We start from the raw sequence: 217,226 nt of genomic DNA, 5'->3' as shown, positions 1-217,226 counted from the left end.
ATACACGTACAATATTCTTAAATTCATGGCTAGCCAATACACGTTAGCAATTAGTAAGTGCCTATACATACATTAAGTTGTTAAGTGGCAGATATATTTTTTTTTTGAAAATAGCATTTTTGAGTGTGTACATCCGTCCTTTTCTCATACTATTAGATGAACTTGGGCAAACTAGGACATATTCGTATATGAAAGGCGAGTGAGCGCGGCAGCGGCGGCCGTCGGCTCCCAAATGAGGTCAGTAGAACGCGGAGCATTACACTTGACCTCTTTCTGTCGAGTCCTTACCGCCAGACCTTCGCGCTTTTTACAACGTTTTTATGACATACGTCGGACCAATTAAGTTTCGTCGAATGCACACCCACCACACAATGACGCCCTCGTCTGCCGGCAGATGCAGCGACCCAGCGGCCGCCGCACATACTTGACACACATAAGCTTCAATGCCCAGTTGTGTTTGTTCTTGACCACTGACAGTACCGACTATTGTTGTTTTACTTTATCGATTTCAATGTCACATTTGTTTTATGACATACGTTTTATTTTTGTATTTAGGTGACCAGTTAAGTGCGTAGCTGCTAAACGGATGTGAATTATTTGATAGGTTTATTTTAGAAATGTTATGTAGGTAGATAAGTGTTTTCTTTGTAGAAATGTTTTGGTATTAACTTTTAATCTATGTACTTATGTATAAGACGGTCTTCTATAGATACCTATTTTTTGTATGAAGTTAGAAATTAGTAAAACCGGCAATATTTGTTACTGGGTTCGCAATTACCACCTAATTCGCACCTAGTATTATAACTTTCAATATTCTCAAAATTCTTAAATATATAGTCTCAATAACTGATCCATGCCTGTGTTTAGTCTTCGTTACTTCGACTTCGTCAAAGTAAAAAAAAACTAAGCGCTTTTTTAATGATTTTACATTACCCCAATAAGTAAGGAAAGGTCCCTGACAATGGTATAAACATTATTCATATTGCATGATTACATTAGAGTCGTAGCACCGTAACAGCTTTCGGATCAGCCCTCTAATGTATATCTACATATATGTATTATGTATCTACTCGTATAGTTTTAACAATTACAAGTACTATACTTATATTTTAATAAAACCGTTTTAACAGTAACATGTATGTTAAAGCATTTCAATTCACCAATGGCAGAATCCACTATCAGAGATGGCAGATACCTATTCAACCGTTAATGTCCCAGCGTCTGAAAGTGGCAGGTGTATTCTGATCTAATTCTTAACCTATTATTAAAATCAGAATACGCTTGTCGATCTCGAGTTTAATAGGAAAGAGTTGAATAGGGTTTCAGGTGCTAGTATTGGTATTTACTATTTACAAGTTGGTATTAAGCCAGCTAAGTATATGGTTGCATTTTTCACGATTAAAATAATTAAATATATATGTTCTCCGACATTAATATATTCGCAAATACGCCTCTATGTAAATGAGAATTATTAAAACGACATTAAAGCGTTAAATACACGCGCTGAGACCTCAGTTCCTAGTAAACAAGGTCGGGTCACGGTGACCTTGTCGGTATATTGTATTATTATTTTTATTATTTTTGCAATAATAAAACCACAAAAACTATAAGGAAGCCAAGTGAGGTGCTTACGTTACCGGATTTAGTTAATGGACAGACGAGAAGTTGTTGTTAAATGGAGGTATGCCATTTCAGAACTTTTATGTAGAGACTTCAAATATACAAAAGTGACAAACCTATGGCATTCTCCTCTGGCATACTGTATAGTGTATAATTAAAAAAAAGTTATGCGAGTAGGTTAGCTTTGTACAGTCAGCAACTCAGCATCAATAGTAGCGGACGAAACAACAGCACCAAAAGTATCTGACACCCTGAAATACTTTTAGATTATATCATTTATCGATTTAGCGTTTGAAATTATCAGCAATAATCTAATTGTTCTAGATTTAGAGATATCTCTTTTTGTTAAGGTTTTAGAAATTGATAGATAGTAGTCTGATCCGCTACACTTGATTCTGTCTGACTGTACATAAAAATGCTGTACTGTTTGCACCCGAAGTACAAATACATAGTTTTATCAAAAGGTGCATGAGAATCCTGGCGCCAACCAAATTCACAGAATTAAAATAGGGCGCAAAATATTTGCTCTCTCTACAACTACAACACCTACTATTGTGCTTGTTTGCGGAAGTATTTTCTTGTTGACCTACATTCGAGCCAACAGATAATATCATAATATAGGTAGGTAGATAGTTATCAGACAGGTGCATTCAAGTTTAGGCGCCAACAAAAATTCATTGAAATCAATAAGTTGCAAAATATTTGCTCGACACTCCAACTCCACTATCAGAAATTGTCAAAAATCTCCCATATTTTTAAACAAACAATATTGTGTGCATTATACCGGGTGTGGCCTGTAATACGAGCAAAAAATTAAACCGTAGGCTGTACTCCTCATACCGACCAACATTTGTTCAGCGACTTTTAAAAAAAACTTGTGGTTTGATTTTTAATACACTTTAAAGTTTATTCTAAGACGCAATGTATTGTGAATTTTGTTATGTTTAAGGCGTGACAAGCAACGTCAATCACAATGATATGGCGTGGTTATGGCGTCCATTGAAGATAATATTTATTTTGTATGAAAAATGGGGAGTCTAAATACTTCATAATTTTTAAAAGTTGTTGAACAAAAGTGTCACCATTTGAGGAGTACAATCTATGTTTTAATTATTTGCTCGTGTTACAGGCCACACCCGGTATACATTATACAGAGTGTCACATTACACAACTTATTGTTATTAAAATAATATACATAGTTCTGATTTTTAAATTATTTGTGGATATTACTTAACGCTGTACCTATTTTGTCATAACATGTTGGGTAGAAAGTATTTACTAAAAAATATTAAAATCGAAATAGGATCAAATTATATTTCGTCCATAAGTCTAAAATCCAGGGTGTGAACGTGAGAACCCCGGACATCGGTTTTGAAAGACGCTGAATTACTAGGTATTTTATTTTTCTACATAAACTTTAATAAAACCGTTAAGCTTTCTGTTAGAATATGTTATTTCCTAAATGAGTCACAAATAATTCAAACAACGGGTTCCGGGTACGACTGTGTGTATCATCCCTTTCGCATAATGGTCACAAAGAGCCTTTGTAGGGCACACTGTGCCACTATAGATATCAGTCTTTATCGGAGACGTTATGACGTAGATTAGGAAATGCATTCTGTTTACACATATAGATAAATATTTCAGGTAAATACTATTTGCGAACAAAGTACTTGTTTGTAAAAAATGGCCACAGATATCTTAAAACGCAATTCTGTATTGTATTTGAAAGTAACATTCGATATTTGAGTTTCTACCCTCATCTGTTATTTAATTATGACTAAGACTACCTATAACTTAGATAATGTGTAACACTGATTTTATGACTGCTGAAATCAATGTTGTTTTATACAGTATACTCGACTACTCGTATATATACAAATATATAATAATATAGCCTATTGATTCTGTTCTAAAAGTATAATTTGTATTGTAGCTTGTTTTCATACATTCCTTGAAAACGACCGGATAGAATAGTTCATGGGCTAATTCGGTTTGCCTACATAGAGAAGGTTTCGTAGCAAAATGTCAAGAGCGCCGCGACGCAATGACTTTCGGCTATGTGAGCACGAAGTTGTTTACTTTGGAATTGGTTCTTTAAGGTTAAGTTGTGATTTAAGGTTCTATTAAATGAAATTGTTGGTTCCTTTGTTTTGGTTCTCATTCTCACACATGAAAAATTTGTTGTTATTAAATGGGTTATTTTTTTTTTATACTGCGTCGTTGCTAAACAAGCATACGGCCGGCCCGACGGTAAGCGGTCACCGTAGTCTATGGACACCTGCAGCTCCAGAGGTGTTACATGCGCGTTGCCGACCCTAACCCCCGCACCCTCGTTGAGCTTTGGCAACCTTACTCACCTTCTTTTTTTAATAGAGTTATTTTCTTGTTATAGAGTCACCTCGCTTCTATTCCATATCGCTAGAAAATTATGTAGGTACGGAAGATCGACAATAAGTATTAAGTTTATTAAAAATTTTAAGAATTGAGTATTAACCTACAGTAACCTTCAGTATTTGTGTCTCATTTAGTAACAATGGTAAACAAAGTAAACCTATTGCAAATGATTAAAAACAAAAACATGTTGTTGCGATATGCGCACGCCGCACATAGACATCCAAACAATAAGGCTCTAATTACTTAACAGTCCGATGTAAGGTAATACATAGGTACATAACATAATAGTAATGACTTCTGAAATAAAAAAAAACTACTATGCCTGCAAAAAGTCAGTCAAAATGTATGTCTCATTAGACAGGGCTTTTGAACTAAATGGTACTTTATAATATATCTCGTTACATACTAAGAATCGCATATTACCTGTTCACTTTTTTACAACGATGTGTACCTAGTCAGCAGTTTTGTTTCTTTTTAAAAATAAAGGAAGGTCTCCTTTAACTAAAATGAGCCAGCTTAAGGATTTAAGGTAGTTTCCCTCCAGGGCCCGACTTATCTTTCCACACCGTATACATCAAAAAGAACAAAGAAATAAATTATCACAAAAATAAATTAAACTAAGAAAAAGCAATTTTTTTTAAAGAATTATATTAAGAAGTAAATTATCAGTAAGTTATTATGTTTAATATATTATATTTTATTATTAATAAAATATGACGTTTATAATTGCACTCTTTCACTTTATACTATTCAAATCGGTGCAAGTTACCTTAGTCATTGTCATCTGCAATAATATGTTACTCTTCGAAGGCCGCAAAAATGTGTAACACGCTCTTGTGTCTCTACAAATAAGATCGAGTCAGATATTTTTGCATCCTTCGTTCTGTAACATATTATAGGTGACTGTACTCGTACGTCTTACGACTCCAATAGTATATACCCATGTGTATTAATCTGAGGGCGCGAACCACGTTCGACGTATTGCCTCTCTGTCGCACTTGTAAATTCGTACGTAAATGTGACAGGGACGCAACTTGTGGAACGTGTTTCGCGGTAGGCCCTCTGTTTCGAATCCACACTCGCAATCGTGGAGCAAGCAATAACCCCGCGGTAAACAAGCAACAAGTGGCCGATAAGGCGGGGCGCGCCGACTATCGTTCAAGATTAAGGTCGTCCATCTAACGCCCTGTCGTCATTGATGCTCTGCGCGTACGCATCGGTGCATAGCGTAGATAACCACACACAGACTCGTTATAACCTACTGCATGGTTTACCTGTAGTCTGGCAACTCATATTACCAGTCAGTAGAACTGTATCGCTTTAAATTCAAACTCGGGTAAATCCAATTAACCCTTTCGGCAAATAACTACTTAAATACCCTAATAACCTTTTCTTCATCATCATCATCATCATCATCATCATCTCAGCCATAAGACGTCCACTGCTGAACATAGGCCTCCCCCTTATGGGGGGTGAATGCCATAATCGCCACGCTTGGCAGGCGGGTTGGCGATCGCAGTCGAGTACACCGAATTTGAGGGACGCTGCTGCCCGTCCACCGGTGGTCTTGGACGTACCCGGGTCCAACCTTTTCTTAATATGTACCAAAATTGCATAATGATTTTGAAGTTAAGGGACTCAAATAGGCGCGAAATTTAAAATTTACTTGTGATAAATATTGGTTGGAAAATATGCTTTTCGGCACATCACTTGGTTTCATAAATAATATAATAAGTAAATAAATAGTAAGTAATTACGACTTACTTAATTTTGGACGCAGTTGAAATGAGAAACGTATAGGTAAACGTGCAGTGGTCGTCATCTTATATTATAAATCGCGTCTAAAGTAAGTGATCTATGGTGCATACCCACTGCACACGCACTCAACCATCTATAAATTCTATAATGCGCACTCTCGATCGATGCAACATTATTATTATTAAAGTAAACAACTAAGTACTTTACTTAAGTTACTTAAATGGAAAAATAAATAGTATATTTTATTGTAATTTTATTCTTATCATATTAAAATCCAACTAAGTACTAGTCTCGGGAGCAAAGTTTATGAAAATTGTATGCGTAGATAGTTTTCCTGTTTGTGTCCTTGGGTGCATTGCATTGTATTGTTAGTTTGTCTGTCTAGACTGTCTAGTACAATATAAAATATAACTCAATGCAGTCAATTGTAAGTGTACCTAGATATATACCTAACTCTTCTGTTATTGTTAGAGCAATTGATAACAAATCGATGCATGATGATTCAATATATGTAATGACGAGGTTTGTTTTTAGTAGGTACATAACTTTGGTAGGTACATATCTAATATGTACCTTTAAAGTAAACGAGCAGTTTTTGTTTATTTATTTATACATATGTATATTATTTATTTATATATATGTATATTATTTATTCAAACGGTTTCGTTGAAATTTAATTGCTATATGGGGGTTTTCGGTCTCCCAGATATTGTTGATTAAACTCAGAAGTCGAAGCGAACTTTGTGTAAGTACCTACTTATAATATTATAATTCAAATAACTGGCTAGCTAACCACCTTAATTCTACAACTGGCCACTTTAAAAAAATAACCTTATCCATAAAAAAACAATAAACGGAATCTATAAAAAACTACTGCGGCGATAGAGTCTGTGCGGGACTCTACTATGTATTAAATGGCGTTAAGTTTTAAAAAAAAGCGCTTTTATTTATAAAAAGTATCATATTTATAGGTACCATCGCGGTGAATGCTGTTAAATAAATCTTAATAAATTGTACACCGGCCAGCGTCAGTTACTATTAAGTAAATTACTTTTATTTATTTGTTTTTTTTTTCCAACTTAAATAACGCCTGATTCGCTAATTTTAAAACTTATGTCAATTACTATATTGAATTCTGAATATCACTTTCGATCGCCGTTCTACAACACGTGTCGTGCTTGTGGTACGTAACTCTCGGCATTTCCAGCCACTGAGACCGTCACAATCGCCGATGTTTGTCAAACAATGTTGCGCAAGAGGCAGAACAATGAGTCGCCAGGAATGTTTGCTAAAACACTGCCACCGGCGACCGGATTGCTCATTGATGTTGAATACCTCAGATTAAGGGCTACATCAGTGGTTCTTAAGGTTTCTTTGATTAACCTAATACGTTTAAGACTATTTCGTCGGGTGACAAGCAAAAGTCACTAACATCATTGAAATTATTGGACAATAAACCGTGTTACAAGTGTAATAAAGTGCATTGTTACTAAAAATTTTTTGATAGTACTTAGTGACTTTTGCTTGTCACCCGACGATTTAGCAAATAAGGGACCACTTATAGAGTTTGCGGAAAAAGAAGAGTCGTGGAATGTATGGGGCCCAATATATTTCAAGACTTCTCTTTCTCAACAGACTAGTTATTTTTTGCCAAGGAGCACCAATGCCTAACACTACTTCTGACTCTAGACTAAAGTGAATCTTATGAGTTACCTGTTATGTATGTTATATAATATGTAGTAGGTGTCTATATGTATTTTTATGTTAATTACGATGGGATCTGGGAGTACTTGGTGAACATATATCAGAAGACATAGGTACCTACCTACATGAGATGGCCTCCAAAACGTTGGGTGATCGTACACAAAAAACGTTATGGAGATCCGTTGGGCTGAAAAAAAGCCTCCCATGTTCATGTTCATGTTTGGTATTACGATCTAAAACATTGTAGGTACTTGAGTAACCTTCAAATGAAATGTATCTGGTACCAAGATGAGTAATCCTGTAACTACACGTTGTGAACATTACAAAATCACTCAACTAATATAAACACGTGGTTTGTATAGTAGTGATTCATTCTGACATGTGCATTTTGAATGAAGAACAGCTAGAAAGCATTTGTATAATACAAAGACAATAGTAATAATAAATAAAATATTTTTTTTAGCTTGAAAGATTTTATTATTGTATGTATGTTAGTTTGTAAGGTATGTATCTATGGGCCTTAGTTGCCTGTTAATAAATGATATTTGATATGATTTGATTTGAATAGTAACATTGGCTGAATTTCTTGTCTTTAGTAAATTATTTGCATTAGGTTAAACAGTCGATATTCTCGATAACATAACGAATACGATGCGATGGCGACTTGTCTGAAAACATCTCGTAGAATGATTTCTAGTCTTACATTTAGCGATATTAATTTAATTAGTCTCAATCTACCTATATTATCTATAAAATGCGATGCGCTTCCAGATAAGCGAGAATGAGACGTGGCAACCATTGGGATTTTAGTCTAATGTCCATAAGAAAGGGAACTAACTATATTTTGAACTGATTCCTTTGGATTAACTTAAGGCTATTTAATGCTCTAGGAGATTATACTTATGTATTGAATTCCTGATAGTATATTTTCTAAAGCATGTCAATGTTGGTTTGCCACAACCTTGTTTTTCATGGCCCATTCGAATTGTGAATATCATCAATAACATTAAGCGGCTATAAGTTATATTGTAATTGTGTTTCCGTTGATTCCTTATCAAAATCTCGAGTGGTTGCAGTACTTCCGCCATACTGTAACTATGAAGCAAAATAGAACTGGCCTATTAATCAACCTCGAGACATGAAGGGTTAATAATCGTCATAAACTAATAACACTTCCTTTAAAAAAGGATTACGTTTCAGAAATCTAAATACGCGTAATATTTGTTTTACAATTCCTTGTGAATCTTGTTATTTTCCGCAAATGTTGACCTTGAAATGTGTTCCGCAGTCTAACGTCACCGCTGAAGATGGCATGTTATGTTTCCTATACGTAATATTACCCATTATCTCATTGTGATTTACAGACAGCGGTTCGAGGTGACTAAAGGTGACAGTCCATTTCCAACGACAGCTGCACTACTATTGCGACGTTACTGTCATTCATTGTCTTGTCATTCATTTTACTATGGAAATTGACAATAACATCGACGTGTCGGAGCAGTAGTGCAGCTGCGGTCAGAAATGGAATGTTACCTTAAGGTGACAGTCCAATTTCAACGACAGCAGCACTACCATTAATTTTACTATGGAAATTGACAATAACACCGACGCGTTCGTACTAGTAGTGCAGCTGCGGTCAGAAATGGAATGTTACCCTTAGAATTCAATGCTATATATCAACAGCGCAGCGGCGTCTGAAAACTTTGAATGAACAATACTTCCTGAACACTGTCGAATTGAGGCTGGCATATATTTAAATAAGTAAGCGTAATTCTTACATTGATTTTACTCAAGGTTACGTTTCAGAATCAGTAAGTAGCCTGAATATTTTACAAATAAATCATACGAACGTTTTATTTGTACATACCACAAAAGCTCTTAGAAAACTTAAACTATATAGTTATGTACTTAATATCGTAGTTTTGCCATTACTACAGCCTGAAGAAAGATAAGTATAATGTGTGTCAATAAATAAATAAATAAATAAATAAATAAATAAATAAATAAATAAATAAATAAATAAATAAATAAATAAATAAATAAATATTATAGGACATTTTTTAAACAAATTGACTAAGTCCCACGGTAAGCTCAAGAAGGCTTGTGTTGTGGGTACTTAGACAACGATATATGTAATATATAAATACTTAAATACATAGAAAACAACCATGACTCAGTAACAAATATCTGTATCATCATACAAATAAATGCCCTTACCAGGGTTCGAACCCGGCACCATCGGCTTCATAGGCAGGGTCACTACCCACTAGGCCAGACCGGTCGTCAATAAATGCTGAAACCGTCAGAACACCTCAACTGAGTTACATGATTTTGTATGAGTCTAATTTTCCACTGTGTTCTGAAGTTCACTACCTATTTGATGCAATTGGCAGTCATGTTAATTTAATCCTCTTGTAAGCCAAAATTCATGTTTACCTACTTATGTATTGCCACATTGCTGTTTTTAACGTTTAGGTGCTTTTAGGTAGGCTAAGCTCGTAAACACGGACCAACGTTTTGTAAAAAGATCAATATGTATTCGACTCTAACCTCGTTGATAGATAAACTTTTCTGTTGTTACACGTTGTATAGACCAGGTAGCAGTAATACAGAATACTACCTAGCATACTAGCAGCAGAGTACCTACTTGATTTATCGTGCAGCCCTTATACTTGTCACTCCAGCGTAGGTAATTATGTTAGAAGGCTGACAACGAGCGTTAATGGCGAGAGCGGCGATGGGAACTTAATGGGAATAGTTAGGAGGGATCAGTGGCGGGCCGGGCGGGAACGGGGAGGAGCTTGTGCGTCGTCAAATATTTTTTCGCGCGTACACAAGGTCGAGGTCGGATCGCTTGACTTCCTAGATCGACAGCAACCGGCCTTGCGCGTCGAGTAACGACTATACCCAAGTCAATGAAAAGCATTTTCGCGTTACAATTAATTTTCTACCAATAATTTCCAGAAAGAGGATTACAGCACGACTTACGCTAGACCGGGCCGCGGCCAAGCCGGAGCTTCCGGCGCTTCGTTTTCTATGGAAAGCACCACGTGATCACCGATCAGCTGTAATAGAAAATTACATGTCGGACGCCTCGGCCCGGGCCTGGCCCGGTCTAGCGTGAGTCATCCTTAAAATGTAAGAAATGTTTGTTTTGATGGTGTTATGAGACAATGGTATCTAACATGTTTACAAATCGAATAAGATTTCTGTATGATCCCAATAAGTATAAAAATAAAATAAGTATTTTCTAGTATAAAAATAAAATAAGTATTTTATTTAATTTCAGCTGGATTCAGCTTAGTCGTTGACTGGACTGCGTTCCAGAAGACGAGAGCGTGCTCCGCGATACATGTATTGCCATTGGGATTGTCACGTACGTACCACGACACTAAGCTATCGTACGATACCTACCAGCCTTATAGTACCGCTCTTCATTTCCTGGCATGTGCGTTATCGTCGCCATTGTACTAGAATAATCGCCTCTGATAAAAACACATTACGTATTATTTGTGACGGATAATCAACAGATATCACCGAAGTACATAGATGTTTGGCAGGTCCTCGTCACGTTTTCGTAGTACTCGTATCTACGCAAGTTCCGCAAAATATTCGTACTAAAATATCCAGGGTCATGCTCAAGGTCCCAACGCTTTAACTGATTAGCAGTATGACGATAAGACTCGGTCACGCACGTTCTAATTTAGTGGTTTTGCAGAAGAAGTTAGGACTCGTTTCTCTTACACGCGCATGCTCTGATAAAAAAACAATAACTGTAACGTTGCTGATTTGTTACTCCAGCAAGGTTACAGTTTATTTGCTCGAAATAAATAAGCGCGCGCGTGTATGTACGGTGAGGTAATAAAATATTTATATCCGTAAGGTTAGGGTTAGTACCTTCCTGAAATTTACGGCCCACTTTCTACTCCTTAGGCTTCTTTTCCTAGCAACACAACACGATCGCAAAATGAGTTTAATTTCAGAAGGGAGAGGTCATTTTTATCAAATAAGTAGTGGCGTGGCCACAAGTGGTCGCGCTTTGCGTGGGTGTCGTAGATGTCGTGGCCACGTCTCTACTAACATAAACTTCAATACTGTCTGTAATCCATATATAAATATAAATTTTTCGTTTCAAGCAATAATGTTGTCAGTAGCTTTTTCTGAATTCTGATGTTAACTGCTGCTTTCATTATTTTTATAGGCTTATCAAGAACTAACAGACCTATGTTTTAATTACCTATACAGGCTGTACTTAACAAAAAGTCAACAAAAGGGATCCGTATAAGGGCATGGGCATATTCGTTATCATGTTCTAATTCGGAAAAAGTAGAAAAAATATTCCAACATGGAAAAAAAAAGTTTTCATATGGCGTAGGTCGGCCAAGTCCGCCAACCCTCCATACAAAGGCCAAAAATTTATTTTATATATGTATAATTTTTTTGTTACAACTTGTAACAAAGAGTAATTTGGAGTACTGGCAAAATCTGGTATTACTCGAATTTTCTAAGAAATAATTAAGGTGGTCATAATGCATTTGCAAATTTGCATACACCCGCATGCACCATGCACGCTGGGGGTGAGAACGCGACAAAAATTAAAGCCTTTGTACGAGTAGCTGATAGAGAAACAAAAAGAAACCTCGCATGACAGTAGTTGCGTTGTTAAAATATTAATTTAATACTTTAATAGGTAGAGCGGTTTGCAAAAGTGCCTGGCCACTTCCTGAACGAATTCCATTGATCGTAATGTATCGGTGCAATTATGCAGCTCTTGTACATAAATTTCTAAACTCATAAAAAAAATTTATACTTACAATTTTCACTAAATTATACCTGTTATATTATTATACATATAATGTGCCTAAGTATGCCTAATTCGTTGAATTATGTAAAATAATACTTATTAGTTGTGTGTAAGCTTAATGTAGTAATTTCGCGAGCAACACCGCGGTCGTTGGCCAGTGGTGCGGCCGCGTGCGCGGGGCGGGGCGCCGACCTTGTCCGCTGACATTGGCGCGGAGGCTTCCTGATATCTCATTTGCGATCCTGGACAATCGCGACCGGCATTAATCATTATTGGAACAAAGAATGTCCACTCGCGGTAATTGCAATTAGCACGGGGACCTTGACGCGCTCATTATCTGACCGCGGTCACCATGCCGCGTACGTCACAAAGGGCCATTCAATATGTATGTAAACAGGAATGTTTCCTCGATCATTGTTTTTGCTATTTATGAACGTGCGTAATTTTATTGAGTTGATGTCGTACACCAGGAAGTTACTACAATCACTGGCAGAAGGTTTCATTCGTGTTTTATTTGTTTCTCCAAGGATACCTACCTATTAATTCGTACTAAATATTCGCAACGACAGTTTCGCGAGTCTTTTGATTGAGGGTTAACAATGCGTTACCAACCATATGGTTAAAGTAATAATAAAGCAAACATTTAAACAGGCGACTATTAGTTACCATCACCTTTTCATGATCCTAATATTTAAGCCAGACATAGAGAGAAAAAATAAAACTATTCTTCCTGTGTCTATACCTACTGATAAAAATACTGAAGTCTAATTTCACATCGCCCAAGACCGGTCCCGACGTAGATTTAGAAGTATTGATCAATATTTTAGGCATTTGCAATTGCATCATTAGGTTTGTAACTTTTGGGTAAGTACCTTAAGGAAAGACAAATGTGAACTGTATACTTACACATAGTATCACTAGTTGCCGCTAGGCTAATGGCCACATGATGATCGATCTGATATCGCAACCATATCGCACGTGGTCTATGGCGATGGCGGAAAAAACCGGCAAAATGCGAAGTGTGTAGGGCAAGAGACGTCACAGTAACGAGTGCGCAGTGCGCAAACATGTTTACTGGCGCGCACTCAAAGTTCAAGGCTCGGCTACCGACAGACGTGGTGAGTACATGGGCACTCGGTCTTCATGTATAGGTGTAGGTCTCGAGGACACGGTTTGACTAGACTTGCCTGTGGCTAATGTCACGTCTGGGTGAATATTTCAAATACAAAACATATTTTACTGCGTACCTACTATGCTCAATATTAAGCGATTTCTTTCCAAGGTTTGCATGCCATTTAGCGACCGAAAGTTGAAAGAAATCTTATAAAACCAAACCGACCAGGTACAAGTTTTTATTATTCTCGCATGTCAGACAAATCCAAAACGTCACAACTCCCCCAACTCCCGTATGCCATTGAACAAATTTAGATTTTTTTTTTACTGTGCGAAAGTATTGTCGTTACGCTTGTAATAACAGGCTCCGAAACATATTCACGCGGCGGCAATAGAATTTCATACAACATTGCAGGCCTGCCTGACGCTGCTGCCTGGCAATTGAAATTCCACTTTGCATATGTTGCAGTCCCCCGATCCTCCGAACGCCACACGCCTACAAGGGTCAAAACATTTTAGAAAAGGTCCCGTCTGTGGACAATACAATAAAAGTTAACGACTCTTGTACATACTAGATAGCTGATATCCCGTTTAACTACCTGGCCGGCAGTGCCATTTCACGGGCTCTATTGTAATCTTGCTTTAAGTAAGTTATGTACTTCTTTTAATGGATACACATTTATTTACAGTAGGTACATATGATGCTACTTTACCGCACTAGTGCGATAATAAGTTAATTACGCAACAATGTCCAAAATTTTGGAGCCATATAAAAAACGTTGTACGATACATGTGCGAATAGGTAAGTCGCAACTCGTGTCGACATTAAACTCTCCCTTCGGTCGTGTCTTAATTTATCGCCACTCGTTGTGATGTTCCTATTTTTCGCACTTGTATCGTAAAATCGTAATGTACTATTGTAGCGATTTATATATTAGATTACACTGTTAATCCGTTCTACTTTTAATTAACAATTACTTTATTGAAGACATTGTCTAAATTATTTAATCAAAAATCAGTGCTTAGCTCATATCTAAATAACAAAACCAATCACTTCCTACAAGCGCCCAAGGCTAGCCGGGGTGAGCTTGCATTATGCACGTATAAGTCTGAATAAAATAAGCAAAAGGTAAGAACGAGACAATCACGGTAGGTATCAATGCTAGAAAATAAGTTACCTCATTTAAGGATGACAAACGCTAGACCGGGCCCGGCCCGGGCCGAGGCGTCCTACATGTCATTTTCTATGACGGCCGATCGGTGATCACGTGGTGGTTTCCATAAAAACGCTCTGGAAGCTCCGGCCCGGAACCGGCCCGGTCTAGCGTGAGTTATCCTTTATTCAGGTATTTCAACCTTCCAAGGGTTCATATATTATGCTAGTTTTCAAGGCAAAGACTGCGCGTTGAGTCTGGGTAGACTTTGCATAGTTTGTCAGAAACGGTACCTAAATATATTAAACACGTCTGGTGCCCGTTTCTCAAAAGCTTGTAACTCGTCATACAAGCGGATGTCACTTTTTGACGGATTTTGTTAGAAAGGGTCTTCCACTTGTCTTACAAGATACAAGCTTTTCAGAAACGGGCCCCAGGACTCCAAGAATAAAAGAAGCAATATTCTTCATCATTGTTTGGTTGTATATTATGTCAATTTATGTCCTATATTCTTACATAATGCTTGCAAAGAACGTACCTACCTAACCTATCCATGGTTGTCCTATCATAAAAATAAAATAAAATCACCATATCACCATAAAAAGTTAATAAAAATATTTTGCTGATAGTAAGTTTATATCTGCCGCCGCCTGGGTCTAGCAAATTAGCAATCAAGCTAGCCAATAAAAACCGACAAGTACTCGTATTGCTGGCCGCTATTTATTTCTCGTAGGCAAGGGATCCTGTGACCTTATTCGCGAAAGTGCGGCAATAAAGGTGTTGCGCCAGGTGCACCTCCACCTGCGGCTGCTCAGCTTTCAACTGCCACTGACCGTTGTTCGGCACTGATAAATTACTTCCAGATGTTCTCAATCTGATATTCACATTGGAAATTCATTTTGTTGACCTACTAAACAAGTAGGTAAACAGCAATTCGTTTTTTAATGTACAACAATTATAGATGTACTTAGTGGCCTTAGTGGCCAAAGTCTTATCGTAACTCTATGACTTATACTCGTAGTTGTACAAAGGTTGATACTAAATTATACGAAAAAAATAAACTCCTGACTAGTAAATTAAAATCTACGACGAAAGTTTCCCGCTGACTGTTTGTATCGCAAACCGAAAGTGATAAATACCGCTATCACTAATAATCGCCTTCGCATGAATTGCAAATATTATATCAAAGTATAAAAGTACCTAAAAACGCCAAATGTAGCAAAAAACTAAGGTCAAATTTATATTAGCATTAACCTTGGTTTCATTTTTAAAGTCTGGAGATGATCTCAGCCTTAGTCGCGACTTATACGTATTAGGTATATTTAAATCACAATGGTTTTGTAATGTAAAACGGCTTATCTGAATAGACAGATAAGAATAAGGTAAAAATGTGCGAGTATCTTGGGCTTCTGGCATTGACTTGGCTTCCTGTCTATTACCATCTCTATAGTTCGCCTTCGCATCAATGGCTGCGGGTTGAGGTCAGTCGGCCGAACAAGAAGCGAAGAAACCGGCGCCGACGTTCATGTCAATTGTGTGCTAAAATTGTGCTCAAGTACAAAATTGGTTCATTGAGCGCTGGACGGACCTACACGCGATTATTGCGAAAATTCTCACAAACTGCGCATTATGTAATTCATATTTACTCACACAAATTCAAAGGGTCACATCATGGTGCTAATGAATGAGTATCTTATTTTACGAGCGATGACAGCTAAATGGTATTTAGTTGACAGGTGGTATTTTTTCGGAATATAGCACAGAGAAAGGCCAAAGTGTTTCTTTTTGAAACATTTGCTAACATATCTACGTTTGAAGTGAGGTCAATATCAATTTTATTGATTTATTAGTGCATACGTACTTAATTTACATACTTAAAAAAAACATAATTAAATAACTAACTTACGTTTTATATGTAAATGTAAATGCCTATTTCTGTATTACGATTAGGTACTGTTACTTACAAAATCTGAAGGTCGTCGTCGGGCTGCCTACCTAGTCTACCTACCTACGTACGCAGACACTTTTAGATTACTATTACGACCTACCTAGACCTATAAAGGTTAATTGTCTGAAGAACGTACCTACAGAGTGACTTCAAAGTCACAATGCAAAATAAATATGTGGCTTAGTAAATAGTGAATAATAAGGTAAAAGATAACCCTTAATACTTAAATTAAATTGTTGTTTAAAAAAATTGTATACAAGTAAGAAGGCTATGGCTAGTAAAGGTAGGTAATTAAATTACTGTGCATACTTACTTAATACATAGATCATAATTATTATGGATATTTTCAAATAGTAATTTATTGTGTTGGATACGGATATGGAAATTTATGTTGCTCGTCATTTACTGAGCCAGGATCTTCTTTTTATATATCTAGAATTACGAATTTTAAGTCACCTCTGCTGTATATTGTAACCACCCATTTCATATTGTCGTTTTCCACATAGGTAAGTCCATTGACTAAACGTGATTAAGTATTTATCAATAATCGGTGTAAACCGCTAGCTCATTGGAAAAATTAAATGTCACAATGTAACTTCCTGCCCAGGAAAAATCATTTGTTATTGTTTACCTCATAATATGAGGACTGTTCTAGGTATTTTCCATTATTATAAGTAAACAGCATTTTATTCAAAAGTCGGCGTCTGAAGGTTTAACTAGCTCCAGTAACATACGAGCTCCATCAAAATTTGTTATAGTCAAACTGCCGTATTCGAACTTCAAGATATTCACAAGAGACGACACGTATTAGATCCTTTCTAGATGTTATGTTATAGTTTAGATATCAACTAGTTCTCGGGCAACCAATGTCACTTTTACGTTAGATAAGTAAGATATCTATTAGATGTGAATTGGATCTCTAAGTCATATCCTGTGGAAATCGTTCAAGAGTATCTCCAGAATCGCGTAAATGTCAAATTTGACACGTTAGATCTTAAACATATCGTTATCGTATCTTGGTGATGTCTAAAAGATATCTAATAGATGTCTATTTCAAAATCCGAATCGGGCCCAAAGTTGTGTTTTGATAAAGCTCTACAAAATCTTCATTTCATAGAACTCTGTCTAACGTTAAGTATTATATACATTTACCGATTTACGAGTAATTCGATAAAGTATGATATTAATGTAATGGTTTACAAATTAAAATACTTGCACAGGTATCTACAATATTTTGTATGTACCTCCTACCTACAAAAATGTTCAATCCGGTTAGAGTTAACTATTTCCGGCAGCTAGTTTGGTGATCGTAATGGACGTAATGTCTCAATTCATGGGCTGAAATTGGGGTTGGACCGGCTTCGAGTTGCTGAAACCCGACACGGGCGCGTGACGCGGCGCGGGCGCAGGCGGTGACGCTGCTGACCCTGACTTGAAATAGTCTTCCGTGTTAGCGCCGATACTAAAATACCAGACGATGTTGTTTTACCATTCCCTAGTTTACAAGCTCGCGCCAAAAAAGGTCACAAATTGCGCATTGTTCAACATTTTTGATTTTCAGTTGATTTAATCAGACAATTGATGCGGTGTAAATGCCACTCCTTCACGAAAAATGGACTTACAAAATATATACATCTTGCGTTCCTGGGTTTAGTAACCAAAGTAACTACATATATGTAGATAATTAGGTAGTTAACACTAAAATATGAGTAATATGTTGTTTGTGTTTCATTCGAATAATAGGAGTATTTTTTTAACCAATATCAAGAACACAGTTCATATATGTATAGATAAGTCAGACATAGATAATAGTTAGATTGTAAAATCCCGAAGGTAATTTCTCAGGGTGTTATTAATTATTTTTCCATGTACAACAGAGTCTGATTATGATATTTTCCCACACTGACGCTACTTTTGCTCGTGATTTAAGTAAATATAAACGCTTTGATGATGATGTTTAGGTTATACCACGTGTGCGCGCTACGGTTGACATTTGATAGCTACTATTCTCTGAAGTCCATAGCAGTTCGTCTGCAAGCGATATTGTTCTCGGTTGCTAACGATTCCTTTGAAACACGCTGCGACCTTGTGTTCTATACACGCCTGTATACCTACAGTGTAAACGTCGATGTACATACGTAGGTACGACTAGTTGCGTATGTAGTGTAGTAAATCACTCGTGGATCGCAGCTGTAAATAATCTGCCCACTCTTTGCGAAAAAAGAGTTGGTTTAAAAAAAGTGCGCCTTGAAGGTATTAGCAACTAGCAACCTTGTTAAAAATGAAATAACACCGGCGTTTCGGTGCCAATTTTTTCAGTTTTAATTTAGAAATAGGCGGTAGAAAATTAGGTATTTTCTTGAACTAGAGTTGGAAAAATATGCCTGTAAACATTACGTTAGGAAACTTTGTTTCTTGTGTTTGCCAGATTTTTTTTTGATGTTGAAAAATATTGTTATTAAGTATAGGTAATAGTATTGAAAGGAAATTAGACTACTAGTAGGTATATGTACTGTGTTTACGTTACTATTTCTTACATCTCATTAGTAGCTGTATATACAATTTTAATTATTTGTATTTATAGGCAATCTTTCAGGCGTATACATTTTGCCAGCCCTTTCAGACATGCCGCCTTAGCCGAAGTGCCTGAGTCATTTCTCCCAACCGGCTGCACATGTGCACTGCACAACACACGAGGCGCTCCACGTGTGGTCACGTGGTGGCGATAACCGCTTCTACGCCGCACAAGCCATGTCTTTGCTCTCGAGTCAATGTCAGCAAAACAGAGTCCGAGCTGACCGCCCAAGTATTTCCGTAGTCGGCTTTCTGGTCAAAACAATATTTACTGCGGTTTATTTGATATTTTAATAAGCAATCCTGCAAAATGATATTTTATAAGTACCTATTGCTTCTTTGCGCGTTTTCGAAAAGTGCTGACGTACTTACCTACATATACGTATTACGAGTAAGTCAATGTCCGCAACGCCGTCCTCGGTGTTGACCGCACGATTATTCGCGCAGTCAGCTTTGTTGTCAAAACAACACAATTTGTACAAAAAGAAAAACTTAATAAGATTAGGTACTACGAGAAGGGCTAGGAACACTAAGTCGCAGAATTGCAAGCACACGTTATTTAGTTATGAATGAATTTATTTATACATTTTGCGGCTGGTTGTAGGTAATTGTAATCATATTTGTTGTTAGTAGAGGAAGTGCAGGCAGTGCATATGCACTTTTTCACAGCTGATGCCGCTTGCCACAATTGTTTCTTGGATCAAACTAATCACAAAATGAACCCTTTGTGGGTACACTGTAATCCGATTCCCCTCGGTCAACCCAATGCCCAATAATATACCTGTTATACATAATAATTACTGATGTTAACCTATGTTGTGTGTAAGTTACTAATAGTTCGTTTTTTTAGCACTAGAAAGAACTTGAAATAAGGTAAGCGATCTTGACATGTCTTTTAATTGAAAAACGCTTTTTAAAAATCAACAACTATATATTATGTACTTATGAAAGCAGAAGAATATAAATGATCGTATTAGATTCATAATTGTTACATATTTGCCGTAACTTATTTTTAAAATGTGTTTTTAAATTAAAATACACATCAAGATTGTTTACCTTATTTCTAATGCTAAAATAACGAACTATATTCTACCGATGCATTCCTTTGAATAATCCCAGAGAAAACAATGTTCTCTTCGCCGCTGACTAACAGAGAATTTGCGCTGTCAGTGTTACGGGTAAAGTTGAATCAAAATAACACATTGAGTAGGTATGTTTACAATGTACCTATATAAGTGCAAGAAAAAAATAAATCTAGACTAATTTACGCTGCATTTGAAAATTGAATTTCTAGGTAGGTACTGGGTACATGAAAAAAATAATATTCAGAATTGTATATATACCTATAAAATCTGTCAAGCCATTCCCGTCAGTAGAAAAAAGCGGTAATTTAAAAAAAAATGTAGGCGCGAAGGGATGTCCTCCCATAGAGAATTTGAATTTCGTGCCTTTTTCTACTGACAAAGTTATATTTAATAAATATTTTACAGACAAGTGTGGAAAGCTATTCGAGACGAGTACCTATCGACATTGAGCGAAAGCGAAACGCACGATGCGATAAAATTCCGCAAAATCTGTTTTGCGGGGCAATAAACTATACCTATGTAGAAACGGTATAAATATTCATGAAACAAATAATCGGGACCCATTATTTTTATGTACGGGATTACACAAATAAATAACCTATCTAACTTATCAAAGCTTAGCGTATCGATCGGTACCACTAGACACGCCATTTAATATACAAATAAGAATAAAACTACGGACATTTGGAAAGTGGAAGTGTATATTCTATTCTAATTTCCCCTTCAAGCACAATCGGTAATATCAACACCGCCTCTTGACCGCGTCTCTCGAAAATGACAATCATTTAGAAATTAAATACCTTACCGTTTTGTTTTCAGCGCTTGTCCATTGTTTTTGTCGCACATACTTCAGATGAACACGTTGTCAGCGGTCACTTGACACGATTATATCGGTACCCAATATTCGCACTTTAAATTATTTCAGAGAAATCAACCATCTGCGTAGTCTGCTTGATGACTAAATACCTAAAGGTGCTGGAAATTTAATTGTATTTAAGTAATGGTTTGAATGAATGAATACAATCCCATTTAGACCGTAATCCGTAGTTATAATGCTGGGTACTAGCTATAGGTATGTATTATAAATTAGAAACACAAAAACTTGTTAAAAATAAACTTTGAAAAATCCTCATAAAAACACCTCATGTTATAAATTTCTGAGAAGGAATCTGTTAGTTTAGACAGCTTATAAATTGTCTGCTGAAATATTGTCTTGATTCTTAATCGCTTCGTTTTAAAAGTGTTATTTTAATGACTTTAATTCTGTAAATACCCATCGTGAGACGGTCATTGCGCCCGTTTGTCGAATTGTCACGTTTGGTTCCACAGAGAATAAATTAACCGCCGACAAAATAATCGGGAAAACAAATGGTCGTGAGTTGAACTCAAATGCAGGTCGGCGCCCGAGGAAAATAACACCGCTCGTGTTGCGCGGAAATATGAGAAATTGGGAGCTCGGTACGATGCAATACATTAAATACATACCGTGAAAGTATGTCGCAAGTGCAGCGCCACTCGCTGAAGCCTACTTATCCACAACGTTGACGATCAACATTTGCATTTTTCTGTCATTACTGAGTACTTACTCCGTTATTAGATGTACCTATACATTCCATTAAACTAAAAAAAAAACCATTCTTTTCATGTGCATTTTTTTTATTTCACTGTCTATGGATATAAGAGATATGTCCTTATTGAGAGAAAACTATATATATTTCGGGAGATTTCTTATTAAGGTGTATATGCCTGTGCTGAAGCGAAGCATGAAGACGGCTCGCGGCGCGTGGCTCACGGCCCACTGCCCTGGCCTACATAGCAGATGATTGTATGTAGATTTTTTAAGTCATAAGTCAGTCGAGCCACGAATGCGATGACAGTATCCGTCCGTTTTCTCCGGCGATTATACGAAGGTACCAAGTACGCCCTCGTGCAGAGAAATTGAGGCGATATCGCTCGCAATACGACCACATGTGGTGCGCCCTAGTAACCAACAAATGGCTACTCAATTTAAAACAAAATACAGTCTTTTATCCTACTTAATCCACTTTTCCATCCCTATTCCTAATTGGGTAGATACTATCTTTATAGGTAAACATTACGAACTAAATTATTTAAGATATTGTGAAACGTGAAAGTAAGTTTCCTTGTCTAAAAAGTTTATTTGTAATAATCTTACCTTTAGTTAAATATTATATAGAGTATTTATATATATTGTACCTACTTTCTTACCTATAAACGTCTACATTTATTGGTTTACAAAAAGAAATATTACTTAATTGACTCTAGAAATTTTAATTCAACTTGATATCCTACTAAACAATTGAACTTAATGCTTAAAGGTACAAATCATTTGACAGTTTTGACACATACGATAGTTAACGATACGAGTATTCATTAGACACTAGCGTTACGTAAATAAACTCGGAGTAATTAACAATGGAGCCGCCATTAACAGGCATTCCCCTCTGTCGAAAATAGGCGGCCAATGGTCAACCATATGTATGGACTGACGTTTATCTGACATGACGTACCTATACATTTGATGTGCCCCTCCCCCGCAAAAAACGGCAGACTATTTTGTACCGAAAATTTTAGACATTGCGTCTCCATTGTTAATTACTCCGAGTAAATAAAACTTTCTGAAGGAACAGATGGCACGCGTGAGGCAATACATTTTCCTGGGACCTACAGTTTATTTCACTTAGGTACAAAATCGTTAAGAATATTAAGGGCCACTTGCACCATTACGCTAACCCGAGGTTAAGCGGTTAAACCTGGAGTATCCAAGGTATACAGTACTCACGAAACGTAATTAATTGAAAATAGAAATACGTATTAGCTTAACAGAATTAGTTTCCTCGAGAGCGCTAAGGATTCGGGTCCTTTCTCTCGCAAGTCTCATCTGGCTGCACACGCGCTGCCTAAGATTTCTCTCGTATACCTGTATTGAAATTAATGAAATATTTATCATTTATAATATTTTGTATTTCGGGCATCATAAGACCGTGAAAACGTTTCTGGAAGTATAAGGCACGTGGCACCAAGGATTAGGGTCCTTTCTCTCTTGCGAGTCCTTTCACTCTCGCAATACCGCCTAAGATTTGACTCGCGTAAATAAAACATTATACTTCGATGAATTCTTTTCAGATTTCTTACGCGTGGAAATATTCCTTGAAATATGAATACGGGATGTAATACTTTATATTATATCGAAAAGAGAGGTCATGAATGTTATGATCGGATTTGGCTCCTCTCTCTAGTACTTAAGTCTCAGCTGAGCCTGCGCAATGAATCTTATTAGAAAGCGAAAATTTGTAGTATTAATACACAACAACCAAAAAGTCCTAAAACATGGAACTTTTACCCAATTAAAAAATACTCGTAAATAGTTAGGTCGTACGCGGGCCCAGGATTCGGGTCCTCTGTAGTCTCATCTGGTTGCTTCCGCGCTGCCTAAGATCTCACTTAAGTCCCCATCATGTAAATATATTAAGTAAATAAAATATTTATCAAATAATCACACAGGAATAGGGAGCTTAGGTATAACTAAACTCTAAACTATCAATCATCTCAGCCTATATACGTCCCACTGCTGGGCACAGGCCTCCTCTCGAGCGCGAGAGGGCTTGGGCTATAGTCCCCACGCTAGCCCAATGCGGATTGGGGACTTCACATACACCTTTGAATTTCTTCGCAGATGTATGCAGGTTTCCTCACGATGTTTTCCTTCACCGAAAAGCGACTGGTAAATATCAAATGATATTTCGTACATAAGTTCCGAAAAACTCATTGGTACGAGCCGGGGTTTGAACCCGCGACCTCCGGATTGCAAGTCGCACGGTCTTACCGCTAGGCCACCAGCGCTTCAAACTATCAATATATTCATTAATGGATGACTGACGGTAGACTTTCAGTAGAGTAGAGCTTTCAGAGCTTCCCATAGAAAACGATTTCTATGGGAAGCTCCGGCCCGGACACGGCCCGGTCTAACGTGAGTAGTTATTATATCGTGGGCGCACGCAGCATGAGCGCAGAATTCAGGTCCTTTCCTCGTGAGTCGCATCTTTCTGCACATGCATGGCCAAGATTTCACTCACGTTCCCATTATCACCATAATTTATCACACTTAAAAATAGAATGATTCGGTAAGATAATAATATGTACATACCTACTTTCAGTGAACGAAGAGTCTCGCTCGACCAACATCTTGAGAGACTCTCGCTAGGTAGTTGGATCAAGGGCCTGATGGAGAAGGCGGTGATCTTGGACACGGCGTGGATAGTCTGCCAATTTCTCTCTCTGCGGCCCTGACCACCGGCAGCTTGGGCCCTGCCCCGCTGCCGGCGGCACCCTCGGTTAGGTTTCTTATAATGTGTTTATATGTATTTTTTATTGTTTTGTAAATGTTTTTATATTTTACTTTTATATTCATACCATAAAACCCTTATCTAAGACCCAAGATAAATAAAGAAATAGTTAGCTCGTGGGTGCGCAGGATTCGGGTCCTTTCTCTCTCGGTCCCACCTGGCTGCGCCCGCGCCGCCTGAGATTTCTCTCGCGTGTCCGTATTGGGATTCAGGTCGTGCGGTGCGCGCCCCGCCCAAACGTACTGTCGTTTACTTACTGCGCTACATTCGACTGAACTAAGGTCCACTTGTTAGAGCTAGTTAGCGGACCTATGCGATCTAGTTAAGATTGAGTATTTTATAATTAAATTAATATAATAAAAAAAACTTTATTTAATATATAAAATAAAACTTAGGGAAAATCATTTCTTAGATAAAAAATATGATTTCAAAATGTAACTAAATTTACATATTTTAGTAGATACTTTTATGATAAATTATGATCGCGAAAAGAGCATTTAGAACGAATTAGCAATTGATTGAGCGAAAATACTTTACTTTGGTAAACCTACGCTACTACTTGTACTTTATCTGTACACCCGTTTTAATGTATGGTTTTGGCACGTATGTACCTATACCTATAATTAATAAAAATTGCTTATAAAATTAATGTATAAAAAATTGTTACTAAGAAGTAAGTAATCTAATTATGCCATCAAATGGGACATACATACGAAGTACTTATTTTGTTTTTATAAAATTCTTGTCACGTTTTTGGACACACTGCATTTCGCATTAATTACTCGTATCTTAATCTTAGACACATACATTTGTATATCTAGACACGCGGCAGCGTGTCAAGCCAAGTTCAAGCAAAGGAACTGGCTAGCCAGCGCCGAGTGTAATATTACACGAACCACTTGGTGCCACTTTTGACCCTTCTATAACTCAAAACATCTTTGACGTAAACACATAAAACTACGTGTGTTTAATTATATCCATAAGGATATCAAGAAGCCCAAATTTCATGAAGCTAGCTCAAACGGTTATAAAGGTATGAAGGTCAAAAAGTCGTAAATTTTAAGACTGACTTATGACTTATAGTACCTAAACCTAACCTACTTCCAGATGACCTAGAAGGATGAAATTTGGAATCCAGCTTGGTTATTGTGTGTAACCGTAGGAAAAAATCTAAAAATAAAATAAAGTTAAAAAATAGGGGGGGTCCCCATACAAAAAAACCACTTTTTATTGGGACTGACATATAAGTACCTAAACCTAACCTACTTCCAGATGACCTAGAAGGATGAAATTTGGAATCCAGCTCGGTTATTGTATGTAACCGTAGGAAAAAATTTAAAAATAAAATAAAGTTTAAAAATAGGGGGGGTCCCCATACAAAAATCCATTTTTATTGGGACTGATATAAGTACCTAAACCTAACCTACTTCCAGATGACCTAGAAGGATGAAATTTGGAATCCAGCTCAGTTATTGTGTGAAAGCGTAGGAAAAAATCTAAAAATAATATAAAGTTAAAAAATAGGGGGGGTCCCCATACAAAAAAACCACTTTTTATTGGGACTGACATATAAGTACCTAAACCTAACCTACTTCCAGATGACCTAGAAGGATGAAATTTGGAATCCAGCTCGGTTATTGTGTGTAACCGTAGGAAAAAATCTAAAAATAAAATAAAGTTTAAAAATAGGGGGGGTCCCCACACACAAATCCATTTTTTATTGGGACTGATATAAGTACCTAAACCTAACCTACTTCCAGATGACCTAGAAGGATGAAATTTGGAATCCAGCTCGGTTATTGTGTGTAAGCGTAGGAAAAATCTAAAAATAAAAAAAAGTTAAAAAATAGGGGGGGTCCCCATACAAAAAAATATTTTTTATTGTAGCGTTGGAACCGTTACAAGCAGATATTTGAAACTACCCCAATATATGTATTATTATATTTGCTATATTAAAATAAAGCTTAGTCAAAAAATAAGTGGTGCCCCATACAAAAAACTTTTAATACGCTCTAAACAACCGGCCAACGGTGTGTCGTCGGCGGCGCGCGGTACCACATAATTATACAAAGAACAGAAGTAAAAACCATACAGCGGAAACACAAGAAAAAACATTAAATCTCAATACCTGCCTAGTTTTCTTTACAAAAAGTATTGATATCCCACCAAAAACATAAATGTAAAAAAGGAGAGCCAAGTTCAATACAAAAATTATGCTTGGCTGTGGGGCTCGCCGCAAAAAGAATGGAGATCTAAATGACTGCCACTGCCAAGTTCTATGCAAAATCCAAATATGTATTTATAGGAACAAAATAACATTATAAACAAGTATTGAACCCTATTTCTTTGCTTTATTGGATACCTATAACAATTGCTGTTATTTAAAAAAAATGTGAGATCTTAAAGTAGGTTAGATTTGGCTTGGCCAGGTTTTATCAGAATTACAATATATATAAAATGATTGATATAATGAAAACTGGCCAAGTCAAATCTAACCTACTTTAAGATCTCACATTTTTTTAAATAACAGCAATTGTTATAGGTATCCAATAAAGCAAAGAAATAGGGTTCAATACTTGTTTATAATGTTATTTTGTTCCTATAAATACATATTTGGATTTTGCATAGAACTTGGCAGTGGCAGTCATTTAGATCTCCATTCTTTTTGCGGCGAGCCCCACAGCCAAGCATAATTTTTGTATTGAACTTGGCTCTCCTTTTTTACATTTATGTTTTTGGTGGGATACATATACCACATTACAATATGTCCTAGGTAGTGCGAGCATCATGCAGTGAGTGGGTAACTGAGTAAGCCCGAGCATGATCTTAGCCCGGCCTCGAGGAGCGCAGGCGTGGCCAATGCTACGCGGTTTCCTGGTTAGCAACTTAAACATCGGGAAATCGTTTAGAATGTCAAGTTGATATTTTTGCACGGCCATGAACACACAAGGTCGATATATTTGCGGAGCAATAAGTATGTATGGCGCGGAAAGTGATTCCGATCGACGTTTTATATCTGGCTACGTGCCAGCGTCAGAACCGCGTTCTTTCCCTGTAAAATGTTTCTAGGTAAAAACAACGCCGAAATACCCCTTGATGTCATATCTGTAACTGTTTTCTAACCTTGGCGCAATTTTAATATACCTATTCTGAATTGATGCTTAATCATAACAATTAGTAATATTTTCCGCGTAGGTATAAGATCGGCCTCGTGGTGCGTGTTACCGAGTGAGTCCGGCAGGCGGAAGTGTAGCACATTTGCTCCTCATTGCGGTATCGGTCGCTATCTGGTCGGCGGGCACCTCGGCGAAGGTCGCGCGGAGGTCACGGGCTGACGTCACGCTGATAACGATTCGCGCAATGACCTTGTCGCGCGAGCCGAATCTCAAGGTTTCAGCTATTTGTACAGTCAGATAGGCGAGCGCGCCCGCGCCCGCGCCGCCGCCGCTCTGCGTCACCCGGAGGTGCCATTTTATTGCTATTATTTGTAGAGGCCACCAAGTTGTCTCCTCTTTATTGGGCACACTTGTTAGCTTACTCGGATCCTTCGAACAATATTTGAAACGACCACATAACCTCTAAAGTAGCCTAAAGCTGCCACGTTTTCGGAAGTTCTTCGAAATAATCGGTACCATATTTGGTATTTGACAAGGAACCAGTAAAGGTGATAAAGCATTCGAAGATCTTATAGCATTTTAGTTCGCGGAAGTGTAGATGACCATGGGTGCGCAGCCGCAAGCGGCACAGCAACAAAATTAAAACGAGCGGGAAACAGCGCGAGTCGTCGCGGAAGCTCCTCGCAAATTAGGTATTGACCGGCAAATTAGAACCAAGGCCGTCTCATTCTAAAGGCCAGAGACTATGCATAAGTACGTAGAGTGCGAATAAGAATTCGTACGAGTAGGTATTGCCAGTGCCACGATGACTTTCTACTTTACGTTGATACATTATATAAATATCGTGTCAAAAATTTATTTATTATTTAATTTTATACCTACATTTATCAACAAAACAACGTATCTAAACAATGTTATTTTAAAGTCAAATACTGTCGAAAAACAAATGACGTTTATCGGAACGGCGCGCCAAATTCTATAACTACTCATTAGGTACACACTACTTTGTTTACAATAGGTACATCTATTTACATTGTTTTTGGACGTTAGATTTGGAGCATATGCGAGAGTTGTTTCTCACGAAAAAGTGAAATCACGACAAATAGTTGTTATTCGAGATGTACAACACGGTCATCTCCGCCATCTGTCACGGTGCACCGACTGTTTGACATGACGTTGACGTGCGCTAATTTGTCTTTACATTTTCCCTGTCCCATGCTGCTTTCATTTGCCCTAATGATCCGTGACCTGGCTATGACAGAACATCATTTATAAGTAAATTTTCTTTAAATGCTCTATGAGCTTTCAAATCAAATCATTTCAAGAAACGCAATGAGAAATGTGTTTCATTTGACGATGTCGCTGTTTACCAAGTTTTCTAAATCGCTTCACGAGGCCGTATCTAAGTAGTCCCTATTTTCACCCCTGGATATTAACATATTAGATAACATTTTTAACGTATTCGGATGTATGTAGGGGAGACCTAGGTGAGTTGTGACAGAGGAGAGTTGTGACATCGTCGATTTTTTGGAATCTATTAATTAGAAACTAGGTCGCAACTGTGTGCGTTTGTTAGCTCGTAACTTGAACTAACAAACGCGCGCTATTCCCCTACAAAGGTAGGTACTACAGCTATGCCCCTTCGTTTGACTTTTTCGATTTTATATTAGGTACTTATATACCTATTACAAGAGTTATGAGCTTTTCAAAATGTGTATGGAATTTGGTTTTTCCTCCTATTAACTTCTAACCCCCTTATTCATAACTCTTTACGGGCCTGATTTAATTAAATTATGTTTTAGTCATAATGACAAACTATTTATTAGTACATTATTGTCGAGGCTCGGAAGTAGCTACTTGCAGGCTGAGGATTCGATTTAAACGGACGACCTTGGGAGTCCGTTTAATTGAATCCGAAGCCAGCAAGTAGCCTTCCAGCCGAGTCATATATAGTGCTTTTCTCAAAAATGGTGCAAGAAACATAAATATCATAGAAACATTTTACAAAAGCAACGTTCTTACGTATATATTTTCACAGAGAAAAGCCCTTGCCGCCTTTTTATTTTTTTAATAAAAAAATAGAAGTGTATTTTTCTGCCGAAAATACGCCAACCTATTTGAGACAACTAAATAGTTGCGGTACTAATCATCTGTTTGGCTGTTTAATGGGCCTGTGCCTTCATTTGATATGGCCATTTGAACTTTTAAAAAGTTTGGAACTCGACAAATAATGGAATTTGTATGCAACATTGCAGTCCCAAAATCGAGACTGCAATGTTTTTAACTTTTTAATTTTTGACTGACCATAAACTCCGCGCTTCGCGACCTATTTTTTAACCGGCAAAGTCGACTTTGCCGTCCATTTTTGAGAAAAGCTATTTAGGCGTTTATGAATAACGCTATAAATGTTTACAATCGCAGAAATATTTTCCATAATGTCAATCAAGGGCGAACAATTAGGACTTTGTTTGTTCATACAAATAACATTAGATAGGCAGTAGGCACTTGTTAGTAGTAATCGATGGAAATCATTGTAAGTACATAAATTAGAACTTTACAAAAAAAAATTAAAGTACGTTAAAAAACAAATTAGTAAATAAATCATACGATTGTCAAGAGTTTCATTTAAAAGAACATAGATAACACGATGACAAGACTAGGTATATTACTTAGGGCGCCGCCGGTGGTGTGGGGAGGCGGCCCGCGGCCTCGACGCCCAGTGTCAGTGTCAATGCCAAAATTACACGTGGTGTCCGCTCAGGTTGCGATTATACTGACAGATAGTAGAGGCTACTTTCTTATTTTAATAGTTGACCGCGATGCTAAATTTTACTCAAACTTGGGAGCCTATAATGTCCCACTGCTGGGCAAAGGCCTCCCCTCACTTTTTATCCTTTGCAGTCTTTAAAAAGGAGTCTAACTCGTCTCGCCATCGCCGACGTGGTCTGCTAATAGGTTACTTGTACTAATTGGATCCAAAGCCTTTCAGCCACCCGTTCGAGTAGGATCTGGATTTTCGGAAAAGATTGCGCAGGTTCAAATGCCGCTAATAGTTTTGTTTGCGCCTCGGACATTCAACACCCGAGTGGAAAAATATGGTAACCTAAAAATAAACCCTTACACTCGCCCCCGTGGTGCTTATCTTTATCTTATCTTATTTTTAGCTTATCTGTGGTGCAGGTCTTCTTTTATGTTATTTATTTTAATCAACATTACACATATGAGACGCTTTACGTAGAAATTTGTAACCCCGCTTCACATAGAATCAGCCTCAAGTCTCATTTTCTTAAAATAAATTCTTCCGCTTTTTCACAATGTAAAAATTTACCGCATAATACCTGTCTCTGACATTTTCTTTCTTTTCAATTCCAATTTCAAACCGGCCTTCCGACTAGCGGAAGCAGTTATAAAGTTGACCCAAACAGTTATAAAGTTGAGCTTCATCAGTTCATCACATATGTTCCTTGAGTAATTCTAAGCATTTCAAGCCTGGGAGGCAATAAGAAATGTGTGTCCACTCGGATTTGTAATGGATTCAAACTTTCAACCCCTTTTTAACCCTGTTAGGGGATGAATTTTACAAAACGCTGAAATTACTTTTCCTGTCTTTTAATAATATCCCCAAATACATAGATTCAAGTCCCGCGTTCGAAATTTTATTGATATCCATACAAACTTTCGACCCCTTTTTTACCACCTTAGGGGATGAATTTTCAAAAAAGCTCAAATTAGTTTTCTTGTATTTTAATGATTTATTCTATTGTATCCATGTATGTACAACATTATAAGAAATATTAAATTACATAAATTACTAAAAGACATAAATAGGAATATAAAACTAAAACTAACTACAATTAAAATAATTAAAACTAAAAATTAAAAATACCTATCAAAATTTGGTGCCCTCGGGAGGGTGCCCAACACGCAGGCAGCGTTCCCGCGCTGGATTGCGATGGCAATTTATTTTAATAATATATCTTTTTACTAAGTTTCAAATTCCTATCTTAAAATAAAACTTGATCCCCATACAAACTTTCATCTCCTTTTTAACCCCCTTAGGGGTTGAATTTCTCAAAATTGCTTCTTATCTCTTGTACAATTTATAAATGTAATCTAGAGTGCAAATTTCAACTTTCTATCTTTTGTAGTTTCGGCTCTGCGTTGATGAATCAGTCAGTCAGTCAGGACACTTGCATTGTATCCCACCCTCCCCGACTAGACGCACGCTTATTTTTGCCTCCCAGGCTAGAAATGCTTAGAATTACTCAAATATCAGATGTGATGAAGCGCATAGCTTTTTGGGTCATGTATGGCAGCGATACATAACTGATTCCAGTAGACCTATCTGATAGAGACTGATGTATGCTTTAGCTGAAATGAAAATAATCTACCATACTCCGCGTCACGCGAATAAATCCCTCACGGCGCGATTCGGGAAATGAATTAGAGATGCATTAGATATGAAATAGTAAAGATATGTGACGTTCCACGGCAAAAGGTACCTTATGGCAGCTGGCGCTTACACTAAGTATTATAAACGCCGTTCCAATATTCAGCCGGGGCAATGGTACCTTTTGCCGTGGAACGTCACAAATCTTTACTATTTCATATCTAGTGCATCTCTAATTCATTTCCCGAATCGCGCCGTCAGACGGCTAACGATCTCCCTGGAGTCCTCGGTGGTAAGCCGCTTCCAAGTGCCATGTTGCAATAAGTCGTTTAATTGACGCCACGGAATGGATTGATTGCTCACGCGCTCCTAGACGCGACCGGGTGCTGGTTACGCAAGCGAAGCGCCGCGTGAAGTGTGAAGTTCAATGTCACGCGCACACTAGGGCACCACCACACACACATGTGTGCGTTTGATATCTGAATAATCGCTGATCGCCGCTAACCCGTTACTCGCCTCTGTTAACACCTCCCGGAATAATTCGCGAAAACAATTTTCCGCGCGCCGTCGTCGCTAGTCACATATTTGTGCAAGGTCGCTGTAAAGTCGTGCTAATTTCAGAATGCATTCGGAATAAACATACCTGACAATAACAATGCGGTGTATCATAATCTCGTCATATTAATACGTTATTTACCACTTTGGAGCAACGCAATGATTCAGTTACAGTCCATACTTTAGTCATTCTTGAAGGTTGAATCAGTCACAATCAGCGTGGAAGCGCATCTATATGTATGTATACCTATGTATAATATGACTAAAAACATTGCATCGACTTTAAAACATATTTTTATCTCTGGATCACAAGGTTGATACGTGTCACCTTGCTGCTCGCGATTTAGTGGAAACGTTTGCGATTATATTACAACTAGCTACTGCCCGCGATTTCGTTTGCGTAAATAGTATCTCATAAAAACGTATCTTGCGTCCTTATACTACGGTTTAAACTATCTCCATACCAATTTATATCTAAGTACAAATCGTTTCAGCGATTTAAACGTACAGAGGTCAACGCGCCTTTATACACGCGCATTCTAATTAGAGTAATTAGTAATTACTTATAATGTAATGGAACTAATGGATATATAGATCTGATCCTAATTCATATCCTGTTGTTAAAATAAGATTATGCCTGATAGACCGAACGTGGCCTTATCTACAAATTATGCACTTAAACCCTGTATTTACACTATTTGTTGGTTAAATATATAAGTATGCTATATTTTCGTGTTACTCGATTTAGGTAAAATTTAAATGTTAATAGTCTGATAGTGATAGTCTTGAGGGACCTTTCATTAATAATTTAGGTAAAAATATCGTTATTCATGGAATGAAGAGTTAAATATCTGAAAGAAGATTGTGCAATAAATCCATTGAAACCCAAATTTTATTGCTTAGAATAAGGTATCGTATTTTTTTATAGTAACGTAGGTACTTGGAAACAACAACAATGTACTCTCAAGGCAAGAAAAATAAAAACAATTAAAATAGGTTTGTTAGTGTTAAATAAGCTACGATTAAGTAAATGCTTGCCTCTACACTACGTTAATTCCTAACACTAGGCGACAACCAAGTATGTAATGTACTCCCCAAATAACACACCCGGGCGTTGTAACTCACCCACGTACTTACCGAGTGAGCCTAAACCACATTAGGTATTTAGGTAATCTCGTTACCGTCTAGTAGTTGAGTGATTGGGCCGTCCTTGTCTAGTAGCGTAGGGCGCCGAGGGCGGCGCGCCCTAGGTCAAGGGCGGCACCGCTGACCTACATCCTAGCCGCGGTGCCCTTACAAGGTCGCGCTTACCAGACCATTCTTAAACCGGCTCAGGCTTCTGAGTATTCGGCACCAGTACAATGTAACCCCTGGCGTAGTAACCAATATTCGTGATCGCCGGTCACATATGAACTGGATACTTATTATCGTAGTGGATGGTTAAACTTTGTGAATAACAGCCTAGCTAAATATGCCCTAAATAGCTAGTCAACTGAACATGAACACGACAGGCAATTACGCATTTCAGACAGGCGCAGACCCTTTTCAGTTACACCGTACAATTGACCTGAGCTAAATTTAGTTGTGCCACTAAATTGTGTTAATAGTTATGGTCAATTTATCATACAAACTTTCCCGTTTTCATTGTTTTCAGTATATTTCTTATATATGTATATAAGTTGTCCCGATAGATAAGAAAAGTTATATTTGGTGATATGCCTCAAATTGTTAGAATGGATTTGTTTTCGATGATGCTCTATCCTTATCAATATGTACTACCTACAGCTCAATACCACTTTCGTGTAATTTTAAGATTGTTTCGAACTAAACAGATTTAGGTATAAAGTATGTATGTGAGAGTGTGCTGTCTCTTCGTGGATAACCAACTTGAACATGTGTGCGCTGGTCCCGACAAAACGTAGTAGCAGGCTGCAAAACAGTGCTCGTTTATAAACAAGACCGACGTCATTCCGGCCTTACATTTTCATGGTAAGTATTTTCAGTCGTACTAAGCGCTACTTGCACTATTGCACTAACCCGGGGTTAACCGATTAATCCTGGAGTTACCATGGTTACCAGTACAATTTGACACTGGGTTAACGGTTTAACCGCTTTACCCCGGGTTACATCGGGGGATGGTGCAAGTGATGGCGCTTAAGTCTTTTTTCTAGGTAGGATTAAAACTAGTAGTTCGCCCCGAACTGTGAACTCGCGGTTTGCCAAAAAGATCAATTGAATGCAGTGCTACTTAGTTCGAGATGGGCATAGTACAATTCGATAGTAGATATAGATGTTGTTGACTTACTAGGATGCATCTACCTATACCTTATTTGAAACAGGTGTGTAGATTTCGAAAATGATGATCATGACCAATAAAACGACATCCATGACGACTTTTATGACATACTGCATGGCCGTCATTTTGGATTCTAAAATGATCATCATTTTCGAAATCAGGGCCCCCTAAAACCTACAAAGTGACATCCATGACGACTTTTATGACATAGTGCATGGCCACCATCTTGGATTCCAAAATAGTCATCATTTTCGAAATCTGCGCCCCCTAAAACAATATCCATGACGGCTTTTATGACAAAGTGCATGGCCGCCATCTTGGATTCCAAAATAATCATCATTTTCGAAATCTGCGCCCCCCAAAACCTATAAAACGACATCCTTATGACATAGTGCATGGCCGCCATTTCGGAATCCAAAATGGTCATCATTTTCGAAATCTATGCCCCCTAAAACCTATAAAACGACACCCATGACGACTTTTATGACATAGTGCATGGCCGCCATTTTGGAATCCAAAATGGTCATCATTTTCGAAATCTGCGCCCCCCAAAACCTGTAAAACGACATCCATGACGACTTTTATGACATAGTGCATGGCCGCCATTTTGGAATCCAAAATGGTCATCATTTTCGAAATCTGCGCCCCCCAAAACCTGTAAAACGACATCCATGACGACTTTTATGACATAGTGCATGGCCGCCATTTTGCAATCTAAAATGGTCATCATTTTCGAAAACTGCGCCCTCTAAAACCTATAAAAAGACATCCATGACGACTTTTATGACATAGTGCATGGCCGCCATGTTGGATTCCAAAATGGTCATCATTTTCGAAATCTGCGCCCCCTAAAACCTATAAAACGACATATATGACGACTTTTATAACATAGTGCACGGCCGCCATTTTGGAATCCAAAATGGTCATCATTATCGAAATCTGCGCCCCACAAAACCTATAAAACGACATCCATGACGACTTTTATGACATAGTGCATGACCGCCATCTTGGAATCCAAAATGGTCATCATTATCGAAATCTGCGCCCCCCAAAACCGATAAAACGACATCCATGACGACTTTTATGACATAGTGCATGGCCGCCATTTTGGAATCCAAAATGGTCATCATTTTCGAAATCTGTGCCCCCTAAAACCTATAAAACGACACCCATGACGACTTTTATGACATAGTGCATGGCCGCCATTTTGCAATCTAAAATGGTCATCATTTTCGAAATCTGCGCCCTCCAAAACCTATAAAACGACATCCATGACGACTTTTATGACATAGTGCATGGCCGCCATTTTGGAATTCAAAAAGGTCATCATTTTCGAAATCTGTGCCCCCTAAAACCTATAAAACGACACCCATGACGACTTTTATGACATAGTGCATGGCCGCCATTTTGCAATCTAAAATGGTCATCATTTTCGAAAACTGCGCCCTCTAAAACTTATAAAACGACATCCATGACGACTTTTATGACATAGTGCATGGCCGCCATTTTGGAATTCAAAAAGGTCATCATTTTCGAAATCGGGGCCCCCTAAAACCTATAAAAAGACATCCATGACGACTTTTATGACATAGTGCATGGCCGCCATGTTGGATTCCAAAATGGTCATCATTTTCGAAATCTGCGCCCCCTAAAACCTATAAAACGACATATATGACGACTTTTATAACATAGTGCACGGCCGCCATTTTGGAATCCAAAATGGTCATCATTATCGAAATCTGCGCCCCACAAAACCTATAAAACGACATCCATGACGACTTTTATGACATAGTGCATGACCGCCATCTTGGAATCCAAAATGGTCATCATTATCGAAATCTGCGCCCCCCAAAACCGATAAAACGACATCCATGACGACTTTTATGACATAGTGCATGGCCGCCATTTTGGAATTCAAAAAGGTCATCATTTTCGAAATCGGGGCCCCCTAAAACCTATAAAACGACACCCATGACGACTTTTATGACATAGTGCATGGCCGCCATTTTGGATTCCAAAATGGTCATCATTTTTTAAATCGGGGCCCCCTAAAACCTATAAAACGACATCCATGACGACTTTTATGATATAGTGCATGGCCGCCATGTTGGATTTCAAAATAATCATCATCATCGAAATCTGCACCCCCCAAAACCTAAAAAACGACATCCGTGACGATTTTTATGACATAGTGCATGGCCGCCATCTTCATCTTTATTTTGTTGCACACTTATACTGCGTCAAGCAGATCTTGTCAGTAGAAAAAGGCGGCAAATTTGAAAAATGTAGGCGCGAAGGGTTATCGTCCCATAGAAAATTTGAATATCGCGCCTTTTTCTACTGACAAGATTTGCTTGACCAAGTATACCTTGGCCGCAGACGTTCGGAATTTTCATTCAGTTTCCGTACGGAATGACAGGTAGGAACGGGACGTCGCTCTACAAATGTCATTCCGTTCGGAAAATGGGGTTGGCCGGTCGAAGTATTTTGAAGATGGCGCCAGCATAGCTTGCCCTGTCAATCCCTAGAATTGTGTCAATTTTTTGTTTGTAATGAATATTTATGTCCTGTATGCCAGTCATTTAAGCCAAATCTCATAGACAAAGAGGCAAGCTATGATGGCGCCATCTATGCAAACCTTTGACAGTTGCCAACCCCATTCCGAACGTCTGTGGCCTTGTAGCGAGGCTAAAGTCGACAATGGATTGAAAACGTGTGCGAATATAGTTGTCAAATCAAATTTGTCAGTAAATAAGAACAAAAAAACTATACTCGTCCTTTTCTTTCGGGTGCTAGTACTGGTGTAAGACAAAGATAGTATCATTCTCTCTGTCTGTGTTTGAAACGAGATAGTCCTTTGACAAACTATAATTGTAAGCTCTGTGGAGCCTATAACTAATTCACCATAGAGCAAGGCCTGTTCACTTCCTAAGAAAGTTATGTCCCCAAATAATTGCGCATGTGTGCGCCTGAAGCTTCTATGTGTGCGTTGGCCTCCGAGAAAAAGTTGCGAGTAATAAAAATAAAAACATTTTTCTACAGCAACATTGCTCCCAACTCTGATTTAAATTATCATGAATTTTATACATAATTAATCATAAAACGGGACTTAAAACGCTTAAAACTTAATTACACGCGATTAAGTTTTATAATGAACATTTGCTTCCAACTGTCTTTATCAATATTCATAAAATATATGGAGGGTAGGTATGTCTACCCACCATAATAAAAAAATATATTTGTCAATGACTCTGTCCAACTGCTGTGGTTAAAGTTTATAACGAAAATTTTATTAATTAAATCTTTAAATAATAAATACAACGTAGCGGTACAACCACTTAAGACTGTAAGTCTGTACCTACATAGATTACAGCAATGCACATAGAAAATGTGCTAAATGTGGAGCAACGGCTGTTGAAGCAGCCTGAGTGAAATTTATACAGCTTTAGTGGGTTCAGAAGGAACCGAGTCATAACGCATCTGGAAAGCGTATTAATTTTATTAACCGTGAAGAAATGTTTGAATGAATACAAGTTAGAAATCTGTGTAAAATGCCGTGTGTAAAGTGTAGTGTATCTGTGTGTAAAGTGTAATAGGTACTATAGGTAGGCATGCCTAATGTTATTTGTATAATACTGAAAACTTTGTGAATGCGCTTTATTAATGTCTATTTTTATTAAGTTGTCAGGGTTTAATTTTCAGTGTATATTTCTATATGTAAAACATAATACAATGTTATAAACATAAATATGCCTTTTATTTAAATCAATAGATAATACCACAAACAAGGGGTATATATTTCGTGATATGAAGATAACAAATATGTTTATCAACATAATTAGTATATACCTATAATACCAATACCCGCCAGGCTAAACCGGTTGTCAACTTTAGTTCCATTGGTACACATCGAGGGCGCCAGTAGTATAAACGTATAAACGGTTGGGGACATTTTTTTGTATGGAGTTACCGTTCTTCTCCTAGTGAGTATTATATTCTTTGCCATAGAGATTAAAATAAACTGTATCTGTGGTAAGCCGTATTGTTTCTTGTACCTATGGAGTGTAGAACCTCTACCTTCCATAGTTTCTTGCCAAATGTCAAATACCTATACTATGTTTATTTTTATCTTGCTATTTATTCCAAAATGGTAAATTTAAAGACGATATTATAAAAGTGCAAGCCGAGCGCTTTCATTTGATACCAAACTCGACCATACTTTCTTACAAAAAAGATGACCAGAAATGCATGACCCCTCACAAATAGCTTTTTAGCATTTTAAGCTCTTCTAGCTTAATAACCTGTCGATGAAGCCTGCTCATAATTTAATGACTAAAATTTACTGCCCTCAACTACACGTTTACCCAATTTCATTTAAATTAGGACAAATTTACTTAAGTTCTTGAGTATCAAACTATCTTCTGACAGTTCAGCTTAAAAACATCGAAATGCCGGGACGTGCCGCTAGCCGGCCGGCCGCGTGTCCGAAGTCGAATGTAAGAACTTCGCTTCGCTTCGCTCGCTCGTTCGATTACATAGAGCATTGTAATTTGTAAGCCATGTAATATTATTGTATTTTTACTTACATTTCACATCTATTAAAAACAAATTAAATTATTTATAGAAAATATAATAATTTATGATGTGTCTAGCAAACAAAACTACTAAGCATATCAATGAAAAACCGGAATAAATGTCATGCCTATACGAATAAAATGTAACCCGGGGCCGATTTTTGAAATTCGATCGCTCGATTTAGTATATTGCGTTCAATAATATCTCCACTACTAGGCATTTAAGTTCTACTAATAGAATTGAAAACGAGTGGTCAATACCACTAGATTCCCAATTTCCATCGCTCGTATTTCAAAAAAATAGCATTTCGCCGTTATCCACTAATTTTCGAGTGACGAAATCGAACGATCGAAATTCAAAAATCGGCCCCCAAGACCTCCAGTCACTGGGCACTGGAGACCTTGGTCTATTTTTCTTCGTATATGACATTTATTTCAATTCTAAGACTGTTTTTAAAAAGCAATTACAGAATGGGACGCTAAGATATTCTGTAAACGGTCACCATTCTCAATCGCGAGCTTAGGACATCAGCTTTAAGTGTGGCTACTGCGTTCGTAATCTGTGAAATTTGAATATTGATTTATTTCCACTTTAGTGCAGATCATTCAGAAGTGTAAGTACTTTGTACTTACCAACAAATACCGGACTAAATGCTTATAAATATTAATAATTCCTTACCATTCAACCATAACCCATAACAAGCTACATTAAAGGTTGACTCAAGCACAAAATAAATAATAGTACTAGGTACAGAAAACTCACTCTCTAACAAAACGCGTCTGTCACGATCAGCACAGATATGGCCGCTAGGTGGCGACAGCGCCACGCGCGGCTTAAGGCAAACCCCAAAATTGGGGTTGAACGGATGTACTTTTAGCTACCTGTAGCAAAGCGACGAAATCGCGGAGTAAGCCACGCCTGACTCGAGCTAGACCGGGCAGTTACCGAGGCGTCAGACTTCACTTGTTATTTTCTATGATGGCTGGTCGGTGGTGCTTTCGAAAACGAAGCTCCGGAAGCTCCGGCCCGGCCACGGTCTAACGTGAGTCTTCCTTAAAATTTAAAAAATACGCACTTCATGTTATAGTGGAATTGATAATGACATGACCTTGCCGAAGTGCATAAATAATATGTAAATGTGTAAACGTCTATGTTTGACCAGACACAAGATAGGTACGTATTTTTAATCCGATACAGTCACGCTGCGGTTTGGGACGCATTGTTGATTAATGTCAGCTTATGCAAACGTGTGTCAATCGGCGCTTTTATACTTTATCGTAGACGACTACCAAAACAACACGTCTTTTCATCTCTGGACGTTACCGCGTTACGTCGGGTTTTTAAAAGCGACTGCATACTGCGTCCATTTCCAACATTTAGGTCCGCTTTATCGTACTAAAATGTGTCGTTGTTGTGGATGTCCACGGTAAATTATAAAAGCGTTTATTATGATTTTTGGGATTCTCTAATACCCCGGAGTCATTTAGTTTCCATGCGGGTGTCCTTGTATGAGTACATGACGTATCGATGACTGGATCGAGTTTATACAGTGGTTATTGAACCCTAGCTAGCTCTAACGCTTGAGGCCTTAAATAATTTACTTAAATAACGCACAATAAGAAAATAACAATTTAAATACGCCCAAATCGGGTGTTAGCAGTTCCATTCGTTCAAACTGTTATTTTCACTATTACAAAGGTGTATTGAAACGGTTAAAAACGCCGTGAAACGAAACGTTCAAATATTTTTTTTATTCTCTTTAATTCTCCATAATATCCAAATTGGGGGCGTAGGTTGGGGGCGAGGCCAACGAAAAATGCTTGAATCCTATGATGTATAAAGCCCCGAAGAAATGAAACAGTTGAGGACGTTAATTGCTTTTAGGCCATGGGCCACGTTAAATTTGCCATCCGAATACCGTCGGAGAAGTAGAAAAATGCTTCACTGAGAAATATATGGGCAAGCTGGAGGGAATTGAGTTCTGTGAACATCCCGCCACTGGTAAAAACGGTTAAATTAAATATTTAAAATTAGCGTTACCTTTTCAAACCTCAAACCACTTACGCAAAAAGGAAGCAGGCACCTTTTTACATAGGTAAGTGATTTAATTGTAGATTTTTCATGTTAGTCAGACAAAGCCTTGACCTCGGGGACCTTGGGCGACCTCCAGGCGACCTTCGGGCCGCTTCCCCGGGCTCAAAGTGAACTTGAATATTGGGCACACGGAAAATTCAAGGATTTTGCTCTCATTAACCTCAATAGCGTTAACGTGTGAGAGCTTCTTCAAACTTTCAAATATTTGACGATACCTAGATATTAAAATATAATATTTTATGTAGTTGTACGTTAAAACCCTTCGTATGCCCTTGTCAAAAAATTGCTACTGAATTAATAACCTTGAAATTATAAATTAAAGTCTGAATTGTCTGGGACGAAAGGTTAAAACGTAGTAGGTAGGTACTAGGTACTTACCTAGTAGCAAGCACGCTATTGTTTTAAATTACCTACTTATATCATCACATTGACAGGTCTATGACTAAAAAATGACAGGTCTAAGACTATAAAATACTAGGAGTAGCTATTAACAGGCGTTTATCAAAACTCTATGACCAATGGTCATACACATTGTATGAACTGACGTATATATCTGACATGGCTATTTTTACGTTACGTATACATTTGAAAGAAAGAAGAAAGAAAATACATTTATTTAACGCCACAACATATTACATATAGAAAAGAAGATATACAGACATAAAAAAACATTGGATGCTAAAATAGGATAATTAGTTGGTTTAAAAAAAACAACAGGTTGCACTCCGGGAGTGCCGGCAGAAGTGATAACTCAATGACATTGTATCAGTTTTTCAATCAGGTCACGTGTTCGTCTACGTCTTACGAATGTTACCGTCACGTGACCAGTCGACTATATCTTTTCATCGGTAGGGAAAGCGGCTATAGATCGACTACGACTCATCTCTTTCCGCACAGAAAATAGGCAAAATGAATAAATGTATTTAAGACAATTGAATGGAACCTCCATTTCGGAAGGTAAGTAATCCCTGAAGGTCTCGTCCCTGATAACGGAAAAAGAAATATATTGCGATGTTATGTATCACAAAATCCACATTCAGGCGGGGCGGCGCGTGCTCGTAATTTAGGCCGATCTAGGGCACTCCGCGCCGTAATGATGTTCGTCCTCGATCCCTACGCCTTCGCACGACCTAGATACCCCAAAAGCCTGCCCAAGGCCGCCCGAATTCGAGCATTGTTATAGCGTTCTAATCCAGTATTTATGTGTTGTTTATTTCATATTATTCCTAAAATATTAAAGCCTTACATGCGAGGAGAAATATTTCGGTTTTGGTTATTTTTACCCGACTAGACTAGGGTAGAGCCAAAAGAAAATATTAATATTTTAGCAAGCCACTTATATCCATCATCATCATCATCATCATTTCAGCCTATATACGTCCCACTGCTGAGCACAGGCCTCCTCTCATGCGCGAGAGGGCTTGGGCTATATAGTCCCCACGCTAGCCCACTGCGGATTGGGGACTTCACATACACCTTTGAATTTCTTCGCAGATGTATGCAGGTTTCCTCACGATGTTTTCCTTCACCGAAAAGCTAGCTTCACTTATATGTATGTGTGTATTTATTAGTCCAAGGATTATTAAGGACGTTTTACAGGATGGCTAAAAACTAACTACATTCACGATGCCAGGGAGATACTTATTAGGATAATACTGAGCAACTTTTACTATGGGCCCAACCCCGAAATTTTCTATGAGAGGTAAATTGTTTTTTCGCAATTTCGGGATTGTTCCCATAGTAAAAGTTGCTCAGGATAATCCCAAAAACTCCCCGTGGCAACGGGAATACAGTTATTTTTTAGCCACTCTGTATAAGTATGTAAGTTTGTATTCTTGTGACATTATACAGCGCGATTCGGAAAATGAATTAGAGATTAACTAGATACGATATAGTAAAGATATATTATCTTCACTATTTCATATCTAGTGAATTTCTAATTCATTTCCCGAATCGCGGCGCCAGCCGCTATAAGGTACCTTTTGCAGTGGAACGTATGTGACGTTCCACTGCATAAGGTAATATCTAGTGGGTCTCTAATTCATTTCCCGAATCGAGCCTATATAGGCTCTCACTTTAACGATCTACAAATAAATAGTAAGTTTATATGAGAAGAAAACTTAGGTGAGTTATATTAGTATTGAAATTTTCTTACATGTTCAAGACAAACATTTAAACATGTAGTTAAGAAGCTACTAACTCTGTAATACATCTCGTCCAAAAAAGCATGAAAAGTGGGCCGATTCTGATTTTAATTTCTTGTTATGAAACGTTTCATGTCTGGTCAGAAATGTCACTGTTGACAATACATAGATCTTATCCATAACCATTTTATAACAAGAAATTATTAAAACCTGAATCAGGCTCATGATAAACGTACAGATCATTCAGACCAATACAATTCAGGTTCCTAGATTGATAACTAATGATTAGTAAAATAAGTGGCTATATTTAACGTGTATCTCAATGAAATGTCATAGTTATATTTAGGTCAATGGGGTGGCATTTATCAACATAGATAACAACAATTACTATTATGTTTGAGACACGTATCGCTAACAACCCACACTGTTAAATAACGTAGGCGGGTAGTGGAAAAATAACCTAAGGAATTTAATTTCATTTCAGTGATCCGTAAATAAAGTAGACCGGTGCATTTCTGCGTATAGGAGGTAGGGGTTCTGAGGGGTGTTTGACATGTGTATTACTTAGGTAGAAGCGTTAGGTATCAATTAATAAAATCGAAGAAGAAACAGAGGTAACCTTGGCAAAATAAGACATAATTTGTCCTTTTAACATCCGTGCATAAAAGAGGTTTCGTCCAAAATGTCCAAGCGTAACACGATTTGTCCATTTTGAAATCGCAAACATCTTTATTCCATATAATTAAAATGGTAGTCTACAATATTATGTTTAATTAATAGCGCATAGTTTCAATTGTATCAATGTAATACGAAATAATAGTTTTTTTCCATTTATCTCAGTTTGACATCACGGTGATAGATCAGATTTTACATATAAGCTCCTCATGTATAAACTTTAAGAAGTGTGTTAAAATAATATTAGTTATATTATCCAGACATTTAAGTTCATTGTAATTGTTAGAAATATAAATAAAATTCTAGGCGGGTTAAAATAGGTGTCCTCTAAAATTTTTATGGGCACAGTATACTGTAGTGTAGGTACTCGTAAGATACATAACGAAACTTCGTACCTAAGCGATTGGAGCTTGGAGCGACATTGAAATGTCTCCCCCAAAGGGATGTAAAGTGGTTTGTAGGTACGGAAAAATGAGCAGTAAGGGGTTTCAAACTTTGTTTGGAGACTACCTACAGGCATTTAAGTTCAAGGTTTTATTTTATGTACTAACAACCAAATTCACACTAGGGAGAGAAATATTCCGCGATCAACCCCAACATATGCCAATCTCGTTCCCGAACCGTATCTATCTAATTACTCGTAGATAGGTACAGTAGGATATTTCGAAGGCCAGGTGCCTAGCCAAGATACCAATCGTTTGCGCTACGACAGCGAAAAGCTTTCTGTTTCACTGTTTTTTTATTAGTGCGATAGAGACAGATAGACAGTCTAGGCCCCCAGGTGTGTGACGTGAACGAAGAGCGGCCTCCGCGATATCATCAGTATCGCGCCCGGAAAACACCACTAATCAAACATCACTCATTCTCGACATACCTAAGGTCGCACAATGTAGTTTTGTAGCAGAAAAACTTCTTTCATTTGTCTGTGAGGATTGTCATAATGAAAAACTGGTCAAGTGCGAGTCGGACTCGCGTTTCAAGGGTTCCGTACATCACACAATTTTCAACATTTTTTTTGTACGTGAAACGTGAAGTGAGTGAAACGTCTTGAAAAACCCGAATGGGTCAATGAAAAACCAGATGTAACATGAAGTTTTCTGGCGTGGTGGCTTATATCTCTACATCTCTGAAGATTAAACGCCGAACAATAGTACAAGAAGTGTCCAAATGCGTAGAGGTGAAAACTCGAGCGTCCGACGGGTCGCGCTTCCTACAGCTTCCGAAAGTGTTTTAAACGCGAAGGCCGAAGAGAGATAATACCTACAGGGTGGCCAAAAAATAAGTGTATTCCCGTAGCGAGGGAGGTTATGGGATTATACTGAGCAACTTTTAGTATGGGACCAACCCCGAATTCGCGAAAAAAGAAATATCCTCAAATAGAAAACGGACCAGCCAAAATGTTTATTTGTTGCATACAATTAACACTTACAGTTCAAGCTTACGTGCTAATTGGAATTACATTACTTAATAGCTAACAACATGCATTATTCGAATAAATGAGTGAGTGAGTATATTATAAGTAACTAGATTCGATTTAAATGTATGAAACAGCTAAATTTTTCTTCGCGATTTCAGGGATGCACGTTGGCAACGGGAATACACTTAGTTTATTTTTTAGCCACCCTGTATACCTAGTGCTTTTTAAAACACGTAACAATAGTAACCTCATCAATCAGTACAATCAGCAGCAGAAAGTGCTAAGCGGGCGAGTGGTTTAAAATGATCTGAACGCGACTTTATAGTTAAGACAATAAGAGCATGTCAAGGTAATTTTGAACACCTCGCCCGCTTAGCAACTTCTACTGTTGACTGTACTACAAGTACCATTGCGGCTATGTGCCAGATACAGCCTAGTCGCATTTTTGTCTTCAGTCCAACTCACGCTTGAAGCTAAAGGCACGCCTCTTTGGGACGCTTCGGGCCTTCGGCCTTATGCGGATATCGGCCTAGGACCTTCGCAATAGCTGTCTACATCACGTTTCACTTAAGTCTTAAACCATCGCGGCTGTGTCCCTAAAAAAACGTTAACCGTATTTTTGTTCTTAAATCCGACTCACGCTTGACTCTAGATTTCTAATAGGTTTTCCTGTCATCTTTAGGTAAAGGACTATTTGTTGTATTTTTTTCAGAATTTTAGACCCAGTAGTTTCGGAGATAGAGGGGGGGGAATGGTCATTTTTTGTCTATTTTCTTGAATAACTTCTAAACTTTTTATTGTTAATTTATAAGAAAAATATATTTGAGATTCTCAAAATAAGTTCTTTCGTTTGATATGTAACACGATATAGTTTTCAAAACTTTGTTTTTTAATTTTATCGTTTACCCCCCAAAAGTAGCCCCTGGGTCGTTCTACCGTTTCGTGCCGATTTGCCACTTTTTTGGAGATTTTTTTTATTTTGAAGTTACAGTGTAGATTTTGATATTGTGGATGTGTATACGTATTGTGTATATTATTTTAAGAAAGGCACCTATATACTAGTTATACTTTTGGAAAACAAACAAGGAAAGTAATGAAGGCACAGATGGAAATGAAAAAATAAGGGAAGGTAATGAAACACGAATAGAAGTAAATGAAATTATATTAAATATAAATTAACTTTATTGGTCAAAATCAAAGTGATAATATTTTAAACGATGGAACCATAAATAGCTTGGCTTTTAAAAAGTATATCTACCCTGTTGACCTGTTTAATATAATAACCTACTTTTTAACAATACTTTTTACGATGTTTCAGTATTTCTCTTCGGTCTCATTATTTGTCAGAACTAGAAACATATAATAATGAGATTTGTAATGTAAAAAACTGCTTACATAAATGAAATTAAAAAAGCTTAAATTATCTAGAAATTGCTACAAAAAAACAATCGTTAGTTTTGATATTATTCGGGAGAGAACTACGGCATAATTTTAAACTTTCTAGTAGGTAAAGTGACTTAGCCGTCTTTGTAAAGATCAGATGTTGTTTTTTTTAAATAATAATTAAAGTGGGCCAGATATTAGATTTAGGACACTACCATGATAAGCCATTTCAAAGGGAACGGCGGGCCAAAGTAAAGCTGCAGGACAGCAGAGCTTGGACACGAACAAATAGTTGTGTATTAAAAAGTAAACTAGCGGACCGCAAACACGATGTTGAGCTCTAAAGCCGTTGGAGGTCGAAGAGCGTACTCTACGAAACATCAAAACCCTGTGTGGATAGAGGCCAAGGGCCGAGTACGCCCGAATAATCAAAATACTTATTATAAATAACAAACTCCATAGGGTTGTAGACTCAACAAGTCGCACTTTCGAGGAAAAATACGAAGGTCAAGCCGCAGGAGGGTCCGAAATCACATTGGTTAAATTTCAAGCTCTCTTAGTTCTCAAGTTAGGTCTTCTATGGAAGCGCAACGTGATCAGACGGACTGGGCTTTCAGCGTTTATGCGGATCTCGGCCTTTGGCCTCACTTAGCGATGTTCTGCACTCTTACAGATTGATGTTTGGCCTTGTACGGAAATGTGCCCCTATCTGAAGCTCCCCTGGGCCGTCGGCCTTACTTTTTAATACATTCGGCTATTGGTTCTTGTTTGAGGTCAGCTCCACTGAAGCTCAGTCTTTGACCTCGCACGATTGTGCCCGCTGCCAATAGTTAAAAGAAATTTTGAACACCTCATGCGGAGCTCGCCTTTCGGCATCGCTTGCATTTCGGCATTGAAACAATTTAAGGTCTACTCTCCTGCGAAAGCTCGGCTTTCAGCCTTGCAGGAAGGCGCGCGACAATCGGACGCTCCGAGCTGCCTGCTCTTTCTTTGTGGAACTCGCAGAAAGGGGTGGGAATGGGACGCTCCTCTCCAGTTCTAGATGGTGTTGAACCATTGTTTCATGAACTTTCTGGATTTTTCTAAAGCTTGGCCTTTAAACGGTTACAAAGTTACAAGAAATTTCCCTGATACGGCCAACCCGTATTTTTAACTTAGCACAAGAAGAGGCTCCCGGGAGCAGATCTTTGTGAGACCCTCCTCATAAATATCTGCCCTCGAAGGGCTCGCTCTTGAGCTTTATTCCAAGACTATAAAAAGTTTTCAGTATGTTAATTAGCAGATAAGTTAGGCATTAGAAGTTCCAATAGGTTCACCTGTCCAAAATGTTCCGCATTTATAAAATGTTGGAAATATGATCTATCCGATATATTTACAATATTTGCCATGAAAAAAGAGACTACTTACGCTTACGCGCCTATCTGCTTATTTATATGCAATTTCCACAACCAACAGGATTCCCATGACATAGTGTCGGGTATAGGTAAGAAAGAACCTATACCCTGAAACTCTGTCTAACGAAGTCAAAAGAATGGGACATACATACGTTTCAAAACATGAGAGTTATGATTTGAGAGCGTATGTGTGCATATAACTCTTGGGCTGTGGGCTAAAAACAAAAAGGTATCACATCTGTCATACAAAATTATTGTTCATTTCCTTCCAAACTGGTTCATTTCCTTCACCCGAAAATATTGGAAGAAATGGAGAGGAATGAATTGGAGTGGAATGAACTTTCGACGGTTTTTTTAAATTTCTTTATCGTCTTTAAGGCTAGAATGTCATCAAGTAAAAGTAATGAAGATATGCCAAAATGCTAACAGATTATTAACAAGGTGATTTTTTTTTACAATATATAGCACCAAATTACTTAATGGATGGAAATGAGTAGTAACCGTGACAAAGTGCCTTTCCGGTGAGGAGAACCAAAATTACTCGTAAATCAAGAGCGCGAAACCTCCTTCGTTGACGTATTGCGGTAGACTAAGGTAGTAAAAACACGTAGCAATACCAGGTATTCGTCAATAAAGGCGCGTTTAGATTTAGCATGAGTGGCAATTTTCTAGAGTGAAAATGAAGTCTTTCGCGTGACAAAATTAAAAAGTGCGTTCTCTCTATGATAATTTAACTTTAAAAATACGTACTATGTACCATTATAATACTGATTATTTGCTTATTTATAAACAATAATGGAAAGTAGGGTTTATCTGCAAATAATAGTGTTTTTAAATTTTTGAACCCAATGGTACGCCATTTTATGTCGAGGGAAATGAATTTTTCGCATGTTTTTAATTTTTATTTAATAGATCATTAGATTTAGCTAAATTCCAAAACTGGCGCATTTTCCGTACCACATAAACATACCTTTTAAAAATAACCACATATAAAAAAATATAATTTTAAGGCTTGATGTGGGCTCGGACACCAAATCGGCACGAAACGGTAGAACGACCCCCCTATGTCTAAAATTCATTTGTTGACGTTACATATCCGTCTTTGGGTCACAGACTTACATATGTGTACCAAATTTCAACTTAATTAGTCCGGTAGTTTCGGAGCAAATTGGCTGTGACAGACGGACAGACGGACAGACAGACGCACAAGTGATCCTATAAGGGTTCCGTTTTTTCCTTTTGAGGTACGGAACCCTAAAAATGGACTTTTTTCGGCGTTTATTATAAATGATCATTGTATTTATTATTGAGGGTATTTTTGTAGAGGTTACAGGTCCTGTAACACGTTCCTGTAATATCCAATGGTTCCTGTAATACAGGAACCATTGGATTAAAAATTTAAATCGTAGATCGTAGGTCATGGTAGGTGTTAATGTAGGAGTTAAATCAATATCAGAATAGAAATTGTAAACGTAACATTTTCTGCGCAATTTTTTAGAACCACAACGACCCGCCTTCGAGCGTGAGCAATGAAAAACAATTCAATTTAGTGAAATTTTAATTGTCCTATTATTACTAAGTATATTATTAAAACGAGAATGTAAATAGAAACAATAAAGAACCGATTAAAGGATGACTCACGCTAGACCGAGCCGGGGCGGACCGGAGCGTCGGGTGCTTCGTTTTCTATGGAAAGCACCACGTGATCACCGATCGGCCGTCATAGAAAATAACATGTCGGGCGCCTCGGCCCGTGAAGCCGTGAACAGCCCGGTTTAGCGTGAGTCATCCTTAATTTGGCATATAGGCTTTTGTGCCTCATAGATTAGAATAACTTGTTTGTTATATATAAATATATACCTCCATCTGTTGCTGTCCTGTAAAAATAAGCTTTAAGTGTTACCTATTACATTTTCAACCCCAAGTTAAACTTTCTAAGGGATAAAGATAAAGATATTCTTTCAGTTAGGTAAACGCTTACATTGTGTACTTTAGGTAGGTAGGTACACAATGTAAGCATACATATTTTAACAGAATATCCCTCAAAAATCGAAAAGAATTCGGGTTGTAGGTACCTAAAGAAGTATACAAAGAGAAGAATCCAAACAAATGAAACCTTCGAACCACAGCTTTTTCAACTTACTCAGAAACAAAACCTTAGTTTGCCTTTTGTTTATCAAGTATACTGTAATATACATATGTATTTTGTAGTCCTTGGGGGCTGAAAAAGTTGGAAGGATAGGCATTACGAGGTTTCGCAAAATGTTTCGGCTAAAATGAGGTCGAGGTAATACAACGATTTGGATTCAATGGATACACTGGATCTTGTTCCCGTTATAATCAACGTTTTAATCATATCCTTTTTGTAAAGTATACTTATTTACAAACTAGGTATAATAGTTGTTTGTTTCACAAGGGGGCAATATTGTTGCTGAACCGCTCGTGCTAATATTGATACCCGAGCAGGCGAAAGATTCCAAAATTGATTGAGCGTTGCAAGTGTTTCAAAGCACGAGGGTTAAACAAAATTTGCGCTGGAGGAAATAATTGCGGATAAAAAATTAAACAATTGAAGAGATCTGGGTTTCCATTACATATACCGGGTGTGGCATGTAACATGAGCAAATAATTAAAACATAGATTGTACTCCTCAAACGGTGACACTTTTGTTCTTCAACTTTTAAAAATTATAAAGTATTTAGACTCTCTATTTTTCATCCAAAATAAATATTATATTCAATGGACGCCATCGCCCCGCCATATCATTGTGATTGACGTTGCTTGTCACGCCTTAAACATAACAAAATTCGCAATACCTTGCATCTTAGAATAAACTTTAGAGTGTATTAAAAATCAAACCACAAGTTATTTTTAAAAGTAGCTGAACAGATGTTGTTCAGTATGAGGAGTACAGCCTACAGTTTAATTTTTTGCTCATATTACAGGCCACACCCGGTATAACGCCAAGTATTTACCTACTTAAATGACAATGTATCAATTACAATCTACAATACTCGTACCAAGGCACTTCCCGATAAAGTTCCTTGACAAGTACAGTTTGCCACAAGGCACTTCCCGACAAAGATCCTTCAGTGTAACGGCCTTTCCTATGTAATCTCTGCCTTTCAGGTACTAACATTCAATAAAAAATATGTTGTGTATATTTTGAATAACAGCCGTAGGTAATAGGGAAGTTTTTAAAAGGAAGAATACGAGGAAATATTGAATGGGTGCGGAACCCTCTTCATCATTCACATTCAGATGGTTTCCTGAAATCCCAATAAGCATTAGGTATTGCGTAAAGCAGAGGGGAAAAAAGTTGATGTGTACAATTATTTGTCCGGAGCCCAAGCTCCGGACAAATAATTGTAATACAAATAATTCTTTTGTAATACAATACAAATAAATAATTGTAATACAAATAATTCTTTTGGGATGTGACCTTTATCCAAATAAAGGTCACATCCCACGCGAGGCCAGGGAGTCATCGGGCGCGGAGGGAGGGGGGAAGCGGGCACGCGCGGGCACGGTGACCTTGCCCGGCTGTGACTCTGCGACCTTGGAGCCGACCGCCTCACTCCCTGCGCCCCGCCATCTCCCCGCACCCCCGCGCTCGTCCGCCGCGCCACCCCAAACGCCTACGCTCATCCCACCCCCATCTGCCTACCGCCTACACCTCGTGCAAAATTTAATAACTATCCCTAAAGCATCTACGTACGTCAGAGGGCATGGAAGAGTAAAACAACCGACCTATTGCTTACCAATTCAAAGAGCGGCGGTGTTGTTGTTGTGTAGTTAACCTGAACCTCAAACATCGGACGTAGACACCCTTACGTCTACGTGAAGGAAATAATCAGCAATTATTTAAGGACAGTGACAACCTGCCACTGCCGTATTCGAACTTCAAGATATTCACAAGAGACGACACGTACTAGATCCATTCTAGATACGTTATAGTTTAGATATCAACTAGTCCTCTTTTGCAGCGCAATTCGGGCAACCAATGTCACTTTTACGTTAGATAGAGTAAGATATCTATTAGATGTGAATTGGATCTCTAAGTCATATCCTGTGGAAATCGTTCAAGAGTATCTCCAGAATCGCGCAAATGTCAAATTTGACAGGTTAGATCTTAAACATATCGTTATCGTATCTTGGTGATGCCTAAAAGATATCTAGTAAATGTCTATTTCAAAATCCGAATTGGGCCCCCAACCTAGTCTGACTAGCGGCGCGATTCGGGAAATGAATTAGAGATTAACTAGATACGATATAGTACAGATATGTGACGTCCCACAGGGAAAGGTACCTTACGGCGGCTGGCGCCGCGATTACCTTTTGCCGTGGAACGTCACATATCTTTACTATTTCATATCTAGTGCACATCCAATTCATTTCCCGAATCGAGCCGTATGCATGTATATTCGAGAACACTTCCGTATCCAAGGATAAATAACGACCGGCTTATCTGTAGCGGTATTCGCAATATGTACTTATCTCATTTCGAGTATCGATTAATTAGTATTTAATCTTATCACTTGTTGTGAAAAATGATAACTGAGAAGGTCACGTCATTGTCAAAATTACTGCCTAATCACACTTCACTTATCAGGGGTCACAAAGGGCCCGATTCGGATTTTGAAATAGACATCTATTAGATATCTTTTAGACATCACCGAGATACGATAACGATATGTTTAAGATCTAACCTGTCAATTTTAACATTTGCGGGATTCTGGAGATACTCTTGAACGATTTCCACAGGATATATGACTTAGAGATCCAATTCACATCTAATAGATATCTTACTCTATCTAACGTAAAAGTGACATTGGTTGCCCGAATTGCGATGCAAAAGAGAACTAGTTAGTTGATATCTAAACTATAACGTATCTAGAATAGATCTAGTACGTGTCGTCTCTTGTGAAAATCGAATACGGCAGACAGTCAGCAGCAGAAGTTGCTAAGCGGGCGAGGTGGTCAAAATGATCTTAATTGATGCGACTTTAAATATTATTAAGGTAATACATAATAGCGTGTCAACTGTCAAGGTAATTTTGAACACCTCGCCCGCATAGCATTTTCTGCTGCTGACTTTACATATTTTGCGTCTTGTAGATTGTAGACCGATGTCTACTTTGCGATGTATACTTTGCGATCAAAGTTAAGGGAATGTGGAGCTATTTCGCTGCAGGTGAGAATCGAGATTTATACATTTTTTTCAGTACTTGAGACTCAAATTATGTATGTACCAGAGTCGTTAGATTTCATTGAAGTGATCTGTGTCTAAAATAGATGAGGCTCTCCGTGATGTAACGCGACTTCGTAGATATGTACCTACTTTAAGGGGTAGCTTGTAAGTAAACGCTCTGAAGGTATATTTATTTTTCATTGTCTTGACTCTTATGTGCGCAATTAAATTAACCACAGGCGGTTTAGCGTCAATGTCAAACGAGTCAAAATGATTAAAATGAATAATGAAGTATACACAATGTGACTATCCTGGTGCGACCTCGCCCCACAAGGTCGTGGGCAGTCTTTCGGGGCTTTCCGCGTATGCTCAAGGTCTTGTTTGACTATGTTGTAAGTGCCTACTGACAGTACTGACGTTATGTATGTACATGTAAGTGTAAATAAGCCAGAACACGGTCATACAATGTGCTCTTTATTACATGCATTAGTCTGCGTGATACTGCAACTTCCTAGAACGTCACTCGGTCTCAGTGATAACGTTTATTCTAATAACTCATAATGGTGGGTGTCATTAGATATTCCTGATTGTGTGTAATACGCAACCTGATAAAGAGAACTTCTTGGAGAAAACTATAATTGCACATTCCATCGCTTAGGTACTTTTACTGTATCTGATTAATAAATTTTGTTAAATAATTAATCATCCCGCAACGAAATTTGCTTTCTTCCTTTCTTTCCTTTCCTTCCCTTTCTTCCTTGTCCTTCCTTCCTCCTCCTCCTTCCTTCCCTCCTTCCTTTTATTCATTTACTTACTTTTTTTCTTTTTTTTTCCTTTCTTTTGTATATGTCGCAGTCGGATCGTATAATCCGCCGTATTACATTACGGCTAGCCGTTTTCAAAAACAGGGGCGTTTTGAAATGCGGCGGTTTAACGATTAGCCGTATTGAATGCGGCTGAATGAGTATCCGCCGGAATGTATTCGGCGCCATACGTTCTTCAACTCGGCTAGCCGTAATGTAATACAGCCAGTCATTAGCCGCCGCTTTGACAGTTTTTAGTTCCCATTTTTAACACTCGTGGCGCTGCCTGACAAACGCTGGGGTGTCCATCAAATCTGGAGTTTGTCGGACTGTTTCTTTTCAAAAAAAAAATTCCTTTGCAACTTAACTAGACGGAGCCCCGCTTCGCGGGGCTCCTATTTCTGGGCGGTTTGCCCTTCGGGCATCTGAAGCTACCTAACGAACCTAACCTACCTACCTATTGATTAAGTGAGACGTCCGTGAAAACATTACACTTTGGGGAAGAAAGCGTAGGTAGGTTAGGTTCGTTAGGTAACTTCAGATGCCCGAAGGGCAAACCGCCCAGAAATAGGAGCCCCGCTTGCGGGGATCCGTCTATTTAAGTTGTGAAGGAAATGTTTTGGAAAAGAAACACATGTAGTGCGGTGGGACCATGGTAGAAATAAATTATATTGCAAACATTGTCAAACTCCGGTTACGTAGGCGACCAAAAGAACTTGTCACTCTACAATGTACGATGCGGCTAAACGTGGGCCGCCTTATTGAAGAACGTATCGCAGTGACAATCCGGCTAATCGTCGAACCGCCGCATTTCAAAACGCCCCTGTTTTTGAAAACGGCTAGCCGTAATGTAATACGGCGGATTATACGATCTGACTACGACATATACATGCATTTAGGCCATCGTGAAACTATTAATTAATCAAGTCAAAATATATAACTTGCAAAATGTAAAACACCCATTCCCTCACACTGTAAACTATAATATCCGCTGTTCCCGGTAACTATGACTCATTTTTATATCCTTGCCAGAGTGCTTATGCTACATTTTATCTTTTGTAGAACTGAATACACATTTCTAATCAAATTTTCAGCATTGTAGAGAAGTTAACAAAAAAAGCTTTGAAAGTTGAAAGGATCTAGAAGACTTCAAACTACGATGTTGAGAAAAAAACCGGGCAGGTGCGAGTCGGACTCGCGCACGAAGGGTTCCGTACCATAATGCAAAAAAAAAAACAAAAAAAAGCAAAAAGAAAACGGTCACCCATCCAAGTACTGACCCCTCCCGACGTTGCTTAACTTTGGTCAAAAATCACGTTTGTTGTATGGGAGCCCCATTTAAATCTTTATTTTATTCTGTTTTTAGTATTTGTTGTTATAGCGGCAACAGAAATACATCATCTGTGAAAATTTCAACTGTCTAGCTATCACGGTTCGTGAGATACAGCCTGGTGACAGACGGACGGACGGACGGACGGATGGACGGACGGACGGACGGACGGACGGACGGACGGACGGACAGCGAAGTCTTAGTAATAGGGTCCCGTTTTACCCTTTGGGTACGGAACCCTAAAAATAATTAAAATCTAGGAGAGAGCGAATTGCACAAGTTGGAGCTCCACATCATCGTTTAAATAGTTTGAATCGATTAGATATCAAAGTTAAGAAGAGTGGTCCAGTCGTTGCATACCACTACAGACAAAGTATTAGGTAGGTAATATGCGAAGTGTCGAAGTTTTATGCCAATCACATAAATAATCTAGAACTGGGTCAAAACCGAATCGCAAGATAGGTATAATATCTCTCTCTGAGAATTATCTCTGCTCATGAGTTAAAATATTGGATGGTTAGAAATTAACTAGCAATTCCACATAACTTCACCTAAAAAGGTATGAAGAATATTAAGTATTTATATATTTATTGACAACCACAACTATATACCTAGTGATCTTGCTAAACGACGCCTAAACATTTCCCTTCAAATACGTAGAGTCAGACCAAGAAAAGTCTGCAGCGGATTTGATAGCCCACGCTGTGCAAATTTTAATAAGATTCAGTTAAGATTAATAACAATCACCAAACGTATAATTCTTATGAGATATCTATTCACTACATACATCCTACATCATCATCATACATCCTGCATACATCTGCGAAGAAATTCAAAGGTGTATGTGAAGTCCCCAATCCGCATTGGGCTAGCGTGGTGACTATAGCCCAAGCCCTCTCGCGCTCGAGAGGAGGCCTGTGCCCAGCAGTGGGACGTATATAGGCTGAGATGATGATGATGATGATGATCTATTCACTTAGTGAGATCGCTAATAAAATCTTAATGGGTTTAGTTATCAAGTTTTTCAACAATATATTTTGCGCCCACACAACGAATAAGTATAGGGGTGGATTGAGTTACACGCCGAAAAGTTCAACGGGTCATACCGATGTTGACTTGTGGCATTTACTGTCCTGAAACTACGAGTCATAAATTTCAGCATTTTCAGCAGAGGAACTTAGTTCCACGTTTTTCAAAGTGCTTTGTGTTTATTCTTGCTTTAGGTACCTACATAATATGATATGTATTTGTTACATTATTCACATCATTGCTCAATGGACGAAACAAAATAGAGTCAGACCTTGAACAGTCTGCAGCGATTTTGATAGCCAACGCAGTGCAAATGATATTTATACGTCAAAATTTGATAGAAGTTTGACGTTTAAAAACTTGCACTGCGTGGAGTGCGTGGGCTATCAAAATCGTTGCAGACTTTTCTTGGTCTAACTCTAAGCCCTACGTTACCATCTGAAACGAAGCGATGGCCGTGGCTATCGAAAAAAGCGTAATGGATTAGACTATGTCTTTTCCCCTTTTAGATCCCTTTAAAAAGGGCACAGGGGAATAATGCAAATGTGTCGTAGGTACACGAGCCTTCCAGGCTCAGGATAAGATGGCGTCCGTTATATATATAGTTAGTTAGTATGATTAGATCGGGCCGCAAAGTTCACAGGGTGGGTGGGTGGCGGGGGCGGGCGCAAGCGCGGGCGATGCACCGGAGTCAAGTGCAGGGCCGCACTGCGCCGCTGCAGTGCCATGCGCCCGGCGCCCGGTCAATAGCCGCTTCAATGACACCCGTCAAACGCTTATTGACTTTATTAGATCTTATTGCGTTTCGGACGAATTCCACTCGTATTACTAACCTCTTGTATTTTACATTCACTGGTAGCATAAAAGAGAGATTTATGGCTTTGTTTGTCGAGTAATCTGATTACTACGAATATGAACACTATGAACTCGTTGAAGGACGCATAATTATATCTTTCTGAAGGTCATCGTCGTACTTGCAAAGTCATGTTTAAATACATAATATATTATTTTTATAAATAGGTATTACCAAGTATTGCGGTATTGCGCTAAAATTGCACCACATAATGACAAACAAATGTGTACCTAAATACAGAGGGCCGATCTAGATCCTCCAGCCCTCTGATAGATGCGATGGTTAGATTGTATAGAATATAGACTTAAATTAGCCCGTGGTAGTACAGGTGACACCTACACCTACAACACCTGATTTGCAATCGTTGGCCCAGTCTATAATATTCGAAATAATAATAATATTCGAAAACGAACATATTATATGTTCGTCGGTCTGTCAGTCCGTCAGCGGCTTTGCTCCGTGATCGTTAGTACCTCTTGAAAACTGAAATCTGGAAGACTTCCAATGAAACATATAGCGAACATGATCAGTGAAGCCCTTAGTAAAATAAATGGGAGTCGTATAAGTGCTGCGACTCCCTTTTGGTTGTTATGTTATGTACCTGCATTATATCATCTAATACGCCCTTGCAAGACAGCTTATTGTGATGTACCTACAGGATTGCTATGAAACCTTAAACTGAATTTGGCCCGACATGCTCTTGACCGGTTTTTTAGGGTTCCGTACCCAAAGGGTAAAACGGGACCCTATTACTAAGACTTCGCTGTCCGTCCGTCCGTCCGTCCGTCCGTCTGTCACCAGGCTGTATCTCACGAACCGTGATAGCTAGACAGTTGAAATTTTCACAGATGATGTATTTCTGTAGCCGCTATAACAACAAATACTAAAAACAGAATAAAATAAAGATTTAAATGGGCTCCCATACAACAAACGTGATTTTTGACCAAAGTTAAGCAACGTCGGGAGTGGTCAGTTACTTGGATGGGTGACCGTTTTTTTTTTGTTTTTTTTTTGTTTTTTTTTTTGCATTATGGTACGGAGCCCTTCGTGCGCGAGTCCGACTCGCACTTGTCCGGTTTTTTTATCTTATTTTGGTATAAGTAAGTCCAAAAACTTGGGGCCAATGCTTCACCCTCGGGATTAAAAAAAAAAATTAGGAATGTACTTAACTTACCTAAGGGAATTTCCTAGCATAAATATTGTTACATAAATGTCATTTATGTAACAATATCTGTGATATGTAGTGTGAAGTCCGGGATTTCGAACCCTCGTCTATAGCTATCCGGGCCAACCCAGTAGTGGTAATACCTACCTAATTGCTGAGAAGTGAGAACTAATAATTGACGGAGAGACAGACAAACAAATAGGCTGACGGGTGGCTGACGGACATTCATGGCGGATTTAAAAAGATATAGTAAATAAGTATGAAAGATCCTTGCTGACTGCGGATTCCTAAAAGCGATACCTATGCCCTCAATAGGTATCTGAAATACTGACGTATATCTTTGATGGTTTCATTCTCGGAATTACCCTACAAAGCTCTAAGCATAACTATAACAACTCTACTGTTTATTTTGAAGTTATTATAGATGTTCGCTACGGTTTGGTTGCATTGCAGGTTTACTTGCATGAAGCTGATTTTTATTACGATTATAGTTATTTAGAGTTTGAGACAGCCTTCGGTGTGCGAAGTAAAAAAGAAAATAATCAAAAGTTTAATACAAAAAGTGCCTAAGGAAAAATTGGCCGTGTACTTTTCAGGATGACCCTGTCGTAAAGAAAATTTGTACGCATTGACAGAAGGATATTGTAAGAAAATATTGCATGGCGGTACTAGAAAATTCACCGTGCCACCGTGTTTACCAGCCACTCATGCTAATGGTTAAAGTTGTAATTTCAATCAATACCGAGGGTAATATATAACAGCAATTTTGTACTATGAACTATGGAACTAGATGACTCTAACTTCTCTGTGCCTAAACAGTATTTTTTTTGTCGCCAGCCGGATTGGGAAGTATTTTCCTTGTCTAATGTTACCGCTCTGTCGCCAGTTATTCCATTCGACTGCAATAACTAAATATATAAACTGCTAAGTGATGATTACTTGACTAAGTTGGTTTATTAAGTATTTTAAAGCGCGCATATTTTCACATTTTATCGTTATTTTGTTCTAAGTATAGAAAACATGTAGAGTGTAGACATTCTTACCTTATTGAGTTATCAGTCAAGATCAGCGCTTACGGAAATATACGGTAGCGGTAGTGAGCGTCACGGCCGAGTCAACGACCGGCCGCCCTCGGCAAACCTCCGAGGAACCATTGTCGCGTCAGCCTAATTCTTTTACTGTAAGTATTACGGCAATGTATCCGATATCCATTTTGTCATTCGACGCCATCGTCATCAAATTATTAATACTACTTATACTTACATATAAGATTTATTAGCGATGTGATCTACAGCGGCCGTCAGTGTTAAATTCCTCGTAACGTGGAGACCGAGTTAAAATTTATAGATTGATTGTTATGTGAAAACTTTAAATAGGTAAATATGAAATCGATATCTTGTAATTTAGTACCCTAAGTAATATATTAATTCCCATTTAAGCAGTTGCCTTTTTTACAAGCTTTTATTTAGTTTCACCTGACCGTTGTCTGTCTGTATTTAATCAAATCTTGCAAGTTAAATGTGATCGACTTCCCGGTTGCCGATTGAGCCGAAATTTTGCATGCATGTATAAATCGGATGACAATGCAATATTATGGATATGGTACCATCGAGCTGATCTGATGATGGAGACAGGAGGTGGCCGTAGGAACTCTGTGATGAAACAACACAACCTAATTGTGTTAGGGGTTTTTAGAATTGTCTCTATGAGTATTAGTTGTCTGTCGTAAGAAAAGTACAGTCAGCGATAAAAGCTTGTACCAAAAATGAAATTTTTGCCCAAAACTTATTTGCATAATACCTGAATCAATTTCAGTTTTCTTTGGAATTGGATCTCCGATCGAAAATTATACTTACTATTGACACGGCACGTTTAGCGAATGTTTACTCGTAGACCTCGTAGTATATTCAAACACATGTCGAACAGACGCACGTACGTACACGTGTATTTATTATTAAATAGCCGTTTATGCAGTTTATGGCGCCTTTTTTCGTTCCATAATATTAATGATATTTTATTAAATCTTAACCCTTTACAAGGCATAAGGGTGTCAGGAATTATGCAAAATTTAACTCTATCACACTGATATAAAGTTCAAAATCTGGTGGGAAATATATTCCCTCTGCCTTATAAAGGTTTAAGTAGGTAAGTACCTATAACCAATTTCGTTTTATCGAGCCTAATGGAAGTGTATAGGTATTAATAGTTTTCCTGTTTACTTATCACTATAATTAAGTATTTTATTTAATTATACTTCTGTAATTGAGATGTTTATATATCCTTGATAAGACGTCAGATATAGATTGAGTTATACCAGATGACACCTAATAACATTATATTTGATATCATAAGACCGTAAAAAGTCTGCAACGATTTTGATAGCCCACGCAGTGCAAGTGTCATTTTAAACGTCAAACTTCTATGAAATTATGACGTACGTATACATAACACTTGCGTGGGCTATCAAATCCGCTGCAGACTTTGTTTGGTGCGACTATATTTCGTTTTTTTGTGTTTTGGGTTCCAAGATTTTTAATTTGAGTTAATCGTTTTACTTGGATATTTTTAATGTCCAGTATCGTCATCGCAACAAAGAATGTTCCAGGCAGTGTCGCGTCATTGTCTCGGAAAATTCTTTAGTTACGTGCGTTGTAGAAATTATGTATTTGTTTCAGTTTCGTCATCGCCAGCTTGCCCTTGGCTAGATTGACACGTGTACATTGTACGTACGAGTAAGTATAAATGCATTCATAAATGTAACTGTTCTGTTATTTTCAATTTTCTGGTATTCATATTCGAAACTTCGATCTCAGTTAAGTTATGTATTTAGCAAATTTCTGTAGTTATTTATTATGTTTTTTACGGATCGGACGGTATAGGTATGTATTTCTTAATCGAGATCGAGTTCTCAGTTTATATGTTGTAGAGGAATCGGGAATGAAATTCTGTAATAATTTTTACAATTCTGATTTATTTTAATTCGACAACCTGTCATTATATTAACAAACAAATGACTGAGCACGCTCTCATACGCACATAGATACATACACACACAAACACACCGCGACCGGCGCTCCATTGCATATAAATTATACTTATATAGTCTTAAATTATATTTCAGTCTGTTTGCACTCTCCTCGTCCGGCGCCGGCCACGCACGCACGCGTCCTAAACGAATTATCACATATAATATATTAACACGATCTGCGAACGTTTATTATACTAGTTGATTTAATTTAAAGTAGGTCGGGGTGGGGTGGCGGAGACAAGAGGCTCCGCGGGCCGGCCTCACGCCTCCAGCATGGGGGGCATGAATGCACGCGGCGGCGATGGTGACTTCTTGGAGAGGTTGAGGGGCTGCGGCGCGTCGCCGACGTCCACCTGCAGCGCCAGCTGCGCGGGGGCGGGCGCGGGCGAGCCGCCGCGGTAGCAGGCCAGCAGGCTCTCGGCCGCCGCCTCACCGCGGCGCATGTACTGCTGGATGATGTCGGTGCGCTTCAGCTGCTCGGGCGTCATGCGCGGGCCCTCCATTAAGCTCTTAGCCAGCACGGAGTGCGTCGACGAGAGTGATGCCCGCAGCGGCCGGGGCGAGTGCGCGGGGTGCGCCGGGCTGCCCGGGTGCGGGCACTGCGCGGGCTGCGGCGACGGCGTCGGCCGCATCGGCCGCGCCTCCGCCTCGCCGGTATCGCGACGCATCGCTCGGAACTTTTTGTGGGGCTTGTAGGCCTCGTCCATTAGAGAGGAGGCGTCATATAGAGGTGGCGCCTGAAGGACACGCTTTAGCACGGGCATGTCATCGGCGGCGAGTGGCCGTCTGTCTTCAGAGTGCTCTTCGAGTGACGAGCGCGGGCTGGAGCAGCCCGATCCGGGCCCGACGATGCGCTCATGTTTCTCATTGCCGGACTCGATGCCGGAATCAGTCGGCGAGTCTAGCTTGCGGTAGCGCGGAGGGGGGCGCACTGGTGTGACCGTGAGACCATTGTGCGCTAAGTGCGCCACGCCGAGGGCCTCCTCGTCGACGGAGCCTCGTGAGTCGAGCCGCCGTCTGCCAGCCAGTGTGGCGGCGAGCAGGGGAGTTCCGCAATCACCGAGTGCTTCACCAGATTCGCTGCTGGATACTGAGCCTAATGGGCTTCGAGCAGAGTCATCCACCCCGGAATCCGCCCATGGGCAACCTTCTTCATCACCCCACATTTGTTGTCTCAAAAGTTCTTTGTGCTCAGTCCTGAATACGACCAGTTTCTCTGTATGGAGTGTGCTGAGCGTCCGTAAGTCAGGAAGAGTGTCCATTAACTCCCGTAGGAAACCGGGCCTGTCGGGTCTGTTCTGAGCGATCACTGTCTGCAGGCACGACTTCAAGCGCGAGTGCATTCGCTCGACGAGTTCAATGTTCCGTAGGCCCGGTCGGTCAGGCGTGATGAGAACTATGGCGCAGAAGAGGCCGATCTCGGCGTCTGTTAGGTTCATGGAGTTCATGCGCTCAGCGAACTTGAATGTTGAGTCAACAAGGAACCGAGCGTTGGCACCGCTCTGAATAGAGTCCCGCTTCATTAGCTGGCCGTTGAGGCAGATGATGCTGTTGAGTGGAGCATCGAACATGCAGATGAGGCGCACGAACAGTGCGTCAAAGAGTCCACTCTTGAGCAGCGTGAACTTGTCATCCTGTGTGAGCAGCTGGAAGCCGGGGATGAGGCCGGCGAAGTCGATCACGCCACGGATCACGTGGGCGAATCGCTGAGAGAATTCTTTCTCAGATTGCAACTCTGGCGCCGGGTTTAGTGGACATGCCTACGACAAACAAAAAAAGACCATTAGACATTGTCCGTAAACCTTCACGTTTTCTTTAATTAAATTGCGTGACAAGTATTGTAAAGTTTCATGATATCAAGGTGCTTACCAGAGTTGGTTGTGAATAGGTGGGACAATCGCGTGCGCGTGCTCGCATAGCGGCGACGCGATCTCTGGTGAACTCGCAGGTATCGAGGTGTGCGCGCACCACGCGCGCCAGCAGCCGCGGGGCGTCGTCCAGCTCCGCGGCCGCGGCCTGCTCGTGCGCGCGCGACGACGACGACTGCTGCATCGCGGCCAGAATTCGCGCTTTCTCGCGCTTTGGCACGCGACCGAATCGCACGGCTGCAACAAAAAGAAACAAAGTTCAACACATGCTCCACTATAAAATTAAGTCGTTAAAATGAAAGAGTGCGTAACTAAGAACGGGATTGTTGTGCAAGGTCGCGGCTAAACATACAGTGGGGTGCAGCTGTCGCGAGGCGAGGCGAGCGCCCGAGCCATGTGCACGCGCAGCTGACGCGAGGGTAGGGTTCATCGCCCGTCCCGCCGGACTATTGTCCGGTGAGGCTTTTTAAAATCCGCGGGGCCTACCGGATATGTAGCGATTCAGTGAACTAGTTTGAATGACGAGTGACAAAGCGCAAACCGCGAGGTCACGTTAAAAAGTGTTACGACTTTCTCGCGCTAGGCTGGAGGGCGGCGCGGTATGAAAGGCCGTATGCGACCGGAGGCGGCGCGCCGCTTACAGCGTTCGTGCGCGGGCGCCGGTGAAAGTGTTTGCGCGGCTCACGATTGAAAACGAAAGCGGAGAGCGCCCTCTCGCCATTTCTCCGAACTTTCGCTGCGCGAAGTGGGCCGCACCAGATGCACGGAGCTATTGTTCGCGATGCTCCAATCTGTTTCGCTTATCTCTTTATGCGTATCGTTCGAATATCGAGTCCCCATAGGGGCAACATAACAACATACATTGTTTGAAGTATGTGTGTTTATGTGTCAGTATAGAGTCTGTATTTTCTCGATTGATGCATAGCTAAGTTAAAGTAGTTTTTAATCGAATGAAAAATATTTTGAAACGCAATAAACATTGATTTTGCTATATGTTATTAGATTTAGAAGAGGTAATAAAATTATAAGCATTAGTTTTCATGATCACGTTTACTTTTGATACATAATGATATCGAGAAAATAATATATAAATATTTCGTAGAAGTCTAACAAATGTATGTTAGATATATTCGTATCACGTTGTTATAGGAATAACTTCATATTGATATCACGTTGTTTGTATAAATATTTAGATGTTTTTGTAAACAATGCATAATTCAAAATAATCTTTAAATCTCATAAAGGCGCGTTTAAAGTTTTACGTAGCTGCTACGCGTCGTAGCACTAGTTCGTAGCACTTCTAGACCTACAGTCCTTAATTTTTAATTTGGTATCGAGGATTTTATTTTTTATAAAGTTACTCATTCATAAAACACTTATAATTTTTTAAAGTGTTTGAAAGAGCGTATTTTATTTTAAAACTCGTAAAACAAATACGTACGAGCATTGTGATATTTCACAACTCCATTCAGGATTCCCTTCAGGATCGGCAGGTCCTCTCCCATGTCTAAGACCATTACAGTTTCTTTCACTAAACTAATTCACAGCCGAAGCCACAGATAACTATAAGCAGGTAACTTTACGTCACTAATTAAAACAATTTAAATCACTAGATAGTGTCACATAGCACAATTAGAGTTGGTATTCACAAGCACTGTAATCCGTTGTCGAGTTGTTGTTGGCTCGCGATCTCGTGGCTGAGTGAGCGTATGGCATAGCGGTGTTAGGGCTGACGACCGATGCGCGGGCCGGACTCCCTCGCACTGCGCGACGGCGCGCGCCGCTCCAACCTTGAACTTGAGCGCGCGGCGCGCGGGGGGGGGGCGCCGTCAATAAACTCCGCGCAGGCCCCTGCCCCCGCTCCACCCCTCCCGACCCCCGCCCCGCGCCCCACTTGAACCTTGCCGATACATATTACGACGTGAGAATTTTCCAAAACTAATTTCCGGTTTCCCCGAGATGACGCTCTACGTCCGTGTTGTCTTTATGGCTAGTTGAGGTCGATGGTGCTAAACGACTTCTGGTGTTTGTTAGCACTGATTAGCTACTTTGTATTCATTATTCAAGGATAGGCTGCACATATGAATATAACGATATTATTATAATATCATAACAAAGAGGTCAACATTTCTCTTTAGTAATTTTGTTTTTTTAAATTAAGAAGCTAAGAGCTCTAGCTCTAGCAATGTATAACTAGAAATGTTAAAGATAACACATTAATGGTATAAATGCATTTTTTTTTCAGTCTCATTCTTTCAAGTACTATAAATTACTTATAATTCATAATAACAATGTTTTTATAATTGTTTGTTGTCATTGCATTCAATTCAGTTGTAGTTTTGTCTTAACACGAACGTTTAGTTCAATGACCGACCGCATTCTAATGGAGCGCTAGTGGCGCCGATGCGCGCCATCTGTTGGCGAGTAGCAGAACTAACCGCTGGGTGTAAAATGGATTGGTAGCCAATCAGTGAAATTTTTGATATGTTTTTATTTGTAAGATGTAAATTTATGTTTTTAGTTATTACTGTAAAAAATATAGTTTTAGCTTTTTTTTAGTTCGTTTGTGCTTGCTGCCAGTGTAACTTAGTTTCTATATGTTGAATTAATTTAATTTGCTTTTCTACGTATAGCAATGTGTTTTTAATATTTATGTAAAAATATTTTGTGGCATTATTGTTATTATCGATTATGTCAGAATATATGAGCAAGATGTTAGAATAAACTGGCTGCAGAGGTTCTATATTAAAAGTCTTTAAGTCTCCTATGGATCAATTGCATCCTAAGTATATCAATTGTTGACATCACATTACTACTTGCACCTATTACGCGTTATGTGCGTATAGTAGAGAAACGCGAGGGCAACGAACTGCATTACGAAAGTGAAAACATAAATTTCCCTCTCACGCTTACGAAATGCGCCTTTCTCCGCTTTCACCGGTCGGAGACGGGCCCGTGTCGCAAGCCTGTGGCGCTCGGCGAGTTTGTCGACCCGGTTAGCGTGCGCTCACCCGCGCTTGCATAACCCGACCCCCACCGCACGCACACCCCCCCTCCGCTGACCCCACTCCGCGAAATAGGATCTCAATTCTCGTAGAAGCTCGCGCCGAGCAGGCCTCTTGGCGCGCGCGCGGACTTTCCTGTACGTGCTAATGGATGCACATTGCGCGTATGCTATGCCGCCTACGTCGCGCCTCGTCACATTACTGATGTTGCATCATTTACGCACTCATTTCTAATTAACATGACCTGAATTTTGGTATTGCAAAATTGAGACATAAATATTATTAAAAAAAAACAAACAAAAAAATTATATGTACAAAATCTTTACGCGTACAATGAATAATTGTTTAATAAAAGTTATTGGCATTTTTTTGCAAGTTTTTAGTATTTTTCCAAGTTTCTGGCATTTTTTGCAAGTACATATGACAATTTCGACAAAAATCCAACTCACTTTTTACTATACATACTAAAAGGGTAAATTTTACTATTTCTGGCACATTTTATGCAGAACTATGATTTTAAAGCAACATTTTGACAATCAGCTGATTGCTGACAACCATTTTTTTTCAGAATAATTTAGGCGAATTTAACATTTTGATTATACTCGCAAAAAAATGTGTTGATGGAAATAAAAAATTGAACTCACCATCTCTGCTCATGCCCACGGCGATGCATTTTTTCAACCGGCAATATTGACACCGATTTCTGTTGATTCTAAGGATGGAGCACTGCTGGTTTTTCGTACAGGGTCGGTACTGGATCTTCTGTTGGATGGACCGCCTGAAGAAACCCTGGGGATCACAGCGGCAGTTAGAGTCGGGCTCGAGGTCGGAGCCGTCGCTGGAGCAGCCCGAGTCGGAGGACTCGCGGCGCGCCTCCAGCATGCTCACTAGCACGGAGTGCCGCTCGCGCAGCTCGCCCGCGGTCTCGCACGACATGCCACACACCATTCACTGGCACACACAGCCACAACCACAACCACACGCTCTAGCTTCGCGTACGCGTGACCGAGTCTTGGTATGACGCAGAGTGACTGCACCGACACGGGCGACGGTCGACTGCGAACTGTGCGGGCGCTGCGGCGCGCGGCGCACAGTTAGCGAGCCGCGACCTAGTTGCCGGCCGCCGACCCACCCGAGAAAGTGAGAGTGCCCCCGGCCCCCGCGCGCCGCGCTCCTAACGGTCCACGCCGCTCTAGAATGCGCCGCTGCCGCTGCACCGGTGCGCCGGATATAGGCCGGGCGCATCCCGGCGGCGTCGCGGCGCGCGGCCGTTCACCCCGGGTCGACGACCGCTCGATTGCACAACGCCGCCCCGCTCCCCCCGCGCCGCCCTCGCCCTGGAGCTAGGGCGCGGGCCGCGCGGGTCGACGACCGAATCGCGCCCGCTGACGTCACTAACACGTCACGGCCTACCTCAATGCGCGCGCGCTCCCGCTTAGGGGCTGCAATGATCCAATTAGTTCGCCACTAGTAACTATTTCATTGTACTGATTTGCCAGCGGAATGCTACCATTCCACTATCATAGTATTTACCCACTACACCCTACTCTACTACGAGACGCGGGCGTTATGCAAAGCATCGTAAAAAATCATTGATTAGCAAAATAACGTCACTTCTATAATATAGTGTTATCCGTTTAAAATTGCACACGCCCTATTTGCAAATTGACAATTTTCCTCGTTGTAATATGTCGAGTAAAGTCACCAATGACACCATGCACCTAAAAGTGTTTCTTATAAAAAGCCTGCACTAGGCACATTTTATTAAATGCAAGTACACAATACATGTGCCTACATTGCTGAGTTAATCTCCGCATGTAGAGTCGGCTACTAATTAGAGTAGAGCCTCTTGAGCTCGCGTCGAAGTAATTTGCTGGAGAGGCAGGACAAAGAGTGGTACGGTGTCGAGTCGCGGGCGGAGGCTGCGCGGCCGGGGGTCGGGGCGCGGGCGGCGGGCGGTGGCCCAATTTCGCGCTGCCATCGATCCATTGTGCGCTGTGCGAGTGGCCCATAATTGGTCGCAGCGCGGGCACTGACCGACCGCGCGGTCGTTGACCTCCTTCCGCGAAAACAAAACCTTCCCGCGTGCATGGACTACTCCCGAGGCAGATATCGCGGTTTCCGTACCACGATAACATAGCCCAATGCCTCGTTAAAAACGAACTATTCCAGTTATATAATTAATAAGCGAACGAACGAAGACTATCGACGTGTCAACGACCTCTGACTAATTAACACGGTGACTTCGTTTGGAGTTCCAGAAAAATAATAAATAATACTACATATTTGTCATTTACTCCCTATTTAGTTTCATTAACTGTAAACAATGTGGGCTGGCTGTGTGATAAAGCGATCGTGCCAATTAGTGGCGATGCCTACGAGGACTGAATATGGGTAATGCGTTACGAGTTGTTACGTTATGTAGGTATTCAGTCTTCAGGAAAAACTTGTATTTATTTGATAACCTATTTATAATGTGGTTATTAGTAAACGCGTGGCCTCGATGATTCATTGCGTTATTTTTATTGGCGAATAATGAATAATATTAACTTTATTCACGAATAGGTATTTTTAACGGTGTTGGAGGTGCATCGACCGGGATTGCGCAGGGTTGTTTCTAAGGGTATGAATGGCGCACATGCCTCGCGTGTTCTGCACGTAACCGCCCTCTCATGAGTCAGGCAGGCATATAAATAAGTGGCACATAAATAAATACATAGCTGTACCGTGCAGGGTTTCGTCAGAGCGCGCGATGTGGGTCGCCACCGAGAATTTTCGACACAGCTAGTCGCCTAGCCGAGCGATAAGCGATCGACCGACACTTTTTGGTCGTTAACGTTACATTGACACAGTTAAGCTCGGATTATCGCTAACTGGGCTTATTGTGCCTAATTTCTTAGTTTTAATGCGGAGTTCTTCCTATTCAGTGTGTTGAAACAGTTTCCCGCTATATGGTTTGAATGTGTTAGAAAAACCCAAGTGTATTGACAAAAGCTTAGTCATACTCGCGACTTATCATTCTTTAAGCGTACAAGTAAAACAATAATTTGTAGCGGATCGTCATTCAGGTTGACTCACGCCCTGGGAAACAATACAGTCCGTTTTAGGCGCTAAGCTCACCAAAACTGATATTAACTGTTAATAAATAATCGTAATAGGCAGTAAGACGGGTGACATGAACGTTATACGACATGAACATATGACAATGTAACGGTGTAGGGGCAACGACTCGGAGACGCAGCGAGATAAGGACTGGCGCGCAATCACTGTTTCGTCTCACGTTTGTCATCAGTGACGGAGTCGGACGTAGGTTTGCGCTCGCACGAGTCTAACAGAATTGTAAGTACCTGACAAACCTTGTACTTGTACAATGTTTGTCAGGAAATACTCTTACTAACATTGTGATAAGTTAATTTCAAACTAAGATGTTATTTTGATGTTAAATATATCGCAAGCAGGACTTTGTTTGCCAAATCTTTACTTATAGCCGTACAAAGAATACCTATGTTACATGTTTGTCTGTATTCATTTTAAGATTGTGTTGTTTCAAATAAATTATTTTCATTTAATATTTTTATGATTTATTTAGGTATATGTTATATTTCTTATTTGTTTAGGTAGGTACAAAGATAGCCAACGCTGCATTTTTCCTCATCGGTCGTATAGCTTGCTTCCTACGAACAAAATCAACAAACATCTTCGGCAATAACGAAAATGTAGACTTATAGATCAGTAACCTCATAAAAGCGGCATTTACTAGGAAGTCAGGCTTTACCGGCCCGCTAGGTGCAGATGGGCAGATAGCGCGCTGACTCACGCCTGTGATTCATTTCCCGCTCACCTATCCACACGCTTATTTATAGCGCGGTCGCGTAATTCATATCACACATTACTTCATAATACACCTATTTATATAAAAAAAAGTCAAAGCGATGACTTATCTTTCATTTGTCGATTGGAAGTTTTGTACCATAGAAATAGATTGACGTATGCTGAGTGGTGGTGGTGGGTATTCGTTTTAATGCAAGTTTTTAAAATTATAAGTGGATTTTATGTACTTCAGTTAAAAAAGTGTACAGGTTAAACGCCCTACAATCCACAAACAAACATCCCTGGAAATGCAGGCGTCCATGTGCTACGCCATAGATGCTACGTCAAACTATCGGGCTGGCTTTACCTATGCTTGTTTACTATTGTGCACAGTCGTAGGATTCTATTATTCTACCCTATAAATATGCCTATACATTTGCCTGCAAAATAACCGTTTCTATTTACCCGTTCCATGTTTACCATAAAACCTGACTACGATACAGAATTAGGCCATACATTTCACCCTAACGACCGAGAAAAGCACTAAAATCTTTATTACGAAGAGTCAAGTTCGGTCGGCGCGGCAAGCCGGAAATCACGGACGCAAGTTGCAGTGTGATGCTCCCAATAAATATGACCGCTCAGAGATCAACGAACTTTTGAGCTGACAGTTCAAAAATAATGTGGGTTACGTTCACGTAGCGTACGTTGGCCGTAGAAGTTGTTTACGGGTCTCGCGCGAGGTAAGCGTTAGGTCGACGCCCGGCGCACGGAATGGTGTCGAAAAATGAGCGACCCACTATACGACACGAGGAAATTATGTCGGCCGAAGAACAAAGGCGAGCTCAGCGGAACTGTAAAAGGTGAGCCGGGCTTTTACTTTACGACTATGCATTTATTTATTTACACTTTATGTGCCTTTATATAAACTGATGCATACGCATGATACTTGTTAACATTTTTTATAGCCCGCTGATTGACTGGTGAAGAATGTCTTCAGGCTTATACTCAGCCATTTATCTTTTATGCAAATAGTAGGTAGTGTATAGTAGTCAAAAGTCAATATACAATACTATGTTTAAGCAACAACACGAATATTTTTTTGAAATAGTGCAAAGTTTATTAAATTATCTTGCATACAAGACAGACAAAAAAAAATTATTTGAATTTACTCATAATCTATTATGCTGTTTTACAAAAGTAATTGTAGTTGCAATAACTAATAAAATTGTTAATAATATTAGTTAAGGTCTGTCCCCGATAAAAAGTGGTCAGCATTTAATAAAAAAAATATATAAAATAAAAGACAACTGACATCTGTCACTTTGATTGTTAAATAGCGGGAAGAATAAACTATCGTTTAGGGCTATTTGGAGTTTATAAATTCGTAACATTTATAAAATGTCGTCTAGCCAACTGGACATCCGAAAAAAGATCGTGTACACCTACAACCAAAATGTCGGTATATCGCAAGGAAACTTAGCCAAATTATTAAAAGTTCCGAAGTCAACCGTGCAAAAGGTATTGGCTAATTATCAGTCCAGATTGTCTGTTTCAAGAAAAGGTGGTTCGGGTAGAAAACGCGGTCCTGCTGATAAAACTAAGGCAAAAAAAGTAATCGAGCATTTTAAGAAGAATCCAACTCTCTCTGTCCGTGACGTCGCCAGAAAATGTAAGGTATCGAAATCGTATGTCCAAAAAATCAAGCAGCGTGCAGGTTTACGATCGTACAAGGCAACTACAGTTCCTAATCGCGATGCTACAAAGGATAAATTATGTAAAACCCGGGCTCGAAAGTTGTATACAAAATATTTGACGAAGTTTGGTTGTATTTTGATGGACGACGAAACATACGTGAAAGCAGATTTTAAGCAATTACCAGGTTTGCAGTTCTATGTGGCAAATCAAAGAGGGAATGCCGATAAAAAATTTACATTTATAATGTGCTACGGCCTGGAACTATGGGGCACAGCGGCAGAGTGGCATCGAGTATTTGTACTTCAGAAACGTGCCCTAAGAATCATAGCCAGAGCCTCACCAGGTACGTCAGCAAAACATCTATTTGCAGACATGAAGATACTCACATTACCGTCTCAATTCATATTCAACATAGCTAAACACGTACACACACACAAACACACTTTTGTTACCAACAAACTCACACGCACCCGTTTAGGTAGCAAGGAACGACTGCTACCACCACCCCACAGACTAAGCAAGTCTTCAAAGACCATGCATGTCTTAGGTCCGAAGATTTATAATGCACTGCCCAATGACATCAAAACGTTAGATAGTACTAATATGTTTATTAACAAACTTAAAAAATGGCTTATTGATAGAACCTTTTATACTGTAATGCAATTATTTGAAATTGAAAAATGCAATAACTAATTAATTATTACCTAACTATAACTAATATGTACCTATCTACTAACATGACATGTTACCTATTTTAATCTTGTCATACTATTTCAATTGTATTTTTAATCTAATGAACATAATGATTATTGTAATTTTAATTCTAGACATACATTTTTTATTATTCTCAATAATGTGATAATAATGTGTATTTTATTTTCTGATGTTGACATGTAATATTTTAAGAATATTATGAATAAATGAGTACGAGTACGAGTACGAGTACAACAAAAAAACTTGATAAATTTGCAAAAAAATTCCTTGTCTGGCAAGCCATCTGTACATGTGGTCAAAAAAGCAAATCGTTTGTTACTACGGGTACGATTAACCAATCCATTTACACGAAAGAGTGTTTGAAAAAACGTTTATTGCCGTTTATAAGAAACCACACCGAGCCTGTCATATTCTGGCCTGATTTAGCGTCCTCACATTATGCCAAATCTGTTTTAGAATGGTACACTGAAAATAATATCTCCTTTGTACCGAAATTAGCAAATCCACCAAACTGCCCAGAACTCCGGCCGGTAGAGCATTATTGGGCAATAATGAAAAGAAAATTGAAAAATAGTGGTAAAATTGCTACAAATGAGCAACAGTTCAAAAGAATGTGGGATACGACATGTAAAAAGGTGACCGAAAGTGATGTACAGAGATTGATGGAAGGAGTCCGAAGCAAAGTCAGGGCATTTTACCAGTGTTAATTTGTTAAACAGGAGGTTTATTAATTTTAAAGAACACTAATAAAACTTTAATTTAAATAGCCCATGAAATTGTTTTTCTTAGTTTTTTTTCTAATTTGTCGTTGTAACACCGACCACTTTTTTTCGTGGACGGGCTTTAATATCAGCTTAATTATAGAGTAGAACCATTGATACTAAGTACCTATTAGTGATAGTTATCTGTGTATTAAGTTATTGGAGTCAAGGGCTTATCAAGCTACTACGAGACCTACGCAATCAGTTAATTGTATACAGTGTGTATATACAAATAAACAGTTAACTTTACTGTTTTTATGTAATATGTATAGGTATCTATAACAAAACAAACCTACAGCAAACCTAGCCTTTCAAACCACTAATGGCCATTTTACTATCGAATCGCATATATTAATGTACAAAATCAAAAGTTCATTGACATCAGTCTGCGTAGGCAGATTCGAACAAATGAAAAACGCAGGCCGTCCCGTCACCGTACGTTGGCGCCATTCAATGAACGTTTGCAATCGTAGTCGCGTAGCGCCGTAGCAGCACCGGCGCTCCAATCTACACGCAGCGCCATCGCGCGGCGAGTAGCTGAACTAATGTCGTGAGTTGTTTATTCACGTCACTAGTTGGCGCTTCGCTCGAGTTATGAAGTGTTAGGTAACGTTGGATTATCTTATGTTTTTTCTTGTAGTATGCGAAATATATATTATATATAGTTAGCAACTGTATTTATTTTAACAATTGTACATATGGTTGTCATGTGTGGTTGTTATGAGAAATAAAATGGTTTTCTACTAGTGACAAGCTTCAAGAAAAGTTGGCTTACCTATAAGAAAATTTCCAATTCGTTTTTAAACTAGTTTTATCACTTTTGAACACGTATTAAAGAGTTTAACGACATAATGAAGCGATCAAAGTGGCGAGTTAGGGTGGCCCAGCGGCAGACCCGCTTTCATCCGTGAAAGCCGTCTGGTGCATTGTGCACGATGGCCAGACGGCGAAGGACACACATTGTCCGGGAGCCGTGCCCGAGCGCACTGAACAAACCAGTTTCTGTACACTTGCACTTCTATCGCTGTCTGCTCCTCGCTTTCACGCTTATAACGACCTTTGCCGGGGTCGAGGGTCGGTTACCGACTGTGAGATTGTTGCATTATAAATTAAATACAAATGCACGGATGTTATTAATAAAGGAAGCTTGCATATTTGCATTCTATCATAGCCATGAAAGGAAACTGTGTTAAACTCGTTCGCACTAGGAAGTAATTAGAGTGGCTGCATTGCTCTTGAACGTTCACTGAACACGTACCAATTTACTGCTTTCGCTAACCTTTTACGCTTGGACGTGAGATCGACAGGTTTCCACAATTGGTGTTGTGAGCATAGCTATTTGTAGCTTATGGTTTTCTGTATATTGACATTACAATGCGCGTCGGAGAGGCTACCGCACGGCCGACCTTGTGTTCTCTTTTACTTTTTGTTGACGACGGCGTCCGTGCTCGTATCCACCTATTTATGGATTGTTTTGTTTCTCACGTCTTGCCTGCCTACTTTCAATTTAACTTTGCCCGGAAGACGAAACTTAAAATTAATAAGGACAAAAAGCCGTCCATAACTCTTAAGTGCAAGGATGCGGGTAGTGCGGGTGATATGGTCGGGACGTGACACGAGTGTCTACTAACCTAATATCAAAATATGTATTCCCATTTTACGTGCAACGAAATTTTATGATGCACTTTAACCCTCTATTGTACCATTTTAAAACGAAACAATGTCGTCATCACATAAAATAGGTACAAACTGGGTCAAAAGTGTATTTACGGTTGGGGTGGCTCTATTCAAAGGCGTTTAACCTTTTCGCGCTGACCTCGTCTTGTGACCGTTGCACAAAGTCTAAAGAATCATAACATTATAAAAGAGCTCGTTCCCGTGTGATTGTTCCGGGACAGGTATCGAGTAAAATAAAAAGCGATCGAGTGAAGAGGGGCCCGGTTGACCGGCGGCAGGTACCTGGCGACCCAAAACCGCTTTCGATCTAACAAGTTCACACGACGTTTTTATAGCTATTCAATACTAGGCATGTAAATCGGATTTATGCTGTGTAAATAAATAAGGTTATCTGGTCGCTTTGTTCGCAGAGATTGTCTTCCGTGTGGTGCGGCCTTGCGGAGCAGTTCTGGCAGGATGGAGTGCAACAGTCACCTGTTTGAAAACTTCCTGCTCCGAGAACTACCCCAACTACTACTTGTAGACACCTTTAGGTTTAAATAACCTGCCATTGCGAAGGTAGTGTGGTTGTGGCGTGTATTATTTATTATAAATTTTTGTCGAGCTAGTGAGCATGTTGGATTTCGACGACATCTTAAATAAACAATTGTATTTAAAAATATCAGAGGTATGAACACTTTCAATAAATGTGTTACGATGACATGCGATTATGACGTTAGTACGGTAGGTTATTGTCCCCGTGCTTTTGTTTTTATGCGTCATCACACAACACAACAACAGCATTGAAAGTGTCCATATAAATATGAGAACTCGTATAAGTGATATTTACCTTGCAGCCCTCACAGGAATGCACGCCATAATGGAATCCACTAGCCTTATCACCGCAGACGCGGCACAGCACCGTGGTACCATCGAACTCTGTAACAAACACAACAATTACATCAGCTGTAAATTTGCCTTACGCGCTTCGGCATTGTAGATGGTGTTAGGGGCTAGTGCCAAGCCAAACATCCTGACTCGTAACGTTTGTATAATAAACACGGGCCGCACGTGAGCACCGATAACTCGGTGGCCTTGCAGCGCTACATTCACAACTGCTAATAGCGAAAATTGCAACGCTTTTGTATCGAATCGACTGGCATTTTAATACAAAAAAGGTTCAGTTAACAAGAGGCGCTAAAGGTATCAGATGACGGAAATTTTCACAATTGTTCAAGGCATTTGTATTTAATCTTATGAGATAGTTGGATACTTATGGTAAAAAAAACAAGCGATTTTGCCGATGGAGAATGCAGCAAAGTGAGTTGATCTACCTATTTGATTAGAAAACATTATAAGGTGACGAGCGCTGAGCTGCGGCCGCTCGAGTCTCGTGTACTAACTGCACGCACAATGCAATTCTCATTATCTTCTTTATGAAAACTATTTTAATTTAATGGCCGTTAAGATTATTTTAGTCATTACGTAAATTCCAGACTCACATACTTTTACACTTCTTACATATCTTAAAATCTGTTTCACTAATGAAATGAGAAATGAGTGACGCAACCGCATCGAGTTGCGTGCGTCAAGGTGACGCTCAATGGTTATTTTGGTTATATTAGAAAGCTCAGACCCACCAGTGACTTGCGTGGAGTCAACGACCGCACTGCAACTACACACAATGTGACATAGAGACCGATCCACCCTCACGGTTATGTCTTCATATTCTTGTTAGAGATATCTAATAAGAGCAATATTGTTTTAGTCATAATTGAAAAGATGATTAGTAGCTGGAGTCGTTAGTTTGAACATTAGCCCGGCAGTTAATAATGAGTGAAACGATTTGGTTAGTAGGTCAGTGATAGACAAAAAGTCCTGCGGCGGTCGGGTTGCACCGGAGCGCGGGCGGCGCGGGAACAGGTTTGCTGCGCCCTCGACTGCTCTCACTTTCCTCTCCCAGCAGTTTGTTTATTTGTTAAGGGAGCGCGGCGAGCCTTTTGGAAGAAACTTTCTATTTCTGGCGCGCACCACTCGCCGCAGGTCGACGCACCGTCGCTTTCTATGGAGATACTTTCTTTTTTCTACAGACTGCTTGATTACCCTCGGAGTTATAATTTCGGTCTCATCTCGAGCGGCGCTTTCAATGGTGCGTACTCTCGATGCAGTGGGGATCACAATGGGGCGGGGAAAGTGCTCGGCGCCGCGAGACGTAACTGGTGCAGTTGCAACAGACGTATGTAGGTGGCGTGCAGCCATTTCTCCTCGAGTGATGCAACTCGCGCGTTTTTCTAAGCCGCGCGTGTGAGAGCTCGCTAGTTGGTTACGTCAATTAGAGTCGAGGAAAGCGCGAGAAAGTCGCCGCCACGTAACGCGAGCACCGACCGTGCATAACATTGACGTTGCTGTTTCGACCGCGTTCCGAATCGGTGTCATGGCGATGCTTGTTTGTAAATACATTTTGTATGTAACTGTGCAAAAAGCACGTTTCTATTCCTATACCACTATAGCACACGTTTGTGTACTATCCGGAAATGTTATCCAAGGTTACGGTAGCACATATTGCTGACAGATCAAATTCGGTTTAGTTTATAATTCTAAGTTAATTTATAGTATTTTTCTTTATTAATTTCTATTGTTATCGAATGTTACTTATTATTGTAGTACTCATAGGGTTAAACTGAATAAAATCTAGAGTTTAGTATTAAAATTATAAAGTCAGCAACAACGCCACCTACTTTGTGATTGTATGCTAAGATGCCGTCACTAACACTCTGCCATAATGTTTATAATATATGGTTGCATGTTCAACGAGTGGTTTACTGGGTAGTGAGACTTGACGGCATCGCCTCGGCAGAAAAGTAAAAGTGATAGCGAGAAAGCAGCTGACGCCTCGTGCCTTCCAGCGTGTATATGTTATGATTACTTTATTAGAAGTTGAGATTACTTTATTAAACGGTGTAAGTTCAGTTTTAGAATTTGACTCGATGTGTGCAACGGTTAACTCTTTTGTCGATTACAGAAATTTCATGGGAGAGAAAATAGAATAAAGGCAATCGATAAGATCATTAGGAATCGAATAGAAATGTATAAGGACTCCCTGTGGGCATGCTTCAGACCCCCTCAATTTGCAGGCGAACCGATCGATACTGTTCGACGAGTGTATGTTTTGCACAATGCCGTTTTAATTGTTTTTGGGGCCCTTCCGCGCGGAAGTGTTGCCTGTCGCGTTAATCCATCAATAATTCGTTCTGCGAACGGTCCGTCATTCTGCTAAAACTTTCCTCTGTACCCTTTCATACTAATGATTCGTATGCAATCATTAATCTTATGAAAGTCGTTTGTAGCTAATCTAGCATAAAATTGTGATTTCTGTTGTGGGCTTTTCAATGTTGATATTATTTTTATTCTTTATGATTGTAACCGTCGTCAGGCGTCGCTCACTCCGCGATTTCGTCGCTTTGCTACAGGTAGCTAAAAGTACATACGTTCGACTTCAATTTTGGGGTTTGCCATAAGCCGCGCGTGGCGCTGTCGCCACCTAGCGGCCATATCTGTGCTGATTGTGACATACGCGTTTTGTTAGAGAGTGAGTCTTCTGTACCTAGTACTATTATTTATTCTGTGCCGTCGTTAGATCCAACTCCAACGAAGATTTTGTTAGATTGAGCAGCTATTACCTAAATTATAGATTTTTATGATACCTATGTCAACATGGTTTTTGTCAATTTATAAAAAGGTTAAAAGATACTGGTATGGTAATCAATAATCTTGATATTTTGCATACCTCATACCTACCTAAGTAAGGTTGCATTATGTATGATTACCTTTATAGGTGTAACTAAAGAAAATTTAATTTGAGTTTATACCTATATATATCTTCATGGTGTAAAGATAATAAGATATTTATGTACCTACGTAAAATATGTACTTAACTTATTGAAAGAAATTGCGAGAAAAGTTTTAGTATAAATGTAGTACAAATTTTATTTCCCTGCCAAAATCAGTGCCAATTGTGTAAATTTTTTCTTGCAGGTAGGTGGGTAGCCGCTAAAATCTAAGGTGGTATTACTTACATAAATACCTAGCGGGTACCTATTCACGTTTTATTGAAACCAATTCTTACCTACATTTTATGAAATATAATACATATATATATAATTATATACGAGTATGTTATTGAGGTAGGTACCTTCTAGTGATAAGAGAAGCTATTTCAGAAATAAATACATAGTATGATGCAAAAAAATTAAAATAATTAATTGGAACCAGAAAATAACGATACAATGCAACAGCAAAAAAAAAATTGTAGGTATAGGTACAATCTTATAAAGATAGGGGTCCTATTCATATTAGAATTAGGGCAGGTAGGTACCTACCCTACTTTTACATGACATAACGTTGCAGTAAAATAATCAGCAACAGCAATGAGTTACGTCCTCGCAGAAGTAAACAAACAGTGGGTACTGATTGTTCAGAGGTCAAATCCTACCTATATGCAGTTCGGGCTCCCGTTCCCGGTGCGCCGGGTTGATCATCCCGCCGTCCGCCGGCGGCGCTTCGTAGCGCCCGTAACTACTGTCCGGAGACATCACTAAAGTCATTTAATTGTCCTCACTACACTACACGCTTCAGCACATCAGAGCCCCTAGGCCTTGCACATTCGTCCTGCCCGCACTGGTCACAGGACGTCACCGCATGAGTCGTTCGGGAGCGAGGGATGAAGGTCGCTTTACACTGCACGCGCCGCGTGCGCCTTGCTCGAGCTCGATCGACGAACTGAGCGAAGCCCGCGCGCGCTCCTGCTCGAAACCACGCGAGCTTCCCCTTAAGAGTGAAAGTCTGCAAAAAGATCGGCTCCCCGTGCGATACAATCGGTACGACAGCGGAGCGCGCGCCTCAAGCGAATCTCGCCCCTATCGACTTGTAGCTCGGTTGGCCTATGTGCTTAGGAGCGAGGCTCGGCGCGCTTCGAACTCCGAGGTCATTGCCGCGCCGCCGATGGACCAATCGTGAGCGCGCATGGAAGTGCGCGGCGAGCGATTGGAGGGCCGAGAGCCCCTCGCCCCTCGCCTCGGCTCGCGCTCGAGTTCGAAGACCCGAACCTTGCGGCGCGCCGCGGCCAAGGTCGCGCGCGAGCGGCACCGCGGCTACGAGCGCAAGCGTTGGAGTGGGACACCGCCGTGGCCGCTCCGGTTGCGTCACACTACCAAAATATTTTTGGTGATGGAACGCGAGTGAACTTGAACACGAAATCGAGCTCATGGAAGGTAAGCGCTGGCTGTAGGTCGCCGCGTGGCGGAATGACTCGCTGCAGCGCACCGTGCTTAACTTAACACAACAACTGTTCCTACCATTTTTCCCCGTGACAAAAGTCCTTTCCAACTATCGCCTTATTAGAGACGTGACGAATGATTGACTTTATTAAATTAGCAAACGCCTACGTTAATAGTAACATGTCAACAATGGTAAATATTGATAAAAAGCTATAGTTACAGCACGATCCACATAACGCGTGTTATTCTTATTATCGATAAACAAGTTTCCATCAACAACACGCAAGTGTACGTAACTTGTTATGTATAATTCGGTCGTTGCGAACTTGCGCTCTAACGCTGGGGGGGAGAGGTGGTTTTGGCGCGGTGGTGGGCGAGATATGGCGGAGTGGGCGGGAGGTGAACGACCTGGAAATTTTGGCGCAGGCCGGTCAAGGCCGCGGCGCAGGCGCGGATGCCGCGTGACTCGCTCCTGCCACACTGAACCACTGCGATGTCCTAGTCCATTTCCGCGCCATTTTCCTCGTTCCATTACGATTTAAATTATTAATTTTGTTACTGTTATACCATACTACATATGTAGCACTCCCATATGTATCTTATGCATATGTATCTTAGTCTAGGTCCTTACAGGTGTATGTGTATCATGTAAATATGTACTGCCAGGGGTGCGAAACTCCTGACTTCGGCCAAACTCGGCTCAGCATTGCTCCGAGCAATTATTAGGGTTGGCACCACTTGACTTCCTTTTGCATGCACGACCACAGATAAGATAATCACATGAATATTGACAACCCTAAATAGCCGAAAGGGATAGTGCCATATATTAGAAAGGGATAGCATGATTCGACCCTGAACCGCTGTCAAACTTCGGTTTTGTAGGAAGTTTCCTTTCTGTACGGCAGTACCTACTATTATTTATTCTGTGGTACTACTTACACAACACAGAGAATTCAATCACTGTATGCATAATTATCTACTTATTTTACAGTCAAAACACTAAACAACTCAAATTACCATGCTAATTTTATTGTACTGTACTATATGTACTTGTTGTATTGTACTGTATGTACATACAGTCCAGCTTTGTACCTAATAAAATTAAAATTATCTATCGCGTTATTGGCGTTGATAGTGACCAACACACACTGATCGTTCCTACTAAACATTACCCAGATTCAAATTCGCGAAGCACCGATCCCAATTCCCTTGAAAACAACACTATTTATATTAGTTATGTTCTAATTCCATCAGTCATAAATCATAATTATGGTTATAACCTCGTCTGTGACCACATAATTAACTCCATAAGTTAATTAAGCGTACTTTACACTTGGTTTTGCAATAAGTAGACATCAACGAAAACGGAGCATTTGCACCGAACTTTTGTGGCCCAGTCTGGCCCAGTAGTGTTGCCAAAAATATGTACATATTAACAAAGGTATAAGTAGGTATACTTACTAAAACATTATATTTGCAAAGTTTCAAGCCAGATGCCAAGAAAGTTTTTAAAAATAGTAATTTCGGTAAAAATTAACAGTGTAAACACACGTTTTGCGTATTTTAAAGGGTTACCATCTGACAGAAAGGTGCGTTCGTTTTTGCAAGTTTTTGCTTCAATTATTTCGCCTCAATACTTTCCCTTTTGCACAAAGGAAACATTTTTAATGGCTTCGCAAATATCCTTACACGTGCATCCAAACAAAACCTCACATTTTAGTTAAAAAAATCCTTTACCTCATCTCATAAGCATCAGTTCCCTACTTACTATTTAGGTAGGACTTTATGATCAATGTAACATTAAAAATTTACGCCTTTAAAAAGCGGGATGAATACAGGCATTAAGTATGTACCTATGTACATATTATGAATCCCAGCAATACCTAGGTAACATAGTGAAGGATTTTTTGGTGACCCACCAATCCATTCAATAAAAAGCTGCAAGTGTAATTGGTATAAGTATGTAAGTAATCATCATTAGATTTAAATTGCTTACTTTAAACAATACAAAAACATTAGCGTCATGTGTGCATATCGAATTAAAATACGAGAAAGTGAGTGAAAACCCATTTTTTACTTCCTTCCGGTGCCCCTACTTTTTGAAGCCGGGGTGAGAATATCAAATTTCGAGTTCGGTTTCCCTTACGATGGGAGCAAGAAACCGCCAAGCTAAATCGTGTTCTATCATATTTAATAATAGAGTTCAAAGTGTATTTATAAACATGAGGTCCACGTTTGGCGTCGGCAGTCGGTACTGTCGGTAGCCACATGTGTTGTTTCGTATTGTGCATTGTGACCACTGGCGGGATCGAAGCACTCACCATCTCGATTGATCGCTGCCATTTTTTATGACGTGCCCTAACGCCATATTGTTAGTAATTTATGGCTTCCCTTTTTGCAGTTCCGGCCGGATAATGTTTTTATGACATAATTGTTTTTTAAGTTCCTAGTAAACATATTAAGTGCTTAACGTGTGGCCTGTGTTAAGAATATATGTGAGCAAAATTCAACTTTTCCCCTACCTTTTAAGCTTTCTAATTGTGTACCTATAGTTTTCGCCCTACAGTCGACTGGTCACGTACGTGTCATCTGTTCACAATATTTATACTTTTTGGCAATAACATTTTAAAAAGCATGAATAAGACTCGAAAAATCCAGTTCACATTTATTGGCAAGTCGCCAATTCCGTTAAAACTTGTTGATATGTAGTATAAATACCCATACAAATGATGAGGGTGCCCTTGCGCCGTGAAGGACACTCGGACAATGGGCAGCCCGCGCGCAAACGGGACCCAACACTTATTTTTACTACGCCATTATATTCCCAGTCATAAATTAGTTTAACAACTCCTTTCAAATAATGCCAAGGATCCCTTTTACGACTGACAACCGCAAAGCCCATATTGAAAGTAAATGATGTATTAAATGCATAATATGCAGTTGACCTACTAAACAGATATTAAATAACTCCCTTAGGAACTTGATCTTGTGTTGACAATTCAATTTTATAAAGTAGGCGCAAATTGTGTACTGTTTCGTAATAGTTGCCAATGTCCGCTCCAAATAAACAAATGATAAAAACTAAGGCGTAATTACTTGTAATTGGAGGCGTGTCGGCTGCGGATTCATTTGAAAACATATCGCAAAGTTCTTAGAAGTCACGAGGAGCCTCGCTGGCAGTTTGGCAGGAACGAGCGTGGGCTCGGTCAAGGCCTCGTCTGAATCAGAACGATCTGCGAACAACACCGGCGTACCTACAAGTTTGGAGACGGTTAAGATTAATTTGCAACGGATGTCCAGTTTTTGTCAATCGATAATCATCACTTTAAACGAGTTCAGCAAGGGAGTTTTAAATTAAATAGGTACTTATGTACATATTTATATTTACGGAATAACTGACAAGAGTGAAAAATAAAATAACCCAAAGCTTGTCATTGTTGTTATTTTGACAAGCGGCAGAGTTACGACTTACGAGCTGCAAAAATAACTTCTCTTGGTAACAGCCATTAGTTCATCGCGAAAGAAACAGATGACACCGTTATGAAAGATGCAATATTATGCATTATATAAGTCATCGAACGAGTAGGCAACCTAACATTACGTCACGTAATTACTTTATAATGAATTTTACTGAAGATCGCTGTTGACACATTTTTGTTAGCGAGTGATATTTTTGTGTCATGTAGGTACCCAGGTACCCATAAGTCCTTAGTTTTTGTGGTTTCCGTGACTTCTTAATATGGAATAAGTGACGAAGAGTACCGAGCGCTGTCGAGTTTTCCCGAAGCGAGCGAGGTCAGCGCGAGTCAATTACCCCGCGACTGCGCCCGCGCCGCGACAGCACCCGCCGCCGCCACGTCGCTCCAACCGAAGCGCTTACAGGAGCCTTCGAATTCAGGTTTGACTCGGTCTTTATGTCTGAATTTGATTTGCAAAGACTGGCACTTGACAAAAACGAGTCTGCATGGATTATGGATGGACCTTCTTGCCGAATTTTTGTCTTGGGAATTTGCTTGGCGTCTAAATTGGTTCTTTTAAAAATTGATCTCTCATTGTTTTTGTGGTATTCAATTGGGTAACGACGGCATGTGGTAAAGACTGTCAAAACTGACATGTTTATAAAAGTAAAAAAAAATGTCGTAGTTAAACTCCTGCTCACATCCTGACGATCTAATGAGAGAGATCTGATGTCAAGTTATACTCTCCGATTTGTATTTCCATTGCCACATATTTTCCACTGTGTATGTCACTTGTTGCTGTTATAGACTAGGAGCTAGTCGTGTAGGTACAGCAGTAAATTAGCAACACACAGGCCGTGTGATCCGGACGCCCCAATCGCCGCCGACCTCGGATTCGGCAACCCGGGCCAAGGCCAAGGTCGGTACGTGTGCCTCAATTAATAGCGCTAGCACGGGGCCCCGGTAGCCCTCGCTCAGTGCCTAGAAATTAGGCAGCCATTTTAGTCTAGTCACATCTCTTATACAGACTGTCATCAGAGTAAGAACGTAGCTCTTAAAATTTGATGATATAGGTTAGTTCTTTATCTAAGTATTCAATCTTAGTCAAATACATAGCGGTTCCAAAAATGTCCGAAACTAGCATTTCATCCACATAGAATGGTACTCAGGTACCTACTTAGGAACTTCGACCATCGCCTCAATTTTATAGACAAGATAAATTTTGGTTTGTATCTGATACCTACAATTTACCACTAGTTCTGGTACCAAACAAAGTGCTGTTTTCCTAAAAAGTAAACGAACTTAATCGGTTTTTTAATCAACTCAATGTATTGCCTAGGTACTTTACGTACGTTGATTAGGTACCTATCAAATATCTACATAGTAAAGTGAAGCCATAGCTATATTAGGACACCTGGTTGCTCATGTGATACTGATACCTATCGGAAACATCTAACAAAATAACAAAACCAAATTGGCGAGTGACGTGATCGGCCTTCAAAGCTAGGCAAATATTTTTAACATGTAAACTCGGTATTCGTTGACCCCGGCCGTGATTCAAAACTTAAATAACAACTAATGAACATATTGTTTGCCAGGAAACTGCTATGACGCATATTTCGGCAAAATGTTACCTATTTCGAGTTGTCCATGATTTTACTCTGACGGTACAAAAACCAGATACCTACATACCTAGGAAGTAGCAAAACATTGAAAAATAAACATTACATGTATATTTTTCAGATCAACCAGGAACTGAATTTCGGCTGTGATTGTACTTGAACACAAATAGCCGACATCCTCACGACGACGGCCCTGGCCAAAATAACCCACGAGCCGCGAGAATACTTCCGCGTCGAAATTCGGAAGTTAACTGGCACATGTCAAATGTCATTGAAGGATCGCTCGAATTAGACCCAGTAGACAAGGTGAGACGCGTTAGAAGGAAGTATCTGTAGCCACCTTCAGCAAGACCCTGTTATTGTTTTGACCTTAAATAACAATAATGATGATATATGCGTAGCCATTTATTAAAGTTCATCACACGTACATTAAAATTATGACTTAGATAATATATTTGGGATTATTTTAATAGTGAATCTACAATACGGAATGATATTTAACCGTGAAGGCTACCATGAGTGTAACTTTCAGATATTTTACCTTGATATTTACGTGAAGACTTCCTGCTCTCGATACAATTATTTGCTATAAAAAGCGTTCTAAAAATATCGAGATAATAAGTTCAGGAATTGTGGAACAATTATTCCACCCTAGTCCGTCGACCGAAACTAAACCGAACGCGAACGTGTGAAGTAGAGCATTGAAATCGGCCATTAGCAAAATATGCCAGAGCTTCGTCTGTGTAATTATACATTACAGGAGAAAAATGTAGTACAAATAGGTGGAGTATCGAAGAAGTTATTGCGCAGCAAGCTCGCGCAATCAGAGCAGCGCGGCGCGCGTCCCGCGCATGATGCGCGTTGTATAATCTCGTCGATTATGTGCGCGCTAAACGCAGCGTAACATTGCTGCACTACTCACCTACACTGCAGACTGCACACAAAACGCGCAAGAATGAGGAAGGACCTAATTTCAAACGCTTCCTACTCGAGCAAGTGCTAAAAGCGTGCGCGTGCGTTGTCACAACACCATCATTTGCACAGGTGATGCGATCATTATTTCACATATCTCATCTGAGGTTGTAATTTTGTATTAGGAATATCCTCGGTGATCACTATACTGCGCAGTAGTCGAGGATTAGCATTATTTATGGGGTTGCTTGCATAAAGAGATTTTTCCCCGATAGATTGACCGGTCGGGTCACATAAGTATACTCGTGTGTCCCGAATTTTGGAGAGGCAATAATATCAACTAATATCGAATGCGACAACCACTTGAACTCGAACCAAATACATTTTAATAAGCCTTCACCTCTGTCGAAAACAACAGGGAAATAATCGTAAACAGGTCTACTATAATAGAAACATTAGAAACGATATTGACAGAGAGCGATGAGTAAGGAAATTTTACCTACCTTGATTTATAACTGATCTTTACGACGTTATTGTCTTCTTAAAAGTGTGTTACTTAGAGCCTACTCCCTAAACAGCATTGGAATTTGGAATCCGATAGAAAGCGTGGTGGGTTGGTGGGTACTCAAAGTGTGGCAATATGGAAGTACATATGTCGTAGTACTTTTTGACGCCTACGACGTTAAAATAGAGAGTGTAGGTAGGTACTTACGTAATAGACAGAAACTTGTATTTATCTGATTAATAGCTCTTGTGCCATTGTATTTGTTTTACAAGATTGATACCGGAGCAAGCGAAGATTCTAAAATGGAATGATTGGCAACTGCAACGGCAGAAATAATTATTTTCTTTGGAGGACGAGTCTAATACTAGTCTCTTTTTTTATCTCTAATTCATCAATCAACAGGTAATTTTCTAGGTAACTACTTACATGACTTACGAAAGTAACAGTAGTTAATAAATTAAATGTAGAAAATTTTCCTAAAACAGAACTTGAACCACGGCAGGCGCGCAGGCGCGGTGCGGGGAATGGGGGCACGCAGGTTCATCCGCGAACTGCGCACAATCTACTCCTGAAAACGTGCCCGAAGAAAGTTCACGGCCGCGCGTTGACGCGGGCCCTGCCTGCTCCCCGCGCCCGCTTCCGCCTCTCGCAGCCTTCCGCCCGCTCTTCGCGCACATTTATTATATCTCCCACTTGTGAATTCGGCAAAAAGAGCACAACCTTACATAGATGTGAAGGGGGCTAATGTTTATCGGTTACAGATTCGATTGTAGGTACCGTGCTGTTTTAGGCGACATCTCAATTTCTGTCCCCGAAATATAAACAAGCCTATCGCAAAAGGGACTAAATTATAGCTAGCGTTTCTCGCAAATTAACAAAATACCTTGGGAGGTATAATCGATTTAATGGCGTTAAACCGATGATTGGTCAAGCATAACTATCAATCCACGTGGAAGCATTTCATGTATGGCTGTATTATGTTGCAGGCTGGTAGGCTAGTAGGCTGGGGGGGCCGGGGGCCGGGGCCGGGGCTGGCAGCAGGGGAGGTTCGGCCTTGGCTCGTTCGATGGCCGCGCGGCGCGTGTAAGCGCGATAAATTCGGCACTCGCCGCCGGAGTCTACTGACCCCGTGTTTGCGACCAAATGGTCCCCTTCACTATATTTAACGGCTGATGTTGAAAACAGTATCCATTTTTTGTTAGCGTTAACTCAGCCTAAGAAATATTCTAGCAAAAAAACAATTGAACACGGGAATTTGGCAGTTATATATATAGGTAGTTACTACGTCATACAGTTTGTGATCAAAAATATGGCGTTTAGCTAACAACTCGAGCTATTTACTCAAGTGGTTTACAAAGAAAAGGTTTTGAGGCACTGAAAAACACGTAGGCCATTAAAGTCCAATTACTTAAAGTGACTTGAATTCGATGCTCGCAGCCTACCGCCGAGTCTCGTGCGAAACGTGATTTTTTTCTTATCAATAATCGTCTATCAATTGGGTTAACTAGTAGGTTATCAATTTATTTATTTATAGTAATATTATACTAACGTATTTAATTTTTTCTTATTTAACTTTAGTGATGTATAATAACAAAACATCAACACTCGAATGGCCTCGAGTCAAGAGTGGACTCGAATGTAAAATATAGTATATTAGGGATAGGGATATTGAATTACATATATTGTACATGAGTATTTTTTACATGTGTGTACATTGAGATTGAGCTGTTGGCAGTTCTCTGGATGCGATAAGCCAGAAGGTATCAAAGGGACGAACTATAAGGATGCGGTTGAAATGCAAGCGCGACCGGAGAAAGTAAGTGCCTTACCTATTACAAACTTTCTTCCGAGCAAAAACCGGTTTTTGAATTGATTTTTTCTATCAATGTCTTGGCGCCACTGTACTTTTTTATGCAGTAATTTGGTATTTTGTGTTCTGATTTATTTTGTATGACTAATATTATTTAAAGTTCAGTCATAGATTTTTACAAAAACGATGTCAACATTATGAGCGCTATAGGATAGGTACCTACTACATATTTACTCTTTGCTATTAATAAATATCTATCTAGGTACATTTCAATACGGAATAGTGCTAGTATTGTATTTTTTTATTGAATTAAATACTTAATGATTACTGTTATGTTAGTCATTTTAACATAATGTGCTACGATGATTATTTGTGAACAGTATACAAGTTAGTGTTGACTGTAATTACGTACGGTTACCCGGGATTATTACACGTTGTTCGGTCCCAGTTCATTACACTGATACGAATTTGTACATTCTGCGTGGGCTGGCAAATTGCTTTTTTAATCTAAAATAAAATAGGCCGCATCTATTTGATTATACGAGTGACTAAGAATCTAATGTCATATAAAATGCTCTACTTTAGTACCCATCAGTAATTTGTAGTATTAGTTTTAGTATTTTTAGTGCATTTTATTTATGATCATCACATAATTCATAACAAAATATATTTATTTATTATAGAAAAAGGTATTACATTTTATTGCGATTACTAAATCTACATTGTAATAGGTTGCACATGTCTTTTAAAATCCGAAATACCATGTTTGTATTAAAATCGAAAGCAGTGCGTCGAGATGGAATACTGTAAGGATCATTATTTATTAATAGCTTATATTTTGATCATTCTTACTTTTGGTTATGATTAATTTATAAAAGAGTATCAATTGACTCATACTTGTCACTGGTTCCCGCCATGTTGAATTATTATAAAAGGGTGGGTACCTCAGTGACAAGTGGCCAGTTCGAGTACGGACAAGTTAGAGTGAAGACGTCTTGTATATTTTATTGTAAATTGATTGTTATTATGTTTGTAACAAATGAATAAAGTTAAAATATTGGTACAAGTAATAGTTTTCATCATCAACCCGGTAATAGTCCAACAACTCAGAAGTTGGATCCAACAAAAATCGATAGGATTTTTGTCCACGCCGCACGAACGTAAGGTTTTCTTTTCTTTTTCGTTTGTATCAGTAAGTAAACTATGTTTAACGGAAAGTGTATTTAATTATGGTAAGTCAGTTCTTTATATTTCTTTTTTTACTCCCTTTTATTTTAAATAAAATTGGTTTGATAACCTACCGTCAACGTCATGTCTGTTTTAAATATACTGTATATATCATTAAAGATAATGATGATGATTTGCCCAATTTTGGTATGTGTATGTGTAGAAAGAACGAACGAACGGATGACGGGTAATCTCGCTTATAATAAAAATACGGAATATAAAATCTACAGTTGTCATTTAAGCGTTTCTGAATATTACATACGAGTTAGTGAAAATCAGATCAAATGTCATTATAATGCTTCTATCTTATCAAACTCAATTGTATGATGGTGTACCACATCGATTATATCAAACTCAGGCTAAGGACTCATTATTTAGTTTTATTGCGTAGCAAGATAGCATAGTACAACTGTAGTAGCGGACTACAGTAGGATACTGTTTTATGTACATTAAGATTTACGATCTGCTGCACCTTTTGAGGTCAGTTTGCGTTACTAAAATTGTATGAATACACTAACTTTGTAACCGTGAAACCGATGAGTAAACTAAAAATAAAATCTTGCCAATTGAATACCTCTGAAGTAAACCCCTGATACGTTTGTATTAGCAATGCCTCTGTTACGAAGTTTTTAAACGCGATTGGCGTCAGTGTATAACTTAGTGTTGTTACGAATGCATCTAAGAGATTGCTTTTATTAAAATGTTGGGCATTATAATATATGACCTTTCGGAACTCCACTTTAAAATTATTCTGATCACTATGTAAGTTTATTCATAATGTTGCGATTCCATGCGCACAATAACGACAAGATTGTTACATTATTTAAAAGAAAATGACGTGTCGATCTAAGTTCAAATTGGAAACCATAATGCAGAGTTACGTTATGTAACTTGTGTACCTAGTGCCTATCAGCTATTAATGTTTTTTTTAACCTAGTGGTTTTATGCTGATGTCGGTTTTCATTCAGCAACGCTGCCCAACGCAGCATTACTTATAAAAGCCTCGATGAAGCTAAATGACTAGAACACGTGTTTATAATTATCTCCCTCTTGTATGGAAATACAACACCTCTATGACATGTTGGATGTTAAACGTAATAATAGTATGAATCAGGGTTGGGCACTTATAATTGCAATCTATGATTAAACTAAAATAAAGCTTAGTCAAATGATTTCATAAGGAGTAAAGTAGCGGTCGTAAAACGAACCTTAATTTAACTGTATCAACTAAAACATTAGTTTGAATAACCATGATAACCATTTGCTCGAATAATTAAAATAATTTCAAACCCGTGATCGATGATAAGATCATAAGTGTGTCATATCGAATTCAAGCTAATTGATAAACTCATAATAAATTTACAAAATAAGTTGCCGTTATTAAAACTAACGTTCCCATTCTCATCTTTTTAATTTAACTAATTTTGCCCAACTCTGGTATGGACATACCTACTTACATCTATATTAAATCTCCATGTTATGGAGCGTATGTCGTTTGTTGAATATACGAGTAGTAACTCGTTAACGAATGTACTTATGTAATATGATCTTATTGTTTTTCTATTGCACACTCCTCAAGATACGTAACTCGTAACTTTGTGCGCTGAGCATTAAAATATTTTTTGTGTCAATTTACACATACTAGATATCGTGAACTTGAATCTCAATGGATTCAATTTGATAACCGGTCACCTTTTGTTTAGACTGTATAACTGTATGTCATCACGCCTAAATTCTATGACTAACGAATGTAATCAGTTTCATCATAACAACCTTGTAAGGGCCAGTAATTTTGGCAAGAGTACTTAATCAATGTATATAAATCTATGTTACCATGATGATCATGGAGAAATAAGAGGTCGATGGGAAATCGATATGCTTAACTATTTGATACAATATTTGATTGCGAGGTACGCATACTTTAAACATTTAGAAACTCATTTACCCCTTTATTTATAGGATGTGAATATTTTGAATGACGTTAAAGTAAAATAATATTCATAATTGCAGTGTTTTATCTGACAGTAACGTTTGCTACATTTTATTATTTACGTTTGTTTTTGTAATAGTAGTAAATCATACTTACCTAAATGAAAAAACAAAGGACCTTAATTGGAATAATAGTGTATTCTGTGGATATCTCTGAAGTTGCGTGTAGTACCGTAAAAGTGTAAAGTTGTAACTTAAAACTACGCTTATGCATAATATGTAGAGTCATATGTAGAGTCATATGTAGAGTCATATGTAGAGTCATATGTAGAGTCATATGTAGAGTCATATGTAGAGTCATATGTAGAGTCATATGTAGAGTCATATGTAGAGTCATATGTAGAGTCATATGTAGAGTCATATGTAGAGTCATATGTAGAGTCATATGTAGAGTCATATGTAGAGTCATATGTAGAGTCATATGTAGAGTCATATGTAGAGTCATATGTAGAGTCATATGTAGAGTCATATGTAGAGTCATATGTAGAGTCATATGTAGAGTCATATGTAGAGTCATATGTAGAGTCATATGTAGAGACATATGTAGAGACATATGTAGAGACATATGTAGAGTCATATGTAGAGTCATATGTAGAGTCATATGTAGAGTCATATGTAGAGTCATATGTAGAGTCATATGTAGAGTCATATGTAGAGTCATATGTAGAGTCATATGTAGTCAGAGCTATACGTATTACGTAGCTATATGTTGAGTGGTTTTCATATAAAGAGTCGATGATGTATGTGCAGACGCTAGTATCAGTAGATAGGAAGCGCCATGTGAATCTTGTGGAATCGATGTGCTTGTGTAGGTATACACAATATGCAACGCACGTGGATGGACGTGCGAGACTTTAACACACGTGGATGAACGTGTGAGACTTTGACGCGCGTGGATGAATGCGCTAGACTTTTATTCCAACATTCATAAATATATTTACAATTTAAAATAATTAGTCAAACATAAATATCAGTGTAATTTAATCAAAAAAACATAAACAGTAATAATAAAGAGCAAAGAAATTTCTACACGCCTATTACTAATATGTTGAGTTCTCATCTGATAGCAGGATAGATTTAAACGGTATGAAATATCATATTATGTGTGTTATACACAAGCTGGTAAAATCCTAAGATTGTAATAATAATTTTATATTCAAAAAAAAATAATGATACCTGTTTTCTTAACGTTCAACTTGAACTAGGCTGGGCGCTTGAGCCATAGAGATTAGACATTCATAATGTACAATATATAAAAAAAACCAATGGTTATTAATGAGGAATATTAATGAGGCAAATTATTTGCAAAATAAATAAAATAATAATATTCTTATGTTTAATTCATAAGTAAAGCTTTTACATTTACATGGGAAGTCATTTTTCCATTCTTTCAATCATCATAGTACAACATAATTATGAACTTTTATATATCAAATAATAATTGATAAGATGCTTCGCTTTTAATATACTGTCAAACTGTTCAATATTACTTGACACTTAAACATGATTGTTATGCATATGTGAATTCACATATTTTTATATTATTATAATGTGTTCGATAATGAATAATTCATATGAAAGTCTCATTTATTTGAATGTCAATTTCAATACAAGTTATAAAGTTACAAAAATTAAATATATAGTTTTTATTTAATGAGGCTTCAGAAAACTGTTCTTAATTTGTCTCACATTAATTATTTAGAAATATCTCGGTATAGTAAAATAATTGTATAAATAATATGCAAGATAAACTGTATTCTATATACCAACACTTTATTGTGTCCAGAGTTTTATACGTGAATTACAACAGTAATAATATTTTCATTGTGACTAATGAATTAATTTATTAATAAGTATTATTTTCGTAAAGCCAGAATAATTTTAATAATAAACATACTCCAAGCATACATACAGATTTACATGCATTTATTGTCGAATCTGATTTAATTAGTATTATCATTAATTCTTTAGATATGTCGAAGCAGGAACGTATTAGGATAACAAATGCACCGTAATACCTATTAGACTTTAGTTTCTTAAAAAAAAAACACGACTATAGCTGGCAATTAAATATTTGGTATTCAAACACAACTACAATAATAAACTTGTTGGTTTAGATAAAACCTGTTTAAATAAAAACAGGATTTCTCTCAATCACTTTGTAACATGAATATTATTCGATCTAGATTCGTTTAGACTATTGTTATAATAACCAAATCCTTTTAAAAATAAATCTCAATGTAGATATTCGACATTCATGTGGAATAATTAATTAACTAGTTTATGTCTGATGTTTATATCCATTTCATGTGATGAGGAATTTGTTCTTGTGGTGAAGTTATGAACTTATGTAATAAAATTATTCATTCGTTCATTCAAATTTAGTAAACCTAACGGCTACTTACTTAATGTTCGTATACCTACTTGATGGATCTTTAATTGCTATATTTATGACCTAAGGCGTGTAAGCAGTTCAAATGAGGATTAGTCGGTCGCATTCATATTAAAATATAAAACTTTGACTGTTGATAATAGCAGGTTTAAGGACAATAGAACTACCTCTACAATAAGATTTACCAATATCAATCTCAATGATTTAGAATTTTAAAACTTATCAATTAACTCTTCGAACAAGTTCAGTTATAATATCTTAATTAAAAAAAAAATCGTTGGCAACAGGTAACATTCGAAGTAATATCGAAAGTTTATTATAAAAGGAATTATCATATAACCTAATACTGAAACTTCACTTAATCGCTCACTTGTGTTTATTACGTTTATGAAATTAAAACGTGTTAATTTAAATCAACATATTATATCATCAGATAATCAGTAGCCTAAACAAAAAAAACATAATTTGTCATTTATATTATTATTATCAAGATGTTTTTATATCTCTGCATAATTATGATTGCATTCATGCCAACTACGGGATGGGCCCAAAGATATAAAATCAGAACCATGCATTTTATAGGGATGTGACACTTATGTTCTATTTTCATTATTAAACTTTACTGCGCAATACATGATATAGCGATTTGAGGACTAGTTTATTTACAAATACTATGATAATTAATACAAATTAGGTACAATATTTAGTACCCATATCGTTCATGTACTAAAATATTTGAAACGTGAAACAATTAATTCATAACATGCTTAAATCGATAGAACGATTAAAATATAAAGATTAATAATAAAATAAATCAATGAAATAAAACCACGAGTCTTAAGCATTCAATAATAATTTAAAAAAGGAAGTTTTAATTTCATATATCTAAAGAAAGTCTTGAAAGTTTCAGAACGACCCAGGAGCGTCCAGGTGAAAGGGCCAGGGTTTGGTATTCCATTACCACCCAGGAGTGCCCAGGTGAGAGGGTCGGGGTGAGGAATCACTTCCGACCCAGGAGTGCCTAGGTGAGATGGCCAGGGTGATGACATTCCTGTTCCTTAACAGAACTAAGATGCTTTTACGCAGAAGTACGATCGTTGACTACACCGCAGAGTCTTTGACAGCTGGCATCGTGGCACGCCAAGCTGCGGCTAGTAGCGGCGCGAGATCCGGTGCCCGTGTTGCGCAGCATCAGCGTGGTTGACGGCATCTTCCTCGAGGACAGCTTCAGATGTGTCCCCCGCACTATCGTAGTGGGCAGAGCTTGCGTGGTTTGTGGCACCCTTGCAGTTAATGAGAACATGGCGACGGTTAGGCAGACGGCGCAACCCGCGGTGACGCAACTATCTTCTGTTGGGGAAGTGATCCGTGTATAGCGGTTTGAATATTTACGTGTGAAAGTGAATGGTGTTGTGTACGTATATTATATTATATTTCTTGAGCATAGTTATTGAAATTTAACAAGTGTTAAAGAAAATTTAATAATGCTAGATTGCGTAATCTTACTATTACATAATGAATTTTCTGTTGTTTAATATTTTATTATATTTCTGCAGGCCGAACTTATTAAATTTATTCGTTTCTATGATGACATATAGTTTCTTCAACCTTGATAACAGACTTGTGAAAATTCTTTGAAAACCATAATTTGAACGATTATTATATGTATTATGTTTTGGTATCGGCCACCTATTTCCTAATTATCATTAATTATCATTTTATTAATGCCTAATAATTAACGATAATACACATTATAATTATAATCTTATTAATAGTAGATATCGTGCAATCATGAGTGCACATGAGTATTACGTGTTTGTAATTTTAATTTCTCTTGTTACTTATTATTATTTAATATGCATATTATGTGCATAAATATCATTCACACAGTAATATTAGATCAGTGAATCTTGGTTTGTTTTAATGTATACATTTTAATTTAATTCATTATTTTCATAAATTGGTCTTTTGTTTTTATCATTATAACTATTTTATATTAAGGTTTGGCGAAGGGTCTCGCCTCGAACAGGATGGCCGAGCTGTAAGGATCATTATTTATTAATAGCTTATATTTTGATCATTCTTACTTTTGGTTATGATTAATTTATAAAAGAGTATCAATTGACTCATACTTGTCACTGGTTCCCGCCATGTTGAATTATTATAAAAGGGTGGGTACCTCAGTGACAAGTGGCCAGTTCGAGTACGGACAAGTTAGAGTGAAGACGTCTTGTATATTTTATTGTAAATTGATTGTTATTATGTTTGTAACAAATGAATAAAGTTAAAATATTGGTACAAGTAATAGTTTTCATCATCAACCCGGTAATAGTCCAACAACACGTATTATTAAGTCCATTAATTTAAACTGATGCAAAAACTTCCTTTTATGATCGGGGTGGTTTCGATTTTTGGCAATCGGTAATTTGTGAATACACTTCCTCGTTCCCCAGCTGGCGGTGAAACGCGGCACCCGACCGCACCTTGTCATTAGTAAAAAGTGGATAGGTGGAAAGATCGTCATTTACATAGGGTCTTTTGTTAGCTTTTTTAAGGTGGGCGGTACTGTACGCAGCATTTATGCATGTGCCACGCACGCGCGGTCTCGTGCCACACACAGCCGGTGGCCTACGCTATGGTAACCACCAAAAACCGCACAATAACTGAGCATATGTTACTAAGTATATTTTGGCCATTTGTAATAATAATGTAAGTATGTAGTTAGGTTTTGACAGGAAAATGGCAAAACAAGTACATACCTATATATGTACTATAAATACGAGTTGCTAAGTAAATTTTAAACATGGTCTGATTTTTGTTCATGAACCTGATGATATTTGTCAAAAATGCCATGAAAATAAGCCACATCACCCTCAGTACCCCTGTCTTGGCTGTTCATATGTGTATTTATAATCACTTATAAATCTTATAATGTCCATAGCGAAGCATGATATACATAACTAGTCTTTTATACCAAGGTGCAAGGTTTACTGATATTATGTACATATTTGTTGTGTTAAATTTCTCCAAGATTAGTCCTGATAAGTAATAAACGCTATTTAAATTTAGGTTACTTCAAACTTTGTATCTAAGATATGACTTTAGCTACAGCCTGGCAAAAAAGAGTAGAAATTAAAAAGTGGCAACACTGTAGTGTCGTCCCTTTCAAATCTATTTATATTAGAGAACGGGACCACACTACAGTGTTGCTAGTTTTTAATTTCCACTCTTTTTTGCCAGGTTGTAGGTTAGAATAGATGTCCCCAGGTGCAAGGAAGGCAGGAGCAGCGGGACCCGGGACGCGGGTCACGGCGGTGTCGGCGACCGCCTCGCCGTGCACTCAACCCTGTAACGGTGCTGAGCGGCCCTTCTGCCCGACCCGATACGAATGCCACTGAACATTATGCCAGCTTTTATTTCTTGCATTTCTTATATTACTTTTAGCTTTTCGGTGAAGGAAAACATCGTGAGGAACCCTGCATACATCTGGGAAGAAATTCAAAATTATATGTGAAGTCCCCAATCCGCAATGGGCTAGCGTGGAAACTATAGCCCAAGCCCTCTTGCGCATGAGAGGAGGCCTGTGCCCAGCAGTAGGCTGAAATTATTATTTTTATTATTAAAATGACTTTTATAAGTATACCTAACGCAAAAACAATGGATAATTGAGTTTCAAATTTCGATATATTAGCAATTTGCATTTGAAATGCAAAACAAACAATGCGATTCAATTCTAAATGTGTCTTTGGGTCCTGCATGGGTGGTTGAAGTTTGTATAAACGTTCTTATTGTGGTGAAGCGTAAAAGAAAGGTGTCGCAACTATTGTAAAAAAAAAGGTAGGCCGAGATTTATTAGGGAAATTATGAACCATGATGACTTTAAGCACAAGTTCTTAGAATGTTCATTATGAGACTCTTTGTCCTATCTCGCTTTACATACTTTTTGCGGCGCAAAGATACCCGAAGCTTTTAGTCAACAATATGCCGATGCGCTAAGTTATGACGTGGGTTATGGGCCATAATTTCAGGCAGAGTTATTGTGCCCGGTCGGTCGTGACCCACATTATATTGGGATCAGGGAGCAACTAGCGAATTTAAAACCATCTGCTTCACAACAAAGAACTGCTCTAACCCTTATGCGACTTCCTTTCATTGCGAGGATTTCTTCTTTTGAGGATTCCAATACATATTTAGTTTTTACCTCAATTCCGCAAAAAATACAGGTAACCCGAAGGTCAATTATAAAAAAACTATGCGATTCGACCTACCCTTTCCTAAGATCTCGGGTTTCACGAACAGGTAAATTTCAAGTTTTTTTTGTTGAATGTGTATCTTTGTGCAAGTTTTGCGATATCCAACTCTTCAGTGAGGATGCGAAAAAAGCTTAAAATTATTGTTTAATCGAATCCCATTTTTGACGACAAAAACGTTTGGATTGAAATTCTACAAAGAGAGATTTTTTAGCATTGCTTTTGTTGGACGGGTTCGTAACCGACATTCCCAGATAGTCGGACGCATTGTCCCGTCGCTAAACGATCTCGATCGAGGGACGCGCTTTCAAATCTGCCTGTTAATGACAAAATACCAGCGGGACGTCTTGCAATATTTTCACAATATTGTATTCTCATTATATAGTTACATGATCAAAATTTCAAGTTTACACGAATGATAGATAGTTTCTAATAAATCGTGTGATTACTTCTTTTATGTTCGGGTGTTAAACTGATAAAAAACAAAAATGTGTGACTATAATAGGTACACTATATTTTTCGCGACTTTCTTCAAGATGTTAAATCTGCTCAAGTTTCACATTGCACCCACAGAATAGTAAAACAAACTAACAAAAGGTAGCCTTAGCTGTTTAGCGGTAACTTTTATTGCTGGAACAATTATCGGATGTGATGACTTTCTGTGGTCCCTTTTAGACCAAAAGCCCAGCAGGGCGCACGGACATCATTAACGCTGTTAATTGTACAATGACCGTACGATTTGTAAAGACGTGAATACCGATTTCTCACAGTTTCCTCAAATCGCCAGGGGCGTGGCGTCGACCGGAGTGAATGCATTTTGTATGCGCACGCGGTTGAGTTGCAGTTGCATTAGTAATCGCACGACAACCGTCGGTGGCGCGATGACGGCAGCGAGCGGGCATAGGGCGAGGCCCGTTAGGACGGGGTGACTGACTCCGCTGCAGCCTGGTGCATTGTGCTCCAATGAGAACACCACACTACGTGCAATAGTAAAAACCGAGCCAGCTATACCTACCTACCTCACCGCTACTCCCTATAAGCGTCGTCAGCGATAACTTTGCTAAACTGTCACTCACCTGAAACAAAAGAACATACAATTAGGTAATTCTTGCGATTAACTTGGAAGTTGGGGCAAATTTAACTTTTCTTTTAGTTAAGGGTAAACATATACAGGGCGTCCCACGGCTATGCCACATGGAGGGAAAGTACCCTAAATATTGTAGATGGAACATTTTACTGAAAGAAGACATTATTTTAATTTAAAAAACAATTTAAACTGCATACATAGATTTTTAAATAATTACATGGTTGAACCGGGAATCGAACCCGCCACACGAGAAAAAAAAATCATCTGTAGCTTTATCATACCGATCGAAAGGCTTGATCATAAGGATTATTTTTTGCTAAAGAACATAGTGTCAGAAACAAAAGGAAGACCATGAATTTTAACATTTGATGTGAAATTTAGCGAAATAATCAAAAGAGTGCGGCTTTGTATTCAACAGAATGAGACTACATTTTGAGCATTTGATAAATTAAATTGATTAATTTTGAATTAAAAATGTTAAAATTCATGGGCTTCCTTTTATTTCCGACACTATGTTATTTAGCAAAAAATAATCCTTATGATCAAGCCTTTCGATCGGTATGATAAAGCTACAGGATGATTTTTTTTCTCGTGCGGCGGGTTCGATTCCCGGTTCAACCATGTAATTATTTAAAAATCTATGAATGCAGTTTAAATTGTTTTTTAAATTAAAATAATGTCTTCTTTCAGTAAAATATTCCATCTACAATATTTAGGGTACTTTCCCTCCATGTGGCATAGCCGTGGGACGCCCTGTATATATGTACATATATATAGCTGTTATATGCGTGTCAGAGGTAAAACTACCAAATTATGCTATTACGTTTATTTAACTGCCGTCGTCGGATATCTGAGACAACGTGCCATACTTATTGAATTCTGATAATAGTTGAATAAAAGTAAAGGTTTAATTATGAATGAAAAATTTAATAACTTTTATTTGTTTAATTTTATGCTATTTTTTATTTTATTCATTTGGAGATCCAACAGCTATGACATTAACATAGAAATTATAGTAGATATACTGCAGGAAGCCAATTATAGGAACTCACAAGTATTAAACCTTTATTGGGTTGGGACATCAAATGACAGTGATATAAAATTAATTTCCAGTTTAATTTTTGATGTTAGGCGACAAAAAGGTTTATAGATATAGAAAAATGTAATGAACATAACATGAGTTGTCTTTAATTAGCTGACAATAACAAATATGGATTCGCATCGTTGTGCTATTTATAATCCACCTCGCCTACTTCGCAATGTAAACTGATGCTTCCAGCCAAATAGGTAATTAAAGAGGCCGTTCACACTCCACATAATCGCTTTATATGCTAATATCGTATTGTTTCTAAGTCAAAGTCGATTAACAGCCATACGTTAAATGGAAATGTAGTATGATATATTTTGTTCGGTTAGCGCAGGAAGTGGAGGTCAACGTTCGAAATGGTGTCGTTCACTGAAGGTGGCTACTGAACTCCGGCGGTCGTCCTTGGAACCACCGAAATTGCCAATCACCAACACAGGCGTATGAAAGACTGTCTCACGAAATCACGCGCTGAGGACCGAGGCACACTGCGCGCATCGGCCGGCCCGCTATCGGCCCAGCAGATTTCTGTTTTAACAGGCCTATTCGGATTTCGAGATAATCACAAGATCTTGAGAGGATTTAGAGATCAACTAGATCTACATTAGATATCGACTAGATGTGACTTGGATATCTAAGTCATAACTTGTCGAAATCGTTCAAGAGGACCTCCAGAATCGCGGAAACGTCAAATTTGACATATCTATCTTACAAATATCTTTAAATTATCCGTATCGTAACATGTTGAAGTCTAGTAGAAAACTAATTCATTTGCCGAATCGAGCCGTAAGTCCTTAAATCAACAGTAGGTATTGATACTGCTAAAATATTACATAGGTCCTTATTAGTATTTTCTTGTATACTTAACTAAAACATTTGAAAAATGTAAATTGTGCGAGATATCTACATGCAGTTATTTTCTCACTGTTGTTTATTTACTTTGATACATCACTATTAAATAAATTTAAAAGATTAAATTACCTTAAAAATAATAATACAAACTATGTCTAATATCAGTTTTAACTTTTAATTAGAATACCTACATTGGAGGAGTATAACCTCACACATATAATATTATTAGTTATATGTACTTAAATAGTTACATTACTGCTATCAATTTCAATTAGCAACTTACTTAACACTTGCTCAATAGTTGAAGTTGCTGATGAAATTAAAATGTCATTTACACAACTGTGTATCCTCAGCCTAAACGTTGAAAAGACACGTTAATATAACTCAAAGTTAACCCACACAGGCTCACAGTAAACGTTACAGTGTATTTCGGCGCTGAAGGAAGGACGCATACTACACCAGTACAAGTAAAGAAAAGTCAATGATCGCCTTCAAACTGATCCGTGCCATGAAAATATGGGGAATTTATGTATCTAACCTTTATGTTCTTGTAATAGGTGTAAATTGAATGCAGGTCTAATGACGTCATTGGCATTTAATGCATTTGATAACGATGGGTTTTTTAAAACAGATGTTAGTAAAGCTAACAGCCGTTTATTAGTTAAAAAGTAAAGGTGACGAGTTGGCACCCTTGCAAGTAGTGTTGCAAGTTTCAAGTTGTATTGTTACAACGATAGCCATATGAAAAAATATGTATTATGAACGATTGTAACCTGCTAATTTTGTGTCACCTAACACCTTATACATGTTTAAACATACATATTTAAAAAAATGTTCTTTTAAGTTTTTTTTTGCTCACCTTTTTTTTAACTTAGGCCAAGCATTCAATTTTTAACTCGCAGCGCATCTCGCTCGCACCAATGTACTTACTCGTACTTGATGATGTCAAAACGTGTTGTTGCAATTGGCATCGATTTTTAAGTTCGAATCGGCCTGCAGATTGTTGTTATTAACATACATAATACTTATATAATAACAATGTGGTAGGTTACCTGATACCTATACTTAACATGGTCCTATCAACCAAGCGATATATGTATGGCAAGTGTGACCTCAAATCTGACGAGCGTACTGATCTAACTCAATTAAATCTTCCCGACCAAGAATACTTAGGTAGGTAGGTATTGCTTAAAGACGTGGGAAAAAAAAAACATTTCACGAAAGATAATCAATCAACCCCCACGTAGTTTGTCTACCAACAAAAGCCGAAAACCAAATTATATTTTTGTACCCGATGAGTAATTTCCGGATGAAAATTAGTCAATTCGCAAAACGGCGGGTCGAGTTCGGTAATAATAAAATTTGTTTCACATAGGCGGTGCGCCAGTGTGCGCGCGGGCAGTGACCGTCGCCGAATTTCAAGGTCTGCGCACATCGCGGTAAACAAGTACAAGTGCGCAGATAGCCGCTAGCCGCGCCGTGCCAGCTAGGTGCTTGCCTACATGCCGATCTATTTACTGCCAGGGTTACCAGACGACGTATTTTTCCTGAAATGTCGGGAATTTTCACTAGTTTGACGGAATGCGAAGGGAACACCAACATGTTTGGATAGTGGGTACTCAAGGTTTCTGCTAACAAAGGAAATATTGAATTAGACTCTGAGGAAAGAGAAGTGTTGTGGAATGTATGGAGCCCAATCCCAATACATTCCTCGATTCTTCTCTTTCCGCACAGACTGTAGCAGTAAGACAAGATAGGGGAGTAAGGGGGGGGGAAACAATACAGTGAAACCTGGTTAATTGGCACCTGGATAAATGGAAAACCTCAATAATTGCAACCAAAAGTCCGGTCCCGGTCCCTTGAGACCAAAAGGCCTCTATAATTGAAATTTTGGAACCTCTATAATTGCAATTTAGATTTTAGTGCTTTTCGTAATTTTGCCTCTGTAATTGACCACATCGCAAATTAAGACCTCTATAATTGACACTGTGCTAAAAAAAACCGTTATTTTTGCTCTTTTTTTACCTCTATTATTGAAACGAGTCTTACTTATTACCTCTGTAATTGAAATAATGTAGTTGTAGACAGCAGAAACAATTTTTTAATAGCAATGATAATTTTATTTATATCTCCATCCAGAATTCAATTTATTTATTGGGTATCTATCACTGGCCTGTAGTAGGTGAAATAGTTTTGATCAATAAAAAACAAAGTATGCTTTTTACATTCTAATAAAACTTTATTCTACAATTCAAGGGATTTTTTTAAACCCAAATGATAAGAAAATAAAGTGGTAATTAATGTAGTGTAAAAGTGCAAGTATAGAGAGAAGCAATATATAGACCGGAAACCCAGAACGTAAGCGTGTAAATCTACTTTAAATGGTTTTTTGCACCTCCATAAAAGAAATTTGTCAGAACGCAACCTCTATTAATGAAAACCTCTATAATTGACACAACAATTTTTTGAACCTCGTTAATTGACACGACCTGCTTAAATGAAAAACCTGGTTAATTGACAAAAACTGGCCGGTCCCTTGAGATTGCAATTATCCAGGTTCCACTGTATTTTCGTTTGATTTTTGGCATTGCGTAAAAAGGTTATTTAAAATATTTGAATTTTGAACCTGCATTAAATAAGTAAACAGATTACAGACAAAAGTAGCAAACAATGATAATGGAAATGTCAGTCTTTGTAAAGAAAATTTAAGACAACCTAATCATTTTAAATTGCCTACACAGATTTTACAATCACGACGGAATTTTCAACTTTGTATGTGGTAATCCTATATACCGGCGCGTTCGCAGAACCGGGGCAGGCCGGCTTGTCTGACCTTAGCAATTTGACGGGTTAAACACCTACAAAAAATGAAGCGCGTCTATTAGCTGCGGTTTATCCATCACCAGTATCACCACATGTACCTATTTATGTCATATGATATATTTTGTTTCAATCTACCTTACTCAATCTTCGTTTTAATTAAAGGTAGGTATTTTAGTGAAAATTCTCGCCAATTATTGTAATATGATTTACCATACATAATCAGTCAGATTATATTAACTTATGACACATGTAAGCCCTAGTGCCTAACGCAATTCATTTTAATGTGGTGTTAATTTTAAACAATCGGTGTTTTACGTTAGTCATAATATATACCTACATAAAATTATAACAGTTTTATATTTTCAGGAATTCAGATCTTGAAACCCCACTTGAAATACGGAAGAAACTAGTATCTATTGATTTTTAAATTTGTTTTTTTCTAAGCCACGCGCGACAAACCTAAAATAGCGTATTGAATCCTTGAAAACTGACTGGTTAGACTGTCGAGAGTTCGATACCATATGTAAATGTGTACGTTTATGTAAAATACGACGCAACCGACGTATCAGGTTTTATATATAGTCACCGTTGACACACTGAATAATGCCTAAATGTACAAATTGAATAGACGCGTAAGCAAAACCATAATAACCTCAAATTGACGCATAAACATAATTCCTATAATAATTTAGCAAACACGTAGACCATGATGGTATAGAAAAAAGAACGCTATAGCTTGATCATAAGGTAGTTTGTTAAATGTGGATGTGTAGAGAGTGCTACGTGCCTACGCGCTACGAGCTACGGTGATCTGTGAACCACTGGAGCAGGCCAAGCTCTCTCGAGGTCTGTGGGCAAGGCGAGCGCCGCCATTTGGGGAAATGGTCCGCGGTCACGGGGCTACACGCTCCACCAACCGGGCCACTGTACCAGGCCCCTGCCCGAAAATAAACTCTTCATTTCTCATGCTCTGAAAGAGGGTCATTGTTGTTATAAAAGGTGTGCAGAAAATGATACGTTTCTGCACTAGAGCATTTTAGGTTCCAAGTACGATTTTACGAATTTTTTTACGATATGCAATTGATACTTGGGTATAAATGGATTTGTTATACAATTTCCATTCTGATACTGGACTCTTGCTTAAATTGTTAATTGAAAGTACCATCATAAAATACTACAAAAATGTATACTTAGTCATGCTTAAAAAAAACACATGCATTTTACTTTCCACGTATTCGAAATGAAAAGTACCGTAGAGTTTCGTATCTTTGCCTGCGCTACCTATTTTCGCCTAGTTTGACATAAGTTGCCATTAACAAAATGTTTCTAATGTAATGTTCCTTACATAAAACTGCTAAATACAAAGTATTTTTTACGGGTGTCAATATTCTTCGAACATTCTGCGGCTAACTCCACAGAGTTGACCTTTAGTGAGGTTTTTTCGCGACGCCGACCACACGTTTTTTTTAACCAGTGTTTTAACTTCAGTTTTAAACGGTGATACGGACCCGGTAATGTTAAACTTTTTACACGATTATATCCTATAACTATCTCTTTTTCATATGTAACTATTATTTAATGGCTAGCTCACGTTTAGAAGTAACAATTGGATAAAACGTTGGAGAGGGTACTTTGCGTCCATCTTGTGGCCAAATTTCGCCTACCCCTAGGGTTGACAAATTTTTTGTGCCACATTCATTGGTGGATGACATTATTTGTTTCCAGATTTAAATATTTTCTTATGTTTGGTTATTTTAGTTTACGCTATATGCAAATGTTTATTTCTACTCTTACCGATATTGAGTAGGTACCAAATAGGTATTTTTATGTCTCACTTTATGTAAATAAGGTTGATTTGATTTCAATTACGATAATAACTACAATTTTGCAACAATTAAACAATTTTGTTAAAAATAATTATTTTTTTAACTTATAAACCATTACTCTCCTTTCTTGACATGTTGGTTAATTTTTGGCAGCCCTAGCTTCATTATAGAAAATGTATGAAAACAACTTCAGACTGTTACCTAACTTCGCCTACTACCCCGTTTTTTAAATATATGCCTAGTTTGGTGTAGTTAAGGTTCATAGTATATTAGCACATTCCAAGGAGATGCGACTTATCATGTGTAAGTCACAGAAAAGTAAGTATTAGCGGCAAGGCATGCCATAGGCGAAGATTGGGAAAAATACCCAAACATCGCCTATTGCCTTTGAGGCCATTTATTACCAACTTAAATAATGAAATTCAATGTTTTAGTGGTGTATATTGATAGTTAGGAATACTAAAAAAACGTTTTTTCGCCTTAACGGATTAAAATGCTTTCAAATTTGAGAGATTTTTTGAGAAAAGTGTCAAAACCCAGGTGAAGATACGAAACTCTACGGTACTTAGAGTGTTTAGCTCGGGTGAAAGGCATCATTTCAGCCTCGGATTATTGGTGTTCTCACTGCCTTCGTGCGCCAAACTACCTCGACAGAAATGAGTGCCTTTCATCCCTTGGTTAACAATCTACTATTATGCAACAGCCGAAAAAAACTTTGATAGTTACATACCTATAAGTATTCAGATAAAATTGCCACGTGACAAGACTTAACCAACAATATTGTGTCCAGTGAATTAATACAACCCGTGGGTATTTGTTGACCCGAATTCAAATTAGGCTGAATCCGTATCAAAACAGTGGAAAGTTTTCGTAAGAAACGAACATTCGGGTGCACGTAATCAACCAATTAAATTTCTTTTTATCAAGTTCAATGACATTTTATCGTGTCACCTTGAAGTTATCAATGCCTTTGTCTCAGCAATTGACGAAATTCACGGTATAAGTGAAAAACAAATACCAAGCTTGGCAATGTTAGGTATCCTCAGGTTGATGTGATAGTTCGTAGTTCATAATACAATTTAGAAGATTATGGAATAGGGTGCTGGCCATATGTCGTGTGAAGCCTCGTTCGCGCTGTCGATGACCGCATCTCCTTATTTGCACATCGGTGACAGCCGATATAATGCAGCGGCACACTAGGAAACCCGAGCCGATTTCCTGATCGAGGCGGTGTGCCCTAGGGCTCCTGTTCACAATGCATGCCAACAACGCTCAAAATAGACCAGTATAAGTTTGATCTATTATTAAGCTATTGTTACGAATCTTGAGCTCAGGTTATAGCCAAGTTGAGACAACATGTTTTGCCAATAGATGAGCAGGCTCGGGTGTCCGCGAATAGACGCGATTTTCCGTCGAGTGCACCGCTAAAGTGCCGCCGCGATGTCGATGGCCTCTTTGAACTTTCCACTCGTTAAACTTGATTATTGACACATGGCGGGTGCTGGCTCACCGCCGTTACGTAACGCCGGATTGAATTTCCAAACATTTCTCTCCGGAATCCAGTTAAAATTTCTCTGGCCTTATGCAGCTTCGAAATGTTTATATTTCAACCAGGAAACTGGTGCTGGCTTACTTTAGTTTTCATTTAACTATCGATTCGATCTTTTTGGGATAACATAATATTCATGTTTTTGAGTGAATGTGGCAGTGACAGCTATGTCAATATACTGAAAATTGGCTTGAAAAAAAAAACATGAAAGCACCATAAAGTGTCTTTTATTCCTCATTGAATTAAATCTTTTGCTCGGTTGGTGGATGCTATTACAGCGACTAGGGACCTATAGTTAGTTGTCATGTGCAGCGGATAGCGTAATTCGCATGCGTAACGCGTAATGACGGTGCGGGCAGGATTCGCACGGTGCAGGGTGCAGCGTGCGAGCGAGAGGGCGCGAGTTCAATGGTATTTTATATAGTGCACGGGAGTTCTTTCACCCCTTAGCCTACCTACTACCTAGGCCGTTGAGCCTAGCCACTATCACCACGCACTCATCTTTATAGGTCGCTGCCAGGCAGCGCATTACGGAGCTATGACTCAACGCTGCTACGTGTAAAATGGTGAATATGGCCGTATTTCAATTTATGAAAGTGTAACTAAAATAAAATAAAAGTATGCGTGAATTATATAACCGCGAATATGTCTAGTGAGAGCTATTAAGTATGACATTAATTGCCATGACAGCAAAATAACATTGAGTGAAATTCGACAATTCTCCCATAAAATTTAACAGTTAGATTAGTTACTCAGCACATAAGAGTACGAAACTTGTCTAGGATATCACATAGGTGTATCTTTAAAGTTTTGTTTTGTTGTAGTGGTTCTGAGTTCTGAATATATTGTTTAAGATAAGTAATAATAATATAACGGGTACACAAAATTGCGTTTTAATCAAGACTCTTAATAAAGTTAGAAAGTATTGAAAGGGTCATCATAAAATAAGCCTCTAAGGGCAAGGGGAAAATAGTATGTATTGAGGGAAATCCTGACAGAAGTAATAAGCAGGTCTTACTTATCTCAACAAAAGTTACAATGCTTGTCATTCATATTCGTTCATAGCTAAAATTTTAGAGTGATATAAACTTGAATGAGCATGTATAAAAATGCCAAAGGAACCCTAAAGTGAACTGCAAGTGTCATCCACATTGCAGTAATGATGTAACCAGTCTAGATATGCAGCTCACGCGACGCGGCGCTCAGCGCATGTCAACTATGATCTAGGATTTAAAAATTCGCAGCAGGTGTAGGCAGGGCAGGGAGGGGCGGTGGACGGGTTTCCGTTGTTTCGCAATAACGCGGGTTCAACGCGCCGGCATAATTGTCGGCGTGCCTGCGCCGGCGCCGACCCCTTCACTTCTCTAACCGACTGTACCCGTAAACATGATACACTGACCTTTCGATCACTTATTTACTCGACCATACCATAAGCCACTTTATGATTTTATAGCTTTCAAATTATATAACCTTATTTTTAAGAAAATTGGAAAATTGTTGGGTGAAATGTGTAAGATCTTTTCTGAAACCAATATCTGCAGATTGTTTTAACTTTTATAATTTTTTTATATGTTTGTCATGACTTCAATGGTGTATAATACTGTAGGTGAAATAATTTATTAAGGTAGAGTAGTAGGTACTTAACGCATTCACTGCCAGCGGGCGTGGGCCTAGGAACAAATTTGTATGACGGTGAACGCACATGTGCGTCGGGGGCAGTGAAGTGTTAATACAATTCGATATTAAACGGGAACATAATTGTGAAGCTATATTCTCTGTTGACAAAGTTTTATCAAGTAGACTCATTAACTACAACATTCGATTCCTCTAGAAGATAATGTAGTATTAGTTAAGAAAGGGCAGCCAAGCAATCTAATATTTATTGACTCGTCTACTGACCTACAAAATAGATAAGAAGAAAGCAAATATAATCAATTAATTGTTCTGGTTTTGACCTCTTTGCTATGATAACTTCCTGTTGGATGATATGTATTTCATTATACTTAACGTATTTCATTACAAATAATGTGATTGAACCCATTAACGCTGTTTAGAAATATATTATTTCCTTACCTACTTATTGTAATGGCTATTAAACTTGACACAACATTCACGATAGTTATTAGATCTATATTTAGAAGCCGATGGTCCTGGGTTCGAATCCCAGTAAGGGCATTTATTTGTGTGATGAACACTAATATTTGTTCCTGAGTCATGGGTGTTTTCTATGTATATAAGTATGTATTTATCTATATAAGTATGTATATCGTCGCCTAGCACCCATAGTACAAGCTTTGCTTAGTTTGGGGCTAGGTTGATCTGTGTAAGATGTCCACCAATATTTTATTTATTTATTTATTTATTTCCCGTACAGTCAAGTTTACCCCCTTTAAACAATAATATGTTGTACCTAACTTATTCCGAGTATAATTGCAAAAAACAGGGATTATTTAGGTAGTGGAAAAATATTACTATGGCGAAATGCCAATAAAACATAATTTCAGCTAATTTGACAACGAATCAGTTATTGCCACGTTATTGACACCTAATACCTTGATACAATGCCTAGAGGTCCTATTTAGATTTAAGCTAGTTATTATTAATTTATTTTAGTAATACCACTGTTATATTGTTTGTAAATAAATACCTAAATATGCGATCATTATTTAATGAATGTAAAAGCACATATATTTAACAAAATGTAAAAGCACATAGAGTTAATTAAGACCACATGTTGGTGTATTAGCTGCGTTAGATGTTACACAGTGTTACGTGTGTCGTGAAAGCCGATGCCGTCGATGACCTCTGCGCGTGCGACGACCCTACACGATACACTTCTTGTTAACACCGACCACGGTTAATAATAATTCAATAACCACTTCTAATAAGTAACTAATAAATAAAAATAACATCGTGCATGCCAGGAAATTCAGGTTTTTGCAATTAAACAATCAACTACTTGGCTACATAAGTAGTCATTATTACTTACCGGCTTTAACGTATTTTTTTTAGGTCGTAGCTAAGCTCGAGAGTATAAACGTTATGCTACCCTAGAAGAATTTGCATTAAGAAAACAAGACCCAGTTTAGCTACATAAAAAACTGTTTGCAACTAAATAAGTAGTTGGGATCAACTCCGAAATATAAATTAATGCAAGGGCAAAAAAACAAACGAAACGCCAGAAGTTTTGCGAAGTTTGTGTCGTATAATTCGTGGACCTTCAGGGCTGTAGGTACATTTTTTTAATGTATAAATTGGATAACAACAAAAACTTAAAATACCTACATTAAAATACCGTCGGTTGTCACTATAATTTAATTCATTAATAAACATTTATTCTGAGTTCATAGCGAAGTTGAATATATTAGGTTATGTTATAATATAGATAATGCAGTGACGCGTCAAATAATAAACGGGGAAGGGAGCTTCTGTTGACTGGGTCCGCACAAAGCGCCACGCCACGCCACGTGGCCATGAATGGATCCGTCTATATTAACTAGTATAGGGACAGACAAATGTGATATAATAAAAGCATAATCAGGAATGAACGACATTCTATACTGATTGGTAGCCGTAACGAAAAATGTCACATTCTCAATTAATTCCCACATCAAGTGCTTTGCTAAGAATTCTTTAGCGAACTCTCTTTTCTATTCGGATTAAAATACATGAATTCAAATGGATACAAAAATTAACATCCGCCAAGCATTTTTATCTCGCACAATTCGAGAGGCTCAGCGAGTGCGTTTCGTAAGCCGTGGTCGATGACACCGAACGTTCTAGTACATCTCTCCGCAAGTTACGTAACCGCGAGAAAGTTGACATCCGCCAACGTCCAACTGCATTTCCACCTCGAGTTTGAGAACGTAACTTGCCTCTTTCATCGACACTATTAACAAGCATACCGGAGCTTGATACAGCACTCGCAGTTAGTGCATTAGGTTACCTCAAGTTCAGTAGTGTTAACGTTGCTTCGCGTTTTGAAACTTCAGTGTGTTCGATACTTTTACAGAGTGTTGTTAGGCCTCGCTCAAGTCAATGATCTGTAGAACACGTCAATTAACACCGACATAACTCTAATGGGCGATCTGGAAACCGATTCACGGAATCGCCGGGACATTGTAAACATGAAAACGTAAACAACGCGTCAAAGGCGTAATAAATGTGATTAACAGCTGTTATTTAATGTTGCAAATGGTTAAAGCATGTTACACGTGAATTATTATTGTTACAGCGTGTTCGCGCCACGTAATGTCACTGTCACATTATCACAATCGAGGACATTTTTATATAATTCTGGGTCAATGTACCGCGATGTTTTGTTCGGCTTATCGCGGGCGCTCTTATCGCGAGCTATGTATGTCACTGATAGTGATATTACTCCTTATGTTTGTACAAAGCCAACAGTACAACCTGTAGTCGGCTAGGCTATGAAAATAAACATCTCGATTTTAAATCCGAAAGCTGTTCATAAGCGATATGATATGAAATATGTATATAAATAAATTATATAATACTAGAAAAAATATTAAAATATATATGTATGTATTTATACCTACGTAAATATATATCTCATGTCAAATCCTGCTGGATTATTTATAACACCTACCCGATTCTAATTGTAAATCTCATGGGAGTTTTCTGAATATTCATCGTGATTATATATCTGTGAACTGATGGATAACCTGAATGTACCTAATATGATTACTTTTTATAGCATGACGGCGGCAAACAAGAGTACGGTCCGCCTGATGTTAGGTAGTAACTCTAGGGAAAGTATGTCGGTGGCCGATCGTAAGATCAGGCAGATCGTAATGTTCCTGGGTATTGTTTTGAGGATAGTCACATTAAGGTAAGGCATATAGGTAAGATAGGTTCGTTAGGTTGCTTCAGATGCCCGAAGGGCAAACTGCCCAGAAATAGGAGCCCCGCGCTACGCGGGGCTCCGTCGACTCAGGGATCGAGTCAAAGATTTTCACGTTTCACGATATGCCTAGGAATTTCACGATATGCCTGATCTTAAGATCGGTCGCCGACATATATAAAAGGATAGGTATCGCCTTGGGAGCACTTACTTACTACCTACTCGAGTAAGTTTTGAAAACTAAAAACAAAACAATAAAATATTCTTGTTTAACCAATAAACGATTCACGTACCGAAAAAAAATATTCTGAAAGACTTAAATTTAAATACAAAGAACTAAGCTGAACAAAACAATGTAATAATAATCTAGATTTTATTGTTTTATCGCGTTGGCTATGTGAGCGCCCGTAGGTATTAAAGTTATGCCTAGCTATTGAAATCCGCCTGGAGAGGTGACTGACCTATTCAGAGGTAGATTTTATTTGTACAATTGTGTTTGTAGATTCGATTCAAGGACGGTGTTTACGTCAGTGGGGTAATCGACTAGCAGCTAACTTTACTCGCCACAAGCGATTATAACACGTTTGCAGCCTTATCGCGTTCAAATAAAGTTAATTTTGCAAACATATTTTTATAATTTTCGTAGATAAATATATAAGAACTGGTCTCATCATCATCATCATCATCTCAGCCATAAGACGTCCACTGCTGAACATAGGCCTCCCCCTTATGGGGGGTGAATGCCATAATCGCCACGCTTGGCAGGCGGGTTGGCGATCGCAGTCGAGTTAGATATGAGCGCCGCGCCGGCGCGCCGCCGCCGCCGACAAAATTTTCGCGCCGCCGCCGCCGACGCTGCGCTATCGGCGTGGCATCGGCGTGACCTTGTTAGATACTACTACTTTTAGAATCAGATAATATATATTTTATCTAGTTTAGATCTTTAACGGCACCAGTCTGAATAGCTTATAGACATTCAAAAGGTATTTTAAGTCCATATAATACAAAAACATTGGTGGTAAATTCAAACTTTTGTGTTTAGTAATCGCGCCGTTAGTGTTAGGGCAACAAAATTTACGCAACGAACAACGACAACGAACGGGCACCGAACTAATTTTGCCAGCTGGCTAGCTCATCCGTCATTCACCGCGAATTTAATCATTGCAAGCATGGTTTGAATGTCTTTAAAAGGTTTAAAAAGGGGTTAATTTCAGATATTAAGCGTTTTCACGCCCAAAATTCCGGCCGTTGGCTTCGCACGGAAGGGCATCGGAAATGACTCATTTGAGCTTGGCCATTATCCAAATTTCAAGCTTTGCTCTCTTGCAGCCCAATCTTTGGCCTCGCATCGCTTGCATAGAAGACGCTATCGGGACCTCGTAAGTTATCGGCCCTGTTTGGAGCTTAACATTCGGCCTCGCTTTTAAAATGCCTGGTCATTGGTTCTTCTTCGATCTTAGCTCCACCGCAGCACGGCCTTTGGCCTCGCACGAGTGCACCTGCAGGAAACCTCCAGGTCCTTAACACTATGGCCTCGGTCTTTATCGGCCTTCGGACTTGCATACACTGGACCAATATTTCAATTCCAAGCTCTACTCTCTTGCAGCAAACCTTCGGCCTCGCATAGAAGCGCGCCGTAATCGGCGCTCCGGGCATTCGGCCGTCAGCCAAGCTCATACTTGGCGTTCGATTCTAAGCTGTATGCTTACCTGCAGCTCAGGCTCTGGCCTCGCATGGGAAGACGTCGGAATCAGGTTTTCGGTGTTAGGTGGAGCTCGGCTTTAGCCCTCACTTTTTGACATAAATCGGTTTGTTGGGTCGATATTGGCTAATGACGGAGCTTGAATTTTCCTCACTTCGGCTCTTTGGAATGTCGACTAGACGTTTCCCTGATACAGTCAATCCGCTACTTTTTACTTAACACAAAAGATAAGGGCTTCGCAAAGATCTTCCAGCCAGGGCCTCACCAAGATCAAGACCGCCCTCTGACTGCGAGATACCATTTATGTTATACAAAACTTATTTCGTACCTTTATTCGATTAATTTTGCTTGTTAAATAAAAATGCACTTATTTTACAACTTTCTTACAGCAAAAACATGTTTTTTCGGTAAAATTTTGGTTTGAATTCTTTTTTCATTAATCAAAAGTGTTTCAAGGCCACGCCGCCGATTCGCCGCCGCCGCCGACCGATTTTGACCGGCGCGCCGCCGCCGGCTAAATGTCTATCGGCGCTCATATCTAAGTCGAGTACACCGAATTTGAGGGACGCTGCTGCCCGTCCACCGGTGGTCTTGGACGTAGTTTGAGGACATACCCGGGTCCAAGAACTGGTCTGCATCCCGAATTTAAAGGTCAATGTATTCTGTTTAATTTTATAGTTTAATAATCTCCTTTGTTTATGTGTAATCTATTATTTTTCGAGGTTGGATTACGGAGGTCAATCACCTCAGTTGGAGAGCATGTAGATAATGCAGTACAAAGCTGAAGTGGTGTATAGAATGGAGCGACAGTGTCGGTGCTAGGCGCACGACAATGCGATGTACGCGGTCATTCACCGCCCCCGCCCCTCGCCACCCTCGCCATTCAGCCACTTTCCAAACACTTTTATGTAAACATCGTGAACGGGTGCAATTTTAGCTGGTAATGCCCGCAGACCCGTTATGGAGAATTCTGGTAGCTCGGCGTACCTACTTGTAAACAACGCGTAGAAGTTCAAAAAGGTCATTTTCGCAATTGATTGCTTTTATTTTCTCAGAATGTATCATACAAGAACTTTTAACCAATTAACTCAAATATTAGATATACGTATCATGACTATGATAGTCACGTTTATGCATGTCAATATCGATATGGATAAAGCATGGTGAGTGACGTATATGTGTAGATAGTAGATAGCAATTAAAGTCTTTTACAAAAGTTCAAAGTACTTTCCGTTTTCTTTTTTAGCGAAGAAATAAATACAAAAGTGTAGTACTTACTTACCTAATAGCTACCCTTTCCCTCACCATTCAGATTAAAACAATTTTAGTATTTTTGGACCCTTCTACTGACTTAGTCGTAGGTATCTACTCAGAAATGTAAAAGTGCATAGGTAACAGTTCGATATTGTTTCTAATGTTCCGTGCTGATGTTTAAATTAAAGTAAGTAGGTATCATATTTTAATTTCAGAATCGATTCAATGTTGCTTTAGTGTATATGTTTAATTCGTTAGATACCTAGTGCTCATCAATGCAGGACGTGTCGCAGGCGCCCTATCGGCGCGGGCGCAGGATTGTTCACTACAGTTACATAACGGCACCCAAACGTTTCCGCGTTCACGCATTCTGATTGTCTATAACATTTTCATATTTTTATGTATTTTAATACATCTCTTGAGATGCCAAGAGACCGTGTAATTTTTTACAGAACAGTTAAAGGTGTTTTAAGTACCTGCAATAAGTTATTTCTACGTCTTTGATCATTCCATTCTAGTCGAACATGTAAAGTTTTTCATACAAGTCTCCAATTTGACTCAGTATTAAGTTGATGATTCAAATTAGATCTATCTTAGTTTGTGATCTTACTCGACTTTTGATCTCTTGTTGGGTAATTCCATTCTTACGTTATCTTTTGACAACTATTACATCAAAAGATTCATTTAGTACTGCCACCATATGCGACACATCGGTTCTATGGCCCAGCCAACATATGTCGGGTCGGAATTAGTTTCCGCGCCACAGTTACATTAGCCGATATAGGGGAGTCGTGCACGCAGCGCGGCCAACGACCGCGGGAACTTGTAACTACATCCGCGCGCGCGCCGCTGCAACGGCCCAACTGCGGGCGACACCGCCGGCGCCTACGGCCTTCTAGAAGCACCGAGAACAGCGAGCTATGAACCCGTACTCGACAGGGCACAGGCGTTCGCGATGCCGACGGGGCTTCCGCGTTTAAACGTCTTCAGTTTTGTTTATTCTAGTTTAAAAATACTATGATACCCTTTAAAAAGACAAGCTTGCTTGATGTTCGAAAGTTACGCATTGTAAAACTAACTACAATATTATACCGATGACGCATTATCGAAGTGACGCATTAATGTTATTACCTTACGTTACACAGTAAAGTATTGATGTGACGTAACCTTAATAAAAATATGTCATACAATCCCATATGAGTCAACTAACGAGTTATAAAACGACCGATTTGTGATGTTAGTGCGGACATTGTCCTAATATAGTAATATGTAAAAAGTAGGTACCTAAACACGTAAGTGATAAAATGTAGGTAACTAAACTAACAACTTTTTTTTAAATTACCTAACATTTCAGTTAATAAAAGTTCAAGCTAGCTTCTCATGAACTTTCGACCGCCCCAAGAGAAAGGCTTTAAGAGTCCCCTTGTTACGTGACCGCTGGAATTAGCGAGCGAGGATCGCGATGGAAAAGGAAAATCGCGCGAAGGCACGGAGGTGAGGTGCGGGCGGGGGAGGGTCCGGGCATTCGCGTGCACTGGCCTATATGCAGTGCGACGACTCTTCGCCGGGAGCGATGCACTCCAAGTGCATAGTGCCACGTACTCTACAGTCTACGCACACACCGGCGCGCACCTATTTTCCTATTTGCAGCTGTGTAGCATGTCGTCGAGTCTGGCTTTAGAAAAATGTTTGCCTCAAACGCTTTTCAGCGCGCTGAAGGAGATTGCTGTGAACGCATGACGGGATTGGAGTTGTAATCAAATATACAAAGGCTTGTTTGGTGCTTTCTTACATGACTTAGCAACGACGTGAAACACTAAGCAGGTACCTAGTGAACACAAGTAGATTGTAGAACCAGTCAGGAACATATTATTTATATTTCACGTTTTTAATTTTTTTTAGTACCTAGCAACAAAGATGATGGAATACCTAAATTATTTTAATGAATATTCACATAGCTCGGAAACGATAGTTAGATGCATTCAATACACAGGAACAGATATGTATTAAAAACAATTATATAGCCGATTACGTGCACATGCGTAAAAGTGGAACGGATATCAATGCACCGATGGAATATGCATAAAGTGCAATGGAGCGCGGTGACCGCGCCGTGAGCTAACAGGTTCCGCTCTATAAGCGTGTGAACGCATACATCAGACTGATCGAACGCCTAGCCTCGCAACAACTGGATTAGCTACTACACAACACCCCAACTGACCAAAATTTATTCATGCAACACCCGAACTGAAGCCGTCTGTTGGAACATTGTTCCGCATAAATTTTAACGTGGCTCGATGCACTGTTGTTGAGGCAATATTGTTTCAAATGTTAAAAAGTATTATTTACTTATCGAGGTTTATTGCTTTACTAAGGTCTTGTCATAAATGCAAGAGAATTGTAGTTGTGGTCTTCCGCCTTTATTGGGAAAAATCTTGTTGGGTTTGAACACCTAAACCTAGCCTGACGTAGAGTATGGACCGATTTACTAGAAATTGAGACAATAAAAGTAACTAGTGTCTAAATATAAATAAGTAAAGGCTCGACGTGCTAACAGTCTAATTAAATAGGTGGGAATAAGGCTAAAATAAAGTTATTGTCTCGAAATACTAAATTGTAAGAAACCGCCTCTTAGCTAGCGTACCTAGTAATAAAAAAAGTAGGTAAATCTTAAATATGCTCAAACATATTTATAAACTAGTTCATTTCAAAATTTATGTTGAATTCAGACAGATCAGTTTTTCAAATTCAAATACGCAGAAAATATTATCCTATTAGAATTTCAAATAAGTTTCTTTAAAGACATTCCGATTACATAAACAAATATAAGCTATGCTAAAAGTGAGTTGAGTTAAGAATAGTTGAGATCAACTATTAGGTTTAACTGCGTTATGTTATGATAATATCCGCGATCAATGGAGGACTTAAGTTCGTTATCTAATATCTAATTAATTAACATTATTCGCGACGTTATTAAAGACAAGTTCAATAAACTCACCGGCAAGTTGAGCCCGCGGACCGGCGTCCATGTCTTGGCAACTCAAGCAAAGTAGGGTTAGGAGCGGCGCGCGACTGGCGAAGGTTTGGTTGGCGCGAAACAGCGGAGCTAGCGCGTGGGCCGCTCGCGCATGCGTCCCGTGACGTCAATGGGAGTACCACCCAGATTAATAATTCTAATTAACCACCCCCAGCCCACAGCTTATGCACTAGGTTTCCCTTTCCCTTCCCTGAAATTACACGACACTTCCCACTTACGCGCGAGCGAATTCCGCTGATATTTTCCTGTTTCTTTTATACTTATTTTTGCTCCTTCTTATGATAAATACCTATAAATATTACTTATGAGATAATAATTATACGAGTGAAAAAGAGTATAATATGGATCGTTATAAATAATCAGGCAACATAAAAATATGAAATACCTACAATACAGAACAAAAACATTAAAACAAAGTAAGGGGTACATTATTGTAAACTATGAGAGGTGTGCAATGAAGAGTATTGTATTGTGTCGTATTGTAAGGACGCAGAAGGAAATAAATTCGGTTACGTAAGCGAACACTAGTTGAGATAGCGGGGCATCTAGCTTGTTGGGAGGGGTATACCGGGGTATAGAGCAAAGGGTCGTTGGGGTTCATGGCCATGCCACCCTCGCCCGTCGCCGCGGCCCGCAGGGTGGTTCGCCCGCTTCCGCTATTTTTAGTGCCCAGCTCTGAAGCCTACGAGTATTTGCTGAGGAAGTTTTGCTCACGCAGATGTGGGTAGTTTATGACGAACTAATATATATGTACAAACTGTATAAGTGAATTTTGACATTTTAATCTATACAATATTTTACCTACCTGTTAAGTTAATGTCCTTTATGAACTCGATACTTGTAATATATTTGCGTATCAGGGTTTCAGGGTGCAGGGAGCAGGGTTCCGTAATGCATCGCGTAATGTGATATGTAATTTTTAGTTTGAAAATATATTTTTACAATATATATTACTAGTTTTCAAACATTAATGTATGGGCCACTAGTTGCCTGAAATGATTCTAATAATTCCAATTAATCAGTATCAAACTCAATACTAACAAGTATTCAATTAATACGAGAAACATTAAGCACCTAGCTACCTTTTTGCAAATCTCCCCTTTTAATTACATATTATTTATATTGGTGCTTATCACAGTGTCTTATCGTTCTCATCTCGGCTCGGTCCGTGTTTATTAACTATTAACAAATAAGAAAAAATATTTAGATCCATATCAGACCTGAACAATATAAATATGTTTACGATAGCAAAATACACAACCAATAAACACTTTAGCTAATCGGTTGCTTTTGTCCTTGACTCGTGTTAAACTTCGTCAAATATTGTATTTTTATATTATCTGCTATTTTATACGACTATCTATTATAAAAATGTCGCTAACGAACTCGTATTTATACAATAACAAGTTTGATAACAAGTAACAGCAAAGTTTGAACAGCTAGCGACATCTAGCAGACACATCCGTCGCGAGCTACTCGCCACTAGGTGGCGCTCGCGCTCCACAAAGTTTCTTGTTTGTTCCGCTACATGCTGTCTAAGCTAAAAACGGGGGATCTTTGAATGGTTACATACATAACTCGTTGACAACAAATTTAAGAATTTATTTTATTGATGATATCTAATTAAGGTATCAGACAAAAAGAAGTACATATTCGTATAATTATGTATCTACATAGGTACATATGTACTTTTTCTTCAAACTATTTTACCAATTGGATTACTTAGATTGTATCTACATAAGTAGATTTCGTTTACTCTCTCGTCGTACCTATGTTGCAGAAGGCACTTATGTATAGATTTTAATTCTAAGTAAATAATATAATCAGATTATGTAACCTACCTATTTAAGAAGTTTACCAGTCCTGAATTATGGAATCAACCGAAAACAACAAACAAAGAAACTTACCTAACCGAGTTTAAATTTCACGATTCCTGTAATTCGGCGGGGGTAGAAAGGGCGGGCTGAGTTCGTTGACCTCGCTCCCTAACCTAGTCCGGGGTATTTGGAGCACGTAGGCCGCGCTCCCGTCGAGCCTGCATCTAGGTCACTCACTAACTCACTGACTCACGGCTCACTTAATCATCAAGTTAAGTCCCTTACGTCTCAATGCTGTCAAAAGTTCGTCCCAGTTTTGTAAGCAACGAAGCATGATATTGGATTTTTGTTATCATGTTTTTTCTTTCTATTGTGACTTTGGGATAAATACAATTTTCATTATCTCTTATTACATGTACCTGGTTAGATATAATCTTTATTGCTATTGTTAATATGCACATTCAAAGTTCATTGTCTCTAAATACATTGAACCGCGGCAAAAATCATATAACAGGGCTATCGTGTTCTAATCGGTCAGGTTTTTTTCAGTTATCACGCGAAAAACTTGACACGTTTTCTTTACAACACGGTATGTCCATTGACGTCAATGTAGCGCCCATTATTGTTTAGCTTTTATATTGTTTTTGGTTATTAATTACTTATTGTATAGTTCAGAGCAGATGTTACGACGGTTATATAATCGCTGCAATGAACATGTGGTTATCGCTCTCACTGCCTGCCTACATATATTCCCACCTACGTGTGCATAGCAGCTTATTTCATTAACTCGCTTTTACACGCTTTACGGTCTCGGATATATAAAAAGTTAAAAACGTACCTAGTGCTAACGTTTTATTTTTATTCCATATTTCGACTTCCTCTAATTTATAACGCGCTCTCGTTTAAGCTTAACCCCATTCGCTAAAGTGGCTCAAATGCTACGTGACCTACAGACATCAATAAAAGTGTTTAAAAATCAGAACAAAAAAGTCGAGTAAGGATGCGGGCCTGCTAAAGAGCTACGAAAATGAACCAGAAAAAATGAGGTAATGGAGACGAATTTGTGGACCGCTTCTATCGGCGGGACCAGGTTATCGGGTTATGAGAAAACCGCATGAAAAAGTTATTGACGTCACGCGAAGCAAATAATTATATCTTTTATTTAGCAAATACAATGAAACCTAATGAATGTCCAGTTCCAAGCAAAGACAATTTGCAATCCTCTTAGTAATGATCAAGATAATTGGACAATCAATTTTACAATAGATTGAGACCTTTGGCACTGCGAAATTATCAACACAGTGGTTAAAATTCGCCCACAATCCACATAGGATATGAAACGTATGTGTGTTTCTGTAACGGTTGCAATATTCAGTTAAATCTTTCATTATGTTGTTGTGTCGAAACGTTATTGCAATGGGTATTTTCCGCCGAGTGCCTGGACGCGAGGTCCGCGGTATGACGCTAAAGCGGACCAAATTGGGGTCAGGGCGGCGCGTTCGTCGACCCGCTGCCGCCCCCCCTCCCCCCGCTCTACCTCTGCCGCTCTCTGGTCTTCTCTTCTCAATGCCTCTTGGGATTCGTATTACGCATTTATTTTTACATGATTGCATTAGAGATAAGAATGTTAACATTAACACCAATCATCTTAATTGCTTTTGTTCTAGCGTGAATTGAATTACCGGCTGAGTGTGAATTAATCTAAGTGTAACTTATTGCGATTATAATTAATGTACCTGCGGTTGTATTTTTACTATTTTTGTATTTTAGAAAACCTAGATTGTTGTTACGCAACATTTTATTGACCGAATATCGATGCCATTGCTACAAGGTGTATTTTTTCATAATTATTACTTAACTACCCATTGATGTTATTACGCCCCCATTAGGTACCTATTCACATTTTGACAGTCGAGCTAAATAATAATACTTACAATTAGTAGACAAAATGTCTACAGAACAGTCAACTACCTACTTAACGACGAAGATAAATCGACAAACAAAAAATGCGCGTCGTTGAGTCGAAATATGTTAAAAACTTAGTGCCTATTTATTATAGGCTTTTAGGTATAGCTATTATACATTATAATAAAAATACATTAAACATACATTATAACCTTATTTTTTACTCTACAGCCTTGGTTGTCTTTTAGAAGAAGACCCCGACATGGCTTTAACCTCGCGGGATTTACTTTCGATATCACTACAATGTACCTACTGATATGATAAATGCTTTTAAGAATTTATTTTTCAATGCCTATAAGAAATAAAATATTTGCAAATTGAAATAAATTAGTTATTTGAAAATAATATCTGCTACTAAGTACGTACTACAGTAACCGTTAACAGTTTAATATCAGAAAACGGAGCGATCTTTGGAAGTCATCATTCACTAATAACGTTAGCCGGATATTTTTATCGTGTACAATATAAAATAGTTGGACGTCACAGGGACGGATTTAGTGATTTTTAAAACGGTTATTTATTATGCACGAGGGCCGGGTCGGTAAGCATGACCCATTTGCGAGAGAGGTGAACGCTCGCGGGGCCTTGATCGCAATCCCGAGCGCCGCCCGCGCCCCGCGCCGCCGCCGCGCCAACGTCACACTTTTATAAACCAAACCAACTCAAATAAAGTGTGCTAATGCCAGATGAGATATGAGTTTTACTTGTTTTAGTTTTCAATGGTGAACGCATTATTTTAGCTGTGTTTTTCTAACTATTTGATTTTTATCCTAAGATAACTTTTATACTAATATAAATTTATAAAAGATTCCAAAAATAATTAAGCGTGGTCAAACTAATAGAACTCAAAAAATAACATATTATAATTCTACAAATTATCATTCCCAACATTATTGATAAGACATTGCTAAAAAATTAGCGTAGCACCTCTACGAGTTTTGCGTTACGTTTCTTGCTACGAAGTGCTACTACTTTCATTATGAAGTTCATCTATATGAAATCAGTTGTTAGGTATATCAGACAATAGAGCATTACTATTTGAGCGACCGATATCCTGTTAGGTATAAATGACTAAATAATACTTAAATAAATAAGCAAAAAAAAAAAGTATTCATTATTATGTTGTAAGGCAAAGGATTAAATTTGCACTGCAAGTCTTTGGCACCTATTCAAAAATCTTTTTGGTCCAAATGGCAAAGCAACAGTCAGAATGTAAGTCAGGTGTTATGTAAACGTATACCTATTATTAGTAAGAGTAAGGTACTGTGTCTATGTAGTGATATTGGTGAGATCTAGAAACTTCAACAGGGCTCGCTTACTCCCTCTGTATATTGCGCTAAGAGGAAAAGAGACGGTCGACGCTCGCCGTGGTGTGCGTGCATGTAGTTACACATACTAAGTGTTGCGAAAAGAGTAGAGTCGCTCGAGTGTAGGCAGGTGTCGCGGGTGAGAGTAGGACGGCTGTATGTCCCAAGGCTCTGCGTGGATTATTATTAGAGTATCGGCGCTAGGTTATTCTGAGGCGACCTAGATAGCGCGGGGCCGTTGACCGCGGGCCCTCGGAGCGCGCGCGGCCTCCAAAATAAAATGGCATTCAGCGATGGGCTATACTTGCGAAACGATCGCGTTCGCTGCGAACGCGCGAACCGAACCAGATTACGTTATGACTTAAACATCATCTGCGTCGTTATTCCTATTACGTCTGATCTAAATGCAAATATCATTTGTTGTCTCATTGTATCGACGTTAAATTTTAAAAGTTACGTATTGATTTCATTTTAATGTCTAGGCTTCGATTTTGTTTAGGCTCGAACTGATACTAAACTATACTAACACTACGCTTGCTAAGCTAAAACCATTTTCGTTTTCATACATGTTACGTTAACATAGAAGTGTAGGTACGTGGGGCGCACCGCGCGCCGCTCGCGCGCTCGGCGCGGTGATTAGCGCCGTCGAATATAGCCGGGAAGGCCGAGGGCAACGAACTCTGCTTGACCCAGATCCCCGCCCGCGCCGCGCACCCCCGCACCCGCCCGCCTCGTGTCGCAGGAAAGTGAAAAGGACGTTTATCCCTACCAGATATAGGTACTATTTTTCTACACTTTATGAATTAGTAATGAACACCAACTTTCGATTTTTGAAGTTATTCGCGCGTAATCGATTAAATCATGAATCTTTGGGAACATGATTGATTTAAAAAATATTTGGGTAATAACAAGAAACTTATATTAAAATATTACGTTATAAGTGCTGAGACACTCTTTGTTAAAAGCGACCTAATTAATATTCGTTGATAACATTTTCATGATAACACTATCATTAAATATTGATGACAACAAAAATGGCGCGAAAATTTTACAGTTGAATCAAGACATTCAATAGGAAAGACCACAAACTGTTAACATAACATATGATTCTATCAATATTGATGAGCGCATTGTAACGTGTGACGTAATTGAAAAACAAAAGCCAGCCGAATGGTAGCGGGAATTTTTTTGGTGATGCAAGGTGACATAATTCTCACCTGCCAGGACCCTGCCAAGGAGGACGTCGGCATCCGACGGCTGCTGAGAGGGCTCGTACTTGCGGCACTCGGTGACGGTCATGGCGGCGGGGATCATGCACGCGTGCGGCCGGCGGCGGCGTGCGGCGCGAATGCGCCGTCGGCGAGCCGAGCGGGGTGCCCGCCCCTAGCCGCGCGCCGAACACTTACTTGAGGGTTGATTGTTTTAAAATTGTATCTTGAAGTCTGGGGGATGACTTATATTCCTGAAGATTCCATATACAGTGAAAATAAGCTTAACAGAATTAAACTCCTAATTATAGCTACGCTTGAAGTTAAGGGTTGTTTTAAAACAAGGTACCTGCATATCTCTATTTAGACTATAATTAAATTATTGTGTCAACAAACATTTTTTTTACATTTTCGTTTCTTAGGGGATTTATTTAAATTTGTTGAATTATTAATTTGTAATAGGTAGGTTGTAATCAATCAAATCCTTAATTAAAAAGTTGGGGATCATTGTTCGGAAACTAAACCTCGAAATCAGAAATACGAATTTTCTCTAACATACAAACTTGTTCGGAAAAATACACCTTAAGATATCTTGCGTTACGTATATTTTCCCACAGTATAGATCCCGTCCCGATCCCGTGACCGACATATATATATGTGAAGTGAGAAACCATTAATAAAAACTTAGTATTATAACTGATACGGACTTTGTTTTAGTTTAATCCAGTAGCATATTTTGAGGAGGTAAACCAACATATTTGTACATTGATTTATACACCTAATACGAAAATATTGACAGTTCCCGCGCAGGTAGCCGTCAGTGCCGTCACAGAGTAAGGAAACTTATAATGTTATAAGTAAAAAAATGGGTTACAAATTGTTAAACAAGGGTTTTAAATTTAATTGATTGGAAACAAGTACGCAGGTTTAATAATAATGTACTTTCAATTCATTTGAAAAAAAATATCTGAAGAGACATTTCTTTTATATAATTTTAACTTTTAACATTACTTACCGTAAAACTACCTAAATATAGTTCAATACTGCAATGGTCCACGAGTTCAAAATTTATTTTATGTAATTATTAATCATTTTTAGCTTTAGAAACTATTCAAATAATAGTCACACCTATACGAAGATATTATTTATATAGAGTTAATTTTTGACCACAATTGCGAGCTTTTGGACGGGCTTTTGGGTGATTTAATAGTACAAATCTTTGGTCAATTTCACTAATCAATTTCAGTAACTAGTCAGTTACACATGAAGTTAAAGCAGGTCATCACATCGTCGCCGCATTCTGAATCGGCATCATTGCCGCCTAAAGCAATACCGTAAATTTTACTTCAAGTTAAAACTTGTAATTACACAATACATTGATTAATTAGAGACGCGCGAAGTAACGTACCAAAGTTTTAAACTCAATAAACAGTGAAAAGTCGTAGCACGCACGCAGCGGGATGGAAAAGTTTCGTAGCACATTGAAGCCGCTTTTCCGAGGGTCGCGCCGCTACGAGCGCTACGGCGTAGGCGTAGCAACCACTGATGCGCAGGAATTCAGACATTTGTATTCCATTTATTGTTTCGATTAACAGGCCAATTCGACTCTTAGTTATTAGATCTGTTTCTTCTAATTTGTTCAACCAAAAACGTCACTTTTGACACTGACATATCACTATCATATTTGAAACAGATCTAATAACAAAAACTCGAATTGGCCTGTGAGTTAAAAGAAATAATAATTCATTATAGTATTAATTGAGTATCTAACATCTAACTACACGTAAGTATTAACGTATTTGTAAAATTTTAGTCTAATGTATGTTAGTGCATTGTACTTGCAAATATGTGGTTGATGTATACTATGATGTATACCGGTAGGCGCACGCAACCAACAAGTCTTTCTTATAATTGTGATTCGTTAATTGACATTGAGAATTTTATGAATATAACCGCACGTTGAAATTTTTACTTAACTTGACATAGAAAAATGCACTACAAATTATAAACTACGAAATCTTGTTGAAGAATCTATTCATGTTCTTATTATCAGTCCGATATTGAATGTAAAATTATATTCATCATTACTCTTTTGTTACATTATGTTAGTTGTAATTTTTATTTTAAGACCCACATTTTACAACAAATAGGTAATACCCTAAAAAACAAAAGCTATGAATTTTTGCTTTAACGAGACAATTCTAAATAAGTAGTTATCTAAGTAGGTACTTCTTCTAAGATGTCAGCATAGCAGCTAATTTTTTTATTAAATAAGGTCTAAACAACAATCGCTGCTACCGTCCATCGGAAGCCAGTACAACCCACTGATCTGGAAACCTAAATCTAGAATTGGCGAATCGGCCGCGGAGCAGTTTTTAGGCCAAGGCGGCCAATTATGCCGCCAGGAGAGCAGCCATGACTCCGGCTACTTTACGAGACGCGAGAATCGTAACGGTCCAGAATTAGCTGTAATTAATCGCTTTAGTAATCGAACGTGAGGTTAACTGAGCTGTATACAGTATGTATCTGACAATGGGGCTTTAATTCCAGGGCTTGATTTTACTCGCTAAACTGAGCTACTTTTACTATGGGACCAACCCTAAAATCAGGGAATTTTTTTTGGCTTTTCCAAATTTCCATAGAAAACGTCGACATCTGATCAGACAAAATGTATGTAAACGTAAAAAAAATTCGGGATTTCGGAGTTGGTGCCATAATAAAAGTAGCTCAGTTTAGCGAGTAGAATCGAGCCCTGGATTTAAAGCCCGATGGTCAGTAACACCCTGTATTTTGACAATTTATCGGGGTTGCAGTTTAAGTGGTGATCTTGACGATTGAATTATGCAGCTCGGACAGGCTACATAAAATTTACCTTGGTTATTTGAAGCTATTTTATAGGTAGTGACGGTAGCAGAGTTTGTCATGGAAAATTTGACTTTGATTGGTACATACATAATTAAACAAGATGTTGAAGAGTTATTTGGACATGGTAAAAGAAAACTTTTCCTGTTTTACAAGTTATTATATAGACGCGATGAATGTGACCAACAGCCGTATACAAAAACGTCACTTTTGACACTTGTTCATTGTTCGAATACGGCTGCAAGATGCACGCGCAAGCCTCATGAAGATGACGAGACAAGAATAGGATAGGAATAGTTTCTATGCCTGAGTTAACTACTACTAATAGTTATAATATCTGTAAGTTTACATTTTAAAGTAAACAAATGGTTCTAAGTAAAACAAAGACTATATAAGTGTCCTTACTCGCTGCGTTTGTTCAACTTAGGCCCCCCCCACATCTAGCGTCTTTCGAGCGTCGGCGTCTACAACTATATGGCCGCGCTATACGCAACGTCGACGTAACGTCGACGCAACTGTGCAGCGACGTCATTTTCCGTAGCGCTGACCAGACGCCGACAGACGCCGACGCTCGAAAGACGCTAGATGTGGGGGGGCCCTTACCCACGTGATCAATACATGCAATAGATCATCTCGACATGTAAGGAGCGCGGCGCTAGGTGTGCCAAATATATTTCTTACACCCATCAATCATACGCAACATTAAAAGATTGTTATCAGCCGTCAAACCACGTCTTCATCGAGTCATCTCGATAAACAGCAAAGGAATAAAGTCGAACGTAAATGGCAGATCGAGAGTGGCAGGCTCCGACAGAGCCTGAAGATGAGCAACGGTTGGCATGTACTCGTAGAATTGTATAATTTATATGTTCTTGTCAGTATTGTTTTTGACTGTTTGTAGTCTCTGTTTGTAGTGTTTGTAGTCTCTGTTTGTAGTGTTTGATCATGATCTAATGTCAATTTCGTTAAAAGTGCACACATTCTCGCCATGTCGAATGGTCTTCAAATTAACGGAATGGATTCGCAATTGATGTTCCTCAGTTTAATATGCGATCAATTTCAATTAGAGTTAGACCAAGAAAAGTCTGCAGCGATTTTGATAGCCCACGTAGTGCAAGTGTTATTTATACGTCATAATAATAGAAGTTTGACGTTTATAATAACACTTGCACTTGCGTGGGCTATCAAAATCACTGCAGACTTTTCTTGGTCTAACTCTATTAGTTTTCGAGATTAGTCCATATAATTTTAATCTTTCATTTTGTATTATGTTGAAATACTTATTTTAATTTCATAGATCGCATCCTAGTGGTACACAGGTTAAATTGATGATTAGTGACTAACTTCTATACCTAAGGCGATTGAACGGAACCTATGACCCAGTTAGTAAGATTAATTGTACTAGCCTTGGAAGTGCAGAACAGTCATTGCTGTTGACTATTATTATTGAGACGTTATGTCACCATGCGTTATCGGGCTCAATTGTGCGTTTGTTTTCCCGGAGATGAACAAATATGGTTGCCTATACCCATAGACTAGGAATCCTCTAGACCGATTTTGGAGCAATTATTTCATGCAACCGATGATGCCAAAAATGCGGGGGTGCACGGGACGAGGTGAGCGAAGTCCCGTGCCGTGATTGGTCCGTTCAAAGACACGGACATCACACAAAGACACTTTCGACTCGAACATGGAGTAAAATTACCGTATGCGTGGCAGAGAGGGTGGTGCGACTATGCTCAGTCTGGAGGATGTTTTGTCTGTGCCTATATCTAAGAAAAATAAGGAAAATACATAAATACTTTGTTCATTAGCCTTTATGACTATTTTTGATTAGGTACCTTCGAATTCAGAGGAGAAACTAGGCCTTAGGCCATTAGAGTGATTTTGTCACGATGTTTTTCTAAATCAAGGAACGGCCAGTAAATATAGTATATTCCCATTTGTCCCCGCCGGACACAGATGGGAATAGGTTCATATGAATCATTCCCATCCGTCCCCGCCTGATGTATGGCGGTGGTTACGTGGGGCAGGGAAAAATACATCGAACAGGCAATACGCCGAAAATCATATAAAGAATATTCGTACATAAGTTCCAAGAAACACTTGGTAAAATACAATTCGGGTTGAAACCATGACCTCCGACTTAAAAGTCGCGCGCCTTATCTCTCCAATACAAACACGAGCAAAAATGTTTAACCCAGTAGTGGTTATGAAAGATTTATTATTGTTACTGGTTCCTTTCTCATTTCGTTGTCTTAATTAAGACAAAAACATTGAATTTTACAATAAATACCTATTTCGTTTTACAAGTTTTTTTTTTTGTTGATTTACTAACAAATATGTGACGAAACACAATTTATTGTAGCTTTCCATAAATTAGCTACTTCATAATATCCTTTAGGATAGGATTAAGATGGTCGAATAATGTGTTAAGGCAATATGAAACCATTCTGAGAAACTGTTTTGGATTCAGAAAGAACTGTAAGATACAACCGAAAACCAACTGGCACACAAAAATCACATACTCTTGAAAAAGCTGGATTCTGAACTCAACATGTTAAGTCTCATCAATCATTTCTGCTCCCGTTTCGACATACCGACATACTTATTTCACATACAATAAGTATAAGTACAGCATATATGCAGGAGGTCAGAGCTCGGGTTAAGCTCGAGCCGGGGCAGCGATGACGTCAGCGCAGGTCGTCGACCTCACCCTCGCCATCCTCGGCCCACATTCATCCAGCAAGCAACTCTTATGTATAGGTACCGACTGGCACCGAACTTTAAATTATCACGATACGAAGGTACTATTGCATGTTGCATGGAAATTTTAAAATACTAGTTACTGTCGAATATAATCTGAAGTACATCGACCGTTGTTTATAAACTATTTTGATAAACAGACATGATTTCATAAAAACACAAATGAGAAGTAATAGAATATATATTTTTTATACGAGTAGTTAGCTTTATTGGTTAAAGTCAAAGAAGAAAAAAAGAAAAAGAAAGAAAGAGTAAAATGTTATTAGTTATCTACCACATTATATACATGTACTTTACTTTACTTATTGATACCACAAGCAATGCGGCTTTCTAATGTCAACCTCAGATAATTAAATACATTATACAGGGTGTTTAGTACATCGGTTGCCAAATTAAAACGGTAGATAGGTTCATCAGTCATTTGCTATCTTCTCAGGCCTAGAAATTTTTAATTTGGCGCACATTATTTTTTTCACTTCTATGCCAGTTTTTCGTAAATTTCAAATTTTTACTTGCGTAGTAGTAAAAAAAAACATTTAGTTTTTCTAGGCATGAGAAGATAGCAAATGACTCAACCTATCTGCCGTTTTAATTTGGCAAACGATGTACCAAACACCCTGTATGATTAAATTGTAAAAGAAAGTTGAAATCTTAAAACTCGAAAGAAAGAAAATCATAAATATAGAAATATTGCATTGATTAAAGTACGAGCGCCATTAAGATATTCATATTGAGCTGGTAATATAGTATTGACATGCCTGTTCTGAACTACTAATAGGCCAAGAAATAAGAAGTTATAGAGGGAAATGCTAGGAACACAATTTTTGACTCAGTAACTTTGTTTGGACTAGTTAGGAGGTGAACATATCAAAAGTCCCCGGCCGTAGCCTCGGTGCTGGGGGGGGAGAGGGGGAAAGAAGGTCTCATTTTTCGGTTTTTCACTAATATCTTGGAAACTATGCGTCTTAGCGACATGACTACTGAGACAAACCAAAAGCTGATAAAAATTGTTACAAGTTTTATTCAGTCAAGTTTTTCGATATCTTGAATAGTTTTTGAGATATCCGCTCTTGAAAGTTTATTTAGGGCTTTAAATTTTATCTTGATATCTACATTAGTGAGGCTGCTAGGCCGTGTTTGGTATCATTTTCGTATAAATCGGGGATGCTGAATTCATTTTTGGTATCACATTGACACCATTCCTAAGAAAAAACATATAAACTTTATACAAATAACTTTTTTTTCTAATTCCTCTTCACGCTTAAACCGCTCAACCGATTTAATTGTAATTTGGTATACAGATATTTCGAGTCCCAAGACAGGACATAAGATACTTTTTATCTCAATAATCATCCTTTAAAGTTGTGAAATGGAGTATGGGGGGAATTCAACTTCATCGACGAAACTGAATTCCTGAGGTTCATACTGCTTAAGGTAAGGTTTGAAGTCATGTTAGGTATCATTTTCATCTAAATCACAGATGTATACCATCCTAAATTTCACCTAAACCGGTTCAGCGGTTACTGACTCCCCATACAAACTTCCACCCCACTTTTCACATCCTCAAAAGATGCTTTTGGTTATAAAAACTATCCTATGTCCTGTGTCGAAACTGAAACTATTTCTGTACCAAATTTCAACGAAATTGGTTCAGCGGTTTAAGCGTGAAGAGGGATTTTAAAAAATATATATTTTTTTAATTTTGTTTTTACTTCGGAATAGTGTCAATGTGATACCATAAATGAATTCAGCACCCCCGATTTATACGAAAATGATGCCAAACATGGCCTAACAGCATCACTGATGTAGATATCAAGATAACATTAAAATCCCTAAATAAACTTTCAAGAGCGTCTATCTCAAAAACTATTCAAGATATCGAAAAACTTGACTGGATAGAACTTGTAACTAATTTTATGAGCTTTCGGTTTGTCTTAGTAGTCATGTCGCTAAGATGCAAAGTTTCCAAGATATCAATGAAAAACCGAAAAATACGACCTTCTTACCCCCCTCTGCCCCGCAGCACCGGGGCTACAGCCGGGGACTTTTGATATGTTCACCTCCTAACTAGTCTAAACAAAGTTACGGAGTCAAAAATTGTGTTCCTAGCATTTCCCTCTACAACGTTTTTTGAGCATTCATTTCCTGACCTATAAGACGTAACATTATTCTATTCTTGAATATTAATAACACTACTAAGAAAATTGCAACTGCATTATTGAAATGATACCTACCTGTATAAATTTAAAGTGTTTTATTTTCTACTCTATTCACGTAAATATAAGCCACGGCACAGTAGAATCTAATAAGACTTAATAACAAGGACTTAAACATGAAATTCACCATGAGTGTCATATACTTTATACTGATATGTCAAGGTTCTACGATAGCCCATAAATTTATTTATTCCACCGTACAAACGAAGAAATAAGTAGCCAGGAGTAAGCCTTAACTCAATGCGGTAAAGTTTAGGTTCGAATAGGCAAAATACCTAGGGTGTCTTCGCGAACAAACATTTTAAAGCTTTGTGGATTGTGTGATATTTATATATCTACAGTATAATCCTTTAATTTTAAGTGAATTTTTATCGCAGTATAGCAATATTTCGCCATAAGAATCTATACAAAAAATTTGGTTGTTTATACTCGTATAAATAAATATACATGCTACTACTAAAAAACGGAAAAGTAATAATAATAATGCAATGTGTATTATTGTGTTGATTTGTTCAGTATTTGACGGTCATTTATTTGTTTATTTAAATATAGGTCTAATATACAAAAATCTACTTGTTATAATATAATATAGTAGGTAGGTAATTCAATATATTTTTTGCTAAATAAATACCGTGATAGATAAAGACAACGCACAGCCTAAAAAAGTGTTCTTATAATGGCGACAGTAATATGAAATATTTACGGTAAGATTGATCGAAAACCTTACAGTAAGTAAATCTACAGAATTTTCTCACACCGTCGTAATGCACGGTTCAGTTGTTATATATCTGGGTAATTAGTGCAATAAAATATATTACTACCTACATACAAATCCGCAAAGCTGCTATTAACATAAATAACGTCGGTGTGCCCTTGAGAGACCGCTGCCACCAGTTACGACCTGTGTTTAACCGTGACGGCCTGACGGCTCTACGAATGTATTACCAAAATATTTGTAAACAGAAATCTGTTTCTGTGCCAACGGCAGCGATGTAGTATGGATCGTGTATCGGCGAGATTCGGAAAATGAATTAGAGATTCGCTAGATATGAAATAGTAAAGATATGTGACGTTCCACGGCAAAAGGTACCTTATGGTGGCTGGCGCTTACGCTGTTATTAATGCCGCTCAGGTACCTTTTGCCGTGGAACGTCACATATCTTTACTATTTCATATCTAGTGAATCTCTAATTCATTTCCCGAATCGCGCCGTATAAGTGCTTGCGCAGTGTAGAACTATATGAATTTTATTACGCTTAGGTAGCTAAATCAGTACTTGAAAACACATTTTCGGAAATAGTGCAATCCTTACATGGCGGCACTGCCTGGCAAAGCCGGTATCTGTACAGTGAATTCATAGGTTTTAATACTCAATCACGCATCTTTTTTCCCAGGATTTTTAGGTACCTAATTATAATTGAGTAGCTCTTTTATTTCATAAAATAGTTAAGTAGGTACATGAAATTACTTAACAATACAATCTTACAGACTGTAGAGTGTAGAAACGAGACTTAGTATGTATATGTTTTCAAAATTTATAACACGTCTATGTTTATTTGCAAATGATAATTATTAAGTATTCTTATTTAATCGCTAATCACTTTCACCTTCGTTCATCGACAAACATACAACCGGTCAGCTTGTTTAAACGCATTGACAACACTGTTATGCATGAAGTTGTCCGGTAGATACATAATTAAAACTAAACAGGCTCAGGAGGGCTGACGAGGTTCTTGAACTCCGCCTCGAAAGTGGACCATAATGGCCCACCACTTTCATTTTCACGCAACTCTCACCGACGCAAGTTGAGATCGAAAGTGTACTACTTTTGCGGCTGCGTGCGCGCAGCCCCACCATCCCCCCTCCCCTTCGATACAACTTTCCTGCCTCGGTCGCGCTTTCTTCTGAGAGCATCACTTGTGCAATTCGCTTTCTAATCGCATTGTGATCACTTGTGACTGAGGCTACACAACACCTCGCTGCTCTACTTTCTTACAATGATGACCATTCTATTTTAATTTTGCAGACACATGAAAGAGGCGTCTTTAGCAATGCTCAGGTTTGAGAGCAGCGATGCAACCATAGCGTTTCCAATTAATGATACTACAATCACTCAATCGTAACTGGGTGTTTAATTGGTCTATTATTTCAGTATTTGCATCTGATTAGCATTGAATTATCTTTCAAACCGCCAAATTACAATAATTGGGCAAAAAACAAATGAGTACCTAATAAGAGTTTAAAGACCGGACCTTTAAATCTGTTAGCCTTTATGATGAGCCTCTGGCCTCATTGTATTAATATTTTAACTACAGGATAAACAAACAAAGGCTAACTTTTAACGACTTAGGTAATAAACAGTGCAATAACTAAATGAGTTCCATTCCGTGTCATGTTGTTTATTATGACATTTGAGTATACCGTGTCGTAAACGAATTGATAACTGGAGGTCGACAGCACCAATGCATTTATAGACAAAACAATTAAGGCAACGAGGGTACCAACACGGATTTCGACCCAACTAATTTGTAGGACCGGTATTTTAGTTAAAGCCGTGCCTCCATTTGAGCGGCCCGAGAGCAAGCGTCACTGAACTATCAAAACATTTAGCAATAAATACGACCGTTTGAGATAAGATGAGTGTGACGTTAATTAGTACTATATTGTAAATTAAAACAAGTATAGACCCATCTTAGTGTCTATAAAAATAAATTATATCTATCTAAACAGGTTTATCAATACAATAATGTAGCAAACAAAATTGTAACATAAAAAGTTTGTGTGGTGAATATTGAACATATTACATATTTCACATGATTCCCTTTGCAAATTAATTTTGGATACTGTATTGGGAATATAACTTTACCATAAGACGATAATAATGCATCTGGCTGATCTGGGTCAGCTCCGTGCCCTTTCACGTGGCAAAACGCAAGGGAAATGAAGGACTAATTGCTTGCGTTAATATTGCTTAAACAGAAGGCTTTAACAGCCCGATTCGAACTGTAAGATATGTCAAATATTACGTCTAGATACGATATGGATTAGATATGTCAGTGTCAAAAATGTTTCCTCAAACAAAAATGACACTTTTGACAGTGACATATCTAATATAGGCTAAGGGCCACCCCTCATTTAGCGTCTTTCGAGCGTCGGCGTCTACTATGGCCGCTGCTCGAAGCAACGTCGACGCAACGTCGACGCAACTGCGCAGCTACGTCATTTTCCATAGCGCTGACCAGACGCCGACGCTCAAAAAACGCTAAATGTGGGGTGGCCCTAATAGACATATCCATATCGTATCTAGAATTTGACGTATCTTAAAGTTCAAATCGGGCCGTAAAGGCTCGATGTATTCGATTAAACACCGAATCTGCCTTAACTCTAATAGCATATTTGACTTAGGTAATCAATACGTGTTTTATGGTTAATATTTATGTATTAATAGGATAGGAAGGCGTGGCGCGAGCTTGTGAAGGCCCTTTGCACCTCTGGGGTGCCTTAGGACAACAACAACAACAACACATTTATGTATTACAGGAATAATTTATATTACCTATTTATTATTTTGGTTTGTCCTATAGAATTTCATCACCCAGATTTGTTTAAAAAATCTTTACATATTATGGCAACTGAAAAACTAGTGATATCGATGTTTTTAACTCTACCAACAAACCGGATCATAATTCATAACATTAAACAAAAGTTAACAAAAAAGAAGCTGCCGCGCCTGAACAGTTACGTCTTCAGACAAAAGTTATTGTGCTTCAAACATGTAACACGGTGTTAAATGCACTGCTTTTCAGTGGGTCACGTGACAACACGTAACATTGCCTGTGTTAGTTACATCGCATTTGCCTCTATAACTACGGTGTTTCCCAATACCATCCCGTATAATGTTCTACTACGTCAAAAGGTCTTATAAACGTGTCCCAATGAAGTTTCATAAGATTTATTAGAATAAAGTTGTACTATACAGGTCATGGAGGGTCCGTATTCGATGCAAATGAACCATTTTCTTCCGGGACAATCACAGCATGCATATGCATGTTTATTGTGTGACACAGGAAATGACTTGTATAAGTGAACTAGTTCGCTTTTGTCACGGATAACGGGACTTTATCCAGCTCTTGGGGTCGTTTGCATAAACGTAGGTGTATTATACAAAACATTTATTAGGGTGGAATCACATCTGTCAGCATAGAGCCGCATTTTATATATGAGAAATTGCTCGTTAGTATGAAGATTTGAAGATGCGTACGCGTGCTTTCAGCTTTCCGTTGTGTACGCATCTTCATACTAACGAGCAATTTCTCATAGATAAAATGCGGCTCGATGCTGACAGATGTGATTCCACCGTTAATGATAATACTTACGGCTCGATTCGGGAAATGAATTAGATCTGTACTAGACCTCAACAAGTTACGATATGGATAATTTAAAGATATTTGTAAGATAGATATGTCAAATTTGACGTTTCCGCGATTCTGGAGGTCCTCTTAAACGATTTTGGCAAGTTATGACTTAGATATCCAAGTCACATCTAGTTGATATCTAATGTAAATCTAGTTGATCTCTATATCGTCTCTAGATCTTGTAATTATCTCGTTTCCCGAATACGCGTGTTAGTTTTCAGTTTCTACTCGGTGTCCAACATATTTATGCAACTTTTTCAAAAAAATATGAAACTGAAAATCAATTCGTTTCCGGATTCGAAATCGTATTTCGTTATTTATACATTTTCATTTTGATAGTGACTATGACTTAATACGAACAAAAGGCGTAGGGTTGGTTGTCGTACATTTAATTATTTGGCTCCACAGATAAAATGTGAATGGACATAAAAAAATACACATCTATGATAATTCGAACCACAACAAAAAAATATTGAGTCGGTAATCCAAATGAAGATACTTCTGCTAAATAAGGCTAAACAAAATGTCCATAATTCCTTGGAAAAAAATAATACCCACCGTTGTCTTTCGGTACTTCCTTTCCCTTGTTAATGGCAAATTTTGTCATTAAATCTATGTACCTAATACGTACATATGTTTTTTATCTTTAATATCTTTATCATTTAGATATGTTTTACACCATGCCAAAAACTTCGTTTTGTTCAGTCTGCAATTTTAATCACTTGATTCTTATCTGAACAGATTATACTTGCAGACCTCAGAAGTATGTCAGTGTTCAGGATGTAGGTTTTGAGCGCAAGTCTATGTAGGTAAGTATGTATGTCAAAACGTAACGAGGGCGCCTCCGCAATCGCCTCTTGTGTTCGTCGGTTGTCCTCGTGGTCTCGACAGCAGGATGACGCGTTTTACAATCAAGAGACACGGGAACTTATATGATGTAATGCGGTAGTTTTAAGAATATAAAATCGAATAATATTAACTAGGTACACTCGTAGCAGCGCATGTGATGTGAGAGCTAAAAGCGAAAAAACTCGCGCCACTTTGAAGAATAAAACCGGGCAATTGCGAGTCGGACTCGCGCACGAAGGATTCCGTACCATAAAGCAAAAAAAAAAACGGAAAAAATGCAAAAAGAAAACGGTCACCCATCCAAGTACTGACCACGCCCGACGTTGCTTAACTTTGGTCAAAAATCACGTTTGCTGTATGGGAGCCCCACTTAAATCTTTATTTTATTCTGTTTTTAGTATTTGTTGTTATAGCGGCAACAGAAATACATCATCTGTGAAAATTTCAACTGTCTAGCTATCACGGTTCGTGAGATACAGCCTGGTGACAGACAGACGGACAGACGGACGGACGGACGGACGGACGGACGGACAGCGAAGTCTTAGTAATAGGGTCCCGTTTTACCCTTTGGGTACGGAACCCTAAAAATAAACTTTTTTGAGTTCAAAATATATAACCATTTGAAATTGAATATGTCCTGTAACTGTCACAGTCGGGCACACGGTCAATAAGAGTAGAAACTATTTTTCTTGTAAACTCCTAGACGTTACTAGTAGATGTAATAAAAATATTGTATCTTTCCTATAACAACGGAGAGACGGGCACGTGTACGAAACAGGGGGCCAAATTCGACATGTACAACTGTCAGATTTCGCATCCACGTCAAATCAACAGTTGATTTTATTGCATACTGAGTGTTGATTCCATCAACGGTGGATAATATCATTTGGTACAACCAAAACTCAACTCTAAACTAAAGGATGGTTCGGTTTGGTTTGCTTGTCACCCTAACTGTGGATTGTTAATGTCAAATTTTGACATTGTACGTACCTATTTGAGAACTTATGATTTTTCCCACATCAACGGAAGATCAACACGATACGTCAAACGTCGCTTGTCGAATAGGGGTCAGGTACTTTCTGTAAAGTAGGTGTAAAGTAGCGGCTGCGGTGACGACGTCTGTAAATAATAATCTATTCATTTTATGACCTCAGAAACCGATCGTAACTTTACGACGAGCGCATTCGTATACCATGTTTAAGACCTACTGTTTATCTTTACATTCTGTCAATATTTAATATATTCGCATCCACTATCGTTTTACGATTTGGCGCGAACGTCACAAACCCGTATGTTGGCGTCACACATTCTACAAATGTTATCAGCAACCAGGATAAGTAAGTCGGTTAGACGGTATCGTCTTGGGTCGTCCCATTCGTTTTTCGTGAAGTTCTTAAATTAGTCCTATTCTGCTTTCGTCACTCATTCTACATTTAAAGCTACCGATGATTGTGACGAATGTAGAATGAGTGACGAAAGCAGAATAGGACTAATTTAAGAACTTGACGAAAAACGAATGGGACGACCCAAGACGATACCGGTTAGACGGTGTATTTTTATATTCCCCGTTTCAGTGTAATCCTACTTATCTTGAACGAGGTATTGTCCAATATTACTGACAACAGAACAAATATTTTCAATTTATTATATGTTTTATTCTACTTTTGAGAATGCGACTAAAAGCATACATCAGTCACGGCAGTTCTATTTTTGTTACAAGTTCCTCATTCCTGCCGCACCTGCGCGGTGTCAGAGTTTTGAGGCCGTCTTTAATCTGTTCTTCGTCACGCTATACAGAAATTAAACACATCTATCATATTACAAAAATACTATTAACATTTACTTACAATGAACAGTTGTATAGTTTAGTTAAACTATTTTAGCATACAAAAAATATGGAACATGGAGCTAAAAAAAAATATATATATAGGTACTCTTATCTCCTTATTCAAAAAAATTTCAAGGTTCACAATTCATTAATTTATGTTTTATCCCTTTCTTATACATAAGTTAAAATGATAGATTCAATAGTTAATTGAGGTTATGTGTACGCCATTATTAAAGCATAATAATAAAAATGTTGCTAAATTCATAGCTAAAATTCAGTAGATATGATTCAAAAAACACCTAGTCATTTTTGTTACTTTACTTACATAGCCTTTCATTGAATATGTATACCTACTGTACATACAATTGAAATGAATGTCCTCCGTTTTTCGATATTCGGTTAAAAACGTAATACTGGGCATGAAACGGATGGTTTCTTTGTAAACTCTAGTTCCAGACCCGGCACGTATCATCCATCCACCTGTGACAACACAAATTTCCATATGTTCGAAATGAAAAGTAAGAGGCTCATTCGCTGGGGCCTTGATCGCACTGAATTGGCAATATCCTGGAGCCGCGAGAAGCCCGATTGGCGAAACCTTGCGACCCGCAAAAGTCGGTCGGTGAACTCCACAAGGCCGCACCGCGACCGCTTTCTTTGTTGCCGATATTGCAACACCGGGCTTGGATCACTTTATTACGAGTATACCTACCTCCACGCGTCTGAATAACAATGTTCATCTCGCTTACTGTGACCCATTTTACGGGACGTGATATGTTTCTGGAATTTACCCCAGATTAGGAATTTGCATGAACAACAGAAAAACAACTTTATAAATTTAGTATAAGTCGTCCACATACTCGTAGTTTAATTTTTTGATAGAGCAATAGGTAGATTCGATTATCGATTATCGATTAGCGATAGTGTAGATTCACTGATTGATTCTGCTTATTAGAAGACATTAATTTGTAAAATATATTCTAAAACTATTTTAAATAAAAACTGGTGGATAAAAAAGAAGGTGGTTTTATTACTAAACTTTTTTAATTTACTCCTTTTTTTAGAACTGTCAAAACGATTTTCCAATATGGAGTTTAATGAAAACTGCTATAGTGACGTCACGGTCCAATCTAGCCTAGCTAGCTTCTATTTTTAGTTTTATCCGATTTATTAAATTGAAATTGTGTCAAAATATACATGGTAAGATTTTTTTAATAATTATCTGGTGCTTTATTTCATGCATGGTATGAAATAATTTATCAAGCGGACCCCAGGCTCCAGGCAAAATGCCGGGACAGAAAGGCGAGGAAGATGATGATGGTATGAAATCAATACCTATTCAAATTAACACATTCGCTCGAGATTTGTTACTCCGTTATTGGAGCAAAAAGAAACTCGCTGTTATAAAACGATAACTTTTTTAAGTCACCAGGAGATATTTTTTTTTCCATTGGCAAGATGTTAAACTTCACGTATTTTAATATTTAAGGTAATTTTAGAATAATTTGCTATTTACAGTTCCCAATTACTGATGTTATGCTAGAAATATTAATTGCAGCAAGCACAGTTACTACTCATCCTCAATGAACGAAAATTAAAACAAAACTAATACTTAGACATAATTATTGAAACCAGACTTACTTGTAATACTACTGGCACGTTAGTTTTTCACTAGGTACGTTTGGCCATTCCGACCTGCCTCAATAACGTGTATGTTTACTTTTACTTCTAGTCTGGGCAAGAATACAAATTAACATAAGTACTCGACTTGTACTCTTTGCGCTAGTGGTTCTACGACAGAATATTCTAATGATTTAGTTTGGTTTTTAACACTTATGGGCATTTCTAAATGCGTATAATCCACTTACGAAACAAAAAGTCAATTAGTAATTACGTATTTTCGCATTTTTTTCGGTTAATGCTTTATGAAAAAAAGGAGAATCATGAAATTCGTTTTCCATATGTGTGTCAAGAGGGCGATTTGAACTTTATAACCTGGTTATGAAACTGTTATGTAGGTATATGATCCCTCAGCTGTCAAGTCTCATTTCTGTTCGATGCAGTTATAAAGTTTGAATCGCCCACTATGTCATTTCAAGCCAACTATAGACAAAACAATTTAAGATTGAAAGTTTCCTGTCTATATCGAAATAAGTTAAATACCAAAACGGATCCATCATGGATTCCAGCATTGAGTATTTTGCATATGAAACCGGAGTTGCGGAAGTATATTTTGTGTAGATGACAAACAATCTCTTTCGTTACATTTCATATTTAAACAAATCTGCAAGTTAGGTACTTAAAATCTATGGAATATTTTAAATTTTTCACTGTTCCTATTACAACACAGGACCCTGCGTCAGTGCTCTCTTTAGCTCTCGTCACGTCAATCAGCGGCTGCGAATCCGAAAAATTAGGACAGACCCGACTTACGTCACTGTTCGCAACAAAGAATTAATGTCAACAAAAACGTACTTATCCTTATGTTACGTAAGGAGAAGAGTTAAACTTATTATGTGGGTAAGTGCTACATTTACGTAAGCAGAGGGCCATTCAATAGCAAGTCACTACCGACACGTTACGTAAACGTTTCGCGTATCGTTTGCTATTCTCGATTGAACAATGAGACTATTATTTCTTCTAAACAATATTACCGTGGTGATGCTAGTTCTGAGAAAAACATGGCTAAAGCTGACATGACTGGAAGCGAGTCACAAACATTGTACCTAATGAGTGCCATATGCCTATACTATTCTGTGGCGTAAAGTGTAACAATCGACTACCAACGATACCGAAATTGACACAAAAATTAACATTTGGTGAGAAAATACCTATGTATAATCAAGCATATTGGAAACAATGTAATAGATAGGTAAAAAAACCTATTTAAATACGAGTCCGTCTGTGCAATTCATGATTCGATGAAATGAGGTATTCAAGCGCCCTAAAAAATGGACACGGTTCTGGTTGTTCGAGACATACGACATGCAAACGAGGTCGTCTTCAAATAATTATCTTCAAAATTGGAGTAGTAGGTGAACTCTAATAAAAGTTAGTAGGCGGGTAATGTGTTTAGCTGCAACCGTAAAACTATTGCCAATGACCGAGAAACAAACAGTTGCATCAGCTTTATAATGTTTGAATAAAGATTTTATCCTTAGCTCAGTAAATTTGTCTTCACTTGAGTTGTACAATTCTACGCTACGTCGGTAGGTATGTCATATGATTGAGTACAAATAAAGGCCATGCATTTACATTTGCTGCTGGAGCGTTGTTTCGCAGTTATCGTAATAGGCTCCATGGCCAAGTTGCAAAAAGGCAGCGCGTGCGCCGCGCGCCTTACCGCCAGTGGAGGAGCGCGCGGGGCGCGGGGGGGTCACTTTCACCTGGCGAGGCTGCGCGGGCGTCGACCCCCGGTGCCCTACTCCGCTGACCCACTATGAATCAAACGAAACACTTCACTTTCATTTCTGTCCAATTTGTCATTAGGCCCATGGATGCGTCTTGCGTCCCGCGCTGTTGCGGCGTCTTACGATATTTCTGTTGCCGCTCGCTTACCTGCGGGTGGGGAGATGCGCCCGCGATGACGCGGAGATAGTAGAAAGCGGCTTGTGTAAGACTTGTTACAGAGGAGAGTGAAAGTGGCGACGCAGTCACCATACTAATGAGTGCGAATCGGAGGCTCGCTGGGTCCGGTATACCTCTCTGGGTTAAAGTGTCACGGCGACCATAGGTTACATAATCAACTTTTGCCTTCAGAATGGAAAGCCATTAATCTGGACATGGAATGTATGAATGCTCACATTTTCACTGATATGTATTTCTAAAGTCTAAGGATTCGATGTAACTAGTAGCCATCTCTTGTTATAATTATTCTAACCTTTGTCCATATTTTATTGCTTTATATTTATATAAATATAGGTACCTATTGGACTTTGAATTCTTCAGCACACAGTTATCAAATATCAGAAATCAAATTGTTGTTACAGTTAGTTATTTATACGTCATAATTTCATAAAAGTTGACGTTTGAAGTAACACTTGCACTGCGTGGGCAATGAAAATCGCTGCAGACTTTTCTTGGTCTAACTCTATAATAGTTTATGACTACCTACCTACCCATATGATAATTTTCATAAACTGAATCGAGGTACATACATAATATAAAACTTAAGGATTATCTCTTACAAACATATTAATAGTACCCATATTAAAATTTTAAATACCTACCGCCTATTTTGTCGATTAGGTATATAGTTTGCTGAAGATAATTTCCCAACACCATGGTGCAACATTCGAAATTCGCGCCAAATAGTCAATCGGCAATTTCCGTCGCCGTTCGGGTTCGTTCGCGCGCTCGAGCGCTTTGCAGCGACCTCGAGCGTCGCAGGGCAACGAACGCTGACTAGGACGAATGTATTACAAAGTCCGAGCCGCGGCCGCTCCCTGCCTCTCTGCCTTTGAGATCCAGCCTAGGCTCGCCTCTTACTGCGAGTGCCTACGTACAGCCAATGGCCTGCAACTCATTACGCCAAGGTGAAATATATGTAGGCAACCAATCTGTTATAATTTATCTAGCCATGTATATGTCGCTGTTCGTGTTATTAAACTATTATCTTTAATGAAATCGGCAAAGAAACGCACGGCGCTCTGTGGGTCCATTATCCGATCGTTTACTACTTAGTAGTAAAAATTACAATAAATGCGATAAAAACTTTTACAGAAACCAATGCGAGGGAAACAAATGGATAGAAATTGTTCAAAACATGAAACCAACTAGATGCCTAATTGATATGCTTCATATAGGTAGGTACTTCCAACTTGCATGGGTACGAGGTTTAATTAATTTAGTCGACGTAACCCATTCTGCCACGTCGCAGTTGGGAAGATTGATGAGGCTCTACGCGGCTACGAGCCTCTACGCCATCTGCTACGCCGCTGCTACGGATTTCAGTGATTTACTACTAGCCACTTGACAGCTTTGAACATGTTGCAGTCAAGTAGTTCTGAATGTTAATAACTCAATTAGGTGTTATAATTTTTAATAAAACCTTTTCTTACTGATACCTTACCAATATCGTTTTATAAAGATATAAAATACATTAACTTATTAAATGTATTACAAAAAACTTGCAATCCAAAAGTGTTCGACATGACGTGTAAAAAACTGATCAAAGAAAATAATATAAGCAGCAGAATCCACTTGGCCATACCAACACTTGCCACATTGTTACACCGCTCCCTGTCAATCGCAAAGTGCAATGCCGCATCAAATGTCACCGAAAGGCAAACACGAGCGCTAATCCCCGATTAGGAAAATTCGCTATTAGAATGCGAATTTGCTTAGTGCTTGGCCGGGCGCACGTTCGCAAGATAAGTCAGTCAGGGTCGGCGCGGTGCCGACGAACGGCCGTGCACCCGCCGTTGCGACACCCGCGCGCCGCGCCCTGCCCGCGCCGTGGCAGCCCTATTCCACAACTACACTTCTACTGCATCAGAACTACAACGCAACCTGCAGCTATTCAAGAACCCGCGACGAGGCGAGCCGTGACAAACGTCCACTGACGCGCCTAGAAACCATTTACCTAAATAAATGCTATGAAAAATTTAATAAGTTTATGTATGTCGTTGTCGAGGCAAAACATTTTAGTATTCTAGCTATGTAAAAGTCTCATGAACAATGTGAATTTTACAGTCTAAACAAAAAAATATTCGTTTTATTGCAGTTATTAAAAAAGAATCATCAGTTGGTCGCAACGCGAACACAGCCATAACCATGAGGAAAACAACAACACCCACGCCGCCAGCCATGACGTGTCTTTTCCAACTGTATGAAACATGTTGCTAACATGCCAGCGCCATTTACTGCAGTTCACAACCACCTGATGCCTGAACGATTGTTCAGCTGAACTCAATGCAGGTTGCCATTTTTACGAAGTCAATCTGCCGTATTCGAACTTCAAGATATTCCCAAGAGACGACACGTACTAGATCCATTCGAGATACGTTATAGTTTAGATATCAACTAGTTGTCTTTTGCAGCGCAATTCGGGCAACCAATGTCACTTTTACGTTAGATAGAATAACATATCTATTAGATGTGAATTGGATCTCTAAGTCATTATTCTGTGAAAATCGTTCAAGAGTATCTCCAGAATCGCGCAAATGTCAAATTTGACAGGTTAGATCTTAAACATATCGTTATCGTATCTTGGTGATGTCTAAAAGATATCTAATAGATGTCTATTTCAAAATCCGAATCGGGCCCAATGTCACAAGACGGCTGAAGAAACAAGCTAATACATCCACAAATGCCGATATACAGGCGACGTCAAAGATATGTTTACACTTTCGCATCGTAATCCTTTGTAATAAGGCGAAAAACGTAAACATATCTTTGACGTCAACTGTACGGCCGTGGAAATGTTATTGAGTACCTAACAATAAAAAACCTTACATTCCTTTTCACATATAGAACGCTACTGACGTGCTTAACATGTGTTCATTTTTATTTATAATAAAGCAGCCATATAGTTACGTCAAGACCGATAGATCATATATTCTATCGAGTCAAATTGTCTTCTTGATATTCACGAAGGAATATGAACCAAAATAATGTTTTCCTCACTAAAAAAATGTATAGTTCAACCGAGAACATTGACTTGTCACAATGTAAAATGTTTTGACCTCATGACAGTCTTGACTAAGACAATTGTTGCAAAAACAAATTGTCTTGGTCACAGGGGTCGTGTTCTTGACAGACTCATATGGAGTCATATGGCCAAATCTTATACTTTTTACAGGGAGGTTTTGGAATTATAGTGAGGAACTTTTACTATGGGACCAACCCCGAAATGACGAAAATAAATTACCCTCCCAATAGACCCGCTAAAATGTATGAAACAGCCAATTTTTTTTTTTCGCGATTTCGAGGTTGGTCCCATAGTAAAAGTTGCACAGTATAATCCAAAAACCGGGCAAGTGCGAGTCGGACTCGCGCACGAAGGGTTCCGTACCATAATGCAAAAAAAAAGCAAAATAAAAAACGGTCACCCATCCAAGTACTGACCCCTCCCGACGTTGCTTAACTTTGGTCAAAAATCACGTTTGTTGTATGGGAGCCCCATTTAAATCTTTATTTTATTCTGTTTTCAGTATTTGTTGTTATAGCGGCAACAGAAATACATCATCTGTGAAAATTTCAACTGTCTATAGCTATCACGGTTCGTGAGATACAGCCTGGTGACAGACAGACGGACAGACGGACGGACGGACAGCGAAGTCTTAGTAATAGGGTCCCGTTTTACCCTTTGGGTACGGAACCCTAAAAACCTCCCTGCGGCAACGGGAATGCACTTATTTTTTAGCCACCCTGTATACAACTTTGTAGGGACTAAGAATTATAAAACGAATGGTTATTGCACTCGCGTTTAACCCGTTCCCTGCACAGTGATAATGTTCTCCGGGACTACCCGAGTTGCTCAATGTCTACGAATTTAGGTCGTCCCGTGGCAAACCGATAACCGAAACGATCGCTGGCGTGTCTTCTGACTTTGACAATAAACCACCGTGTCTCTGGAGAATAGAGATGCAACGGATAGTTGTTTGGCCGAATATCCGGCTGCCGAATATTCGGCCTGCGGAACTATACCTACATTTCGGTTTTTAAGGTGCGCATTCTGCAGGTTTGAATGTTGAGGTACAGTCGACGTCAAAGATATCTTTACATTATTTCACCTTATTGCAAAGGAATAAGGTGCAAAAGTGTAAACATATATTTAACGTCGACTGTACCTACTATCAAAAGCTAGTGCTTTAGAGTTATTAAATTTATAATCCCCCAACTCTATGAAAACCGAAATATTTACAGTTTATTTTATATTTTTGACAAAGTTGCGTTCGGCGCTCGACGTCTCAAACTTGGATTATTCATTGGACCAACATTATAAACAAGTCTGCAAAAAATCAAAACTACCGGCTTTGTCGCAAACGCTAAATGTATAATGTTACTGGATTATTGATAGTATCCATTAACTAAGAAATATACATTTAAAATAAAATCACATATTTCGGACTATTCAATCCATACTTTTTAGTTACAAACGTACTACTATTAATAGACTTAAATTACTACTATAGAATTACCTCGCGGCGCAGTGCTTGCTTGCTTGGTTATATGTACTTATATTTAACTTGCGTTACCACAAGTGATACATCGGTAGTAAACACGACAGCAAGGTTACAATCGTTTGTTAACTCTTTTATTGATTACGATGTTCTCTATGCGTAAGCCTTTACGAGGTCGCCAGCAGGTCATACAATTGTAAATAGAAAGTCAATCGTTTTTGTTTATGTAACTGGGGGCCGATTTTGTAAATTTCTGCCGCTCGGTTGTAGATAGTATTTCGTTCAACTCCAATACTAGGCATTTAAATTCTACTAATAGAATACCACTAGGATCCCAATTTATATCGTTTCAAAAATTTGCATTTCGCCATTTTCCTCCGATTTTCGAGTGACGTAATCGAGCGAACAAAGGTGCGCTCTGTTTTTCTTTATTATAAAAAAATTCTAAAAATATTAATAACTCCCTAGACTTTGATTATTCCCAATTTCAATATAATCATGAAAACATTACGTTATTTTTTCAGTGTAGTTTTATATTCATATATTTATTTCAGTTTCATTGAGTGCCTTTAAAATATAAATCTAAATTAAAGATAGATCGATACTTTTAAAATTGAGACAATAACAGTAAATATGATGGACATGTGTGTTATGTTATGTGCTTGTGTAAAATGCCAATCCGCGCCGAAATAATTTTTCTATCCCATGAGTACCTCTATTATGCATCCTATGATATTTAATAATGTATCCTATGATAATAATGTGTGCCTTCTTACTAATGTCGTTAAAAGCAGAAACGTCTATATTAAAAAAAATGCTATCTTAATTCTTTATAAAAATTTAAATATTTTCTCCTTCAAGATCACGTCGCGTGCTAATGCCAATATCTAGATAAAGCTGAAAGCTTAGTTACCGAAGTAGAAGTATGCGAAAGTCCTTGAGGATGTAAGTAGGTGTATATGTAGCACCGAAGCACAGGCACGGGCCCGCAGGGTGCAGGGAGCGACCTACTTGCGGTTCAACGACCGCGCTATATTTAGCTCTCCCGGGCGTACCTACTCACTCTAGCTAGGCTTGCATGTGCATTCGTTATCATACAAAATGCTGCTTCGCATACGTACATGTAAATTCCGTGGATTTCATGTTTCGCAATCGGCTGGTACTCTTCGTGGTGACGGACTTACCTGAAAAATAGAAAATATGTTTAATATTTATGGATTACTCTAGATTTTTTTTAGGTAGGTAGATGAGGAGGATACGAGGTGATATAAAATGTGTATTTATGCGAATACGATGTTGTTTACGTGGGTATTAGCTGTATTATGGGAAGGCCTCCTTTTACTGTATAGTTACCTACAATATGTTACTCTTCGAAGGCCGCAAAAATATGTGACACGCTATTATGTCTCTACAAATAAGATCGTATCAGATATTTTTGCGGCCTTCGTTGTGTAAAATATTATTGCTGGTGACTGTACATCAGAGTTGTAATGATTTTAAAAACATATACGTACTTGTAATCTTCTCTTTCTCGTAATTAAGTTTAAGATTAGAGGCAATTAATAGCATCTAATTCTTGATTACTCATCGAGTCAATACGCGTAGCTAGTTTAATTTAATCTACCTACGCATCGCACCAAATTCTTAGGAATAACGTGAACTTAATATTATACGAGTGAAACACTTCAAGCTACAACTGCCGTCAGAGTCAGCGTATTTGCCTAATTGATCAAATATAGTTCACTCGCTCGTCGCACACAATAATGTGTTATAATTCCTTACGTACTAAGTCGAAAGTCGTTTGCGGCTAGCGGGCGCTCGAGTCGTTACGTTGTCATCGCCCTAATTTTGCAGTGTCCTCGTTTTTGAGGTCAGCATCTAGCGGGGCAACGAACTCGTGCCCTTATGGCGGGGGCCTGAGGCGCGCGGCGAGCATCGCTTACGGAACTCTCGTTGGCTCTACTCCACACCAGATGGCGCGCTACCGTGGCTATAAAAACAATGGGTAGTTAAACTGAGAGTGTACTTCCATTTCTACGTAAGAGTTTCTGTAGAAGAAATAAAAATAGACATTTAGTAGTTTATATACCCAATAATAGCAATACATTCCAGTTACATAATCTAAAAAAGTTTTTATTCGTAGACAGATTAAAAAATATACCTACCTAGTTGTCATCATAACTACTTCGATGATAAATTGTATGTGTAACATTTATTTAAAAGGAAAACTTGATGTAAATTCGTCGACGGCAGTGTTGCAACTCTATCTAGTTGCTACGGGCTACGTCAGAACCGTATGCATAATGGCCCGTATATTTGCCCGTAGCGTAGAATCGTAGCTCGTCTACACACACACGGGCGAGTCGTGTAAGCACACGTGCGGCTGTAGGTGTGGTGGCGGGTCGTCGGCCGGCAACCGGGGCAGCCTTGCTCCGTCCTCCGCGCCCTATTTCTGTCGCCACACTCGCCCCGCCCCGCGCCCCCCGACCGTGCTCTCCTCTCCCTACAACCCTCCAAGAAATACTATGTCAAAATCCGAATATTATTCCATAAATATACAATAAACTTTACGTATATAACTAAAGTAACAAGTATATTTTTAACTGCAAAGTGTTAAAATAGATACTTTCACATTTTTATTCTGAGAGAAATCAGTCTTGTTACCTAAATACTTTTATTACATACGCGTGCGAAATAAAAGTTTCTCATGAGTAACACTGTCTTTTATTTAGTTAATTATTTTTGCCTCTTTCATTTAGAATATTTTCTGAAGTATTTATAAATGATTAAACTTAAATTATTGAATGTGGAAATATGTTGAGCAAGATTAAAATGTTTAAGTGAAATGGAACGTTCAATGTAAACTGAATACCCACCTTCAAAGTATCGAAGTTATTTTATTGTTAGCAAACTAGAAGAAGTATAAACTACAAACCGATATGAATGTCACATACTTACGAAGGAAAAAATACAAATAAAAATATTATTATATAAAGTAATTTAATTTGTTCTTACAGTAGAAACTAATTAACTAAGAAATCACGACGCGTTATTTATTTATCTCTAGTTCAATACACTTAGATTTAAGATTAAATAAATATGGTGAATGAGAATTATTTAGATTTGACAGGGAATAAAGATATTGAATATATGCTTTTGCTTATATTATATAGTTAATAAGTAAGAAGTATAGTTAGTAAGTTTATTAGTTAATAAGTAAGTAAGTCATAGATGCTGCTTAAATCATCTGTAAAGATGCACAAGGCCTAATGATGATGATATTATATATATTTACAAGTACAGCGAACACATCCACTTTATGAATGGAATGCATTCATAAAGTGGGTATTCACTTTTGCAGCACAATGTAGGTAAGCAGATACGTATCAGACCGCAGCAAATTTTTTGTCCCTATGTATACAGTAGGTACCTACATAAGTTTCATGAATCACCAGTTGTTTGAAGATAGTAAACAAAGTAAGAGCCGCTCGTGATAAAAGTAAAACGCGCGTCAAGTATTATGAATGGAAATGAGACATGCGTCATAATGTAATATATATATATCTGTTTATTGTTCAGTTTTACTTCAGCATAAAGAAAACTATTTGACGCTTTAATGTCTCGTGCGATTTTAGGTGTTTAGGTTCCAGGTCAAAAATAGCGCTAAGGTAATTACTACTTACCTACTAAAATTCCTTTGACATAATTGTCTTGCAATTTATTTTAATTTAATTAAAAGACAACTTTTGTAAGTCGCCAAATTCCAGAATATTTAAATAGCCTGGGTCCAATTTTTAAAAATGCGTCTCTTTTATGTAAAATGTCTACCTATAGAGTTGTTAAGAATAATATTCAAAAGTATGGTACGTATACAAGAGGCGGCACTTAGTATTTTCGCGTTCTTAGTTTCGTGATCCGATAATGTTTGATGATGATCATCATTATTCGTCATTCATCATCATTGATGATCATTAGTCGACGATATCACGTACGCAGGGTGCGCGTGTGAGGGTATATGTAATGGCAAGCTGTGACGCGCGTTGCGTCTACTTTTACTGGCACTTTCTCGAGCATTGCATCGTCTCTTGCGCAACCCGCACATAACAGCGCCGCGCAAGCTCGCGTATCATGGCGGTGACAGAATTTCTTTACAGTACAGACAGCAGTCAAAATGTACTGAGAAAACGAGGTGTTCGAAATTATACACGCTCATGATCGTAATATGATCATGCTAACGAATTCATCTTCTACAACTTTGTTTGATTATTTTAGCTTATCTAATTTTGCTGCTGACTATACAAGGGGAAAATACACACTATACTTTCAAATTCTTGTTAAATAATTTAAAAAGTGATAATATATAATGGGTTATCATAGTATAGGTTAATAGGTATATTCAGGGCTTTATACATATGTCAAAACAAAATCAAAAAGTTAGATGATGTAATAGTTTAATTTCATGACACTTTCCAATCAAAAGTTGAACATGGAAAATTTCAATGAAATCTTTTTGTTAACGGGATAAGAGGGGGCAGAGAGCGGACGGAGGGGGGCGCGCTGTACGTGCCCTAGTTTCGCGCGGGTGCATGAACTCAAACGAGGTAAGGCCACCGACCGAGTAGACTTACAAACAAAATTGCACTTTATATTCACGCGTTCACGTAATGTTTTCATTTGCGGTGACGTTGGCTAGCATATCGTCACTAGCCTATCTGATATCACACGGAGTTGCTTATGATGCCAGAACCAGCTTGTGACGCGACCTTCGCTGGAGTGGCCTCGGCTCCAGCACCCCGTCACCGCCAGGTGCATATGGCATCATCAGTTTCAGATTTCATACAGCCTTTATTATATTTCAAACTGCTGTTCTTGGCAAAAATAACCTACTAAGAAAATAACATAGCAGCAGCTTAAAGTGCATAAAGTTATATTATTCAAATTATTTACAAAGTTGTAGTTTTTCGCTTTATAATCAAACCTACACTTTTATTTAAGGATATCTAGTATTGACACGTAGAAAGCGGCCACACAGGCATCACCATTATTCACCAGGCCCCTATTTCACCAACGTGACAGGTGCGACAATTCGACAAGTCTCATTGTAGCTGACGTCACAGGCATCCATGGGCTACGCTTATCGCTTACCATCGGGCGGGCCGTATTCCTGTTTGCCACCATCATTGTATTATTTAAAAACACTTATTTTATCGACAAAAAACAGGTATTTCTCTTGTGATGTTTATGATGATAATGATGACAATTGTCACAAGATTTCAAAGAACTTTTGGTAATTCTTGACAGCAAATGAGTTCTGTGTCGGAATTTCGTGACAATTGTCGTATTTCTTGTGACAATTGTCATTAGCTTCGCAAAATAAGTACTTATTAACTGGCTAATTGGCGATATATTAGTGGTGTCTTTTTTTAATTGACATGTTGGTGGCAAACAACCACACCACCCGTCTGATGGTAAGCGGTTACCGTAGCCTATGGAGGCCTGTGACGTCAGTAACAGTGATGTCTACAAATGTCGCACCTGTCACGTTGATGAAATAGGGCCCAGTTGTATACCTATAGATATATATGAAACTGTCAGCATATTTTAAATTTCGTATTCTTAACTCAACACTATGTTTACCTGTTTTTATGATTTCATTCATTTTGTTCGACGCTCTATTCTAAATAACAACGAAAATAAGTGAACAATAATACATATGTATACTTTATTAACAACGCGAATGATATCAATAGCAGCAATTACCATCATAAATTTCTTTTTTCTACTCCCGTACTTTTATTTGTCATTTAAAGGGTCGTGCACACACCTTTAAAACCCTACCTTATAGTTGTCAAGACAAAAGTCTTTAGTCTATTCCTCAAAAAAGAATTTGTGCATATCGCAGTATCTTTTTGACGATTTTACGATACTTCGTGTAGTGACCACTTAAAACATATTGAATGAAATACACTGTTGCCAACCTTATTTTAATGTCATGTAATGTCATCTTTGACAAATAAGTGAACCATAGACATTTTTTTTATTCATTCATTCATTCTTTTCCCGCCCATACCCTCCATTTTTGCTACTTCTTAATTTAAAAATATATGTTGTCAATTTTATTTCAAAGTAAGTGCTTGGTCGTAGAAAAAGTATTGTATGCAACGTTGTTTATAGGAGTCAATAAATACTCGTGGCGTCTTTATTAACAATTTTCGGCTTCGCCTCAAATTGTTACTCGCGCCACTCGCCTTTTTTGATCTCTCTTAAACAACGGTTGCATAAAATACTTTTCACCACACCAACCCGAAGAAAATATTATCTGTAAGATATCAAACAAAAACAAACCAAATCAAATCCAAATGAATGTCATTAAATATTTCTCATTCAAAATCATCATTTAAAAGTCAATTCAACTAGCAAACATATGAAAACAACTCAAAATTGGCATTTGATTACTTTGCCTCACATGTGAATAAAACGCACCTTTGCTATCGGTTTTTGAAGCGCAAAGTAAGCCTTTCTGAGCTGGTGTGGTGAAAAATACTATTAAACAATGAGACACTAGAATTAATTTTAAAGCGGCGATTATTAGATACATGACTGATAATCGCCTCGGCCAGTTCATTGGCTTATGTTCAGTGCAGTATTCATTAACTCCTCGTTAGCCAGCACCTTTATCTTGAAGGAAAATCGACCACTATAATAACTCGCCTACTGTGTCATGTTCTATTTAACTATGTACATGTATAAAACAAAGAATACCTGCAGCTAGCAAATAGCGAAGTATATTGCAGTATTTTCCTTTTAGATAATTATTATTACATAGCTTAGGCACAGAATAAATAATGATACTAGGTACAGAAGACTCACTCTCTAACAAAACGCGTCTGTTACCATCAGCACAGATATGGCCGCTAGGTGGCGACAGCGCCACGCGCGGCTTATGGCTTTCCCCAAAATTGGGATGGAACGGATGTATTTTTAGCTAGGTACCTGTAGCAAAGCGACGAAATCGCGGAGTGAGCCAAGCCTGGCTTAGGCTAGTATTGTCATAGCGTATATTAGGTATATGTCATAGAGGTACAATAATATAGAGAAGACCTGGGGGAGGGGCCAAATGAACGAACGAGATACACTTATAGAACTTTCAGTAGGAGTAGCAGAGAAAGCGGTACTATTGCTTGTCCTTGTCACAGTCTCACTTTTTGTTTGTTCCCCACCTTTTTGTTAGTATGGGCTATGGTGGGCAACAAATAACCCGACCGAATTACGTAGATTGTTTTTGGTATATTGTCAGGCATGTTAAAACGTGTTTTTAATATGTTCGCATTGCATTGCGTATGTTTTGTCCCTCACGGAGGCACGCGAACACCACTTCTATAGGATGCTACTTCTATGGTATATGTAGTATAAGTAATTCTAGATAAGTACATATATGGCACCGGAACTTCTTCGTACAAGGACAAACTCAAATTACTAAAGAATCAAAATCATTATTATACTGTTACATCGTTTAAAATTATTTACCACTCGTAAAGGCTCTGTTGCCAATTTCATGCTGGCTAAGGAGTACTAGTGCTCGACGCTGCACTGTTATTCGACATGGGCACTTTATGTCAAAGTAATATAGGTTAAATTTGAACGGCGAAGATTTTTCTGTATTCAAATTTAATCCTTGTCACTTTGACATAAAGTGCCCATGTCGAATACTAGTACATATAGGATTGATTTTAAGTGATAATTTTGAATGATAAATATTTAATAACGTTCACTTAAGTAAATATGATTTGTAATGTTTGACAGTTAGTATTTTCCTCGCGTTGGTGTGGTGATAAAGTTTGTTTCATTCTGAAGCAAAGTTTAACCCTAGTGCCATGAAACCCTAACAACGCTCTAGATGCCACGTTTTGAAGCACGCCTATAGGAGCTGACTACTAATAGTCAACATTCGCAAACTAGTAATTTCTCAGTTAAAATATATGATAGGGTTAGGTGACCGCGGGCGCCGAGGATATATGCCTAGTCCTGGATGGTTGGACGCGTTCCAAGCGCGAGCTCGTTACTGCACCTACTGTATTATTATATGCATTTCTGTGATATAAATTCGGGTATATTGCTCGAAATATAAACTTTAAATTATTTATTATAAACTATATCATATTATGATACTAATAGGATAGGAAGCTTGCTCAAAAATTTAAGTAGACTACCTCATAATACTCTCCCGTGTATTGTCATGTATTTATGCATTTTCCCGGTTGATTCAAATTGTTTGATTGTACCTTCAAATATTTTGTGTAAATATCTATAGTGCCTTAAGAAACTCTGTAGGTGTTCGTAGCACTTGTTTTGGAGAAAATGCATCAAACAAAGATCGTAGGGATTAAGATGTACCTAATATAAAATTCTTATACATTTTTATAGTTGTACCTACTTCGGCGAATTTACTTATAAATTACTCGTAAATAATTGAAAAGATAATCTACCCATTTGTAATTTTTTAAATATAAAAACTAATAGAAAATAAAGTAATTTGAGTTTTATTACAGTACAAAATGCACGGCCGTGCGGTTTAATTAGATTAACTAGTTCAATTAAACACGAATCAGAGCATTTTCAGAATACGAGGAGTACCTACCGAATTATTATTTTACACGCCCATTAGTTCATATCAACCATTCTTAACAAGAGTTGAACAATGGGAACCCCCGCGGCATTATATGCGATGCGTTCTTTGTATTCTTAAAACGCGTTGATATATATTCAAAAACAAGACAAAAAACACACAATGCAGTTCAATTAATCATAATAAGCGATGTTGTCGCGGCATCCAACTTTCTTTATTCTTATCCCTCTTTTATATGCGGCCGCAAAGGCAGCCGGAGTGACAGGATTCATGAATAATTCTATTGTATTTGTTTGTATATAGGTCACGTCGACGGATGCGTAAACAGCTGAAGACGGCGGAGGCTATGGAATAATCCACGACGAGCCATCCCGCGAACTGGGACATCATAACACTCAATATGCACCGTCAGTATTTACTCAAATACAACATCTACTCCGCATTAATAAACTCACGTTTATAAACTGTATGTTGATACAAACAATGCATACGTATGCATAACGATGCGTTCAAAGCAAAAGTAAACAACCTTTATTTGGGACAATAAACTTCATCAAGAACGTTCGATAATTATGTTCGATTGTTAAGTAATTAGGTATCTCATTATGTTTTAGAAGCGATAGTGGTTATCAGGGGATTTGCATAGCAACGCACGCGTTCGCTGGGTGGGTGAGGTTGTTGGCTCGGCACAGCTGCAGTTTGCACGGTTTGTGAAGGATTCGCAGTTAGTGCATAGCGTGGCATGTCGGTGCAGTGCACGGTATCGCAAGCGTGTCGCTAGAGTTGAGGTTGCCCGCCCGCGCCCCGCAGGGAGCAACAAACTCTGCAAGGTTGCGTTGCGACCGACTACGCTATCGCTGGCTACTGAAAGCTACGATATTGCCCTTCTCTGACAACTATTTTACTTTATAGCTGTCATATCGGTATCACGAAGGTCTTATTACAGTGAATGCTTGGCATTTGAACGTTCTAAGGTACATTCGGTTGTATACTAAACTGCAAACTAACTTAACCTATAAACAGAGCCAATGATCATAATCGAATAATAAACCAATATACCTATTATAACATATATACCTTAAGTTCTCAATGACTTGATATTGATTGTCTAGAATTGGTCAAAGCATATATTTTATTTGTATTGAGCAATGTTAAAAATTGTCTTTTGAATATATTTGTTAATATCGACATTATAATAACTTCAATATTTAAAGTAAGATACCAAATAGTCAACACCAACGAAAAAAAAAAAATTAACACGTAAACTCAAATAAAAAAACTTATTAAAATAACTATTGTTAGCACATTAATTAATACATTTTTCTTGCGGAAAATAATTATCCCAAGAAAGCTTTCGCATAAAGAGTAACCTCGCACACACTACTACTAGCGCCATCTGTCGGCAAGTAGCAGAACTTTTGTTCGTGTAGTTCATTGCATTGCTTTTATTGAATTATTACATTGTACAAAAAACTTTTAAATCATTATTTAATACGATCTTTATTACAATATTATGATATTTAAGAAGATTCCGCGTTTATGTATCTTATAATCAGATTTAGACGTTTATGTGCTGTGCGTAAAGGCGCTTGGTCAATTAAATCATACTACGGACGGAGAAGGTAGAGCCTGGAGAAAGAAATCCTAATTATCTATACACAAAATTACCTTTCGGGCAAATTAGTTAAAAATGGATTATTGCAGAAACTGCCTTCGTGTTCCTAAGAATTCTGTTCTTGAAATATCGAGGATGTATGTGGATAGCAACTGACCGCCAAGTAACATTTGTTATTAACATTTACAAGAACCCGTACAGAAAATGCAACAAACAGATGAGTCAACGTCATTTCGGTAAGCGGAGCGTCGACCGCGTGACGCGGGCGGCGTCACGCCGACGTGCCACGCGCGTGACTCACTCTGACGTCGGCGAACGCAACCAAAACGCACCTTTACACAGAAAACGATCAAATATTTAATTAATGTTGTAAGTAACGTGTTTATCGAAAATTTGTTTTGTTTATTCTTGTTTACGTTAGGAGACCAACAGTTTGACAAAATGGCATTAATTTTAATTAGATAATAGTTTTCTTACGAGAATATTGAAAGTTAAAAAGTTATTGATGTAGCTGTGCATGCACGTTTAAATAATATAATAATGAATAATTATATACTTTATACTTGAATTCCATCACCACCTTATATTAATATAAGGTTACAAAAAACAACCTGGCAAATAAATAACTCGATTTAAATAATTGAATATGAAAGTACTAAGTAACTAAATCCAAAAATGCCTCCGAAGAAGTATTTATTATATAATTATTTCATGCTTTATCAATATCTAAACCCTGCAAAATATCTTAAATCAACTAAGTAACTTCAAAAACATATTTCAAAGGTTAGAAGTAAAACATAGTGGCGCTAAAATATTGAGCGTGGCGCTAGTCGGTAAGAGCTTTTGAAACTAGAAAGCTCGGGCATGTGCTTTGAGCCACTAGTGCCGCCATCTCACGGAAAACCGTTGAAGTTTTGAAGCCAGTAGGCGGCAAAGCGTATTTTATACACTAGTAGGCCGTCTTGTCTGACAACGCCACCTAGCGGGCATTTCCCAAACCGCGCAGGCTTCGAGGGTGGAATGCTCCGTGGAAATTCGCAGATCCGCTGCTAGAGATCGCTTTTCTTAACATGCTTTTCAGGCATTTCAACACTTTTATCATCGCCAAATAATAAGAAAAATTGAACTAAAATAGGGTTGTAAAATATGCTAACAGAAAAAAAAACAATAAACATAATTAAGGACACATCAATTTCTTCTAATCTGCAAGTGTTTACAATTGTACATTGAATGTGTATAAACATTATTTTAATGCATTCTGCATAGATTCTGTGATTCTTCGATATCACAACATGTAGAGTCTGTTCGGAAAGAGAGGAGTCGTGGTTATGTATTGGGCCCCATACATTCCACGACTCTTCTCTTTCCAAACAGACTCTAGGGGAGACCGAGGTGAGTTGTGACAGAGGAGAGTTGGAACATCGTCGATTTTTTTGAATCTATTAACTAGAAACTAGGTCGCAACAGTGTGCGTTTGTTAGCTCGTAACTTGAACTAACAAACGCGCGCTATTGCGACCTAGTTTCTAGTTAATAGATTCCAAAAAAATGACGATATTCCAACTCTCCTCTGTCACAACTCACCTCGGTCTCCCCTACTTAATTTCTACGTTATAGATTAGGATTACGCTTGATCCTCTACAACTCTACCTACCAATACCAAAGAGCTCATTCAATATAAGTATAATCTCTCGATGTTTTTGTGGTAACATATAGGTAGGTACCTAACGTTAAATAAATAACAAATACATATAATAAATAATATAATACATATTTAAGTATTCAATATTATAGTTTGAACTGTTTTGACCACAAGTTAGAGTACATGAAAAGCTTGCTTGGTTGTTACAACATTTGAACATAGATAAGTCTTCGACATTTTCGATACGTTACTAAAAGCTAAAGTTCAACAAATGTCAGACAAACTAAATTAATAAGTTTAATATTTTACTATCACCTATAATGGATATAACGTTAACGGTATTTAATCAGCTGGAATCATAACCATGAGTATACTGCCGTATTCGAACTTCAAGATATTCACAAGAGATGACACGTACTAGATCCATTCTAGATACGTTATAGTTTAGATATCAACTAGTTCTCTTTTGCAGCGCAATTCGGGCAACCAATGTCACTTTTACGTTAGATAGAGTAAGATAATATGTATATCTATTAAATGTGAATTAGATCTCTAAGTCATATCCTGTGGAAATCGTTCAAGAGTATCTCCAGAATCGCGCAAATGTCAAATTTGACAGGTTAGATCTTAAACATATCGTTATCGTATCTTGGTGACGTCTAAAAGATATCTATTTCAAAATCCGAATCGGGCCCATAGAATGAACGTCAACACCTCAGTCGGTGCTAATTTATCACGCGCATTATCAAATTATACTGAATTGAAGCGTCAATAAAGAAATACGTAATGCAACCTCCAGCCGACTTTCCGACTATCGTCCGGAATAAACAACACGACTGACCTACAAACACCAGCGAACACAGAAAGATGTGGCCACCCGTCCCTTTCCTACCTTAACGCTAACCGGGTTGTGCGGAAGAGATAGCAGCTCTCGTAATGATGACGAACCTCCGTTCTCAATGTCAAGTTCACCTATTATTAGTGTTCAATGCCACAAAACACACGCAAGCATAATGGCGAAGCGCTGGTCGCGGATATACAAATGTACTGACGATTTTCCTGGAATGTACTCTACCTACAAACTGTTTCTTCCTAATACCAATTACTTAAAAACAGCTAGTTCTTCTTAACTATCGTAATGGGCAAGCCTGCACTTAATAGGCCTACAAATGGGTATTTCATTCATCATTAAAGGATACAATATTCTATATCTCGATTGCAAATTTAGATAAGGATATACATACACCTGCATTATTATCATAATTAGAACTATCGTAAATAAATGCGTAACATACTACTTGACCGGACGACCTTTTTTAAATCAAGCAAGATAAACATTATAAACATATGCATTCATCGTTTATATTGCACGTTAATATTAAAATGTTAATATTTCGAGGAGTCAATCAGGACGACCTCAAGGTTATCTGCGTCGGCGTATCTTGAGTAATTAATATGTAAACAAACATATAGTTATATACCTATATATATATGTACGTGTAAGATGACGTGTTAACCAATTAGGTAATGTATCATTGTGTAATTCATTATAAAACCTCAAATTTTATTCCACATAGGATAAGAAAAAAACATATGTTAAAGAAAGTGTTTTTCATAAAGATTTTAAGTAGATATACTTATATAAATATACATTAAAGATAAGCACTGTAGAATGGAATTAATTCATAAAGTGGGTATGCAGTTTTGCAGGTCTCTGTTACACTATCACAACAGGGATTGCCTGACTCGCGTTCCTAAATCACCTCGATTACATGCGACAACCCCTTATTTACTGAAATGAGTAATTTGTAGTTACATTCTACCCTTTTATTATGCAGATAGATACTGTTATCAGATGTTGTTTCGTTAGCGTGGAGACTGCCAACCTTAGTTACGTAATCGTGCGTTCGTGCCGCATTTACCTTGCACTTGACTTGACCAACGCCAAGGTCTTTGCCGAGAGCTGGTGCGCGGAACATGAATTAAGTCTTATAAGATTGTATAAATACGAATATACCAGCGATTTTTACAAGCTTTTATTTATTTTAATTAGTTATTATTAATAAATAAATAAATGTCATTCATAAAAGGTTCATAAGTAATTAGCATATTAATTAATAAACAAAGAAAGGCGTAATTACTAGGTTAAATCATAAATTTAATGTATCTGTCAGTCATAAACTCTTGGACCGAGTAATAGACTTTAGAGGTTAAGAAGGTCTTCAGCCTTAAGATAAAGGGTAATCGAAGCATTCCCGAAGGATTAAATACATGAACTTCTGTACAAGATAAAATGGGTGGGCAATGTTACGTAGCACTTCTATAGTTATTCTATCTAAGTATCTAGTTCGTTGGCATCCAAGTAAACAACACGTTTATCAAGAACATTAAGTAAAATTAAGCCAACATTTACCTACCATTATTTTTATCATCAACAATTCAACATGATATACATATAGATATTACACAACCGGTTACAAAACTGCATTAAATTAATACGATATAACAGTTAAAAGTACAATATTACGTTATTTACCTAATATATATATGTCAAGATGTCAAGTGACATTTTTAATTCGTGTACTCAACCGGTATTATGAAATACCTACGGCGACAACAAGACACGAGTCGTGTTACTTTGGCTATTTTTGTCATTTTTTTTTTTATACAAGCAGCAAGTATACAAGTAAGCCCCGATGCAAATGTTTTCGCCTATTGAGACCATTTTTTGAGGTTCTCGCGTTTGTTCAAAAATAATGTTTTTGTTTAAAAATTACTAATATTTAATGTTTATATTATACTAATGTAATTTAATTTTATATGGTAATCCTCTGCAATAACTAAATCCAAATACAAGAAATGCCGTTTGTACTGAAAAAAACAATAAGAATGATTTTTTATTTTTTTTATTGACGGGTAGGATTACAACATATGTGAAAAGGGCTATTACTAGGGAAAGCAATAGGGCTCTGCCAATGTACTGACAATTTTGTTTCGAGCCCATGCATGCAGCAGTGCTGTAGGAGAGGACAATATGATTTGGACTACGTTTTTGAAAAGTTTTCAGCAATAAAAGTCTCATGAAATTTTATTATACGATCAAAATAAACTACATTAAACATTGCTATTCCCATTCCCATTACTGGGTCATTTTATGTTCATGTGTAAAATTTATTAAAATAAACAAAATTGTTGCGTGGAACTAGACGAAATAATTTGCATCGGGGCTCGTACCATAGAACATTATCTACGATCAGACAAGTTTGCATTGATATAATAATACTGTGGTACTGGTAATATCACTGTGGTACTCATAACAGAAATGTAGGTACTTGTATGGGAAATCGTTATGTTGACGTGCATTTAGGCATACCTGCCCCCCTCCCTGAGGTACCTCTCTGAACCTCAAATATGAACTAAGAATCCAATAGAAGCCAGACATGCAGTCTGGACACCCTACATCCCCAGCAGCACCGACCTGGCGCCGCCGTCGACGACGGAAATTGGAGGTAACCCTAGCCTAACTATACCTGGATAAACAAGCAATTTGTCAGACCTACGACTATTCACGTCGCAGTTGAATGCTCACCGCGATCCTGCGCCGCCCCGTTATAGGCGGAGGTGGCACTCGTTGGGTTCTTAGACGGTAGTGGGTCCTCGCCCTTTAGGCCTCGCCGTCATACCGCTCATACCCGTTGTGCCCCCCTCGAGACGGGATGCGTAAAAGCACTTTCCCAACGTAAAAAAAGAAAATTAACTGCACTGTACGATGTCGGGGCTTATGAACGTAGGTATATAGTTTGGCCCAGGACTGTCGCATTTCAAACATAGAGAGAATCATACTGTCCTTGTCTTATGCTAGTACTATCACCCAAAAGACAGGGAAAAGTATAATTTTCCTGGTTCCTGCTGACTGACCAGTTGTGTTTGCCAGAATATTTATATACCCATAGTTTTCTGATATTACACGCCCCTCTTTCTACAACATATTCTTAAGCCGAAAGCGATCACTTGATCAGCCATTGATTTGTACAAGACATCAAATAAATACACTCGAACTATATCCGGTAAAAAAAAACTCTCAACAACACGATAAAGAAATTCAAATTAAAATTAAAATTCAAAATATATTTATTTCGTAAACCGATTTAACAGAGGGGCAGTTACAGTGGTCCCCACACTAGGCTTAGCCAAAAGAATGAAAAGCAACAATCATGTTGTTTGAGAGACGACCTTGGACTTCGTCGTGTAATACATAGTAATTACCTTGGCCATCAATTTTGTATGCTGAAATGAGAATGACGTAACTAAAAATATTTTTGGTCTACATACGTTCGCGGGGAGCCGATCGGCCGGAAGTTGTTACAATAACATTCAAATATGGGATCGGACTACTGTGCAGACGCTCTAAATTCCTTAGGCAACTAGTAAAATGTGTTTGGATGCGCCCCGACTCGGCCCGTTCGGTGGGAATCACTATCACTAAAATCTTATAAAACAACTGACGACCCACCCCGGCTTCGCACGGGTTAACACATTATACGCCTAAACCTTCCTCAAGAATCCTTCCTATACATCTAAATCACGTTACTCTATTGATAGGTCAAAACCGCATGAAAATCCGTTCAGTAAGTAGTTTTTTAGTTTATCGCGAACAAACAAACACACAAACAGACAGACGCGGCGGGGGACTTTGTTTTATAAGGTGTAGTGAAGTCCAACGCGGCGTCTTTCTGTTTGTGTGTGTCTGTATATGTCCGCGATAAACTCAAAAATTACTAAACGGATTTTCATGCAGTTTTCATTAATCAATAGAGTAATTCTCGATGAAGGTTTACAGGTGTATATGTCGGCGGCCGATTGTAAGATCAGGCATATGGTGAAATTCCTAGGCATATCGTGAAACGTGAAAATCTTTGACCCGTTCTCTGAGTCGACGGACCCCGCTACGCGGGGCTCCTATTTCTGGGCAGTTTGCCCTTCGGGCACATGAAGCAACCTAACGAACCTATCCTACCTATACATTGGTTTAATGTGACTATCGTCAAAACTTACACAGGAACATTACGATCTGCCTGATCTTACGATCGGCCGCCGACATATAGATTGTTAAGGTTTTGTCTAACCCATGCGAAGCAGGGGCGGGTCGCGAGTCGTACATTTTACATAGACCATGGATTTGTCAGTCGTATTTGACAGTGTCCGTGTCTTTCAATCGAGTGGTAGTGTTAAAAAGCGACACTTATTTTTCTCACGTGGATAAAGCCATCACAACATTCATAACACGCCTGCAGGGGTACGTCTTGAGTTGAAATAATTTCATTACAGCGTCCCCAAAGCATAGACGGCTTTAAATCGGCAAGCCCCCGCCGTGACATGCGTAGTGCACCAGTGACCGGCAAACGCACGCACGCATTTCCCGCTGCAGTATTGATCGCCCGCGGCCGTGACTCAGACGCCGCCCTTGCCCGACATTCACCCCCCGCCACCTTATCACACGGCTACCCATCTCCCGAGTTGGGGTGCGTTTTTATTACCGGAAATAAATGGAAAATGTTCAGTTACTATTAGTGAAGGCGCTCTTGGAGAAATGCATTCAAGCATTATTATATTTATTATTTTTCACATGGCCCATAAGTATGACTTGTACACTTACTTTTTTATCACTAGTAATACGAACATCCACCACGGAAAATACAGTATTATTTCGTTTTTTCACACATTTAAAAAAAACTATTGAAAACAATAACTAATTGTTAACCAACTCAAAATCGCTGGCTTTTGGCATTATTAGACTTCTCAAATGTCACATACTTCGAGCAACACCGGCTTCCGACACGTCGGAAGGGAGGGGCCCAAGCGATATCTCACCGTACAAATCTTTCTGCCATTTTTCGCGGGGGGAAGGTGCACACAGTCGCACTTCTCACACACTTACCTACATACAAAATCCAATCAGAGGCCCTACCGCGAACCACGTTCGACGTGATGCCTCTCTATGGCACTTGTAAATTCATACGTAAGTGTGACAGGGAGGCAACACGTCAAACGTGGTTCGCGGTAGGCCCTCTGTAATGACGACACAAATACATAGAAAATGACACACGTCAAAGACAAATCTTGCAAACCTCGTTCTCTTTTTGTGTACGGACGAGTGACTAGTGTCAGTAGTGTCACAACACGCACACTAACACATTTTCGTTGAAGTATGTCATTGTATTCTGAGAGATGAGAAGTCGGATTTGTCGCTCGACCGATCCGCAATTTGTACTGAGCGAGCAAAATCGATAAATCCAACAAATACTTGAGACTAAACTATAATAATTGTATTTAAATGTAATTAAACGTATGATATGTAAAAAAAAATATTACATGTGAAATGTAACACTTTCTTTTTGTAAATTTGATGTCCCCGACCTCTTTTTATAGCAAAAAACCGAGCAAACAGGCATTTTTGTGCAGCAGTGTTCACGCGCGCGTCTGGACTCGGTCTAGTGAAAAATCCAATTGCAACTAGTTTTATTACCCGCGCTAGATTAAATTGACGCACGAATCTTGTACCTCGGCAGAGGGGAAATAGTGCGAATGCCGCCTCCCTTCCGTGTTGCTCGAAGGTCACATACCAACAACGCACAATACCAACTTACCACGCTTACTTATTGTTTATCAATATAAACCTTCTTTTAATAAATAGTAGAACAGTAAGATTTGAAATTGTAGAATGCTATTAGCAACAACGCTCTCAACTGACCATGATGGGTCGTTCTTAATGTCCTTGCTATAAGGTTTACGAATTATCAGTTAACATTATCTAACATAGAAGTGCTACAACGCACGAAACTGTAATCAAATTCACTTTTTATTTGCAGGTACCTATGCATATACATTGCTCTATATCCACCCTGACAATACTCTACCCCCGTGACCAACACACCCTACTAACTTTTATACCCTCATTCGATGACGAGTAACAGAGAGGGTTGCTAACAGGTAAAGATTCGAAAGAAAGTAAAATAAGGAGTAGGCAAGAGGGACGCAACTATTGATCTAGTCAAGGGGCGATTTTTATACAAGTGGTTATCTTATGCGACGGGAACATTGTAAGGCCTGTATTCTCATTCCTACATAATATTTGTTTTTTAAATTATTTATTTAATCCATAAAAAAATAGTGTAATAAACGCACTTATCTGCCAAGCTGCAGGACAGTTTGTTGGCAGAAAACTACCCTCCACTATACCCTTTCAATTTAAATATACATAGTAATTATATATATTTAACTAATTACAGAACAGTGTATAATGTGTACTTGTAACTTATTGATTGTGATTTTTTTGTTTAAATAATCAATAATCACTATAAAATGTACCTCGGCTAACGTACGTCTATTCTTCTGATTAAATATAACGGTTCTGTTTTTTTCCATTTTGGCTATGATATCTTAAAAAGTAATAAATTTATTGCATGTATGTTAATAGTAATAGTTAACCACTACAACATTTATCGTTTTTTTATGTAATTTATCAGTAAAGCTCTTGTATATGAAACCTTAACTTCAAATAAACCAATTTACATCTCCGTCCTTCCATCAACATAATATAATTAACTCTAGAATTACTTAAAAGTGATCAAAGGCCGTGTATAACCTTGTTCAAGAATTGATCCAATTTCACTCTGTGACTTAAATAAAATACTCGTAGGCAGGAGATGCAAGGAGTCGAGTCGAGACACCCTCTCAACGCGGCAAGGGCACGGGCGCCCCGGGCCTGCCCCAAGGGATTACGTCATACTCGTGGCCATGTTAAGGAATTCCAATCAAATCGATTGGGAACTACGGCATTCCGCCTTTATTTAGTTTAGTAATTATACTGAACACCCAATTCCAAAGGTATAAAAAGCCTATAACCTATTTATTTATGTTCTTTAATATCGCTTATTAGGTAAATGGGTGGTAAAAGCCATACGAAATTCGTTAAAATAGGATTTCCATAGGTACATAAGTATTTTTAATATTTCAATGCTTACTTTGACATGTCTACCTACTCCTACTATTACTACTACGCCTACGCAGTGGGTGGATGTGAATTTTAGTAGCGTCTACTTAATTACCTACGATACGAGTAGGTACTTGTAAGCTCTCCCTAGTCCCTTTTACACCGAGCACTCGTTTTAGCCTACATATAATCTAAAAAGCTAACGAGTTACAGCAGTTCCCGTAATTGTGTTAATTAGTATTTTCATCACAGCTCACGCTCTCGTCAGGGAGGCGTCGTAAGTCAACTGCAAAGAGTAAGCCTCTTATTAGCAATGCTTACTTACCAGTTCGTCACATAACCGGCATAAGTCTGGCCTGCGACAGCACGTAGTTGCTACAAATCGCGGTGTCAAGATATATTGGAATGAGTTGTGAAAAGCATCGAGGAAGCTTTTTGAATAGCTTAGCAAGCCTACTAGAGCGCCCGGCCGCGTCGGTATGTTTTCTACGACGCTGTACATTGCGCGCTTTACACCGCGCGGCAAACGCCTCTGTGTTCCCGTTGCCCTTGACGCCTATTTAGTAATATTTAGTTTTTTCTCTAGGACTAAGTAGGTAGAAACTAATTAAAATTACTTTATTTCTTGAAGAAAGATTTTGAGCTATAGGTACACCGCACACCTACATTGCTCGCCAACTACCTACCTACGCGAGATTGACAGGTTTCGTAATAGAGCTAATACTAATAAAACTCAAATATGGCTACTTTTATGATTTGAATTATCTTAAAAGTAAACAAACATAAATTGGGGCCCCAATACATTCCACGACTCTTCTCTTTCCGCACAGACTCTAACCCATTTATTCTGACTAAACCTAAACGCGCAATTATTTAAGTGTAATGCAGTAACGTTGATGAATGATTAAATTTTACATAACATTAAAAACCTAAACGTAATAACACTCCAGACGGTGTTGCATGTTGCGTAGGTAGGCGAGCGTGGGCATTTTCCAGAGCGAACCAGTGTGACTAGACCTAATGTTCCGTATGAAATATCCATAATCCTAGAGAGCACTAGTTCACCTGAGCTCCCGACTCGATAGTGTCCGCTAAGTCAGCCTAGCATCACTAGCATGCCGTGAGTCAGCACGCGGCGGCCGGCGCCGCGCCGCGCGCCAGCGATGGCATACACTTTCCCGTTGCGCGAGGGTATGGCTGCCCGATCGATGCCGCCCCACGTTCACGGTCAACGCCCTCCGCCCGCCCTACGCTTCCGCGTCACCGGGCCCCCCGCGCCCCGTACACGTGCTACTAAATATACCCTGGCATCCCTTCAGCGAGCTGTTATGAAACACAATTAGCCGCACTATTTTGAGATGAGTATTCTGTTCTGTCTGTGCTTAAGGCAGGTTTAGGGGAGCACGCTTTAATCTATATTTGTAATGGTTTTTTTATCGACACGCAAGAGTTCATGGCCTACTTTAAATACTTACCTAGCTTAACAGTATTATTTTCGGATTGTATTAATATAGTTCGGTAGAAAAAAAGTGATTGTCTTGAACTTGGTCAGCCATTCACATACGCTCATGTAAATAAATAGAACCAGCTTTATAGATATAATTTTTGTGAAAACAAAGACTTTTCTCGTATTTATTTATCTCGAAGATAATACATAAAATATTAGACACGAAAACAAACTTCCAACTCACTGAAAGTCTTCACGACGGCTGTGTACGAGTACTAGCAGTATGCGGAGCTATGTATATGTGTATAGGTATAATAATATAAATATTTAAGTAACGTTGAGCTAAGCTATGTACAAATTTCGATTTATTTATCTGAAAGTACCTAGTAGTTTTAACAGGAAATAAAATCCTGAATTGTTAATTACATATTTTAGAATAAGATACCTAATAATATAATACAATACTAATGCATACTTATTATCCTACCGGCTGCGCCATGTCAGGAGATATACAAACGGCCATTACTGAGCATAATAGGCAACTTTATCCATGTATCGCTTAGCCTACCCACATTATTGTGATTATCAAGATACCTACAGTAGTAACATAAGTTCGCGGTTGTTTTTATTTATTTTTATTTTCTTTATTGGAGAAACAACAGAAGTAAGTACATAATAGTTAATGCTAAGTTATACAGTTCAGAAGATGTGCACCTACCTCCTAAAACGCTCTCACTTAGAACTATACATAATATAGGTAAAGGTATGCTACGGTAAACTTAACTAAGCTAACGCATACTAGCGATCACACAAGATCATTGCATTTTAAGCTTAGCTAAAGCTAAATACACAAAGAAATTAAGTTGTTGTTGTTGTTTCAGTTGAGTGTTATTTTATTCCATTACTTATCGCAGGAAAATAAAGGCCTGTCTGTGTCAGTAAAATAATCTATCGTCCAATATTCGTATTATAGCAAATGTTGTTTAGAAATAGGTAAGACTGCTATTTGTCATTTTATATAAATAAATGATTAACAATAAAGGATATTTGTATTGAATTAAGCAGAAAGTATGAAACCCTCCGTTATCGGTGGTCCGACTAGCAAGGGCGGTATTTTAATCATGGCAATTATTAGGGCATCTAATACTTTCTACTTAAGGTGCCGTAGGTTCAGAGAGCGGAGTCAACTACCATGTCCGTCCGTCTGTCTTTCTGTCCGAGGCTTTGCTCCGTGATCGTTAGTGCTAGAAAACTGTAATTTGGCATTGATATATAAATCAATGAATCCGACAAAGTCGTACAATAGCTAATATGATCAATTTAGCCGTTTCTGAGTTATCGCAAAAGGTCTCTCCTTCATAGTAACGACGTATTCAGCACAAAAAACGTACCGCCACAGTTAAAAGTTAATTACGACATGGAAGCTTTTGGACTATAGTTTAGTCGTTTTACGATACTTCTTCTACTTTTCGTGTCGAGGTTCCTTTTTACGTTACTTGATAAATTACTACTTTAATTGTAATTAAATTGACTCACTGGACTTACGAGAAATAAATGCGTACGTGGGCCATACGAAAGTTTCTGAATTCTGATATATGAGATGACTTATTTTTTCTAAGTAGCCAGTCCAGGAATTTTCAGTATGACCTAAATAAGAGCCAGAATCGGAATTCCGCCTCAGTATCCATCTGATATTTACTGATTTGATTTGTGAGAAAACTTTGCAAACAGAACCTTGATCTGATTCCGTCTTAATATTTGTTGAAGGACCTCTCCTTCCGGAAACTTCCACCCCTTTTCTCTCTTCCTGTTTTACCAAATGATCTATTGTATTAAAAAATTTGGTTATTATTACACACCACTTTATAAAACTATTTATTCATATCTAGACGCTACAAATACAAATGCATTTATTTAATTACTTTTACATCACTTCTTAGATATAGGTACTTAATATAAGGGTTAGGTAAGTTATTAGTCCATCTTAGGTATAAGGAGTAAGTAGGTAAGTATTTATCTAAACATTATGTATACCTACGTATACTAGCTTTTATATAGACTCGATATCACAAAGGCTACTTAGAAGGAAACAGTCTATTGTTCCTGGTACCTTTGCGTGCATTATGAATCGATTGTTTAGGTTTCACCTAGAACGAAATCCCAGGAAACCATCCATATGGTGTCCTATGACCTGTTACCCTAGAACTTTTCCATGTGGAACAATAATAATCAAGTTACAAAGTCATTAAATTTACATGTTACATGGCTTTACATGTGCTATTTTTATTAATTACATAAACGTGTCTCTCTTCTATCCTATCCCTTACTATCAACCTACTCAATAATATGTTTGCTTTGATATAAGTACGCCATATTCAGACGGTCTATCCAATTAGCTCGTCTCAATGTAGCATTCCAGTTATTGATCGTGCCATGGTTTCCCTACTGACATACGCTGCGGCCCGCCACCGTGACTATAAACTTGCATAGCTACATACAGAAAAGTAACACAAAATTGCTTCAAAAGCGACGAGGGCCCTCAGACGATTTTATGTACCTATGTATAAAGATATTCTATAGCTACAGTGCAGTGAGTGGGTGAGCAGACTGCAGGCAAAGCCGGCTGAATCCCGGAAAACTACCGACCCAGTCTAGACATGGGGGCACTTCCCCTCGGGTTGCACCCCCCGCCGCGCACCCTGCCCCGCAACCCTGGCGCTTTCACCACCGACTTGCAGACATTATAAAAAGAACACGCGCCAACGCTTTTGAGTGATGACAAGCGAACAAAACCCATGGAAATGGAGACGAAAAATTATGAAAGGTGTTTTCAGCAGCTAGCTCTCAATGAGGGAGAGAGGACACGAGGAACGAATATTTATTTTTTAATTTATGAAGGCACGGCAGAGCGGCAAGGGAAGTGGCTTTGTTAATTAAAGTCAACACAAATGTTTACCTTCGTTTTAAAAGAGAATTTGAATTAACTTATACCGTTCCTGAACCAAAACTTCATGAGCATTGAACATGCATATTTTTAATTTGATTTTTAACCTTTAATTCAACTTTGAAATCCAGATAGCAGATATTGAATTATTAAGTAAGTTGTTTTCCGATACATGATCTTTTGGCATATGATGTAATCTGGGTTTTTTCGCGTTCATACTAATAATTTGATGTTTATACAAAAAATACAAAATCAAAACATTACATTAGTACGAAATAAAATCAGACTTGCCACTTTAAATTAAGCTTTAACTGGCCCAAGTTAGATAGATAGGTTATTATGCATGATTGACTGTGCTGCAGTGGGTTAGTGAGAGTGAATTGCAGCCGAGAGGGTGCAGTCTGCACGGGGTGGCGGGCAGACGGCGCGGCCGGGGTGTGGGGCCAGACAGGAGACCAACGCACCGCTTCCGCACCGGCGTGCCCACACCTACAGTTACATGCACTACGGTGATTACACTCGGCCAACAATTCCGTCTGCAGGCTTCATTACTACCTACATATGCTTTAACATGGTAAACAACGCGTTATTATGCCAAAGGAATTCCCATAGGGAGCTTTGAAGGGCCGTAGTTTGTGCTTTGCGATTTTTTCGATGTCTCACAACAATGTTGCATGGTACTACTTGTAATCATTAATTACTGTAAAATTTTGAAGCGTGCAGCGTGAAGCAGGTTATATTTTATTTACATAGCGATTTGTTTAGTTGGATATACTTCGATAGATCATACCCATTTCTATTAAATTCATACACAATAAGTAGATGTCACTTACAAGGCAATATCATTGTAATCTCTCAAAAGTCGTCGTCGAAGTCGTCTGTTAATCAAAAGTAGCAGATCAGACTCGTCTAAAGCATCTAATTATTATCTAATTGGTTAACAATAATAGTCACGTCTCATATTATATGTAGATGTAATACACTCTAACAAATACTTCTGAACGTGAACTGTATAAGTTGAGGTATCTCTATTAGAAACGTATTACATAGATATATAGAGGGTGGAAGAAATTTTGGTGCATTGTTTCATCCGCTAATATTGATGACGACTGTACAAATCCGACATTTACCCACAAATGCATAATAACATTAAAGACAGATTATGCAATCCACGCCCTAACCGCCCTAACGGATTAATTTGTTATTAACGTTGAACCAGTTTTGCAGATTATGTATACTACAGGATGTCAGGACCCCTATTCGACAAGCGACGTTTGACGCATCGTGTTGATCTCCCGTTGATGTGGGAAAAATCATAAGTTCTCGAATACGTACAATGTCAAAATTTGACATTAACAATCCACAGTTAGGGTGACAAGCAAACCAAACCGAACCACCCTTAGTTTAGAGTTGAGTTTTGGTTGTACCTAATGATATTATCCACCGTTGATGGAATCAACACTCAGTATATATGCGATAAAATCAACTGTTGATTTGACGTGGATGCGAAATCTGACAGTTGTACATGTCGAATTTGGCCCCAGGTAATGAACAGATATTCCACGAACAACCCATTGAGAGCACTGCTCTAACAGTTGTACTAGTAATCGTTTTACCATTTGGTAATTTGGATTTATTTTCTTGTGAAAATTTTTCTAAAATTGTGCTTGGAAAAACGCTGAGCTTTATAGCGCGTCTTGGTAGCAACCTTTTCGTAATCGATAAATTCAAGGGATGCTTATGAAATTATGAATGATCAATTAGGGTTCATTAAAAGAAACATAAATAATTTCCAGATTTTTCAGATTGCTTTACTGTATAAGTACCATGTCAATCGATCAGTCCCATTTGTACCTACGAGTAGTTGTAAAAAAACCCAAAACAGTAACTATTTGTGTCCAGAAGTATGTTATTAAAGTTATGGAATGGACCCCAGTATTCAGAAGTCTTAAGAAATGTTAAAGCGTTATTTGCCTTTAGCCCATCAATTTATCGCTTTATATATCTATTTGAATCATGTCATGAAAACTAAGCACCCAATGTGTTTATTTATAATCTTGCAATTAGTAAAATTGTTTCAACACGATAAGCTACATATAATTTAAGTACGTAGCTTTAACTCTAAGCTCGCGCTCGCGCCAGCATATTATGATACCTCCTACTAACATATAACATTATTCAATATAATAAATGGTATAGCATCACGATGGGATACAAGTTTCTAAGTTAGCTCGGCTAGTTAGAACGTCCCTGACCGCGCGGGCCTTGGCCGCGGCCGACGCCCCGCCCGCCCGAGCATCCGTATCACCATTTACACTTATACCCACTATTCAATGATAACTCCTATCCTCTATTACGCCTACGAGTAAAAAGGACAAAACACAATCGACACTGATTTCGATAGCCACAAAATGTAGGTATCTACTCAAGTACTCAATGGCTTCGCAGTTTCCAAGCAGAAGTTTCGGAAAACTTTTGCAAAGCGCTCGCTGTTGAGTTATAATAAGCTCTTCTGCTTATAAATAAATACCTGCACGTGAAATGTTTTTATGAACTCCTTTATAACCACGTTAGGTTTAGCTTCTGACAAAAATAGGTATGTTAAATATTTATAGCTACATAATGATAAACTGAAATAAATAATGTTATATATTAAAAAAGGGACCAAGCCCTCTACTACCTATTTAAAACACAAAATTTGATTTTTCTCCTAATTAAGTACAAAATGAGTTATATAACCTCATGCCGCCCAATGTACATTAGGATGTACACTCAGTTTCGATGGAATGTCAACCTTAATTAAAAAGAAAGTAGGTAGCATTTCATTTGTCTCGTAAAAATTTCGAACAAATGAAAATGAACCCAATTGAAAGTACAACAAGATTCTAAATTCCTTGGCTATAATTTTGTATGGTGGGCGGCACGAGGATAAGTTTTGTCTACAGAATAGATGTAGGTAGTATATCTTTCCAGTTTTATTTTATTTCAATGTCTGTTAATCTCATCTCAGCTATCGCCTGCCGTACCTAGAAAAATATGGTTGTAGGTGTAGGAGTAGGATATTCCCTCAAAAAAGACTAATATAGCATTTACCGATAACATTCAGACCTTTCTTTTCTATTGTAAACTATGGGTGCTGATGGTGGAGCTCTGCTGCTATTTCTCGTAGAGTACCTTCCTAGAATGCTTCTTTTTAAACGAACGCCAGCAATCACACATTAGTGCGACTCAAGGGGCGTTCAGTTTAATATTGATTTACCTACTCTAATCTCGTCAATTATTTAAACCCAGGAAAATTCCGCCGAGAACTTAGAAAATCTAACAAATTGCGAGGTGTAGCAGAAAAGTGATTGCACCGAAGCTAGCAGGGCACAGCAGAGGTCAACCGCCGGCGAGGGTCGTCAACCGGGTCGCTTGCACGCTGCACCGCGCGGCCGCATCTGTATGCAACGAGCGCGGCAAAAACTGCCCGCTCTCTGCCGCACTCAATTGCCGCACGACGTAATTCCATTAACATTAATAACCTCGGTTCACCTGCGTTTACGTTAAGCTCATAAATTGTGATAAAGATAGCCAGTGTAGTAATTTTATTGTGTAACTATACGCGTACGGGGTTCAATGAAAAATAACAGAGTAAGTTAGATTGAACTCTAGTTGACTAATTCTATATACGTCTTGGTTAAGCAATAAATAATTTGTGTAAAAAAAAATGCATAAAAAATGTCTCTTTGTGCAAAACTTATTAATAAATTGATTTTCCACACTTAATCGTTAAAGTGCGTATGAATTATATTCATCTCAAGGTTACTCGTTGCTAAACTAGTTAACCGATTTAAATTAAATTTAGCATGTAGCTTAATAAAATAAACGCTTAAATTACTGTTTGAATCCAGCCACTAGGGAAAGGGAAAGGAAATAACATAGACGAAAGCCCACGGGGGTTGATCCACGGGTATACCTAGTCCATTATAAATATATATAATTTATAGAGCGCTAAGAAAAAATATCCATGTAGGATGTGAACAATCAGCAACTTTGTACAAACGACCATAATTTGTAAACTTACGAGGCGTCAGTCGTCACCCGTTTTGCAATTAATCATCTAATAAGGTGAGGTGGCAGGCTGTAATTCTGTAGCTTAATGTAAGGCTGCAGGGTTTTCCGGATAGTTTCATTTGCCGAGCTATGTAATTCCACGTAGCCACTCGGTTTCACTCAACTGTGTGATTTCACTTACACTTTCCACAGCAAATCAAACAACTATATATACCTAGTTAGAATGCGTATGATTTTCCATATTTTCCAATGGAGTTTTAGCTTTTATCCTATAAATAAACGATTTATGAGGAATACAAGCTTTCGGTTTTATTCTAGGCCGTGTCACCTACTATTTTACTAGAATCAACGTGATGAAATTTGCATTTTTATACTGATTCATTGAGCGAGAGAGAGAGATTAGGGATGGAAGGTATTTAAACATGATATCATCATTACCTAAATATATACTACCCTTAAGCATTTAAAATGTATTTGTATACTGTATAAAAAATCTCAAACCAAGAAGCTACAAGATTGCGTCAATCCTACATTACAATAAAAAAATCGCATAACTAAATAAATAAATAAATACGTTGCTTTTGTGTATGACTTTTTTAAGCAGAATCGTAAAAATAACTACTTATTTATACTGATTTAAATGCAAAATCTTTGCGCCCAGTGGCTACTACGTGCGGTCACTGAATCGCAAACGGCGCACACCTTATCAAAATTACTAATATGGTGTAGAACTCTGATAATGTATTCGAATTTATGTAATGTATTATTGGGACATTTATCTGTACGTCAGTGAGGTATTTTTGATGGTGTGCCGAAAGGTTATTGTACCCTCTATTGTGTAAAGATAATGTAGCCATGTTATTCTAGTGAATTATTTGAGTGACGGAAACCGTAGAAAAATTGATATGATACACGTGTAACATGATAGGATTAAACTTAGGTATATTATACAGGAATACAAATGTATCAAAGATAGTGATCTGATGCAGAAATTCTTATATATTTTTTATTAACAGTGTTCATTATTTCATCATTTTCCTCACGTTACCCCGGCGTTTTGCCACTACTCATGGGACAAAAACAATGTTATAACTTTGATATTAATTATGGTTGATTTGGAATTGACAGTATAATAATAGTAGGACATCAAAATTCAGTTGATGAGTCACACAGAGCCTGAAATAGGAAACGGCTTTGAGTCACAATTGGAATTCCCAAAACTATGCGTCACGGAGTCTGAAAGAGGGGAAGAGAGTATACAGTCTTTCAGATATTTATTATTGCGTTATAAGATTAATGTAAGCCAACGAATGTAGTTACTCTTTATTACAAAAGGCATAAGATCTATTGATGGTCAGTTAACAGTGTAAGCGACGGTACTACGAGTACAAAATCTTTATAAAAAAGATCTTGTTACTATTGAGTCAAAATTTTGAACAATGGAATGAACAGTTTAAAAGTGCCATAATTTCTAAGGGTATAAGTTAACTAATACTAAACCAATATAAATGCAGTATTTTATACTGAAGTTCTCTTTATTTAAAAATTATTAAAAAAAGTTATATTTAAATGCCTTTAGATTAACAAAACTACATAATGCATGTATGTGTTACTACTTTCAATATCATAAGGAACATACTAGTACCACTCATAGTAACGTCAAGAAAGCTCGTTTGAGATTGCATAATTACGGCGAGGCTACTCGTAGCAAGCTCGTAGCGCTTGCTACGGGCGCTCCAGGTCACTGGCACTGGCTGGCCACAGTGGCCACTGCACCCGACTTGCTTAGATACTTCTAACGTTGCAACTTTTTTTCCTAACATTCCTGTTTGGCGGCATTAGAACCACTTTTATATGTATGTACTTATAGCTACGTTAGTGCGGACTGAATGTAATTTGCACTTAGAAACTCACGACTCTAACTGCCGTATTCGAACTTCAAGATATTCACAAGAGACGACACGTACTAGATCCATTCTAGATACGTTATAGTTTAGATATGAACTAGTTCTCTTTTGCAGCGCAATTCGGGCAACCAATGTCACTTTTACGTTAGATATAGTAAGATATCTATTAGATGTGAATTGGATCTCTAAGTCATATCCTGTGGAAAACATTCAAGAGTATCTCCAGAATCGCGCAAATGTCAAATTTGACAGGTTAGATCTTAAACATATCGTTATCGTATCTTGGTGATGACTAAAAGATATCTAATAGATGTCTATTTCAAAATCCGAATCGGGCCCTAAATGTGCCTGTTGATATTCCATAGAAATTGGTACTTTTAGACCGAAATATTTTTTTAATTTTGACCTCGTAATTTACTGGTGATAACGTAAAATAACGCGATTCGATTATATTTAATTCAGTGATGTTTGCGTCGAGCGTCATGTGACTTTTATGCTATTTTGGAGTAAGAAAAAAGCTTTATTAGCTTATTTTGATTAAATGTTTAATTAATATTTTGGATTTTTTGCTATCGTGCCATCATTTTGAAGTCACTGGTTTTTGAAACACTTCGAAAAAGAAGGTAAATATTTAAAATAATGTGCTTTATCAAATCTCTACATATATTCTGCCTAAATATATCTACGTAGTAAAAATAATACCGTACCGTGTAATATACGAGTATCTTCCGTAACAATTACCCGATAGAGGTTTTTCTTATAAAACCCTGAATAGGTGTGTTGCTTTCTGGGTTTATATTTGGTAGAGTACATGAAGTTATTTGAGTTTTTCTATAGAGATTCACCAAATCAATCTAATTAATGGATTACTAAATTTTCTAAGTTGCTTAAAGTGAAGAAGGATTTACGATACAATCGACGGCGTCGTTTAGATTACATACATTTTTAATTTATTTTGTTAGCGATAAAACTGCGTGTTTTTTTGCTAAAACCTAATTGCAAATGGGGTAGACTTATTTTTTTAATAATATGTCTTTTTTAAATTTATTTTATGTAGTGATAAACGTACTATTTTTTATGGAAGCCCATTTACTTGAAATGCCAAGGTAACAATTATTATAATTGCCGTTTTACACTAAATAATTGTTTTACACAAAAACAATGTTTATATAATAATAATAATAAATACACGTTCATGTTTATTATTGTACTTCTCACGTCGAATGATGGGGGTAATATTACAGTTCTGTCAAGTCTCTTTTGGTTGGGTATATTTTTATTTTAATATGTCTTCACCTTTTTTCCAAATAAATAATGTATATAAAAATAAATAAATTAATTGATTAATGAACTAAGCTTCCAATAAAATGTGTACTACAAACATTTTACATGACAGCTACTCTATAAAAAATGAACTGTCATTTTGACCATCATTCGACCCAATACATTGGTTTAATGTGGGTTTAATTTTAAATTTATTAAATGATCTTTCTATTCATGCACTAAACAACACGCCATAATTCATAACATTAACCGATTGCCGATAGCATTTAGTGGTTAGTGTGGATGTGAATCACTTTCTCGGCGCTGCATCGGCCGGCGCGCATAGAAAGTGCAATGCCCCGATGAACTTCGCGACTAAGTGGGCCGGCAAAGCGCATCCGAGACAATATATTTTCTATTATACTATCCACACATTCCTCTCTGTATTCCCGAGATTTAAAGTAATTAATAAAGTTCGATACAAGTCATGTTGTATAAACAATATTGTAAATAAAAGTTGAAATATGTATGATGCAAACTTGAATTGTATGTCATGAGCGTATATTTGTGTCTGTTAAGACTATCGTTCGGAACAATTCGTTTTCATAATGGTATGAAACAAACCTAATATCAAGGTTTCGGCAAGTGAGGTTATTTGCAAAACTTTTAAAAATTAACGTTTTCTGAATGATTCATTTTTATACTTATTTTGCAAATTTAGAGAAACAAAAAATCGTAACATCTAAGTATACTTATTTGTAAGTGTAATTACTAAGTTGTCCTTATTTGTAATCCTTGAAAGAAAGGCGAACCTTTAACAAGATTTACCCCTTTTTGGCTTCCATATTCATCCATTCTTAGGTCTCTCACATTACAGGTATTTGTGAAATGCACAAAGCAATGCAGGGGCAGTATCTAAGCGTGCTCTGAAATAGTCGGGACGGGATCTATTTCCCGGGCAGCTGCGCGCGTTCGTTGCCCCGGCGCAGGGCGTTAGAAGTCCAACGATCCCTGGCTTAGGGCAAGTCTACGATGTAGTGCATTGATGAGAGCTAGACGTCCGTTAGATCTTGCTTTTAATGATGCACGCCAGAAAAAAGCAATTTATTTAAGTTGGCCTTTATATAAAATTAAATGCCGGGAGGTGCAATTTGTGATAGTAAATGCTCTTGGTCAGAAGCTGCAGTTCTGTATAAATTGTTGAATAAAGTTAAAATTAAGCATTATACTTACATAAACGCATAAAAAAATGCTACGAGGAACAACCGAACATATAATATACAGCTAACAGCTGAATATACAATTATAGCCATAGGTTTTATGTACAGTCACCTGCAATAATATGTTACACAACGAAGGCCGCAAAAATATTTGACACGATCTTATTTGTAAAGACATAAGAGCATGTCACATATTTTTGCGGCCTTCGAAGAGTAACATATTATTGCAGGTGACTGTACATGTTAATCCTAAAGAATATCAGAAGGCACGGACTCCTACACTGAATACAGTAAATACATTTATAACTAATTAATTAATAGTTATCTGCTAAACAATTTATGCGATGCTGCAGTGTGTAGTAGACTTTACATTGGCAAGCGCAGCTAAACTTGAACTGCGCGCAATGCGCGTGCACCTCACCTTCGCTTAGAAATCAACGCCTATTACATCTGAGATCACCGCGCTTGCGCCGCGTAATCGCCTCGCGTGGAAACTAAAAGGGAGAGCGCTTGTTCTATTGCAAATTATGAAAGTAATTTAAGGGTTACAGGCATAGTTATACTGTTAAATTAGTATGCTGAGGTAGTACTTGAGAAAAATAAATTAATTGGTATGTTAAACAAACGTAAAGACGTAACGTAACGAAACGTAAGAGGTAGAAGGTGTTGGAAAACTAAAACTTTTGGAAGTCACTAACGTGCAATTATGTCGATAACATTCTTTAAATCGTTTACTTTCTTAAACTTATCGTTTGCGTTGCATTTTATCCGGCTTCTGATTAATAACTCCAAAGTCTACTTGGCTATCTAATCCCAAAAAAATGCGTAGGCAACAGTTTAGGAGTTCAGAGAGGCTCATTAGAATAAGTCCAGTTTCTTAATAATGTTTTGTTCATCCGTCCATGCGACCCGGGATCTATGATTAAGATCATAGCCCGGGGTTCAAACGAGTGCTCTATCTGTACACAGTAGGTACCTTCTTTTCTGAGTGATTTAAACTTTATCTGTCCTTGATTTTACAATGTAAATAAAAGTAGGTATGTTTTTAATTTACAAATGATCACCATCAACAAGATACTACTACACATTTCAATACTGTTGTTTATTTAATTGGGCAGTGTAACTCTCACGCTTTCTTAATTGAAACTCATCTCAATCACCATTATGCTATATGGATCAATGGGAGTAACGAAAAATATTTTTATAAGTGAATGTTATGACTCGATCAAATTGATCAGTTAGTGTATCTGCTAACAATCGGGAGCAGTAGTCTTTTCTCATAACAATTATGCGCTAACGAAAATAACCTACATATACTTTTTATACTATCAAACGTCAGCATCACTGATTCATCAGTCATAAGATAATTGGCCAGTATCACAACTAAAATAAGTATCAGAACTTATTTTACATTTGTATTCTTGAAATATACCTACCTAATCTTCTTCTAGTAGAATTGTAATAGGATAAGTACGTTTGATTAATTAATTTTACATTTTGTGTTGTATTTTTATTGGTTGTTTATACATAGTTGTAGTAAACTAAGTTTTTTTTTTATTGTTTTTAATAAATCAAATATAAATCGATAAAAAAACCTAGTAATTTTGAGAACATGTTAATTGGCGTCTGATAAAAAAGACACGCAAAAAATAAAAACTCTAAGGGTTTTTTATTAAGTTAATTGAAAATCGAGGCTTAAAGCATTGGTTTTGCTTTAAAAACTTTTAATCATCCGTGTAAATGTAAAAATAGAAGTTAAGTAATTTTAGGTTACTTTTTATTCTAAGTTTGTTATTAATATTGTAAATATATTATGTGTTGAGTAATTTAGGTATATTGTTGTCGTTAAAAAAAATACCTAAATATTACAAATTAAAAACGTTTTAGTCCTCATAGTCCTATTTATATCTGAAGCACGACTGACTGTTTATCATAATAAATATACAGCACTCATATCGTTGTTTCTCAAACAGAATGTATCAATGCCTAACTATAGGTGTGTAGTGTAGTAAAAGTGCATACAATGCTCTTAAGTGTTATGATGCCCTAGTACTCAGTTGCACTGAAGTGAACTGCATTTCAAGCGAGCGGCCCGGCGCGCGTGGCACGGAGCCACCCCGATACGCGACGTCAGCGATGTTTACTAACATTATCTTCGAATAAGTATCATTTATAAATTTGGCATTTATATGAATACAATAAACATCATAACTACTCAGTGCAATACTACACAGAAACAAATAAAAATATATAATTAACTACGGTTTATAATTTAACTTTAATCATAATCACTTTGGCCCTACAATAAAAAAGTAGCTGTGTTATGTACTTAACGCTGAAATAGCTATTTGATTTACAAGGGGACAAAGTTAAAACCCGAGCAACCGAAATATTCTTCGAAAAGTGGAATCTTGAGCGTTGCGAGGGTTTCAACGCACGAGGGTTAAACAAATTTTGGCCCCGAGTGAAACACAAAAAATTTCACTACACCAATGCAAGGAACATTCTAGCTGTAAAATATCAAACAAAATCGAACAAAATTCATTCGAAATTAATGTTATTAAATATTTATCATTAAAATCATAATTTCAAAGTCAATTCTACCAGCTTACATATGGGAACTACTCAATATTTGCATTTGATTCCTTTGCCACACATGTCGATAAAATGCAACTTTCTTATCACGCCAGCTGGCGTGATGAAATTTTTTTTGTTTCACTCTGTGTCAAAATTTGTTCTCGCAACTCTCAAGATTCCACTTTTCGCTACGCTAGTGGCTCAATTTTGGAATCTTTCGCTTGCCCGGGTATCAATATCATCAATATACTTAAAAGACAACTTCGTCCCCTTGCAAAACAATTAACTTTTTCAAGTTTTCTAATTTTAATAAGAACTGCCGGCCTAGCCAAGGTTACAATCGCTATCGCTTCGACAACGAAAAGCTTTATGTCTCTCTATCACTCTTCCATATTAGTGCGACAGTGACAGTTGCGTTTCGATCGCTACGGAGCGTAAGCGATTGGCATCTTGGCTACGCGGCCAGGTCTTTACCATTAAACATCTTTATATAAAAAGTCTAATATATCACTTAAATAATTGAAAGTAGATGTATTTGATTACTACATACAACATAATTGGTACCTGTGGCGTTATAAAAGTTATAAAAAAATAGCTCAGGGAAACTTGCAGTTGAGTGACGTGTTTGATCAAACAGTAATCATGAACTGTTAGTTTCACTTTAGAACTACCAGGGCGACTGAACCGTCGAAGAGATTGAATGTGCCAAGAAATTGACGCGCTGCAATCACATGCACTTCGAGAGACATATCTGTGAATAGTGAGTGTAAGAGGGATGGCTGCATTCTGTGCATGTTGCTAATGCGTTTCTGACGTTGAAATTGCACGTGTTTGTGGTTACGCATTTTCCATTGGTTGAATGTGTCTGAGCTGCTGTTTGATTTAGCTTTTTAGTGGTGAACAGTGGCGTTGTGTATTGATAGTCCTCTGTCAAGGATATCTTTGATATCGTAGGTTCATCCCATATTTAAAACAATTCCTTTGGTTGTGCGTTATAATTCGCCTCTTGTTGCGAATTTCCTATTTTTCGCATTAATGTCGTAAAGAACAATTATAATCTTATTTCGATTTGTGTTTTTTTTAAGTAGTGATAATACTTTATACAATAAATTTAAAGTTTTGTTTATAATAAACTTTTACAGGGAACTTTTAAATTGTATTCTATTTCAATTTACCTACTGCCTTATCAAATATTCAAAATAATTAATAAACAAATAACAAAAATGTAGGTTAAAAAATCAATTAAATTGCATAATGTAGACAAAAAGTAACTTTTGGTTATTTTTATTTAGTTATCCAAATCGCGGATCGCCGGTTCAATAAAAATTTCGATTTGTTTTTCTACGAAGTTTCTGTTCATCTCCTACTTTGTGACATGTCCCCCGAAATAAAACGAAAATAAAACACGCAAGTATAGTGCATATTTTTGGGTTCCTCAAAGTACCTATGTAAGTACGTACCTCGAAGCGGGCTGGTATCCTGTGAAATTATTAAACGTTTCTCTTTCATTTGACCTCTTGGGACGACGACCTGCCGTTTGCAAGACCTTGATGTTTGGAAAGTCATGTTAGTTGGTTAAAAATAAAATGTGCCCTAACAAGTAACAAAATGCTTATTCAGACTAAACTTGTGGAGTTGTTCTTTTGAGTTGTTTTTTAGTTTAATTAGGTATATTGTAGTTAAAAACGCGGCGCAATCAAGCAAGAGCAGTTTTGGCACACGTGTATAATATAACGGTGAGGTAAAAAAACGTTTATGTACTCAGTCATTAAATTAATTCAAAAACCTACGTAATTCACTGTACGTTGTGTGTTTGTTCATTAACTACAACAGCGATGCTTATTTAATTTTCTATTACAAGAAAACTAAACTAAGTTAATAAAATAAGCGTTGCATTCCCACATTATGTCTGTGTGGGTTGGTATTCTGTGCATTGACCCGACCGCGGTGCAGCGTCGTGACGCGGCAAGGGCATCTGAACGACGGCCACCTCGCGCGCTCTGCACTCCTGGTGACGAAGGTTCGTTTACCACACAACCCTTTACTGGTCCTAGAACTATCGCACTGTGAAAAGGACTTGGCTGAGCGTGCATTGTTTGCAAATCACTCTCTTTATGGCCGCGTGCATAATAAAACGAGTGCCGTCAACTCGGCCTAAGTTTTGGTGGCTACGTGATTTTATTCCTTGCCAGAGTCGCTGACGTCTAAAGGTTCTTCGGTCAAGGTCGGACAATGTAAATCAGATATCATGGAAGCGTGAAGCTCTAGAGTCAAGACACAATTAAGTGAACACACGCTCTTTTTGCAATGCGGTTTCGCTTCAACATTGTTTGATTTACACACTTCATGCAGGCACTTAGCCGGTTGTCAATTATACATCTGACACAGTGAGATCGCTAGTAACAAGCGCACAATTAAGTACCTTCATACTTACCTACTCCTACAGTATACATAATATGTAAGCGCTCAAGTTTATATCTTAGTTAATTTTCTCTTAATGACAGTTATTTTAAATGTATATGTATGTATTTTAATTTTAAAAGTAGTGACATAATTTTACGTAAATCATTCGGTAAAATAAAGTAAATATTTAGCAAGTGTAGGTAAGCAGTATAAATTTATATTTCTAGTAACAAGCGCCCAATTACTTACCTACAGTATAATACACTCAAGTTTATATCTTAGTTAATTTTCTCTTAATGACAGTTATTTTAAATGTCTATTAGTGACATAATTTTACATAAATCATTCGGTAAGATTAATGTAAATATTTAGCAAATGAAGGTAAGCAGTATAAATCTATATATCTCAAGGCAAATCATTTTAATGAATGTATGCTATCTTATAACTATCACTTATTTTATTTAACCATTTGAAATAAAATAAATGATTATGCATTTATTTAATTTAAAAATAAATATTTACGAATGCACATCACACATGTACAGCCTAAGCATGTACAGTACATACATATCACATTAACGATTTACGATTAGGTACCTAATAATTTGCGAACATTTACTGTTTTGTAACATAGGTTATTTTTAAAAGTAAGAATGTAATAACAATTAATAAAAGACTAAGTAAATTAACCATTTAAAATTGTAAAATCACGACACAAAAGTAAATGAAAATATTTTTAATCATATTTCATAGGTTTGTCTCATGCCGATTTATCGCAATTGCCATCAGAATTTGTTTTTAAAAAATATTATCCCTTTCTTTAAATTATTAGGTTTCTACAATATAAAATAACATAAAACAAATAATTCTGTACGCGTAAAGATTCTTGTACAATGTTCATGTTTGTCTCGGACAAAGCTTGTAGGCATGATCTAGCTTATTTATATGTTACCTACTCCAACTACTCAGACAAAATCTTTGTCACTTACTCGTATACACGTGACTATGACTTCAAATCACCGTGTTAGCTGAATCACGGCATGTAAACCTTTATTTATATCGAGGTCAAACCCATAGAAATTAAAATGTGGATTTAAAAACTTATATGTTTAATAGGTTTCACAGTCTCAAAGTTTATTGTGTCGGTAAAGTTACCAACCTAAATTTTAAGTCTTCAAGAACTGTACCTACTTACAAAACAATTTTTCCTCGAGCATCCTAAAGCAAGCCACTGACGAGCCTTCCAAATGGATGCCGTTACAATGGATTCATCCAAATGGCCGTCCATTTGGATCCTAATATTCAACATTGTACGTTTTTGACATTCACGGACCGATTTTGGATTGCAGCCACGCTATTTGGACTGTTGGAAGGCTCGTCAGTGGCCACCTTAATACCTACCGCTTACCCCCGAATTTACTCGACCCAGCAAAAATGGTAAGTAAACTTTCAAATATAAACAAAAATAATATCTTTATTTCGCTTTAAAATGTGGTTCAAAAGATGTTATAAAAAATATATCGTGGTCACACACATTCCACCAGAAACTGGCATGCAAAATTATTCTAGAAAGTACCTATTTATTAAAAACAGCACGCAACCGTACGAATTTAGAGTATGTACTTAAATCTAGCGTGTTACTAAAATGTTAAAACTTTAGGTTTATTGGTCGTACGAGTCGTATCGTAACAAATTTGAACTTAAACAAAATGTTAATCAGAATCAGCCTCCTATCTAAATTTTGTTGGTGGTTGATAGATAATGCTTGTTGTAGATATACTAGTCTATAATGTCCTAGCATCACAAGTGTCTTAGTCTGAGTCTTGGGTGCTCACGTGCGAGGCCGAAGCGTGGGCTAGCTCCCTCCGAGAGCCACCATATTTAGGGGCCTTTTTTTACACCCGCGGCCATTGACACGCTTCGAATAAACAATGATGAGAACTTGTCAGCCATTGCTAAATTGCGTGGTGGTTTATGGAAAAAAACAAATGAAGTCATGCTTTTATTAGTCCTATTCTTTTTTAATTTGTTCTCGTTAGAGTGACGCTTAAAATATTTAGTAGTAGGTATACCTAACGATACATCGGTAATGGAACTTATGTCTTAGAAGTAAGATTTGAACGTCTGGCCGTAAAATATATAAAACAATATAATGTACATTTATCTTCATGTCTATCGAGTAATTATAAGTACTACTTTAAAATCAAAAACGGGCACCTCTGAAATCGAAACCGTCCATGGGAAACTTTGATTATCCATGGTTATGATACCATGTCAGTATCATGTGCCAAATGTTTGCAAAACTTGTGTTTGTTTTATTAATTTTTTTTTTATTGTACGAATTGCAAAAAGAAGTCTAGTATTTTGGCAAATTAAATATTTCAATTGCAATGTGTATAAATCCTAAGCGTTCCTATAAGAACGTTCGTTAACGTAAATTAGCATATTCAGCATAATTTATTAGGTACCTATATCAATGTGTATAAATGAATTACGTAAAAAATTGATATCACACATCAAATACGTGCAGTGTAAAAATTGTTGACTGGGAGAGAATCCCTTACCCACACTTTTTCCTATTCGAAGCCCAATTACGTTTCTTTCAAAAGTTTTATGTTTTTAGGGTGAAGGGTTTTGAGTTGTAAGGCTTAAGATCTACGTGGTATAAAAAAACACATCGGATAAAAAAATTGTAACAACAATATTAGATAACAAATTAATAATTTATCCCAAAATGTATTGCTCATAACGCCGCCCATTTTCCGCTAGCAATAAATAATCCTAGTTAGCTGTATGTTAGAGCAGACGCTGCCCGGGCTAGACCTCTAAATGTGAAGGTGCTAGCCTTCAACCTGCTCGCGTTCAAGGCTCAAGGTCCCGAATGCACCCGGGAGCCATCGATCGCCCGTGACCATGGCAACGCGAGTTCTGCGCTGTCGCGGAGGGTCATGGACACATCTCCGCCGTAATTGCTTCCGATATGGAGCAGATACAGTGGAAATGTCCTGGAAAAACGTTGTTGTTATACGATGCATAATTTAGAAGTAATCTGTCAAATATCTTTAAGACATACCTGGGTCATACAGTGAAGAGATTTTAGCATGTGAATATCGCCAAAGTTAACACATTGAATGCCGGGAACCCGCTCGGCGGGTTCTCTATTCGTAGTCGCTTTGCTCTACAAAGCGGGAAAACGCTGGGATATGCTACGAGCGTAGCGCTATGAAAATTGGCTGTGAACGTGTTGAGGGCTGTAAAGTCAATATTTTTATTGTACTTAGTTGCCTTTACTTGTATTATATATACTTCTGATTTCTTATCATAATTATAGTAGTAGGTAGTAAGTTGTTCATAGTAGTTTTTTCATTGTGATTGTCATCTGTATTTACAATTTATAGATTTTAATAATGTGGTAGGTACACGTCCCACAATAAAAAAGGAAAATATATTAACATTTAAAAAATAAGTAAAAAAATCAAATTTAGCTTCTAACCTAACGAGATAATTAAGTACCTGAATTGTAACTAAATTTGCCCTAAACAATGTTTTTTGCTGTCGCTGAAGTCTTTTCAATTCTCATCTGTGTAAGGCTACATATTTTGCCTTTGTTATGATTTTCATTGCGTAAAAGCAATAGCATAAAGCAATGTTACATTGCGGATTTCTTATCAACGACCTTCGCTACGAATCATTACGTTTTTCACGTTGAAAAGAAGTAGGTAAATACCTACATACCTAGTTGTTCTCCATATAAATACTATATATAAAATAGGTACATCATCATTGAGTTTCATCCGTATGTACTTCACGATTACCTACTGCGCAAATCTCATGGTGAGACGATAGAGAGATATAAATCACAGAAGGCATAGAGGCGTATTCCCAATTAAAAAATATGATCTTGATTGCATCAATTTATAAAAATGCGAGATGCCCTGATGTCAAATCAATTGAAATACGCCTCCCCGTTTTTATTTCTATTAGTCTTGATCAGTATGAATCTGCTTGCATTTCTTTTCCGGGCATACATGCAGCTCCTGCTCGTATTTTATTTGAGATTGTTAGGTAGGTAAAAAATGCATTATTAGGTATGTTATATACCTATTAGAAAGACGAAGGATACCCAACAAATCAAATATTTGACGTTCTAATAATAATGTATCATCAATCATGCTGAATGAATCCAAAAACCTCACTATTTTTTTTAATTTATTATAATTGAGAGCGTCAGATCAGACACGTGTTCCGAAAATATACAACGAACGGCCCTGACCTCCGTCAGGGGGTGAGCGGGCAAGGGGGGCAATGGATAGACCTTTCCGAATTTCACTTGTTTCCATACCAACGGTTAAAAGTCTTTCAGGGACCAAACAAGTTGGAGAAGTGTCGCTTCCTGAGAAACACTTAATTTCATCCACATCAATAGTTATAAGTAGATTAGGTATGTTATGAAACAATTTATGTGTCGCGAGTGACGCGCCGTGACCTCCGCCAAGGTTGCTACGAGCACTTCCCTGTACTCAATCGTCCATTATGTGCACTAGTACTGGCTTGACTAGTTTATTCGCACCTCGATAGAGCCATCTTAACATTGTTTTCCGAGTCGACAATATGTAATAAAATAATTAGAACGTTTGGCATGTATGTAGATGAAAATCAGTTGCTGGTTGCTACTAACACACATAAAACGTCACTATTTTTTTTATAACTTTTTCAGGGATTTCCATGGTTTAAGTTGTTTAATGGCCGTAAGTTCCCATGAGCTAATAAATACTTTAGACTTATTTTTTTAAAACCCCTTTTACCAAAGACAACCTACTGAGACAAAATACCTGCACAAACTCTAACATGAACTTGAAGATAATACCTATGCCAAACATAGGTTATCTGCATCTATATAATATTAGCTATTATTATAAATACCTAGCTATCAGGAAGAGCAAAAGCGATTATATACGTTAGTAAATAGTCAGTTAGCTTGAAACATAATCATGTATCGCGTATCAGTAGGAAGTAATTTGCTCTTACTGAAGGTAGTGAAGGTTACTATGATAATGATAACACATATACATATAAATAATATTTACTATGGAGAATTATGTTGAAACGTATACATATTCGTGTCCTTGTCCTTACATAAGCGAAAATTACTCTGATAAGGATGTGTATGAGTTTGGAAACGCAATTTTGGCAAATAGCGAGTCCATGGCCACGCTAGAATCAATAAAACCTTATCTGATAATCTGTATCACATTCCGAACATCAAGGTAAAATTAGGTTGCAAATTTTAATTACGTGCTTATGTGTCCTTAGTGAGGGCACACGATATTTTTTTTATTAAAAAAAAACGTATTTATACCTAGTTACCTACCGTAATTCTCCACGTGGAACATAACAATGTTATGGAAATTTACGTATTTTATTCGGCTCATTTCATTATATGTACAATAGTTCCGCTCATCGCAGAAAATGTAAATAGATTTAACTAAAGTTTACCTACTAATCTTGCATAATCAATTCATTTCATTATTTTGGTTTATGGGTTTTTGCTCTACTTTTCCGCCCCTGTAAGTTAAATGCTGTATCACAAAAATATGCATACAGGACTTACTTTAAACTCTGCATTTGAAAATTACCTTTCTAAATCATTTAAATTCAATACCGCCATTTGTCTTATAAGGGTAATATTATAAAGCATTCAATTGTCACTTACGGTCAGATTCGAACTTTAAGATACGTCAATTAATATAGCTCTACAAACGATAAGAATTAGATAGGTCAGTGTCAAATGAGACATTTTTTCAAACAAAAACGTCACTTTTGACACTGACACATCTAATCCATATCGTTTCTTGATCTATTAATTAACGTATCTTAAAATTCGAATCGGGCAGTTATTTATATTAGCCAAAACATAAGAGCTAGACGGATATGTACCGAAACACGATACGCTAGCGGTACGATGCAGGTCGGTCATTTTGATCCATATATGTAGTTGGTGGTACTCAATCAAATGGCACGTGACTCAGCGGACAACTTAGTGTCAAAACAATGATACGGTGACATGCAGGGCTCGCAAACAAGCAGGGTGCAGGGGTCGCGCACCTGCGCTGCGCCCGCGCCGCTGACATTGTCAGATAAGCACAGATTATTATTTTGCCCAATGTCACATTGACCTCAATGACACCGACGCGTCATCACCACACGTCGCATGTAACCTTGCCATATTTATCTAATCTTGCCGTCCGCGAAAATAAAGTTAACAGGATTATTTTCAACAGGTAGGTCACGTGTGTTATATATAATGTATTATGAAAGCATTCGGGTGTTTCTAGAGATTATCGATATCAAGACGTATTGTCTTAAATTAAGATTTTAATGAACGCGTTCGTATAAATCTGCTCTATTTCATTAAATGGCGTGGTCTGCTGTCAAACTATTAAAGATTTCTGCATTTTATCATTCGACAGATATAAAATATGTACGAGTACCTACCTACTTATCATGTCCGTATTTTTGTTTACGTCATGAACAGTCAAAGACTAATTTAATTATTTGTAACTTTGTAAGTCGTGTAAATGTAATATATGCATCAGTGCTCATAACTGCAATATTTCTATGGTATATTGCCGATGCATTGCAACTTGCAACAATACTATGTGGTTTGATAAATACGACCTTCGTAACGCGTCATCACCCGGAAATCACTGTTAGCTGTTGACGCGTTGTTACAATTTTCCGAAGCAGGAAGTATAAATCCTCAGTCAAGGCAGAGTAAAATTGTTCCTATTATGTGCGTATGATAGTGACCCTGAAACGGTGACCTAGTGTTCAGGAGAAGCCTCTGCGCTCGGCGGGAAGTCCTGAAATAGGTATACAATCGTCTAACACGTCAGAGAATTGGCGGTTAGATGTTGACGTGCTCTATTTATGATTTAATCCACTATAAAATACTATAAACCATTCATACAAAGGCAATATTTGTTTTTTTTTATTGGTTAGACGAATTGATACTTGGTGGATTCCCAATTGTTTTTTTTTATATTTAAAATTTGAGTCTATATAAAACGCGCAATAAAAAAAGGATCGATTATGGCCCATATCCATGAACCTAATTTCACGCGCTGTTCCGCTGACTAATAAAATTGGTGGAATTGCTATTGGGACCTGAATTGACCTCATGAATCAAAGACTACGCAAAAATGCGCGTAAAAGTCTATCTTGGAAATAGGGGTTAATGTAACCGAAACGACGAATTTTTTTTTTCAGATTTGGCTTTTGTGCATATGATTCATCACAGCACAGACATCATCTGTAGGTCACGGGCCCTTGGCCTAGTAGCATGGCCAAATTCCCCCCGGGTCATCAAAAAAATTGGATTAGATTAGATTGATGATTTAGATCACAAACCTCAAATTAATTATTTTGTCAAAAAAATATAACTTATAATGAAGAATCTGCCCTTAGGACATTGATGTAATAACTTTTATTGAAATAATAATTTTAACTAACCACTCATATTAATAACATCTCCAAAATCAGTAAGGCTGAATTTGTATGAACTCTGCCACTTTTACAAACTAGTGAGTATAGTGATAGCTCAGGCCCCTGTTTCACCAACGTGACAGGTGCGACGAATTCTAAAATCACTGTTGCTGACGTCACAGGCATCCATGGGCTACGGTTACCGCTTACCATCGGGCGGGCCGTATTCCTGTTTGCCACCATCATTGTATTATTAAAAAAAAACTTAATGATATCAGAAAAAAAACAGATATTTCTCTTGCTAAGTTTATGACAATTGTCACAAGAAACACTACAATTATCACGAAATTCCGACATATAACTCATTACCTGTCAAGAATTACCTACAATTCTTCTAAATCTTTGACAATTGTCAGAAACTTCGCAGGAGAAATATCTGTTTTATTCCGATATAATAAAGTTTTTTAAATAATACAATGATGGTGGCAAACAGGAATACGGCCCGCCCGATGGTAAGTGGTAATCGTAGCCCATGGATGCCTGTGACGTCAGCAACAGTGATTTTACAATTCGTCGCACCTGTCACCGATGTGAAATTGGGGCCTTAGAAGGTACTTATACTTACTTCTTATATCTATAAGTGATGGTGTCAAGTATGAGTGACAGTTAATGCGCGTAACACGTCTGCCACTCGTCTGCGACCATGTGCCTATTGACCTAGGTCCAACGTGACTTCCTTATTGCGTTACATCGTAGTAGATCTCTACTTACCTAGATCGGGAATGGAGCTGGAAGGTTCCTCAAAGGACGGCGGCTTGTGGAGCCTCGGCTGCGGCGGAGGCGGCGGCGGCGGCGGGCGCATGCACTGGATCACCGAGTGCGTGGGCGCCGGCATCAGAACCGGCGCGCGGAACTCCTTCCCAGGAGGCGCCGGCAGCTCCAACCTTCTCACGCCGGGCAGCATCTCCGGCTCGTAACCATTGTCCATAGGCTCGCGCTTAGGCGACATCTTCGGATAACACTGCATTGTTCCTTTATTAATACTAATAAGTCTCTATCTTAAAACTTTTAAACAGTCATAAAAAGTTTCTACACATACTTCATCAATAATTCATGCGCACAAAGAGTCCTGAAGACATTTTTTAAATTTATTTAGCATCAAATGCAAGGGCGGGAATGTTGCTTGCCGGCGCCGGGCGCGTACTCGTAACGTGCGTGCGTGCAGCGAGCGCCGCGAACGCGAGACTCGTCCGCTCGCCGCGGGCAACTTTCTCTCACTGGCAGGCGGTCGCGGCCGGACGAAAGTGAATCTGCAGCGTGCGCCCCCGCCCCGCCGCCCGCGCGCCCCGCCCGCCCTCATCTCACCCTCAGGTGTCCTGCACCGCCCGCCCAGCGTCGCTGACGCCGATGCAACGCCCATCCGACATCAACTTTAACCTTAACTCTGACCTTTGCTGGGGTGCACTGCACTCTCGACCTGCGGTTATTACACCTTACTACATTTTAGATTTACATTTTTTTAAATATAATAGTCTGAAAAAAGTCCTCATTTATCTCATTATATTTATTTGCCTATCAAAGATACAAAACTCATTAAATTATTATTTAAGAAAAATAAATTCCCAGTCACAATACTCATCATACCTAAGTAACTAAGTAGGTAACTGTAATCTAACAAAAAATTGTATGGCTTGTTCAAAATACACTATCTACCTAAATAAAAATATATTTTACCTATTTTATTTAAAAATGTCTTCGTTTGAAAATTATAATATGTTATCCAAGACCATTAAATGCTGGTTAAATGTTCTTATTCTTATAGTTCGTTTACGCTGTGTTTTTCAGGTGCACTAGCTGTGTCAAGTCCATCAGGAGTAACTTGAGGAGATGCTGTTCCAAGGCATAGAAATATCTGGCTACACTCCACTGGCGGCACTGGTACAAATTGCGCGTCACTCCAAAAGACCGATTTGGAAGCAGATGCCTTCTGGTAAGAATTAAGAACATTGTGGACGACCGCTTCTCTGTACCTACAATCGTATTCCCCATTTTCTATCTTGATTCGGGGAAATATTTTATACCATTTGATGAACATTAACCATAGCCCATAGGTAAACCCCTTCGTTTGACTCTTTTCGATTGCTTAATTATTGAGAAAAATATCCATAAATTCTTTTGGAAGCTCCTGACTATCGGCGCGATTTGGGAAATGAATTGGAGATGCACTAGATATGAAATAGTAAAGATATGTGACGTTCCACGACAAAAGGCACCATTGCCGCGGGTGAATATTGGAGCGGTGTTAATTATAGCGTAAGCGCCAGCCGCCATAAGGTACCTTTTGGCGTGGAACGTTCATTTCCCGAATCGCCCCGTGTTTCACTGTCTATTTTTGTCTATAGGTACTTACAAAGCATATCGCGAAAACGACAACCTTCAAATGTTTCATAACAAAGAAAATTCGGTCAGTGTTAATACCAGAAACTTGACTTATCGTATTGTTTTATCGCATTCGGGGCCCATACGGCAGTGATATTGAATACGCGATCGATCCCCGATGACCGCCAAGGCACGCTCAATGATAACACTGATAACGATCAAGATATATTGAAGCCACATCACGAAGCTATGTGCTTGGACGTCGGTTCAATTTGACCATATCGAGAAGCGAGATAGTACACGAATTTGTGATTAACTTGTAACGTCATCGTTGAATATTTGATCATCTTAGAATTTCTAGATAATGCTCAAAAAAAATACGCTCAAGCGGACAGTTTTTTTTTAATTAAATGTAATAAATAATTTAGTTAAGTAATTTATCTTGGAATTAATAAAACCCTTATTTTTGAGATATTATTTTACATCATAAAAATGAAAGTAACCTTCTTATGGTGTATTTAATATTAAATTATAATGCCCAATATATTTACCTAGAACGAATCAACAGGCGATTTAGCTTAAAAAGGCTGAGCGCCAGATAGTGTTGGTAGGAACTCGAGTTCTTTGAGTCTGAATTTGAAGAACTCGGCTCGATTTTACGAGATTCGGCGCTTGAAAAACTTCTCTCTTTTAAATCCTTAGTTGAGCCTTTTTTAAGAGCAACTCAAAACGACTCGAACTTCCGAATAAAGATTCCGTCAACAATTTTAAGGCCCACTTGCACCATCCCACTAACCCGGGGTTATGTGGCAAAACCGTTAACTCAGTGTCAAATTGTACTGGTAACCATGGTAACTCCAGGTTTAACCGATTAACCCGGGGTTAGTGGAATGGTGCAAGTGGGCCAGAAATGTCAAGAAATTTGTATGATTTGTGTAAGTAATCCACAAATTTTACATAAAGATAATGCATTTCGAAATTGTTTGTACATACAAAAAAATCAAGAGTTCTCTAAAAAGGACTCGAGTCTCTACAAAAGACTGGTCTCTAACAAGTTGAAAAGAACTCGTTATAAGAGTCTGAAAAACTGAGTCAAGTCTTGAAGCTAGGACTCAAAGGAGTCGAGTCTTAACCAACCCTAGCGCCAGAAGGGTGCCTGAGTGTACGAGTAGCCCAGGGCCCCATCCCAGTGATGGGGAGTGCAGTGGGAGAGCGGCCAGGTCACTGCCACCAAACTACGTCTATTTTGGAGGCTAGACAACAACCATTTTCAAGCCTCACAATCTAATACTTTGAAATTTTAAACGTAATTTACTTTGATAGAATGGAATTTGTAAAAAGTTAGCGCTCTGTTATTTGAACGCTTATATCAATGCAACGGCTGAAATAAAAGTTTATCTTGACGTCCACGCAGCTAAGGGTCGATAATGGATGTTCGCCGAGTTCAGGACGCAGTGACATTATGACCTTGAAATTTGTTAACATCGAGCAATATTTTGGTACTTACTAGTTAACAAACTTTGAGGCCTATTTTGAAACGTTAAATATTTATGTCTTTCCCGTCACGGAACAATGATGTTCCGGGCCATTGGGAGGCGTGCGCGGAGCCGAAACCAACACGTAGATTGGTTGATTTTTAACCGACTAATTGGTTTGTCATGGGCAGCACTAACGTTTCGAGCCTCAAGCAAACAAACTAAACCAAGTATTTGGTCAAAAATCAACAAAAAAGTCCAAATGATGGACTACCTACACTCTGCCACGAAGATCGTCTTACAGAAAAGTTTATTTTTATCTGGGCAACATGGGTTTAGATGTAGCTTCGATTGGAAATAATAGGCTAGCGTCTAGCCACATCTAGCGTCTTTCTAGCGTCGGCGTCTACAACTCTATGGCCGCTGCTCGACGCAACGTCGACGCAACTGCGCAGCGACGTCATTTTCCATAGCGCTGACCAGACGCCGACGTTCGAAAGACGCTAGATGTGGGGGGGCCCTAAAGTGATTCTTGAGGAAGGTTTAGGTTATAATTTGTTAATCCGTGCGAAGCCAGGGCGGGCAGGCGCTAGTGTAAATAATATTTTAATATTTTTAAACGGGGTTTCTAAAACTGCTTTCAAAATTCTGTTAAATGCAATTAAGTTTAAAATACCTAAATAATAGTCAAGCCGAGTTTTGCTTTTAGTAAAATTAGTTAACCCGATTCACAAAGGATGTTAAATGAATTACCTGGGGCCCGATTCGGATTTTGAAATAGACATCTATTAGATATCTTGAAGACATCACCAAGATACGATAACGATATGTTTATGATCTAACCTGTCAAATTTGACATTTGCGCGATGGAGATACTCTTGAACGATTTCCACAGGATATGACTTAGAGATCCAATTCACATCTAATAGATATCTTACTCTATCTATCGTAAAAGTGACATTGGTTGCCCGAAATGCGCTGCAAAAGAGAACTAGTTGATATCTAAACTATAACGTATCTAGAATTGGATCTAGTACGTGTCGTCTCTTGTGAATATCTTGGAGTTCGAATACGGCAGCTGTTACGAAATATTATTATAGTGCAGACTATTTTAAAATAAAATTCGTTTACCGAGCAAAGCTTAGTGTCTGGAGTAGCTATTTTTGTTTATAATATAATAATAATAATATTTTTTCTTTAATATTCCTGTAATATTTTTAGAAACAGTTTGACGCTGCAATATTACACACGATTTTTTCCTGGTATAGGCAATGTGATTAATTAAAATAATCGTATCACATGTTGTCGTTGATAACAGTTTCTTAAAAAAACCGGTCAAGTGCGAGTCGGACTCGCGTTCCAAGGGTTCCGTACATTACTCAATTATTAACAATGTATTTTTTATATGTGAAAAGTTAGTGAATTGCCTTTAAAAAACCCGTAGGGGTCGGATCAAAAACTAAGTAATTAGTCCGACACACGGTTGACTACATATTTCTAATAGATTTTCCTGTCATCTATAGATAAACACCTATAATACGTATTTTTTTTTAAATATTTTAGACCCAAAAATTTCGGATATAAAGGGGGGAAATGGTCATTTTTTACTGAATTACTTCTAAACTGTTTATTTTAAAATTATAAAAAAAAAAATGAGTTTCTCATAATAAGCTCTTTCATTTGATATGTAACACGATATAGTTTGAAAAACTTTATATTTTAATTTTCTTATTTAGCCCCCAAAAGTGGCCCCCATGCTTAAAATTCATTTGTTTACGTTACATGTGTTACTGTGACAGAAGGACAGACAGACGCACGAGTGATCCTATAAGCTATAAGGATTCCGGTTTTTTCCTTTTGAGGTACGGAACCCTAAAAATGTTTCTCTAGGAAAGTTATCAGTCTAACTTAGACCGTAACCGGTATTAGGTACTTAACGTGCACAATCCGAGCTAATATGCGCTACAAAATGCTGCATTTAAACTAGTTAGGTACAATTAAAGGTAATCAAGGTCTACGGATGTAATTAAGCAATCTTTAATGTAAGTGATAATCAGGCGATAGGTTAAACATTATTTTAAACGTATAAACGTGATGAATGATACAAAAAGTTAGGAGACGTGTCTTATCAATATTGTAAGATAAGATGATAGAAACTTCCATATTTTATTTTACTCATGAATGCACTATAATTTTAACATAATCCAGAAATAATACTCGCTAACCAATAAAAATGCTTAAAAAGTAAATGGGATTACGGTTACGTAGCTGCTTTTCTCGAAAATGAATGAAGCTATATAGGTACAATGTATCTTGTTTGTAAATAAATGATTTTTCATTCGTGAAGTTTAGTTAGTAACTTGTAATCATTTTCATTCTGACTTTGTTTATAATACCTATATAATCAGAATGGGACGACCCCATCGCCCACTGGCTTTCACTGCAATCTCTTTTAGTCAACGCGTGACTCCTCGTATTTGGCGCTCCTATGTCAAACGGCCACAGTGCAAAAGGGGGGCCTTTTGCGCCTTAGCCGGCTATCCAGGGGGCTGATTTTTGAATTTCGACCGTTCGATTTCGTGTATTTTGTTAAATAATATCTCCACTACTAGGCCATCGATCGAGTGGTCAATAACAATAACCAATAGATTCCAAATTTCCATCGCTCATATTTCAAAAATTAGCATTTCGCCGTTTTCCACCGATATTCGAGAGACGAAAGCGATCGAAATTCAAAAATCGGCCCCCAGAGTAGAGTCCAAGGGGCCGATTTTTGAATTTGCGAGCGATCGAAATTTGGAATCTAGTGGTATTGACCACTCGATTTCAATTCTACGAGTATTAGTAGAATTCAAATGCCTAGTAGTGGAGATATTATTGAACGAAATATACGAAATCGAGCGGTTGAAATTCAAAAACGGTCCCCAAGAACTACACTCGCGAGGGTAGGTAATTAGCGGCAAAAAGCGGCAAGTTTGATTTATATTTAAATTGCAGCGACTACACTAAAATTAGGCCTCTACAGGTATATACCGAAACTATGATGATGAAAATTTGGATATAGCAATTTCAAATTATTCAATGTATCCCTGAATTACCGAATACCTACTTTCAAACTAAGTACATTACTCGTAATTCCTTGTCAAAAAATTCAAACTTAAAAACAAGGTATTTTTTCAAATACGGAAAATTACCAGAAATTTACCTATGGCGGACGTAATGCCGAATGGACTGAAAATAAACAAAAACTTAAAGCGGAGCATCTCTAACGAAAATAAAATGTATTTATTTAATAAATAAATTGTCAAATAAGAGTACAAACTGAGCCAGTTAAAATTTGTATAAATCTTGTAAGTACTTTTAGTTTATATACTTAGTTTTTAGGGAGTAAAAAGACGTAATGTACAAAGCGCTGCAAAGGTACTCCCTTATTATGATACTAACTAATAGCCCCCGTTTGGCCTATTTTGACAGAATGGTAACTACGAAACCCTACACTGAGCATGGCCCGACATGCTCTTGGCAGATTTTTATTTAGCAATAGAAAGAAGCTTGTGGTTCCAAGTCGGACACTTTTTGCGGTAAAGTTTTTAACTAAATTAAGTACGAGTATAAATATTGCTACATTACATAATTCCATTATTATTGACAATTAAACACCCTGATAAAAACTGCACGCTTACTTCTGTGGAGTTCTGTCTAATGCTAAAAAACGAAGTATAGTAGGTACGTATGCTGAAGAATTTAACTCCTCAATACCAAGTACGTGATCGCCTTTGTGCAAAGTCTAAGCGAATTGAATGAAGCATGCAAATCCTTTGAGGAGTGTGTCTGTGGAGTCCTCCGGACTGGGTTTAGGGTAACGATACAATGCGTCTCGCCGCTGCATATTGATCGGCAGGCCCGCCGCCGCCGGCTGTCTGCTCCGAGAATGCAGTCACACCGTGCCTTGCATTTAGTTAATGCATTACGATACATTGAAATTTATATAAACTTTACCAAAAAAGCAGAATTCACAATAAAATCATCTATGGCCATAGTGCATCTAACACATTACACATATCTTATCATAATATGCTACCCAAACATGGCCCAGATGGGTAGGTAATGTATTTCATTACAAAATGCATGTTGGTCCAGAGGGTCTACCGCGAAAACCGAAATTCGCAAATTGCGGGGATCTTTCTTTAAAGGGGCCCACTGATTAACAGTCCGCCGGACGGTATCGGCCTGTCAGTTAGAACAAAATTTTGACAGTTCCGAACAATTGACAGGCCGATACCGTCCGGCGGACTGTTTACCAGTGGGCCTCTTAAGGAGTGCAATTCACTTCATATTATTCTTTCTTTTCAAATCGAGAGTGAATAACTAGACACCTGTTAGGTAAGCATGCTCCATGCAGCTTCGACTGTATCGTCACTTACCATCATATAATAAAGATTGTAGTCATTTGACCCTACCTATATTTCAATAAAAAGTAATAAGTTGACCAAATGGGAGCTATAAGCAGCTACCTTCGAGGCGGTAATTGACAAAATTAAATTTCTTGTCTTACGCGAGTTTACGAGGGCGAGGTTTACATTTACAGATAGGCAAGTCATGTTTCATGTCAGATCATACAGAAAAGTACTATGTTCCTAAAATTTAAAGTGCGATAAGGTTGTCCACAATTGTCTGCGTAATCACAGAGACTTCTTGCGTAAATATCTCAAAAAAGGTATCGCACTCGACTGTTTCCTCCTCCAAAACTTAACCCATTCGTAGCGAAAATGTTGATAAAATTATTGCTCTAGGCTAGGGTCATAAACCACATGAGTCGTGTACGTTTGTATGGAGAAATGACCACTCCCATATCCTCTTTTTATCAAGTTTCTTAGTCAACGCAATCATCCTGTGGCTAATAACTCCCAAAAACAGGAGGAAGAAAGGATACATTCGGCAACCAGGCCATGTTTAGTACTTTAGGACAACTTTGGGAGGAGAAATGGATTATCGCATATAGATATGCTCAGTTAGGTTTTGTGGTCTCAACTCCTTGAGGTGACAGGCTCTCTTCTACTCAATCTCAGCGGACGAGCATCAATGGGCTAGTTAAAAGAATAAAATTTGGTAGACAAAAAGTACAATCACTTAAAATATGTGTAGACAAATGATGTTTTATAGTGTTAAGTTTAGTGCACAGTAGGGAAACAAAAATGTGTAGATGTACTGCATAAAAAGCCCAACGCACCCAGTTTAATTCATGTTTGAGTGTAAATGCAGCCGCTGCATGAGTGTGCGGACGCATGCGCGCTGCACAGACGACACCCTCGGTACCCTCGCTGCCCCGGTGCCCTTCCCATAGCCAACTTTCACTCCCGAATCCTCCACGTACCTAGCTATGAATAGACGCACTGTCTGCCGCCTTTAAACTGCGCATCGGTTTACTGCAAAATCAATGAAATTCTAGTCTATATTCTATATGTGAACTAGACGCGTTTTATGTGAAAATGTTTGAACGTAAATCCAATTTTAGTGGTTTAGGTAGAGTATATATGTCACTTTCTTAGGAGGTCACTTTCGAGTTACCAGCGGGTCAAAAAGGTGGTTGTTTATGGTTTGACGCTTGTGCTTTTTATGCCTAACCCTTTTCCAAATTACCTACTGGATAAGTATATACGAGTAATATAAGTAACTTTGTTTCGAGTCTACACTTCATAACAATCATCACATGTTTCTACGATGTTGTACAAGCAAAAAAGTGGGTTCTAATGCTACTTAGTAGTTTCAAAAGTTGTATTAATTAACCGCAGACATACTCAGTAGCGAGTTGGCATCATTTTTAGACAACAGTACACAATCCCTGTAACACAAAGATGGGTAAAGTTTGTTGGTCCAATACTTTTATTTTGGCCGGGTCTTCACCCCTCGGGTGGGCCTCGAGGATTGCAGCGGTGGAATGCCCTTGCAAGGGTAACTCAATGTCGGCCTTCAGGTGCCAGTCGTCGCCCTGCAACCCCTCTCCCTAACCCACGGTTCGCTCCCGAAACTTCATAATAGATGAAAACGAAAATTACTAAGGGCGGTGTAAACAAACTGTCTACAAGTACTCATGCATAGTTCTTTTGTTTATTTTGGTAAGCCAATTCAGGTAAGTGTCGAAGAGGTGCCCGTACCTACTACCTCAGATTATGTGACTATCAGTGGGATTTAGTTATTGTTACGGCAAGTAACTATATACTTAATGAATAACGTATTGTATCTCTCATGTTATTTATTAACAGGCATTTGAGTATAATTAGAATCAGACTAAAACAATAGGAATTAGATTCGAATGTTCTTGTTTGAATTCAGACTCTACAGGTGTCGTACTCGGATTCTCATATTAAGTTTCTACTACTAATTCTCATACATAGGTATTTCGAATGCCTTTAGAATATTTGGTACATAGCTGTACCGCGAAAGGTAGTAGCAACTGTTTTGTTAATTACTTAAATCGTTTCACTTTTTCTTATATTTATTTAATGCAGTTAATTATTATGACCAACTAGGGGCCCGATTTGGATTTCGAAAGAGACATCTATTAGACATCACCAAGATACGATAACGAAATGTTTAAGATCTAACCTCTCAAATTTGACATTTGCTCGATTATGGAGATACTCTTGAACGATTTCCACAGGATATGACTTAGAGATCTCCCATCATCATTGGCCACAGCATCTTTGCAGATGATAGTTGCAGCGACTAAAGAAAGTATTTTGAGGAGGCAGTCTACAGTCTACATCGACTGCGATGATTGTATAGACTAGCAATGCACGCACGAGAACTTTCCAAAGTTGCGAAACTTTCCACATGAGAATTTCTCGGTAACTTCTGAGAATGTTCTCGAGAACGAGAATTTATTTATTTATCGTAGTTTATACCATGAATATTCACGATAGTTTAGGTGTAGTCCTTACCCCCAGAAAATTCCGACTTTTGGTCGTCCGCTTCCGGTCAGAAAAATGTATGACGGCCCGGCCAAACGGTCAGACTTAGGTGGGGGGTGCTCGACCAAATGTCATAGAGGGACCCTGGCAGTTTTTGACGCCGCCATTTTTTTTTCAATATGGACGACTTTTTTTTAACTTTTTTAATTTTATCCTAGCGCGCTGAAATTTTGGTCACGGAATGTCGGGGTCCCCTAGATACCTATGAATTTTTTTTTTGGAAAAATGCTACAATTGCGGGAAAACTGACCACTTTTATTTTGTATGGCAACTTTTAAACGGTGCGTGATAGGTGGGGGGTGCTCGACCAAATGTCATAGAGGGCCCCGAGACAAAACAAACTGCATTAAAAAAAATCAAAATGGCCAACTTTTTTTTATTAATTTTTTCAAGTTGGTCCGAGCGCGCTGATATTTGGCATGGCGGGAGATAGAGGCCTCTAGATTCTAATGAAACAAAAAAATTTTTTTGGTAAAAGATGTCGAAAGTCGAAATGTTCTCTGAAATACAGTGAGAATTTAAGCAATTTATTGGGAAACTTATCACATCAACAAAATAGCTAACTGTAATAGACAATAATATATGCATAATAACATTTAGTTTTAAGTTATGCCTATTTAATCTTTATTTCAAGTATATTCTCTTGTTTAAACAATAATTTCCAAGTTGCAGGAATGTTCTGAGAACATTCTCGAGAACGTTTCCGCTTTTTGGGAATGTTCTGCAATTTGTACATTGCTAGTATAGACCAATGGCCGATCGGCACTTCTTGCCGCATCGATCACAGACGTGTCTTGACTCCTGGGGTGGTCCAGCAGCTCTGCGCTGTTGCTGGTGCTTAGAGATCTAATTCACATCTAATAGATATTTTACTCTATCTAACGTAAAAGTGACATTGGTTGCCCGAATTGCGCTGCAAAAGAGAACTAGTTGATATCTAAACTATAACGTATCTAGAATGGATCTAGTACGTGTCGTCTCTTGTGAATATCTTGAAGTTCGAATACGGCAGTAGGCCTTAACATCTAAAACGTCTGAAATGGTAATAAGTAGGATTTGACAACTGAACACGAACAAAATTAACGACCAAGTTTAAAATAACTGTTATTGAAACTACATATATTAACATAAATAAAATTAGGTTATTCCGAACTAACTACCTAATATGTAATGCTATGGGTATTGTTTTGATATCTTTCCCTTTGTACACGCCAAGACACGTGCCGTTGTACGTGCTATTATTGCAGAATTAAAAGACTACACTCATTGTTAGAGAAATAACAGAAAACAGAAGAAGGAATTTAATCTAACTGGCACCAGTAGCTTTATCTATGAGAAAGTAATATGTATCTTACATGCATGCAGTGAACATATTATGCTTAATCGCTATTTTATCGGGATCATATATCAGTCGCTGCAAAACTCAGCGGTGCAATTCTTAATGTTTTTTTTTTCATTATAAAGTACCATCGCCCGCACTCTTAAACTGTTCGTCGGTGGACATTATGCTTTTTGTAATAAGGTCCACCGATGGACAGTTAAGAGTATTGCTGTTTGTTATACCTATAGTACCTTAGGCTTAGGCATATAATCTTTTGACTATCTACTTACGAAGAAAAATGATGAAATGACTAGCAAAAGTAAAAAATGTTTGCATAACAATAACAAAGTCATTTTCACCACACCAGCTCGGAAGGCTTACTATGCACTTCAAAAACTGATAGCAACGTTGCATTTTATTCACATGTGAGGCAAAGTAATGAAAGGCAAATTTTCATTTGTTTTATTATGTTTGCTGGTAGAATTGACTTTTTTAAATGATGATTTTGGATGATAAATATTTAATAACATTCATGGATTTGATTTGGTTTGATTTTGTTTGATATTTTACATTTAATATTTGCTTCGGGTTGGTGTGGTGAAAAATGTTGTGTTCCCTTTAAACAGAACAAGAGCAGACCATGCTGATGATATTTTGACGAATCGCACCTTTGGCCATAGGCGGAAAATCCATGTTACCCCACGAAAGTTACATAACAAACATGATGAAACTCCGATCCAGTTTCGGGATACATTTTTGCTAATGACTACGGAAATCGAAATTGGAAAACTATATAGGAATTTTCTCGCGGTTGAGTAATTATTAGGTGCGTAATTACTAGTGAGTGATATTGATATATGCTTTATTTAACTCAGACACAAAATATATTCGTGATTATGATCAGAGTAGATACTTATGTTGTCGTAGAGCCTGACGCAAAAACTACGCCTCAAATGCCACTTACTCTTACTTTCATCAGGAGCGTATTCTTCTGCAGGTTATAAAAATAAACTTAATATAATTCGTGGAAATGGTCGGGTATCAGTGCGGCCCAAACCCGTGGGGTGGGGCGGGGTGGGGCGTCGTGGAGGGGGATATTTAGCACGCGCCCGAGGCCGAAGGCTTCGCTGTCGTTGACTCCTCCCGAGGACGCGCGGTCCAAGGTCACACCAGCTCCCAACATAGGTAATCCTGAGGGAAAATAATTGCGTATCGCAAACTTTCCCGGGTAACGCGTGACGCCGAATGGATACAGATTCTTGTTTACTTCCTTGTGACTAATCAACCGACCTTATTTATTATATTTCAATATATGTATATGTAGGAATTATGTAGTGGTTAAATTAAGTGAGTTATTCCTATTGGTACTTACCTACTGCTGAACTGAAATAAATATTTAGATATATGTAGTATCATTATTACTTACAGATGTAGTGTATAATTATTTTCCATCGTATTTTCACGGAAACGTGCAAACGTGCCTTGCCATTTCAGTCAGTCTCGGTACAAAAAGTACTGTAGTTGACTGAAGTAGGACCAATACGAACGTTTCCGAGAAAATACGATGGAAAACAATTATGCGCTACATCTGTACCTACCTGCCTACTATTTTATAGAAATTATAGAATCCTACCTATAGATAAACGTTAATACCTAATGCTAAAGTTTCTTTTCTCACGAGATTCATAGGTACTCAATAACTATATTTCATCTCGTATTTCATTACTATATTTATCACCTCCTCCTCCTCTCCTCTCCTTTGTTTTTATTATTGTCATCTAAAATACTATCAACGGGTCATCACGCATTTAGATATAAGTTTACCTCAAATATAAATGGGAACCCTTCCACAGGGTTCGGACCTGGGGGATCTAGCCTAATATATACATATTCGGCTAGATCACCCACATTATGTTATATATATTTTTTTAGGTATTAGTTTTAGTTTTTTTAGGTAGTTTTATAATTTTAGGTTAATTTTATTCTAAGTTTGTTTTTAATTATGTTTATGGTTTTATAAAATAAAATATAAATAGTGGCATACTATGAGTAGGTATCACTGAACTCACGAGAATAACGGCTAACACGTCCTAAATTTGACTTTAGGGGAATATTTTGGCCTGGCTCTACTTCTCTAAAAGGTCACAAATAAATTTCACCTTCATCTTTGACCTTGTGAACTAAAACTTATATCATAGTCACGCTATTGTGCTTAAAAGGCCACCCCCATTTAAATAAGCTTGCTTTACATGAATTCAACATGTTATACTGTTGTTTCAACTAACTTTTAAAATCTGTATTCTGGATCACTGTCAGTAGGTAATTAAGTAAATGTTATAATTAAATTACATTTGCGTGCCATTAACTACTAGGTACCTAAATACAGTGATAACCATTATTGGGACACAATGTTTTTAGTTAGTCTACAACAAGATTGTCGTTGTAAACTACTTGGCCCTAAATTCTCCAATCTGGCAGTAAGAAATCTATACCGCTGTACCGCCGAACCATGGTAAGTTTTCAGTCAAGTATGGCGCTCCTTGTAAGATACGTACAGTCGCCATCAGATATATCGGAGCGGCCAAGGTGTTCACAATATCTGAACAAGCACTCTAACGCCTTGACAATAGAGGCGTGCTCAGATATTTGTGAGCACCTTGGCCGCTCCGATATATCTGATGGCGACTGTACATACCTATTTTTACACTTTTAAATTTAAAAAGAAAGTATATGTTTTCCGGCCAATCATTGTCTACATAGTTTTTAAAAGTATATGTGATAGGCCACATCTTTGTTTCATATTTGTCTATTCCCAAACTTATCTAGTGACCTATGTAGAACCATTACTAGCGACACCGCCCCGGCTTCGCACGGGTAAACCTAAACAAAATAGGGCCACTTGCATAATTCACTAACCAGGGGGTTAACCGATTAAACCTGGAGTTACCATGGTTACCAATACAATTTGACGCTGTACCGGTTTAAACGGTTAATCCCGGGTTAGTGGGATGGTGCAAGTGGCGCTTATACACCTAAACCTTCTTCTTCTATCGATAAGTGAAAATCGCATGAAAATCCGTTAAGTAGTTTTTGAGTTCATCGCGAACATACATGGGTACACCCAGACAGACAGACGTGGCGGGGGACTTTGTTTTATAAGATGTAGTGATTTACCTGGTTTTAGGCAAATAAAACATATGAAAACCAAAAAGACATAGAGAAACATCGGCATTAAATTGACAGAAAATAATTGTATGGCTTTTGAACCAGTGATTATTAAGTAAATACCTACTTATTCTAGACTTTTCGAAGTTGTTACAGTAGGTACCTAATTATATATGTAGTTACATATCCTACTATGTATAAGCTATATAGTTGGTAAAGGGTAAATTACGTATTTCTTTGTGTGTATTATGTATTGTGTAGAATGTGTAGAACATATAACTACATTGGCTTAATTATGATAACAAAGCACGATAAGACAATAAAGTCCTAGGCGGGTGTACTCTGCAGGTTCAAGGCCTGCCGGCCAGCTAACTGTCATTACTTACCCACTATCGTTATCACAATAACACATTTATGTCATACAAGAAACGTGCTTGTGGCTTCTTCTGAAATGTAAAATGTAATACTGATTTGATTCCAGTATATGCGAGTCGCGCTAGTAGGTACTTATGTGGCCGAGTGAACGCACTGATATTGAAATCAAATTGGTATCATATTTTATATTACCAAATAAACCTCCTTTGTAAAACGACTAACCTAACCAAGCGATCATCTTCAGACAAATCATGCTGGTCCTGTAGACCACCTAACTTCTATGAGAAAAACGCCGCAGTAAGAGCGTTTTCACATTGTCCGATCCGATGTCGGATGTAGGATCCTACATCCACGTAGGTAATAAGCCCGCGGGTGCGCCGTCACGTACCTACACTACAACAAGCAATAATGAATGAAATGAATGAATGAATGAATGAATGAATGAATGAATGAATGTTTTTTGCGTATGTGTAGGCATAAGCCTACTGACAAAAACAGCTGCAGAAGAGTGTCATTGGCATTAAGTCCGACTTTTTTGCTTTATTTATAATTTTTTAGTAATAATGATTTGATAAGTGCATAAATAAATACAGAGAAATATCTTAACATTTTACTTCCCTCCGACAACATCCCATATCGGATCGGACAATGTGAAAACGCTCTAGCAATCAACAGTTTGTCGGCGCGATTCGGGAAATGAATTAGAGATTAACTAGATACGATATAGTAAAGATATGTGACGTCCCAGTGGTAAAGGTACCTTATGGCAGTTGGCGCTTACGCTATTATTAACGCCGCTCTAATATTATTGCGGCGCTATGCGACGTAAGCGCTGGTCACCATTAGGTACCTTTTTCCGTGGAACGTCACATACCTATCTTCACTATTTCATACTTGATGAATCTTTAATTCATTTCTCGAATCGCGGCACCAACCGCCATAAGGTACCTTTTGCAGTGGAACGACACATATCTTTACTATTTCATATCTAGTGAGTGTTTAACTCATTTCCCGAATCGAGCCTTGTGTCACTAATACATACAGGGTGATTCAGGAGACGTGAGCAGGACTAACACTGCATTTCGTAAATTATAAGCAACTGTTTCCTATCAGTATTAGTGAGGTTAACGTTAATTTTCTAGTCGTGTTGAAAAAAAAAGTTATTAATTTATTTCCGACATAGATGGTCACCCTAACATTAGAATACTAAACTAGCGATATTCTGTGTCAAATTGAATGTCATCACTGTCATCACGGTCTGCTTACTTTTGAAAACTCTCATCTAAATATCTCAATCAGGTTTGACATTTTATTTTCTTCGTAAAAGAGGTTTTATGTTTATTAATTAGGTCTTTAGGGTCTTGTAGGGTGACCATGATTGTAGAGAATTAAATTTTCCCTCGCCAAAAAGTTGAAAAATAAGAAAAAGTGTGGTTGTTTCACCTACATACGACGGTGATCGATCAATTATCAGTTACTGAGTGTGCAGGATTAGTCCTGCTCACGTCTCATGAATCACCCTGTATAGGTACCAGAGGTCGGCGGGGGTGAGCTATTTGCTTTATAATATGACGTAATACATGTCAAATTATAAGGTAAATAGCTCACCCTGTCCGACCTTTGATAGGTACCTACGAGTAGGGTAAAGACAGTAGGGACAGTAGGGTTGACCAGTTCAAGTATGGCGCCGGCATAGGTTTGCCTGACAATCCTTATAATTGTGCCAATTTTTTTTATGGCCAGAATGCCTAGAGCCTTACATTTAAGCCAAATCTCATAGAACAAAACTAGAGACAGAAATACCTATGCTGGTGCCATCTACGCAAACATTTGACAGATGCCAACCCTACTCTTTAAATTAATACCCGTTGTTAGGGTTCCGTACCTCAAAAAGAAAAAACGGAACCCTTATAGGATCACTCGTGCGTCTGTCTGTCCGTCTGTCCGTCTGTCACAGCCAATTTGCTCCGAAACTACCGGACCAATTAAGTTGAAATTTGGTACACATATGTAAGTCTGTGACCCAAAGACGGATATGTAACGTCAACAAATTAATTTTAAACATAGGGGCTACTTTTGGGGGTAAACGATAAAATTAAAAAATAAAGTTTTGAAAACTATATCGTGTTACATATCAAACGAAAGAGCTCATTTTGGGAATCTCAAATATATTTTTGTTATAAATTTAGGATAAAAATTTTAGAAGTTATTCAAGAAAATAGACAAAAAATGACCATTCCCCCCCCTCTATCTCCGAAACTACTGGGTCTAAAATTCTGAAAAAAATACACAAAATAGTCCTTTACCTAAAGATGACAGGAAAACCTATTAGAAATCTAGAGTCAAGCGTGAGTCGGATTTAAGAACATAAATGCGGTTAACGTTTTTTTAGGGACACAGCCGCAATGGTTTAAGTGAAACGTGATGTAGACAGCTATTGCGAAGGCCATAGGCCGATATCCGCATAAGGCCGAAGGCCCGAAGCGTCCCAAAGTGGCGTTCCTTTAGCTTCAAGCGTGAGTCGGACTGAAGACAAAAAATGCGACTAGACTGTAACTGGCACATAGCCGCAATGGTACTTGTAGTACAGTCAACAGCAGAAGTTGTTCAAAATTACCTTGACATGCTCTTATTGTCTTAACTATAAAGTCGCGTCCAGATCATTTTAAACCACTCACCAGCTTAGCAACTTCTGTTGCTGACTGTACTGATTGATTAGGTTACTATTGTTACGTGTTTTAAAAAGCACTAGGTATACAGGGTGGCTAAAAAATAAACTAAGTGTATTCCCGTTGCCAACGTGCAACCCTGAAATCGCGAGGAAAAATTTGGCTGTTTCATACATTTAGGCTGGTCCGTTTTCTATGGGAGGATACTTCTTTTTTCGCGATTTCGGGGTTGGTCCCATACTAAAAGTCGCTCAGTATAATCCCAAAACCTCCTACGGGCTACGGAAATACACTTTTATTTTTGGCCATCCTGTAGGTATTATCTCTCTTCGGCCTTCGCTTTTAAAACACTTTCGGAAGTTGTAGGAAGCGCGACCCGTCGGACGCTCGAGTTTTCACTATTTTCAGCTCTACGCATTTGGACACTTGTACTATTGTTCGGCATTTAATCTTCAGAGATGTAAAGATATAAGCCACCACGCCAGAAAACTTCATGTTACATCTGGTTTTTGATTGACCCATTCGGGTTTTTCAAGACGTTTCACGTACAAAAAAATGTTGAAAATTATGTGATGTACGGAACCCTTGAAAGGCGAGTCCGACTCGCACTTGACCAGTTTTTTTTTGGATTATATATACTCGTATTTTTAATGAAGGTATGCCATGGTTAGGTACCTACACCCGAAAACAGCAATTTTTTTTTAAATTTCACTTTATAGATTACAGATTTACAGGGGTTCAAGTATTTAAGGCATTCGAGTATTTTATAATATTATTTTTAGGAGAAAAATTTTGTTGATAATTAAAAAATTTGGCGTATGGCGACGTATTTTTGTTTTGATTGAGCATAATTATTTTGATACTTAGTTAATTAAAGTTCGTCAATGCCGCAAATAAAGTACGTAGGTGCTTAAATGTTAAAATATCCTCACGTACTTGTTTACCATCTTATTTCAGGTCAATAGCGCTTTTCGAGAATGTGGCAAAGGGGGCTGCAGAGGTCTGGTGCCCCCTCCAGTCTAGGGTGGAAGGAGGGTTACAGTGCATCGTACGAAAGGGCAACTGCAGATAACGCAGCCTGGGCCCAGACAGTCAACGTCCCGATGCATCCCGACCCCGCCCGGCTCCCCGGCCCCCGCGCCCCCCGCTCGTCCTGAGTCCAGCAGGAACCCGTATCCGGCGAGCCATCGTCGCACCACGGTTTTTGCACCGCGACCCATTCTCTGGCGTTCATTCGTTAAATTAATGAAAACGATTACGGTCGCATACTTGAGACAATAAGCTGGTCAGTTAATGTCCCCTTCGACTTTTTTTGCCACTGATACGATGTAATTGAGATGGTGATTAAGAGCGTTATGGATTGGAAGACCGCTTCACCATACAAACGTAAGTAGTCCCCATTTTCGTCTCTGGATATTGACGATGACGTTATCGAAAATATTTTATACAATTTGAAGTTTTAAACTATAGCTATTTGTCTTTCATTTTACATATTTTAAAATTAAATTCCGTACCGTAAAATGGGGTGAGTTGGGTGAAATTTGACTTTCAAACCTCGATAGAATTTTATTTTTACATGTGAAAACTGAATGGTGTATAAAATAAGTGGTTCGGACGTTTGTATTTTAGTTTGTATTTTATTTTGGGTAGTTCCATTTCATAACTTTGACGGTAAAGAGGAAAACCCGCCTCACCCCGTAGTGCCTCGTATTTGGGGTGAGAGGGTTTTTCATACAAAGGTGATTTTAGAAGATTGTTGGATCGATTTTTTTTTTATTATACGTATTACTATAGCCCCATTTTAAATTGGAATAAATTATTTTTGTAGCAGTAGCCTTAAAATCCCTTCTCACCCCCCTCTCAAACCTTCTCTCCCCATTCATAAACCAACTCTCCCCGCGAAACCTACTCACCCCGTTTTACGGTACTTACCTTTTGGAAGCTTATAATACCTAATTAAAAATCGAAAAAGATCTAACGAAGAGCTATGGTTGACATCCATCAAATTGTGTATCCAGAGACCAAAATGTGGACTAGGTTTGTATGGAGAAGCGGTCTCGCGTGCGGTAGTCCGCTTTTCTTGTACCTACGCTGCATGTCGCATGTGGACTTCTATGTATTGTAAATTGATAAATAACGATTTCATTCCGGACCGATAAAGGATGATAGACCGGGTCGTGCCTGGGCCGAGGCGTTTGTCATGTCATTTTCTATGACGGCTGATCGGCGATACGTGGTGCTTTCCATAGAAAACGAAGCGCCGGAAGTTCCGGCCCGGTCTAGCATGAGCCAAGAAAAATCAACGAATACTGATTCTATAGTTATAACTATTCGACAGAGTTTACGAAGGTCTAACATTCAACTTAGAACACATCTGTCAGCTAGGGGCACTAAACAGGGGCCTAAAAGCTGTTAGCTGAAGAGCAATAGTTGCCAAATTTCGTGCTCTACCTATCTTAATTACGATGAAAAATAACGAGATAAATTTCAATACTTTATCTCAAAAAGTGCCGAAATACTGTAGCCAATTGGCACTATCTTCCTAAGGAGACTTTCTTAAGATCATTTTTATGCCAATGACGGTGACGGCAATTTAAAGTATCTTAAATAAATATGAATAGGACAATTTTCCACAGATCGCGCGGCCTAGTCCCACAGTAAGCTCAATATAGCTAATCTCTGCCCGTGACTTCATCATGCGATGAAAACCAATAAATTTCCATACCGTTTCCACTGTTTACATATAGTATTCCCGTACTAACTTTTAGTCCTCAGCGATATACCTTTAGGGATGGTTCCCGAAATAACACATACGTCTCTTTTGTGTTAAGAGTAGCACGAACCCGCCGTTGGGGGTATGTATATCGATGTTTTTTTATACCTTCCTTCAGCGCTAAAATACAGCCGGCCTAGCCAAGGTTACAATCGCTATCACTTCGACAACGAAAAGCATTATGTCTCTCTATCACTCTTCTATATTAGTGCGACAGTGACAGTTGCGTTTCGATCGCTACGGAGCGTAAGCGATCGGCATCTTGGCTACGCGGCCTGGTGCGACTACTCGCTACCTACGTTCGCAAGCTGCTCTAGACATAACTACATTAGTAAAATATAATATTTTTAAATCTAAGAGACGAAGAAAAGATACTAAAACAACGTGATTCAATTACATGAAACTTGGAATAAACATTTAGGTACATAACTTATAAATACATATAGTGATCTATGTCAGACAGGCAGACAGATATATATATAGGTACTTTTGCATTTATAACATTGGTGTGGATAGTAGGGAAGTAAGGATTGTGCCAGAGACAGGTGGCGAGTGCCGGTTTACCTACTTGATGCTAATTTTATTTATGGACCACCTTTGAGGTAGGTACATACCAGTTCGTATGTATTTATGACAAATAATAATTGATAAACATTATGAAAATATGTGCATTTGTATTGAAAATTATAAACCAGAATTAAAACACAAAACTTATAAAACTTTATCCAGATTACGGGCTCTCTTGTTAAAAAACGTCCTTCTGTTTCAAAGCGGTACCTACTTAAAGATATAACATATAACCTAGCTAGGTAAGTATGTCACATGCGTCACTAAAACGACTTGATTGACCTCATTCACCGAAATCGACTTAGTAGTTTGGACGCTGGTGAAACACACGACACAAACATATCCTCATACATAATACCTACATATAATCTAAAATCATATTTAATTTGACGACCGGTCTGGCCTGTGGGTAGTGACCCTGCCTGCGAAGCCTGGTCCTGGGTTCGAATCCCGGTAAGGGCAGTTATTTGTGTGATAACACAGATATTTGTTCCTGAGTCATGGTTGTAAATAATCTATGTACAGTCATCAGCAGCAGAAGTTGCTAAGCGGGCGAGGTGTTCTAGGTGGTTCGAGGTGTAAGGTTACCTTGACACGCTCTTATTTTCTTAACAATAAAGTCGCGACAAGATCATTTTGAACACCTGGCCCGCTTAGCAACTTCTGCTGCTGACTGTATATAAGTATGTATTCATCTATATTTATAAGTATGTATCTCATCGCCTAGCACCCATAGTACAAGCTTTGCTTAATTTGGGCTAGGTTGATCTATGTAAGATAGGGTTGCCATACGTCCCGGTACGCCGGGACATGTCCTGGTTTGAAGCATGATGTCCCGGTGTCCCGGCCCATAAGCAAATTGTCCCGGTTTTTTAAATCATAGTTATTTAGTAGGGGGCATTGAGACAGATAGACGGCCGGACGGTCAACAAAGTGATCCTATATGGGCTCCGTTTTTTTCCTTTTGAAGTACGAAATCCTAAAAATCTACCTACTATTATCTCGAAAAAATTTCGCGCTCGCTTCGCTCGCGTTTTCATTTAGGTGCCTACATTATTTGTGACAGTCAAGTTGAAATTTGGTACACATATATTATGTCAATCTACAACCCGAAGACGGACATGTAACGTAAATAAAATGAATTTTAAACATAGGGGGCACTTATTGGGGGGTAAATGAGACACTTAATAAACAAAGTTTTGCAAACTATATGGTGTTATATATCAAGTGATAGAGCTGTGGGAATCTCGAATATATTTTATTAATAATTTTAAGATTAATAGTTTAGAAGTAGTTTAAGTTAGAAGTAAAAAATTACCACTTCCCCTCTTTATCTCCGAAACAACTAAAATTAAAAAAAAAAACTAAATAGTTCCTTACCTATAGATGACAGAAAAACCTATTAGAAATATGCAGTCAAGCGTGCGTCGGACTTATTACTTAGTTTTTGATCGTCCCTTACGGGTCTTTTTTAAACATTTCACTCACGTTTCACATCAAAATATACATTGTTGAAAATTGTGTAATGTACGGAACCCTTGGAAGGCGAGTCCGACTCGCACTTGGCCGGTTTTCGTTAAATGTCCCGGTCTGAGCCCCCACACTTATGGCAACCCTAATGTAAGATGTCCCCTAATATAAAAAAATAATCATAACCCTTCCCGTATAAGTACTCGGTAAGAAAAACGTACATTGACCTTTATAATGCTAGAATGAAAGTATATTTCTACCTGTAAGGTTCCTAATATATTTTTGCTTCCTCAAGAGTAAGTAAATATATTACAAAGGATCAGGGTGACAGGCTGTTTATGAGGCGTTAGAATCGTAAGACTCCAGAGTTCATCGATAGGCACCAATGTAATAGTATCATTTCGTCGTGCTCGCACATACAATCTAGAGTGAGAGCACGCGAGCAATAAGTTTTCGGTATACTCTTGGTAACAGAGGACCAAGTTCGACGTGTTGCCTCCCTGTCACACTTACGAAAGAATTTACAAGTGCG

At 38.1% G+C, this 217,226-nt stretch overlaps 1 protein-coding gene across 4 annotated transcripts; it reads right to left on the bottom strand.

The window, feature by feature from the left end:
- Positions 1-61,885: 61,885 nt before the first annotated feature.
- On the bottom strand, positions 61,886-194,798 carry LOC134665237 (ecdysone-inducible protein E75). 4 transcript variants are annotated; one of them, XM_063522117.1, is made up of 5 exons: positions 194,301-194,798; positions 76,325-76,413; positions 67,480-67,624; positions 63,832-64,067; positions 61,886-63,722 (listed from the first exon to the last, which is right to left on the bottom strand). In XM_063522117.1, exons 1-5 carry the CDS (start codon positions 194,554-194,556, stop codon positions 62,223-62,225), a joined length of 2,226 nt encoding a protein of 741 aa, XP_063378187.1. In that variant the 5' UTR covers positions 194,557-194,798; the 3' UTR covers positions 61,886-62,222. The 4 variants fall into 4 exon arrangements, with proteins under 4 accessions (XP_063378187.1, XP_063378189.1, XP_063378188.1 ...); XM_063522119.1 differs by lacking the exon at positions 194,301-194,798 and adding an exon at positions 125,300-125,424; XM_063522118.1 differs by lacking the exon at positions 194,301-194,798 and adding an exon at positions 79,967-80,252.
- Between the last annotated feature and the right edge of the window lie 22,428 nt (positions 194,799-217,226).

Source organism: Cydia fagiglandana, chromosome 6 (assembly GCF_963556715.1).
Source record: "Cydia fagiglandana chromosome 6, ilCydFagi1.1, whole genome shotgun sequence".
Taxonomy (NCBI): domain Eukaryota; kingdom Metazoa; phylum Arthropoda; class Insecta; order Lepidoptera; family Tortricidae; genus Cydia; species Cydia fagiglandana.
The sequence above is the reverse complement of the archived record's forward strand: the minus strand, read 5'-3'. Positions and strand labels throughout refer to the sequence as shown.

Excerpts from the sequence above, each read along its gene's own strand:
- LOC134665237 (XM_063522117.1), bottom strand. The coding sequence starts at position 194,556 with ATGCAGTGTTATCCGAAGATGTCGCCTAAGCGCGAGCCTATGGACAAT. Across the intron at positions 76,414-194,300 it reads CAGCTCCATTCCCGATCTAG|AGTTCGATGGTACCACGGTG; the intron begins GTAAGTAGAGAT and ends TGTTTGTTACAG. Across the intron at positions 67,625-76,324 it reads ATTCCTGTGAGGGCTGCAAG|GGTTTCTTCAGGCGGTCCAT; the intron begins GTAAATATCACT and ends TGTGATCCCCAG.